The sequence below is a fragment of the Peromyscus maniculatus genome, chromosome 20 (assembly GCF_049852395.1).
Source record: "Peromyscus maniculatus bairdii isolate BWxNUB_F1_BW_parent chromosome 20, HU_Pman_BW_mat_3.1, whole genome shotgun sequence".
Lineage (NCBI taxonomy): Eukaryota > Metazoa > Chordata > Mammalia > Rodentia > Cricetidae > Peromyscus > Peromyscus maniculatus.
The window spans coordinates 70,357,913-70,640,963 of record NC_134871.1 but is presented as its reverse complement, the minus strand read 5'-3'; the positions used below and the strand labels follow the sequence as shown (position 1 = coordinate 70,640,963).

At 50.3% G+C, this 283,051-nt stretch overlaps 7 protein-coding genes, 1 long non-coding RNA gene and 1 pseudogene across 26 annotated transcripts; 6 read left to right on the top strand and 3 right to left on the bottom strand.

Annotated features, from left to right (window-relative positions):
* Positions 1–19,075: 19,075 nt before the first annotated feature.
* Positions 19,076–99,315, bottom strand: Slc4a8 (solute carrier family 4 member 8). Of its 5 annotated transcripts, none has more exons than XM_016000440.3 (25): positions 98,966–99,315; positions 81,164–81,245; positions 74,857–75,006; positions 73,918–74,053; positions 72,871–73,031; positions 65,911–66,099; positions 64,976–65,067; positions 63,753–63,910; positions 62,928–63,015; positions 61,764–61,910; positions 60,911–61,011; positions 55,533–55,707; positions 54,884–55,017; positions 53,629–53,874; positions 52,215–52,320; positions 50,825–50,986; positions 38,034–38,147; positions 35,561–35,722; positions 34,478–34,729; positions 32,311–32,379; positions 30,837–31,010; positions 29,949–30,086; positions 26,609–26,700; positions 25,219–25,314; positions 19,076–24,152 (listed from the first exon to the last, which is right to left on the bottom strand). In XM_016000440.3, exons 1-25 carry the CDS (start codon positions 99,008–99,010, stop codon positions 24,140–24,142), a joined length of 3,282 nt encoding a protein of 1,093 aa, XP_015855926.1. In that variant the 5' UTR covers positions 99,011–99,315; the 3' UTR covers positions 19,076–24,139. The 5 variants fall into 5 exon arrangements, with proteins under 5 accessions (XP_015855926.1, XP_076412971.1, XP_076412973.1 ...); XM_076556856.1 differs by lacking the exon at positions 98,966–99,315 and adding an exon at positions 87,560–87,611; XM_076556858.1 differs by lacking the exons at positions 19,076–24,152; positions 25,219–25,314; positions 26,609–26,700; ... (9 more) ...; positions 54,884–55,017; positions 98,966–99,315 and adding an exon at positions 58,252–58,359 and having other exon boundaries at positions 55,579–55,707.
* A 17,172-nt stretch (positions 99,316–116,487) lies between these two features.
* LOC102928933 (c-Myc-binding protein pseudogene) lies at positions 116,488–116,805 on the top strand (annotated as a pseudogene).
* Positions 116,806–129,087: 12,282 nt separating this feature from the next.
* Galnt6 (polypeptide N-acetylgalactosaminyltransferase 6) lies at positions 129,088–169,310 on the top strand. The gene is made up of 12 exons (XM_006981901.4): positions 129,088–129,412; positions 137,189–137,412; positions 142,523–143,111; positions 144,711–144,883; positions 156,539–156,688; positions 157,950–158,184; positions 162,125–162,242; positions 163,479–163,679; positions 164,169–164,300; positions 164,782–164,883; positions 166,634–166,786; positions 167,651–169,310. The coding sequence occupies exons 3-12, from the start codon at positions 142,618–142,620 to the stop codon at positions 167,762–167,764; spliced, it is 1,872 nt and encodes a 623-aa protein (XP_006981963.2). The 5' UTR covers positions 129,088–129,412; positions 137,189–137,412; positions 142,523–142,617; the 3' UTR covers positions 167,765–169,310.
* A 5,104-nt stretch (positions 169,311–174,414) lies between these two features.
* Positions 174,415–188,455, top strand: Cela1 (chymotrypsin like elastase 1). Its single transcript, XM_006981902.4, has 8 exons — positions 174,415–174,504; positions 175,129–175,211; positions 177,205–177,305; positions 178,800–178,925; positions 180,465–180,601; positions 181,928–182,073; positions 187,367–187,516; positions 188,087–188,455. The coding sequence occupies exons 1-8, from the start codon at positions 174,465–174,467 to the stop codon at positions 188,102–188,104; spliced, it is 801 nt and encodes a 266-aa protein (XP_006981964.1). The 5' UTR covers positions 174,415–174,464; the 3' UTR covers positions 188,105–188,455.
* Positions 188,456–192,247: 3,792 nt separating this feature from the next.
* On the top strand, positions 192,248–219,740 carry Bin2 (bridging integrator 2). 4 transcript variants are annotated; one of them, XM_016000445.3, is made up of 12 exons: positions 192,248–192,396; positions 200,900–200,980; positions 205,782–205,836; positions 206,063–206,157; positions 206,613–206,708; positions 208,982–209,089; positions 209,312–209,397; positions 210,348–210,423; positions 211,135–211,217; positions 213,535–214,264; positions 218,638–218,712; positions 219,390–219,740. In XM_016000445.3, the coding sequence occupies exons 1-12, from the start codon at positions 192,316–192,318 to the stop codon at positions 219,411–219,413; spliced, it is 1,590 nt and encodes a 529-aa protein (XP_015855931.2). In that variant the 5' UTR covers positions 192,248–192,315; the 3' UTR covers positions 219,414–219,740. The 4 variants fall into 4 exon arrangements, with proteins under 4 accessions (XP_015855931.2, XP_042120864.2, XP_042120865.2 ...); XM_042264930.2 differs by having other exon boundaries at positions 213,532–214,264; XM_042264931.2 differs by lacking the exon at positions 192,248–192,396 and adding an exon at positions 192,444–192,680 and having other exon boundaries at positions 213,532–214,264.
* Positions 211,586–220,440, bottom strand: LOC121824322 (uncharacterized). Of its 4 annotated transcripts, XR_013046591.1 has the most exons (5): positions 219,846–220,440; positions 218,263–219,086; positions 216,508–217,240; positions 215,134–215,216; positions 211,591–212,848 (listed from the first exon to the last, which is right to left on the bottom strand). It is a non-coding gene; the product is annotated as an uncharacterized LOC121824322 (long non-coding RNA). The 4 variants fall into 4 exon arrangements; XR_013046589.1 differs by having other exon boundaries at positions 211,586–212,848; positions 215,134–217,240; XR_013046590.1 differs by lacking the exon at positions 211,591–212,848 and having other exon boundaries at positions 214,259–215,216; positions 219,846–220,439.
* Positions 220,441–224,504: 4,064 nt separating this feature from the next.
* Positions 224,505–241,315, top strand: Smagp (small cell adhesion glycoprotein). 2 transcript variants are annotated; one of them, XM_006981905.4, is made up of 4 exons: positions 224,505–224,639; positions 225,465–225,533; positions 240,060–240,140; positions 240,695–241,315. In XM_006981905.4, the coding sequence occupies exons 2-4, from the start codon at positions 225,500–225,502 to the stop codon at positions 240,874–240,876; spliced, it is 297 nt and encodes a 98-aa protein (XP_006981967.1). In that variant the 5' UTR covers positions 224,505–224,639; positions 225,465–225,499; the 3' UTR covers positions 240,877–241,315. The 2 variants fall into 2 exon arrangements, with proteins under 2 accessions (XP_006981967.1, XP_076412970.1); XM_076556855.1 differs by lacking the exon at positions 224,505–224,639 and adding an exon at positions 224,798–224,945.
* Positions 241,316–242,401: 1,086 nt separating this feature from the next.
* Dazap2 (DAZ associated protein 2) lies at positions 242,402–247,296 on the bottom strand. Its single transcript, XM_076556854.1, has 4 exons — positions 247,139–247,296; positions 245,780–245,898; positions 244,970–245,215; positions 242,402–243,793 (listed from the first exon to the last, which is right to left on the bottom strand). Exons 1-4 carry the CDS (start codon positions 247,149–247,151, stop codon positions 243,665–243,667), a joined length of 507 nt encoding a protein of 168 aa, XP_076412969.1. The 5' UTR covers positions 247,152–247,296; the 3' UTR covers positions 242,402–243,664.
* Positions 247,297–260,327: 13,031 nt separating this feature from the next.
* Pou6f1 (POU class 6 homeobox 1) lies at positions 260,328–282,152 on the top strand. 8 transcript variants are annotated; one of them, XM_016000451.3, is made up of 11 exons: positions 260,328–260,603; positions 265,288–265,380; positions 267,448–267,643; positions 270,231–270,352; positions 271,501–271,726; positions 272,251–272,510; positions 273,083–273,211; positions 273,855–274,058; positions 276,932–277,073; positions 277,813–277,981; positions 278,683–282,152. In XM_016000451.3, exons 2-11 carry the CDS (start codon positions 265,333–265,335, stop codon positions 279,026–279,028), a joined length of 1,842 nt encoding a protein of 613 aa, XP_015855937.2. In that variant the 5' UTR covers positions 260,328–260,603; positions 265,288–265,332; the 3' UTR covers positions 279,029–282,152. The 8 variants fall into 8 exon arrangements, with proteins under 8 accessions (XP_015855937.2, XP_015855935.2, XP_015855934.2 ...); XM_016000449.3 differs by having other exon boundaries at positions 265,228–265,380; XM_016000448.3 differs by having other exon boundaries at positions 265,224–265,380.
* The last annotated feature ends 899 nt before the right edge of the window (positions 282,153–283,051 follow it).

The following is a 283,051-nucleotide window of genomic DNA, read 5'->3' as shown; positions in this document are numbered from 1 at the left end:
TCATGTACCCAAAAATAAACAGTAAAGATGCAGCGTGGAGCAATCTCAGATATACGACAGGGACCAAATGAAGGACCTTAAAATACGCAGGAATTCAATAGTTTCTTTTTGCAGAAGAGGAAATTGATAGAGTTGGGAAATATCTCTTGGGGTGGGCACACAACTCACTCCAGACAGAGCTGAAGCAGAAAGGCAGCTCAGAGTGTGCCTTTCTTGATGGGAGTCTAGATAAGGAAGGAGAGCGTTGTTCTCAAATGCACTCGTGTGTGTGGGAGAGCTCTCCCAGGGTCTGGACACGACTCACTTGAAGTACACTGCACCAGCAGGTACATGGCAGCAGGTGTACCCCTAAAGGTAGAGAACCCACATGTTCTTTTCTACTATTAGGATGCCCAGAGGAGGTCCTCTCCAGCCTGCTTCCTCTGACCCGGGAAACGCTGTGCACCTTGGTAAAGATGCTGTTCAACTCTGGTGGATGATGAGGAAGCTGGGCCCCTGCCCGGGCATGAGGGCTGAGAGCTCAGTCTGGTGGAGACATGGAGATCCTGCTCAGGATTGAATGACTGTCTCCACCCAACCGAAATCCACATGGTTCCTAACAGTGTGCGTGCTCAGCCCTGGGAGGGAGTTTGGTTGATACTTGAGCAGTCAATCCAAGCAGGAGCTTTACAAATTGGCATATCCTTTAAGCCAATAATTCTAATTACAAAATCTGTTCTAAGGAAACAATGTGACATACAGAAAAACCTTTATGCTAAAAAGTGTTTGTTACAATGTTGACAAGAGGCAAAAATTATAGAAGCAGCGGAGGCCAGCTATGGTGAATTAGTGAAGTGAGTCACAAAATATCCCATAATAAGCTGCTGTGTATGCATGCAGGAGTCACAGTAAAGAAACCACTAAAATGACCGCTCCGTGGTTGTGGTTAAGGGGAGGTTTTTATTGTGGGTAAGAGAAATAAAGTAGCCAGAGGCATCAGGAAGAGTCCAGAGCAGAGAGAGAGGATGCAGGCTGGACAATGCCAGGGCTCTCTGGGAGAGGCAGGAGGATGGTCGGAGTCAGGAGTGAGTGCTGTGGGATGGTCTGTATGTCAAATTGCTCTGATTGGTCAATAAATAAAACACTGATTAGCCAGTGGCTAGGCAGGAAGTACAGGTGGGACTAACAGAGAGGAGAAATAAAAGAACAGGAAGGCAGAAGGAGTCACTGCCAGCCACCGCCATGACAAGAGGCATTTGAAGATGCCGGTAAGCCACGAGCCACGTGGCAAGGTATAGATTTGTGGAAATGGATTAATTTAAGCTATAAGAACAGTTAGCAAGAAGCCTGCCACGGCCATACAGTTTGTAAGCAATATAAGTCTCTGTGTTTACTTGGTTGGGTCTGAGCGGCTGTGGGACTGGCGGGTGACAGAGATTTGTCCTGACTGTGGGCCAGGCAGGAAAACTCTAGCTACAATGAGCATGGCTGGGGAGGGGCAGATGGCAGAGAGCAGGGATCTGAGGCGAGAAGGGCCAGGATGCCAGCATGGACTTTGAAATGTAGAGCGCGGCCCGAGGGAGCTGGCCCAGACCCTGGCAGGGAGCCACAGGTAACATCAATGGAGTCTTCTGCCCCCTCTGCCAGCACCAAGGGAAATGACTCCTTCTGGCAAGTGGGAACCGCTTTCACACGTTCCTGAGGAAGGCTGGCTTTTATCTGACCACCAGACATCCTCCTATGGTCCAGCGTGAGCTCATTTCTAGACATATGGACTACATACGGACTGCCTGAGACATACCAGTGCAGTCATTAACCAGGGTGCTTGTAATGATTTTTTTTTTTTCAGTACTGGGGTTTAAACCCAAGACTCACCCACGCTGGGCCAAGGTTCTTCAGCAGCTCTACATTCACAGCCTTAGAACAACTTTCAATGACTTCACAACCAAAATAAATCCATGTTGTCACCACAATTTTTTAATTTTATTTTACGTGTGTGGGTGTTTCACCTGTGTTTCACCTGCATGCTTATGTCTGTGCACCACACGCATGCCCGGAGCCTTCAAAAACCAGAAATGGGCACCAGATTCCCTGCACCTGGAGTTTCAGACAGTTGTGAGCTGCCCTGTGGGTGCAGGGAACCAAATCCAGGTCCTCTGGAAGAACAGCAGTGTTTCTCACCATTAAGCCAATAATTACACAAGTTTGTAGCTAGAGTTTTCCTGCCTGTCCCAAGGTCAGGACAAATCTCTGTCACCCGCCAGTCCTACAGCTGCTCAGACCCAACCAAGTAAACACAGACTTATATTGCTTACAAACTGCCTGGCCGTGGCAGGCTTCTTGCTAACTGTTCTCATAGCTTAAATTAATCCATTTCCACAAATCTATACCCTGCCACGTGGCTCGTGGCTTACCAGCATCTTTTCATTCTGCTTGTCCTGGCGGCGGCTGGCTGTGTCTCCTTCTGCCTTCCTGTTCTTTTATTTCTCCTCTCTGTTAGTCCCGCCTATACTTCCTGCCCAGCCACGGCCAATCAGGTTTTATTTATTGACCAATCAGAGCAACTTGACATACAGACCATCCCCCAGCACAGCCAAGTGCAGACGATCTCAGACACCTGCACTCAGGCCCGTGGTCCTAATCATCCTCTATGTGGACCTGCTGGGTAAAGCCGAACCCGAGACCGGGCTCCCACAGCACAAGTTGTTATATATGATAATGAGCTTGATATAGTTGTCATTTTGCAATGCATATGGATATAGAAACCTTGGGCTGGGTCAAGCATGGTGCAACCCCCTCCTCACCCCCGTACTGGGCTTTTTCCTCTGGGCCACCAACCAGCTCCAAAATTATGACACAGGGACTTATTATTAGTTTTGAATGTTCCACCTAGCTTAGGCACATTTCTGGCTGGCTCTTTTAACTTAAATTACCCTGTTTCTCTTTATTTGCTGTCTTGCCTCGGGGCTTTTGACCTCTCTTCCTTGTGTGTATCTTACTTCCACTGCTTCTCCTGTCTGGCTGGTGGTGGCTGCCTGACTTCTGGCTCCAGGGTCCCCCTCGTTCTCTCATCCTCCTTCTCCTCCTATTTATTCTCTCTGCCTGCCAGCCCCGCCTATCCCTCTCCCACCTAGCTACTGGCCAATCAGCTTTTTATTAGACCAATCAGGCGCCTTAGGCAGGCAAGGTGGAACAGATGCAACACATCTTTACATAGTTAAACACACATCCTTACATCATTAAACAAATACAACATAAACAAATGTAACACGTCTTTATATAGTTGAAATAATATTCTACAACACCCACCTTTAATCCCAGAACTCAGAAGGCAGAGGCAGGCAGATCTTTGAGTTCAAGGCCAGCCTGATCTACAAAGTGAATTCCCAGACAGCCAGAGCTACACAGTGAGACACTGTCTCTGAATAAAACAACAAAAGCACATTAAGTTGTATACCTTACATATTTAATTTTTGTCAGTTACACACCATACAGCTGGAAAAGAAAATCCAAGTTCAAATCGCACATACTGAGTGATTTTAATGATGTGAAAAGAAATGGCCAGAAAAAGACTAGGAGGAAATGTACCAAATGCTAATGGCTCCCTTCAACAATAGAGCCATGTGGAAGGCTTTCTTCTCGTACGATGGCATTTTACTGTGGCAGACAGTCTTCTCAGGTGGGTCCTGTGACTGTCCTCAGGCATCTTATTTTGTTCAAGTAAAAACTGATAGCATAACCACTCCATGGTTTGGTTAAAGAGAAGGTTTTTTATTGTAGCTGTGAGAGACATCTGGAAGAGTCCAGAGCTGAGAGAGAAAGTAGTAGACTGAACGTGACCAGGAGAGAAGCAGGAGCACAGAGAGAGAAAGAGAGAAAGAGAGAGAGAGAATATCAAAAATAGCAGGGTTATAAGGAGAGTGGGTAGCTGGGGGAGGGAGTGGGAAGCCTGTGAGCTGGAGAGAGCTTAGGGTGAGAAGGGCTGGAAGGCCAGTGTATTTAGCACATACACTGGGTACTTGTGGTTCTGAGGGAGCCTGGAGGGCAGCATGAGCTTTGGTATGCTAATAGCACCACAGGTAACCATTTGTCCCTTCTGCTGATGATAAGGGAAATGGCTCCTTTAGGTGGAAGAACTAACTTCACCAGCTCCTGAAGAATGCTGTCTTTTATCTAACTGCCAGAAATTCACCTCTAGTCCAGGACTGCCTGCTGTGGTTCCTGGTTGAGATGCATCAGATTTGATCAACCGAGACCTCCTGAACCTGGACAGATGGTATCTATCAACAAAGGTTATTGTAGTGGTATTTTCTCTGCCCATGACCTTGGGCTATACGACCCAAAGGAGGCGATGCTTCCTGCCTTATAAGAGGTCATGTACAAAGGCAGGAAGCACCACCTCCTTTGGTTGGTATAGCCTAAGGCCACGGGCAGAGCAAATCCACTACAGGTTATAGCTGGTCTTCCCAGGACTTGGCCATTATCTCAGATTTTCTCAGGATCCCCATAAGATCACCAGGGCCCCCAATCAGTAGGAAGTAGTATAGAAAACTATACCCAAATTCCCAAAATATTATTTATGAATGTTTGTTTCCATTTAAAGGTTATAAATAGTTAATGGTCATAGTCAATTGCTTTCTAAAGAAAAAAGGGGGATATGATATAGAAATGATGAAAAAAAAGGTAGATTATTGGGTCTACTTTAATCCAAAAAACAACTATTGGTCTCAAAATACTTTACATTGGTGTGAATTTTGGTTTATTAATACAGGTTTAGGGTCAATTTTGTAATACTATATGTATATTTCTGCTCTTGTTTGGGGTATTATGTTTATGCAGCTCATTTGAAATTGTAATGTATAATTAAGAAATACAGATTAATAGTTATCTATAATAGTCAAACTTACAGTCATATTACTTAGGTTTTCCAGGTATACAAAGATGTATTTCAGATAGATAGGTAATCTTCAAACACTTCAAAGACCTACAGAATATGGCATTTAAAATGTTTTAAGAACTTAGACTTTTCCGGACAATTAGACACATCTGCTCCTGGCAGCACCAATTACTTCAAAGAGGATGATGGGGGCTGGAGAGATGGCTCAGTGGTTAAGAGCACTGGCTGTTCTTCCAGAGGTTATGAGTTCAATTCCCAGCAACCACATGGTGGCTCACAACCATCTGTAATGAGATCTGGTGCCCTTTCCTGGCCATGCAGACATAGCACTGTATACCTAATAAATAAATAAATCAAAAAAAAAAAAAAAAAAAAAGGATGATGTGCATGGAAGAAACTTGTTATGGAGTTTGCTTACAGTGTGGAAAAGGCTAGCCATTTGGGCAAGAAACTGCTCTTGCCTGGACTGCTTGACAATATGTTGTGTAAACTGGACATGCAGGACCCATGGGAAGATGGCCACTGAACTTTGCCAAAACAAGGTGATATGGTCCTTCAGGTTCCTGCTTCACAGAAGAAACTGCCAGGCATTCTGCAGGACACAGAGGGAAGCAACTGACAAACTTTGCCAAAATAGGCGGGACAGTCCTTCAAATTTCCTGCTTCACTGAAAAAATATGCCAGAGACTCTAGACCTGTAGGCTGAAGATCGATGCCCCAACATTACAGAGGAACTTTGGATGACTGTCCAGGCAGCCAGATGTCTCTGTCATTTCTAGAATTTTGGAAGATGTTTGCAATGCACTTCCTGTTTACTCAGATAATATCCCTCTGAGGTCTTTGATAGAGTTGAAGACTAGATAGTTATAATTATACTTTTCCTTGGTTATGATAAAAAGTAAACTAGATATGAAACTTTAGACTCACAAATATAGGATAGATGATGGAGTATTTTCTTTAATTTTGCCAAATACAAAGACTAGATCTTGTAACTGCAATTCTTGCTTGATAACTGTTTTGTTATATGTAATTTTAATATGTTAAAATGAAAGCCTTCCTTTTTGATAGACAGACAGAAAAGGGGAAGTGTTGTGCGATGGTCTTTCTGTATGCTGTGAATATGTGTTGCTACTATTGATTAATAAAAAAGCTGTTCTGGCCTATGGTAAGGCAGGATAAGAGCCAGGTGGGAAATCCAAGACAGATGCAGGGAGAAGAGGTGGAGTTAGGGAAGACACCATCCAGCTGCCCAAGAAACAGGATGCCAGCAGACCAGTAATGTCATGGCTACATGGAAATATGTAGATTAATAGAAATGGGTTAATTTAAGATGTAATAGCTAGCTAGCAATAAGCCTGAGCCATAGACCAAACAGCTTGTAATTAATACTAAACCTCTGAGTGATTGTTTTATAAAAAATGGCTGTTGCCTGGGTGGGATCAGGTGGGACCTGGCAGGAACGAGAAACCTCTGGCTACAACTGCTGTTTAGAGTCTGGGGAGCTGGAGTTTCCTTTGGTCCTAGCACCCAGGTTCTATGGTTCTGGGATCCAACCAGGGCTTCATCCAAGCGAGGTGCGCACTCTACTAACTGAGCGACATCCCTTGCCTCTCTTCTCCTCTTTGGAGACAGGGTCCCACTTAGCCTGAAACCATGTAGCTCAGGTTAGCCTCAAACTTGTAATCCTCCTACATGAATTGCTAAGGCCCATACATATCTTTAAGCTAAAGTAGCCACAGACTACTGGTGCGTAGCAGATTGGACATCGCAGTTCTGTAGGTTAAATATCTATGTTCTGAGAATACACAAACCTCACAAGAAGTCTCGGGACAAGAGGGATGGCACCAACTGACCCTCCAGCCCTGAATATTCTTGTCTGTGAGAAGAAAATGGCTCCCTCAGTTTCAAGAGTCTCCTGTGTGAAGACACCTGCTGAGAAGGGGGCCATGCCTGTGACTCTCCACCAGAACAGGCCACATCCTGGAATGCCAGGGAGCTGCTGCCTGGGACTGTAGATGCTTTCTAACCAAGAGCAGGTGAGGCAGGGAGGCCCACAGCCTGTGTCCCTCCTGGGGCTGAGCAGGCCTGTTCTTCTGAATGCTGGTTATGATTCCAGCTCAGAGGTTCTTATGCCTCCCACCCTGGTTCTCGGGCTCTTCCCTGTTCTCCAGGGCATGCTCCTCTGAGTCCAGGGGAATGCAGACTTTTCCCAGAGGGAACTATTCTGCCCTGAGGCAGCTCCCCGCACCCTGCACCCTGCAGCTAGAGCTGGGGTGGGGGTGGTGAGAACCTCTTTTGGGAATGCCTAGCAGACTCCTTGGCAGGGGCAGGGAGGGAGCAGGATGCAGAGTGAGGAAAAGTATATTTAATATTATGAAATAATTGTATATTTGGATAATGAAAAAATAGCTGTTTTCCTTGTGCTACAGGAATAAAAGCAAGGAGAAATCCTGTCCCTGGGGAGTGTTGGAAGCTCCCCCTGGAGGCTCTGGGAGGCCAAAGAAGCCACTTTATTTATTTTTTTTTTAGTGTGTGTATATGCGCGCGCACCTGTCACCTGTGAAGGACAGAACACAGTGCTGGATCCCCTGATACTGGATTTACAGATAGTTATAAGCCATGTGGGTGCTGGAAACCCAACCCGGGTTCTCTGCAAGAGAAGCCAGTGCTTTTTTTTTTTTTTTTTTGAGGGGGGCGGGCGGTTTCCTCTGCGTAGTTTTGGAGCCTGTCCTGGATCTCACTCTGTAGACCAGGCTGGCCTCGAACTCACAGAGCTCTGCCTGGCTCCCGAGTGCTGGGATTAAAGGCGTGCTCCATCTCTTAACTGCTGAACCGTTCATGACAGAAGGGCCTTGAAGACAGATCAGCCACTCTATAAGCTCTGCTGTTTCGGGGAAATTACTCAGCATCTGGAACCTCAGTGTCTTTATCCATAAAATAGGAATAATTATGCCTCCTACACAGAACTCCACACATGGTATGATTTATTTGAAACGACGTCTAGCCAAAAGCATCCCCTTGCCTTGTCAGTCCCAGGAGGAGTATGGAGAGGAGGTGGAGCTTGAGGTCCCGCAGGCAAAGACTGCATGGTCAGCATGAAGGAGCCGGGGGGACCTGGAGCTGGGGGTCGAAGAGAATAAGGCCCCACTTTCTACAACATATGACGCATCTGGTGTATTTGTCCTACTCAAGGGGAGGGGCGTGGGTGAGGAGCTGGGAGTTGAAGATATATCGGGGAGAGGCGCTTCCTTCCAGGAGCAGCTGAAGAGCGTGCAGGACCAGAGGCGGATGGACACCAGGCTCCCCCTTCCCAGAGCAGCTGCTGAGACAGATGTGGTGTGCACAGTGTGACAGCAGTCCGAGGCCGGTCCCTTCTTCCTTTATGGTGTGCATGTCCTCCCTTCTTGTTTGGGGCCTTGCTGGTGGGATAGACTCCTGTCCAGGGATGTATTTGATCTAAAAGGTCAGTATAATGGCCAGGTGGTGGGTAGGGCTCTTCCCACAGTGCGCTAATGCAGGGTTCCCCTGGTCAGATCTTTCCAATCGTCCCCAACCCTGTGATAATATGAAGCTGTGTTCTCCAGACCACAGATTGAAGGTCACACACTCTTTACTTTGTTTTTATCAACATCAGTGTGTCAGTGCCAGAAGACACACAGGGTCACAAGAACTAAATGGTCTCTTTTGAAGCTTTGAAGGTCTAAGGACTCAGGTTCTTGGCTGCTGGATTCCAGACTCCAGTCTGCTGGAGCCTTCTGATGGTCTCTGTCCCTCCCCCTGACTCTTAGGATGCACCTAGTGGTGGGACTGTAAGAGAGCTTAGAAGCCATGTAAACACAGCTCCTCAATTATACTGAAGAGGAAACTGGATCCCTGGGAAGGCAATGGAGGCTCCCAACAAGTAGCATCGGGACCAGAACCAGCATGGACTCTACTGACTCCTCCCTGGCCAAGATCATGGGACAAAGGTAATGCAGGGATCACTTGGGAAGGTTTTTTCAGCTTCCCCCATCAATATGATCAGCCTCCTGGGGCTGGAGAGACAGCTCAGCAGTTGAGAGCTCTCTTCCAGAGTCTAGGGTTTGATTCCCAGCATCCCATGTTGGCTCAGTAACCATTTGTAACTCCAGTTCCAGAGGATCTGATGCCCTCTTCTGGCCTCCTTGGGCACTGCATGCAAGTGGTGTGCCTGCATACATACATGCAGACAAAACACCCATACACATAAAATAAACCTTAAAAAAAAAAAAAAAAAAAAAAAAGACCAGCGTCCTCCTCAACTCAGATTCATGTATGCCACCCCCTTCCCCATGTGTCCTAAGCATAGGGGGCAGTGTGTGGCACATTGGAAATGTCATCAATGCAATCCATGCAGATGTGACCAAAGCAAAGTACTCAGCTCTCAAAGGGTCTTTGGGGCCTGGAAAACACACTGAACACATTTTGCCAGGACAGTGAACTGAAGCATGACTATGCTTGGAGCCTAGAAAAGTCTCAGCTTACGTCCCAGCTCTGTCACCTGCTGCACAGGGGCAGCCAGATTGCTTCACTTTCAGCCTCAGTTTCCACATTTAAGAATCAGGTGCATAGCTCAATGGGTCCCAGAATCGCCTGCACACCAAGCACTCACACTGTGGGGTTTCTCCATAGGAGAGAAGCAACATGCTGCCGGCCCTGCCCTTGCCTCTTCCTAGGAGCAACGCCACTCTGCACATGACCTGGCCACCAGCCGGAGGAGGGAATCAGCGGCAGGGGTCACACTACTCAGTCACCTTCTTTGGGACCTGGGCCTTGTAGGCAGTTGCTGCCTTGTGCTGAAACCCCTTTTGGCTCACTGCCCCCAACAAAAAGGATCCACAGGTAGAAGGTACCTGGGCCCTGGCAGAAAAGGCTCCCAGCCTTTGGATCAGGGCACTGCTGTGCGGAGGGCCTCTAAGTCGATGCCATCACACACAGAGCTGTTGGCCCAGCGTGAAGTGGGCTGGCACAGCACATCTGTGGGTGGTGGAGGTGATGGCGGCAGCAGGGCCTTGCTCCACGTGGGCATGACAAAGATGAAACTGGAGCCTGAGCAGCTGACACCGGGGGTTTCACCCTCGTCAGGGGGCATGATTCAGCCCGGGGACCTTGCAAAGGGGACCAGGAAGTACAGTAGCAGGCAGGCGCAGGGACGTCAGGGCAGCAGTCTCCTCTGGTCTGGTGGAATCCTATTTTTTTTAACCTGTGTCTCATGGAATCCAAAGACACAGCCAAGAGCAATGGAGACGTGAATGCCAAGGCCCTCACCCACCTGCTCTGCCTCAGACGCAGACAGCCTCATCCATCCCACCCTCTCTTCCCAACACCCATGTGCTCCCTCCTCTCAGCTCAGACATCTGTTCCCCACCCACTCTTCATCACCACCCTCCCATCTCTCAGCCTGCTCCCAGGAAACGCTGTCTGTCTGCAGCACCCTCCTTATCCCTGTCAGAGAACCATGTACTCCGCCGTCCACCCTTTCGCGCCTACAGCACCCCAGCATCCTCTCCTCCTGGTACCAAGACACGGATTGCATTTTTGGGGCAGCGTTGGCCGTAAGGTCCTTGTACCGGGTCGGGGGTGTGGTCCATGTGTAGCATTTGCTTATGTGGAAATATCACCGTGAACTCCACTGATTTGTACAAGTAATAGTTTTCAACATGTGGCTGGGGAGATGGCTGAGGAGGTAGGGGGCTTGCTGTGCACAGTGATGTGTGGACCCTCAGCATCCACGTAGAAAGATGAGCATGCTGGTGTCTACCTGTAATCCCAGAGTTGGGAGGCGGAGACAGGAGGGTCCAGGGGGCTGATGGACAGCCAGTCTAGCCAATCAGTGAACTCCAAGTTCAGTGAGAGACCCTGTCTGGAAAAGTAGAGAGTAATAGAGGGAGATACCCCATGTTGACCTCTGGCCTCCATGTATGTACTACACACAGGCACATGCACACATGAATAACACACACACACACACACACACACACACACACACCTAAATAATTTTAATAATTTCTTGGCAATACTAGAGATTGAACCCAGAGTTTCATGAATGCTAGGCAAGAGCTCTACTCAATTACATCTCCAGATCAGTGATTATTCATCTTAAGAAAACAGATTTTAAAAGATTGTTTTTATATGTATGTGTTTTGCCTGCATGTATGTGCATGTATTGCATGCATGTCTGGCCCCTGCAGAGGCCAGGGAAGGGTATCAGGTCTCCTGGAAGTGGACTTACAGATGGTTGTGAGTTACCATGGGGATGCTGGGAACCAAACCAGAGTCCTCTGCAAGAACAGCGAGTGCTTAAAAACAAGTGTTTAAAGACAAAGCTGTCTAGAGGCCGGGGAGGTGGTTCAAAGGGTCAGAAAACTCGATGCAAAAGCAAGATGTCCTGAATTCAAAGTCCCCAGGTCCCATATGAGAAGCCAGAAAGGGCACATATGCCTAGGAGCCCAGCATTGGGGTGGGGCCAGGGGCTCTCTGCACACTCACACGGGCACACACAACACAAGCCATGGGCCTGTGTACACATAGCTTCCCAGGAGATAACCTGGCCCTTGCACGTCTTTGGAGCCTTTTCCTCCCAGGTCAGTGGTACTAAACACTGTTCCACTCCACCTGCCCTGCTCCCCAGGCCCAGCTGCTCCGTGGGTCCAGTCTCCTGTCTTCTTGTGTCTCCATCAGTCTCTTCCTGTCACCACTTGTCTCTGTGTTGGCCCAGCTAGGTCAAGCCTTCTCCATCGCCACACCACGAGCTGTTTTCAAAACATCAGCATCTCCCAAAGCATCCATCTACGCCGCTAGGGTCCTGGGCAGCGGGTAAGGCCTTCCTTTGGCTCCGACGTTTTATGATCCGTGGCTTCTGACCCAGGATCCTTCAGGGTGAGCACATCCCTCAGCACCCTGTTGTCCCAACCTCCTGCCCACACTCTCACCCCTGAGCTCCCGGCTCCTCTTTGGCTTCCCTGGCTCTGAAAGGACCCTTCTGCCCACAGGACTTTGCAGGTGCCATCTCATTTCCAATGCTAGTCCAATTGCAGGTCCTCTGAGAACTCTGATGTTCCCTTTTACAGAATGAGAGCATCCCAGCTGCCAGGATTCTGAGTATCTCTCCCATTCCTCTCAGGAGCGCCTTTTAAAAACGTGTTTGGTCATCTCTATTTCTCCAGTGGCCTCTGAACAACCCATACTATTCACTGTGAGGTCTGGCCATCACCAGGCCCAGTGAGACCAGAGGGGAGCCAGGCAGGTGGTGGCTTGTGATGTGACAATTTGGCCACCCACAATTATCGCGTTCTGCTGCCAAGACACCCAATCAGTGCTTTGTTTCCTGGCATCCGAACCCTGCACCCTGGTGCCCTTTATCCTGGGAAAGACCTTCTAGATTGTTTGGGAGTATCCATCAAGCCTTAGCTGTTCACAAGGGGGACAAGTTGCACGTCCAGCATTTGTAACAAATGCTTTCAGGGCATATTTTTATTCTTTGAATTTGTTGGATCATTCCCAAGTAAGAATTTGGGTTCTTGTTTGTTTTCTTGACTTCTGTTATTTACAGGCAGCTGGGATGCTTTCCCTCGGTGTTTTGCTCTCCAGCACGGCCTTTCCTCGCTCCCTCTGTATCAGGCCGCGTTTTAGATGCAGACCCAGAGTCAGGTACTGTCCTGCGTTGCTTTCTCTTGCTGTGACAAACACCACGACCAAAAGTAACTGAGAGTTTGTTTGGTTAGTACATCACATTACAACCCATCATAGAGGGACATCAGCGCAGGAACCTGGAGGCAGGAGCTGAAGCAGAGGCCACAGAGGGGTGCTGCTTACTGGCTTGCTCCTCCTGGCTTGCTCAGCCTGCTTTCATATAGAACTCACAACCACCTGTCCAGGGTGACACCACCTTTGGTGGACTGGGCCCTTTCTACATCAATCATCAGTCAAGAAAATGCTCTATTGGTATTTTTGAAGATTTTTTGTTCTTTTTTGTTTCTTTTTTCTTTTGGTCTTATTGGTCTTTAGCATCTTTGGTTTTTGTTTTTGTGGGGTTCTTTTGTGTGTGTGTTTCTTGGGAATATTTTGTTTGTTCGTTTCTTGTTTGTTTTTCTTTTCTGGGAGAGAAAGAGAGAGAAAGCATAAAGTTGTAAGGATAGGGAATGCGAAGGATCTGAGAAAGTTGAGGGAAGGAAAAAGATGATCAAAATATATTTTATGAAAAGATATTTTTAATATAAAAAAGAAAACGCCTTACAGGGAATTTGATGGAGGCATTTCCTCAACTTAAATTCCTCTTTCTAGACAACTTTAGCTGTGTCAAATTGGAAAACAAACAAAAACCCCACAAAAACAGGACAGGAACCCTCTGGAGTCAGCAGAGAGTGGAAGCTGAGAGCACAGATCTGAATAAAAACCAGGCTCCGCCCTTGGCTCTGCTACTCAGCTGTGCGAGCGTTACAGTGAGCACCACGTTCCTCTTCCGTAGCAGCCGCTGCACAAGCTGCAAGCACTGGATCAGAGTGACTCTGAAGCACACAGAGCAGCAGACACTGGTCCTCACTGCAGCACACACTGCACACACTGGATCAGAGTGACTCTGAAGCGCACAGAGCAGCAGACACTGGCCCTCACTGCAGCACACACTGCACACACTGGATCAGAGTGACTCTGAAGCACACAGAGCAGCAGACACTGGCCCTCACTGCAGCACACACTGCACACACTGGATCAGAGTGACTCTGAAGCACACAGAAGAGCAGACACTGGCCCTCACTTCAGCACACACTGCAAGCACTGGATCAGAGTGACTCTGGAGCACACAGAAGAGCAGACACTGGCCCTCACTGCAGCACACACTGCAAGCACTGGATCAGAGTGACTCTGGAGCGCACAGAACACAGACACTGGCCCTCACTGCAGCACACACTGCAAGCACTGGATCAGAGTGACTCTGGAGCACAGAACACAGACACTGGCCCTCACTGCAGCACACACTGCAAGCACTGGATCAGAGTGACTCTGGAGCACAGAACACAGACACTGGCCCTCACTGCAGCACACACTGCAAGCACTGGATCAGAGTGACTCTGGAGCACAGAACACAGACACTGGCCCTCACTGCAGCACACACTGCACACATTGGATCAGAGTGACTCTGAAGCACAGAACACAGACACTGGCCCTCACTGCAGCACACACTGCAAGCACTGGATCAGAGTGACTCTGAAGCACAGAACACAGACACTGGCCACTTGCAGTGATTCTCAGGTTGAGGGCTTCAGCACTACACAGTGGGCCCTTGAGTAAGAGGACGGCAATGACTGGACTGCTGGAGCAAGGCAGGGGAGCCCTTGTGACCCTGTGGTGGTTGGCAACAATGATGGCTCCCTAGCACATGTTTGGGATGCTTAGTCACCAGGGAATGGCACTGCTTGGGAGGGGTTAGGAGGTGTGGCCTTGTTGGAGGAAGTGTTACTGGGTGGGCTCTCAGTGTCTCTCTTCCTGCTGCCTATGGATCCAGGTGTAGAACTCTCAACTACATCTTCTACTACTGTGCCTGCTGTGTGCTGCCGTGGTCCTCACCATGACAGTGGACTAAACTGCTGAAACTGTAGGCCAGCCCCCATTAAATGCTTTCCTTTGTAAGGGCTGCTGTGGTCATGGTGTCTCTTCACACCAACAGAACACTAAGACTGACCCCAAACTAATGCTAGACTCTCACAACTCAGGGTTACATGAAAAGCAGCCAAGCCGGGCACTTCTGTCTTTCCACCATGACTGTTAGGGAAATTAGATAAGGATAGCCCACTGGGATTCCTTAGCCAATGGATGGGCTTTGGAATTAGGGTAATAACAGAGGTCACTAACCTGTAGGAGCTTGGGAAACCTACTCAATGGTCCTCTCCCCTCCGGGCAAAGTGTTGACAAACCTGGGAACTAGTGTCCCAAGACCTCACAGGACAGGTGATAGCTAGACCCCTACGCTGGACAGCATGTGTATCCCAAGAGCCCTGAATGTGGTTGCTTTCTTCCTGTGAATAATGCAAACCGCTCAGAAACCAGTTACAGACTCTGGGGCAGGGAGGCCAACCCAGCACACAGCTGCAGTGCCACAGGGCAAGAAGATGGGGGTACACTGAGACTAGAGGGGGTGTGCTGGGGACAGACTAGAAGGGGTGTGCTGGGGGGACACAGACTAGAGGAGGTGCTGGGGACACAGACTAGAGGGGGTGCTGGGGGGACACAGACTAGAGGGGGTGCTGGGGGACAGACTAGAGGGGGTGCTGGGGGACACAGACTAGAGGGGGTGTGCTGGGGACACAGACTAGAGGGGGTGCTGGGGGGACACAGACTAGAGGGGGGGTGCTGGGGACAGACTAGAGGGGGTGCTGGGGGACACAGACTAGAAGGGGGTGCTGGGGGACACAGACTAGAGGGGTGTGCTGGGGGGACACAGACTAGAGGGGGTTCTGGGGGGACACAGACTAGAGGGGGGGTACTGGGGGGACACAGACTAGAGGGGGTGCTGGGGGGACACAGACTAGAGGGGGGGTGCTGGGGACAGACTAGAGGGGGTGCTGGGGGACACAGACTAGAGGGGGTTCTGGGGGGACACAGACTAGAGGGGGGGTGCTGGGGGACACAGACTAGAGGGGTGCTGGGGACACAGACTAGAGGGGGTGCTGGGGGGACACAGACTAGAGGGGTGCTGGGGGACACAGACTAGAGGGGGTTCTGGGGGGACACAGACTAGAGGGGGGGTACTGGGGGGACACAGACTAGAGGGGGTGCTGGGGGGACACAGACTAGAGGGGGTGTGCTGGGGGGACACAGACTAGAGGGGGTGTGCTGGGGGACACAGACTAGAGGGGGTGCTGGGGACACAGACTAGAGGGGGTGCTGGGGGACACAGACTAGAGGGGGTTCTGGGGACAGACTAGAGGGGTGCTGGGGGACACAGACTAGAGGGGGTGCTGGGGGGACACAGACTAGAGGGGGTGCTGGGGGGACACAGACTGGGGGGGTGCTGGGGACACAGACTAGAGGGGGTGTGCTGGGGGGGACACAGACTAGAGGGGGGGTGCTGGGGGGACACAGACTAGAGGGGGGGTACTGGGGGGACACAGACTAGAGGGGGTGCTGGGGGGACACAGACTAGAGGGGGTGTGCTGGGGGGACACAGACTAGAGGGGGGGTGCTGGGGGGACACAGACTAGAGGGGGTGCTGGGGGGACACAGACTGGGGGGGTGCTGGGGACACAGACTAGAGGGGGTGTGCTGGGGGGGACACAGACTAGAGGGGGTGTGCTGGGGGGACAGACTAGAGGGGGTGCTGGAGGACACACTGAGACTAGAGGGGGTGTGCCCATTGTCCCCCTCCCTCTGCCTCTACTGATGGCTCTGTAAATTATCTTCCCATTTTGCAGGTGAAGAAACTGAGGCACAGTTGGAGTGAACCACCCAAGGTCAATTGGCTGTAGAAACACAGCTAGGCTTGACCTCAGGCAGGCTGGCTGCTGAACGGAGGCTGCAGGCCAGGTGTCTCCTGGGGGTCTCAGCAGCAATTTTCAGCCTCCCAGGAGGTGCTTCCCTCCATCAGAAAGACTAGAAAGTGAGGGTTAGCGTCCATGGCATGTTTGGTGGACGAGCGGGCAGTGGAGTGTCCTGCAAGCTTGTACCTGCATGCAATTAAACCCAGCCGACTGTGAACGGAATGCTGTGTCCCAGCGGGAACCTCAAGAACGGCCTTTAGCCCCAGCTAAGGCGTCTCTTGGGCCCTTGCCTGCCCAAGCACAGTCCTTCCCAGCCACGTTTGTTGGTTTGTTTCCATTTGATTTTTTATTTATGTGTGTGGGCATTTGCCTGCGCGCGCGTGCGCGCGCGCGCGCGCGCGCGCGCGCGTGTGTGTGTGTGTGTGTGTGTGTGTGTGTGTGTGTGTGTGTGTGTGTGTGTACCACTGGTGTGCCCAGTGTCTGGGGAGGCCAGAGTGGGCTTCAGATCCCCTGGGCCTGGAGTTACAGATGGCTGGGAGCTGCCACGTGGGCCCAAGGAAGGGCAGCCAGTGCTCCGTCTCTCCAGCACCACAACCCTATTCTTTTTTCACCAATTTTCTTTTTCTTATTAATAAATTTTTTCATTCATTTTACACACCAATCAAAGCTCCCCCCCCTTCCCTCCTCCTGCCCCCCAGCCTCCCCCTCCCAACCCAAACCCACTCCCACCAACATGAAGGCAAGGCCTCCCATGGGGAGGCACATCCAGTAGAGGCAAGTCCAGGCCCTTCCCCTGCCTCAAGGCTGCATGATGCATCCCACCACAGGTAGTGGGCTCCAAAAAGCCCGCTCATGCGCCAGGGATGGATTCTGATCCTACCGCCAGGGGTCCCTCAAGCAGATCAAGCTACACAACCGTCTCACCATGCAGAGGGCCTAGTCCAGTCCCATGCAGGCTCCACAGCCATCGATCCAACTCTCAACAACCCACACCTGCTTCACCCACACCTTTCTTCCCCTGCCCGAGCTGCCCTACACTGTGGCCTAATAAAAAATGACAAGTAGGGACCCACAGCTTTGTCGGGCTTGGGAATCATTTTGTAAGTGAAGCTGGGAGCTGTGGGGGCTGAAGCTGGGAGATCTGGAGGTGGTAAGGCTGTGAGAGCCTGGGCAGGAGCTCAAATGCTGGGGAACATTCTAGAACTGGGTGGGAACAAGCAACAAGCTAGCTGGAGGTGAAGCCTGGCAGCACTGAGCCACACTGAGCAAAGGTGAGGTGCTCTGGCAGCTGACGCTCGGGACCACCTGGAGAGTTCCGGTGCCCGGGCTCCCCAGCGTCTGTTCATTGCGTGCGGAGCAGCGTGTGGATAGTGGGAGGCTGGAAATCTCCTCAGGGTGGAGAGGAGCTGACCTTGGCACCGAGGGCTCCTGCTGTTCTCTTCAGCGAGGTCCAGCTATGCCAGAGGCTCCTACCAGCTTATTCTTTGCTACGGAATTTTGTACAGGTGTTAGGACAGAACATGACCAGGGAAATGAGCGCTGACCCCAAAGCGCATCCTTGTTCCCCACCTTAAGAGACAGGTGTGTGATCCAGCTCTGGCCAGTGCTGTGTTGGCTGCTTCTGGGATCTTCCCCACGATTTAATGAATGAGAGATGGAGAGGGTGAGAGAGGGAGCGAGAGACTGGAATAGCACCTCTCCTGCATGTGGCAGTGATCTGGCCAGTGTAACTCTACTAGAGTTTCAGGAGCCATCTTGTAACCGGGAGCCTAGCAAAGGAAGATGCAGCGAAGACACCGGCCAGCACCCTGATGCGGTCGCTGCTGAATTAGCCCAGGAACCCTCAACCTCTGTGTTTATCTCTGCTCCTCCCGCTGCTATGAGCCAGGTGCTTCCTAAGGACACCTGACTTAGCAGCTAATGGACTCCTTAACCCTGGGTGTGGGATGACGAAGCCCTCTGGAGCACCAGTGTCTCACCCTCCTGGAGCTCGAGGCATCGGAGCTGCCTGTGCCCACAGCAGCAGCTTCCCCAGTACTGGCACCGCACGTGGCACACCTCTGGGAAGCAGGCAGAGGGCGTGCGCCCACAGGAAGGGCTGAACAAACAGCCAAAGGCAGCCGAAGCCTGGGAGCTGGTGAGTCCCAGGCCTACAGACTGCAGGTCCAGCATGGCTGACTCTCACCTCTGTGAATGTCCACACTGGGGGCTCCCCGGGATGCTTTTCTTGTTATCCAGTCGGGCATCCTGCCTGGCTCCCCACGCTCCCCTCCCCCAGCTCTGTTTCTACTCCACCCTGTCCATCATCCCCTTGTCCCTAAGCCTTGAACTGAAGTTTGAGAGTTAAAGTGATCAAGTGCCCCCCACTCTCCCAGAACCAACCTTTAACAGCCAGATTCTAACATCTGTATTTTGAAGCACTGGGTAGTGCTTAGACATTGGTCTCCATAGCCCAGGGTTGTCTTCAAAACACCCCTTTTCCTTTCCTGCTGACCCTAAGAGAGCGGCCCCAGCAGCCCGTGCCATGGCTCAGCCTAGGGGCTCTGCTCAGAACTGCACCACGGAGGACTGCACACAGGAGCTACAAGGCCCTTCTGCAGCATCCTTGGCAGATAACCACCCCCCCCAACACACACACACCTGTCCGCCGTCTTCAGGAATCTTCTCCACACAACCTGAACACAGGCCCCAACACAGCACAGAAGCAAACAGTTTATACAGACTTTATTTGTCACCCAAAGAGGTGAGCACACACGGAGTGGGCAGGCAGGGGGCTGGAGACAGACTGTCACAGTTACCTGCCCGGGTCACAGACAGACCAGAAGGGGGGTCTTGTTTTTAGCACATATTGCTATGGGATAATCACAATGACACATTTTATTCCCAGTTCTATTTACGCCGTGGAGTGTGGAGAGGGTACACTTCTTACACTAAAAATATAGACTTTGGAATCTCTAAAACAAAAATATCTGCCTCTACATGAGACCTAGAGAGAAGCACACAGAAAATGAGGAGATGTGCCAGCACCTCGAGCTGCCCCTTCCGGGGGAGGTTGTCCTGCTTTCCACCAGACGCCATCAGCCACTTCTAACCAGTGACAGACAAGGGACAAGGGGAGGCCTGGCACCTCAGGAGTGGGAGGGACAGGAAGGATTGTGGCTTCTCTCACAGGAGTGACTGCACGTTCAGGTTAGTGCTTCTGGTCCCAACACAAGTAAAAACCTGCTGCAGAGTTCACCCCGGAGCCTGTAAGCAATGCCCAAGCCAGCCAACTGCTCCTGGGCTTAGGAAGGGGTGTGGGAGGGGAGCAGGGTGGGTCCCCCTCTGCTCAGAAAACATCAGCTCGGGAAACCACTCTGTATTTGCAATGCGGGACGTGGGTTAGATTTGGGGGAGGGTGCTCTTCCCTCTCTCTTCAGAAGGACCCGAACTATTCCATTCCTACTGAGCACAGAATCTCCTCAAAGGATCATGCCTATGGATGGATGACTCACTTCTGAGGGCTATGGAAAAGACGCCATTCCTCTCACACACTCCAAACAGCGATAGTTACTTCACACCTCCTTTGCTTATGAAAATTATCCTCCTTTCTGGCCACAAAAAAGGTAACTGAAGAAAAAAATGTAACTGAGTCAGCCATCCATTCTCTATAATTAATGCTAAGAGAGACCAAGAGCAAGCCAAGTATGGTGGCACATGCTTGGAACCCCAGCACTCGGGAGGCAGGAAATCAGCTGCAGGCTCAAGACTAGCTTTGTCTACACAGCGAGAACCTATCTCACAGAGCAAGAGTGTCAGAGGGGTCACCAAGAGTCACTTAAAAATAGTCAAAGCAGAAAACTTGCTTCTGTTTGAATTTTGAATGTTTTTCTGTTTACAATGAATGTAGAACAATACAGACGAACATGGGAGCTTAAAAATGTTTAGTCCCTCCCCAACATGTCATGTCAGAGCATAACCATCCAGTCCAGAGCATAACCATCCAGTCCCGAACATAACCATCCAGTCCCGAACATAACCATCCAGTCCAGAACATAACCATCCAGGCCTGAGAGGTGTCAGCAGCCCCTGAACTCAAAGCCCTCACCACCTCAACTGGTGGCGCTGTCAGGAGCTCTGATTATGACTCTTTCCTCAGAGGCAACTTGAACAATGGCCAGAAGAGCTGAAGGAGAGAGAGTTCTTGGAAAGCTGAGGCAGAACAGGCAAGAGCGTGGGTGAAGTCTCACCTGACCAGCCAGGGCCGGCTAAAAGATTTCCACCAAGAGAAAGTCAAGATGGCGGAGAAAATTCAGTGCAGGGCCTGTGAATGTCCAACAAGGATGGGCTTGGAAACTTGAAGGAGAGTCTGGGAGAGACGAGGGATAAACTGGCTCGACCCCACAGAGCCCCGGGAGCTGAGGACATGGTTCAACAGTTAAGAGATGGACCCAGGTTCAATGCCCAGTACCTACATGGCAGTTCACAACTATCTATAAATTCGATTGTAGGAGATCTGATGCCTCCTCTGTTCTCTTCAGCACCAGGCACACACACGGTACAAAGACACACATGTAGGCAAACACCCTCACATACACAGTTAAAGTCAAATTAAAATTCCTAGGAGGTACTGTCACTCTTGCAAAAGACCTTCAGAGACACTGTAAAGTCTGAGGGGACACGTGTGACATGATGTCTTTGATGCTCATTAAAGACTAAAGGAAACCCAGGGGCCTAGATCCTAGCTAGCCCTGTGCTTCAGGATCACTAGAGAGGACACAAGGACAATCACCGCTTCCCTGACTAAGAAGGGAGTCTGGAGAGCTGAGCAGGTGGAGGAGAAAGTGGAATGAATTGTCCTTTTTGGATGATCGTAAACCATGGACTGACTCTCCAGAGGGGAGACTGGAAGGCTGCGGCCATCAGCACCCCAGCCTGAGGGCAAGTCAGGGACTTAGTCAATGCCAGATCTTTATTCAACATTTTTAAGTAATTTAAAAGTCTGTTCCATCACCAACAAAGAGAAATTACAACTATTCACATTGTCTTTGGGAAGCTATGGCTCCCTTTCCCTCCACCATGAAGGCAAGTTTCATGAATTAAGGAGACCTGGGATGGGGCTGTGAGTGGCGAAGCCCAGAGCCTCCTGACCCCTCCCAAGTTGCACGTGTATCACACAACCAAACACCACAGACAGCTGCACAGTGTATCTCTTCAGGTCTTCACCCTCTCCTAGAGCAACCCTTCCCTGATAGTCGTCAGGAAGCAACCTGGCCACTTAGGAAACCCACATCTTTTCCTTCCGAGTCAAGGCTTCACTACCAACATGTTCTTGAACCTCAGCCTCCCCCCACTCACTCTGTTCACATCACCAGTTGACATCACCAGGATGTCAGGACATTGGCTGGCAACACTCAAGAAGCTACCCTTGTCATAGAAGAGGTGATCACTTCTCTGGTCCCAGCAAATGTTGGCATGAGTAAAGAAAAGCAGAGGTCCCATAGCTGCGCTGCTCAGAGCTAACAAAGGCAGCCCCCACCTTCCAGCAGCTAAACACATAGAGGGCAACTCAAGAACCAGTGCTTGGAAAGAGGCATTTCCCTCGGGGACACTGTCACCGGCTTCCTTGCAGGATGGGCTCCTCACTGTTACACGCCTCTCAGGCACACTGAGGCCAGAGCTGTGGAGGAAGTAGTCACCAATTTCCCTACACACACACACACACACACACACACACACACACACGGTTGCATGGGAACACAGGAGGAAAAAGACGGGGTGGGGGTGGGGTGTTCCTAGGGGACTAGAGCAATGGAGAAGACACAGGTTCGAGGAAGTAGCTGGAGGGGGTGGAAAGTTACCAAGAATGTTTTCCCACTGACAGGCCGCTTCTGAATCCTTCTGAGCTGGGTAAGGGCTACAACTGTTAGATCTGTCCTGAAGTGATGTGCTCTGGAATTTGGCTCACAGAGACTATAAAGCCCACTGATTTCTGTGACACCTGCCTGTTCCAGTGTGTAGTCCCTGAGAGCAAGCCAGGGCTGCTGCTGAGACACAACAGAGATCTCTCATGTGCAGAGATCATCCAAACCAGGAACAATACCTATATTTGAGAGGATGTCATTTTAGGATTTGAGAGCAGCGAGGCATTCATTCATCCACCACGCACTGAACAGCAATGCCTGCTACTATTTTACAAAGGATATCTGCTCTGCGTGGCTTGCGTCTGCCCTGTACCAATTGTTAAATAGCTTGAAAATCATCTCTACATCAAAATGGCAGTGGTCCTAACAGGCAGGGAAGTAGTGATAACACAGGTTCCCTTCAACACCAAAGGCCTGCGGAGAACGAGCAGATGCCTTAGAGTCCAAGGTGTAAACTGCAATAAAATGATGCAGCGCTCCTTCACCCAGGAATGAAAGCACACGCTCACTGTGTGTGTGTGGTGTCTTCTGGACAAAGATGCAGGCGGAGAACCAGCGTGACCAGCTCGCCAGTCACTTCTGTGCCCAGAGGAAGGAGGGGTCCACAGCGCTGAGGCCCAAAGCCTTGATGACAGTTTTAGAACACAGGAGAGAAAAATCATACACACACTTTTAAACTAAGTGTCCACATTGACTTCACCACTTACAGTTCGTTTCTTAGCATGGCTTTTTACATCTGAGAGCCGGAACTTCTGCCAACCAAAAGGAATCTGTGGCGAGGAAGCCACATGGCTGAAGGCGGTTTTGATCCACTGAGTGATGATGATGGAGTTGGCTACCAAGGCAGCTAAGGAGATGTCCGTGAGCACTGGGTCTCTCCAGGGTGAAGGGGCAATGCAGCCTCAAGACACAGCAGCCGAGTGTCAAACAGTCCCACAAAACAGCCACCAGCCCCAGATTCACCTTCCTACCCACGAACAACTGGTATCAGATCGTTCCTAGATGGCTACAAACAGACCTGGTAACAAACCCCCAGGCGAGGGAGTCTTCCCTGGTCTCTAGATTAATTCCTCAGCTAGCAGGGTCCTTCTTCCTCAAGGAAGCCAACCCAAGGAAAGACGGTCATCCTCCTACTTTGCTGGTGTCCCCGAGGCCTTTCCTTTAATCAGCTGAGCTCCCGCTCTCACACTTGGCCCTGTTCTTCCAAGGGTCTCATGGCCTTGTATTGACTGCTTCTGGGGAGTGATATGGATGACCCCAGGCCAGCAGCATCTTGCCAGCTCTGGTGGTGGCCATTCCTGATGCTCAGATGGCCGACCTCAGACAGCAGACCTGCTACAGTGTCTGGTCTGACCAGCACCCCTTCCCAAGTAGAAATGGAACCGAGGCCCAGGCTTCTCAGGAGCCTGCAGCTAGCCGCAGGCCCAGGAGCCTCCCCTCTCCGGCTTCTCTGCTACCACCCCAAGCCACCATTCACGAAGAAGGACCTCAAGAAGGAATCCTCAATGGCAGAATGGACTCATGTGGCTCACTAGGCCAGCAGAGAGCACTGGAGAAATTGTCTGAAAATGGGAAGCTGGCTCTTTAATGGTGGCGGTTCTGAAGAGAAGGAAGAAAGGAGAGGAGGCAGCAGGAAGTGGGCCTGACGGTGGCCCCGCTGGTGCCTGGCTGCTGGTGTGAGGGGAGCTGGGCATCCTCCAAAACGCACACCGAGAGTGACTGAATGCTTCCGTGTGGATGGCTTTGAGATGACCAAGGACGGGGCCAGACTCAGCCCGGCTCTTCTCTGAGAGACTCACCATTTTCTCGAAAACCAGAACGTCTCTGAGGCACCTCGTGGCCCAAATCTTCTTCCCCAGCAGAGGCTCTCAATTGAAGAGGCTGGATGACAGAGTGAGACAAAGGACACAGGACTCGCGCCTGCTCTCAACACGGTGCTCCAAAGACGCCACAACTTGGCTGTATCTTAAGTTCATTTACAAGTAGACTAGTTCTCCACTAAAAATAACCACATGTGTTATACATTTCCACAGCTGCCTGGATTTTCCTCTGAGAGAAGCCAGATTCTGTGGCTCACCTGCATTCAGCTCGGATCTATTTAACCCATTCAGGGAAGGAATGAGGGACCCACATGCCGGCAGCCGTGACTCTGAGAAGACTTTGGTTGCTGCCTAGCACCCACATTCTACCACTGAGCCAAATGTCACAAGTGGCAAAATGCCAAGTTACACCCGGAAGTAGGAGCAGGACCAGTTTTCCCAGTTCCTGGCTTGTGGGTTTTAACAAAACCTGTTATCCGTATCAAGATCTCAAATTTTTACCTTCATTTTTCTGAGGACTTAAATGTCAGTGGTGTTTGGGCTAAAATCGTAACTTATATACATAGCATTCCTTAATGCAGGCAAAGATGCCTCCAATCCTTTCTGATTAAAACTGATCTATGTTACTATTAAATGATATAGAGAAATTTCTTTGCAGAATAAGAAAACTGTTATGTTTAGCAAAATTCTCATTTTAGAACCTAAGTTAAGTGGGTTAAAGCCGGAGCCAATACTATCATATTATTTATTAGTGTTAATGGTATTGATCCAGGCTTTTAGCAATTTTCCAGTTTGTGTGGTTGCAGTAACCAGAGAACCTTCAGATTCTAAAATGAGAAACTTTCTCCAAGTAGATTAAAGAAACTAAGCAGATAAAGCAAATTTACATTCCAAAATAATTACAGCCTGCCCTTGGGACTGAAGTAAATGGGCAGTTCAGAACAACCTGCCTTTTCAAATATTTGGAAACTTTTTATTTTTATTTGTCTTACTGTACAGTTAGCAGAAAGAGTTTTGTGATTTACTAGGCAAATTCAATCCTGTAAGTAATGTACATCTTACCTTTAACATTATTGCCATTCCAAAACCAGAAGTAAATAAAAATGGGAAGTTAGAATTCGCTTTACCTTTTTTCCTTTGTATTTCCAGAATTTATACTGAGAGCCTTCCAGACCGTGGTTTTAGGCATTTCATCGGATATATTAATCTCAGAGGGGTCACATCTGAAATCAAAGCTTAGGCAGTGAATATCGAATATGTAAGTAAAGGACACACCCCAGTTTACCGTGACCACCACCCCGTGAGAAGGGAGAGGAGGAGTCTGAGAGGCCAGGGCATAAAGAGAGGCTGTGTGTAGGGCTGCAGGCCGCTGATGCCCAGGTGGCGGCTGGTGCTTTAAAAGAGTTCACAGAGGACGTGACACCACTCCTAACTGCTGCTGCGTGGCACTCTGGTTCATCCTCATTTACATAACAGAATCTCTTCCGTTTATAGTTTACAAAAGACTTTCATACTCTATGAACTTAACAATCATAGCAACAGAGATCGGTCATAATCCTCATTTTGAAGGTGTAAACCCAAAGGTTTCAGGCTAAGTGCCCATCCAAAGTTACACAACAGCACAGAATCAAGACTCGAAACACAGTCCTGGGTCCTTGGAAACCCGACTACTCCAGAGCCACCCATGGGGGACGATCTCCTGAAATGCACAGAGAAGAGACAGCATCCCACAGGGAGAGGAGCACTGATCCTGCTTCACTGCCAGAGACCTCAAAGCCTATGGTCTCTTCCATAACAGCACAGAGACACCTTCTTAGGGACCAAAGAAAAGATTTCCTGATCTATCCGCAGTATAAACCACAGCCAGTCTAATCATGTAGCAGCTAATGATTCCCTGGGATCCAGATGTGGCACACCAGTCTTTCTTCCTTCTCTAGCTGTCCTTATCTCCAGGCTTCTTCGGCCTGGGTAAGCTGCTTCCAAACAGACACAGATGTCAGGCGTGACCCCACATTCCGGGCATTTGGGACCCTGTGCTTTGTGGAGAGCAAATGGCCTGGTAGAGAAAGGGCTGAGACACCAGCACAGCCTTGCCTGGGCTTTGAGATCAGTGTCCCCCGGCTCCCTGGACTAAATATGCCATAAGCCACACTGCAGTGGGCTGTCTCTGCCTGTCCCCAAAGGCAGGCACGACATACCCACCGGGCTGAGGACACACACTACTGACCTCGGGGAAGCGCTGAGAGATCCCGTCTAAATCCTGACCTGTGTGAGCAGCACTGTATGTAACCCTGGAACAATGTCTCATCAGCTTCCTCACTCATACAAAGTAGCTAATGAGCCTCTGAGGACCGCTGTAAACCCTCCCCCCCCCCCACCCCAGAAGGCATTGGGACACTGGCTCCGCCTCTCTTCCTGTGACTCCCAGCCCTATGAGGCAGGGTGCGCAGCAGGTGTTCAGTGGAATGGCCAGCAGCATGGCGGCTCCTCAGAGCTCTGTGGTATTTGGGGGCTTACCTGAAGCTGATGCTCTTGCCAGGACTATTTAGCAACTTCCTGCTTTCGAGGGGGAACTTATCACCCCCTATGTCCAACATCTTCTCAGCCTCCTGGAGGGAAAAAAGGAACCTTAATATTGTCAGGTCTAAAGGAAGCCCCTACTCTCCAAACTCCAAAAAGTAGAGCATATGGCCGAACACGAGTCTCAGCTCACCTCAAGCTGGACTACAGGACTGCTAAAAGCCTACGGCCATCATTTCTCAGGAACCCGTGAAATGGGTTTCTGCCTGCCAGAAAGGGCCTCTGCCAGCTGGTTACCCGTGGTTGCTAGCTCCCACACTGTGGTAGTTCATAGGCTTTCTGACTCCTGGAGACCTGCTCTATGTAACAGCAAGGTTTTCCCCGTCGTTCATTTGTGTGTGTGTGTGTGTGTGTGTGTGTGTGTGTGTGTGTGTGTGTGTGTGTGTGTGTGATCAACACGCGCCATTCACAGACAGCCTGGTTATATCCAGGATGCTTCTTTTTCTCTCTGCTCTGGACTCTTCGAGATGCCTCTGAATGTTTTGTCTCCCTTTTACCTACAATAAAACCTTCCCCTTAGCCATGGAGTAGCCATTTTGGTGGTTTCTTTACTGAGCCCTAGCTTACAATTATATCTTGGACCAAGAGGATCAAGAGCCTGCCCCAGCCCATTTTCACAGTTTCCCTCACATTCATAGAGTTAGGTCCTTCTACGGGTCTGACTCCTTGCAAGAGTGAGGCAAGCAAATAACCGTGCATACAGAACAGTACTAAAAACAATAATAACCTGAATGTAAGCCTCTGCAGCAGTGGTTCTCAACCTGTGGGCCATGACCCCTTTGGGGGTGCATATCAGATATTTAGGATCATAGCAGTAGCAAAATTACAGTTATGAAGTAGCAATGAAATAGTTTTGTGGTTGGAGGGGCACCACGACATGAGGAACTGTACTAAAGGGTCGCAGCATTAAGAAAGTTGAAAACCACTGCTCTAGAGCCAATGACCAATTACTAGGGACACAGGGCACAGAAGAACATGTCAGTGTTACCAACGAACTGCCTGATGAGAGAGACGTCCTGCGGTCAAAGACCCAGTTTCCCAACAAAAAGAAAAAGGAGAGCCCTAAAGTGACAAGATGTGGAAATCAGCCAATTATAATGCATGGTCCTTTGTTAGATCCTGATCCAAATACACAAGCTGTTAAATAGTAAGGGGGAGTCTGGGAAGATGGCGGAGGTGTGAAGTGTCTGTGGCGTCAGCCTGAGGACCTGAGTTCGGATCACCAGGCCCCATACACAAAACCGAGCATGGCAGCGTCCCTGTAACCCTGCTAGGGAGGCATATATTGAAATGTTCCACATTAAAATATTTTCTTAAAAATTATGCCAACACAAAAAGATTCGGAGTTTGAGTCCAGCCTGGACTATACAGGGAGACCCTATCTTACCAGTAAAGTAAAATAAAATAACGCTACTCACTTAAAGGAGTAATTATAGAGGGAAAAATTATCTACAAACATGCTTCAAGTACAACAATAATAAAACTTAAAAGAACTAAACATTTTAACAAAAGAAGTTTAAATTTTAATAATTCAGTGTATAACACTATATTGAACACTATTCAGTTATAACTTAATTTTCTTTTTTGTGCTAATAATCACACTTATTTAAAACCTTTGTCTATCTATCTATCTATCTATCTATCTATCTATCTATCTATCTATCTATCTATCTATCTATCTGTGAGTGGGAGGCTGACTGTGAGGCTGTGCATGTGGGCGCTGAGGACAACTTTTGGGAGTCAGTTCTTTCCCGCACTATGTGTGTCCCCGGGACTGAACTCAGGTCTACTAGGCTTGGCAATGGGCACCTCTCCCTGCGGAGCCATCTTGCTAGGTGAATTATTTCACGGAAACATGAGTAAAATATTTTTGTCTGTATCGCTTGACTATTCTCAGGATGAGTTCCTGGATCAAACGGCATAAACATTTTTCTTTCTGATACAAAGTCTTGTGTTGACCAGGCTGAACTCCTGGTTCAAGCTGTCCCCCTGCCTCAGTCTCCCAAGTGTTGGGAATGTAAGTATATGCTACAGTATCTAGCTTAAGAGATACATATATGCATTTGTGTGTGTGCTCATGAGTGCCCTTGCACATGCATAGCACGTGTGTATGCCGTGTGTGTGTGTGTGTGTGTGTGTGTGTGTGTGTGTGTGTGTGTGTGTTTCCTACATGTACATATTTATTTATATCACGTGGTTGCCTGGTGCTGAGAGGCCAGAATGGGGTGTTGTGTCCCTGGACCTGGAGTTACAGGTGAGGGAGCTGCCACTTGTGCTGGGAGCCAAACTTGGATCCTCTGGAGAAGCAGCCAGCGTATAAACCATGAGCATCACTCCAGCTCTGCGGATGTCATTTAAGACTCTGCGTCTCCCGTTCATACTGGCACGTCAGTGTATGCGCGGCCCGTTCCAAACACAGTGCTGGAGGGGTAGTTCCTATCCATTTACTTTGTTGTCATTTTGACAAGTGAAAAAAAAACATTCCCAGCCACAACAGGCAGGAGGAACACAGTTCTGTTTTGTTTTTTATTGCTTTTGTATCTAAAAATTCAGTTTATCTAACAATATAAGATTTTTTAAAATTCAAGACATTAGACATTAGGAAATTTTATTTTAAAACATAGTTGAAAAAGACAGCAATGTCTGCTGAGTGACAGACTGGGCATCTCCAGGTCAGAGCTGGCAGCAGGAAAACCGTGTGCGTGTGCATGTGTGTGCATACATATACGTATGTGTGCACGTATAAATGTGTAGATAGACGAGAGACAGACAGCTGGAAGGACACTTTGGGACACTCTCAGGCCCTTCATTTCTTGGCCTGGTGTTTCCGTCTTGCTACACATCCTTTCTGTGCGTGTTTAGGCCACGGCTCATGGTCCACTGTGCCAACTGCTGAGGGCCATGAAGGACAGAAAGTCCTCACAAGCTGTGTTTGCACGGTGCCAACCACAGCACAGTATAGCCAGTGCTCTCAGAAATATGGGTTCTACACACTTGTCAAGTCAGATCTGGAGAAAAGGAGCCACTGGATCTGAGAATCACAGAGTACACCTCCATATTCTAGTATGATCCTGGGGTAAATCCAAGGGGGAAAGGACTAGTTACCAACTCCGACACGTGATGGGCAGACAGGGCCAGGACCCCTTAACCCTTCGGCAGCTGAGGACACCTTGGGGTAACACTCAGCCCCTCAGTGTAACCCTCAGGATCCCGACACGCTGCCCCACACATGGCCCTCTCTCCCTCCCTCTTCAGGCCCTGAAATGCAAGGCTCTACCTCCTCCTCCTTAGCCTTCTTCTTGGCGTCATCCAGCTTCTTCTTTTTGCTTTCAGGCATGAGGTCATCCAGCCAGCTCAGCTCACGCTTGGAGAAGCAGAGATCCATGACTTTCCTGACGAAGACCAAGGCCAGGACCTGACAAGAAGGAGCCAAGAAACGGGAGTTTCTCTGGACGTTCCCAGCGCTCTAGGGCATCTCAAGCAGAACTGGATGGCCAGAGCAGCAGTCACACACTGCGGGCCACCGGCATGAGGCTTTTTATATAATTTCTTTTAAAATTTTATGTATTTTTAAAATATGTTTTTATGTGTGTTATGTATTTATGTATGAATGTGTACTATGTGAATGCCTGGTGCCCATGGAGGTCAGGGAGGCACCAGTTCCCCAGGAACTGACATTTAATCTGTAACAGAAAAGAACAGGGCGTGCATTATTCAAACTTCAGGAAATTCTGACCCAGGGGACAACATGGACAACAGGGAAATGACAATGTCACATGATCAGCTAGGGCGACGGAAGTCCCAGAGGTGGAGAGCAGCGCTGTGGGTGCCCACGGGTTTGTGGGAAGGAGAATGAGGCGTGGCGGTTGAATGAGTCTGGAGTTTGTGTTGCAAGATGAAGGTCTAGAGACGGATAGTGACGCTGGTACCTCAACAGTGTTCTTGATCCCACTGACCCCTACCCTTAAAAATGGTGAACATAGGATGGGGGGTGGTGGCACACCTTTAATCCCAGTACTCAGGAGGCAGGGGCAGGCGGATCTCTGTGAGTTCGAGGCCAGCCTGGGCTACAGAGTGAGTTCCAGGACAGCCAGGGCTACACAGAGAAACCCTGTGTGTGTGTGTAGGGCGGGGGGAGGGAGGGGGAAACAGGGGACGGACTTACCATCATTGGGAAAACAATGGCAGCTGGCGATGCCTTGATAACCCAGAGCAGGACGAGGCAGGTGAGCTGGATGAGGGTGAAGAGGTGTACTTTGCGCAGCGGCACATGGCGCAGGTAGATGAAGTCTGGCTGGTGCTTTGCAGGCATCCCGAAAAGCTTCAGGCGGTCAAAGAACTGGAGGGAAGAACACGCACTGGCTGTGGCAGGTCCCAGGGAGGAGCCTCAACCCATCTGGGGCCCCGCCACCTGCTCTGCACAGCAGCCGGGCCCTGCCTCGGGGGGGGGGGGGGGGGGGGGACGGAAACTGGGTCTCTGAGACAACAGGCGATTTGGTCAGGTCATGAGCGGCAGTAAACACGTGAAACCACCTTTTCTAATTCCAGGTGCGGACTTCCTTCTCTCCCCACACGGCGGCCGTCCCGGACCCCGCCCTACATTGCAGCTGCCGAGAGCGTGTTCCCGGGGTGGGTGACCAAGAAGCTAACTGCATCTTTGTGCAAACCATCAAAACCAGTCCACCCAGGCGTAAGTACAGACAGGCTGGGGCAAAAGGATGGCCAAGTGTGAGGCCAGCCTGGGCTACACAGTGGGTCCCAAGTCAAACTGAGCTACAAAATAGGGTACTGTTTCAATGAAGAAATTCCCTCCCCCCAAATCCCTAAGTTCCCAACCCCCAACTCTCCTGTTTGTTCTTTGAAATATTTGAAGCTACTTATTGACAAGACCAAGAAAGAACTCTTAAAATTCTGGCCGGAGGAATGACGACGTTCAGGGCCAGTGAGAGGGCTCAGGAGAAGCTCAAGCCTGAATGTGGAACGAGAGAAACAACTCCACAAAGTTGTCCTCTGACCACAGCATGCATGCTGCAGCACGTGTGTCTACACATAACCCCCCACACATGCGTCCACAGCACCACCATGCCATGGCATGCATGTGGAGGTCAGAGGACAACTTACAGGAGCTGGTTCTCTCCTCCACCGTGGGTTCCAAGGATGGAACTCAGATTGTCAGGCTTGGTGGCGAGCACCTCACAGGCTTGGTAGTAAGCACCTCACAGGCTTGGTAGTAAGCACCTTACAGGCTTGGTAGTAAGCACCTTACAGGCTTGGTAGTAAGCACCTTACAGGCTTGGTAGTAAGCACCTTACAGGCTTGGTGCCGTCAGCCCTTCCTGCTGAGCCACCTCGGTGGTCCTGGTCCAGGGAATTTGGCAAAGTGTCCCTGGTTTAAGGCCAAATAACCACTGTGTCAGAATGACCAGAACTGTGACATTAAGCCGCGTCATTATGGAGGCCAAGACTCTCACGCCAGCCCGACCTATTTTGTGCCCCACATCTGAAGACATTGCTTGGCTAAATGGCAAGACAGGAAGTTGTCTCAGGAACTGGCTCTGCCTCCCTTGGGGGACTGTGCCTCTCTGGCCAGGACAGGTGAACACAGGGCAAGAGCCATGGCCCAGCTGGACCACACGATACCTGGATTCCTTGTAGAGAAGAGACTCCCATGTAGAGGAAAACTCCGTAGAGCACCGGCATCGGAATGAACTGCAGGAAGGGCGGAGACAAGACATGGCATGGGGCACCGGCAGGGTTACCGCTAGCTACTCTTCTTTGTGAGACAGACTCTTACTGTGTAGCCTTGGCTGGCTTGGCTCAATATGTAGACCAGGCTGGCCTTGAACTCATGGACACCTGCCCATCTTCGCCTCCTGAGTGCTGGGATTAAAAGGTGTGCGCCACCATGTACCATCTCTATAAATTTTTAATTTTGAAAGTGAAACAAAGCCACAGACAGTTTCATAAAATTCTCCTTCAGTTAAAGTAGAAACAAAAGGATGAGCTGGTGATGACCAAATTATTTTATTCTGAAATGAAATTGTTATCCATAGGTAAGTCATGGGCCTAGTTTCTCCTCCAGCCTCTCCCTCTGCCAGTCTTCCTCCTCCCTAGATATGAGGACACAGATGGGACACAGATGAGACAGGCCCACACTCATGGTCATGTGCACACACACATGCATACACACTCATGGTCATGTGGACACACACATGTATACCTGCACACATTTGTAGTCACATATACATGCATACACACACTCATGGTCATGTGCACACACACACATATATACATGCACACACATGCATACACACACTTGTCATGTACACACACATGTGTACATACTTGTGGTCAAGTGCAAACATGTACACACACACACACACACACACACACTCACACATACTTCACTGATGTAATTTAAATCTTCTATATTCAATATCACCTTCTCAGGAACTTAGTGTATTTTGACACAAACTGAAAAAAAATCATTTTTACTGACCTAAGATTTGAGGGCACCAGAGAGGAAACCAGCTGAGGACATGGTGTTACACTGTGTGCTTTTTAAAGTGGTGGCCACGGCGGGTGACTGTGGCTTTCCTATCACATCACGTCTTTCAACTTAGATAAAGTTGGCCTTGAACTTGCTGTGACGAAGCATTTCCTACCTCCATCGGCATCAGCACCCGCCTGCGGCTCTAGTGCTGAGGACCAAATCCAGAGCATTCAACAGCCCTAGTCCCTCAGTGTGCTTTTATCCTGGCGATAAGAACAACATAACTCCTCTCCGAGTTAGAAAGTCCACATTGGGTTTCTATGCTGCCCCAGCTCTAGACGTCCCAGTTTGTGGACAGGTCCGCAGCACTGCTGGGTGGTGTCTTTATCATCCACTTGACATAAGTTCAGAGTGGCCTGGAAAGAGGGTGTCTCAGTAAGAACTGCCTGTGGGACACTGCCTTGATTAAAGGCGAGTGTGGGAGCCCACTGTGGGCAGCGCCATCCCTGGGCAGCTGAGCACGTGCCGGAACGTGAGGCAGTACACAGCGTTCCTCCATGGTTTCTACTTCTACACGATGCACCGTCACCTGGAAGTGTAAGGTGAAACAACCCTGTCCTCCCCAAGTTGTTTTGGTCATGGTCTTTATCACAACAATAAAAAACATACTAGAACAATATCTACAATCCCAGCCATCAAGAGGCAGAGGCAGTCAGAACTGCCACAAGTTCAAGGCCAGCCAAGTCTACATGGTGAGTTTTAGCCAGTCAGGGCCGTTTAGACCTGTCTCAACAACAAAAAGCCAGGGGTAAGAAGGGCCAGGACACAGCTCAGCAACACGGAGCTTGCTCTGTGCTCTGCATGCAGAAGGCCCTGGGCTGGACCTCTAACGTGAAGGGAGCTATTCAAAGAAAAGGAAATGGCAAGACAATGGTCCATCAGATTACTTATTACATTTTATAATTACCATGTTTGTTTTCTTAAGCACATTTAACTGTCTTACCCACAAGAATAAATTCTTCTGGTCTAGAGAGATAGCTCAGAGGTTAAGAGCACTGCCTGCTCTTCCAGAGGTCCTGAGTTCAATTACCAGCACCCACATGGTGGCTCACAACCATCTGTAATGAGATCTGTCGCCCTCTTCTGGCCTGCAGGGATACATGCAGGCAGAACACTGTGTACAAATAAATAAATCTTAAAAAAAAAAAAAAAAAAAGAATTAATTCTTCCAGAGCAGGGGTCTGTGTATGTCTATACTGGAGCCCTGCATTTCCAGCGCGGTACCCGGCACAAAGGCCCTCGATGAGTGATTACCTTTAAGACAGTCGTCATGAAGACTGAGCAGCCCATCAGCACGAAGATCATCAGGCCTGTGACTCTCTGCTCTCGGATGCCCAGGAACTTAGGCTGCTCCCCAGGAGCAGAGCACTCAGACTCCAGCTTGAGGCTATTCACATGTGTGATGGACAGGACTGTCGCAGCCACAAACCAAGGCAGGCCCATGATGGAGCAAACACCCAGCATGACGGCCACCATCAGCAGGTCCAGATGGTAGCCACAGCCTTTCTGTGGGGGAAACGGTCGCTGTCAGTGAGCTGGCTGCAGCAGGTCATGGAACAGTGAGCTAAGGCTTCAGGCTCAAAGCCAGTTGGAGCAGAAGGGGGAAAGAGTCCCGAGAACGCTTACAACCCTCCCAGTTTGGAGGGAACAGATAAGAAAAAGGGAGGTTTAGCTTGTCATATATACACACGCCAACATCTGGTCTTTATACAGTTGCCCCTAGCTTCCTCTGATTGAGTTTCAGACATTCACAACTCAACCCTTCTTTGGAAGAGTAGCAGGAAGCAAGCCACACTGTGACCGTCCTAGAGACTACAGGACAATGCTTTTATTGAGTTCCTGGACACTGTCCCCATCCTTGCCAAATCTGGATTTTACCATAGAGATGGAAGGCATGTGGCATCTCACGAATACATGAGTTAGAACTAACCCTAGCCTGAGTAACCCTAACTCAAGATTCACCTTGAAGCCTCACAATGGACCTCAGTGGAAGAATTCCTGCCTCTGGGAAACAGAGGTCCAAAAGCCCTGAGCCAAACCTTAGGAGGAAAAGCAGTATAGATGTTGATTCAGAACATGCAGCTATTTAGGGACCAGCAGGGCCTCTGGTCACCCCCTCTACCCAGTCTGAGAGAAGAGGAATGGAGTCCAAGTCCCCCCCACATCATGCCACATGCTCCATCTGGTCTCACCTCCAACCAGCCTTTGTTATTAACAGGCAAGCAAGGAAAAGTCCTCTGAGACTTTCTTCAGCTCAGTTCCTGGTACAGCCAGGCTTAGCCTAAGCGAGAGGGCTAGCAAGCTGCCGTTTTAGCCTCGGGTCTGAAGCTCGGGTACCTTGAGCTTATGTTCCTTCCGGTTGATGATGACGGCGGTGATCTGCTGGTCCATGAATATCAGGATGGTGCACAGTAGAGCCGGGATGGTGGCAGCTAGCACCGTCCACCAGGGATTGGGGCCAATGGGATTGATGAACCATCCTCGATCGTCCCTCGTCGGCTAAGAGATAAAACAAGCTGGATTTTTGTATCTTAACTCTGGACAAAACAAATCAAACTGAATCATTATTCTGCTTTTCTTTTTGTTCTCATTTGAATAAAAATCCTTAGAAAACAAAACAAAACATGAAATACAGCAACCCCTAAGGAAATCTCTGGCCTTTTTTCCCAAATCCCCCTTAGTGGTCAGTCGTCACTTATCAGCTTCCTGTGGAATATTCATTAATCCTCTATTTACTCCCCAAGTATAGAGAAAGCAGCTTTATCTCACAATCAGCCCAAGTAAATATATCAGTAACTAAATCTGTTGTTAAAAAAACTGACTTCCCACGACAAAGTACGTAAAACAGATGACCCTTACCTCCTCGCAGGAGCCATGGACTATGTCTGAAGTACAAATAAAAGCCAACTGGACCCCTGTTTACTCAGATTCTTGGGCTGAGGGTAGAGTGTCCCTGCACCCTCATCAGTGGTGAAACAGGAGCCCAGTACTGGAGACTTAGGAGTCCCACAGCTTGGGGACGTCTGACCCAGGACCCTCTTCAATGGCTTTATAAGCCATTTGTTCAGACTCTCAACCTCACTCACCCTTGGTGTACTCCAAGGAAAGACAGACAGTGCTGGAGGACAAAAGGCTATCACCCAGAATGACCCCCGAGCACAGCAAGTAAGGGGGACTGCTGAACCGGAAGCACTTGGTTGCTACATTAGACACGACGGCACTTGGGTTAAAGAACTCCTCAGTAACACTGGCAAGTCCTGGATTTTGAATGGGCTAAATAAGTTCTAAAAGCTTTAGAACCTATGTTTAGAGACTATGCAGTTAGGTAGCAGTTACGCTCTCAGACCAACACAGAAACTTATTAACGCATTACCGATATCATAAGTAATCACACAGCCAGGCCTGCTAAATCTATTGGTTCATTCTATGCCTGCAGACTTAATCAAACACAGATTAAAGATGCTGAGGAGATGCCGCCATGCTAGACACATTCAGGAGCGTGTCACTGGTCTCTAAATACTACAGGATAACACCACTTACACTGCTGTAGATAAAATCGGTCTAAGACGGTTTAAGTACAAAGGAGCTTGCGCACAGGCTGTACGTAAATACGGCATTTCCCTTATGGAATGGAGATCTGCACCCTGGGTCCTGGAACTAACCCCCAATGGGTAAGAAGAAGTGATTACGCCAGCCTTCAGCCTGGCCTGGGAGCTGGGACTGGCTGGTTAAGGAGAGAAGGCAGGAGACGGTTTGCTCTGCATCCTGGGCGGTCTGCACCGGCCTTGTTTCCTTGGTCTTCTATTTCCCTGTCTTCCCCTGCCTCCCAGAGGTCCCAGCAATCAACTCAGGTCTTAAGTCAGTGCATCGTGGAACTTTCCCAGACTGCTTAATGCTCCAAATTTGCCATTTTTTATACAAACCCATTTGTCCTGCAGCCAGCTAGGAATTAGAGAGAAAGCTGACGGTGTCTGGTCATACAGGGATAAGAACACCGTGCTCTGGGAGGAATTACACTTATGGAGGGTGTTTTTCAACCCATTCAGTGTTTTAGCAAGTTTAACAAAATTAAACAGACAAAATAGAAAAACAGACAAAACAGAGGGAGAGAGATAGTGTGTCTCCTTACAACCGTTGTAAAGACAGTGAGAAAGACAGCAGAGTCACGCACCATGGAGCATCCCTGCCTGGCCTGGAACTCGCTCAGTAGACCAGGCTGGCCTACAGATTCAGAGATCTGCATGCCTCTGTCTCCTGAATGCTGGGTTTAAAGGCGTGCACCATGGAGCACCAAGGACCGCCTCTATACTGTCTGTCCTCAGCCATCCTCAGCCCCTCCTATTCTGGCGTCTTCTGAAGGAGCTGAGCATACCCAGGCTTTCTGACCTCTCCACCCACGAGGGTCTGTGGAACTAAGCTCAGCTCTCCTGTCTTATCTACTTATTGCACTAAGATAGATTTGGGATCCCAATGATTGATCATTATTTCAGTCTGCAAGTAAGTTTTTAAACTACTATGGATTATAAATAACCGAACATAAAATATGGTTGAAGAGATGTCCGGATGACTTCTTAGGTCTTAGGTCATTTCTACTCCTTCCCAGTTCCTTACAGCTGCAGCTCTGTGAAGGTGACGTCCCGGGCCCACCTCTCCACACCAGCACATCTTTATGTAAATGGGCACTTTCCATCCCCTAGAGCTTAGCAGGATGCGTATTCATAATAACACACAATACGTTTTGCTTCCTGAACCTCTGAGACCCACTTCAGATCAGCCTACACTCGGGCATCGGGCTCCCAAGACTACTTACCTTGAACACGCTGGGAACCTGAAGCTTTGGGGACGGAACCCCAATCAAGAAGTCAACGATCACCATTGTGAAAATGGTGAGGAAGACCGCAAAGTCGCTGACCATGGAGCGGACCTAGCACAAGAGAGAACCAGAGCAGTTACCACAGCAGAGATGCTACAACCTGAAAGAGCTACAGTTTTACAGAAAAACACTTTGCAGCTGAACTAATACAAAACCATTCAGACAAGACTCCTTTAGTATACTCAAAGTAATGCCCACGTGTGTGTGTCTAATATGGAACAACAAACCTCTGACCAAGTCTAACACGGTCAAGACCAGTCTCCAAAGAGCAGAGTTTGGGATGCACAGGCTCGGTTCACATCGGGGTCCAGCTGAGGTCGTCTGTGCTAGCCCACATCTCAGCAGCAGCACCTTCACGCCCTTCCCACGTCCTGGACCCGATCCATCCACAGGCCCATTAGCCGCCATTCAGATCATACCCAGAATCTGAGCATGACTGGTCACCCCAGCGGTGCCCACACTCGACCACAGTCACCGCCATCTCTCACTGGGGTCACCTTTGCCCCCCAGTGTTCTGGAAACAAAAGCTCTGGAGTCATAACCTAAAAGCCAGGTTGAATCATGTCCTTCTGCCCAAACCCCAAGAGGCCTCCTTGATTCACCCAGTTCAAAACCCAAAACCCTCTCCTCCCCGTGAGGTGCACGGAGCCTCCAGTGCTGTCCCACCTGTTCACGCTGCTCCAGCCACACGGGCTCCCTGCCCTGCTCTCCTTGAGTGCAACTCTCCCATGCTCTGCCAGCCCGGCTCTCCCCAGCTCAGGGTCTCTGTACTGCTCACCCCCGCCCTCTGTTTATGTCAGGTGACCTCTGGGAACTCCCCAAGGCCCCTGAAGCTTAACTCAAACATGACCTTCTTTCTGAGATTTTCTTGAGACAGGACAAAAAGACAGGGACTCTAAGGGGACTGGGAAGGGACAGGGCGCCCACTCTGGATCTGCCTGCATGGTGCTTGTTTTCCTGAAGACCTGGAGACAAGACGGTCCTTACTCAGGCCTTGAATGCGGCCATCAGCACACGTCAGGACGACCGCACAATCTCAGACAAAAGGAAAACTACTTTCTTTCAGAGGGTTTTTAAGTAAACCAGCTTGTTGGTTGTTCTGTTTGTTTATGAACTCTCATGTATGGGCACACATGCATATATGTGCACATGTGTGTGGAGAACCAGAGGTCACCTTTGGGTACCACCTTTAGGAACACCATCATCTCCTCTGAGACAGGGAGCCTGGAGCTCACCAATGAGGCCAGAGTGGCAGCCAGCAAGTCCCAGAGACCAGTCTCCCTCCCTACAACTAGAATCACACATGTGTGCCATGACACCAGGACTTCTTCCCTGGGTTTGTGATTTTTCCCACCGCCGCCTCATGTTCACAAGGCCAGCACGCTGCTGATGAAGCCAGCTCCCAGAGACAGAATGCGTTCTTACTTAATTTCTAAGTTCAGTCCTCAAACCTTGCTGTAAATGACATCCTATGAGCATAGTAACTAGAATGGTACTTAGTATTAGTAACTAGAATTAGTACTCAGCACATAGTAATTAGAAAAACACAAAATCATATATACGCTTCTAAAAGCCTGAAGTGTGACTCTGCATGTCTTCAGTGTGTATGTCCTTTCCCTACATGACCCTGTCTAAACACGTTACGTAAACTCTCCGATCTTCTTCACTCCGGCTTGTCTGAAATTCTTTCTGTGGTGTAGCCAAGGACTGGCTTTAACTGAAACTCCTCACGCTAGGGGCCATGCAGGACAAGCCCCCTCAGCACTGCTGACACCCGACGGTCCTACTGAAAACCGCCACTGCCCCCAGCACCTCTTTCCTGCTGTATTTTTTTAATAGTGCTTATTTCCTCTGTGTGTGTGTGTGTGTGTGTGTGTTTGTGTGTGTAGTGTGTAGCTTGTGTATTGTGTGTGTACATGTGTGTGTGCTTTGTATGTGTGTGCATGTGTGTGGTGGCAATCTAATTGTACTGAAATGTGATTTTGAATGTATGTTAATAAATAAAGTTGCCCGGGGGTCAGAGCTATTAGAGCCATAGCAAGAGTGTGGCGGTGGTGGCACACGCCTTTAATCCCATAGATCTCTGTGTGTTCAGGGATACAGCCAGCATTGGAGACATATGCCTTTAAGACCTAGGGGGCTGTACATTCAGATAGTGACGAGGCAGTCACATGTTTGGGTTTACAACCAATGAGAAGGCAGAACAAAATACTATAAATAGATGAACAGACAGGAAATAGGTCTCTTTTCGGGAAGCTGGGACACCGCAGGCAGAAGGGTGAGATTTTAGCTCTGAGCTCTGACCTCTCGGCTTTCTCTTTTACATTGTTTCTGTGTTTCTTATTTAATAAGACGGTTAGTTACATCTACATCTGGCACCCAACGTGACAAGAATCCATTAAAAACCGCTTGGCTTGGTGGCAGGCGGCCGGCGGCGGCCAGCGGCAGGCGGCAGGGCAGGGGGCGGCAGGCGGCGGTCGGCTTCTTAGCCTGGGTCTAGGGCTGCTTGACCTCAGGCTGGACTATCGGTGAGCTGCTTGCTTAAAGCCGGTGCTACAAACAACTCAGACCTGCCCTGCCGAACAGGGCCCTGCCTGTAAAGCCAACGCACATGGTCGGAGCTTAAGGAAGCCAGACCCAAGCCTTGACTCGGCACAAGAGGGAACACGTGGCTGCATTTAAACTTTAGCCAGCTACGCTTTCTTGTGTTCTCTCTCTCTCTCTCTCTCTCTCTCTCTCTCTCTCTCTCTCTCTCTCTCTCTCTCTCTTTCTCTTTGGATTTACACCTGGGACACTAGGTGGCTGTTTTGAAAATCCCCTCGGATTTCTACTGTTCTACGCAGATTTGGTGAGTCATAACATATCAGATATTTTAAAGGAAACTATCTAAAAGAGAATTTTTTTCCACATTTTAAAAAAATGGGTTTTATGTGTACATTGGAAGAAAATTGGTTTTTGTTCGAAATTTTAGGCAGTCTGACAATGGAACAACTATATAATATTAGTATTGGTGGAATTATGCACCTTATCACTATGCTAATCCTCATTTTAATATTTAAAAAGATAGTCAATTTAAGTGCCAGGATAACAGCTTTAGAAGAACTTGTTAAACCTGCAAAAATTCAGATAGAAGAAACTAACAGTGAAGTTGTTTCAAGTCTGGATCATAAGGTTGCAGAAAGAAAGCCTGTTTTCACACAGTCACCCTTAATTTATCCTGTAACCGTACAGCAGATGCCTGATCAAATGGCTACACAAAATATTTGGGCTCCAATTGAAATGTTGGATTTAAAAAGGTTTAAGGAGGCAATAGTATCTTATGGCATGCATTCCCCATATGTAAAGCAAATGTTAAACTCTTGGTCAACATATAATAGGATAGTACCACAGGACTGGCGGGACCTTGCACAAGGTGTTCTGGAACCCAGCCAGACACTTCAATTTCTGACTTGGTTTAAGGAGGAGGCTAAAAACATAGAAAAACAATGGAGAGATAAAGGAATACAAGTTTGCCAGGATCAGCTTACTGGAGAAGGCCAATATGCTTCAGTACAAACACAATGTTTATATGATGTCCAAACCCTAATTTTATGTCGAACGGCAGCCTTGAATGCATGGGACAGAGTTGAGGAACCAGGAAAAAAATCTGAGTCATTTACAAAGGTGATGCAAGGCCCAAAAGAGTCTTTTACAGATTTTTTACAAAGACTGGCTTCAGCAGTAAAGAGAATGGTCTCGGATTCAGAAGCTGGTAAGGCAATAATTGAATCTTTGGCCTTTGAGAATGCAAATGCAGCATGCAAAAGAATAATCAGGCCATTAAGGGCAAGATCTGCACCTATGGAAGATTGGATTAGAGAAACAATTAATGTTGAGGCTGATGAGCATGATGATACGTGGGTAGGAGAAGTAATTTCAAAAGGTTTGAGGAGTGTTAGATGTTTTGGATGTGGAAAGCAAGGACATTTGAAAAGGGACTGTAGACAGGTCATTCCTAGAAAAAATGTTTCTTCAAGGAACAATGGTAACAGAATGCCCCTTCGTTCTGGAGTATGCAGAAGGTGTGGTAAGGGAAAACACTGGACCAACGAATGTAGATCAACAAAGGACAGACAGGGTAATCCTTTGCCTCAGTCTTCGGGAAACTCCCAGAGGGGCCTCACACAGACCCTGGTTGCAAATCCAGTTCAAACCTTTCCTGCAGCCATAGAGGAAATCCCTACTCTGAGCGATTAGATAACCAAATGCCTATTGGAATAAATCATGCTGGTCAGGATGATGAAACAGAGAGAATAGCAAATTCAGGAGAAAACATAAAGAAAATTTTTTGGCAAACTTCTATTAATGAACAAAGACCAAAATTAACAATAAAAATAAATGGTGTTTTGTTGTCTGGTCTGGTAGACACAGGTGCGGACGTTACCATAATTGCACCAGAATTTTGGCATCCAACTTGGCCTCTTCAGGAGGTAAACGTTCAACTGTTAGGAATTGGGACATTATCTCAGGTGAAACAGAGTGCAAGATGGCTCGAATGTATAGGTCCAGAAGGACAGAGAGGAAAATTAAAACCATATGTGGCTAACATAACTATGAACCTGTGGGGTCGAGACTTGTTGCAACAATGGAATACTCAGATTAAAATCCCTCCAATCTCAGAAACAAATCATAAACTAACACATGTTACTGAGAGAAATATTAGAAGATATTGTTCTAATGAGTGGTCACCAGCCATCCATATTATACAAGAACAGGGCACAATAACTGATGATCTTCCAAAGACACCAACAGCTCTACCTTTAAAATGGTTAACAGACAAGCCTGTATGGGTCCAGCAATGGCCTTTAACAACAGAGAAACTCCAGGCTTTAGAAGAGCTGGTAGAAGAACAGTTAAATGCTCAGCATATTGAAGAATCAACCAGCCCTTGGAATTCTCCTGTATTTGTTATTAAAAAGAAATCTGGTAAATGGAGAATGGTAACAGACCTTAGAGCAATTAACAAAGTAATTCAGCCAATGGGCTCTCTACAATCTGGGATGCCTTTGCCTACTCTGTTACCAAAAGGATGGCCTCTCATAGTTATTGATTTAAAAGACTGTTTCTTTTCAATACCCTTACAAGAAAAAGACAGAGAAAGATTTGCTTTTACAATGCCTACTTATAATAATTCTCAACCGGTTAAAAGATTTCAATGGAGGGTCCTCCCTCAGGGAATGTTGAATAGCCCAACTCTGTGCCAATATTTTGTACAACAGCCATTGGAAGTAATACGTAAAAAAATTTCCTAAATCTATAATTTATCATTATATGGACGATATTTTACTAGCTGACACAAATGCAGATACTTTAGAAATAATATTTGAAGAAGTAAAGAAAATTTTGCCTTGCTGGGGATTACAAATTGCTCCTGAAAAGATACAAAGAGGAGATTCTATTAATTATTTAGGATATAAAATAGAGCTACAAAAAATTAGACCCCAAAAGGTGCAAATTCGGAGAGATAGACTACAGACTCTTAATGACTTTCAAAGATTATTTGGAGATATTTCTCATCTACGAACTATTGTTGGGGTAAAAATTGATGAACTGACTAATTTGTTCAGAACCTTAGAAGGTGATAAGGACTTAAATAGTCCAAGAGAATTATCACCTGAAGCTGAGAAAGAATTAGCCTTGGTAGAAAAGAAAGTGCATGAAGGACACGTGGATCGTATTGATCCAAAGCTGGATTGCATTTTGGTTATTTTACCTTCTAGGCGTTCTCCTATTGGAATATTAATGCAGAGGGAAGATATTATATTGGAATGGATATTTTTACCAAATAAACCAAATAAAAAATTAAAAACTTATGTGGAAAAAATCTCTGACTTGATTTACAAAGGAAAATTGAGACTTCGTCAATTAGCAGGCATAGACCCAGCAGAAATTGTCGTACCATTAACTAAGGAGGACATTGAAAAATTATGGACAGAAAGTGAACCTTGGCAAAGAGCTTGCAGTAATTTTTTGGGAGAAATTAACAGCAAATATCCCAAAAGCCATAGAATTGATCTTATAAAGAGAGCTGATTGGATCTTGCCTCGAATTGTACGGCAAAAACCCATATCTGGAGTTTGTACATTTTATACAGATGCCAACAAAGAAGGAAAGGCAGGTTACAAATCAGAAAATTTAAGTAAAGTGGTTCAAAGTCCGTATAATTCAGTTCAAAAATCAGAATTGTATGCTATTCTGTTGGTATTAATGGATTTTTCAGAACCTCTCAACATAGTAACTGACTCTCAGTATGCTGAAAGAGTGGTGTTAAATATTGAGACTGCAGAATTTATCCCTGATGCTTCAGAATTAACTTCACTATTTATTCAATTACAAGATACAATCAGGAAAAGGAATCATCCTTTATATATAACTCACATTCGATCCCATACTGGTCTGCCAGGCCTTCTAGCACAAGGCAATGGTGAGATTGATAAATTATTGATAGGAAATGTGCTGGAAGCCTCAGAATTTCATAAAAAACATCACGTCAATAGTAAAGGTTTAAAAAAGGATTTTTCCATAACCTGGCAACAAGCCAAAGAAATAGTAAAGAAATGTCCTACTTGTTCCTTCTACAATCAAACGCCATTACCAGCAGGATGTAACCCAAAGGGTACTCAGAGAAATGAAATCTGGCAGATGGACGTGTTTCACTTTGCAGAATTTGGAAAATTGAAATATGTACACCACACTATTGATACTTATTCAGGATTTCAATGGGCAACTGCTTTGAGTTCTGAAAAAGCTGATTCTGTAATCACTCATTTGCTAGAAGTTATGGCCATCATGGGTATACCTGCACAAATCAAAACTGAGAATGCTCCAGCATATGTCTCTGTTAAAATGAAACAGTTTTTTGCTTATTACAATATAAAGCATATTACAGGCATACCACATAATCCTACAGGTCAAGCAGTTATAGAAAGATCAAACAGAACTCTAAAGGATATGCTAAATAAACAGAAATGGGTAACAAAAACCCCCAGAAATAGACTGCATAATGCTCTTCTAACTTTGAATTTTCTGAATGCCAATGAGAAAGGAACAACAGCTGCAGAGAGACATTGGATAATAGAAAAAACTACAGAATTAAATCAGCCTATATACTTTAAGGATGTGCTGACCTCAGAATGGAAACCAGGGTATGTATTACATTGGGGACGAGGTTTTGCTTTTGTTTCTACAGGAGAAGATAAGCTGTGGGTACCATCAAAATTGATAAAGGTTCGATTTCAACAAGAGAGACCTCTTAATTAGAGGAGGTGATAGTTCATCAACCAGCATGAACATCCAATTTAAACTAACTTGTATCAATAACACATGCCTTTTCATTTAATCAGATAATAACTTGTCAAAAGGAAACATCCTCAAAATTAGTCTTGGGGAAAGGTTTTTGTTTTTGTCTTTTAGGAGAATGAAGATTAAGGAATTTGAAGAACAATGGACAAATGAGACAACTGAAGAAAAGGGACAAATCATCTATCCCAAGAAACAAAGTGAAACGGTGTATGGGTATATATTATCTAAAAAATTTTATGTCTTCCTAAATGTTTGTCTCTGCTTTTCTCTAAAGACTTAACACTATTGGTCTTCTAATAGTCCCAGTTCAATTAAAATTTAAAGCTGACTTTGGAGTTGGAGAATGGCTTTCTCCTTCTTTAAACTCAAGCATGTTGTTAAAAGGAAAATGCAAACTCCCTGTATCATGCCAGAATAAAAGAGCCATCTTCTGCTATGGTACAGGACAAAGGCAAAATTAATTAAGGGACTATTCTATTACTAATCTCAACTCTTTTGATTCTATTCTGATTCTTTAAACTTTTCTTAAAGTATAAATTTTATATCAAAATTTACAAGATTAATATATATATATACATTTTAAACTTTGTTAAGATATGAATGGTCATATAGAGTACTAACTAATTCTAGAAAAAAGGCTAGCTGCATATATATGTTTTTGTGTTCGAGTCTCTTATCAGTTTTCTGCAGGAAATCACGGCCAGGCCTAACATCAACTGAAGTCTCCAGAAAGAAGATGGGGCCCCACAACAACAACAATTCCACGTGGACAATAATAATATCATTAAGCTGACAAACATCATCCACAGATCAGCTTTGAACTATAAGGTGTTCAAAGCAATTTTGAGATGACTAGCTGAGATGATCCAGTCTCAAAGACTACTTGAATAAGGACTTGAGATAAACCCTGAACTTTGGCATTATACACAGGCTGGACAATGAAGGATATAGTTACCTTTCCTAGAATTTGACAATTAACCTAAAATTTTTCTTTCAGGATAAAGAAAACTTCGCCCATACCCAGCAGGAAGCAATTTTAAGAGTACGACGCCCACATTCCCAAAGAGGTGGTGTGGGGTGGGTGGTTTTTTGGTCTTGTTAATGGGTTTTGGATCTGGGATAATTTTCAGTATTCAGGGGGGTTGGTTACAAGTTATTGTCAAGGGTTAGGAAAAAGGCTAAGCAGAAGAGATTAGATTTAAGGTTCTTGTTTAAAAAAAAAAAGAAAGAAAGAAAGAAAAGAAAAAGACAATTACTAATTTTAAATACTTTACATTGGATTGAATTGTTTTATATTCTATACAAATTTGAAACTGATATTGTTAGAAAATGCTATATGTATATTTCTAATTGTATTCATACCATTCATTTAACAATATATTGCAAATTTCTGATCCTTGAATGTTATTATTACCAACTATTAGGATATAAAGAAATGAAAGTTAGTAGTTAGACATTACAATAGAACTTGTAGTCATATTAGATATGTTTTAAAAATTGAGCAGAGATGTTTTAGACAGGTCATCTTCAAACCCTTCAGAGATCTACAGAATATGGCATTTAAAATGTTTTAATAACTTAGAAAATTTTTCTTTTTTGAGACATGTCGGCTCCTGGCAGTACCAATCTACTTCAGAGAAAATATGGGCATTGAAGAAACTGCATATGGAGTCAACTTTCATTGTGGCAAAAGTTAGCCACTGGACAACAAAGTATCCTCGAATCAACAGGACAAAATGGACAGACAGAACACGAAACAAGGGACTACTGATTCTTGCCAAAACAAGTGTGGTTATGGCTTTATCAAAAGGCATCTTCTGAGGCCAGGACAATATGGCCCCATCCCTGAAGTGGCCTTCGCATCCGGAAAAGGTACGGTGCCCTTTTCTTCGAAGGCAGCTTAACAGGCAGAGGGCCGATGGCTTCTGTTGTGCAATGGAACAGCAGCTAAAAGCTCATGCCTCTTGAAAGTAGACTAGCATTTAATAGAGGGATGTGGAGAAGAAGGGGATGCTGAGATGAAGCCATATATACACAGCCAAGAAGAATGAACAGCTGAATTAAAAAACTGTCAACAATTTCCAGAATTTAAAATCCTGAATCATGACAGGACACTAGTGGAATTCAGGTGTTTCTGGTACGTGGACTGCTCTCACCCAATGTGAGGTTGAACTGTTGACCTTGTGTACATCCTACATCACAAATGAGTCTGTCAGATACACTAAGCCTATAGGCTGAAGATGATGCCCCAACACTGCGGAGAAACCTCAGGTGACTGCCCAGGCAGCTGGCTGTTTCTGTCAACTCACAAATTTTTTGGAAGTTGCTTGCATGCACTTCCTGTTTTTATTTTTGTTAGCTAATATTATTCCCTTCTTGGGTCTCTGAGGGAGTTGAAGATTAGTTAGTTATGGTTGAAGATTAGTTAGTTATAGTTGAAAATTAATTAGGATAGAAAGTGCATTAGATACATCTTAGATTTACCAAAATAGGATAGATAATGGAATTATTTCTCTGATTTGCCAAATACCTGGTTAGGTATTTATTACTTGTATATATTGTATATAGTTATTGTACTTTTGTATATTTTTCTTTTGTTAGTTATAACCTTTTGCTTTTTTTTCTTTTTATTAAAATAGAAAAGGGGAAATGTGGTGCTAATCTAATTGTACTGAAATGTGATTTTGAATGTATGTTAATAAATAAAGTTGCCCTGGGGTCAGAGCTATTAGAGCCATAGCAAGAGTGTGGCGGTGGTGGCACACGCCTTTCATCCCATAGATCTCTGTGTGTTCAGGGATACAGCCAGCATTGGAGACATATGCCTTTAAGACCTAGGGGGCTGTACATTCAGACAGTGACGAGGCAGTCACATGTTTGGGTTTACAACCAATGAGAAGGCAGAACAAAATACTATAAATAGACGAACAGACAGGAAATAGGTCTCTTTTCGGGAAGCTGGGACACCGCAGGCGGAAGGGTGAGATTTTAGCTCTGAGCTCTGACCTCTCGGCTTTCTCTTTTACATTGTTTCTGTGTTTCTTATTTAATAAGACGGTTAGTTACATCTACACATGTGTGTGTGGTGTGTGTATATGCATACATGTGCTTATGTGTGTGTGTGCATGTGTATGTGGTGTGTGTGTATATGTATACATGTGCTTATGTGTGCATGTGTGTGTGCACATGTATTCCCATCCATTTTAAGGCCTGTCCCAAGAGGACCACCTGTGGCTTGTTCTGGTTCTCTGATCTTCCAGTTCACCCCAATACCTGGCTCAGGTTTGGTTTTATTAATAAGAACTTTTAAGGCCTCTAGCACAAGGCAATCATGAGATTGATAAATTATTGATAGGAAATGTGCTGGAGGCCTCAGAATTTCATAAAAAACATCATGTCGATAGTAAAGGTTTAAAAAAGGATTTTTCCATAACTTGGCAACAATCCAAAGAAATAGTAAAGAAATGTCCTACTTGTTCCTTCTACAATCAAATGACATTACCAGCAGGGTGTAACCCAAAAGGGTACTCAGAGGAATGAAATCTGGCAGATGGACATGTTTCACTTTGCAGAATTTGGAAAACTGAAATATGTACACCACACTATCGATACTTATTCAGGATTTCAATGGGCAACTGCTTTGAGTTCTGAAAAAGCTGATTCTGTAATCACTCATTTGCTAGAAGTTATGGCCATCATGGGTATACCTACACAAATCAAAACTGACAATGCTCCATCATATGTCTCTAGTAAAATGAAACAGTTTTTTGCTTATTTCAATATAAAGCATATTACAGGCATACCACACAATCCTACAGGTCAAGCAGTTATAGAAAGATCAAACAGAACTCTAAAGGATGTGCTAAATAAACAGAAAGGGTTAACAAAAAACCCCAGAAACAGACTACATAATGCTCTATTAACTTTGAATTTTCTCAATGCTAATGAGAAAGGAACAACAGCTGCAGAGAGACATTGGATAATAGAAAAAACTACAGAATTAAATCAGCCTATATACTTTAAGGATGTGCTGACCTCTTGGCTTTCTTCTTTGCATTGGTTCTGTGTTTCTTATTTAATAAGATGGTTGGTTACATCTACAACCACCCCATTTTAGAGGTAAGTTGAGTTTTAATAAAAGATAGGGACAAGCACCCTGGTCTCAGCCTCCCACAGGGAGGAGGTAAAGACATCCTGGCCGCCCACAGCATCCCTGCTAACTTTGCTTTGATGTCTCAGACGAGCAGCACCCTCTCCAGGGTTTTGTTAATCCCCGACTGTTCTACGGAGTCTCTGAAGACTCATCCCCACACCTGCACCATGAAACAACCCTGAACCCCCCAGGACCACATCTTCCTTCTTCCTCTGAATTCCTACGGCACTGACTTTCCAGGTAGATGGGACCAACTGCCCCCCGGACTTCCCCTTCATATCCACTGGATGACACTACTTTTGAATTACTTTTAAAACTCTTTATTTGCTTATTCATTCTGTGTATATGTACACACACCATGACGCGCACGGAGACAGAAGTTGTTCTCTCCACCGTGTGGGTCCCAGGGATCGAACTCAGGTCATCAGGCTTGGCAGCGGAGTCTTTACCCACTGAGCGCCTCCCTGGCCCTGCAGATGTCTTTAACTCTGTGTCCCCCACGGCACTCACCCAGGTTAACTATTTGTCCGGACAGGAAACGGACATGAGCTCATTTATTATCTGCTTCCCTCAGCCACGCTGCGGACTCGCTAAGGCCTAGGGATGGATTTCAGCTATGGATATGTAGATGGTAAGTAACCAACCGAGCCCTCCACCCATAAATTCAAGTAGTCTGGTGTGTGGATTTGCCTGAAGGAGAGACCTCACAGAAGCCATGGCCCACACAGCTGCTCAAACTCAGGCTTCTAATTCTGCTGTCTGAACTGGCAGAGACCCTGCTCATGACATAAACAATAGCTCTTGAGGCTTCAGATGGTCAGGAAAGGAATCCAAGCCAGGGACAGACTGGTTCCTGCAGCCAGGGAGTTCGTAATCTATGGCGGGAACCATGCCTTGGAAGGGGCTTTGGGGTCCTTTAAAGCACATAAAGCCAACCTCTCCAGCAAGCCTGCTCTAGAGTTTTACATCCCAAGTCTCTCAGAATCCCAGACACGAACTTCAACAGCATTCTGGAGAGACGCAACCTTCAGAGGACATCACCACCACCTTCAACTTACCTGGCCCTTTTCAATCAAAAAGGTTTTAAGCATCCTCATTCCATACCATGGAGCTGAGAAAGAGGCTGCCAAGATGCCTGCCACCATGCAGCTCCTCAGGACAGCTGGCGCCCTTCATGCTGCCAATCTCTACAGCAGACTCCTAACACAAAAGTAACACAGGAGCAGCTACCTACTCTGGTCGGGAAATAGCGGCTCGTCTTAAATGTCTTTAAGGTGCTGGAGAGGATGAAGGTGGTGAAGAAGAGGATGCAGGACCAGAAGAGCACGTCGGGAGTGTAGGGTCCATGATGACCACACGACGATCCTATGAACTCTCCATGCATGTACTGGCATTCCTGGAGGAACAACAATTCTGGGTTACAAAAGGCGGGCACACAGGAACAAACAGCTGCTTCCTGAGGTCACCACGCACTGCCATGCCACGGCTGCGGGAAGCACAGGCCTCCAGCACTACCCACTTGACCACCATGCAGCTAGGGTCCTCACTAGCAGGTCCCTGTCAGGAACACTGGTGGTCCTAACCAATACACTTAGGCATGAGGTTAGAACTATTCAAAACAAACACTTCTTCTGAGGCTCTGCGAAGAACTTAGAGGTTGATATTATTTGTAATATAGAGACCCTTTGAAAGTTGAATATTCTTCAAGCTCCACAAAGCCTGGATCTGTCACTGTCCCCACATAATCTTATCCTCACATGTCCCCAAGTCACAGGACGGGGCATATGTGGGAGAAAGGAAAGGGGCAGCTTTCCTTTTCCTGAAAGTATGAGAGGATTTCAGAAAGGGAAAAGAAAAGTTAGAAATATTTAGGTTTCATTAAGCGTTTGTGTTTACTCTTACATTCATTTTTGTGAGGTTTTTTAAAAATGAGAATCAGCTAGCATGTTCATATAAAACAAAGGAATGCAATAAACAATCACTGCCATCAGTGGCAGATTCTCTAAGCGCTGTGGAGAGACTCTGACAGAAACGGGCACATGATGGGAACTGCGGCGCTTCAGAGCCTGGCAGTCATCTGAAGGATCTCAGGGAAGCCCCCGTTACTGCAGGTGAGACACCATCACAAAAATATACCAGTGTTTCCCATAACTTATAAATTCATACAAATTCCAAGGCAGTTTTCAAAATAAACAAAAGAAGGTGATTCTTGAGTTCATCTTCCAGAAATGTGTATCAGCTAACTGTTGCCACTAAGGGCGATACAGAGATCAATAAATCAATAAAATGTAGCAATTTTAGCATGATAAAGGCAAAGAAATGGTAAGTGTATCAATATGATAAAACAGAGCTAATCGGTAACAGGCCACACAGTCACTACTTGCATGATCAAAGTGGCCCTTTTCAAGGCCCCGATGGGTCTCTTCCATCAATCCTGGACGGCCTTAAACTTACGAAATGTTCCCACCTCGGGCCCCCAAGGGCTAGGATTACAGGTGTGTGCCACTACATCCAGCTCAAGCTTAAATGCCAGGGTCCGGCAAAGGGCCACTCTACCTCCATCTAGAAGTCCTTCGTAGCCCCAGTGGTCACAACGGAGGGCTCTGGCCACGCCCCACACTTACACTGACAGTCAGGTTCGCCCAGTTCACGTCTGCAGTCATGATGTTGCGGTCCTTCCAGTACTGTAAAGTACGGTTGCTGGGACTCTCCGGGAGCGCGCACCTGCAGCTAGGGAGAGAGGAAAACGTTCCCAACCAGAAGCAGCCAGCTAATTGCTAAGTGCTCTTAGCAGTGACGAGGTTAAGGGCTCTGTGGGAGCCTTCCTCCTTTCTTCCTCATAAACTTCAGATCTTGGAGATGGGTCCTATTGGCTGAAGACAACTTATCAACACAACCACACTCTGAATTTTCAGTTGGTCATGACTAAAGAAGTGTCCAACCCAGGCAGCATGTGGGTCTTGGATAAAACAGTGTGGACAACCTATGCCTGGCATGTGATGAGCCCAGATTAAGACCAGCGGTTCCTTGTTTGGTTTCTACCTCTTAAGCTCTTGCTATGAGTCAATCAGCAGAGAGGAGGTCCCGATGCTCCACGCAGTTCTCAACAACTCCTTCCAGTCTCAATCCCGGCCTCCCAGGCCGCCACCACACCCCTCCTGGAGTGAGTCCCCTGCACAGCCACTTCCTGGCTCCTCCAGCCGCCCCACTGCCCCCCCCTCCTCCTTCCTCCCTCCTCCCTCCCTCCCTCATTCATCAGGTGAGACCACCATGTTGCCCCCGGCCTCAGCGGGCTTTGCATCAGCGTGGGCGGCTGACAGCTGCTCTCACCGCTTCGGCTTCATCTGGACAACCGGAAGCCAGGTCTTCCTTTTATAACAGGGTTAAGACGCAGCTCTCACCAGAAGGAAGCCTCAAAACTACACTCAGTTTTTTGTTTTTAAAAGCCAGTCTCAGGGCTCGGAAGGCAGCTGAGCCGGAACCTGAGTTTAAATCTCTAGAATTAGACACGCAGGAATGCCGTGTGCAGCTGCAATCCGTCACACCTAGGATGTAGGTCAAAGTGGAGACAGAGGACCTGACCGTGCAGGTCAGCTCACTGGGAACACAGCGTCAAACAACAGACTATGCCAACCAAAACGGGAGGTGGCTAGAAAAGGGCGACCATTTCTTCAGTGGTCTAACCATTGGCCAAAGGGCTGTGTTCTTGTAAACAACTCCCACCACCCATGCTCCTGTACGCAGCCCCAGTCAAACTCAATGGGACACACACACAAACACGCACACGCACACATGAAGATGTAAAAGGAGAAGGAAGACTGGTTGGACAGAAGAAAAGCATCAGTGGAAGGTGGCAGGCGGGGGAGTGTGAGGGAAAGTGATGGGGTGAACATGATCGAGATGCATTACTTAATACACGTGCTACACTGTCAAACATGAAACCGTAAATTACTTGACTGCCATGCCTTGGTAAACAGGAAGTTCCTAATTCTATAAGTGAAAAACAGGAAGAGGAAGAAAGGCAGGAGACATACTTACTAGTAGAGGCTAAGGTGGTCCAGCTGGCTGTGCATGTGGATGGGGTAGGTCTCCGCCAGGTGAATCAGCTTTTCTATCGCTTCGTAGATGAAGATGATGCAGATCAGGGAGGCAAAGGCCTCTTCCGTGAAGCGAGTGATATAGCAGACGAGGGAGCTGGCGTCCGTGGCCACAAGGACGACGCACAGGAAGGCGGTCCACAGCCCGATGCAGGCTCGCAGGGAGAGGTACGAGAGGGCATAGTCCCTGGAAGACACCGGAGCTCGTGAACGAACACGGAAGGGAGGCAGGGAGGGACAGACAGACACTGTGGCTGACTCAGCTCAGCGGATCCACACCAGCACTGCAACCCCCCCCCCCTCGTCCCTCAGGCTGCACGCTGCGCCCTGCACTCCTCGGCAAAGCCCGGGACGGCTGTTCAACGTCTTCACAGGAGCTGCTTGCAGGGTAAAGACACAGAAGACAGAGAAGGAAGAAAACACTGTGTGTGCAGGATCTCTGCCGTCACCACCGTGTGACTGCAGGGGGTCGTGCAAAGAGAAGAAGAGGCTGGCCCTGGTCCCGTGTGCATCTACAACGTGGGAAAGGGGTCTTCCAGCGTGGAAACCAGAGCATCGCTAGGCCCCAGCACCATCCACAAACAATAAGAAGAAAGGACAGTAGACCCAATTTAAAACTGTCCTAAAACATAAAAGGGAGAGAGTCTGCGTCAGTTAGGATATTGGGTGTGGCCGTGCAGCCTGCAACCCAGCACTCAGGAGATCACAGCAAGAAGAATGTGAACACAAGGTCACCTGGGCTGCACACAGAGACCTTAGCTCAAAATAAATAGCTGGAGAGATGGCCCAATGGTTAAGCGCACTGGCTGCAATTCTAGAGGACCCGGGTTTGATTCCCAGCTCACAACCACACGTAACTCCAGCTCCAGAGGCTCCAATGTCCCCTCTGATCTCCATCGGCACTGTGCACACGATGCACGCAGGCACAATGCCCGTACACATACAATACATACACACACATCTCAAAACTGACACATCTAAGAGACTAAAGATGTAAAGACTTTCAGTGATGGTGAGGAGACACTAAGCAGGGCTCTGGGGAGGAGGAGGCCTGCGGCTACACGAACTGTGGGAGGATGGCAGGCCAGAGACTCGGCCCCTCAGGTTTGTGTCTGCTGTGGGCCTGTACGGAGCTGGTACTCAGCTTTGGCAGGTGGCAGCCACGTCCATTAACCGTCAGGAAAACAATGTCTTACTTGCAGAACTTGAACAGAATCTTCTCAAACACGAGGACTGGCCCGGTGCTCCCCAGGATGGTGAGGGGCTGCCCAGCAAACAAGGAGTAAGCAATCCCCGTCATGGACGCTCCAAACAAGGATTCAATTGCACTCTGAGGAGGAGAAAAAATCAGAGTCCACGGCCGTCCACAGACAGGAGCTGCCTTACCTACGCCGACTCAGCGGCTCCGTGCCTAGACAATCATTTGCTTCTAAGCAAGAGTGGGGGTACCCAGGGCCTAAAGCTCTCACAAACAAACACTACTTTAACAATTCAGGTACCCAAACCATCTTCCATGATTCCTCATCTAAGTTTTATCCTTCAGCTCAGTTCGGTATTCAAAGATATATAAAGGCACAATGTCATTCATACAACACCCTATCACACAGGGTGACTGAATCTTGTTTTCAAATGTTATCAGTGGATCCATTTCCCATTCTTGGGGAAATGAGCAGTTCACCTAGGCAACCAGCTAACAGTGACGTACAAGCAGAAGGTATATACGTGGGAGGCAGAACCCCTGTTCTCCTCAGCACTGACTACGTAAGGTGTCCCCTGAGAACTTGGATGCCACCACAAGATTTGAAGTCTTGTCTTGGGCCATTAGAGATGACGAAAAGCTCTTACTATGCGTCCTTCAGTGGCCTCGCCCAGCAGTCCCCCAAAGGTGATCACAGGCGACATGCAGGCACAGTACAGGAAGAGGAAGGAGGCCAGACACTGTAAGCTGAGCGCGTCCCGGTAGTCACTCCAGTACCAGGGAGCCTTCCGCTTGACGTCCAGCACCAAGCCCCCAAACAGCCTGCAGAGACAGGGTGACAGGCCTCTAACGCGGTCCTCTTCCGAGGAGCCAGGGCAGAACACCTCTGAATACTGCAGATGTACTCTGCAGTTCAGCTCCAACTTCACCCCAAGCACGTCTCTTTGCACAGACAGACTCTGTTATAATCAAGGGTATGGCATATGGTAAAACTGAAAATGTACCAAGCATTAAAAAGGTTAATTTGGGTATGCACACTGCCCATTTATCAATATCCATAATTAACAAGAAGGCAAACCTGAGCTTCAGTTTCAGTCTCTAAGCTGTTAGGAGGAATCGTGAAAAGCAGCCCAGGTTACTAGTGTTGTTAGGATTTCCCAGGTATAAAGCACTACGCATGCACATCCCCTCTCTGAGCAGCCCCCTGCCTCAGTCTCTGCGGAACCACTGACCCATGCACTGGCCAAGCAGAAGACAGTCAGTGCCAGGCACTGGAGACACAGCATGGAACAAGACAAACACAGCCCTTGCTCTCCAAGACCAGCAGCCCAGTGCAGGAGACCGGCAAAGCGGGACAATGGCTGCTGTGGTATCACAGGCTGGGGAGGGGCATCTCAGCAGTGACTCGGCGGGAAGGACGGGGAGACAGCCAGACAAGGCAGAGGGACCAGCACTGGGACACCCCAGGGTTCAAGGTGCTAGCAGAGATCAACAGCACAGGGGAAAAGACAAGGCTGGAGACACTGAGTCACAGAGGCTGTGAATGGTTCCAAGGAACTGGAACCTACTCCTCAGAGCATGTCAAGTTACTGACGGATTTTAAACAGTGGAGCAGCAGCACCCAACATGCATTCTAGAATCATCACCCTGCGGCAGTGTGAAGGCAGTGTGGACTGAGCTGAGGGCAGGTGGTGGGTTCAAGGGCTATCGGGGAGAGTCAGCAGGACTCCACGGCAGCTTCAGGCCCTCACAGAGGAGGCCAATGAGAAGCAAGACACACACCAAGGAGGAACACTGCCCCCAGCCAGTCAGTTCCTCAGAGTGGAGCCTGGGCGCCACAGCGACCTAGCTTCAGATCGATGGCATAGGGGGGTGGGGAAGGAAAGGAGTAGGGGATGTTTTAGGGCAGGAACTAATAAATGCAAACTTTGATTGGATCCTACATCAACAAATAAAATCCAAAAAGATGTTAATAATCTCAAGAAAAATGAACCTGGGCTGAGCACTAGATAATTTAAAGAAAGATGGTTAATCTTGTTAGACTTGAGATCAGCATAATAATAATAATCCTTATTAAATGAGATACATACTGAGGTAGTTACAGGCAAAATGATATCGATGATTTAATTTAAAATAATCTAGAAAATATAAAAACAAGTGAGAGGGAATAAATGAAACAAAATTGACAAAATGTTGGTAACAGCTGGTGGGTATCTGGGGGACCATTATATAATTAACTCTTCTTCACAAGAATTGTCTACATAAGAAAACTACAACAAAACCATTTTCTCAATGGAGGGCAGTGTGGCTGACCCTTGCCTCTTGTCCTAAGAGCTAGGGAAGTGTGAAGAGGTTGGGACCTACATCCAGGGGACAAGCTGGCCAACCCTGCTCCCCTCAGCCCTGGACTGGGGGTGTGGTGAGACAGGACACAGGGTGGAGACTTCCCACTCGCCCGTCTCCTCTGGCTGTGGCACTGTTCCTCCGTTTATACCAGGAACATCACCATCTGGCTGTGGTCTTAAGAAGGGACAGGAAAGCCACCCCCAGGACTGCTTTAGCATCTGTATGTACCACAAACCAGCTCAGGCAAAGGAGCTATCTCAGGAGCCAGCCTACATCACCAAAGGTCAGCCTCTGGGTTGGGACCGAAGGCCTGTTGACAACAGAGTGCCATTTTGTCTTGCTCTCTCTATACAAAGACCCTCAGGGACCTCTGCGGTGGCCATGACTAATCTGGGACATTATACAACTGTTCCAGGGTCCTCCTACAACAGTGTCCTGCACCAGGAACCCACTGTCTTTCACCAACAACCTCCCTCTGAAGGGAAAAGAATCTCTGCAGCTCACTGAGGCTCCTTGAGACGCTCCCCCAGCGGCCAGCCTCTGGGCACAGGAGGTAAACAACAGACAAGTTCTATGAAACAGAAGACATCCGCCTAGCGATGCTTGAGAGAGGCAGGCCAGGGTCACACTAACAGCATCACTAAAAACTATGAATAATTTCTGATTACTTCTTTTATTTTTGAGATAAGGTCTCTCTATTATGTAGCTCTGGCTGTCCTGGAACTCACTCCGTAGACCAGGTTGGCTTCAAACTCACAGAGATCCGCCTGCCTCTGCTTCCCGAGTGCTGGGATTAAAGGTGTGCACCGCCCACCACCCAACTCTGATTGCTTCTTTTAGAGTCAGCCCCATACCTCACTCATGCATAAAATCAGGCCGTAATGCAGACATTAATTAGACGTGGATGCTTCTCTTCATATCTGAAATTTCCTTTCCTTTCAACACGGTCCTGGATGGTCAGTGTTTGGGGCAGAGGCACACAGAGATATGAATTGAAGCTTGATGCAAGAACAGACTTACCCGTGGAGAGGGTCACTAGGCTCTGGACCACTGACTTAGGGAACCCTTCCCTGGAGGGCTTTAGGGACAGGCCAGCCATCCATTTGTCTGGTGTGCTTTGAAAGAAACCTGTTTGAAGTGTGGGGGGATCGAGACAGCAGCTCTGGATTTTTTCATTAACCCTTCCCCAAAGTGTGCTCCCCAAATACGGGATATTAATGTACCCCAAAAGCCCCGTCCCAGAGGATCCTACTGTAGAGCTTCTGGGTTGCTAGGAAGCATCCAGTCAAACTTCCTGTTTCATTACATGGTAGCCCACCTGAGTCAACATCAGGATGCCTCACGACGCGGTCTTAACCCTGGCTCAGAGGGTCAGGAAACATAGAACACAGCGGAGTGCTTCCCACTGCCTTCCTGTTCCTTAGACTCCACTCGATCTCATCTCCAAACACCTCCTTACCCAGCATGGGAACCGCCCCTAAGTCTCCGCGTTTGGCCTCAGGGTTCTAGGACATGATATCCAGAAAGAGACGTCTGCACTCAGAGCTATACAACAAAGGGTGTGGAGAATCAGAACTGCGTTTTGTGACTGTGCAGTCCAGAAAGCTCCAGAGACGTTTATGTATCCAGGGTCCACGGTCACCTCTGACATAGTTAGAAGTGGTCTAGGGGCCAGAGCTGGCCTGGAACTGGGATTTCTCACAGAGGTAGTGGGTCACCTGGCCTGAGAGGCTACCGTGACAGGAAGGCCATGGTCCTGCTGCCCTCCCTAGGTAGTCTGAGGATGACATCAGCTCAGGAAGAGGACAGCCAAGCAGAGCTTAGGCCATAGCTTTCTCTGAGCATTGTCATATCCAGAAGTCCTTGCTGTGTGAAACATGCAGACTCCTCCCAATCCTGCTTGCATTTGTGAGTTAAGATCATTGGGCTTGTGATAAGGGTGTTTTCCTTGGGAAAATCAGATACAATTTCCAAGATTCTATACCTGCTGAAATCCAATCTAACAGTGGCCCAAAGCCCCACGCAGGACTGACTTTAAGCCGTGATTCTCATGTTCTGTTTCCTCAGAGAAAACCTTGCAGCCTCAACCCCATGGCTTCAACTATGCCTGGGTACAGATACACTTACACATCAAAAAGATACACTGAAACATTGAAACATTACGTTATCAGACCCTGCCTCCTCCCGGACAGCCTCAGCCTTGGAGCCTCTCCGGATGCTCCCCTCACTGCCTCAGCCTTGGAGCCTCTCGGGATGCTCCCCTCACTGCCTCAGCCTTGGAGCCTCTCCGGATGCTCCCCTCACTGCCTCAGCCTTGGAGCCTCTCGGGATGCTCCCCTCACTGCCTCAGCCTTGGAGCCTCTCCGGATGCTCCCCTCACTGCCTCAGCCTTGGAGCCTCTCGGGATGCTCCCCTCACTGCCTCAGCCTTGGAGCCTCTCGGGATGCTCCCCTCACTGCCGCCAGACACCAGTTCGCCTCTTTCTTAGGCTGCTGCTCCCTTTAGCGACAGCTACTCCATGCAAGGCTTCTCCTTTCTGCCTGTGCTACTCCAGAACGGAGCTACTTTCAAAGATCCTCTCAACCAGAAAAACGTACTCTTCCATCAGGACAGTGCTAATTAAGGGCCATTCCCACACCCATTTCTCTGTTCCCTTCCTGACTTCTCCATAAATTTCTAAGAGTAGAAAAGTAAATCATGCACTATATTAAAAAATGAAACAAAAACACCTGAGCTTCCAGAAAAGAGATGACATGAGAATCATCTCCGCAATGCGTCCAGCCCTGAGGACTCCACCCACTGGCTCCTCTTAGACAAAACACAACATCTAGAACCAGTCCCAGCCTCTCCCACACCAGTGCCTCATGTCATCCTCTTAATCTCTCTCCTACCTGGGAAGTGAACTTCCTAGTCTGTGGACTAGTTACCTTCACCTACCATAAAGGACCTCTGCCTTGGACAACTGTCTCTAAAATACCAGCCTGAACTGTAGGTTTCCCCTCACGGACACCTCATGTAATACCCATCCTCCTGCCCTCAGCGAGTTTCTCATCCTAAAATGACGACCCAGCATTTACTCATCCCTTGTTTATTCATTCCATGCTGCACATAGGTACCATGCTGAAAGTATTCATTCATCAGATGGTGTGTGTCTACTTGACACTGGGCACTGTGCTGAGTGCCAGGACACAATGCAGTATTTGACTTTTTGGAGTCAAGAGTCTAGCAGGACACCACACACACACACACACACACACACACACACACACACACACACACACACACGGAGTAATAATGAAGCATGATACGGGCTGTAATGAAGGGGAGGTAAGAGGGGAGTTTAAGATCAGTACTGTAGAAGTATGTCATTTTAGCCACAGAGAATACTAGAAGGCTTTCCAGAGGAACTGGCATCTAAGTAGAGAGAAAGGATGAGCGGGCAACACCAGGAAATGAGGAAGGGGAAGGGGCTGTGTTCACATCAGAGGAAACAACATCTAGAACAGACTGGAGGACAGGCAGAACATAATAAATGGTTTAAAAAACCCGAATGAATGAATACAATATTAGACACACCCGTACTATGTACAGTAGACGTCCCATCTGAAAGTCAACCACAGACAAGGGTGCCTCATTCCTTAACACGGGGGCTGCCAGGGAGCAGCGTCTCAGAACTTACCGCCCCGTCCGTTCAAGCTCTGGCCCGCTGTGGCCCCCGTGTGGCTCTGGTTCTACGTGGCAGATGTTTCCATTTGGAACCCCGGGCATCTTCCTTTTCTCCTGTTGACAAAAGACCACAGAGCGGGTCAAGCCAGCGTCTGTCTGTCTTTGCTCTTCTCCTATGTCCAAAAGTCAAAAAATGTTCCAATGTTCGTGGCTCCCAAATGTATTCTGATTTGACACAGCTGGCTTTCATGGGGGTGGGAGGTGTGTGTGTTTACACATGGAAAACAACTTCCTCAACAGAACTTTCCAGAAATAAGATAGGACCTGCATCCCAGTTTCAAATCTGCGTCCCTATAATCTCACCGTCCTTTAAAATCTTACCCTAGAAGATCAGTTAATTCTGTAGAGATAAGAGCACAGGGTGGGGGATGGGAGAGGGAGGTCTGAGAAGGCCAAATTTACATGGCTGGAAATGGCTGGCCTCATCTGTACATACAGGAGCTCTCTTCCCATTCTCAGTATGTCAGAGAACCATCTGGAAGCCTATTTGCTCTTTCATTATGCCGTGTTTTTCTCACTTGATTATCTTGTATTTAATGTACTTCTAAGAAATAGTTTCCCTCTCCCCTCTGACATTCTCTATCAGTCCTCCCCAAGTTTGACTAAACATCCTCCCCCAGTTAACAATGACGTCTCATCACATCCGAGCCTACCTGTTATTGTAGGCTAATCTTTCATTCCTAGTCTGGCATTCAAGAACTCCCAAACAGGGACATGTCTCGGTACATTCAGCACAAACACATAACATAACTTTGCTTGTCTGTGGAAGGAACAGCACCCACCAATAGCTTAGATGCATACGTTACCTGGGAAGGGACATTTTTGGGTGGCTCAATTCTAATGGACGGGTCCCACTCCCCCGGAGGGAGTACGGTCACCTGGTCCAGGAACTCGTCAATCCCGGCCAGGAGGTCATCTCGCTCCTTTGCTTTATAAGCCACATCATGAAAGATCTACAGGAGGGAAAAAAACTTAGGAAAACTCAAAATTATTTTATTTACAACACTCTCCAATGAATAGTGATAAATGGACCCAGCCTCTTGGTTTTTATCTCTGGCGTGGACATCTAAGACATAAAACTTAGTGCTTAAAGAAGTACATGGATTTTAAAAGGAACCTAAAGCACTGTATGGAAGCGTATGTGCCTGTGAAGCCAAGCACACCAAAGTCTACGGCAGGAGGATCACCGCAAGTGGAAGGCCAAGCTGGGTTACAGAGTGAGATCCTGTCAAGGAGACAAGACACAACTCTAAAGTCATTCTATCATCTCCACAGGAGAAAGAGCAAGACACACAGAAATTGTTAGTCATGTTTGAAACTAGACGGACTTACTAATGAAGGTCTTCTGTGAAAGAAGCAGAGAGAGATCATAAACTCAGCCCACGCTTCTTGCCTTGGAAACCCCACTGTCCAGCAGTCCTCACCAGGTCCAGAACAATGGTGTGGGCAGACACTTCCGCCTGACACCGCCCGAGAACACATCCTGACCTCATGCAAACCATTCTCCTTTCCAAGGAACAGGAGCATTTCTTTATGCAAATAACTTCACTGTATTTAATTCACCATATTCTCTAGAAAGGGAACTCAGGCTTCATGAGTTACATTAAATATGAGTCTACACATTCTACTTGGCAATAATAATTCTCCCAGAAAATGATTTCTCTGCTTTAAAAGAGTAAAGTGGCCATAGTGGTACATGCTTATAATCCCAGCACTGGGTGTTCAAGGCCAACCTGGGCTACATGTTAAGAACCTGTCTATAAATAAACAAACAAGAGATGGCACAGCCAGGAAAGTCTCCAGAGGGTGTGGTTTGTTCTTGAATGGCTCTCAGAAAAGTTCTCGGAACGCTTCCCAGCAGACACTGTGACAGTCATTATTTTATCCCCAACAACACACACAGTTTCTGCAACAGAGTAAATGCTCAATATTTAGGAGATGAGTGAATAGAAGGCAGAAGTGGCGTGTACCTCATCCGTCATGATGGTGGCCATGGATCTGCCAATCTCATGGTACTGCTGACCTTTTCCTACTGGACCCAGTAAGATAAACAAAAATCTGCCAAAACACGCAAAAAAGAGGGAGTTACATAAATAAAGACAGAGAAGTGACATCTTATCCACTCTAAACAGCATCTCTCCCCCCACCACCACCACAATAAGAGCATGTACTAACATGCAGCAGGACATCACTGTGCTATGGCCAAGCAGCATTCGGAGCTATTTATACATCATTCAATGATGTGGCTGCTGGATTTCTTAGAGTTACCATAGACACGATTCCTAGCTATAGAAAGATGTCTTTTCAAAACACTACAGCGTTGTGTAAATTCCAGGTTATCTAATTCCCGTTCATTGTTCTAATAAGAAAATGATAGGGAAAGGGAAGGATAAGAAGTAGAAATGACCAAGCCCCAGAGAGGAGCCTGAATTGTGTTCTGGACATCTGAGCACTCTCTATAATTAGTGGGGCTCTGAATCACCTCGTAACCACCTCAGGGCACACAAACAGGCAAGCCCTGCCAGCGCTGTGGAAAGACATCAGTACCTTTGCCTAGAAACAGTTCCCTGGATACTGCTCTCTCAAACTGGGAAAGGGAGACCGAGGCCTCCCGGCGTGACAGGCCACTGGTCCCTGCTGGACTTCACTGTTCACTAGGCTCCTTTTCCAAGGCCAGCAGTACTCCACAGTCACAGCCCCCACCCCTAGTCCCACCCCCACCCCGCTTTCATAGCCCTCTCCAAACAGCCAGCCCTAGCTTCCGGCACCAGGGCTGGCCGACATCTCCGAGTCACCTTGTGGGGATGGGCACTTCTGTCAGGCCCGAGAGAAGCACAGCCGGAGAGAGCCTCACAAAGGCCACGATGGGCCGGTCCAGAGTGTCCACCTCTCCAACCAGGACATTGGAGGCCTCTGCCCCAGTGGGGATTTTTTTCATGAAATGAAGGTCCACCTGAAAGTGCACAAGGGCATCAACCTCAGTGCCAGTCACGTCCTCCCACCTTACAGTGCAGCGCCACCCAGGGTTACAGAGGGTCTCATTGCTTTATTTGATCTCGACAGAAACCCTGAATGGAGGCATCAGTCCCACTACTTAAAAACAAAGGGGTAAAAAAGCAATTAGTATTCAGGGAGGGAAAGCTGACTAGAACTAGAGCGCACAGAATACAGATATATATTTATTCATAATTTATATCACATATAAATTATATATAATTTAGTGTGTGTCTTTTGTTTTTCTTTTCTTTTCTTTTCTTTTTTTTCTTTTTTTTTTTTTGGTTTTTCAAGACAGGGTTTCTCTGTGTAGACCAGGCTGGCCTCGAACTCACAGAGATCTGCTTGGCTCTGCCTCCTAAGTGCTGGGATTAAAGGCATACGCCGCCACCGCCTGATGTGTGTGTCTACATATGCTGCAGCCCATGTGTGGAAGCCGGAGAACACCTTGTGAGAGTCAGTTCCGCCTTGCACTGTGTGGGTTTCTGGATGGAATTCAGATCATTCAGCAGCAACACCTTTATCCACTGCGCCACCTCAAGAATCAAAGTTTAAATCCACCATGCTCTTCAGAGAGGCGGTGCCTCAGAAGCTCTGGGTCATGTTATTTCTCTTTTCAAATACCTGACTAGTTCATCAATACAGCAGTCACAGCCCCCAAGAAGAGTCTGAAACACTGGGAGCTTTAGGAGGCAGCTGCATACTTGAAGAGGAGATGAAACCGCAGAGCATCAGATACCAAAAAGCAACTCACGAAGGGGAGTGGGGTGGTGGTGAGTGAAGCCTCGGGAGTAGTCTGTCTTCACTACGCTGGACCTGGAAGGACAGGCTGAGGAGCCTCACCTCCCCAGCTGTGTGTGCGAAGCACTAACAAGATGGCATCCCTTCCCACAGAAGCCGCGCTGGTCTTGGGGAAAAGATCATGAAACATCAGCGCTCACCAGATCCCAGAAAGAGTCGGAAGACACTGGGCTCCGCTACAGACAACCTTAGCCTAGAAGCCAGCTTGCCACGGCTCCCTCACCTTGCTTAGATCCACAGGACTGTGTTCACAACTCACTCCATTTTTCACCTCCAGATTCGTAGTTGGAGCAGACTGAGGAGAAACAGTCTGACCTATTTTGGAGAAAGTCAAACAGAACCACTAAGGACTTGCCTTTCCCCTCTGACACAGATGGTCATCAGACCCAGCTTGTGACTTCTAGAGGTTGGCAGGTCTACAAAGCAGGGTCCACTCACACCTGTCTCCACACTCAGTGCTAAGAGGAAGGTGATCCTCCTTCATCTTCCTCCACTTCCACTGGAGGCAGTGACCCTTAACCCCAGTGCATGAGGACCTCTACAGTTGGCCAGCAAAGGTCTGCACTCGATTTAGTAAATGAGGAGATAATACAGAGGAGGCCTTGCCCAGCCACAGCAAGAGAGGCCATTAGCAGCTGGAAGACTTTGCAACCCACCTGTGCCTGGGAACAGGCTTTGGACATAAGTTAACTCACAGAAACCCCATTATAAATGGAAGGAAGGTCCTGTCATTACTTATTTAAGTAAGTTGTGAAGAGCTTTAAGAGATTGTCCAGGGCCATATACTCTCCAGGTGGTAGGCCAAAAGCACAGGCCTGACCACACTATGGTATTTTGTGTCTAAGCAAAGACTTTCATTTAGTTAGAAAAGGCTGCAACTCAACTTCTCTGGCCCCAGATCATGATTAATGTGGACATTCTCCCCAAAGCTACACCCTCTCTGAAAGCATGCGGGGAACATATCCCTCATCTTGGAGATCTACTTGGAATGCTTTCCAAGCACACAAGGGAGAGACGGCACCGTTTCCCAGCTGCCCGGCTTACTACCGTCCAAAAGTTCAGGGGTCTGCGTGTCACGGCCTCTACCCTCTAGTAACTGCATCTCCAACTAGTCCCCACACGTGTGGTCAATAAAGAGAAACAGACGCAAATCCGTACCGTCTCTATCCATAGAATGTGGGTCAGATTGCTTCTTGCCCACCTCAGCGAAGGAGCGGACGATGGGGATGAGGTTGTTCCTCCTCCTCTCGTTCTGATGGTGGTGCTTCTTAAGAAGGGCCTCCCGCACTTTCACCCTCATACTGTCGTTCAGGTCGCTGAACAGTTCTTGCTGGTCCAGGATCAGGTCTGGAAAGCAAGCATGCACAGCACCATTCAAATTGAGCTCAGGAACCTCGGGGGGAATGGCATCAGGTGGCTGGGGAAGGGGCAACAGACAGAGGCAAGCTGCTCTACTAGGGTCACCAAGGTGGTCTCAGCTTCCTGTCTGGAAGAGCGTTTGGTTTCTGTAGCTGTGAAACACTGTCCTTTGTTTATTTAACAATGAGAACACATCTTTTAGAGATGGGGCGTCACTATGCTATGTAGGCTGGTCATGAATTCCTGAGCTAATGTGACCCTTCTGCAAAACTAGGGCTTATAGGAGCTGGAGAGATGGCCCAGAGGATAAGAATACTGGATACTCTTACAGAGGACCTGGGTTCAATTCCCAGCACCCACACGGTGGCTCTCAGCCATCTGTATTCCAGTTCTAGGAGATCCAACACCCCCTTATAGTCCCCAAGGGCATACACATGCAATCAAAGTACTCATATATATAAAATAAAATTAATTAATTAAAAAAAATTTAAGGTAGGACTTACATGGTGACATATGTCATTATACTTAGCTTAAATCATTGCTTTGGGGAACAAAGCCTATTGAGTATTTAATACATACCTAGAACTATATACCATGAGCTTTACATCTGTTATCTATACAATACACACTAAAATTGAAAAAGTGGGATATTTTTATGACAATTTTTTTCTATTTTTAAAATGTATTTATTTTTATCTTTGTGTGCATGCGTGCGTGCGTGAGTACGTGTGTATGTGTGTGTGTGTGTGTGCGCGCGCGCGCGAGTGCCACATGTGCAGGTGCCCATGGAGACTGGAAGAGAGTTATCAGATCCCCTGAGGCTGGAGTTACAAGTGGCCAAACTGGAGTCCTCTGAAAGAGCCACAAATACTCCTAACTTCTGAGTCAGAGTGTTCTTCCAAATAAGGAAACCAAGGGACGATTGTTACAGATGTCCCCAAACTCTCACACCTGCTAAGTGGGGGAGCAAGGGTTCATATCCAGGACTGGCTGACTCAAAAGCCCACAATTACCCTCTAATTCTATTGTTCCTCCACCCAAGAACTCAGCCCTGATGCAGCTGTCAGGGATGCTGCAGCTGTGAGCTCCAGCAGCTATCTGAAAGTGGAGCCCGAAAGAAAAGTTAAATTGGAGCTGGAGAGGCGTCAGTGGTCAAGAGCATGCGCTGCTCTTCCAGAGAGTACAGATGCAGGCAAAACACACAGATATGAAATGGAATAATAAGTTTAAAAAGTGCATTTAAATTAACTAACTGCTCACTGAAGGCAATTACCAGCACTTAAACTATCAAAGCCCAGTGACTGGGGAGGACAGTTACTTGTTTCTGTCAGCAGGACTCTAGATACATGTCTAGCTTCAGACCCTACACTTCCTTCCTAGCTCCATTATTCTTGACCCATCTGACCTCGGGATTACATGAACACCCTCTACTCTGTCTCCCCATCTACAGAGAGGTACAGCGCCAAAGTCTCCACACCCCCGGGAAGGCTGTCACTGCAGCAGCTAGCTTCAAGCAGTTGGTCTTCCTGCCTGTACTTCCTAAGTGATGGGGCCACAGGTATGAACAGTCAATAAGTGATGGGGCCACAGGTATGAACAGTCAATAAGTGATGGGGCCACAGGTGTGAACAGTCAATAAGTGATGGGGCCACAGGTGTGAACAGTCAATAAGTGATGGGGCCACAGGTGTGAACAGTCAATAAGTCCTGGGCCACAGGTGTGAACAGTCAATAAGTGCTGGGACCACAGGTATGAACAGTGAGTAAGTCCTGGGACCATGGGTGTGAACAGTCAATAAGTCCTGGGACCACAGGTGTGAACAGTCAACAAGTCCTGGGGCCACAGGTGTGAACAGTCAATAAGTCCTGGGACCACAGGTGTGAACAGTCAACAAGTCCTGGGGCCACAGGTGTGAACAGTCAATAAGTGCTGGGGCCACAGGTGTGAACAGTCAATAAGTGCTGGGAACACAGGTGTGAATAGTCAACAAGTCCTGGGGCCACAGGTGTGAACAGTCAATAAGTGCTGGGGCCACAGGTGTGAACAGTCAATAAGTGCTGGGAACACAGGTGTGAATAGTCAACAAGTCCTGGGGCCACAGGTATGAACAGTCAATAAGTCCTGGGGCCACAGGTGTGAACAGTCAATAAGTGCTGGGACCATAGGTGTGAACAGTGAGTAAGTCCTGGGACCATAGGTGTGAACAGTAAGTGCTGGGATCACAGGTGTGAACAGTCAATAAGTCCTGGGACCACAGGTGTGAACAGTAAGTGCTGGGATTACAGGTGTGAACAGTCACAACCAGGTTCCTGCATATTTAGCCTTTATAATGATTGATTTCTTCCCTCTTATTACACTCATGCTTCTGGATCCTTCATCTTAAAAGGAAAAAAAATTCTAACCAGGCCCCTTCTTCTATGTAGTGTTTTTCACTTTTCTCTTCCCACTAAAAATTCTCAAAAGAAGAAAAATCATAATTCAAGAATGACCTGCAGTTCCCACTGGGTGTCAAAGGACCATGGAAAATCATTTCTGCTCTGGGCCTTTAGGAACACAGCCCTACCTGTAACTCATTTCAGATTGCTGGCTTCCAAGTGTATTGTTTGATTGGTTTTATTTTGAGATGAGATCTTGCTATAGGCTGGTCTTGAACTTGTCTACTTGCCTTAACCTCTGAGAGTTGGGAATACAGGCAGGAGCCACCACATATGTGGCCATGTGTCCCAGCAGTCCTGGCAGGCTAACAGACTCGGCGGTCTTATCTGGTTCTCATCTCACCTGCTATGGGCACTCCTGAGCCTCAGTCTCCAAGGATGACACTCTCTGTCCACCTACTTACAGCCCCTGCCGACCTCATTCTCAACTGCCCTTAAGCACCAAACGCCTATGAACCGATGACCAAAAACTACACTTCAGATCTACCTCAAGAGTCACATCAAAGCTCCAGTCACCTACAGACATCATCTGGATGTCCTCACACCCTAAGACTCAGCAAGCACAAAACGAAACGCATCCTCTTCCCACCCACCAGACCTGCTGATGTTCTAGGCATCCAGCCATAAGCCAGAATCCTAACACTCTTCCCTTTTTACCCAACCAGACACCAAGTCATCCCCATCAACTCTCCCTCCTCAGCTGCACTGGGAACCACCTCTTGCTGTGCCACCCACTGAAGAAACTCTGGTCTACAGGAGGGTGGCAAGCACGGCTCTGGCAGGCCTTCTCATTCCCTCAGCCTTGCCAGAGATCATTACATCACCTCCCTGAAGCTAGCCACCACGGTCTACTCCCTGATTTCACCACTTCTTCCTCCCGAGGCTGACTACCAAGGTCCAGCTATCAACGTACTGAAATCCAGCAATCAAAAGCCCCCTTTGGCTCACCTAATTAACATGCCTATTAAAATTAAACACCTCTGGCGGTTTCTCAGAAAATTAGGAATCGAACTACCTCAAGACCCAGCCATCCCACTCTTGGGCATATACCCAAGGAATGATGATTCATACCACAAAGATACATGCTCAGCTATGTTCATAGCAGCACTATTTGTAATAGCCAGAACCTGGAAACAACCTAGATGCCCATCAACAGAAGAATGGATGAAAAAAATGTGGTACATATACACAATGGAGTACTACTCAGCAGAGAAAAACAATGAAAGCATGAAATTTGCAGACAAATGGATGGAACTAGAAAAAATCATCCTGAGTGAGGTAACCCAAACCCAGAAAGACAGTTATGGTATGTACTCACTCATTGGTGGATTCTAGATATAAAATAAAGAACAATCAGACCACAACCCATAGAACCATAGAGGCTATATATATAGCATGGAGGTCCCTAGGACGACTGTGGCATATAATAAATTTCAGTTTTACTCAATTATTAAAAAAAAAAATAGCCAAATGAATGGAAACACATGACCTATGAACCAAAGGCTGAGGGGCTCCCAGCTGGATCAGGCCCTCTGAATAGGTGAGACAGTTGATTGGCTTGATCTGTTTGGGAGGCAACTAGGCAGTGGGACCAAGTCCTGTGCTCATTGCATGAGTTGGCTGTTTGAAACCTGGAACTTATGCAGGGACACTTGGCTTAGTCTGGGAGGAAGGGACTGGACCTCCCTGGACTGAGTCTACCAAGTTGATCACAGTCCTCGGGGGAGGACTTGTCCTGGAGGAGGTGGGAATGGAGGGTGGGCTGGGGGTAAGGGGAGGGGGTGGGAGGGGGGAGAATAGGGGAACCCATGGCTGATATGTAGAACTGAATGGTATTGTAAAATAAAAAATATATATCACAAAAAAAATAAGCCACAATAAAGACAGATATTACACAGAGAAAAAAAAAAGAAAAAAAAAATTAAACACCTCATCCTAACACAGGGTTTCCCATTTTACCTTTATAAACCAACATTTGCCTATGGGCCACATGTGTCTCCTCTCTATCCAGAGGTGGCCTCTGTCCCTCGGGGACAAATACCCCTGCCTTTCCCTTGTCCCTTCCCCTTCTCCCTCACCCCATCTCCTACACCACCCTACCCTAGCCCATCGTAACCCAGACCCCCCCTCTTCTCCTCCTAAAATCACACCTGCAAGGTCATTTGCTGCTGTTTTCTGCCTGAGTCAGAGAGCAGCCACAGTAACTTTTCTTCCCCACTTAAGAAAGGTTCTCTCCGTGGAAACAGGTGTTTGGATGTGGTCTGGGAGGCAACCCCACCCCCACCCCATGCGGGGTCTCCTTCCCCCACATTGCAGGCACCGCCTCACCTGGTCTGATCCAGTGGCCTGGTTCACTCTCCCTTCACCCTCCATCATCTTCCTCACAGCTAATTTGACCAGGCACTACCCTGCTGAGACATCTGCAGGATCCCCTCATTGTTATAACGCCACTAACTCCCCGGGGTTCCTCCACCAAAAAACAGGCCACAAATGTTCTTGGGAACCTTCATGGGCATTTAGACACAGAGCTAGAAGTCAGTGAAATACAGATGTGACCCGGCCGGAACACAGTCCAAGAATGGAGATGTGTGAAGAAAGATGTCTGAATGCTTGTGAGAAAACTCCAAGAAACCAAGACAAGAGTTTTGTGACCTCAGTTTCTTCAAAAACACGGAACTGCTCTTGGACTGTGCTTTCGTGCCCCTTCTGGGTGTACCGGATAGAGTTTACTTCAGATTATTCATTACGACTGGCTGTTGTTATCTGTTAGCCTCCACAGAAAAGCACGTTTTTGCCACATGCCACACCGCTCACCCGCTGCACTGCCCTCGGTATAAACTGTACAAATCGTCTGATGTTCATTTGGGCTCCATTCTCCCAGGTTCCACTGCCTCTAGAGCAGCAAACAGGACCGTGACACGGAACTCACTTTTTTTTTTAAATGTCCACTTTCTCTACAGTTGGTGGTACATCTGGAGCACCACCTTCCAAAGGAGTCAACACAGGAGTACATCAGTACTGACCTCGGCCCCCAGACCCCCAAAGGTCCTTAGAGAGGCATAATAGATACTTGGAATGGAGAAATCTTTACTCTGTCCAATAGAACAGAGTCAGGGGGCTAGAGAGATGGCTCAGAGGTTAAGAGCACCGACTGCTCTTCCAGAGGACCTGAGTTCAATTCCCAGCAACCACATGGTGGCTCACAACCATCTGTAATGAGATCTGGTGCCCTCTTCTGGCCTGCAGGCAGAACACTGTGTATATATATAATAAATAAATAAATCTATTAAAAAAAAAAAAAAAGAACAGAGTCAGTCTGAGGGGAAAGGTCCAAACGCAGCCAGGTACTCTCCAATGCGGCTCCCCACACACGGTATCTCAATATCCGTTCACATCAGATCCAGCAGACAGGTTTCCCTATATGCTGTGCTGGAGCATGGGAATGCTAGAGCTCACTTTCCTGCATATCTGTTCTAGATGATGCATTTTGTACTTTTAAATCTTTAATTTTCTTCTTCAAGTTATTATTGTTGTTGTTGCAATTATTAGTGTGTGTGTGATGAAGGTGTGCACCGTGGCGTGCTCATGAGTGTGTGTGTGTGTGTGTGTGTGTGTGTGTGTGTGTGTGGTGAAGGCATGCGCCGTGGCGTGCTCATGAGTGTGTGTGTGTGGTGAAGGTGTGCACCGTGGCGTGCTCATGAGTGTGTGTGTGTGTGTGTGTGTGTGTGTGTGTGTGTGATGAAGGTATGCACCATGGCGTGCTCATGAGTGTGTGTGTGTGTGTGTGTGTGTGTGTGTGTGTGTGTGTGTGGTGAAGGCGTGCACCGTGGCGTGCTCATGAGTGTGTGTGTGTGTGTGTGTGTGGTGAAGGCGTGCGCCATGGCGTGCTCATGAGTGTGTGTGTGTGTGTGTGTGTGTGTGTGTGTGTGTGTGTATGTGTGTGTGTGTGGTGAAGGCGTGCACCGTGGCGTGCTCATGAGTGTGTGTGTGTGTGTGTGTGTGTGGTGAAGGCGTGCCCTGTGGCGTGCTCATGGAGGACAGAGGACGACTCCCATCAGTTCTTCCAGCCTGGGTTCCGGGGTGGAACCCAGCTTGCCCAGCGAATGCTTTTACCCACTGAGCCGTCTCAACCGCCCTTCAGTTTTCTTTCTTTCTGGCTTTGTTGTTCTGCTCTGTTTTGCTTACGATAAAGAATCACTGTGTAGGGCAGACCTCAAACCTGTCATTCCCCTGCTTCAGCCCTTCCAACTTCCGGATTACCTGGACGCTTGCCTCCCTGCTTCTGAGTTCACACAGAACGCCCCTGCCCTGTGTGCAGCCTCACCTGAGATCTCTTCTATGCTGCTAGCGCGCATGTCCAGGAGGACAGTGCCGTTGATGAGACAACTCCTCAGCTCGAACAGGCTGTGCAGGGAGAGCGTCGCCACGTAAGGCTTGCTCCAGCGCTCTCCCCCATCTTCCACGTCCTCCTCAAACTTCAGCCACCTGCAGACAAGGACGAGACACCACAGACATAAAGTGGGTTTCTCAAGAGGGCAGAACTCTGAATGACACAGAGGCGACTGCACCCTGGTCTAAGTCCAGACACGAAGAACTGGAAAAGAAGCTGTGGCTTGGGGCCAATCCGATCCCACCCCAGTGCCAATCTGATCCCACCCCAGTGCCAATCCGATCCCACCCCAGTGCCAATCTGATCCCACCCCAACCCTTTTTATTTGGTTCGGTTTGGTTTTTCAAGACAGAGTTTCTTTGTGTAACAACCCTGGTTGTCCTAGAACTTGCACTGTAGACCAGGCTAGCCTTGGACTCATCTGCCTCTGCCTCCTGAGCGCTGGGATTAAAGGCGTGCCCCACCAATGCCCAGCCCCAACCCCATTTTTATTTAAAGACAAATCTAAAATTACAAATACGTGTATGTGTAAGACCCCAAAAATATTCCTTGCTTTATCCTTGTGGCAGCAGGGACTGAAGGTAACTGTCACGGTCTTCCTTTTGCTTATCTTTATTTTCTAATTGTCTATAATAAGCATGACTTTTAAATAAAAATCTAATCTATATCATCTGGACACATTGACAAACCACATTAATAAAACAATAACATTTTTATCAGTGCTCTTTATGACTTCAGAAATCCACAAAGACAGAATCATAAAAGACTGCCTTTCACTTGGCATCAGGCCAGCGGGCCTGTGTAATTCTCGCGTCCACGGAAAATGTCCACCGTAGCACAAGCATCAACGCCACACCAACGTGCGCTGGCGCCAGGCTTCCGCGATGCCACTTCACCCATGAAGAGACAAAGGCCAGTCACTTGTGGAGAGGGGTGCACCTGCCCGTCCCCTAAGCTCCTGCCGGTCACTGCAGGCCTCACCTGGCTGTCTCCTTCCACTCGGCATCCTCCCCCTCTCTCATACATATCTCGTCCAGCTCTGTGAACAGCTCATGAGGCACGTGCTCTTCATCCTCCTCGGTGCCAAGAATGAACTGAACACGCTGAGATGGGGTGTCTAGAAAGCCAACCAGAGAAAGGTCTGGATGTGTATCTATCCTCCCAGTCAGAACAGAAATAGCACTCTGCCTAACCGCTCTGGGAATATATAGAAGATGTCCTGAATACAGATTTAAAAGCCCCTTTGTTCTTAGAGAGAAGGCTCTTCTGTGGAAGCATTTAAACAAGAGAGCAAAGTTATCAACTAAGACCATTTGCAGGAGTCCCATGAGAACTAGAAATCAGGACTGGAGAGACGGCTCAGCAGTTGAGAGCACTGGCTGCTCTTCCAGAGGACCCGGGTTCAGTTCCCAGCACCCACATGGCAGCTCACAACTGTCTAACTCCTGTCCTGGGGATCTGACGCCCTCTTCTGGCCTTCAAGGGCACCAGGCATGCATGTGGCACACAAACATACATGCAGGCAAAATACCCAAACACATAAAAATAGATTTTTTAGTTTTCTAGAATCCTGACAAATTTTAAATAGCAAAGGATTACTTATAGTGCTGATTGCGGTATGGAAATGTCAATTTCAGGAAGACATTTTCAGTTCTTAGAAGCATTCTTTGCTCTTGGGAACCCTGGCCAAGGGCTAGAGAATCAAGACCACCTGCCTATGCCTCCTGCATTCCCATGAATCTCCACACCACCCTGTCACGGACACTGGTCCTCTCTCCCCAGTCATTACTCCCTCTCTCCTCAGGGTGTTACCCCATCTCCCCAGGGTGTTACCCCCCTTTTCCTCAGGGTGTTACCCTGTTTCCTCCCAGAATGTTACACCCCTCCGAGGCCCCCCCCCCCGTCTCCCCAGGGTGTTACCGTGGGCCAAGGCTTCCAGCCCCTCCTCTCCCTGGCTGGCTCCTTTGCCCCGGCCTCCTCGTCTCCGGTGCTTCTGGCCATGAGTGCGGTGGTGCCGGTGGCCCTGCCTGCCCAGTGGCATCCGAACCCCCACATACAGAGTTCTATGACCTGAATGGAAACAGAAGACCTATGGAGAGAACTCCTTTTACAATAGGAGTCCAGCATGATGAAGAGCAAAACATCACCGACTTCTGTACAGCACTTCGGGAATGGTTAAACTCCACAGACCCCGGGACTGAAGACAGTCATCACAGCGTTGACAGTGTCTTCCTCTGTCCTGCACACAGCTATAACCTCACACGGATGTTGTGACAACCAAATGAACGAACTGTGCTCCATTATGTGCACTAGCTGTGAGTGGGAGCCTGAGGAGCATGTGGAGGGCACAGCAGGTCACAGAGCAGAGCATGGGAACGGAGCCTTGGCGTGTACAAGGCTCTGTTCCGAGGGTGGAGGAAGGAGGGGGGGAGAGGGAGGGGGGATATGACTTACAAACTACAAATATGCTTGTTACTTTTTGCTATTACAAGAGCAATGTGGATGATTTTACAGAGACGATCCCTGTATGGTGACTGTGGCAGGTCTTGGCAGAGAGGTCGTTAGCATAGTCAAGGACCCAGTAAGGCCGCCTGGCTCAAAGCTCCATTTCGGCACTAAGAGTCTGAGCATGAGCAAGCCAGCCAGTCTCTCTTGATTAAACCTTCAAAAGGAACACGGACGCTTATTTTTTTAACTCGTGGGGTCATCAAGAGCAACAATAAGATAACGCACGGGAACTGCTCGAGGCCATGCCGGGAACTGCAGACCAGCTTCTGCACTGTGGACTGCACAGCCAGACTACTGCAGACAGACCTTTAAATCAGGCCTGAGGCTGGGTTTGAGAGTTAAGGTCGGTACACAAAGAGTGGAGAGCAGAAATAAGTGACCCGACAGCAACCCCTTCTCGCCCCTTCCCTGCTCCCAACTCCTCCCCTGCACCCCCTGTGATTCATCCTTACCTGACTTCCTGCCAAGCCTGGAGCCCAGGATCAGAAGCTCCAGGGCTGTTCCCAACCTGACACTCACAGCCTTGCTGTGCCCATTTCTACCTGGCTCCTGCTGCTCTGTGCCCACACCTTGGCTGCGCCCACACTGTCCCCACGGTTCTCGGCATCTTTAGCCAGTGTCTTTGGATCCTACCTATGCCTATCCCTGCCCTTTGACCCCTTCCTCCTCACCCTCCTGAGAAGACGAAGGTTCTTTCATGGCAACTCCTCTGTCACAGTCTGGCTCCTCTCTGCCAGGCTCGGGCACTCTCCATCCCGTGCCTCCCTCTCCGCTGCCCTCCCCAGGATGGGACGGGCCTCTCACTCTCCTCTCCATGCCGTCCGTCCATGGCTCATCGTGGAAGACCCCCACTGACGGCTGCCCCCCGTTTCCCCCTCTCCTTCCTTTTCCACCAAGAATCATGATTGGCCTGACTCCCTCTCCGTCCCAAGTTCTTGTTCCATGGCCTCTGGCTGTGGCTTCTGTCCCTGACCTCTACTAAAGCTCCTGTCCACAGTGAGGACATCAGATGGCACTTAGTCACCAAGCTCTGTCACAGACATCTCCATCTCCACAGACTCTGTGGAGAGCCCGGCATGTACCCGGGTCTCCAATGCCCGTCCGCCTTGATGTTCTGGGCTCCTTCAGCTCTCACGCACTGCTACCTGACTCCTTCGGATGCCTCATCCCCCACCAGAGGAAGGGTCCACTCCTGACCCTCCCTCTCCCCTCTGTAGTGGTACCCACTCTTTGGATTTCAAGTCCACTTCCACACAGGACTCCCCAGACCCCTTGTTTTGAGTCTTTATGTGTATCCCAGCTTGGCCTACCAGGCTGGCTTCACACAATTCTCCTGCCTCAGTCTGGGATTACAGGTGTATGCTACCATACAGCTTCAAATCTTTATCTACAGCAGTGGTCCCCAACCTTCCTAATGCTGCGACCCTTGAATACAACTCCTCATGCTGTGGTGACCCCCGACCATAACATTGTTTCCATTGCTACTTCATAACTGTAATTCTGTTACTGTTATGAATTGTATATAAATATCTGTGTTTTCTGATGGTCTTAGGTGACCCCTGTGAAAGTTGTTTGACCCCAAGAGGGGTCATGACCCACAGGTTGAGAACCTCTGACCTACACTGATTAACATGCCCCCAAACAAATTTAAAACCCTCTACCTTCAGAAGTCAAGCTCACTGTGGGTGTGGTATCTCACACCTAGGATCTTAGCACATGAAAAGATAAAAACAGTTGACTAAAACTTGGAAGTCAATCTGGGAACATAGTGTGAGATTAGTCTAGACAATAGTGAGACGCTATCTCAAAAAAAAAAAAATCTAAAAATGAAATGAGGCTCCATGTTTATGTCTACAGCCCCACCGCCATTAAATTCCTTGGTGGCTGGGAGACGGCCCAGCAGTGAGAGAGATGGCCCAGCAGAGAGAAAGATGCTCCTGTTGCTCTTTCAGAGGGCCTGGGTTTCCCAGCAGCTCCACAGTGGCTCACAACTGTATAAGACTGTTCTAGAGGAGCTCTTGACCTGTGCTGGCCTCCACAGCACTGCACACACGTGATACAATGACAGGCAAGCAGGGAAACACCCACACACAAAATAAAAATAAGTAATTTTCTTCAGCGTTACCTTAGATTCCAGCTCTACCTCTGCCCCTTTCACCGTGGGTCCTGTAGATCAGGATGTCAAGCCTTTCGCTGCTCCTACTCTGACAAAGCAGGGTCTCCTTCCTGCCTCCCACATGAACTGAACGCTGCAGAGTCAGCCTCCTGGTTACAGACTGATCATAGTTCATCCTGTGAGTCCAGAACCCCTGTGCTCAGTTCTCAACCTCTTCTCTGGATTTTCCTTCCTTTGGGACAAGTTTACATATTCAACATGGGAATAAATTACCTCTACGGGAACCAGGTGATCAGCTCAAGAGAGCTAAAAGAGTCATCCTACATGCTGGCACAGAACGAGCATTCTAGAGAACAATCCACGTGTCCTTCACCTGCGCCGGAATGGCTGGTTTCAGCTCCCTCTGCCTTCCCCAGCTGCTGCATCCACAGCACTTTACAGTTTCTCTACCTCAGCCAGGCTGCCCTTCCTCAAGCCTGTTGGCACCTTCTGCACACGCATTCACCCGAGAGTCCCCGCAAACTCACCTGCCTCCTTGGCATTATCTCTAATTTCCTCGCTGAGGAGTGCGGTCACCTTCCTCCATGTTACCCTAGCTAAGCTTTCTCTGCCTTTTTTTCTGCCTTGCACTACAGTGGAGCGGCCACCTTACGCCCAACTGTGCACCTGTGAACGGTCAAGGTCCCAGCTCAGATCTCCTCCAGTACCGATATGTAACCAAGCACATTCTTCAGTCAACGTCAGACCAAGTCTGCTGAGGCCATCAGCATGCAAATAAAGCATCTGAACTTAGTAAAACTTGTAAGAAAGATGTTGATGCTTTTAAAAATAAGAATGTATACACACACGCACGCACGCACACAGCAGCCATGAATGAGACACTGGATCTTTGGAGCGGAAGAGAACACACAGGTATGAGCCGCCCACAGAGATGGGCTGCAGACCACACCACTGCCCGCGCTGTTTACCAGGCATTCACATGCAACTCATTAGGGAGAACTAATGGATAATCCGCTCCTTCGGGCTTACAGGGTAACTCCTACATGTGGAGCAACGCACACCTCCTTAGAGTTACAAATATGACCAAGTGGGTCCAGCCTTTGTTAAAGTGTACTAGACAGCACGGTGCTGACACCAGGAGTCATAAATTCAGTGCTTAAGGGGCTGAGAGAACTCTCTGAAATGTACTATGGACTGTCGCTCAGTTATCTCTGGAGAGCTGCTGTTCAAAAACCCTTCTCTAATGGATAGAACCAGCTCATTCAAAAAGACCCACATCTACAGTCACTAACACCATCTCTGAAAATGGTGTTAGGGAGCATGATAGAGCATACGAAATAAAATACAAGGAAGACGCGGGATTTCTCAGCAGCTACAGAACCCTGAGAGATGGCGTGCACATTACTGAATCAGAAAACAATTTATGGATGGTCCATTAAAGCAGGGCTGTTTTCTCTCTGTGTGCCTTTAGGCGACACCACCACCCGGCACAAAGCTTCAAGTCCTGTAACTACACCCGGAGTGCGTGAGTCTGGCGGAACCCATGCATGCCCAAGCCCACGGCAGCAAACCCACTCGCTCTCCTCTCCTCAGGCTTTGCTCTGGAGACATTTCAGGTCTGGGCATGGGAGGACCATTCGGTAGTACATTTTTAAAGTGCTAACAGAAGAAAGTCCAGTTTCCAAAAACATCTTGTCATAAAAACCATTTCCCAGCACGGTGTCCTCCAACAACTGTCGTCCCGTTAGGTTGCTTTTCTAGCAGAGCAGAGCACACACCAGAGATGACATCATCTGGAGATGTCGCTCCTAACAGTTCCTCAGCTGACCTCAATGGATGAGACCTGGCCCTCAGAATCCAAGAGACCTGGCCCAGATTCTTTATTCTATTCCCAAGCACACGAAAATTTTTATATACGTTCACTTCCCGGTGGAGGACTAAGGTCCACAGGTAAATGCTAGAGGACAATGGACCTGCCAGCGATGCATTTCAAGGTGTTGGGACAGCAGGAAGAAATGTCTGCACAGTGAAGCAGGGTGCCAAGGCCTGGAGGGCAAGGCTATACCTACTGCCTTGTAGTCCAGAGGGGGAAAAGAGGGATCCCACCCCAGTCTCCCTACCATCCAGTCAGTTTCCACAACTACAGAGGGTAATGGCACCAACATGTGTCTGGGGTACTGTGAGGACTAAATTATGTTTTAAGTTTAAATTACTGAGGTTAAGGGATTTATAAAACAAAATTGCTTCTAACCTGTGAGCCCCACTTGGCCAAGGACAGGTAACTTCCTGGGATGCCAGGGCTGTTGTTCATGTAAAACAACAAGGCACCTACCTGTTCTCACGTCTGTGAATGAGGTTGGCTGCCCCAACTGCACAGGATGTGCTTGATCACAAGTAGATGGGAGGAAGTATGTCAGGATGTACGCTTGCCCCTGATTGGACGAAGGCAGGAAGTACATGTCTTGTGGGGTTTGCCTTCATAAGCCCCGGGCTAGTGTAATTTGTCACCATATTCTGGGAATCCCGGGTACGGGCCTGGCCAGTGTCCATCATCCTAGCCAGAATTTAATAAAGCTCGCTTCAATTTTATCTCAGAAATTGTGGTAGTGGTCTTACTTTTGCCCACTGGGATTAACAGACTACAGTCGAAAGGTCGACCTAACTCAATACCTAACTCAACAGCACACACTTCCTGCTCCCACATTCGCCCTGTCCCTTCATCCATCTGGCCAAAATAACTCCGAGAACTTGACCTTGATCTATCCAAACACCACTGACTCTGCAGAGCCACCCACACACAGGTTTTCACAGTGCCGGAGCCGGAGCCGGAGCCGGAGCCGGAGCCGGAGCCGGAGCCAGCAGCCTCCCCAGCTTTCCTCCACTTCCCATCCAAAGGCCGAGTTTTCTCTGTGGCGGCACAGGGTTAATAAAATCCATGACGGGAACAGGCAGTACAGAGAAACATCACAGGCATCTGAGCAGCCGGGAGCTGGTGCATCCTTCAGTGTGCAGGGGGGCGGCAGCCATCTCACACGGAGCAGACATGGCTCCTCGGACGAGAGCCTTCCTCCAGGATAAAGGAAGGTCACCACTCATGAGCAGCCATGGTTGGGCAGGAGGAAGGAGAAGCCAGGGCACAGCCAGGGTCAAGAATGGCTCCTCCTGCCTCCATCTCACTGGGGTTTTCCCATAACTGTGCGGAGAGCTCCGAGTCTTTGCTGGTCTGTTTCTGCATTCCCTTTTCTTGTTTACATTTTTTTTTTAAAATCTGGTACAAATGGGCACAGTTAGAAAACGAAGAGCCAATAATGGAAATGTGGTTTTAAAAAAAGGTTTTACAGCCAAACTGAACTTTTAAACTGATGATATTGTATTTTCTTTTAAGTTTGTGTAGATACTTATCTTTCTGTGCAGTTATGAAGACTCGGTGAACTAGATGAGCCCTTCACATTCTCAAAGGCAGGGTTATTTGCTATTGCTAACATTTATGTTGAGCATTGGGTCTCATGCTGCATACAGGGCCCCGTGATAAGCCTGTCACACATGTGGGTACTGTTATCTCTGCTCTTATTTCAAGACAAGGACTAAGAGGCAGGTTCTTACCTTCCAACTCTTCTTTCTCATAGTGAATGTTGAGAATTGTGCTGGTCCCACCCTGATCCACCACAGCTTCCTCATCTGGTCTCTGTTTGAAAACAGATATTCAAATAGTTACAGAAATACACCAACATTCATTCATTCATTCAAATACTTCAAACCAAGGCTCCTTTGAGATACCTGGAGGAGGAAGCACAGTGGTTTACATATATTTTAAGTTGGAACCTCACAGTAACCAGGAGATGCAAATATGGCAGCCATTCTCTTTCCCATTCTGTGAGTAGCCCAGACCTGAGGCACATTAAAGAACTACGCCCCAAGGTCACAGCTGAGGTAGAAGGGAGTTAGGACTGAGCAGCTCCATCCTCTCCAGTGACCCAGCTACATTCCACAGAGCCAACACCAGCAGGCACTTGCCTTGAATGGCGACAGCCCCTCACTTCCAAACTAACCTAGCGCCCCCAGTTTTTATGTCCCAATGGCATGCTGCAATTCTGCTTAGTAACGAAACATCCACAAAGGGGCTGGAGAGACAGACCAGGGAGCGGTTAAGAGTGTGTATGCTCTCAGGTTTCCAGCCTTTAACTCCACCTCCAGAAGACCAACACCCTCTTCTGGCCTTCATGGCAACTGCACGCATGCACACATACACACACAGACCTAATTCAAAACAAAACAAGCCGGGTGTGATATTGCATGCCTGATCTCAGCACTCAGGAGGTGAAGACCAACCTGGTCTACAGAGCAAGTTCCAGGTCAGCCAATGCTGCACAGTGAGACTCTGTCTCAAAAAGAAAAGAAATCTTTTAAAAAGATTACAGCCCCCACTCCCCGCACAGCACAGAAATGTGTACATAGTAAGTGCTCACAGGAATGCTCACATATAAGTGCTCACATGAACACTCACATAAACGCTCACATAGTGAGTGCTCAGTAAGTCTTTTTTAAAAAAGATTTTACTTAGTTAGTTTATGTGTACTGGTGTTTTTCCTGCATGTGTGTCTGTATGAGGGTGTCAGATCTCCTGGAACTGGAGTTAGAGACAGTTGTGAGCTGCCGTGTGGGTGCTGGGACTTGAACCCGGGTCCTGTGGAAGAGCAGCCAGTGCTCTGAACCCCTGAGCCACCTCTCCAGCTGCCAGAAAGACTTTCTTAAAAGAATGCTGTGATCACCGTCCCTCCTTCCTCACAAGGCATCGCCTTACGAAGACAAACACACTTAACTGATATTCTGCCACTTACCTTCCCGGTGTGGGGCTCTGGCCAGGCTACTTTACCACAGGGACACGGCACACTCTCACCTCCACATGGGCCTGTGCATACCGTCAGGCTTTGTGCCCCCCCACGCTCCACTCAGATCTCCAACTCACTCTCCAAAGTCCCCACCTTACCATCTTCACCTGTACCCCAACACAACGCTGAGGACAGACAACCCAGTTCCCCAGTGACAGGGTATCTTTAATGAGGTTAACTTAAATAAATTCTTAGAGAAATAGAATGTCAAAGGTCACTTAGAGTGATTAATTTGATAATTTACTTTCATAGATATTTAAAAATACATATTATTACTACCATGAAAAAAATCTCCAAGATAGAATACTAAGTTTTAAAGGCAAAGTGGAAAAAAACTGTGATTTGCTACATTTTAACAAAGAAGGGGCAGCTGGAACATAAATGCCTGGTTACACTTTAGAGAAACAGGTCTGGAGAGACACTCAATGGCAAAGAGCTGGCCGCCCCTCCAGGTTCAGTTCCCAGCACCCACCTGACAGCTTACAACCGGCTACAAACTCCAGTTCCAAGGAATCCAGCGCCCTCTTCCGGCCTCACACACAGTGCACAGACACAGACGTGGGCAACACCCAGACACAACTGAAAAAATAAAAAATCTTAAAAAGAAAGAATAATTACAAAAGACTGATTTTTTTTAAATGATTTGTTTTTAATTTTATGCACATTGGTATTTTGCCTACATGTATGTCTGTGTGAGGCTGTCAAATTCTCTGTTTTGTTTTGTGGTTTTCTGAGACAGGGTTTCTCTTGTGTAGTTTTGGTGACTGTCCTGCATCTTGCTCTGTAGCCCAGGCTGGCCTCAAACTCACAGAGATCCGCCTGGCTCTGCCTCCTGAGTGCTGGGATTAAAGGCGTGCGCCACTGCTGCCTGGCTAAAAATCCCCTTTTTAAACAACTACTTACAAAGGAGAAAAAGAAAAAAGCAAGAAAGACAGAAGGCAGCCTTCCTTGAATATCTTATGAATGTTTTATATAAATTCAGATTTAAGAAAGAGAGTCTCAGGGATGGAGAGAAGGCCCACTCACTGGCCAGGCGCACACTGCTCTTCCATAGACCCAAGTTCAGCTCTCAACATCCACCTTAGACGGCCTAAAATCACTGGTAAGTCCGGCTCTGGGGTGCCCAGCATCCTCTCCTAGCCACAGCCACAGGAACCTGCACACACATGGCAGATACTCACACAGACACACATGAAGAGAAGTAAATCTTTTTGAAAAAGGAATTCTCAAAATAAAAAACAAAACAAAAACAGATGTGACATTGGCGGTGTGACCATCTCAGAAGAACTGAGTACACAGTACTGTGGTGTGACCATCTCAGAAGAACTAAGTACACAGTGCTGTGGTGTGACCATCTCAGAACTATTTGAGTACACAGTACTGTGGTGTGACCATCTCAGAAGAACTATTCCAGGTACACAGTGCAGGAGCTGGGATCGGGGCTGAAGCTGGGGCTCCACTCCAGATCAGTCCCTGGTGAAATGTAAGACAAAGAGAAACCAGGACAAATGTCCAGTCACCCCAAGCAATATACACACTCAGAACAGCAAACAGACAAATGATGACTGCGAATATCATAAACTGTTCTCTCTGTAGCCCAGGCTGGCCTCCCAGTGGCTGTCTTGCTTCGGCCACCCTGAGAGCGGGATTAGCCTACGCCACTGCGTGCAGCCTCCTGAGCTGGCTTTAGTCACCACACTATTGGCTGCAGTGCTGAGGCTGAGTCTCTGGAGGGCACTGTGTCCTGTGACATGAGTGACTGGAATCCACTGTCATACCCAGTGTGGCTGAGAATGAGGATTCTCCAAGGGTTGGTGATAGAATAAGACACAGCTGCAAAAACAGAAGGTAAATAAAAGCAACAACTTTTCTGAGTGGAAAGCATCAATAAAATATACATTTCCTTTGTCCATAAGTTAGTTGATATTTTTTAACTCTATCCTTTCAAAGGGTCTATAACATATGATCACCCAGTAGCTGTAAGGATCATTAGCACCAAGATTATGATTTCTAAAAATATCATTCTCCACTTAAAGGAATCAGAGTTTCTTGGGGGAAAAAAGGTGACTGTCGGAAGGATAATGGTGTTCACCTTTAATCCCGCACTCCAGAAGCAGGCGCAGGGAGATCTGTGAAGGTTATAGGCCAGCCAGGGCTACACAGTAAGACCCTCTCTCAAACAAAAACCAAAACAAAACAAAAAATTGGCTGTTACAGGTCTTAGTGAGGAATACACAAGCTGTGTTTGAAACCTCCCATTTTATCGGACAGTAAGGAAACACAAAAGAGCAGGCAGCAGACACATGGCCAAGGCAGCAGCAGCCACCTTAGAGAGGGTCCTTGTCAACAGCGTGAGGGAAAGAGAACTGACTTCCACAGCTGTCATGGTAGTATATATCTACAATCCCAGCACGGGGAGGCTGAGGCAGGGGATCAATGGTTCCACCCCAGTCTGGCTACGAAGGACACAGCCAGACCCTGTCCAGACACAAAGCCAGCACAGCTATCGGGATGGCCAAACCCAGGACACCAGTCACCACAGACCTCTTCTTCACTGCTGCGGAAATGCCAAGTCTGCAGCCCACTGGAAGAGGTTCTTCCCAAAACATAGTCTTACTTTATAATTTAGTGTTTATTAATATTTACCACCCCAAAACCTAAATATAATGCTTACATAAGTTTTATTCATAATTGCTAAAATTTAGAAGCCACCAAGATGTCCTTCTAGGTGAACAGATAAACTGTGGTGCATCTAGACAATGGAATACTGTTTGGCACAAAAAAGAAATGACCTATTAAGCCATAAGAAGACAAATACATTTTATGAAGTGAAAGAAGTCTATTCAAAAGGCTCCGAGTGCTGGAGCTGCCCCTTGGTGGCACAGGACTCGCCTGGCATGCAGGAGGCCCTGGGCTCCATCTCTGGCACTGAAGAGAGAGGAGAAACGAAAACTGGGAAAGAATTATTATCTCTCCATAAACGTTAACCCAGTGTGGTGGGTAGCACACTACTGGGAGCCATCCCCGGTGGTAGACAAGCCCAGAGAGGAGGTAAGGATCCTGCAAGGGAAGCATGAGCCAGGCATGATGGTGGGAGAATCATGCAGCCAACTGACTAGCAGCCAGTGTTTCTTTATTTATACAGAATTCAGTAAGCAGGAATAGGTTACTGTTGTTCCAAAACATAGATCATATCGTTTTGGTTTTGGACCTGTGTCCTACTTCCTCTTGCATATCCTGTAGTCAACATTGATAAACCATGACAGAACAGAGTTATCTTTTCCAATCATTTTCCCTCAAGTTTAATCATTACTAATAAACAGAGTTATCCTTTATAACCATTTTTACTCATTAACACCATGACCCATTTTTAAGACTCTAGAGACATATGACAGTCTGTTCTCAGGCTGGTAGCTCTGGTTGCTTCAAGGATGCTAGACCAAAACAAAATCTTCAAGCCAGTCCAGGTATACTGCCATGTCCCGAGCAGTGTATTGTTAACTCTTAATGGTCAGAGTGCTCAAGAAAAGTCCTCAGGCCAAAGCTGCTGCAGTTATTTTTCAAATTCTGGCATAATACAATGTTCACATTCATATCTTTATAGAATTTGTCTGTAAGTCCAATGCTGGCATTCTGTTGTCCCTTGGTCACATGACACCACAGTGACTCTGCGTGTGCTGACTTTTCTAAGAAAGGGAGGCCCTGATAGCTCTTTCTTTTATCATCTTTCTACATCATTCTTTGCCCATCAATATAAGTCTCTGTTGGGCAGAGGTAACTTCAGATAATCTCACTTTGTTGCTGTACATGCCACGTAATTGCCTGAGTGTACAGTGGGAAGAGGCTTGCAGTCTGATCTGTGGCCAACTCCTCTAGGCCACCGACTCTTGTTGACCTTTTTAAGTTTGCTTTGTTTTGATTATCTTGTTCCTGGCTAAGTACAGGGACAGATGTTTCAAGAGTGTCTCACAGCCCCATAAAGAGACCTCTAGCTTCTTTATGTGTGTCACAACCTCCAAGGCATAAGGAAGACCTTCAAGTAGACAAGGCTATCTCCTTAAAAGCGGGAGGGGTAATAAGCTCAGGATTTTCCTGGGGAAGCTTAGAAGCAATACTCCTAGGAGAAGGCATAAAAGACTTGCAAGAAATTTTCCATCAATCCACTATCCCCAAATTGTATAAATATTAAAAGTGCCCCAAGTATGCAGAGGTGGAAATGAAAACCAAAGGTGTCATGGCAGCCATCATGTGGCTCAGATCTGCTGGATCTGTGTCAAGCAGCTGTGCTGGCTTTATGATTTCTGCCACTCCATTCAGATGTGGCTGTGCCAGCACACACCTGTAATCTCAGAACTCAGGAAGCTGAGGCAGGAGGATCCCTAGTTCTAGGGAAGTTAGTTTTTGGGTTTTGTTGTTGTTATTATTAAGAAAGAAAGAAAGAAAGAAAGGAAGGAAGGAAGGAAGGAAGGAAGGAAGGAAGGAAGGAAGGAAGGAAGGAAGGGAAAGAAAGAAAGAAAGAAAGAAAGAAAGAAAGAAAGAAAGAAAGAAAGAAAGAAAGAAAGAAAGAAAGAAAGAAAGAGAGAGAGACAGAGAGAGGGAGGGAGGGAGGAAGAGAGGGAGGGAGGGAGGGAGGGAGGGAGGGAGGGAGGGAGGGAGGGAGGGAGGGTTGGTCCTGGGGGCTGGGGGAGGGGCTAAACAGGTCAGGTGCAGAAAGAAGATCTGGGGTGGTAATGAGTCTGTATGGTCCAGCATGGGGGTCCATGTCCTCAAACATTTGTCCAAGCTCACAGAATGCCCAACACCAAGGCCCCACCCTAAAGCAAGCTATGGACTTAGCATAAAAAGCTGCTCTGGTGCGGACGTGGATCATAAAGGGGGTGGGGAACTAAAGGGAATGTTCTGTGCCTCCTGTAGTGTGCTGTGGAAATAAAGCAGTTTGCTACAAAGTCTCTAAAGATCAAAACAAACAAGACACATGGACCAGTGCACATTTGAATGCTGACAGGACACTCACGGTGTGACAAAGTGTCTCCCTTTAGCTGTATCAGGCTGATGATATAGAGGACTTAGATTTTAGAGACACACTGAAGTACTTTCAGAAGAAACTAACCCTTTTAAAGCCACGCATGACGTTCACGCTTGTAATCACAAATGAGACGGATGGACTGCCATGAGTTCAAGGCCAGCGTGGGCTCTATAGTGAGTACCAGACCTGGGAGGCGACACGGAAAGACCCTGGAGAGGGGCAAGAGGAGGAGGGGAAGGTTGGAATTGGCCTGTACTGTACTATTTTAACAACACTCAAAATCTTCAGATGTACCTAACCCCGCACCTCCCTCAGCCCCATGGTACTGCGGTTTGATGAACACCATTTCCAGAGCACACCAGCTCTACTTCCTGCAAAGTATTTCCTGTTCCTTTTTCCTTTTGTGCTGTTCTAGGGGCTGGACCTAGGACCTTGCACAAGTAGGCAAGTCACACCCCAGCTTTTTTCTGTTTCAATTGTATGTGTATGGGTGTTTTTTATGTGTAGGGGGGTGTTTTTTATGTATGGGGTGTTTTGTAAGTGTGGGGTGTCTTTTATGAGTGGGACTGTTTTTTATGTGTATGGGTGTTTTGCCTACACATCTGTGTACTCTTTATGTGCCTGATGCTGGGGGAGGCCAAAAGAGGGCATCAGATCCCCTGGAACCAGGGATGAGATTGCTGTGAGCAGCCACGTGGGTGCTAGGAACTGAGCCTGGGTCCTCTACAAGAGCATCCAGTGTTCTTACCAATGAGCCATCTCTCCACCCAATGAGGAACCATTTTTAAGTGGAAAAACAACCGGCTTATTCTGCACGTGTTATCTGCTTACCTCCCTCCCCCTCTCTTCCTCTCTCCTCTCTCCCTCCTACCCTCCTCCCTCCTCCTTGATTTGTTTTTTAAGACAGGGTCTCAGTATGCAGCCCTGGCTGGCCTGGAACTCAGGAACCCACCCACCTCTGTTGGGTTCACAGGTACAGACCACCACGCCCAGCATGGCCGTCGGGTTCTAACAGCTGGGAACATATCTCATCCTCGAGTGTCTCCTAGAGACCAGCACAGTGGCCGACACTGTACTCAGCATGCACCCCTGTAAGCTCCAGGACAGGGTGCTGTTTCCTGCCCACCACTGAGTAGACAGTACCCAGGACAATGCCCAGAATACGACAAGTAACTTCCAATGAATGACACTAGTTTCTGAATTCTTTATATGTCATCATACAGTCTCATGAAGACAGGTGAAATTTTATATAGAAGTAATTTTTTTTTTTTTTTGGTTTTTTTGAGACAGGATTTCTCTGCATAATTTTGGTGCCTGTCTTGGATCTTGCTCTGTAGACCAGGCTGGCCTCGAACTCACAGAGATCTGCCTGGCTCTGCCTCCCAAGTGCTGGGATTAAAGGCGTGCGCTGCCACCCAGCTTATAGAAGTAATTATTATGTTGGCTACCAAGCTAGTTTTTAACATCCAGAATCACTTATAACAATCGGCACTCTCTCAACAGACACCTAGCATAGCACAGAACAGGGTGGGAATATGGAGAGGGAGGAAGGGAGGTAGAAATCAGATTTCTCCAAGACTATAAAACAAGAGGCCTGAAGGGAGGAAAGGGAAGGGGTAACTGATGGAACTAGATTATAATCTCAAAATATAAACTACGTTACAATAATTTTAACAGCACACCTTTAACATTAAAAATATAAAGAGTAAAGTCAACTATTTGAAAACTTCATATTTCCTTAACTTGGTTATCTCCAGCTGAGTTCACTGACAGGCTGTCCATCCTCTTCGCCTTGCCAAAGGAAACAGCCACTATCAGTGAACATTAGCAGCCGAGCGTTATAACGGCCCCACTGGAGTGTAAACGTGGGGCCCTGGCTCACATAAACCAACGCTTAAAAAAGAAAAGAAAAATAAGTATAACTAATTCACAGAAACTTAAACAGAATGGATATTTGATTGTATTCCTTAATTTATTTTTGTTCTTTATTTATTTATTTTTTGAGACAGGGTTTCTCTGTGTAGTCCTGGCTGTCCTGGAACTCACTTGTAGACCAGGCTGGCCTCAAACTCACAGGAATCTGCCTGCCTCTCAGATACTTTTCAAAGTATGGCAGTAACCTTGCGATGTGGCATCAGTACATTTTAAAGAGTCCTTCAGCTGGTATTTGAGACTGGAGGGAGACAGAGGAAACAAGCTGTGTGTTCATCGCTGACGCCGAGTCACTGGTACGTGATGATTCACTATGCAAATGCTTCTCCTTTGATACACTCGAAATGTTCCCCAAATTTCAAGCATATGCCAGATTTGTCTGACACTGTTAAACTGACGAGAAAGAAATACCAGTTCTCCTGGTCTATGCTTGCTGCAGGTCCACAGAGGTTGGTGGCATTTGCCTCTGCCGCCATTGCTGTTCACAGTAAGCAAGATTTACCAACTTGGAGTCCAAAAACTTCTGGGAAACCTATGGATGCTTAGAGGAGAGGGGCAACATGTGTACATTTGGTGGTGTGGGGGCGTCCATAAGTTTTACCGGGGTCTCAGAGGAGCTTGTGACTTGGGAAAGATTAGAAGCACATTAAACAAGCCTACGAGAAAAAGAAAGGGAGGGAGGGGAGAGGGAGGGAGGGAGGGAGGGAGGGGGAGGGAGGGAGAGAGGGAGGGGGAGGGAGGGAATTAGGGAAAAAAACCTTCAAGTAATCCTCTTTTCTATACTTCCTCCGAGGGGGTCACTGACGATGATGATGCCCCCTATTAAACCCAATCGGAGGGTCCCAGGACTAGGTAAGAGCTGAGGGGGTTAATTCACACTAAAGCATCGACACTGGGGGGCTGGAGAGAGAGCTCAGCGGCTAAGCACGTGCTGTCCTTATAGAGGACCAGAGCTTGGTTCCCAGCACCCACATCAGACGGCTCACAACCACCAGTAACTCCAGCCCTAGGTGATCTGACACCCTCTTCTGTCCTCCACGAGCATGTGTGCCCATGCGTGCATGCACGGGCACACACACACACAGAAACAAACACAGGAAGACAAACACATACACACATAAACAAAAATGAAAATAAACCTCTTTCACTAAATGATTGACACTGCATGGCAGGTCTTGAGAGATGAAGCACTGTTAGAAGTCTTGGAAAATGGTCTTTTCTAGGGAAGAGCCCCCCAAACTAGTTATCCAATACCGAATGGTCAGCCCTGAGAGCACATACACACAGCTAACATGTGGACTGAGCAGGTCGTATTTATATATTTATATACTGTGTGTGTGTGTGTGTGTGTGTGTGTTAACAAAGAGGGTGCATAAGAAGGGTTAAAGGGAGGAGAAGAAAAGGAAGATATGATGTATTATAATTTCAAAAAATAAAAAATTATTATTAAAGGAAATGAATGAAGCTGGGCATGGTGACACACATCTGTAATCCCTGCACTCGGGAGGCACAGACAGGTAGATCTCTGAGTTCAAGATCAACCTGGTCTACAAACTGAGTTCCAGGCCAGCCAGGGCTCCACAGTGAAACCCTGTCTCGAAAAGAATGAGTCAGACCCTGGTAAATCAAAGCCTTGCTTCCAGTAACGAGCAAATGGGGCAGGGCTGAATATTACATAATGGCCCCAACTCCCAGACACGGCCAAGAGGCTGCAGGGACAGTGAGGGCTGAGGCGGAGCCACTCAGAGCCCTTCCTGACACACTGCCCTTGCTGTCCCTGCTGGACTGTGATGGCCTGCCCACATGAACCCCGTCCCCCTTCTGGTAAGAGCTTCTGGACTTTATCTCAAACACCTCTTGCACCCCACCCCACCCCACTCCATGGAGCTAATGTTTTTAGGGTCTCTACATGCTGTGTGCCCACCCCGACCCAACCATCATTTGCCCAGAACAACAACAAAGACATCAACAGAGCCTTTCTGAGTGCTAATGCAGAGTCCCAGGTTCCCCAGGCCTTCCCTGGGCAAGCAGTCCGCACAGGGGACCCTCGGCCCCACCTCCTGGGTTTCTAGTCAACAAGGAATTAGGAAGTCATTTACTTATGCCTGCCATTTTTGCTATAGCTATTACCTTACTTAATCCTCAACACAGTCCTAAATCAAGGCTAACTATGATCTCACAGGAGCTGAGAGGGCTGGAAGGCTCAAGTTTCGTTATTAATTTTTAATAATTTATTAACTTTTATTTTATGTGCTTTGGTATTTTGCCTCAATGTATGTCTGTGTGAGGGTGTGGGAACCCCTGGAACTGGAGTTACAGACAGTTGTGAGCTGCCATGTGGGTGCTAGGACCTGAACCTAGGTTCTCTGGAAGAGCAGCCAGTGCTCTTAACCACTGAGCCATCTCTCCAGCCCTTCATTATTAATTATGTATTAATAGTGCCCAAAGCAAAGAAACTGGTCATTGTTGAGAGCTCCAGAAACCTCATCATGGACTCGTGCCCACAGTGAGAACAGCCTGAGATTCACACCGCCTTTCCCAGCCATCAGAGCCCCAGAACCTCACACACCCAAGTGTCCTGCTCAGCCCTCCAGTGGTTTCCTAGCCTCTCATCTCCACCATCTGCCTCTTCAGTCAACAGAACATCTGACTTCTAGCCCCGGGAAAGCCCAGTCACTGAGACTGACCCATATTTCTACTTCTCTTGTGGTGTGTCTAACTGTGGATTAAAACAAATGAAGCCAAAGATGAGATCTTTTTGGTGACTTTGTGTAACTCAAGGGCTGTTCAGTTCTCAAGCATGAACTTTGAGGATGACGATGTGCCACACGTTGAAAGGTTGGGCATGACTGAGTGCCTTCAGTTGCTTCCACACAGCCTACAGATACCCAGCAGCCAGAAGAGTGGTCCACAAGGTCTCGCAGCAGGAGACCCTAGCCCGAGCCGTCCTTACCACTCCAGCAGTCTGCTGGGAAAGGAGACTGCACAGTGGCTCTCTGATTCTTTCCTTGAACCCACTTAGAGTCTCTCGCACTTAGGACAGACGTGGAGAATAATGGCCCCTGCAGAGATGCACATCTAATCCCCAGTGACCTCAGAGTTTGTGACTTCACCTGGCAGAAGAGAATTATGATTACAGCTAAAGGTCACACTGCTGATCAACTGACCTTCCAAGAAGACTAGTGAAAGTTATGTAAACTACAAAGTAACCTCATGTAATCAAAAGCATTGTAAAGCCAGGTGTGGTGATCCATGCTTCTAATCCAGGACCTGGGAGACTAAAGCAGTGAGATCACAAGTTCAAGGCCAGCCTGGTCTACACAGTGAATTCCAGACCAGCCTGGGCTACAAAGGAAGGGCCTTTCTTTTTGAGACTGGAGAGATGGTCCTTGGGTAGGAGGAACACTTCTTAGTTCTTGCCAAGGACCTGGGTTCAGTTCCCAGCACCCACATGACTGTCCATAACCACCTGTAACTCCAGTTCCAGGGAATCCAATACTTTCTTCTGGCCTGGAAAACTCTCATCCATGTAAATATTTTCCAAAACATCATCCACAGAAGAGAGAAGCAGAAAAGTGGAATCAGAGAGAAGATCTGAGGGGGAATCAGGGCCTGAGAAACCACAGTTTCCCGCCTGAAGCAGGAAGCATGGAGGGAGGAAACTAAGCCAAAGAATGCGGGCAAGTCTTAGTCTAACAAGATGTGAACAAAGAGATTCTGTCCAGAGGCTTCCAGAGCCCCAACCCTGGCGACAGTTTATGCTCACAAGCACAGGCATCAGGTTCTCAACTGCAGAACTGTTCCCACGTACACACATGTTTGAGCCACTCAGCCCCTGGTAGTGTCATGGAAGCAATAAGAGGCTTGTGTCGTGTATATATTTTGACTCCCTAACTACCAAAGCTAGAGTGAACTGGTTCTTACCTTATGGGAAATGACCACGGCTCCGTTATCTAAGATGTGCTGCCGTAACCTAGCAGCAGCTTTAGAACAGACTCGCTGTGGGCCCTGGCTACACTGCCAAGGCAAACAACACCAAGATGGTTATCTAAGGCTCTGAAGGAAGTGAATGGACAGCCTGGACTGCCCCCGTTCTCTGCCCAAGGCTTGCTTGACAAGTCAGTCCACAGCTCTGACAGAGGATACCCACGGTTCCCACATCACTTAGGTGTTGGGAGAGGTTAAGGGATCTGGACTGTCTACTGCAATGCGGTGACGGAGAAAACTTCCATCTAGGATTGGCATTTCTGTTCAGTAGTGTTGCGCAAATACTTATCGTCTGCTCACCACAAACTGACCGTGACCCTCAGGAAGCTGATCTGCTCTCAATGGAGCCTCTCATTCACTTGTTCAACAAACACGTACTGTGTTCATGTGCCCAAGTCACTGGGCACCACAAAGCACAGCTCCTTGGGAACTCTTGTCCTGCAAATTTGTTTCAGGTCTACTGTAAGAGAGAGGTGGGATGCTCTTCCCATCAGCTGTACTTCTCAGTTATCACCCGCATGCCGGGGTTTGGCAATGTCTCTTTGCTGTTTCTTTAGCCAAAGTCTCACATGGCCCAGGCTGGCCTTGAACTCTCTACGTAGCCAAGATTAACTGTGAACTTTTTTTCTAGATTTATGTGTATGAGTGTTTGGCCTGCAAGCATATGTGTGCAGCACTTGGGCCTGGTTTCAGGAGAGGGCAACAGAGCCCCTGGAACTGGAGTTACGGTTGTGTGGCCACCATATGGGTGCTGGGAACTGAACTAGGGTACTCTGCAAGAGCACCAAGTGTCCTTAACTGCTGATCCATCTTTTTTTAAGTATTACACAACTGTGTGTGTGTGTTTGTGTGTGTGTGTGTGTGTGTGTGTGTGTGTGTGTGTGTGTGTGTGTGTGTGTGGTGTATGTGGGCATGTGCTTGCCATGGTGCACCTACTGGGGTCAGAGGACAACTTTGTGAGTTTGTCTTTCCTTCCACCTTTACGTGGGCCCCTCAGTTCAAGCTCAAATGGTCATACTTGTCCAGAAACGCTCTATCCATTGCATCATCTCCCTGGCTTTGACCTTGAACTAACCCTCATGTTTCTATCTTCCAAGTGCTGGGATCACAGTCATTTGCTCCTATGGCCAGCTCCGGGGTTTGGGTTTGGCATTCTAAAGATGTCTACAAAGTATTCCAGGGCTGGTGTACATAAAAGCCAGACTTCCTTGCCACAGTCTCCACACTCCCTGGACGTCCCAGCGATGCCAGACACTACCTTCCTCAGATGCCATAGTGACCAACCTCCCAACCCTTCTTCCTTCTGGTCAGTTCTGAAAGTGCTGATCAGCAGATGTGTGAGGCTTTAAGACATTCCAGCACAAAGAGGCTTTCCCTAAAGCTGTCTGGTTGCCTTCCTCTATTGCTGCCCCCCTTTCAAGAGCTCATCTTTCCTAAAATGTCAGTAACACCCCCAGAGAGCTTATCGAGGTGGACGATGTAGGCCACGTTAACACAGCCTACATCATGCCAGCAGCCTCGGGCTGGCCTCCCTCACTCCAGTCTGCTGCACGCTAACACATTCCTTGTAAGCTTTCCCGAGCATCTCTGGTGCTCACTCAGGGCCAGGCGCCGCTCTAGGCTACAGCAAGGCTGCTCTAGGCAAAGCCACAGCTGTGGTGATGCCCAGTGGTTGAGAGCTCAGCCTTTGGAGAGAGGAAGCTCGGCCCTTTCCAGAAGTCACTGCCCCTCGATACGCTTCCATTTCTTTATTTGTGAAGTCGGAACAATAAAGGTGCACAATTCTCGGGGCTACAGGAAAAGTTAACTGGGATCTGAGTTTGGGAGGTCCAGTCCAGTGACAGAGTGCTTGCCGAGCATGTTCGAGGCCTGGGTGCAATCCTCAGCCTCTCTGTAACTAAAGAAGAAAAGGTAAGTATGAAAATACATGGAAAGCACCCAGCATGGTGCCTGGCAAACAGGAAGCACTCGGTGCCAACACAGTAATAAAGGGAAGTACCAGGTAAGTGGCAGAAAGAGGCCTGCGCAGGGGTGAAAACGAGCACATGCCAGGTTCTGGCCGAGCTACATGGAGCCAGCCTGGAAGATCAGGGTGGGTGGGATTCCTCAGAGGAGGGGACAGATCCTGCAGCTTGCTAACCTGAGCAAAGGCACCATATCAAAGAAGAGAGAGCTTGTATGTGAGCCACAGACTGCTGCCTGCGGGCTGCTTCATGCCAGTCCTGCCTGGCAGACCACAAGCTCCTAAGAGAAACACCTTGGACCCAAGAGTCATTCACTGACTCAGCAGCCGAGCACCAACTAGACACTAGACAGTGTGTGAGACACGACTGGGGGCCTGCCCTCCTGAAACTTCTACCTAACAGGGCATCACAACAGGAACACTCACACGCAACGTGCTAGGGAGACAGACACAAAGAGGATCTCATGGAGGAGTGTGACTCGGGGGTGGAGGTCAGAGGAAGCTATTCTTCAGGAGATACAAATGAGTCAAGAGGAGGTCAAGCTAGAATAGTGTCCCAGAAAGAGGACAAATTCCTGAGCTGTGAGGGAGCCTATCGTACCAAAAAAACACAGAGCAAGCCAGAGTCGGAGAGCGTGGTGAGAGAGAGGAGGGGTCCAGGGAGGGTGGGCAAAGCCTTGATCATTGACAAACCTTGATAAGCCATGGCAGAGTTTGGATTTTATTCTAAAAGGCACCAGGAATCCATTGACAGGTTCCAAGTGAGGACATGCCATGGCCTGGCTTGCAGCTCTAAACCCCCGCTGGCTGGACCGTGGAGAACGGCTGTAGAGTCCGTCAGAAGGGCAGGGCAGGAGTCCGGCCCTGAGAACACAGTCTAGACTCGTGGTGTGGGGATGTGACATCTGGAACCCCTCTGCTTCCATCAAGTCACTCCCTCTGCAGGTCCAGCTCTCTCAAGGTAGCACACAGGAGGTTTGGTCACGAAGGTCACTGCCCATCGGTTAACTGTGTCTCCTCCGGGCCATCCCCATCTCCTCCCCCTTCCAGCCCCCATTCTCTTTCCCTCCCTAAATCTCAACGTCCTCTGTCTAATGCCTGACTTCACGAGGACCCGCTGTCCCTCTCTCTTTCTCCGCTCCATGACCCACAAAGTGTCTTAGCTTTGTGTAAAGAGCATGCTTACTGTCTGTCCAGAACACAAACCACAGACCACGAACAGAAACCTGAGGGGACAGGCACTTCATAAAACCTGCACACACTGTGCATGTTAGGCACGGGGTCTCCTCACATCCCAGCCCCATCGCCCACAGCACCAGAGACATCTCTCAACAGAGGAAACCTCGTCAGGACCTTGCCGTGTGTCTCCGGAGCCCTCTTGGGTCTCGCCTCCCCTCATTGGCTTCCAGCTCACCAGTGACTGCTCCTGGTCCTCACACAAATATCAATTCCTCAGTGGGGCCACAGTGTCCAGCTACGTTATGGACCCAGAACGCAACTCACCATCTCCTCACTGCTCCCCGTGGTTCTCCCACACTGTCCTTGGAGAACACGCCCCATATCTGCCACAGGACTTCTGCACATCCTGTTCTCTGTGTCCAAGTTCTTTGACCCCTCCCCCCTTCCTTCAGTTATATTCATTCTTCAGACCTTTGCCCCAATTTTCTTCTTAGAAAGATCTCTTGGGGTCTGAGTCATGTACGGTCTCAGAGGACTGCCTGAGAAGCTGTCGGAGCACCCGAGTTTATAATAACACATTTCCTTTGTGCACATTGTTTGAGACAGGGTCTCATCGCCTAGTCTATTTTAACCCCAAAAAGATGTTCCTCCTGCCTCAGGCTCCAGGCAGTAGGACTACAGTATTTGTGTGACATGAAGAAGGCTCCGTGGGTGAAAGCTGCACAGCATGAAGACCTGAATTCAGACCCTGCTCCCATGTAAGAAGCCAGCATGGCAGTGCTTGTCTGGGCCCCCAGCACTGGAGGGAGGGCAGGGGAGGCGCGAGTGGGGTGGGCACAGACAAGCAGATCCCAAGGGTTCACTGGCCAGCTGAAATGGCAAGCTCCAGGAGCAGTGCAAGAATGCGTCTCAATAAATAAAGGTAGCCAGGCGGTGGTGGTGCACGCCTTTAATCCCAGTACTCGAGAGACAGAGCCAGAAGGGATCTCTGTGAGTTCGAGGCCAGCCTGGTCTACAGAGTGAGATCCAGGATAGGCACCAAAGCTGCACAGATATCAAACTCTGGCCAACACACACAGACACAGATCACACACACACACACACACACACACACACACACACACACACACACACAACCTCTTACTTTAGGCTGGGGATATGGCTCAGCGGTAGAGGTTTTCCTAGCAAGTTAGGAGGCAGTCCATCCCCAGCACCACCAAAGGCAAAACAAAAAAAGCTAATTCTCCTCCTTCCCCACCAGCTGGGACAGGCAAGACCGCGGCCTCTTTCTGCTCCCTGTCTCCCAAACGGAAGTTGACTATACCATAGCATGTCATGAGATCAGAGATGGAAAGATCCCCCCAAAATCTTAGATCTATTTATTGTGACTGGCGAGCAAAGGCTGTTGCCTGGAGGAGAGGTAGGGGAGTGTCACACCCATCTTGCTACACTCAGGAAGTTCTCCCTGCCTCTTCCCAGACCTCACTCCCGATGTCAACGTGTGCGGCATTTGCTTCCAAGTCACCCTTCCTGAAACAGGTCTTGTCTTGGTTCCTTTCCCTCCTTCAAACCCTCTTTCCAGGGCAGCAATCACACCTGATCGGGGTTTAAGAAAGTGGTGGGGCAGGGCGAGAATCCAAAGAGCTACTACTCAGGCAACAAACCGACCGAGTCCTTAAAACAGCCCTGTGAAGTAACCCGTACAAAGATTACTATTTTATTTCCATTTTAATAGATGAGGAAACCGAGGTTCAAAGAAGCAAGCAGGCTTGCGCAAAAGGTCACGAAGCCTATGAGAAACAGACTGGGATTTGAACCCACAGACTCTTAATATAACCTAGTCCAACGCTTCCTAATATTAGCCGCCCCTGCAGTTCTAGTATCAACTACTTAAGGTTGGTGGTGTCGTTCCTGACCCCTCCCCGCTTCCCCGGTCCATGGGCATCCCTACCCAGAACTTATCAGCTGTCTGGGCAGCAGGGCGGGGATGCACAAAGCCGGCCACCTTCTCAGGAGCTGTTCCCAGCCTCCCGGGCTTTGCAAGGCTTCCTCTGAGCCACTGAGGAACCAGAATAAAAAACACAATGACCCGCGAAGGTCCCCGGCCACCCTCTCGTCCACCTACGGTAGAAGGAGGCAAGGCCAGAAGCCGGCGTCTGCCGCCAAAGGGGACCCGCGGACAGAGGTCACTGCTCCGGGACACCGGGCAGCAGGCGACGCAGGGGATGCGGCGGTGCCGGCGGCGGCTCCGGGCTCGGCCCAAGGTCACCCTCCCCGGCCGCCGGGGCGCCCCCTGGCGTCCCACGCCAGCCTCCCCCGGCCCTCGGGGACACGCCTGGGGCCCCGGCCGGAGCCGGAGCCGGAGCCGGGGCCGGGCGGTGGGCAGCGGACCCAGGCTGAGCCGGGGAGGAGCGGGAGGCGGGGCCCACCTGATAGCTGAGGACGCCGTCCGGCTCGTTGCTCCCGGCGGGCATGGCCGGGCGGAGCCTGGGCTCGCCGGTGGGTTCCAGGTTGAGCTGCAGCAGTCCGCGCCCCCTGGTCCTGGGTGAGCCGATCGCACACGCGGCGGCCCCCAACCCTGAAGCCAACGGTCAACCATCCACCGGCGCCGCCTTCATAGCCACCAGCCGGCGAGGCGCCCGCCGCAGCCAATCCAGAGAGCGGCCCGGGCAGCCAATCAGGGCGCGGAGCACGGGAGGACGCTGTCCGGCGGTACCCTGGGCTACCGGGAAGAGGGGAGGAGGGCGCCAGAGAGAGCCAACCCCTCCCAGGGCCGGTTGCCATGGAAACCGCCTCCCGCCGCCCTCCCGGGAGGTGGGGGTGTGGCGGGAGGGGGGAGTTCTCCGGGCTCAGAGGTCCTTCCAACCGCTTGCTAGGAACGAAAAATCACAGCTGCCGCTGTTTGCAGTTGCACCTGACTCTTGGGCAAGTGTCGGGTTTGCCTCTCCTGATTTTATTCCTCGGAGGATGGGTTTCAAGTCAGGAGAAAATTTCCCTCAGAAACAAAGATGGCAGGAGGAAGCAATGATGAGAAGGGAGGGACTCCTAAAATTACTTGTTTGTTTTTTTTTTTGTTTTGTTTTAATGATTTATTTATTTGCATTGGTGCATCTGTGTAAGGGTGTTGGATCCCCTGGAAGTGGAATTACAGACAGTTGTGAGCTGCCATGTGGGAATTGAACTCAGGACCTCTGGAAGAGCAGCCAGGGCTCTTAACCGTTAACCCTTGAGCTAGTGGCCAGATGGAAAGCGTTAAAGAGCAGCGGACGGGGAACAGTCAGGCCCCTCCACACACAGGCTATGAGGCAGGCTTCCCCTGCCTCTCAGATTGACAGCAGATGGTGGAGTCTGAGCTGAGGATGACTTCAACTTGTCAAAAAAAAAAATAATACTTCAAGACAAATTATTATCTAACAGCAGAACTAACAGATCTGAGGCAAGTTTGCAAATGATGAGTAATGCGTTCGATTTGATCTGGTTTTAAAAGAAAACAAAGTAGTTAATCATCCGCGGCTTAGGAGAAAGAAAGGGCATTGTGTCTTCTATGCACTATCACTTGAGACCGGAGGTGAGTCCACACTGTTGGGGAAAGGGACCACTGCAGATCAGTCTCAGCCTCTCCCAAAACCGCAGAAGGGAACGTGACAAGCCAAAGTTCAACCCTATGGTGGTGTGGGCCTCTCCTCTAGCATTCAAGGGGCCGAGGCAGGCCAGCAGCAAGTTCAAGGCCAACCTGGACTTCATGGTGATATCCTATCTCAAAAAAAAAAAAATCAACTTCTGCATATCATTCTTCGTATTATCACCCAAACTGGAAACAAGACGGAGCCTAGATGTCCCTGAAAAGAAACTATAGTTCTGGAGCTGGGGAGAGGCTCTATCTAAGAAGTTCTTCTTTGGCCGGGCAGTGGTGGCGCACACCTTTAATCCCACAGCACTCGGGAGGCAGAGATAGGTGGATCTCTGTGAGTTTGAGGCCAGCCTGGGCTACAGAGTGAGTTCCAGGAAAGGCTCCAAAGCTACACAGAGAAACCCTGTCTCAAAAAACAAAAAAAAAGAAGAAGAAGAAGTAGAACTTCTTCTTTGTAAGTGTAAGGACCTGAGTCCAATGCCCAGAACCCAAAGAAAATCTGAGTCTGGAGGCAAAAGCTCGCATCTGCATTGCTGGGGAAGGTAGAGAAAGCAAGGGCCTCTGGAGCTTGCTACCCAACCAGTCCAGACCGATCCATGATGAGCTCCAGATCTGGTGAGAGACTCTGTCCTAACAAACAAGGTGGAGAGGGCTGGAGAGATGCCTCAACAGTTAAGAGAAGCTGTTGCTCCCGTAGAGGACACGGGTTGGGTTCCCAGGGCCTCCATGGTGGCTCACAGCCATCCATAATGGCAGTTGCAGGGAATCTGCCCACTCTTCTGGTCTCCTCAGGCACAAGAAATGAATGTGGTACACAGACATACATGCATGCAGGCAGAACACTAATGCACATTAAAAATAATAAATAGAGAGCTATTGAGGAAGACATCTGACACAGACCACTGACCTCCAAATGTGTACTCACACATGAGTCAAACACACACACTCCTTAATTTTTGATGTTCTATAAAAAGCCCCTTGCCTAGTTTCTCATGCCATAATTGTTGTTTGTTTCAACTCTTTTGCTCTTTTGCCCCCCCACAAAACTCCCAAATAAATTACACACACACACACACACATACACACACAGAGAGAGAGAGAGAGAGAGAGGCTTATTCTTAATTATGAATGTGAATGCCCGGCCTTAGCTTGGCTTGTTTCTTTCCAGCTTTCCTTAACTTAAATCATCTCATGTGTCTTTTGCCTCTGGGCTTTTCCTTTTCTATTCCTGTATACCTTTCTTGTTTCTTAATCTGTTGCTGACTGTGTAGCTGGGTAGCTGGACCCTGGAGTCCTCCTCCTTCTCTGGCTACTTCTTCTTTTTCCCCAGATTTCTCCTTCATTTATCCTCTCAGCCTGCCAGCCCCGCCTATCCTTTCCCCTGCCTTGCTATTGGTCGTTCAGTTCTTTATTAGACTATCAGGTGTTTTACACAGGCAAAGTAACACAGCTTCACAGAGTTAAGCAAATGCAACATAAACAAAAGTAACACACTTTAAGCCAGACAGTCATGGTGCACAACTTTAATCCCAGCACTTTGGAGGCAGAGGCAGAAGGATATCTGTGAGTTCAAGGCCAGCCTGGACTACAGAGTGAGTTCCAGGAAAGATGCAAAGCTACACAGAGAAACCCTGTCTCAAAAAACCAAAAAAAAAAAAAGTAACACATTTTAAAATAATATTCCCCAACCCAAAATGATTTTTTTCCTCATGCCTCTGTACTCTGCATAGCCTTAAAGGATGCTAAGCACCTAAGCGATTGCAAATATATGTACATTTACTTCAATCTCCTTATAAATGTAATGAGGTCCAGTAGGTAAAGGCCATTGTCACCAAGCCTCATTATCTGAGTTTGATCTGCAGAACCTACATGAAATAAAAAGAAAACCGATTCTTGGGAGCTGTCCTCAGGCCTCCACAGGCACAGCATGGCATGTGTGCGTGTGCACACATTTTATTGAGCCAAAATGAAGAGAGCAAGCAAGCACTCAAGTCTGGGGCGAGGATTTAAGAGTGGTAACGAATGCCGGGTAGCCACAATCGGGCCAACACGGAAAGTGACGTTGAAAAGAACAGGAGGAGTGAGAGTTGCCATTATAAAATGCTCTTGTCAGGCTGTGGGGGATGGATAATGAGTTCAGACTTCATTTCCCTTGTATAATAAAAATTAGGCTGCTAAAGGTTTTCGGGAGCCCTTCCATGGACCAGGACCTAATGATATAAAATGTGTCTGTCATTCCTGGCAGTAGCCATGACATCTCTCTTCTCTCTGTGTTCCACTGCCGAGAAAGCTGAGTCACAGAAAAACTAAACAATGTCTAGATCAGGCAGTCATTAGGCAGGGACTGGATCATCCTTTGTTGATTAAAATGGCCTTGCTGAGATCCCCTGTACCCAGCCCTGGGTGTCCGGAGCTGGGGAACCAGCAATGAGAAAAGCTGACACCCTTGGGACTTAGAATTTAGGGAGGAGACAGGAATTAAGTCAACAAGACTGTTGTAGGTTATGGCAGCCACCGTGAAGGAACTATGTGACAGAAGGAACCCGGTCACGTGACAGGGGACTGCCTCTTTGTGGAGCTGAGGACAGCCTAGTGAGACAGATGAGTCAAGGTGAGCCTGTCTGACCCTGGAGTTCCTGGACAGTGCGCCGCACTGTCTTGAGAAAGCTGGCAGATGGATTACAGGGCAGCCCTGAAGCAGGGCCTTCATTAGATGGCTCTGGCTGTGTCAGAATTCAAGAGAGGCCAAGGGTGGCAGCCAAAGGGAGGGTGTGGCTGAACGCCTCACCGCCCATGAGACAGGTCTCAGCCACAGTGAGAGAGGCCAGGGTAGGGCAAGGGGTGTGATTTCCAGGAGCCCTTTAGTTCAGATGTGGAGGCAGAGCCTCTGGCCCTTGACTTCAGGGTCAAGAGCCCCATCTTCTGGCCTCTTGTGAGAATTACAAAAGGAAAGTAGGCCAGAGCCAGAGCAGACGAGGCCGCTGCTAAGGGAACCGTGCAGACCCTCTCCTAAGGCTCATCTGTCTTCCCTTCCCAAGCTGGGCTGGCATGGTACCAGGCATCGGCCTTAGTGTAAGACTCACATCCCTACACTGGTGTAAAAAGTGCAAATGAGTGGCCGAGCCTGGCCAGCAAACGGGCCCTGGAGGAGCTGGAAAAAACACTCGACTAAGGAGCAGCACTAGCAGCCCCTGCAATTGGCCTGGAATGGGAATAAAGTAGACAGGAAAATGCCAGAACACACGTGCCGAGACAGAAGCCACACAGGCACGTCAAACTCACAGGACAGTCGACGTGGAGCCACTCAATGGAGTGACCTCATCTAACCCTTGCCACACCTCCTGAGGTAGATTCTGTCATCCCATTTCACAGATGAGAAACTGGAGCTTAGAGAAGTCAGCGGTCCCAGGCCACCCTGCCAGGACAGGAGGTGCACAGGGATGCTGGGGGCTGAGGTCAGGTGCGTCTGGTCCAGGAGAGAATCTGCTTATGCTCCTCCCAGGGGGCTCTCCTGTCTTGTACAGACCCCACCCTCTCTTTATGTCTTCTTGTCTCTGCTTCTCTCTCCTCTCACACTTTGGGAGAAAGAGGTGGATCTTAAAACTCCTGGATACAGGATACATCATTTAAGTCTCTTTCCGGGTGAGTACACAGAGCACACACATCTGCACACTGTGCACAGACCGAGCCGGGGGACAAGGATGGTTCTGAGAAACTCACTGGTGGGCAAGTCCATGACTGCAAACATTGTAAAGTACACTTCACACAGATGGAGTCTACCTACACAGACTAAGAGGACAACCATGTCACTCAGCCATACAGTCCCAAAGGATCACCATTGTTCACGTTCTGTCTCAACCAAAATGTCTTCGTGTGTGTGTGTGTGTGTGTGTGTGTGTGTGTGTGTGTGTGTGTATGCATGTGAGTATGTGAGTGTGGTATATGCATGTGTGTGTGAATGTGTATGCATGTGTGTGTATGTGTGACTGTGTGTGTGAATGTGTATGCATGTGTGAGTATGTGTGAATGTGTATGCATGTATATCAGTGTGAATGTGTATGCATGTGTGTATGTGTGAATGTGTATGCATGTGTGTGTATTGTGAATGTGTATGCATGTGTGTGTATTGTGAATGTGTATGCATATGAGTATGTGTGAATGTGTATGCATGTGTGTGTGAATGTGTATGCGTGTGTGAGTATGTGTGAATGTGTATGCATGTGTGTGTGAGTATGTGAGTGTAATTGTATTACTGGAAGACATTAGCATTCTCTTAACTAAGACAAAATGACAAAAATACAAAAAACAAAACATCTGAGAAAATGTTCTATAATTGCAATCAATTTTTTTTTTTCATCAAAAGCATCTTAATTTTTTCCCATCAGCTTGCTTTTCTGCTCCTGTGCTTGGCATCCAATCAGGGACCTCGCCCACGTTGGGCAAGAGCCTCTACCTCTAGACTACACCCCAGGCTCTCCAGCTGAATCCTATACGGGATTTTGTTTTTTTGTTTGTTTCTCCCCACCCCCACTCCCACCCCCACCTCACCCCAGCACTGAGGATTGAACTCTGTACGTGCCAGGCGAGCACTCTGCCAATTGAGTTAAATCCCAGCCCTCTCTGTCAGGAAAAATGTTGTCTCTTGATAGTCCGCTTAATTAAACACCTAAGCCCAAGGAAAGGTTGGAGAAAAAGATGGATCCAGGAAAGACTTAATTAGGTCTTGTTCGTGTGCGGTCTGGGAGCACTTTCCGTGGAAGAGACGCCGAGGTGGGGGGGGCGGGACACGGGACCTTCTTTGTCGTGCTGGAAAGGTTAAGCAGGTGCATGATTTGCTTTCAGGCTCTGCCAACTCACAGCCTATCTAACAGGATGAGAGAATGCGATTTCTTTGTTCACAGCATGCTGCCAGCCTGGAACACTGCATGTCACAGGAAAGAAAATGAAACACCACCAAAAAAAAAAAAAACCTGAGCGCCAGCTCCCGACTGCAGATCACTCCCCCTCACCATCAGCACCATCCAGAGAGCTTCCTTGTGCCCAACTCATTTACACCTTGCTCCAGACTAAGCGAGACTCTGAGAGGAAGCACAGAGGCAAAGACCCGCCCGACTTCCTCCACTCCACCCCCCACCCCCCCACCTCCCACCGCCTCCTTTGCAACTCTGATTAAGACATCTAGACAGAAGCAGAGGAGGGAAGGAGAGAGCAGAGCACAACAGAAAAACAAGTCATAGGAAATTGTCACATGTAGTGAAGGCTCCAGAAAAGAAGCTGTGGGCTCCAGGACCCGATGGGAAGCCGTCGGAATTTGCAAGAAGCAGGTGTTCACAGAGGACCCCTTGCCAAAGCTCTTGATACCAAATCTGAGCCCTTGTGTGTTATGCTAAACACATTTGTCTTATCTGTTTCTAACCAAGCCTAACCCTGCTCAGAAATGTTTGCTTAAAGTAGTTTCACTCCGTATCTTATCTTCTCGGGATAAGATCTGTGACACTCAGGCAGGAAGTTCTTGGCTCACTTCTAGCCCTTGGGCCTGGCCTGGCCTTGAGGTGGCAGCAAATCCAACCTCTGTAGAGCTCAGGCAGAGTGTGTGTGTGTGTGTGTGTGTGTGTGGGTGGGTGTGTGGGTGGGTGTGTGGGTGTGTGTCTGTTTGTCTGTGTCTGTCTGTGTGTGTGTTTGTTTGGCGGTGGTGGTGGGGGGTGTCTGTCTGTCTGTGTGTGTGTTTGTTTGGCGGTGGTGGTGGTGGTGGTGTCTGTGTGTGTGTGTGTGTGTGTGTGTGTGTGTTTGGTGGTAGTGGTGGTGTGTGTCTGTCTGTCTGTGTCTGTCTGTCTGTGTTTGGTGGTGATGGTGGTGGTGTGTGCTGGTCCTCCTTGGATGAAGGAAGGAAGGAAGGAAGGAAGGAAGGAAGGAAGGAAGGAAGGAAGGAAGGAAGGAAGGAAGGAAGGAAGGAAGGAAGGAAGGAAGGAAGGGAAAAGTGGAGTATCTGCCTCTTGACTTTTGGTGAAGATGTAGTGGAGCCGGTTGGCACTGCCCTCTTGTACCCATTCGGCAGTTCTGACTGCTGAGCACAGCAGGGCACAGGTGCTGCGCTCTCCACGCCATCTCCTCACATCTGGAGACTGAGGTGGCGCAGCGGGCGGGGCTCTGTGGTCTGGGAAAGCCGGCTGTTCTTCCTGGCCTTTCTTGAACACCAGCCAGCGGGGGTAAAAGCACATGAGACCGGCATGCTGAGTACATGTCAGCGTCTCTACCTTTGGACACAGTCAATGCTGGGGACCACTGTGACCTCAGGCTGTCCAGGCAGAGGCTGCCATTGCTGTTGATATCAGGGTGATAGATGTTGGTGGTGAAAGCCCCTTTGGGGGCGTGCACGGACGGTCCGTAGGGAAGTGGATGGTCAGGAAAACCACCTCCTTGGGAGCATGTCATTAGCCATCCCCCACGGGTCCTGCAGAACACTGAGCAGGGGGAGCCCTCGGTCAGTCAGTCAGCGCCTTCTGGATCCGATTCAGAGCCATGCTCCGGCTGCTCGGGCCTAGCAGGCCCCACAGGGCTGCCCGAGGCGGCCAGCTGGGCCACAGGGGTTTCCGTGGGTTTTCTGTCAACTTGAAACAAGCTATTCGTCTGAGATGAGGGGTTTCTCCCCATCGGGCTGGCCTGCAGGCAAGCCTGAGAGACATCACCCTGATTAATGACCCATGTAGGAAGACTTAGCCTATTGTGGATGGGACCACCCTTGGTTGGTGGTCCAGGGTCGATAAGAAAACGGGCTAAAAAACTGTGAGAGGAAGTCAGTCCACTGCTAAGCAGCCTTCCTCCACGATCTCTGCTTCTGTTCCTGCCTCCAGGCTCCCACCCTGACTCCTCATGCACACCTTTTATCCCAGCACTCTGGGAGGCAGAGCCAGGCGGATCTCTCAGTTTGAGGCCAGCCTGGTCTACATAGAGAGTTCCAATGACGGTGAGGACAACAAAGAGAGACCCTGTCTCAAAAAAACCATAAATATTACACACACACACACACACACACACACACATGCACGCACGCACGCACGCACGCACGCAATTAACAATGCATTTCACTTAATTGTGTGGCTTCCTACAAATATAACTCCAATTGGCCTGAACCATGAAAATCACAGCCCCCTTGAGCGGTTCACTCCCACCACCACAAGGCCAAGCCTGGGCGCGAGTCCTTCTCTGCACATGAGAGTTTCATGTCTCTTTCATTTCTTTTTCCAGTGCTGAGGACCAAACCCAAGTGTTTGTTTGGAACCTCTAGCTCACCTCTGCATGATCTGGGAAGCCCCATTCCTCTCTCTGTCCCATGTGGGAGGCCAGCTCCCACCTTTTCCAGGCTTCCTATGAGGAGGAGGAGAGGAATAAGAAACTTTTAGATAGAGCCAGGTGGTGGTGGCGGCGGCGGCGGCGGCGGCGGCGGCGGCGGCGGCGGCGGCGGCGGCGGCGGCGGCGGCGGCGGCGGCGGCGGCGGCACACGCCTTTAATCCCAGTACTCAGGAGGCAGAGCCAGGCGGATCTCTGTGAGTTTGAGGCCAGCCTGGGCTACAGAGTGAGATCTAGGGCAGGCACCAAAACTACATGGAGAAATCCTGTCCTGAAAAAACAGAAAAAGAGAAACTTTTAGATAGAAAGATAATGAAGAGGAGACAGAAACACAGGACAGCTTCGGGAGCACCTGGGTCAAAACCCAAGGGCCTTTTCCTTATTCAAAAGGCTTTTTATAACATGCCAAGGGGAGAGGCAAAAGACCGCCCCCAAAGCAGCCAAGTATAGACCCTTCCGAACACCTCCGGCCCTGATCTCTGGGACCTGAGGACCTGCCCAGGAGTTGCATTGTTCAAATAAACATCTTATACTTTTTCCATTCGGCTTGATCTGGCTTACTGCATCAGTGGAGAAACCTATTATGGGGATGGGGCAGGAAACTTATTACCGAGACCTTGGACTTGCTAGGCAAGCATTCTACCATTGAGCTAGCTGTACCCCCAGCCCCATAATTTCCACTTTGAAAAGTCTGTCCATGACACACGTAAGCTTACTGAACAAATTCTCACAACATTCTGAAAATAACCATGACGACTACTTGCCTCTAGAAGCACAATGTCTGGCATAGACATAAATCCAACCCAGGCCTCTCTTCCAGTGCTACAGCCCCCAGGCCTTTTATTTTGCAGTTAGTAAGAAAGAAGAGAGACTCAGTCAAACATCTGGGCTGGAGCAGAGGGGGTCAGACGTAGACTGGGACCCTGTTTCCCTGGTGTATCTTCCCCCATGGCCTCTTGCCAAACCGAAAAGCCCAGACTCCTTTCACAGGAGGCAGATTGCTCTGGTCTCTTCTGCCCCTCAACAGATAACAGGAGCAAGTATTTGCCAGATTCACCAGAAACCACAAAGGAAAAAAAAAGTCCAACTCAGGGGCTGGGGTGTAGCTTAGAGGTGGAACACTTGCTAGTGTGGGCGAGGCTTGGGTTTGACTTTTAGTACACGGGGCGGGAGCCTCTAGTCTTAAAACATAATGGAGTCAGACGTGATGAATCACGCCCGTAATCCCAGCACGAAGAGGCTGAGACAGGGAGATGGAGAGTTCCAGGCCAGGCTACAGAGTGAAGCCCATTAAAACAATGAAAAAACCCTCAGCTGGGTCTCTGGGAGGTGGGCGGGGCTGGACTAAGCCCCTTACGGCCCCTTTAGAACCTTGTGTCAGTCCCTGCCTCTCCAGAACTTTTTGCCCTTAGCCCTAGAAGAGGGAGACTTAAAAGTCCTACAAACCATTTTCTAGTACCATTTTTTTTCCCCACAGCGACCCAGAAAAGGAGCCATCCAGCCACCCCGGGACACCTGTCCTGACAGAATCACCCTGACAACGACAGCCCCTTCCCGGGATCAAACGGCCTCACTGAAACTTCTGCCTGTCCAGGGGGTCTCAACCTTCCTAATGCAGCAACAACATGCCCAGCTTTTCCATGGAACTCCTCCAGTCCTCTGGTCCTTGTGCCCGCACGGCATTTTACCCACAGCCATTTCCTCGGTGCCCCTTGGGATCATTTTAGTCAGAGTTGGCAGCTTTCTCTTCGGGCAGAATTCCCAGAGATAATGTTCAGTTGGAACCTCCAGCTTGTTCCTGCACGATCTGGAAAGCCCTGTTCCTCTCTTCTCTCTCTCTCTCTCTCTCTCTCTCTCTCTCTCTCTCTCTCTCTCTCTCTCTCTCTCTCTCCCTCTCTCTCCCCTCACGCCCCCCCAAACCTTGCCCCCCACTCAGAGAGTCTCCAACGAAGAAAAGGCACCAAAAAGCCCAGTTTCACATTCTTGGCGATTATCACATCTTCCTCCCCCGTTGCCTCCAGCAGCCCAAACCCCTGCCTAAGGGGTCAGTTTTTGTCCATACTTGGGCACAAACCCAGCTTGTGGCAGACCCGTCATCGTCCCTCACCTACAACCTATAAAGTCTCCCTGCTTTAGCCCAGGGGTGTGGCTTCTCCAGCTTCCATCTCTGGGACCAGAGAACTTGCCTGGGAGTTGCTTTGCTCAAATAAACCTGTTGTTATACTTTTTCAGTTCGGCTTGATCTGGCCGCAGAGAAACTTATTACCGAGAGGCAGAAAACCTATTAGATAGGAATGCAAATTCTCTGCTTCTTCTGGCGCATTTATACAGAAACAAAGACTAACTGCTGCTGTCCCCCCCATGTCCTGGTTGGGTTTTGTTGTTATGTCAACTTGATGCAAGCTAGAGTGATAATTGAAGATCCTCAATTAAGAAAATGCCTCCATCATTAAATTGGCCTGGAGGCATGTCTGTAGGCTATTTTCTTGATTATGATTGATGTGCAAGGGCCCAGATCACTGCAAGCAGTGCCAGCCCTGGGCAGGTGGTCATGGGTTACATAAAAAAGCCAGCTGAGCAAGCCATAGAAAGCACCTCAGTAAGAGAGTGAGTCAGTGTTTGTCCATGGCCTCTGCTTCAAGTCCTGCCTCCAGGTTCCTGGCCCGAGTTCCTGCCCTGATGTCCCTTCATAGTGGACTGTAAGCTGTAAGGTGGTAAAATAAACCCTTTCCTCCCCAAGTTTCTTTCCCCGGTGGTGTTTGTCACAGCAACACAAAGCAGACTAATGTACACCACCACCCTGCTCCCTACTTCTGAGATAAGAGAGGAAATACGCTCATGACCCACTTACGTCACCTCAGCTGTTTTCTGTCCTGGGTGTCTCCAGGGAGACAAGAAGCCCAATTGGTTTAATGCCATATGATCTACCACACTCACGCCACATTTTGCCACTGTAATTTAATTTATTATAGATATTGTGACATGGGTCTGTTTTTCTGAGTAGGTCCTCTCTTACATCCATTATCTGGCAATTAACTCTCTAATTGATAAGGACTGGAACTTTTCACATTTTTTTCCCCTACAAATGGATAGATAATGTTTACACATGGAGTGTGAATCACAAACATTAAGAATGGCTTTTTTAGTTTTGTTTTTATGGGAGGTTGGTTTCCTTTTGTTTTGTTGAGGCTGGTTGGTTTGGGTTTTGTTTTGTTTTTTCATCTTGAGGACAATCTTGTTAGAGTTACGAGAAAGCACCAAGGTGGGCAAGCTGTAAGTCCCAGCAGCTGGGGGCTGTGGGGGGTAGGAGAGAGAGCCGTGCATGGGCGATGTGTGTGTGTGTGTGTGTGTGTGTGTGTGTGTGTGTGTGTGTGTGTGTGTGTGTGATTTTGGTATTTAGTGTACATTGGTGTTTTGCCCACAGGTATATCTGTGTGGGTGGGGGTGTTAGATCCCCTAGAACAGGAGTTACAGACAGGTGTGAGCTGCCATGTGGGTGCTGGGAATTGAACCCAGGTCCTCTGGAAGAGTGGCCAGTGCTCTTAACTGCTGAGCCATCTCTCCAGCCCCAGAGCCCATTCTTATGGAAGATGTCACAGTTAATTTGCAAAAGACTTGCTCTATGCAAAGGAGTCTTGATGTGATCATGCCTTGAGCTTTGTTGTGATCATTGGCACAAGGAAACTTTTGTCCAAAGCACGCTATGCTTAAATATGCCAAACATAAGTCGCTAGGGGTCAGACTAGAAGTTTGAACCAGCCTAGGTAACTAACTTGTGCTGAACCAGATTTCCTTCTTGACAATCTCGGGTCATTCCACAGCTGGCCATGGCGTTTGCAGGGATCCCTCCACACCCACACACACACAAGAGACTTCGGTAGGCAGACTCCAGGTACCCTGGACTAGCCTCTTGCCTCTCTATTTGAAGATCATCTCTGCTCACAACAGAAAAGATCGGTTCTTCAGTCTTCCATCCATCGCTAAGACCTACGTAGGGATTTGCTGTGGGACGGTCTTTCTGTATGCTGTGAATATGTGTTGCTCTCATTGGCTGATAAATAAAGCTGTTTTGGCCAATAGCCAGGCAGGATAAGTTTAGGCGATACAATCAAGCTGGAGATGAAGAAGGGCAGGGTTGGGGGCAGATGCCAGCCAGCTGCCGAGGAAGCAAGACATGTAGAATATGAGGTAACAAGCCACAGACCACGTGGCAAAGCATAGATAAGAAATATGGGCTAATTTAAATGTAAGGGCTAACTAGTAATAAGCCTGAGCCATGGGCCAAACATTTACAAAAAAAATATAAGCCTCTAAGGGTTTATTTGGAAATGGCTGCAGTACAGAGTGGAACAGAGAAAAGCCTTGGTTTACAGGGATCTGCTTGGCTCATAGCCTCGAAGGACAGCAGATCATCCCAACAATGTCTCTACACTGCCCCAGTGAGTGACCACTCAGGTCCTGTGCCCCAAGGCGTCATTTCCTAGGTGTTTAATGGAGGCTTCAGTCTGCTTCCTCTTTACTGGGCCTGAGTTTGAGAAAACATACACAACTCTCTTGTTTTTATTTTTTTATTTTTTTAACCTACTTCCCTATAGCAATGTTAGTATAATAGTTCTTGTTATTTTTGGTCATATTCTTTTAGTTAAAAGTGCCAGAAACAAACAAATTTCCACCATTCAATGGAATTCTCATCAAAATTGCAATGCCATTCTTCTCAGAAATAGAAAAAAATCCTAAAATATACATGGAATCACCAAAGACCATAAAAAGATAAAGAAATACCAAGTGAAAAGAGTAACTCTGGAAGTATGGTCACATCTGACTTCAAGTTCTACTACAAAGCCAACGTAACAAAAACAGCAGAACACCAGCTGAGGAAATAATCACGTTAAGCCTATAGAACAAGAAAAAAGAACTTTGCCAATTATACATTAGAAAGGGGATTAATATCTAAAGTATATAAAGAACTCAAAAAAACTAAACACCAAGAAATCAAACAACACAATAAAAAAACAAGCTAAAATAAAAAACAAGCTAATCAATAAACTGACATTCTTAAGTGATACAGTATAAAGTGGCTAAATGAACATACAGAAATGGTTGATATCACTAAGCACCGGGGAAGTGAAAATTAAAAACTACATTGAGATTTCATCTTACCCGTTAGAATGGCAATCATGAAGAAAACAAGCAAGGGCTGGAGGGACGGCTCAGTGGTTAGAGCAACGACTGCTCTTCCAGAGGACCTGAGTTCAATTCCCAGCAACCACATGGTGGCTCAGAACCATTTGTGGCTCCAGTTCCAGAGGGCCTGATGCTCTCTTCTGGCTTCCATAGGTACCAAGCACACATGTGGTGTGCAGACATACATGCAGGCAAAACATTTACACACATAAAATAAAAAATTTTAAATATAGAAAACAAACAACAGGCTGTAGCTTAAGAGTTTTCTCTCTGGGTCCCACCAAGCCCCGGCAGTCTGACAGCCCACTTATAAAATAAACACACAGATGCTTATATTATTTAAACTGTTTGGCCTAATGGCTCAAGCTTCTTGTTAACAGTTCTTATATCTTAAATTAATCCATTTCTATTAATCTATACTTTGCCACATGGCTGGTGGCTTACCGGTAGCTTACATCTTCCTTGTCATGGTGGCAGCTGGCAGTGTCTCTCTGACTCAGCCTTCCACTTCCCAGAATTTTCCTCTCTCCTTGTCCCGCCTATACTTCCTGCCTGGCTACTGGCCAATCAGTGTTTTATTTATTAACCAATCAGAGCAACACATTTGACATACAGAACATCCCACAGCAACAGGCCACCAAAATGGTTCCATGGGTAAAGTTGATTGCCACCAAGTCCTCAGGATCCACATAGTTCTTTGTATGCACTGTGGCATGCATGCTCGTGTGTGTGTACACACACACCTTCATACATACTAAATGAATAAATGTAGTTTAAAAATAAATATCAAGGGGTTGGGGATTTAGCTCAGTGGTAGAGTGCTTGCCTAACAAGCGCAGGCCCTGGGTTCGGTCCTCAGCTCTGAAAAAAATAAACAATAAATAAACATCAAATGCTAGTGAGAACATCAAGAAACAAAACCCTATACACTGATGGTGGAGTGCACACACGGCTGGTGGAGTGCACACACACTGCTGGTGGAGCGCACACACACCGCTGGTGCAGCGCACACACACCGCTGGTGCAGCGCACACACACCACTGGTGGAGTGCACACACACTGCTGGTATACACACTGCTGGTGGAGTGCACACACACTGCTGGTGGAGTGCATACACACTTCTGGTGGAGTGCACACACACTGCTGGTGGAGTGCATACACACTGCTGGTGCAGTGCACACACACTGCTGGTGGAGTGCATACACACTGCTGGTGCAGTGCACACACACTGCTGGTATACACACTGCTGGTGGAGTGCATACACACTGCTGGTGCAGTGCACACACACTGCTGGTATACACACTGCTGGTGGAGTGCACACACTACTGGTGCAGTGCACACACACTGCTGGTATACACACTGCTGGTGGAGTGCATACACACTGCTGGTGCAGTGCACACACACTGCTGGTATACACACTGCTGGTGGAGTGCACACACACTGCTGGTGGAGTGCACACACACTGCTGGTGGAGCGCACACACACCGCTGGTATACACACTGCTGGTGCAGTGCACACACACTGCTGGTATACACACTGCTGGTGGAGTGCACACACACTGCTGGTGCAGTGCACACACACTGCTGGTATACACACTGCTGGTGGAGTGCATACACACTGCTGGTGCAGTGCACACACACTGCTGGTATACACACTGCTGGTGGAGTGCACACACACTGCTGGTGCAGTGCACACACACTGCTGGTATACACACTGCTGGTGGAGTGCACACACACTACTGGTGCAGTGCACACACACTGCTGGTATACACACTGCTGGTGGAGTGCACACACACTACTGGTGCAGTGCACACACACTGCTGGTATACACACTGCTGGTGGAGTGCATACACACTGCTGGTGCAGTGCACACACACTGCTGGTATACACACTGCTGGTGGAGTGCACACACACTGCTGGTGGAGTGCACACACTGCTGGTGGAGTGCACACACACTGCTGGTGGAGCGCACACACACCGCTGGTATACACACTGCTGGTGCAGTGCACACACACTGCTGGTGCAGTGCACACACACTGCTGGTATACACACTGCTGGTGGAGTGCACACACACTGCTGGTGCAGTGCACACACTGCTGGTGGAGTGCACACACACTGCTGGTGGAGTGCACACACACTGCTGGTGGAGTGCACACACACTGCTGGTGGAGCGCACACACACCACTGGTATACACACTGCTGGTGCAGTGCACACACACTGCTGGTGCAGTGCACACACACTGCTGGTATACACACTGCTGGTGGAGTGCACACACACTGCTGGTGCAGTGCACACACACTGCTGGTGCAGTGCACACACTGCTGGTATACACACTGCTGGTGGAGTGCACACACACTGCTGGTGCAGTGCACACACCGCTGGTGGAGCGCGCACACACCGCTGGTGGAGCGCGCACACACCGCTGGTGCAGCGCACACACACCGCTGGTGCAGCGCACACACACTGCTGGTGGAGTGCACACACACTGCTGGTGCAGTGCACACACACTGCTGGTATACACACTGCTGGTGCAGTGCACACACTGCTGGTATACACACTGCTGGTGCAGTGCACACACTGCTGGTATACACACTGCTGGTGGAGTGCACACACACTGCTGGTGGAGGGCGCACACACCGCTGGTGCAGCGCACACACACCGCTGGTGCAGCGCACACACACTGCTGGTGCAGTGCACATCAGTCCAGCCACTATGGAAATCAGTATGGTAACTTCTCAAAAAACTAAAAGTAAACATGACCTGCCTACACCAGTTCTGGACATTTACCCAAAGGTCTCCAAGCCAACATGTCACCGGGATCCTTGCAGATCCATTTACTGCAGCACTGTTCACAATAGCTAACACCAGATGTCCATCAACAGAAGAATAGGTAAGGAAAACATGGCATATAGCTATATTATACACACACACATATATACACACACTCACACATACATACATACATACATGCACATGGTGGAATCTGTTCACTCATAAGGACACAATTATGTTGTTGTGGAATATTATTTTAAAGTGTGTTGCATTTTTTTACTGCTGCCTTTGTTGACAATGCAAAGATGTGTTATTTTTGTTTGATTAAATAAAATTAAACTGCGATCAGGAGGCTGAGTCAGCAAGTAGCCGACAGGAAGCGGTAGGGAGGAACCATGAGTAGCCAGGGCTGAGTGAGGGCTGAGCAGAAGGACACTCTGGCAGAGGGAGAAGGTCAGCTACTTGCTATTCAGCCTCTCTGAGCGAGCAGAATTCTACCTCAACCTTTGAATCCTGAGTTCCATAGAGGGGTAGAGATCTAGATAAATTTCCTTTAATAGTTTTGAAAGAGTTGATGCCTGAGGGAACAGAAGCCCTCAGGTTGTGGCCTAATCTCTGCTGGTAGCTGCCAAGTCGCAGTCCCTGGTTAGGACAGCAGTCTTAAAGGGAAATCATTGTAAGTAATAAAAAACCAGTCCACAACATTATGTTGTTTGCATAAAAGTGGATGCAACTGAATGGTATCATGTTAAGCCCAATAAGCCAGATTCAAATGTTTTCTCTATCTGGTTCTCTATTCAGATGCTTCTCTATTATCATAGACTCGATATAAATACATAAAACCATCCATGTCTCTGTGATATGACAGTAGAAGACAAGGGGACGAACAGGACGGGGAGGCGAAGGACGGCGTGAGAAGGACTGTGTGGGGGACTTGTATGAAACTGTCTTATAAAAGCTGCGCCATCGAGTGCTGCTTGGAGCCCGCCAGCCTGCTATGCCGCCGGGGCTGTCACTATGGCTCGTCACAAAGCCACCGACTCAATGCACGAGCAGTTCCGGAGGTCCTTGTGGAGAAGTTGAGAGGGGGCTTGCTGAACCGCTGACAGAAGTTTGGGTAGCCTTGTTTGAAGAACCAGAGAAGCCCACCGGTGCTCTGGGTTTTTAAAAGCATCACTTAGTAGCGGCTACCCCGGAAAACCCAGAAATAGAGCTGCTTCACTAGAATTGGCAGAAATGAAAGAGAAGTATGAAGCTGCTGTAGAAGAAGATAAAAACCTGAAAGCAAAGCTTGCTCAGGATGAGCCACCTCAGGAGGAGAAGCGTGCGGAATAGGATTCTTCTCAGCTGAAAACTAGTTTTGTATCACTTGAATAGCTTGTATAGTATATAATATTTCCTGAAAAGATGCTATAAACTTTTAATATGCTAAATCACACTTTAATGTTATAAACACATATACATAGAATCGCCAATAAAAACTCAATATAACTTTCTTTGGGTCTTAAAGCAGGAGAATCCAAAGTAGATATCGAAGAAAAGCTAAAGAGCCACATAACTTTTCACCTTCAAAGACATTTTATTTATTATCCAATCAGGGATGATGGTACCAGTTTGTATTTTAACTAAGAGATTGAGCATGGAGCCGTTCCTTGGTTGAGGGCTTGTGGGCACACTCAGTCTCGACAGTGTATCCCCAGTGGACAGCTGGACAGACCTGTGACGTACGATGCTTCTGCATTATTCCCATGCATCTTCTGCTCCTTTATACAACGCGGAACAAATAACTCTTCACCGCCGCCGCCACTTTGCCTCAGATAACTTTGTGTGTGCCGGTGTGACCTCTGACACCACGGTTCCTGTCTATGACGTCATGCCCATCTGATAATGCCGCCCTGCTGTATCGTGGGCTTCAGTGCGTCCTGGTTGCACGTCAGTTTGTGTTGTTTCCAGTTTGCTTAAGGCTGCAGCTACTGATTGTAATTTACACAGCTCCCCACAGGACTATGCGCTTGCCCTGCCTCACTGAGTTAGATCCTTAGTTGAGCACAGAAGAGAGATGATAACATAAAATTCTGGGTTCACTCACAAGCTGGGGTGGGAAGGGGGATGAACCAATATGTCACAGATGATTATGTCATCATATAGTGCTTTTATTCCCTTCAAAGGTATTTTTGAGCCTTGAATTAATTTTACCTGTACTATCCCTGTGAGGTAGGCATGGCGAGTGTGAGGGGAAGTTGGGTGCTGAATTGTTAGGCCCCAAACTGACACTTATATGAAGTTGTTGCTAACTGTAGACCCCTGGGCAGGTCAGTTCATGGCTTGGAGATTCACTTTCCCCGTCCGTACCATGAGAACGTCTGCTGCCTGCCTCACGGGGCTGGTGTGAAGTCAAATGAGATAATGTACACGAAAGATCTGTAAACGGTAAAGTACCAAAAAGAAAAGAAAAGAAAAGAAAAGAAAAGAAAAGAAAAGCTGTACCACCTAACTTCAGTGAGTATTTGTGCCGACAGAAAAGTTTAACCACCAGGGAGTGACAGTGTCAAAGAGAAGAAAAGAGGAACGTGACGTGGAACACAGAAGACGTAAGTATAAAAATAATGAATTCTGCCAGGCGGTGGTGATGTACGCCTTTAATCCCAGCGCTCAGGAGGCAGAGGCAGGCGGATCTCTGTGAGTTCGAGACCAGCCTGGGCTACAGAGTGAGATCCAGGAAAGGCGCAAAGCTACACAGAGAAACCCTGTCTTGAAAAACAAAAAAGAAGAAGGAGGAGGAGAAGGAGAAGAATAATGAATGAATGCATGAATGAATGAATTCCAGGTACAATAGGATCCAGGGGTCAAAAGATGTCCTTAGGTCCTCCCAGCCTTCAATGTCTTGCCTTCTCGGTTGGCGCTACATTCAGTTTGCCTATCCTTCCTCAGGTAACTGTAAAGACGGCCACTCTACACATCCACCTCCAGCCTCCCCAGCTGGTTATTCCACCAGTGGTGACGGGAGGAGAGGTGCAAGGCTCTTTCTTCTTGTCTCAGAACATATATCAAGGAAGACCGAGGGACCTGGCTCCAACCATATGCAAACCCTAAGCCAGGTGCTGTGACCAAAAGATCACAGACCTGCTCCCGCCGATCTGAGCTTCACATGAGCTAAGGAGCAAAGGCAGGCAGCCCTATTCTCAGGGAGCCCAGCTCCCCACACTCTTAGTTAACTCCACAGACCAGCGATTCTCTGTCTGGCGGGCAGCCCCAAGGCCCATCCATCCCTTCATGTAGCTCCTCAAGTATTTGTGTCTTTCTGTAACAGAAAGCTGAAGCTAGGCTGGGCGGTGGTGGCGCACGCCTTTAATCCCAGCACTCTGGAGGCAGAGCCAGGGCAGATCGCTGTGAGTTCAATGCCTGGTCTACAGAGCTAGTTCCAAGAAAGGCACAAAGCTACACAGAGAAACCCTGTCTCGAAAAACAAAATAAAAAACAAAAACAAAAGAAAGAAAGAAAGAAAGAAAGAAAGAAAGAAGGGAGGGAGGGAGGGAGGGAGGGAGGGAGGGAGGGAGGGAGGGAGGAAGGAAGGAAAGAAAGAAAGAAAGAAAGAAAGAAAGAAAGAAAGAAAGAAAGAAAGAAAGAAAGAAAGAAAGAGAAAGAAAGAAAGAAAGCTGAAGTCATTACTAAACAGGAAGGGCAGATAGTCTAGCTTCACTCCCCCTGAGTCCACGTCCCTTGCCTGCCCTCAGGCAGAGATCACTGCGGCCCCCAGACATGAGAACCAAAAGTCCCTCCAGCTGTGGCTGCCACGGGTTGTACGGATTGCCCTTGCACAAGCTTAGCTGTCCGGATCAGAGGTCTGCATCTGGCAGAGGAGGTGGAGCTGTCCAGTCTGCACAGGAAGACTATTGGCTAACAAGGGCCAGGCCTGGACTTCAGACCTGGTAGCAAAGCCCGAGTAATGAGGAGCTTTCATTGCTGTGAGGTGTGGCATAGCTGGGGTACAAAGCCAGGGGACACCCTGGCAGTACCCCGACATCCCCCACCTCACAATGGCCACCTCACCAACCCCTACAGGGTGTTTCTCTGGGAAGTGACAAGAGAGGCCATGTGTTACACAATATTTTTTTCTATTTTTTTTTTTTTTTTTTTTCGAGACAGGGTTTCTCTGTGTAGCTTTGAGCCTTTCCTGGAACTCACTTTGGAGACCAGGCTGGCCTCGAACTCACAGAAATCTGCCTGCCTCTACCTCCCGAGTGCTGGGATTAAAGGCGTGCGCTACCACCGCCCGGCATGTTACACAAAATTTGATCGCACTGTGATACCCCAAGACTGTTAATAGAGTTAACCTTGAATCGGGGCAGAGCCAGCGACTAGTTGACAAGAATTAGCCATAGAGAAGATGGAGGACCCAGGATATGCATAGAGAGGCACAGGAAAGAGTGGGGAGGGACTTGGAGATTCGTGGGCTTTTCTTGGTCCCTTTGGGTCTGGGAAGTGTGGAGGGAAGGTCAGCTGGCCACTCCTCCGCCGCTTCTTTGATCTATACGTTTTTCACCCCGATATCTGACTCCTGAGTCTTTACTGATAATAGAACAACTTGGGAAAAACACCAGTCATGGGGAGCAGACGTCACCCTCTTAAATGTACCCTTTGTCTTGTCCTCTGTGTTAGCTGCTCTGGGAGCAAACCCGAATGAAAGAACTTTATTTCTAAGATTTATTTTTTATTTTTACGTGTGTGTGTGTGTGTGTGTGTGTGTGTGTGTGTGTGTGTGTGTGTGAGTTTACACTAGATCTCCTGGAGCTGGAGTTACAGGCAGCTGCGTCTGAGCCACCTGCCATGGGTGTTTGGAATGGAAGTCAGGCGCTCTCCAAGAGCGGCTGACAATCCTGACAGCTCAACCACCCGCAGCCCCGCCCCCAGGGACAGCACTTTAAGTGGCATAACCTGGTGTTCATATCTGTCCAATCTAACCTCCAGGCTCAGCCAAGCCCATCAGCAAGCTGTGGAAGGTTCTGCTCCGTCTCTGAAAATGAGGAAGTAAAAGAGTTCAGTTAGAATCGTGGGCACGGATTCTATGCACTGGCTCCTGGGAGCCTTCTTCTCAGACCCAGGATACTCGATGGCCTTTAGTCTCCTGGGGGGAGGGGGGTAAGAGATGCTGATGGGGGCTGTTGCGGAATGTTTGTTTACACTGGGTGAAGATGTGTCGCTGTGATTGGTTCAATAAAGAGCTGAACGACCAATAGCTAGGCAGAAGAGACTAGGCAGGACTTCCAGGGAAAGAGAGGAACTCGGGAGGAATCTAGGCCCTCAAGACACGCCAGTAAGACATTAAAGAAGTCGGACATAAGGAACAGAGGAGAGGTAACGGAGCCATGCGGCAGAATGCAGATTAATAATAGAAACAAGTTAATTTGAGTTATAAGAGCTAGTCGGGAAAAAGCCTAAGCCAAAGCCAAGTTTTCGTAATTAATAAGTCCCCCTGCTATTTGTGAGCTGGTGGCCGAACAGAAAGTCTGACTAAAGGCTGCCTCTGTTGCTGCTGCGGGTGAACACACAACGTCCACTCTCTGAACACTGTCCACACAGCATGCAGACATTGTCTCACCTAAATTTCACAACAAATCATATCCATAACCGCTTTTTAAGAAAGAACACAGGTTAAGACACCTGTCCACAGCCACAAAACTGGCAACTAACTGAAGTTTCCTGGAGCCCACAGAATCTCTTGTGACTGGGGGGGAGGGGGAGTTCTCCCAGGTTCCCCATCCCCAGGCACGGCTAAAGCACAGGGACAAATAGCCAAACGAATGGAAACACATGAACTATGAACCAAGGGCTGAGGGGCCCCCAGCTGGATCAGGCCCTCTGAATAGGTGAGACAGTTGATTGGCTTGATCTGTTTGGGAGGCATCCAGGCAGTGGGACCAAGTCCTGTGCTCATTGCATGAGTTGGCTGTTTGAAACCCGGGGCTTATACAGGGACACTTGGCTCAGTCTGGGAGGAAGGGACTGGACCTGCCTGGACTGAGTCTACCAGGTTGATCTCAGTCCTCGGGGGAGGATTTGCCCTGGAGGAGGTGGGAATGGGGGGTGGGCTGGGGGTAAGGGGAGGGGGTGGGAGGGGGAGAACAAGGGAATCCATGGCTGTTATGTAGAACTGAATGGTATTGTAAAATAAAATAAAATGGCTCTCTCCTATAGCATCTGCTGAGACATAATCCTGTGACGGGCAGCTGTAATAACCTAGAACCTCCAGAATGTTCCCTTGTTATCAAGTCTGTTTCCAAACCCAAGATGGGGGCAAACCCCAGCTCCAGGATTTTACCCATTTTCTGGATCTAGAAGTGACATGCACAGCCCCACTCCCAGCCACATGGCTTTCGAGACCGCTGGAATTAAAAGACTCATTCACATAAATGTCCACTGGCTCCCCAGGTGTCCCGGTTGGGTCTGTTTTGTGATAAACACCACGACCAAAAGCAACCTGGGGAAGGAACGGATTTACCTGAATTCCTCCTTATAGTCCATCACTGAGAGAAGCCAAGGTAGGCGTTCGAGGGAGGTACCTGGTGGTGGTTCTAATGAAATGTGTCCCCGTAGGCTCCGGTGTTTGAAAACTTGGTTCCTAGTTGGTGACAGTGTTTGGGGAGGTCTAGGTGGTGTGACCTTGCTGGACAAAGCACGTGACTGGGGGGGGGGCGGACTCTGAAAGTTTACATCCTCTCTCAGCTTCCTGTCCACCGCCATGGCTGCTCCTCTCTGCTTCGCCTCCCTGCCAAAGCGACTTCTCCTCGCTCTGGAATCCAAGCCCAAGCAAACCTCTTTCTTCCCTAATTGTCTTCGGTTGTGGGATTTTAGCACAGCAACAGAAAAATGACTAATACAAACTTGGAGTCAGGAACTAAAGCAGAGGCCACAGAGCAAGGCTGCTTCCCGCCGGCAGCGGCTTACTCACCTCTCTTAGACAGCCAGACCCGCCACCCAGGGGTGGGGGGACAACAATGGGCGGGACCCTTTTACAGCAATTCGCAATCGAGAAAATGCCCCACAGATACACCCACAGGCCAATCTGATGGAGGCAATTCCTCAATTGAGGTTCTCTCTTCTCAGGCACTTCATGTTGACAACCAAGACTAGCCATCCAAACACATAGTTATCCCCATCGCTTCTTTCTAGATTCTGCAGATCATCTTAATTTTAATCACCTCAAAGCACAATCCACAGCCCTGGGAAGAGAAACCGGTCATTTGGGGCCGATGTTCCCCGTTTTTTCCTCTTTGGTTTTGGCTTTGGCTGTCACAGGTGGCTGTGAGTTATCTCACCTAACAGACACCAAGGTGGGTGGATCCTACAAACAATGTAAATAATCCCCAGCAGCCTCTTCAAACTCTCACTCTGGCAGCTCTCCTGAGGGCTTTGCCCTCAGGGAGTTCTGAGAGCCTGCCCGGTTTCCCCTTTTCTGGTCTGGAATTTGTGCCAGGGCCTCCGACATCCCGGTCAATGCTCTTCTACTGAGCTACATCCCCACTGTGCCTTACTGTATTGTGGAGGGGCCCCAAGACAGTTGGACCACACAGCTGGCAGGACAGGACTAAAGGCCCAGGCCCAGCTTCTGTGGCAGGCTTCCTGGCAGGCAACACCCAGACCCAGGAAAAGCCATAAGCTGACCCCACCCAGGGAGGGCCTACATCTAAGTACCTGATATTCCAAACACTCCAACCATTAAATAAAGTTAGATAAGGTGACCAAATGTCCCTGAGTCTAGCACACACCTATTTCTGTTTTACAGATACCCCTAGACAAATGTCAGTCAATCAGGGTCCTGAACCCTGGAAATCCCCTCACCTCAACCTCTGCTATGATAAAATCCCTACCCTGCCTGGGCTCAGGGCTCTCTGCTCTCACCACTGGCAGGACAGACAGAGGGACCAAGCTCAAATCTTGAAAATAAAAGCTTTTCACTTTACATACAGGATTTGGTCACCATGGTGGTCTTTTGGGGGTCCCCGAGATCTGGGCATAACAGTATCTGTTCTTTCAAAGAAGTGAAAACTTTTCCAGAGCCCAAAAGAAATGTCCAAAGCCCGCCTTGACAAGGACAGCAGCATCACCAGATTAAGCTTATACTGATCGCCAAAGGGCCAGCAGATGCCAGGCAGTCGATGGCTCTTCTCCTTAGTCTTTCAGCACCTGTAAGGACACCAGGCCAGGACAAAACAGGGCAGGACCTGTCAGAGTTCTAAGTAGCCACCCGGAAGCTCCCTGCAGCAGGGCTTCTTCGCCCCTCATCCTCAAGGCACCCCTCAGTAGTTCCGATAGCCCAGAACAGTTCTCCAATATCCGTGCGGAGTCTGACCCCTTGTACTGAATATTTTGCCCTTTGAATTTTGCACTTAAGACAAACATCTCATTTGTTATAATCTAGTCCTAAACCTACCCCAGTCATAATTCTTTTTACATCCATCAGGCTTCCCAGATTGACCACTGGGTCTAGAAAAGGCAGCCACGGCTTGCCTACCTTTGTACTGCCCTGCAACTTCTACAGCATTTAGAGGCCAGACGTGGTGGTGCCCACCTCCAATCCCACGGTCTGAGAGGCAAGATGAAGCTCTGTAGCAGGCCCCCAGACCTTAGCGCAACTGAGTCCATGATGCAAGTACCATTCAGGCTGTAACACCCAGCACCTAGACAGCATCATCTGTCAAAACTCAAACAAAAGCCTAATCCACCCAAGTCCATGGTTCTGAGAAAGTCCCTAAATGTACTAACCTTGGTTTTGGCTTCTGTGGTTCTGCTTCTGGCTAACTGTTCTTGTTAACTGAGGTATGTCAACCCAGGACATGGTTTTGTGTTTAAAAACTCATCCCGAGAAAGGCTCAGGGCTCCACTGGGATCCCGCACACTCCCAACACCCAGTGTAGTCCCCGGCCGACTAACAGACTTTCTATTGGCTTAAACCCATGTCCCTGGCGAATACCCCACAACAGCCGAGGCCAGCTTGAGCTACCTATCAAATCCCTATTTCAAAGCAACAACAACAATAACAAAACAATGTTTCATTTAAGGAAGGAAGAAAAAAGTCGCTGACAAGATGATAAGATTTGAGGGCATTACTGTTTGTTTACCAGGAACTGGGTTAAAGGCTCAGGAGGGTTTTTAAAACTTACATTTGCTTCGGTTTTGTTTTTTGTTTTTGTTTTTAGTTTGGTTTTTGAGATAGGGTCGTGTGTACCCCAGCCTGGCCTGGAACTTGTTTTGTAGCTGAAGACAGCAGAGAACTGATACTTCCCTTTCTCTCTCCTTCCTCCCCCTCCCCCCAGGGCTGGGATTATGGTTACATACCAAGGCTTTCAGATGTTAGGGTTTGTTTGTGGTGTTTTGAGACAAGTTCTTGTATCTGAGGCTGGCCTTGAACTCCCTTCGTAGCCAAGAACTAGCTTTAACCTCCTGACCTTCTAATTCTCTTCCTTCTTCCTCCCAGGTGCTGGGATTTCAGGCCGATGGGGGTCAAATTCAGCTCATTGGGTTTGTGCTTTTACCCACTGAGGCATCTCACCAGCTTCCATCATCTGTTTCTTTGAGACATGGTCTCACTCAGTACCCCAGGCTAGCCTCCAAGTCCGAGTAATCTTCCTGCTTCCACCTCCCAAACGTTGGGATTACAAACCTGCTCCAGGGATCACTTTACCAATCTATTAACACAATGGTTGAAATAATAATCCCATTTAACAGATAAAGAAACTGAGGCACACTGAGACAAGTGAATTGGAAATCCTTAGTGATGACGGCAGAACTTGAACAACCTGGATTCCTATGCCATCCCTTGCTTTGGTGACTCCCCCCTGGGCACAGAAACAAAAGAGCTTTAAAAAAAAAAAACAGCAGGTGGCACTCAGAACTGTCGCGCTCTCACACTGTTTACCCAGCATGCTTTATACTCAGTAGCCCAGGTTGGCCTGGGCATCACTCATCACACTTGTCACTTGCAGGAGTCACCCACTGGTGAGGTCGGGGTAGAGATCCAGGCCTTCCCCTGTACCCCTTGGCAAGCTCATGGTGCCCCAGATAAGTGTTTCCAGATAAGCCCCTCTCTGTGAAGGGCAGGACTCCCCCTCCCCCGCGTCTGCCGCCCCCAGAGGTAGCTGTGTCTCTCCAAGGCCTGCGTGTGGGAGGAAGGGACCCGATAAGGGGCAGAACTGATGTCATCAGCTCACAAAGCTGCCCTTGTCTCAGCCGGCTTCAACGGATCTGCTGCTCTGAGCTTCCTGCGCTCTGGTGGGGAAACCCCTTGAAAAACACTGACATGAAAAGGGAAATGCAGAGCGCCCCACACTAGGACCTAAGATGGTTGAGCAACAAAAACCAGCTCGTGGAGGGAAGACGATGAAATTCACCAGGCTCCTCGGAACGGGCCATCTCAGTCTCTGCAGCCCGTCCCGCAGAAGAGCCAGTGATGGAAGGGATGGATGTGAGCATGCGTGGATGATCTCAAGAGCCAGCCCGCAGGTCGGGACGGCAGGAAGTGCAACTCTCACTCCCTTTCTTGTCCTGGGCGTCCCCTTACCACATGCATATATAAACTTGTCATTTAAGGGAAATCATTAATTTTGTTTTTACTTTATTTGTAAGTATTGTGTGTGAGTGTGGGTGCTTGTGTGGGGATTAGAGGATGACTTTTGGGATTCTCCGTAGGCTCTGGGGACCAAATGCAGGAATCAGAATGAAGTTACAGGCACTTTGACCTGCTGAGCCACGTCACACACCCCCCACCACACACCTTTCTTTTAGTTTTGGTCGGTCTCGTGTAGTAGCCCATGATGGTCTCAAACTTGTTAGTTAGCCAAGTGTGGCCTTGAATCCCTGGTCCTCCTGCCTCCCTCTCCCAACTTCTCCGATTAAAGGTGTGTGCCACCAGGCTGTGGACGGCCCCCATTGGAGGTCATGTTGGCAGCTCCTGTACTCTGGTGGCTGAGAACCTTCCTGATTCAGCGGGGAGGAGCACTCACCTTCCCCTGCCAGGAAGGACAACTCAGGGAACGATGCCTTGGGGACAGGTCTATGGCATGTACCTCCAGGTTAGGCAGCTAGTCACCACGAGGACTTAAGTCACATTTAAAATCACAGCTGGGCGTGGCGGTTCGGGCCTCTAACCCCAGCACTTGGGAGGCTGAGGCAGGAGGATTGTCCCAGATTTGAGACCAGCTGGGCTACAGGAGACCCTTTCTCAAAAACAAAAATGGGGGCAGGGCTCATGCCTTTAATCCCAGCACTAGGAAGGCAGAGGCAGGCAGATCTCTGCCAGCCTGGTCTACAGAATGAGATCCAAGACAGCCAGGTCTACACAGAGAAACCTGTCTCAGAGGAGGAGGAGAAGAAGGAGAAAAGGATTGGAAAGATACAGTGAATACAAACCTAATGACCTGAGTTTAATTCCCAGGACTCACACGGTGGGAGGAGAGAACTGACTTCTAAAAGTTGCCCTCTGACCACCCACACCCACACAAGAACTGTATAAAAAAAACTGATTGAAGATGATCAAATATGATGTGTTATAATGAATGTATGTATATATGTATGTTTGTATTTATGAAGTCTTTGAAGTGTTATAATGGAACCCATTGTTTTACACAATAAATGCTAATCAATTTCTTTTTTATTTTATTTATTATTAATAGTAGTATTGGTTTTTCAAGACAAGGTTTCTTTGTTTGGTCCTGGCTGTCCTGGAACTCTCTCTATAGACCAGGCTGGCCAGGGATTCACAGAGATCTGCCTGCTTCTGCCTCCCATGTGCTGGGATTGCAGGTGGAGTAATCAATTCTTATTTTAAAAGTTAACTCACTGAAAACAGCTTCAGAACGTGAGGCACACAACACTGGCCGGTGCGGCTTCTTGGAAAGCCAAACACAGCCTCTTTCGAGCTCCAAGGTGGAGTCAGCAGTCAAGAGCCTGCCCTGGGCAAATGTGAGTCCCTCACCTCAGGTCGTGTGGGGGCCTGACAAAGATCACATATCCCCGATGGTCAGCTAGGTGAGAGGGCAAAGGTGATAAGTCAAACCCAGGCAGGGAGCCTAACAGCCAAGGAAAGAGAAAAAGGACAACATCCTCTCATCTGCAGCAGGAAAAGCTGGGGTCCCAGGCAGGAGAGCTGTGGGGGAGGCCAAGAGCCCTGACCTAAGTAAGTCTGCAGGGGAGCCACAGGGGATGGAGCCTGAAGCCTCCGTCCTGGTCTCGGGCGTGGAGGGGTGGCTGATGGGGCACACGGAGCTGGCTCCTGAGCAGTGGTGGGGTGACTGTGCCAAGAATGTGGGGCACCTCCCTTACTACGCCCCTGAAAAGTGCAGCCCTTCCCCTAAGTGAGTTAGGGTAGCTTTGGCCTGTGCTTTGCTGGCTTTTCCAGAACACCTCTCAGCGGTTCAACTCAGCCACAGGGTTCAGGTCAAACCCCTGCCCCCGAGTCTTAGAGAGTCAAAAATGCAAAATCATTTTCCTATCAACCAAAAGAGAAAGATAGCCAGCCTTCCACTGTGGTTTTTCATTTGTTTGTTTGTTTGGGTTTTATTTGTTCGTTTTGTTTTTTAGGCAGAGCATGGCTCAAGCTGACTTGACTGTGTTGCCTCCAACCCCAGATCCTCCTGTGTTAGCTTCCCCAATGCTGGGACCACAGGCACCAGCGTCTACCAGAAAAGAGCATCCAAGGTGGGTATGATGGGGCACTTCTGCAATCTCAGAACTCAGGGGGTAGAGGCCGTAGGATCCGGAGTTCAAGGTCAGCCTCAACTATATTATAGAGAGAGTTCAAGACTAGCCTAGTCCACTTGAGACTCTGGCTCCAAAACAAAACAAAGCCACACACACACACACACACACACACACACACACACACACACACACACACACGAGGTCTGGGGATGGCTCAGCAGTAAAGAACACTTGTGGCTCAGTGGTGAGGACCAGGGTTCGGATCCCAGCACCCCTGTAAACAAGCCAGACAACTGCCTCTAGTTTACACGGCACATACACGTAAAGGACAGAGGCAGCTAGGTGGGAGGTGGACCAGGCTTCTTCTTTTGGGCCACCATCCAGCTCCCAAACCATGACATAGACTTATTAGTTTTGAATGCTCAGCCTAGCTTGGCCATGCTTCTGGCTAGCTCTTTTAACTTAAATGAACCTGTTTCTCTTTATTTTGTCCCGGAGCTTTTTACCTTTCTTACTTCTGGATATCTTACTTTCACTTCTTCGCTATGTCTGGCTGGTGTCAGCCTGGCTTCTTGTCCCTCATTCTCTCCTCCTCATCTTCTCTCATTCTTCCCTTCTTCCTTTCTTTTTTGAGCCTAGAGTTCTCCTATTTATTCTCTGCCTGCCAGCCCTGCCTATCCTTTCTCTGCCTAGCTATTGGCAGTTCAGCTCTTTATTAGACCTAAGGTGCCTTAGGCAGGCAGAGGAAACAGATGCAACACGTCTTTTCATAATTAAACAAATGTAGCATAAACAAAAGCAACACGCCTTTACACGGCTAAAGTTATATTCTGCAGCATAAACAAATGTAACATGTCTTTGTCTAGTTAAATAATATTCTGCAGCAGGGAGGGGAATAGATGTGTCCACAAATTATCTGTCTCAGACACATGGACGAACCTCTGGGCTTATGCCCAGCACGTCCTGCGCTGCTGGCCTCGGGCTCCGGACAGGCACTCCTTGGCTCGCTGCTCTCGCCGCCAGGAACATGGGGTGCCCAGTGCCAGTGGCCTGGGGTGGCCAGGGCCTGAGATCTGCAGCCTCGGACCCGCGCTTCCAGGGTGGGAGCCGAGTCGCTGCACCTGCCGGAGCGGGGCGGGGCGCCACCCGCGACAGGACCCGCCCCGGACCCGCCCTCCCGGCCGCCCCGTCGGGAAACCGGCGAACGGCTCGGCGGGCGGGCGACGGCTCGGTCTCGGCTCGATAGGTAAGCAGCGGCGGGGCGCGCAACCCCGGGGCGCCCTGGGGCCCGGCAGCCCGCAGCTCCTGGGGACTCGCGCTCGCTCTGAGCCCCGGCTCCCCGCCTCCCCGTACCCCGCCCCCCTCCTCTCCGACCGGCAGTAAAATGAAGGGGCCGAGCCAGACGCGTCCTCTGCGCTCGTCCGGTGGCAGCTAGCGCCTCCCCCGGGAGGGACCCTCTCCGTCTTTGTGGTCCAGAAACCGGGGGACGAGCCGGGAGCTCCGACCCTGCGCCTCCCCAGATTGGACCACCTCGTGTGTCCAAGCGCGGGAAGTCCTTCCTGCCGAGTCACCCCTGCGCGGAAGGGACAGACCAGGGGAAGCCTCGTTGGTGGGGGCCCCTCAGAGCCCTTACCTGATTGATCCCCCCCCTCCCATGCTTGGCGCTTTTGAGGAGTAGAGAACAGAGTTCTGTGATATTGGGTAGGGAGTGTGTGGTGGCTGTGACAGTCACCAAATTCCTGATTCGCTCCCTCACTTGTTCCATACCTCGTGATGACTCTAAGGAGAGTCCTCCTGTTACTTGCCCAAGGGCCAGACTCCAGACCACGGCTTGTGCGGGCTCTGCTGATGAGAGGTTGCCCACAGAGCTCAAAGAGGAACCCCTGTCCTAAGCAGGAATTCGCCACAGTGGTTCCAGGGAGCGCTTTAAGGTTGCACTCTGAGCTCATCCCCGAGACCCGTAAAGACAGGCACCGGCTGAGGTTAAAGACTCGAGACACACCAAAGAGCCTCCAGGGCTATGTTCATTTAACCGCAGATGTGTGCGCATTACACAGGCCCTCCTCTCCTCCCGACGGGAGAGCTGTTCCCCTGTCATCAGAGAAAAGCAAAGAAGGATGAGATAGGCAAATTCATGTGATGACTGGATCAGGGTTTTGAAATACACTTCATTCAAATTTCCCAAGAGTAGCGTGCATCCTCCCAGGCATTCCCCAGCACCGTTTTCTCCGCGAAGCCACGTGCTTCAGGAGCCCAGAGGTGGCAGGAGAGAGCTGCTGTGGGGACCCAAGAGCAAGACAGGACTGTCAAAAGGAAGTGTATAGAGCAAGAGACGCTGGGGAGGAAACTGGCTGCTGAGTAATCACTGCCCATGCTGGTCCTGCCTCCAGCCCAGGAGCCGGGAGGTCCCGTGGGTATTGTCAGGCGCCCTCTGAGATCAGAACTGTCTTAGTCCAAGTTCAACTGCGAGAAACCGGGACACAAGGCTGACTGAGTTCTTGCAGCCATTGCCTAGAACAGAAGTCAGGCTGGGGAGGGGCAGCCTCGTCCTCACCTGAGCTCGGTCCCAGAGGGAGGCAGTGTATGTATAATGAAGGCTGCAGGTGGCTGACTCAGCTCGGCCACACTAACGTGGCTGTGTAACTAACCTCGGCCACGTCACGGAAACACTCCCTGGGCAAGTGAGGAGGCGCTCCTGGAAGTGAGGTGCTGGAGCTTTGGGGACCAAGATGTGTCACAGCTGTGGACAGACGTGAGCCTGGGTGGGAATCCTGACCCGGCTTTTTCCTAGCGGTGTGCCATGGTTGAGCTAGTCTCCCTGAGCGTCAGTTTCCTTCTGGGTAAAACAGAAGGCAGGAGCCGGGCGTGTGGTTCAGTTGGCAGAGTGTTTGCCTAGAATGCATGAGACCCTGGGTCTAGTCTCCAGCATGGCATAAACTGGGCGTCGTGGCACGTGCCTGTAACCTGTAACCTGGGCACTGGGGATGTGGAAGCAGGAGAATCCAAAGTTCAAGGTCATCCTTGGCTACATAATGAGTTGGAGGCCAGCCTGGGCTACACCAGACTCTGTCTCAAAAAAAAAAAAAAGCAAAAACTGAAACCAAACAAAAAAGAAAACATAACTTGTGTGAGGTTTGTTTTGTTTTATTTTGTAATTCTATTTTTGTTTTTTCAGACAGGGTCTCTACATAGCCCTGTCTGTCCTGGAACTCACTCTGTAGACCAGGCTGGCCTCAGACTCCTAGAGACCCACCTGCTTCTGCCCCCAACCCCCAAGTGCTGAGATTAAAGGCGTGCACCACCACTACAATCCCGGCTCCTCAGGAGGATGGGGCAAAAGAATTGCTTGAGCCCAGGAGTCAGGCTGAAGGCAAGCCTGGGTGACATACTGAAGTGACAGGCTGAGTCCTTGTAGGCAACATCTTTTTTGCTTGAAAAAGCAAACGAAAGAGGATGATAGCATCGCTCTAAACATCCCTGGGTCTGATGGGCACATTCCAGTGTCTCCAGCTGTGGGAGCAAAGCTGAGTGCCACAGCGGGTGTTTGGCTGTGCCAGAGCTCGGGTGAACTTGGCTCTTCCTATACCCTCAGCCTTTCTTCTGGAAAAGCCCCAAATGTCCGATCCTGGCCGATGGGATCAGAGTGAGGGTTTCAGTGAGCAGGAGGTCAAGTGCAGGGCAGTGCCTGTCGCTGCGCGTATCTCAATGCTGTAATTGTGCTGGGCGAAAGGCTGGCGTGATAAACAAGGATGGGCTGAGCCCAGGGAGAAAAGGGCTCTGAGAAGGGTTCCACCGGTACCTAAGAGCCCGGTCCCGAGCCCTAGGGAGAAATGTGCAGGAAGAAACATTCTTACCTGCAGCTCTGCATCTAATGCAAACAAAGGACAGACAGGGAAGGAAGTGACTCCACACACATACATGCAGGCACACACATGCACACGTGCACACACACACACACACTCATGTGCGCACACATACATGCATTCCCCCACACATGCATGATTATAAACACACACATGAACATTCACACACACATGCACACATACATATATATATACACATACTCCTGAACACACACACACACACACACACACACACACACCCCTCAGTGCAGAAGGATGGATACCTTGAGGGTGGGAGGCTGGCCTAACAGTCAGAACACACATTCTGGATGCAGAAGCTTGGGAAACAGGTCTTGCGGACGTGGGTGTGAGGACTTGTTTCACTGTTCTCTGTGAATCTGGTGGGAAAGTCCCACATGGAGGAAGCATGACAGGTTCATGGGGACAAAGATGCACGCCAGCCCCCAGAGGCAGCGGCACACCTAGGAAACCTTGTTTTGTTTGTTTTTTAGAGACAGGGTTCCATGTAGCCTAAGGTTGCCTCAGATTCTCCATGTAAATGAATGTGGTGTTGAACTCTTTTATTTATTGATTTAATCTTATGTGTGCAAATGTCTGTCTTGCCTACATTCATGTATATGAACCCTGTGCATGCCTGGTGCCCACGGAGGTCAGAGGAGGCCGTTGGATCCCATGGGGCTGGAGTCGTGGGTGGTCGTGAACCACTCTGTCCTCCGCAGGAGCAGCAGATGCTCATAAGCACTGAGCCATCTCTCCAGTCCCTGGCCTTGAACTCTTGATCCTCCGTTCTATGCTTTCCGAGGGTTGGGAATACAGGTTTGGGCCACCACGTCCTACTAGGAAGACTTCTTTTTATTTGTTTTTAATTTAATTTTAATTATGTATATGTGTGTTGGATCCCCCTGGAGCTGGAGCTCCAGGCAGTTGTGAACCATCAGATGTGGGAGGTGGGAACTGAACTTAGGTCCTCTGGGAGAGCAGTACTCACTCTTAGCTGCCGAGCCATCTTTCCAGCCTCAGAAGACATCTTGAAGAAAAAAAAAAAGTTGTAAGTAAGAGTTTAGATTGTCTACTTTGCTTTCGCTTTGTTGAGATCTTAGGAAGGGAAAGACAGCCATGCCAAGCGCCTGGTTAGGCTGGAAGGTAAATGCAGATGGGAAGCTGACTACTGGATGATTCTGCCACAGTTGAATAGCCTTCGTCTAAAGACACGTGATCAGGGCTTTGCTCATCATGAAGTGGAGAAGCCCGAAGGAATCTGGCAGGCAGGCACTACATCTTGCCCTCTAGGGCAGAACAGATTTTGACAACAGCTTTTGAGTGGAGAGGAAGGACTCACAGGAGGCAGGGCATAATCAGCAAGGGCTTGGTGACCTTGGTACTGTGAGGGGATTGAACATAACAGATCTTGGCGTGGACCAGGATTTGGGGGTGCTGGAAACAGTGGGGACCTGCTCAAGTCAGTGGGCGTGGCTGGCTGCTGGCAGACCTGAGTGCTGTGGCTGAAGGACGCATCCAGCCGTCCTGGGCAGGACTCCTGCAGCCGAGAGCAGAATGCCAGGGAGGAGAGCGGGTCAAACTTTAGCTCACCAACCTCTAGCCCCAGCCCTTAGGACCATCTGTCCCATGACCCCACACTTGTCTCTTCCCTCACCAGGGAACATGTGGCAAAACTCAATTCAAGCTCTGGGAGGTTAGAGAGGCCCACGTTGTCCCACCCGAGACCCTTGGTCCCTGGAGTGCTGGAGATAAAGCCTGTGTGCTGCTGAACTGCCCATGTAGCTAGCTGCCTGTTGTTCTGAGTTTTGCTTGGGGTAAAGACAACAAAGATGTAACAAACGCCTTTTTATGCCAAACCCTGATCCTATCACATGGTGGTGAGAAAAACTCGTTGGTTTTTCAGGAGAAAATCTGTTTGGATGACTTCAGTTCAGCATTGTATGTAAACCTAAAATGAACCTGGATGTGCTGGGGGGGAGGGGGAGGCATTTTTGACGGGCTGGCTACAGAAATAACTTGTCACACCGTTCTGGGAGAATGCACCACATCACTGTAGTGCTGGTCTTCAGGAAGAGCAAAGTGTGCGTTAAGGGGTAACTTGGGGACAGGGAGTGGAAATCTCCCACTGTCTGTGACCAGAGGCATCCGAGGGGGAAGGAAAGCTTTGGAGAGAGAGCGTCTTCTCATAGTGTGACTGCAGGAGAGGAGAGGCTGCCGGGCTTGATGATGAGAACATGTCACGGAGGAAGAAGGGATAGCCATTTAGCCAGCCTTGTGGCACCCTTCCCCCTCCAGGATCCTGAAACCAACCTGTTCCTTCTCCACCGTGATGTCCACCTGCATACCTCTATGCACCTGGTCAGAGCGGCTCCACCCTATGCTTTTTAAGAGATTTGTAATTGAGCCAATTAACTTGAGCAAATATCCTGTGGTGATGGCGTGACAGAGCTCTTCCTGCAGGCCACGTCTATGCTCTCCCTGAGGTGTGTGGTCCATTTGGATAAACAGGAAGAAACTTCATTACAAAGAGGCCACCTGGCCAGCCAGGGTGTGTTCTGGGCGGCTGACCCTGTCCTTCAGGGCTGACCCTGTCTTTCTCTTGAGCCAAGACCTCACTTGGTACTTGCTAGTTTGGGCATCTTTAAGCATTGGGTCCCCAGGAGGAGCTGGAGAGAAGGGAATGGCAGTGAGGGCTTAGGAGGGGGAGGGAGGCTCCGAAGAGCCCCTTCCCACCGTGGGGAGGTAAGAGCAGCAGGAACTTAGCAATGGTCTGAAAACTGAAAGCCAGGACCTGCTGCTGGGAGATGCTAGCTGGGTGTCACCAGCGAAGTCATCCAGCCCAGCTGGGCTCAGCTATAACACAAGGCTGCTGGATACCCAGATAGTTCAGACAGCAAGCGAGGTGTGAGCGCAGAATGCCACCTAACTCAAACCCTGCGGGAAGTGTGCTGGGCATCATTAGAAAACTGCTGTCCAAGGTTTAACCCCTCTGGGGTTATTTCATTCCAGTTCTAACAGGCTGGGTCACTTACTCCATACAGTTGGTACTTGAGACTTTGCCAGGGACAGAATGGCACAAATGGCCCTGGAAGTCTAGGAGTCCAGGAATAGAGACACGTGGACACAAGGCAGGCTTGTGTCACGATGAGAATCAAGAACAAGGAAAGACAGGAGGCCAGAGGTAGAGGTGTGGCTCAGTGGTAAAAAGCCCTCGCCTAGCCCTGGGTTGGATCCTCAGCCTGGGGGAAGGGGTGGGGGTGGGGGGTGGGTGTCAACACTGGAGCAGGTCAACACTTCCAGTTTTAGGAATTTTGTATACTTAATTTTTTATATTGCTTTACTGAAGATGACATAAATCCAGAGAAGACTTTTCCGGAAGAGGCCAGCAGTAGGATCGAGTTGTGCCACACAAGCTTTAATGTGTGACTACAAAGAAGGGCCTTTTCCTTGACCTGGATCTCATGTAAGCGTGGCAGGATAGCTTAAAAGTCTCACGGCAGTTTTACACTTGTAATAGCATCAGAAGTATAAAGTATGTGAAGTAACAAAAATTACCCGAGAATGGGATCATTTAAACATGTTTACCTTCGTTTAGAAGTATAATTTTTGAAGAATGCATTTTTTTTAGTTTTTATTTTATTGCATTGCATCTCATCTTTGAGACAAGTCCTCACATAGCCCAGGCTGGCTGCACACTCTGTATAGCCACAAGAACTTCTGAGCCCCCTGATGCCACCTGAGTGCTGAGATTAGGTGTCACCTAACTCAGTTTATACGGTGGGTGCTGGGGACGGAGCCAGTGGAGGGTGCTGGGGACCACATCTGAACTACCACTGAACTATATCCCCGGCCCAAGTTCTGATTTTTATATCAAGTAATGTTTATCACCTTCAGGAGGATGAAATAATATTAAATTTTGATTATTCAAAGTTCATAAACTAAAAGCAAAAGTAAAGTTTTCCAAAGATCCTTGTTAAATCTGTAGCATTTGTACCTCTGAAATTATTAAAGCTAAAAGCTATTCTGAGCCTTTGGTATATGCTATAGCCATAAGTAATAACTGAGAGGAAAATATAATAAAATAATGCCATGTAGTTTTGGGGTTTTCGTTGTTGTTGTTTTGTTTGTTTTTCTAGCGCTAGAGACGGCACATGCTGGGCAAGTGCTCTACTACTGAGCGATGTCCCCAGCCCGACATGTGGTACACTTGTTTCTCCTCTTTTTTTCAGGCAGTCCCTCTGGAACGCACTATGTAGACCAGGAGGGTCTTAAACTCTTAGCGATCCACCTGTCTCCTGAGTGCTGGGACTAAAGACATGCACCACTATAACTGTCTTTTCATATTCTGGCCTTCTTTAAAATCAATTTTTATTTTATGTGTATGACTGTTTTGTCTGCATGTATGTGTACTGCATGCATGTCTGGTGTCCTAGAAGAGGGTGCTGGGATCCACTGGAACTAGATAGAGTTCTGAGCAGTTGTGATCCCTCATGTGGGTGCTGGGAACAGAGCCAGCGTCCTCTGCAGGAGCAGCCAGTGCTCTTAACTGCTGAGCCATCTCTCCAGCCCCTTCTAGTGCCCCTCCCCCCTGTTTTGGTCATTTAAAGACCTTTTCATACGGTGACAGGTTGAAGTCAGTATTAGGGTAGACCCTGGGCCCTGTCTCTCGGGCAGCGAGAGAAGTGAGTCCATGCTGTGTCTAGTGTAGTCCGTCCCATTTGTTCAGTCTGGGAACGCTTCCTCAACCAGGATTTGGGGCATCTTGGCTCTGGCCGTCTGAGAAGCAACCGACCCAAGGGAGGGAAAAGGCCCAGGAATGGACCACCGGCAGCAGCACTGCTCCTGGTGGCCTGGAGGCCAGGCTGCGCAGGCCTGAGCAGTAGGGACGTGGGTCCTGCAGGGCCCAGAACTTAACCAACTACTACATGAGGGTTACTCCTTCCCCAAGGCTTGTGGGGTGCAACCTCTGGGCCTTGCTAACCGTGATTCTAGGCCTTGCGTCTGCATGGAGCAGGAACCCTTGACCCCAAAGCCCCAGGGCATCCATGAAGTTGGTATTTCTCTGGGATATCTTCCTGTTGCCGGCATGCTGAGCCAACACTGTAGAGAACAAGTCCCTTCCTGCCAAGTCTAATCACAGGTGTCTCGTTTCGTTTCAGGATGTGGTTAGAACCTTGAGGAACTGCGGGTTCCAGAGAGAACACTTTCGACAGCCAGACTGGATCCAGAGAGCAGATGCTCCAGAGGAGTTCAGTTTAACCCAAGGTCTTTCTCCAGGGACAATAAAAGGAGCAAAGGCTTCCGCCTCTTCAAGGGACCACAGACAGCGCCTGGATGAGGGTGCTGGAGTGACGGGTGACTCCAGGAGGCCTTCCTGGAGGAGGTGAGTCCTGGCCTGGCTCTGGCTTGTCACCACAGCATTACCATGCCTATGTCTCCAGCTGTGCCCACTCTCACGCGGGAGTGGGAGGTAAACAGCAAGCTGCCAAAGAGTGCAGACCGCAGGGTGCGCAGCAGACCTGCCCCAGCCTGCAGAGCTTGGTCTGCTCTTGACAGTCCCTAGACTGAGGTCTGCAGCTCAAGCAGAGCCCCTGGGGCCTGGCCCTCAGCATCTCAGCCGCTGGGAAAGAGCCACACACCATCCCGCTTCCCTCCTTCTCCGTGAGACCTGGAGGGAGCCCTGCCTTTCTCGGCTGTCCGCGTTATTTGCTACCTTTTACTTTCTGTAACTTGAACAGGCGGTGCGGCATGGGCTCACGGCACCAGCCTGCGCGGCGTGGGCTCACGGCACCAGCCTGCGCGGCGTGGGCTCACGGCACCAGCTGCATTCAGTGCTCACTCCTTTCTGGCCTTCCCTGTGGAACCACCTCTTTCACTTCATTTTCTTTTCTTTTTTTAAATTTCTATATTTTATGCATATGAGTGTTTTGCCTGTGTGTATGTCTGCGTAGCGCTTGGGTATCTGGTGCCTGTGAGGCCGGAAGAGGGCATCAGATCTCCCAGAGTTAAGAGTTACAGCAGTTGTGAGGTGTCGTGTGGGTGCTGGGAATTGAACCCGGGTCCTCAGAGCACATAGCCCTCTTAACTGCTGAGTTGTTTCCCCAGGATTCTCTCTCCCACTTCCTGTTCTACAGGAAGACCTTCACGTTCCTTGGGGAAAGGAGTTGAGTCTCACACCCCATTGTGTACCTTTGTGTCCCTCCCTAAGATCCTGGCTGCTCCTGAGGTCGGATCTCCAGGTCCCTCTTACCTGACCATCCAGCTGCTGGGCGGCACATCCAGCTGCTGGGCGGCACATCCAGCTGCTGGGCGGCACATCCAGCTGCTGGGCGGCACACCCAGCTGCAGCACCGTGCCCACCTCACCGGCCACCAGCTGCTGTGTTCCTCTCCCTAGAAAATTGCCCCTCATTTCTCAAGGGCAAACAGCACGGGACTGGCGCTCGGCTCCAGCCCCACCACCTCCAGCCAACATCAGAAAGCTCCTCCTCTCTGACCTCCTGTTCCCACCATCCTGGGCTGCGGCTCTCTGATTGGCCGTTCCATCTCAGCCTGGGATGGTGCTCTTTGCTTGAAATAGGCTCAGCTTGTTCAGACAACTAAAGTGAGCTCGGGTGCCCAGCCCAAGCTTTTCCCCGTGTGGCGTTTCGTTTGCTCTTCCTCCGTTTACCATTTCTGATACACCCCTCCTAACATCCAGGGACACCCCTCACCCCTCCTAACCCCCAGGGACACCCCTCCTGTGCTCCCTTCTCTGGGGTCTGATTAACCGTGCACTCCCTGAGGGGAGGCCTTCCTCATCCCTGCCCTGAGTCCCTGGCGCATAGCAGGTCTTCTGCACATATCAACAGAATCAATAAATGCCTCTCGTATTCTAGATAATCCTTAATACAAAACAGGAATTGAAAAAAAAGATTTATTGGTTTTTATTTTGTGGGTGTGGGTGTTTTGGTTGCATGTATGGATATGTGCCATATGCAGGAAATGCCCTTGGAGGCCAGAAGAGGGTACTGGACCCCCTGGCGTGAGGAACAGGGGGTTGTCAGCTGCCACCTTTGTGTTGGGAACTGAACCCAGGTCCTCTGTGAGAACGGGGAGCACTCCTAATTGCTGAGCCATCTCTCCAACCTCAAAACGAGGATCTCTTTCATTTCATTTTTGGTAATGCTGTGAGAGGAACCACCTGTCTCCCCGGCACAGACTGAGCTTGCTGGCCATTGAGTCCAGGCTGACGGCCATGTACTTATTCTCCACATGCAAGGGACCCCCAACACGCAGCTTCCCACGGGCAGGACACGCTGTGGGGTGAGTCAACAGCCCCAAACAGCTCAAGCAGAGTCAGTTGTCTTTTCTTCAGAGTCGACTGAACAGGTCGATTACTGTGTACACAGTGAGGAACAGGGAGTGTGTGTTGGGGGGCCGATAACTGCCCTGCCACCAGTCCAGGATCACGTTTAAGGAAAGCATGCAAGGTGTGATGATGTGGCTTTGGCCGAGGGACAGATGCCTGGGGGTAATTGCTGGGAAACTGTACAGGGCTTTATTCACGCTAACAATGGTGTGCTTGAGGGCTTAGAAATGACATGAACTCTGCGGCAGGTTTTACATACATCTCCTAACTTGATCCTCAATGCAGCCAACACAGCTGGGTGTTGGTGACGCCCGGTTTATAGATGAGGAAACCACGGCTTAGCCGGATAAATCTCCCAAGGGTCACACGTGGCTAATGGCAGAAACACTATTTTTTTGAAAACTGACTGTGCACACTGGTAAGACAGCCAAACTTGTGAGAAATGTTGCCCTTTCTCCCTTAATCCTGTACTGAATGTAGCGGTAGACGCTCCTCTAAAGGGGGACTGAGCCTGAGGCTGACTCTTGCCGCCAGCGTCTATCAGCTAGGGATCTTTATACTAGCTTAGCTCCCAGAAGGTTCTTCATACACCTCCTCTGACTGGGGTGCTGCCTGGCAAACCCCCACCCCATGCCTAGTCCTGCCTGGAAGGTGTTGTCATAGAATCTTAGGTTGAAAACAGCAACAACAACAACATTTCGTCTGGAATTAGTGGAACATGCTCATTATCTCAGCTTGTCGGAGCTGAGGCAGGATATCCTGGGTGTTAGGCCCATGAAACACATGGTGAGACCCTGTCAAAAAATAACTGCCCGACAGTGGTAGAGCATGCCTTTAATCCCAGCATTCAGGAGACAGAGGCAGGTGGATCTCTCTGAGTTTGAGGCCAGCCTGGTCTACAGAGTGAGTTCCAGGACAGCCAGGGCTACATAGAGAAACCCTGTCTCGAAAAACCAAAATACACACACACACACACACACACACACACACACACACACACACACACACACAAAGTGAGTAAATACAGAAGAATCCACATGTGTTTGAACTCCATGGGCCCACCCATATGTGCATTTTGAGGGGCAGGGAATTTTTGACAATCTAAAAAACTAATAGATGAACCTAGAAATGTATTTTAATTAGCTATGTTATGAATGCATAAAATATATGTAGATAATAATGTATCTGGCACAAAAGACACACAACTATTGTATGTGTATGTTTTTAAATAGTCTCAAATGGTCCAAGTTGACCTTGAACTTACGAGATAGCTGAGGATAGCCTTGAACTTCAGATCCTCCTGCTTCTGCCTTCTGAGTGTTAAGATGACTTGTCCACCACACTCTACCAACTAAGCTACACCCCCAGCCACATAAATCTACTATGAACAGTTGATCAGAACTTGGGCACACAAGCACTCGGTGCACATGGTGCTATTTGAAACTGAAAACAGTGCGACAGATCTAGGGTGCATGATCAGTCCCAGGTGGAGGTGGGGAGCCAGCTCTGTGAAGAGTGTGTTTAGACATGTGAGGCCGCAGACCTGAAGTAAGTCACAGTTGCCTAAAATGAACTGTAATACGTACAGTACTGAAGTCTGTGTAAACATACTGTGGTGATAATCTCACAGCTTCCTCTCCTGTGCTCCTGTGGTAACCTCAAGCGTCGTGAGGAGCTGCCTACAATGCCCTTGGACACTAATTGTCTCCAACGGAGCTGTTCATTCTTCCAGAAAAATCGAACATCATGGTACACAATGATCTTTCATAGTTAATGTGCACTGGCCACCATACAGAGTATACATGTGCATTGATTGATGGCTTTGTTATCTGGCAGACTTCCAGTCAGTAGCCTCTGGTGATAGTTTTAGAGGAGTCAAAAGTTATGTTTTCAACTGAATAGGAAGTTGACACCTCTAACCCCTGCATTTTTTCAGGGTCCACTGTATTTATGAAATATGTGTCAGACATAAAGATGAGGTGTGGTACCACACACCTTTAATCCCAGCACTGGGGAGGCAGGATCTCCTCTGTGAGTTTGAGGCCAGCCTGGTCTACATAGTGAGTTCCAGGCCAGCCTGGTCTACACTGAGAGACCTGTCTCAAAAGGAAGAGGAAGGGTTAAGACACCACCAGCATCGATGTCCACCTCTAGAAAGAAGACTGTATTTCTAACTTCCTAGTCCTCCTTTGCTTATTTCTAATCTGGACCTCTTTTTCTTTTCATTTTTTCCCCCCCTGATAATCCTGGCTGTCCTAGAACTCACCCTGTATCCCAGGCTGGCCTTGAACTCACAAAGATCTGCCTGCCTCTGCCTCCCAAGTGCTGGGATTAAAGGTGTGCACCACCATGCCCAACTAATTCATACATTTTTGTCTTTCTTCGGAAACGTTGGCTTTCATGCCTCTTTATAGCTTTACCGCATTTATCTGCACACCTTCATCTTTAACATGGGCATAGTCTGTCAGTTTTGGTGAATGGCTACACTGTCTCTCCGCAGCTTGTCTTTTCTCCGCACCGCTCCTGCAGCGTTTCACAGAGAGGTGGTTCGTTCCTTTTGCGCCTTCGGAGGGCTTCCAGATGTGGCGGCCTCACACTTCACTCTTCACATCCGATTACACATTGCTACCATTTTTGATCAGGTGCTGCTGCAGACATTCTTGTCCAGGCCTCCAGGGTCGCACAAACTGGTTTACCCGACATACAGAGTGGGCCAGGCATGGTGCTCCATGCATATAATCCCACCACACAGGAGGCCGTGGATCAGGAGTTAAAGGCCAGCCTAGACTAATTAGCAAACCCTGTCTCAAAAACCAAAACAAGCTAGGAATGAAACTGCAGGTGGTTCTTGGAGTTGCTGTCTAGTCCTGTCTTCTGAGCCGTGGCATTGATGAGCACGTTCCAGCTAAACTTTATTTTAGTGGCAAGGTGTTTCCCAAAGTAGTTTCCTCCTGGCAGGAAAGACCCAGACCCAGTTTTCTCGTTTACAGCAAAAGGAAATTTAAGTAACAGGAAGCTGTGACTGTGCGAAGGTGATCTATCTCTCCCTTCTTTGATGAGCCAATCCCAGGCTCCGTGCCCCTCCCTCCCTCCCTCCCCATCTCTGAGGTGACTCATTTCTCTCATATCCCCTCTTTTCTCAGGCTGAAGCCCCAGGTGTGGCCACCCTGACATATCAAGCTATCTCCAAAGTGATCCAGGACTTGGTGCTGACCCTGGTGGGGTCCCGGTCGGGCAAATGAGGCTTCTCCGCCGACGCCACATGTCCCTGCGCCTAGCCATGCTGGGCAGCGCCTTCATGCTCTTCCTCTTCATCCGGCAAAAGGACGTAAGCAAAAGCGAGCAGCAGGCCATGGAGAAACCGTGGCTGAAGTCCCTGGTGGGCCAGAAGGACCATGTCCTGGACCTCATGCTAGGTGCCGTGAACAACATTAGAGATGTCATGCCTAAGCTGCAGATCAGGGCCCCGGAACCCCAGCAGCCTCTGGTCTCCACAAACCGCTCCTGCCTCCCGGGGTTCTATACCGCTGCTGAGCTGAAGCCCTTCTGGGAACGGCCACCTCAGGACCCCAACAGCCCCGGGGCAGATGGAAAAGCATTTCAGAAGAAAGAGTGGACCCCTCTAGAGACCCAGGAAAAGGAAGAGGGCTACAAGAAACACTGCTTCAATGCCTTTGCCAGCGACCGCATCTCCTTGCAGAGGTCCCTGGGGCCGGACACCCGACCCCCTGAGTAAGTAGCATCCAGAACTCTCCGAGGAGGCCAGAGCTTTCCCAGAAGCGTGGCCAGGAGGCCTGTAGTCCCTGGCCAGTTGTCAGGAAGCAAGCTGAGGAGATTTGAAACCAGGCAGGGATTTCCGCTGCTCGTTTGCTGGCCAGTTGCCCTGATCCCTCAGGCTGGATTTCAGGAATACTATGGTCTGGCAGAGGCCCATAGGGACCTGTGAGATTAAAACACAGCTGTGGAGGGTGCAGGGCTGCAGACCAGCATCTGGCACAGGGCACGGGGAGGGGCTGGGACAGAGCTGTGGCTTCTGCAGCCCTCCAGATGCTGGACCTGCCCCTGCCATCTGGGCCTCTGATGCTAATCCGAAGAGAGCGGACATTTCCTGACTGCTGCTGCGGTGGTCCAGAAGGTCCCCACACCACTGGGTTCCCTCTAGCGAAGGCCACAGGCCCATAAAGTCATTCCATCTTGAAGCCATTGATTCTCTGGGCTTTGGAAAGGAGCCGCTGGATCTTAGAGCGGCCCTCACCTCTGATACGTCCCTGCTGCATCCACTGTGTCCTGATGAAATAGTATTTTGCCTTCCACACTTAGCCATTGTCCTTTTTAGCTAATGAGTTTGAAAGAAACAGGAGGCTCCCCTGAACGTCATGATCCTAACGGGCTGTGAGCCTGGGGTTCCCCGGACTCGAGCCTTGTATTACAACCCAGCGAAGTGTAGCCTGGGCTATCAGGAGCCTCTCAGCAAAGATGGGCATTGTCACAGGGGCAGCCAGAGCGGGAAGTTGGGGAAGCTCCCTGGCTGGCCTGTACAACATCTCCCTGACAAGCAGGAAAAGAGTCAGGTGTCAAGGAAACCGGGTCTGAAATCAAAAGTCTATATAATTCCAGCACTTAGGAGGCTGAGGCAGGAGGATTGCCAATGTGAGACCAGTCTGGCTTACAGTGGGAGACCCTGTCTCCACAAAACAAAAGGGGTGTTCAGCTGTGTGTGCCCTGAGGTTCAGGCCCACGACCCTTACAGTGTCCAGAGGGCAGGACAGTCAGGTGTCCTGCAATGGTTGCTGGGGAAGATGTGGGGGGGGGGAGTGGAGATGGAGGCGGGAAGGTCCCAGAAAATTGCTGGCGTCATATCACAGGGAGTCGGGAGAGGGCTTGGAGAGGGCGTGTGAGTTGGAACTCTTAGGGAGGACCTTTTCCTCATACTGAATAGCGAGATTCCTCAGCGGAACGCTTGCCTTTAATGACTCTGCCCTCTGGGACCTCTGAACAGCCACGCCTTGTGCTGCGGCTAAAGGTGCAGAGTGAGTCAGCTGTGGGAACACCTGGCCTGAGAGCAAAATGCAGCTGGGGGAGGGGTGGGGCACCTGAGCCAGCTCAGGGGTGGCTTTGGAGGGGGCTGGGTAGTCCTGCACAGGGTAGGGGGGTGGAGCCACAGAGTGAGTGCCCTCCCCAAGTACAGCAGGGAACGGAGATGGGTGGGGGGGTGGAGTGGGAGGGAAACTGGGGGGTTAGGGAGCGCTAGACAGAGCTTTGCCCCGCTGGAACGCCTCCCCTCCTGCGCCCCCAGGACTTAGAGCTGGGTCCTCCCTCGCATCGTTCCAGGTGTGTTGACCAGAGGTTCCGGCGTTGTCCGCCACTGCCCACCACCAGCGTGATCATTGTGTTCCACAACGAGGCCTGGTCCACTCTGCTGCGCACGGTGTACAGCGTCCTGCACACCAGCCCTGCCGTCTTGCTGAAGGAGATCATCCTGGTGGATGATGCCAGCACGGAGGGTGAGGCTGGCGGGTCTGCGGAGGGGCGGGGCCAGCACGGAGGGTGAGGCTGGCGGGTCTGCGGAGGGGCGGGGCCAGCATGGAGGGTGAGGCTGGCGGGTCTGCGGAGGGGCGGGGCCAGCACGGAGGGTGGGGCTGGGGTCTGCGGAGGGGCGGGGCCAGCACGGAGGGTGGGGCTGGGGTCTGCGGAGGGGCGGGGCCAGCACGGAGGGTGAGGCTGGGGTCTGCGGAGGGGCGGGGCCAGCACGGAGGGCGGGGCTGGGGGCTGTGGAGGGGCGGGGCCCGGGGCACTCCGAGGAGGGCGGGCCCTCTCTAAGGATCCGGTCTTCCGCTTGGCATCACACCTGTCCCGAAGGCCGGGAGCGTGAGGAAGGCGGGCGGGTGGGGACAGGGCATACAGGCCACAGTCCTAGAGCCTGGAACTCATCCACACCACAGCAGCGTGGGCCTCCAAGAGCCCCTGTTTGCTGTCACGCTCATCCCTAACTCGGGAGAGGCCCGCAAAGTGGCTCAGCAGGCGAATGCACTTGCTGCCAAGCCTGGTGACCTGAACTTGAACCCTGAGACCCATACACTACCACCTCTACCTGAGTGCTGTGATGAGTGTGTGCACACAGGTGCGTGAAAATGCACACACTACATAAAGGGAGAGAGGGAAGAGAAGGGGAAGGGAGGGAGGGGTAGGGAAGGCCAGGGGAGGGCAGGAAGGGCAGGATGGATGGCTGGAGGACCTTCCTGGTGTCCCTCTGCTGGACCACTCCGCTTCTAAAGGCTCCCCTCCCTCCCAGAAGCCCTTTCTGTCCTGTTTACAGAGGAGATTGCTCACCAAGTTTCCGCCCCCCCCTTCAATTCCAGAGTATTCCCGGAAGGGAGAGGAGCGTGAGTAGGGTCCTAGAGACATGAGCGTGTTTGTGGGGGAGACTGGGTGTGGCTGCAGTTTAGGCTTGTCATGGGATCTGAGATTAAAGGCCGCAGGAGTTTGCATTCTGTTTGTTGAGATGCTGTGCTCAAACCAAGGACTCGGCACAGTGAGCAGGTTCTCTACTGATGTCATAGTTTCTTTTCCCATTGCTGTGGTAAAATACCTGACCAGAGGCTGGGGAGATGGCTCAGGGGTTAGAGCACCGGCTACTCTTCCAGAGGACCCAGGTTCGATTCCCAGCCCCTACATAGCAGCTCTCAATCATCTGTAACTCCAGTTCTAGGGGATCTGGTGCCCTCTTCTGAGCTCCATGGGCATGTACACGGTACACAGGTATATGCGTAGGCAAAACACCTGTATACACAAGGCGGGGGTGGGTGGGTAAAAATTATACTCAAAAGCAGTTCAGGAAGAAAGGGGGTTTATTGTGGCTTTCAGTTCATAGTTATTGTCCGCTGTGGTGGGGACGTCATGGTGGCAGGCGCCGGAGGCAGCTGGGCACACTGCATCCACAGTCAAGAAGCAGAGAGAGCGTTGAATGCCTGTGCTTGGCTCACATTCTCCTTTTCCTACAGTCCAGGATACCAAGGAATGATGGCGCCCATAGCAGGGCAGCTCTTCCTGCTTCAGTTAAACTAGTCCAGATAATCCTCACGGACGTGCCTGGAGATTCATCATTTGATGATTCTGGGTCCTGTCAAGTTGACAAAATGAACCATCCTACGTGTTGAAGTGGCATTCATGCCAGGCTCAATATATCTATTTAAAAAGAAATGAGGCCGGGCGGTGGTGGCACATGCCTTTAATCCCAGCACTTGGAGGCAGAGGCAGGCAGATCTCTGTGAGTTCGTGACCAGCCTGGACTACAGAGTGAGTTCCAGGAAAGGGGCAAAGCTACACAGAGAAACCCTGTCTCAAAAAAAAAAAAAAAAAAAAAAAGAAAAGAAAAAGAAAAAAAAAAGAAATGAGGTATCCCTGGGGACCCATGCTCATGCTCTGTGCTACAGCCAGAGCCCTGGTTCTCCTCCCTCCCCAGCTGTTCTTGCCCTGGGCTGGGAAGGATCCTGCAAGAGCATGAGGCAGTGGAAGAGGCACTGTTAAAGCCTCGTTGAAGGAGCTCTCACTTTCCCAGGGAAGTCGGGCCCTTGGCCACACAGGCATCGGGGTTGCAGTGAGAAGGTCCGGTGGGCAAGTGCCAGGCACATTAGGCTTCTGGGAAGGGAGGAGCTTAGTAGCCACAATACTCATAAGGGAGAGCTCCTGGAAAGTCAAAATCAAGTTAAGGACTCCAAGAAGGAAGAATCAGGGCACAATCACAATCAGATCAAAACAAAGCTGGAGTCTAGAAGTGTAAACATATCAATGTCTTGACATCTGGAGCTTGTCTTGTAAGCTCAGGCTAGCCCCGCTCCACAGCTGCTGCTGCTGCTGCTGCTGGTGGTAGTTTTACGGTACCGGCATGCTGGGCTGTACCTCCACCAGTAGTGTCTTGGGCTCTGTTCTGGGACCCTGACCCAGTCCAAGCCTCAGCTGTTCTCCAGGACCCCTTCAATCCCGGGGCTTCTTCTGAAACTGAGGCTGTACCTTCACCAGTAATGTTCCTGGCCTCTCATGGTGCCAAGCCTCAGCTGCTCTCCACGACTCTGTTGTGCCTTTAAAACCAGTACCACCTGGGTGATTCTTCCACATGACCAAGTTCAGCTGCCAGCACAAGGTCCGGCCTTGGTCTTCTCTGGATCACAGCTTCTGTGTGAGGACTCCAAGGAAACACTTCCCGGCAGAGTCCATCTCAGTGACTCTGGCCTCTTCTAAATCACAGTGGAGTCTCCGGCCCTCGCTGACCAGAACCACAGATTCTTAATTCAAAATATCTCACGACCCCAATATAATCTTTAAGGGACCCTGAAACTTCACAAGCCAGGCCTCCATTATCTGCTCTGCTCTCAACATTATCTTCTCAGTTCCCATAACAGCTCTGTAAACTCTCAGCCCTCAATGGCTTTTCTAGACAAGGTTCCAAAGTCCTTCCACAATCCTCCCCCCAAAAACACATGGTCAGGTCTGTCACCACAACACCCCACTCCTGATACCAGTTTCTGTCTTAGTTAGGTTTTCTGCTGCTGCGACAAAAGACCGTGACCAAAAGCGTCTTGGAAAGGAAAGGGTTTATTTTAGATTATAGGTGTCGCCCAGCACGAAGGGGAAGTCAGGACAAGAACTCAAGGCAGGAACCCGGAGGGAGGAATTGAAGCCGAGGCCGTGGAGGAGCACTACATACTGGTGTGCTCTGCACAGCTTGCTCAGCCTGCTTATGTAACCCAGGACCCCGCGACCAGGGGTGGCACCGCCCACAGTGATCTCCCACATGAATCACTGACTAAGAAAGCGTCCCATTGGCTTTAAAGTGTGTATCAATTGACAAAAAAGAAAGGAGAAGATCAACCAAGACAGTACTTTTCACAGCGGCCATCAGGCCTGTGCTCCTAAATATATTTAAATTATATGTGTACCTGTGTGGGTATGTGCATGCGGGGGCCCTAGGAAGCTAGGGGATCCCCTGGAGATGGAGTTACAGGTGGTTTTGAGCAACCTGATGTGGGATCCGAACTGAGGTCCTCTAGAAGAGCATCCCATGCTCTTAAACACTAAGCCATCTCTCCAGACCCCATTCCTGTGTTCTCTCTGGTCACCTCCCGTTGCCTGGGGCTCATTCTTTTTTGTTTTGTTTTTCCTTATGTGCCTAAGTGTCTTGCCAGCATGTATGGCTGTGCACCGTGTGTGTACCTGATGCCCTTGGAGGCCAGAGGACCCCCTGGAACTGGAGTTACAGATGATCATCAGACTCCATGTGGATGCTGGGAATTGGACCCAGGTCCTCTGTAAGAGCATCCAGAATCCTTATCCACTGGGCCACCTCTCCAGCACCCACACATACTCCCTCCTAAGGCCACTTCTACCATCTCTAAATTCTCACCTGAGAACTCTGGCTGGTCCCCTTCGTTTTCTGGGTCCTGCTTTGAGCCTGTATGTTGCTGGAGGGCTTCTCTCCAGGTTCCATCAAGCCCCACAGTCCCACAATCCACATATAAAATAATCACTCAGATGCTTATATTACTTATAAACTGTATGGCCATGGCAGGCTTCTTGCTAACTGTTCTTTTATCTTAAATTAACCCATTTCTATAAATCTATACCTTACCACATGGCTGGTGGCTTACCGGCATCTTTACATGCTGCTTGTCCTGGCGATGGCTGCAGTGTCTCTCCCTCCTTCTTCCTGTTTCCCCAATTCTCCTCTCTCCTTGTCCCGCCTATACTTCCTGCCTGGTCACTGGCCATCAGTGTTTTATTTATATAGAGTGATATCCACAGCACCTGTATGCTATCTTCCCTGACTGGACAGATGTCACTGTCCACAGTGGTAGTCTCTACATGTAATCCTAGAGGTGATGTGCATGCCAGAAGCCACACCCCTCCCCAAGGCCCCTGAGACCCGGGAGGACTCTGAGTGCCGTTCAGTGGGGACAGAACTGTGGGGTCAGCGATTTCTGCATGTCTATCCACACAGGATGAAATTTCCCACACCTTTGACTGTCTGATCAGATTAGCTGGCTCTTGTTACGCACACAAAAGGGCTGTGTCTCTGAAGGACAGTGTACCTGCTCCTGTCCTCCTGTCCAGGTGCCCCACTGCAGCCTGTGACCCAGATTATGTGGGCACTTGATACTTGGGGGGAGACCCTGTGCCAGCCTGGGGGCCTTTTAATTCCTTGCCACGAGTCAGAGCCAGAGCCCATAGTTCACCCCTTACTGCCCTGTCTTCTTGGAGCATAATCTCTCCCCTCACCCCCACCCCGGAGCTGAGGACCGAACCCAGGGCCTTGCGCTTGCTAGGCAAGCCCTCTACCACTGAGCTAAATCCCCAACCCCCTCTTTTTTTTATTTTATTTATTGGTTTTTTGAGACAGGGTTTCTTTGTGTGGCCCTGGCTGTCCTGGAACTCGCTCTGTAGACCAGGCTGGCCTCGAACTCACAGATATCTACCTGCCTCTGCCTCCTGGGTTTTGGGATTAAAGGCTTGAGCCACCACCACCTAGCTGTTTAGGGTTTTTTTAGTTGAAATTTATTTTAGAATTTTAGGATTTTTTATGTTTATGAGTGCCTTGCCTGCACGTATATAAGTGTACCATGTATATCCCTGGTACCTGTGGAGGCCAGAAAACCTGGAACTGGAGTGAAGGTAGGTTGTGAGCCACCATGCAGGTCTTGGAAACCAAGTCTAGGACTTCCGCAAGAGCAGCCAGTGCTCCTGAACTGCTGACCTCTCTCTCCAATACCTTTATTTTGTTTTTTTAGTAGGATCTTATTTGTATGGATGTACATGTGAATATGTCTGTGTATGGAAATGTGCACAAGAGTGTAGTGCCGACGGAGGCAAGCAGAGGGCCGGAGGTCAGGTTACAGGAAGTTGTGAGCCACCTGAAGTGGGTGCTGGCAACCAAATTCACGGCCCCTGCCAGAGCAGCCAGGGCTCTCAACCGCTGTGCCGTCCCTCCAGCCCCTGAAAGCAATCTCAGAAAATCATGAGTTCTGTGAAGCAGTTCCACCAAGAGAGGAATTGGAAGTGCTAGGCTGCCAAGTCGGGAAACCCCTTCAACGGAGGTGCCAATCAGGCCGTTCCCACAAAAACAACAGCCCGCTCGAGGGCCCTTGGGTGTGGTGTGGTGGTGAGAAAGCAGGCTGGCATGGCTGGAAGGAAGTGGGCAAGGCAGCCAAAAACACGAACTATGTGAACAAGGGTGAGTCACGAGACCCGTGTCAGGAGTGGCAAGCGAGCGTGCACAGTGCAAGGGGGGCCGGCATCACTATTCTGTGCTTCACTTTTAACTTTAATATATGAACTTAGTGTTTTCCTTTAAATACATGAGCAGCTCTTTTGAGTGTGCACGCTCAAACTGAGACTCAAACCTAGGGCCCTGTGCATAATAGGCAAGGCTCCCACGTCTTCGTCTTCATGTTTTCCTTTCTCCTCTGAAAGAAAACATTTCTTTTAGCCAGGCATGATGGCACACGCCTTTAACCCAGCACTTGGGAGGCTGAGGCATGCGAGTCTCTGTGAATTTGAGGCCAGCCTGGTCTACATAACAAGTTCAGACAAGCCAAGGCTACATAGCGATTGAATTCTAGGCCAGCCAGGGCTAAATAGAGAAACCGGGTCTCAAAAAAACAAAAAACAGTATTGTTGTTGTTATTATTATTATTGTATGTGCATGGAGGTCAGAGGTCAACTTTTGGGCACCCCTCTCCTCTCCTCTGACTCGCCCAACTCTGACTTCCATCTCACGGTCGGAGTTCTGGGGTACACACCCCCACACCGGACTTCTTTGTTTGTTTGTTTGTTTTTTGAGACAGGGTTTCCCTGTGTAGCTTTGCGCTTTTCCTGGAACTCGCTCTGTAGACCAGGCTGGCCTCGAACTCACAGAGATCCGCCTGGCTCTGCCTCCCGAGTGCTGGGATTACAGGTGTGCGCCACCACCGCCCGGCCATGGACTTTTTTTTAACATGGGTTCTGGAAATGGAATCCGTGTCCTGGGCACTGCGCCCCCGCCCCCTGGACCACCCCGCACTGGTCCTGTCTTTGTGTTTTTTACGTGCTCAGTCCTTTGGCACCAGATCCACCCAACTGCTGTGCGACTATCGCCGCTCCATCTGCAGACCTGTTTTATCTTCCCATGTTGCAGCTCCGTGCCCGTTAAAACCACAGCGCCATCTGCCCCCCCCTGCCATCTGCCCCCCTGCCACCTGCCCTCCCCGCCATCTGCCCCAGCTCCATCTGCCCCCCCCATCTGCCCCCTACCATCTGCCCCCCGCCACCTGCCCTCCCCGCCATCTGCCCCCTCCCGCACCATCTGCCCCCCGCCACCTGCCCCCCCCCCCGCCACCTGCCCTCCCCACCATCTGCCCCCTCCCCCGCCATCTGCCCCCCCCCCCCCCCCCCGCCATCTGCCCCCTACCATCTGCCCCAGCGCCATCTGCCCCAGCGCCATCTGCCCCAGCGCCATCTGCCCCAGCGCCATCTGCCCCAGCTCCATCTTCCCCCCCCCTTTCTGGCCCCCGCCATCTGCCCCCCGCCGTCTGCTCCCCCGCCATCTGCCCCAGCTCCATCTGCCCCCCCCCCGCCATCTGCCCCCCCCCCGCCACCTGCCCTCCCCACCATCTGCCCCCTCCCCTGCCATCTGCCCCCTACCATCTGTCCCCCCCCCCCCGGCCATCTGCCCCAGTGCCATCTACCCCAGCTCCATCTGCCCCAGCGCCATCTGCCCCCCCCCTCCCTGCTGTCTGCCCCAGTGCCCGGTAGCCGCCATTCTACCTTCTCTGTTGAGTTTGCGCACTCTGGGTACCTACATCTGGGTACCTCACTGCGCACTTGTCTTCTGGACTGATGTCTTCAAGAGCTGTCTGTGGAACGTGCATCCGGATCCCCTTTCTTTTTCAGGCTGAATAATATTCCCTAGTGTAGACAGGCCTCATTATGCATACATATGTTGGCGGACATTTAGATGGTTTTACGAGTGGTTTTTTATGACTAATCCTCCTACGAACCGGTATAAAAATATCTGTTTCAGTCCCTGTTTTTATTTTTATTTTTAAATCTGTACCCAGAAGTGAAATTGCTAGGTTTATATTCTAATTCTGAGGCGGGTTTTTTTTTTTTTTAATTTATTATTATTGTTTGGTTGGATTTCTTCTCCCCCGCCCCTACCCGAGTGCTGGGAACTGAACCCAGGGCTTTGCACTTACAGGAGAGTCGGTTCTCTTCTCCCATGGCCCTGGATTTGTTTTTTTTTTTTTTTTTTTTGGTTTTTCGAGACAGGGTTTCTCTGTAGTTTTGCGCCTTTCCTGGAACTCACTTGGTAGCCCAGGCTGGCCTCGAACTCACAGAGATCCGCCTGGCTCTGCCTCCCGAGTGCTGGGATTAAAGGCGTGCGCCACCACCGCCCGGCTCCCTGGATTTGTTTTTAATGCACCTTTGAAACACTGTTAGTAAATTAGCTAATTGTAGTAGGCTAAGGAAGAGAGCCTGAGTGTGAGCCTGAGTCCAGCCTGGAGCTTATAGTGACATCGTGTCTTGAACAAAGCTCACAGAAACTGTCCGATGCACAGCTTTAAGAGATAACTCTGAGGCGCAGGGGGAGGCCAAGAACATAATTCAGTTGAGTGGACACAGGAGGATCAGGAATTCAGGTCATCCTCAGGCGCATAAGGAGTTTGAGATCAGGGGCAGGAGAGAGGCCAGGGCCTGGAAAGAGGACGCAACACTGAAGAGCACCAGCTGCTCTTTCAGAGGAGCCAGGTTCAGTTACCAGTACCCACCTGGCCGGTCACAACTGCCTGTCACTACAGTTCTAGGGATCTGACCCCCTCTTCTGGCCTCCTTGGGCATCACACATACATGATGCCCACACATACATGCAGGGGAAAACACCATACACTCACACATTTTAAAGTTAGAAACTCAAAAGATGAAAGAATAAAATACGACTTTGAGACCAGCCTGGATTAGAGACCCTGGAGAGAAAATGATGGGCGATCCGGAGTTACGGATTGCTCAGTGGTAGAGCACTTGTCCAGCATGTCTGAGGTTCTCACCTGTCTTCTTCAAACAGTAAGGAAAGAGAGGAAGGAAACTGTGGGGTGGGCGGGGGTGGGGTGGGGGGTTGTTGTTGTTTGTTTTGTTTTTCGAGACAAAGTAGTTTCTCCGTGTAGTTCTGAAACTCACTCTGTAGACCAGGCTGGCCTCAAACTCAGAGATCTATCTGCTTCTGCCCCCTGAGTGCTGAGGTTAAAGGCACGCACCTCCACCACCCAGCAAGGAAACTGCAGTTTAAGGTGGCTTCCGTGTCTAGAACCCCCGACTGGGAGAGCCGTTGGCTGTTCTAGCTGAGGGGAGAGTAGGGATGTGGTAAGAACCCATCAGCTTGCTGCTGAGTTGACGGAGGAGGCTTTGAAGAAGGGACGGTCGGGGCGAGCCCAGCTTGGCTTCCGGGCGTGAGGTGAGGCTGGGGAGGAGCAGGCTTGCACTGAGGTGCAGAGTTCTCCGGGGCTGCATGGGGTGGAGGAGAGGGGTGTACCCCTGTCCTGAGGAGTGAGTGACGGACTGTCATCTGAGGGGCATGAGAGCATGTGCCGGTCTGCCGTCTCTAGGCTCGGCTCTGCTCTAGTCTGTCCTGGGTCCTGGGTCCTGTAATCCCAGAGGTGGGACAGACAGTGGATGATGTGGGGAGTTGTCTGCCTCTCCTGCAACGACCTGAGGCCCAGAACCAGGAACTCCCAGCCTGGCCCCCTGAGCCTGGAAGGAAGGCGTGGGAGAACTCTAGAGCATAGGGCCCTGGAAGTCACGGCTCAGAGCTTCTCTCTGTCTTACCACACAACCCACTTCCTGAGAGGCTTGCCTGCGGTTATCTCCGCCGTGAGCTTCCGGTGAGCAGAGCCGAGCAGGGTCTCTGGGAGACCTCAGCAGAGCTGAGAGGACGCCCCAGCTGGGCTCCTCCTTCCTGTCAGCAACACCTGGCCGGTGCTCACATGCTGGGACTCGCGCGTGCTGTGGTATGGCAGACCCTCCCTGCACAGGCCAGTGTCCCGCCCCTGGACAGTGCATGGCAGACACTAAGTCACTGCTGGGCTGAAGCCACCACGTGAGGCTTGGAACAGTCAGGTCCCGGCACCAAAGATAAGAAGCTCCATTTCTGGAGCAAGACAAGCAAGCCCTCTTCTCAGGTGACGGCCCAGAGAGTTTCATTCACAAGGGCAGAGAGAGGGTCAGAACACTTGTCTACCAGAAGGGCTGGAAAAGAAAAACAAAGAGTTCAAGTTTCAAAGTGTGGTTTTTTTCCCCGGGGCTCTGCTCTCCCTGGCAGTGACCAAGGAGCGGCTCGACCAAGTCCCCGTCTTCTCCCTCCCGCTTGGGGTCCACACAGGGGAGAGCAAGACCCTAGACAACTAAGGGGACCCCCACCCCAAGAAACTCACACTCGCTAAGTCCTGGTGGGTGGCCTCAGCTCTTGGAGGCGATAAGTCTTCACACACAGGCTGCGTGGGATCCTGTGGCCGCCATCGTGTTTGCTGGGGTAACCTGGGCTCCAAGTCTTGACTTTCCATCTGTTAACCCTGGGGCACGAAGTCACCTGCTTTAGGGACTGGTTCATAGTGGGTGTGCAAGTATTTGGGTGGTGTGTGTGTGTGTGTGTGTGTGTGTGTGTGAGAGAGAGAGAGAGAGAGAGAGAGAGAGAGAGAGAGAGAGAGAGAGAGATCGGTGCCAGCCTAGTAAATTGTTTCCAGGACCTGTGATTTATTTTATTTTATTGAGTAATTTTTTTCGTTGGTGTTTTGCCATGGGTGTTGGATCCCCTGGAACTGGAGTTGCAGACAGTTGTGAGCTGCCATGTGGGTGCTGGGAATTGAACCCCGGTCCTCTGGAAGAACAGTCAGTGCTCTTAACCTCCGAGCCATCTCTCCAGCCCCGGACCTGTGATTTATAAAGCACGGTGTCCAGAGCAAGGCCCACTGTGAGCCCACAATTGGGAGGTAAAGGACACATACAGTTGTCACAGCTGTCCTCGGCTGCTAAAACTCCGAGCAACTCCATTTTACGTGGTTGAGAACCCGCAGAGGGCTGGAGGGATGGCTCAGGAGTTAAGAGCAGGCTCGGCTCTTCCAGAGACCCAAGTCTGGCACACTGGGCGGCTCAACCCTGCCTCTGACTCCAGCTCCAGGGGACCTGAATCCTCTGGGCCCGCAACACTGCTCTCCCATACACAGACGTGCACACGTATGCATAATTTAAAATCTTTTTCTTTTTAAAATAGAACAGTAAGCCAGGTGTGGTGGTGCACACCTTTAATTCCAGCACGCCGGAGGCAGAGGCAGGCAGATCTCTGTGAGTTCTAGGCTAGCCTGGTCTACAAGAGTGAGTTCTAGGGCAGCCAAGAACAGTGAAACTCATCAACAAAAATAAGTTAAAATAGAAAGATAGTTGATGTTTCAGGATGGAATCCTTCAAAATAAAACTGTTTTTGATGTTCTGAGGATGTCAGGTGGAATCCCAGGGTCCTTTGGGAGCGCTACCCACTATAGCCAGAAAGAGCCTCTCCAGGTGTCCCCCATAAAGCAAAGAGCCAAGGGAAGTCTGTGAGCTCGGTCTGTGTGTGGAGCAGAAAGAAGAGGAAGGAGGCAGCGTGCTCCCTCAGGAGGAGCTGGTACCCAAGCAGAGGGGCCCTCCTGTCCGGCCTGCACTAACCCTGGCAGATCACTGACCACTCACTGTGATCACCGTGATCTGTCTTGCTCCCAGCAGTCTGTCTTTAAGATACACGACCATGTCTGCCATGCTGCCCACCGTTCTTGGGTCCCTAGGTTGTGCAAGCCTGTGGGCACTTGGAGCACAGTTTCTTTTATATATAGTGCTCTCTTGTGAAAAGTATGTATTCTTCCTGGGCATGCCCAGCACCTGGGAGGGGAGGTGGAGGCAGGATGGTCAGGACCCTGATGACAGACCTGTCCTCCAGGGGACCCGGCCACAGGCAGGGCTTCCTCTCTGCCTGTCTCCCCTCTCCGACTCTGTCTTCTGGGTAGTGGCTCTGCACGGGTGTGTGGGAGGATTGACATCCAGACCTGGGCTTGGTGCCCACAGGGGCTTAGCAGAGAAGCTGGTGACGGTGGCCTTGTCCCTTCCAGAATACCTGAAGGAGAGGCTGGAGCAGTACGTCCAGCAGCTGCAGATCGTGAGGGTGGTACGGCAGCAGGAGCGGAAAGGACTCATTACGGCCCGGCTGCTGGGGGCCAGCGTGGCGCAGGCCGAGGTGCTCACGTTCCTGGACGCCCACTGTGAGTAAGAGATGCTCGCCTGGCGGAGGTCTAGATTCCCGCCCCTCGCCACTGGCAGATGAGGAAGGCTTGAGACCACCCTGTCCGTCTGTTTCAGGGGCTCCTCCACATTGCCCCTCCCTCACCCCGACTCCAGGCATGGTTCCTGGGAGAACACAGCCATGAGGCTTGGTGACCCAGAATAGCTGGCAGTACGCCCTGATCCCCATTTACCCTTCCTTATGTACCCCGAAGAGAAACGCCTGTCCCCACTGCAAACACTCTTGTGTGGGACTTTTCTGTAGGGCTATGTGGAGTCAAAAAGGCCTCGCCCTTGACTTTTTCTGAAAGAAAAATAGAAACTGGAAAACTCTAGACTTGTATCAGGAACCCAGCTTGTAACAGGTTCCCCTCTGACTTGGCCATTAACCAAGCCTCAGTTTCCCTCACCTAACAAAATACTGTTAAATTAGAATGAGGGACTCAAAGGATGGCTTAGAGGTTAAAACACTTGTCCTTACAGAGGCCCAGGTTTTGATTCCCAGCACCCACATAGCGGCTCACAACCATCCATAACTCCAGCTCTCGGGGATCTGATGCCCTCTTCTAACCTCTGACCTCTGCAGGCACAAGACACACACGTGGTGCACAGATATACAAGCAGATAAAACATACACATAAGGCAAAATAAATAAATCTAGAACGGTAAAGTAATGTAGAACTTATTGTGTTCATTTAACGTCCCCGAACTGTCTAGGCGTGGTGGCACACGCCTGTTATCTCAACATTTGGTGGCAGAGGCAGGAGGATCACTGCATGTTTGAGGCCACCCTGCTTGGCATAGTGAGTTCTAGCCCGTGGAGACTGCGTAACAAAGCTCTGGGAAGGAAAGACAAGAAGGAAAAGATCCCCGAGTCCGGGAGGAGGGTAGGTCTACAGTCAGAGCTGGGAGCTGACGTGAGCTGACGTGATCTGGAGGACTTAGATTCATTCCAAAGCCCACACTCAGATGGGGTCTGGAAACCCTGAAGACACCCTCTCCGGGTCTGTGGCAGTTTGCATCTGATTTAAGCTGACCAGGTTGCTCCCCTAAAGCTACCACCCCCCTCCCAAGGCCACGCCCACCTTTCAGGAGGTGAAGGAAGAGGCTCTCAGAGATGCTCTGTGTCCCCTACTGTGGAGCTTGCTGTGCCCCCCCCCCATCCTCCTGGGTCTCCTCTGAGGGTAGAGGGTTCAGCTGTGGCTAGGCCCCTGACCTCCACCTTCTGGTCTGGGTCTGCAGGTGAGTGCTTCCATGGCTGGCTGGAGCCCCTCCTGGCTCGAATTGCTGAGGATAAGACAGTGGTGGTGAGCCCAGACATCGTCACCATCGACCTCAACACCTTCAAGTTCTCCACACCTGTACGGAAAGGCAAAGCCCACAGCCGCGGGAACTTCGACTGGAGCCTGACCTTCGGCTGGGAGATGCTCCCCGCACACGAGAAGCAGAGGCGCAAGGACGAGACCTACCCCATCAAGTAAGGACTGCATCCCGGTGAGCCCCCACCCTGGCCTCCGCCCACTCACCTCTGGGGGACCTGTACCATCCCACATCCGTTAGGTGCTTTATCAAGCCACACTCCCTGTGAGATAGGTAGGTCCTTCCGTCAGTCTGTTTTACAAGTGAGAATCGGAAGCCCAAGCACAGGGTAGGCAAGGACCTGTGTGACCCAGCATGGGCCGCACGCCTCACACCATGGTAGCTTGCTCCTGTTCACCCCTGGCCCTCTGCCGGCCTTTTTATCTATGTCTCGCTCCTTGCTCCCTGTACGTAGAAGGCCGGGACCTCTGCTTGCAGGGCAGGTGAGAGGTGCTGTGTGGAGGTCATTGGGGACTAATCAATCATTGTAATAGGTAGAGTAGCTGTGTCGTGGGCTCCCAGCTCACTGTCTTTGAAAAGACTCAGAAAAAGAAAGTAAGTGCTGGGCTGCGTGATGCATGCTTGTGCTCTGCCTTAGTCAGGGCTGCTGTTGCTGTGACAGAACACCACGTCCAAAAGCAAGGTGGGGAGGAAAGGGTTGATGTGGCTTTCTTTCAGTGGTCGGTGCAAAGGCCTAGGGTCAGTGGTCAGTGCAAAGGCCTAGGGTCAGTGGTCAGTGCAAAGGCCTAGGGTCAGTGGTCAGTGCAAAGGCCTAGGGTCAGTGGTCAGTGCAAAGGCCTAGGATCAGTGGTCAGTGCAAAGGCCTAGGATCAGTGGTCAGTGCAAAGGCCTAGGATCAGTGGTCAGTGCAAAGGCCTAGGATCAGTGGTCAGTGCAAAGGCCTAGGATCAGTGGTCAGTGCAAAGGCCTAGTATCAGTGGTCAGTGCAAAGGCCTAAGATCAGTGGTCAGTTCGAAGGCCTAAGATCAGTGGTCAGTTCGAAGGCCTAGGATCAGTGGTCAGTGCAAAGGCCTAGGATCAGTGGTCAGTGCAAAGGCCTAAGATCAGTGGTCAGTGCAAAGGCCTAGGATCAGTGGTCAGTGCAAAGGCCTAGGATCAGTGATCAGTGCAAAGGCCTAGGGTCAGTGATCAGTGCAAAGGCCTAGGGTCAGTGGTCAGTGCAAAGGCCTAGGATCAGTGGTCAGTGCAAAGGCCTAGGATCAGTGGTCAGTGCAAAGGCCTAGGATCAGTGGTCAGTGCAAAGGCCTAGGATCAGTGGTCAGTGCAAAGGCCTAGGATCAGTGGTCAGTGCAAAGGTCTAGTTCAGTCTGGGGCAGGGTGAGGTGAGGGAAAATGAACACACAGATTATTCACATCAGTTTGAAACTTCTTAAGGTAGCCCTGTACTTGTCGTTAAAGGGACACATTGTAACAGTCTAACCTTGCCAGCCACCTACATATAGTCTATTGGTGTTCTTTTATTTTTTTATTGTTTTCCCCGTAGGGTGCAGGGAGGCAGGGGTTAGGTTTTGGGGTTTTTTTTTTACAATCATTTCAAAATGTGAAAACCAAACTGGACCTGATAGTACACATCTGAAGCCCACCTTTGGAAGGGAAAACATATCAGAAGTTCAAGTTATCCTTGGCTGGCCAGCTCCAGGCCAGCCTTGAGAGACCTTATCTTAAAAGAAAAAACAAGTAAAAACTGCTCTTTACTTTTAATACAATTCCTCATGCTGTGGCGACCCCTAACCATAAAATTATTTCATTGCTACTTTATAACTGTGATTTTGCTCCTGTAATGTAAATATCTGATATGCAGCCCAATGGGGTCGCGACCCCCAGGTTGAGAACACAGCCACAGAGTCTTCTGCAATCAAACAGTCAGGACAGATAGATGAGAGCTTACATGCTTAAAGACCACGGAGCCTTGCCTTCTTGTTCCCTGCCTGTCCAAACCTCTACAGATTGCAGGGAATTTTTTCTTTTTCTGCTCTGTGTGTGTGTGTGTGTGTGTGTGTGTGTGTGTGTGTGTGTGTGTGCATACCCATGCACTTGAGTGAGTGTGTGTGTGTGTGTGTGTGTGTGTGTGTGCAGGTGTGTGTGTAGGTGCTCACATGCACATTTGTTTGCACGTGTTGTGGGCACACGTATAGGTGAGGGCTTCTGCTGGTGTGCTCATGTTTCCAAGGTTGATGATGGAAGCCATCCTTAACTGATCTTCCACCTCATTCACCAAGGCACCGTCTCCCAGTCAAACCCAGAACTCACTAACGTAGCTGGGGTTGCTGGCCGGCTTGCTCTGGGGGTTCTGTCTCTCAGGCTCGAGTTCCAGGCAGGTTGCCATGCCCACCTGGAATTTCCCTGAGGCCCCCACACTCACATAGCAAGTACTTTCGCTGCTGAGCCACTGTGTGCCATAGTTCTCCTGTCCAGATCGTTACGGATTTTAGGCTAGCCTGAGCTACAAAGTTCCAGGAAAGCCTGGACTATAGAATAAGACAGCCCGCCACCCGCCCCCATCTTGAGAAAATAAATAAATAAATAAATAAATAAATAAATAAATAAATAAATAAATAAATAAATAAATAAATAAATAAAAGAAGAGGGAAAGAGCAGACAGGAGAAGAGGGAATCAATGCTGCCTGCCGACTCTGTGTGTCTCATAGGAGCCTTTGCTTGGCAGGTGTAGCAACAAACCCTTACCCCACCCAGGCTGGGGCCAGGCACACAGCAGTTTGGTTAAGGGCAAGGCACCTGGCCCTCACCCATCACTAACGTCCTGGCCTCTGCGAGACCATCAGCGGGAGGACAAAGCGCCAGTGTTTGTGGAATGAATGTGCTCTCTGGTTCAGGTGTCCTGGCAGCACACGTGGCCTGCCAGAAACGTTTCCTGTGGTGGTCCTTCAACAGCTCACGCCCTCGTTCTCAAAGCGTGGATGGCTGAGTCGAGAGCTAGGGGACACAGGGTCCCAGGAAGTAGGCCAGGATATACAGGGCTCTCTCGAGGCTACCTGTTGGGATGAGTCCACAGTGATGTTCCTGGGTGGTGTTTATCCTCATGGCTAATTTGTCAGTGACCACCACCACCCCCAGTCTGGGAACCTCTCAGACACTCTCAAGAGCAGGTTAGCTACAGACTGCTCCTCTGGAGTTCCGGGGCTCTCTGAGTGACCCCTGGAAGAAGATAGAAGAGGTGGCAGGGAGCCAGCCCAAGCATGAGGGGTTCCCAACTGAAATTCCTCTGGAATGTGGCTTTAGAACAACATCAAGGAGACAAGAGCAGGTCCAGGGAATCCCCCGCTTCACCGGACTCCTGTGACGTCACCTTGCTACACTGGCCCGGTCTTGACTTGAGTCTCTACCTCTCTGCCTTCGTCTGAAAGCCAGAACCTTGGTAAATTCCCCACAGTCCAGATGGAGTTCGTTCGTCCTCCCTGTCCACCCACCCTGTTGCCAGGAACACCTCTTAATTGTGCCCCCTGCTCAAGGCAACTGGCAGCCTTCCTCCAAATTTAAGTTTCTCGGGCCGTCTGAAACACATGAGCAGGCTAGGCCCCGGCTGATACTGTGGCCATGACGGGATGAGGACCCTGACACAGAATGGAGCCAGCCCAGCCCGGATCCTGCCTGTGTGCAGAATCTGATTCACGGGGCTTCTGGAGGTGGTCACCTGTCCGCTTTAGTCACATGAAATGAGAGCTGGGCTTTCTCCTCTCTCTAGACTCTGGTCCCCAGAGCTAGGTTGCCCTTGTCAGCTCCGGCTGCACCCATGGCACTCAGGCCCTTCTGGGTGATGTTTCCTGCATCCCTAGATGAACAGATGCAGGAGTCCATTTAGAATCGAGCAGTGCTGACTGTGACTGCCTCTCTCCTGGGCCCAGTTCTGGAAGGGGAGGCAGGCACAGTGGAAGCTAGCAGGCTCCGTGACCGGCACGGAGGACGTGAAGTAGGAGGCCTCAGAGGGGAGCCGCCCACCAGCCTTCCCCGCCAGACATCTGGTGCCTCGCCAAGGGATGACACATGGATGATTCCTGCGCTGCTCCCTGTCTCTCCAGGTCTCCGACGTTTGCCGGCGGCCTGTTCTCCATCTCCAAGGCCTACTTTGAGCACATCGGTACCTATGACAACCAGATGGAGATCTGGGGAGGGGAGAATGTGGAAATGTCCTTCCGGGTGAGAATGAAGAGGGCTTGGGGGCGGGGGGGGGGGACCTCCACATCTCGGGGGATGGCTTTGACAAGCTGTTTATCAGGCATTGAAAACTTTAAGAGTGTCATCTTTGGAACTGAACTCGAAAGGGTGTCTGCTTCCTGCCAGGGCTCCACTCTCCCTGCGAGGGCTCTGGGGCTCTGGAGACGAGTCTGACGCTTGAACCAAACTCCAGGGCAGAACTTGTAAGAGGGAAGGAATCGTGGGAACAGAACAGGGGAATGGATTGATTCATGAAGAATGTGGGAAATGGTTTGGGTGACGATGAAACCTGGCCAGGAGTCAGTTTACCATCTCCGTTTTGGAACAATCCGGCTCCTCTTCCCAAGTCAAAGGACACCTGCCCTGGTGGCCTTTGGGTGTTCCCCATGTGCTTTCAACAAGCTCTTCATAACCGAGAGACAAGAGGTGGAACCCAGTCCTGATGGAGGCAGAACTCTGAGGAATTCTGAGAATGAGGCCAATCAGGAGAGGTCAGGAAGGATTGTAGAAGCTGCAGGAACCCCCAGCTCGTTAATTAATAGGAAAGCGGGCTCGTTAACGGGGCCATCTCGGTGTCTGGCATACACTAAGCACGGAATTGCCTTCTGATGTTACTGTAGCGGTGACTGTGGCCTTCTGTTCCTGCCATGTCAAAGTGAACGACAGGTACCTCCCAAAACAAGACCCCAAAGAGACCAGTGGGAGCGATGTCTCCAGCCAGCCCGCTGGCGTAGAGAAGGGCCACCAGCCAGGATCTGGTTCACACAGTCAGTGAGCCTCTGACCCGGATCCAGGATCTCTCCTGGAAAACTGGCATCCTCAAGGCCCAGTGCCCACAGGCCACTGACCGGTGCTCAGGTGTGGGGGAGGCCAGGTTTTCTGTAGCTCCTGGGTAAGCTTTCGAGTCTGCAGATCAGAAAGCCAAGAGCCCAGAACTGAGAGTAAGCACGTAGCGCAGAACTAACCAGTTGTCTCTGCTCTGACGTGAGCCCTGGTGACTCAGGACTCTGCACACCCACGTTCACTTACCCAGAGCGAGCAGCACAGCCAGCCTGGACCCGGGTAGCTGTGCCATGGGAGGGAGCCCATCAGTGCCTTTCTTCGGAGTAGAAGGGGCGACATTTACTTACGTCCTAGGACCTGGGGTCTGGCGTTCTGGGAAGTGGACAGAACTGCTTGGGGGAGCTTATCATCCAGTCTGCTCGTCTTTTGTGTCAGGTGTGGCAGTGTGGGGGCCAGCTGGAGATCATCCCCTGCTCTGTGGTAGGCCACGTGTTCCGTACCAAGAGTCCCCACACCTTCCCCAAGGGCACCAGTGTCATCGCGCGCAACCAGGTGCGCCTGGCTGAGGTCTGGATGGACAGCTACAAGAAGATTTTCTATAGGAGGAATCTGCAGGCAGCCAAGATGGTCCAGGAGGTAAGACACCGGGTGCCTGGGTGCCATTTGGTCAGAGAATCGTGGCATCGCAGGCCCCTGGCCAGCCGCCCAATGGCAGGGCTGTCCCATCTCTACCTTCCTGCCTCCCTCCATTCCTCAGAAGTCTGTTAGCTAGCCCAGTGAACACAGGGCTCTGAGGCTAGAGAAAAGGGGGGGGGGCTTTCGTTGTGTCTTGGGGGTTGGGGGGGAACTCCCAGCATCGCTTAGAGGGGACAGGAGGAAGGAGAGCCCTCCCTGGAAGAATTGGCTCTGACAGGCTCAGCATCGAAGACCAGGAGGGCTGACGGGGCAGTCACAGGAGATGAGGGAGTGTTGTGAGGTGGTGAGGTCCCCAAGGTGAGGCAAGGGGTCAGATACAGCATGAGAGGCTGCGCCGGGAGCCACGGCGAGCAGGAGAGAGTGGCCTCGGGTGCTCTGTGTTGTCTGGGCCGTGGCACTGACCTCTGGGGGGGCTGACTTGGTTAACAGAATAATTTCGGTGACATTTCGGAGCGACTGCAGCTGAGGGAACAGCTACATTGCCACAACTTTTCCTGGTATCTGCAAAATGTCTACCCAGAGATGTTCGTCCCTGACCTGAACCCCACCTTCTATGGAGCCGTAAGTCAGCCTGCCCATCAGAACCCCAAAGAAGTTAAGACCACACAGCCCAGGAGCGGCCAAGCCAGGAGGATGAGGGAGACAATTTGGGACTTCCTCCAATAGTTAAAAACCCGATAAAGGGGGAGACCCGGGAGTAGTGATTCCGAAGTGTTAAGTCTGGGAGAATGCCCAGGAAGGTGGGTCAATGCACATCGCTGGGCCCCATGCTCACTGTTTCCATCCAGATCTTGAACAAGTCCCAGGTGATGCTGAGGGTAGGGTCAGCTCCTGTGTGCTGAAGACCTCCCAGGACCTGGCATCCTAAGGGTCTGCCCACCTTTCCCCACAGAGGGCACCCAGCCCTGCCCTGCCCATCCTCGGGGCTCTTCGATCACACATGGCTATTAGCTCCAGGCATCTGGGTTCGTGCCCAGAGGACCCAGTTGCGTCCCACACCCAGCTGAGCTATCCTGACTCCCCTCTGCTCCCCTTTGTGCAGATCAAGAATCTGGGCACCAACCAGTGTTTGGATGTGGGCGAGAACAACCGTGGAGGAAAACCCCTCATCATGTATGACTGCCACAACCTTGGCGGCAATCAGGTAGAGGAAACATGCTCATCCCGGGGAGGCCCGACGGAAGCCCGTCTCTGCGGCACCCCCTCTTCCCATGGGCCCCCTTTCTCTACTCCATAGTCCTTTCCTGAGGCCTGCAGTCGGGGAGATGCGGGAGGTGGCGTCGCCCCCGGGGCAGGAAGCAGCTAGGCTGGATGGGAAAGCATGATGGGCCCAGACAGCTGAAGCTGGGACACGGAGCTGGCGTCGTGCTGGACACTAGAGGATGAGGGGGCACTGCCAACTGAGGGCTGTGGGTGAGACTAGCTGCTGGGGGCCGCGGAGAATTGTGGAGCACTGTCGCTCACCTACACCTGCACTCAGCTCACCGGCACATCCCTGAGGGGTAACTAGTACTCCATGTCTTAGTTTAAGTTCTGCTACTATGATAAAACAACCATGACCAAAAGAGAGAAGCGTTATAGACAAAGAGTCTCACCATGTAGCCCTGGCTATCCTGGAACTTACTGTGTAGACCAGGCTGGCCACAAACTCATAGAGATCCGCCTGACTCTGCCTCCTGAGTGCTGGGGTTAAATCTGTGCACCATCACTGCCTGACGGGTTTCATGTTACAATTCTACGTCACAGTCTACCATGGAGGGCAGTCAGGGCAGGAACTTGGAGGCAGGAACTGAGGCAGAGGCCATGGAGAAACAGTGCTTGCTGGCTTGCTCTCCAGGATCCTGTTCAGCGGGCTTCCTACCCACCAGGATCTCCTACTCAGGAGCGCCACCTCCCACAGTGGGTGTGCCCTCTCATTGATCAAGGAAGTGTCCTGCAGCCTTGCCCTGCAGGCCAAGCTGATGGGGAACATTTTCTCAATTGAGATTCTTCTTCCAGATGACCCTAGCTTGTTTCAAGGCAGCAAAAACAAACCAGCATGCTCCTGTCCACCGCCCCTCAGCCATCCAGTACCCAGAGCTGGTAAATAAAAACAGAGTGGACACAAGATAAAGGTGGCCCGAACCGGCTGCCGACATGTGCAAATGAAAACGGCCATGGGAAGGCAGATTCAGATACAACTAGCTTGCGAGATGATTGTGGGTGGTTCGTTGGTGGATATCTTTTATTTCAATGGTGATTTACCAGCAAACCCAGAACCAGCAGGTGACCAAGATGGCAGTGTTCCAGGAGTTGGGAGGCTGAGGCAGAAGGATCATGAGTTTGAAGCCAGCTTGGTCTACATGACAAGAGACATAGACCAGCCTGTGCTATTAAAAAAAAAAAAAAAAGACTCCGTGTCACACACAAAAAAGTAGGGCTAGGGACTGGAGAGATGGCTCAGTGGTTAAGAGCAGTGACTGCTCTTCCAAAGGACCTGGGTTCAATTCCCAGCACCCACATGGCAGCTCACAACTGCCTGTAACTCCAAGATCTGACAGCCTCACACAGACACACATGCAAGCAAAACACCAATGCACATAAAATAAAAATAAATAAATTATTTTAAAAAAAAAAAAAGTAGGGCTAGTGTTCCAGCATGTGACTTCATGGTGGTGCTTAAAATAAGACTAAGGTACATTCTGATTTATAGTTCTATATGCACTGTTAATCCAGTATAACCCGATGTGGCAACAGTCACGACACAAGTCACTAAGAGTCTTGGCACAGCCTCGCTCCCCCCACCCACACACCCCCAGGAAGCCGTCTCGTGGACACCATAGGGCAAGTGACTTCGGGGGGTAGTGGGGAGGCTGGCCGCCTGCTCCACAGGACATCTTTGTCTTGACTTCCAGTACTTTGAGTACACATCCCAGAGGGACCTTCGTCACAACATCGGGAAGCAGCTGTGTCTACATGCCACTGCTAGCACGCTGGGCCTTAGGAACTGTCAGTTCACTGGCAAAAATAGCCACGTGCCCAAGGACGAGGAATGGGAATTGACCCAGGTGAGTCAGTGGCCCAGAAAGCTCGGGACCATGAGTCCAGAGCACCACATCTGCCTCTTCTTCCTCTTCTTCTTCCTCTTCTGCCTGGGCATCGTGGGATTAGAGCAGGGTAGAGTGCACAGAAGGAGGTCTGGACTCGGTCAGTGTCTGGTAATGTCTGGTTCTGGCTATTAAAAAAAAAATGGAGCAGAGATAATGATCCGGGCACTTCTCCCAAGGCACATTGTGAGGCTGACTCCACACAGATGAAGGTGAAGAGTCACTCATGGTGCTCCCCTGCCTCAGTGTGCAGAGCAATGCACAGGCAGTGTCTGTCTTAATAGTTTAAGGGTTCCATCCCAAAAGACTTCGTCCGCGTTTCTACAAAGTGACCAGATGAAATTCAACACGTTTGTCTGGCCCAGGCCCCACCCTGGGCCAATGGCAGGCTGGGGTTCAGGCCTCCCTAAGTCTGACCACAGCGCTGTGAGGTAGGTGGTGGTGACTCACTTCACTAGGCCCGAGCTCAGAGAAAAAGAACGGCCTAACCACGGAGCTAACCAAGGACAGAGCCAGAGTTTAACCAGAAGCAGAAAAGGGAGGCAGGCAGCGGTGGCCCCAAGTGTTTGAGCCTGGTTATCCTGGGGAAAGGGAGGCCCTGAAAGGGTTTTGCTTATTTGTTTGTTTGTTTGTTTGTTTGTTTGTTTGTTTGTTTTCTATCAGCCACAGTCTTGCAATCTTCCACGACAGCCATCAGGCTAAAGCTGGCCTGGGGCCCAGTGTCTCTGTGGGTGCCCTCTTTGTATCTCACTGTTTCCTTTGCCTTTTGTCCACTGCCCTTGTCTCGTGGCCTTTAGGTTGACCCTTCACTGTGTTCCCTTTCAGGATCAACTCTTCAGAAACTCAGGATCAGGCACCTGCCTGATATCCCAGGACAAAAAGCCAGCCATGGCCCCCTGTAACCCAGGTGACCCACGCCAGCTCTGGCTTTTTGTCTAGGCCTGGGATCATCCCCAGTGCACATCCAACAAGGGCCTCAGGAAGCGGGGTCACCGAACGTCTGGGAGTCTTCTCCCCCGGCTCCTCTGGAGGCCTGAGAGTTGGATTTCTAAGCCCAGCGGCCATCAAGGCAGGACCTCCTTAATTCTTACCACATCGGGTCCCATGTGCTTTCCTCCATGGCAGTGGAAGAGACCAGGAGGTCACATAGTAACTTGGCCCAAGGCTTTCCTTGTCTCCTAGAGACAATGGCCTCCAAAGCAGACTGGAAGTACGTCCTACAGAAGAACAGGAAGCGCAGAGACCCTCCCTTGTTAGCACACCCTAGTGCCAAACCGTTCTGACTTACACAGAGTGCCTTTATCCTATAGTATTTGCACAATTATGCATGGGACGAGACAGGAAAGGAGCGGCCGGAAGGGAGCCGCCATTGTACCAATAAGATTGCGACAGAGCTAGGATATAGTTCAGGGAAAGGCCCTGGGTTTGACTCCCCAGTACCACAGAAAACAGAAAAGAAGGAAGGAGAGGAGTGAGGAGACAGGAGGAAGCCGGGGCCCTTTGTGCAGACACAGCTGGTAGGTGTTGAACCAGGGCTCCCTCCAGCACACAAAGAACACTAGACCATGCGTTTGCTGCCCGCCTTGCCGTTTCTGGACTGCTCTGACCATTCTGACTGTCGGGCTGGCCTCCAGAGAGCCAGGTAGCAAGATGGGAGACCACGTTGAGAATCCTGGGCTGTTAGTGTTGCAAGAAGTTCATGGGCCCAGGTGCCGGTGAGTCTCGAGGCGCAAGGCCTTGGCCCCTGTGTTCTAAACCCACACGTAAGGAGATAAAAATCAAGGCGGGAACTAGGCGTGAAGGCCCAGCCTTGCAGGCTACTTAGAGACTAACACATCCTAAATCCAAGGCCAGCCTGGGCTACAGAGTTCAACCTCGTCTTGAAAGCAATAAAAAAATAGCGTGAGGACTATGAGGGCAATGCCTTGCAGCCCCTGAACCATGCTAGACAAGTTTCTTAATTTATTTTTCAGCAGAAGCTAGACAGGTGTTTTGTCCAAGGTCCCTGGCAAGACATTTGGCAGCTCTGAGGCCAAATCCCTAGTAAGGCTAATCAGAGTCCTAGCGAGTCCGAGGGGTCGGGAACAGCGTGGAGATGACTGGGGGACTAACCCTCCAGCTGTCCTTGCATGAGTGCCCTGTGTGGAGCTGACCTGAGGATGCCAACCCTTCTACAATCAACTTGGACCCCACTGTTCTGCCTGGAAGAAAATAGGACCGTCCAGGAAGGCTTTGGGGGACTTCAGTAGCAAGCTGTCACCACATGAGGGTGCCATGGGATCACAGCTGCCTCCCACTCCATGCACCTGCACATTGCAGGAAGTCTCCTGTGTCCCCTGGGTGACAGGGGTGGTCTAGCCAAAGGCCAAGCTGTGATCCAGGGTGGGGGAAGGGAAGAGAGACTGACATGGGGACCCAGGGTGGGGGAAGGGAAGAGAGACTGACATGGGGACCGGATGGAAATAAAGGTTTTATGGTATTGGTAGAGGGTGTTCGTCTTGGGCTCCACACTCTCTGCTTTGGCTGAAACAGATTGGGAAGAACCACGTTGTTCTGTTACAGCCACTATCCAGTGCAAGCATCCTCTAGCCAGTGTGTTGGGTGTAAAGTGTACGTAGGTGTGAGATGGGGCCCTTGCCGCATAGACTCCCACTCTGTAAGCGATCCCCAGAACGCGCTAGTGAGGGAGTTAAAGGGAGTCAGGGAAGGCCTCGTACAGTGACGGTCGACCCCATCAAAGGAAGGACTTGAGGACAGATGTCACACAAGCAGTTCTTCAGCATGAGCCAAACCCCCGGGCGAAGGTAGGAGGAGCCTAGGAAACAGACCATAGGAGAGCTGGTCATGGGAATAGAAGCCGGAAGGTGACTTTGGTGGGTCCCAAGGCAGAGGCAGGCAGATGTCAGTCTGACAGCCTGGTCTACATAGCAAGTTCCGGGCCAGCCAGGGCCACACAGTGAGACCCTGTCTCAAAGAAAGGGGCGGGGAGGAGGCTGAAGAGATGGCTCAGTGGTTAGAGGCTCTGTCTGCTCTTCCAGGGGACCTGGGGTCCATTCCTAGCAGCCACCCAGTGACTCAAAACCGTGTGTAACTCCAGTTCTGGAAGATCTATGTCATCTCTGAGCACATTGGGCACATGCGTGGTACACAGACATATAGGCACCAAAACACTCATACCCATAAAGTTTTTTTAAAGTTAAGTTTAAGAGCTGGGGAGAATTTGGTCGGTAGCATGGGCCTGGCATGCACAAGGGTTTGATCCCCTGAGCCAGGTAAAGTGGATGTGATAGGCGGCACAAGCCAGTACTGAGAGCATTCGGGAGGTCTCATCAGAAGCAAGATGAGACTCTCACATCAATTACAGAGTTGGAGACCAGCCGGGGCCACAGTGACAGCAGCGTGGATCACATTGGCATGAAGATGACACCCAGAGTCTATTCATTTCTTCGGATCTTAAACACTTCCGTGGCCCCTAAATGTATTCTGGCCCTAAGCACTGTGCCTCCTGGCTAGAGCGGGTGAGTCCAGCTGAGGCAAGCCCAGGGAGCTCACAGAAAATGAGAGCTGCCCAGGAAGGGAAAAGGACGCACGTCCTCCGACCCCGGAACAGGCCCAGGTTAGGGGAGGGGGCATATCGACTGGAGTGTTGAAAAGACGAAGAAGTTGGCTGCCTTGCTGACCTTGCCCCAACTCAAGACTTTCCTAAAGCCTAGACCATTCTCAGGCCTGCCAAATCTGCCGCTGCCCCCATGTAACTACTTTCTGATACTTTAATTTTGAGACGGGGCCTCAAGTAGCTCAGTCTGGCCTCGACCTCGCTAACTCACTATGCAGCAGAGAATGACCTTGAAAACCTGCCCCTCCTACCTCCACCTCCTAAATGCTGGGATCATATGCCTGCCTCATCACACCTAGCTGGATTTGCTTTCTTTTCTTTCCTTTTTTTTTTTTTGTATGTTTATTTGTTTGTTTTGACAGAATATCACTTGTGCACCCCAGGTATCTGTGTTGTTGTTTTGACAGAATCTCATTCCTAGTTACCTGAAACTTGATATTCTAGACCAAGCTGGCCACAAACTCAGAGAGATCCACCTGCCTCTGCCTCCTGAGTACTCAGATTAAAGGCATGGGCCACCACACATCATCCTATTTATTCTTTAGAAGGGATAACTGTCTTCAGCATGGAACATAGATCCCCCCCATGCCCTTTTCTATGAATATGCAAAAGCATGCACATTATAAATTGCTTTCTTCACTTAGCATGCCAACAATGTCTCTTCACATCAGCTCATTTAGATCTAGCTCATTCCTCTTTAAAGCTGTGTAGTATTGGTGCTGTAAGCCCTGCACTTGGGAGACTGAGACGGAATTACAAGATAGAAGCTAGCCTGAGCTACATAGCAAAACTGTCTCAAAAAACTAAAGAAAAGAAAAATAAAGGCTTGACTTTCTTCTCTCTGCCTCTCTTCCCTGCATTCCTCAGTTCCTCTTCTTCCTTTTGTCCAGATAGAAACATGAGGTGTAGCCCAGGCTGGCCTCCAGCTCTCAGTCCTACCTCCCTCGCCCCACGCTGGGATCCCTGGTTTGCCGTGTTTCTCACGTGTCCTTGTACCATTGCTTCAGGAAGCCCTCCGTCCGGAGTAAGCGCTCTGACTCCAGTGGGGACAGGAGAGAGGAGCTGTCACCATTAGACCGAAGCCAGGACACCTCCTGAAAGGCCTGCTCGGTCCTGGGGTCAGCTGGCATTCTGGTTTTTATATTCTAAAACCGCAAGGTGGAGCCAGCAACAAGCAAGGTTTCCCAGAAGCCTACCTGAGGCGAGCAGGTTGTTAGGGCGACGACCCATTGTTTCAGCTGTTTCTCCAGGTCATTCTATCAGGCAGCAAGTGAAGTCATGCTTGGCAAGTGGGCAGTGCAAACAGTGCTTTAAGTAAATCACCACATAAATCAACAAGTCGGTGTCTAATAATAGCTTTTCCACCATTCGATCCAATTTACTCAAACCTGCTCTGGGTCAACATGGATTTTTCCAAACTCTGTGGGAAATGACCAGCCATGAAGTTTTGCAGTAAACTATATTATACCACAGCAGTATATACTATACCATACCATACCATACCATACCATACCATACTATACTATACTCTACCACAGCAGCATAGTTCACTATACTATACCATACCATACCATACCATACTATACTATTCTATACTATACTATACTATACTATACTATATTATACTATACTATACTATACTATACTATACTATACTATACTATACTATACTATACTATACTATATTATACCATACCACAGCAGCTAAGTTTATACTATACTATACCACAGCAGTATAAGTTTACTATACTATACTATTCTATTCTATACTATATTATACTATGCTATGCTATACTATACCATACCATACCATACTATACTATACTACAGCAGCATAGTTTACTATACTATCTATACTACCTATAGTGTAACTATATACCATAGCCTTGTGTCTTTGTTTAATTGAAAAGGATATGTTCCAGCTCCGCAGTGGTGGTACACGACTTTAATCCCAGCACTCTGAAGGCAGAGGCAGGTGGATATCTCTGAGTTCCAGGCCAGCCTGGTCTACACAGCAAGTTCCAGGACAGCCATGGCTACACAGAGAAACCGTGTCTTGAAAAGCAAAAACAGCAACAACAACAAAAATTTTAGAAAGAAAGAAAAAAAAAAAGAAAGAAAAGAAAAGGATGTGTTCCTAGGATTGGAATGCTTATTTGGAGGGGTTGGGGGGAGGAGTGTCTTGACATTGAAGGCAACCGAGGTCACTGTCCATGCTTAAACCTATAAATGAGAATGAGAGAGCCTGAGGTGGGCACCTGTAACCTCAGCACCTGGAGGCTGAGGTTCAAGACCAGACTGTACCTCAAAGAGAAAAGAAGGTTGACCAGTTTAAGGATGAAGTACCAGTTGTGAAGGGTTTAAGTGGAAGCCTAGAGCTTGTTCCTGCTTTTGTTTGTTTGGGAAAGGTCTCCTTTAGCCCAGGCTGGCTCTGAGCTCCTCTCCAGCCTCCCCTCCCCCAGCTTCTAAGCACTGGAATCGCAGATGTGAGCCCCGGCTCCTGGCAGGAGGCTGGTTTTCAAGGGTCCATGGACTGGGTTTCTCTGGGCCAGGCCAAGAACAGACACAGATATGGAACTGATCAAGCGCTTAAGGGCTGAGGACATTGGATGGAGTCTGTCATGCCGGGCTATACCCAAGAGGAGGCGCTCAAGCTTTCTCTTAACACACCTCATCCTGGACCAGCAACTGCCTCTCAGTCTCCAGAGAAGCAAGAAGGTGGAGAGGAATGGCAAGATGCCCTGGATTCTCTGGCCACCTCAGCCCTCTCCATGAGCTTGCCTCTGGTTTGTTGTTTGTTTGTTTGCTTGTTTTTTGTTTTTGTTTGTTTGTTTTTTGATGCTGGAGGCAGACTGTAGGAAAAGAGCTATCCTGAAGGCTCAGGGGCCAGACTGCAGAGCTCTGCAAATGCCTTCCTGGGCCTCTCTCAGCCCTGCAGGCCCAAAGCCTGGACTCTGAGGTGCCTAGGAGCAGAGGGCCCTAGGGAAGTCACGCAGCTTCCTGGCTCCGCTCTGCTGCTGCTCCCACACCCTTTGCTGAGGCCTGCAATGACCCCGGCCATCATGGGCCCAGCTGATGGTCCTCTCTCCTCTTTGGGGCACACTGGCCTCTGACCTCCTCCTTCCTCTTCTGGCCCTTCCTCTTGTGCACTCTCTGCCCTCCATCCTCATGGCCCTCATCCTCCCAGTCCTGAGGGTTCCCTCTTTCAGCTTGCCCACATTCTCTTGCCCTGAGAACTCCACGGTTTTCCTACTGAGCCTTTCCAGGTCCGTTTCTCTCCATAGCGTCCTCTTTGCTTTGCTCCTGGGCTCCAGCCTGCATCCACGTGCTGGGGACAAGCCCCATCTCCCTCTTTGGACACAGAGAAGCTGCTGTGTTCTCTCCTTCTCCCCGATTCTCCCCAGCCCCCAATCCCTACATGCACAGGACAGGTCTCTGCGTTATAGTTCCACAGTGTACAGTGGGGCAGCGGTGGATGCTGAGAGAGATTCTGACAACGTGGGGCTCACCTGAAAGAAAAGCAATCCTCATTCTGCATCTTAAATTTTTTTTATTATCACATTTAGCTATCTACGTATTTATGGTGTGTGCGCGCGCATGAGCACATGCACATGGAGACCAGAGGACAACTTGCAAGATTCCATTCACTCCTTCTGTCAATTCTAGAAATTGAACTGGGGCTGACAGTTGGGGGGCAAAGGCTATTAACCCTCTCAGCCATCTCGATGGTACGCTCTCCCTCCATCTTATTTCTCAAAAAAGAAAAAAAAAAAAAGGATCTTCTGGATGCTTTTCAACTGAAACAGGTTAACTGAGTCCTAACCTTGTCCTGTCTTTGAATAACAGATAAATGAGTTGACTTGAAAACTTTTCCTTTGCACTGCCATGGCACCTGTGCGTCCCTGCCTTCTACCCACAGCCCTGCCCAGCTGGCAGGAGGAAGGTCAGCAAAGCTGCTGATAAGAGGAATATAAAGAGGGTTCGGCTCATGGCAAAGGGGCAGTGGTCTGCTCTCTCGGCACCATGTTACACTTCCTGGTGTTCGCTTCCCTGGTCCTGTATGGTGAGTGGCTCTTCTGGCCCGAGCTCTGAGGGAGGGGCATTTGAGCAGGAGGGTCAGAAAGTCTCTAAGCCCAGGCTAGCTCTCTGTCTCAGAGGCAGGTGGAAAGCTGTGCCTGTCAATCTAGCAGAAACCCTCTGGAGCAGAAGAGAGGCCGGACTGAGGAGCTCTGACTGCCTGCCGGGCAGGTGCCTGCTGGGGGGCAGGTGCCTGGCCAAGAAGCATAACGAAGCCCCTTTAGTGGTTCCCCACCAACCCTCCCGACTGCTGTCCACGGCTTCTGGAGAATCCTGCCAAAGCATGGGGAGGGGGCTCCTCAAGGTGACCTTGAGCCGGGGAAGAGCATGGGCACCTGTGGGCCCCTCGCCTGCTGGTTTGGGAAAGGTCTCCCCCTGCCAGCCAGAGTTCTCACACACCCCAGAGAAGCAGGAGGTGCTCTGAGGCTCTGTTTTCAAAAGAGGCAAAAGAGGCGCGACAGCTCAGGGCTGGGCCCCCGGGCCTGTTGCGGAGAGCTGAGAATTTGCAGACAAAGCTAACAGTCTTCAAAGCCAGGCTGCTGCTCCCACCCCCACCCCGCTGACCCCATGCTTAGTCATCACCCACTTTTCTTTCTTCCGTCCCACAAAGGACACAGCACCCAGGACTTTCCAGAAACCAACGCACGGGTGGTTGGAGGGACTGAGGTCCAGAGGAACTCCTGGCCATCTCAGGTGGGTGGTTCCTCCTGCCCAGGCTTCTACCCAAGCCAGGAATGCTGTGTATGCGCCCCCCCCCCCGAAACATTTTATTTTTACATGTATATGTGTGTTTACCCTCAGGCAGAGCTCACTTGCCGTCTAATTCTGAATTTTAAAGATGTGTGGGACCAGACTGAGGTGGAACTCTAAATGCAAAAGACTTGTGGAGAGGGAACTTATACACCAGTCTCAATGGGCGTGTGTGTGTGTGTGTGTGTGTGTGTGTGTGTGTGTGTGTGTGTGTGTGTGTTGTGTGTGTGTGTTGTGTGTGTGTGAGAGAGAGAGGGGGGGGGACAGAGACAGAGACAGACAGACAGACAGACACAGAGAAAGTGCCAGAGCGCCACAGGGCAGCTAGAGCCTTCCACGATGTATGCGGCAGACTCCCATGCTCCAGCCAGCACCAACCCCTCCCTCCCTCACTGACCTCTCAACCTTCCAGCTCATTCTCCATCTCCACCTCCCACCTCACCACAGGGTGCTGGGAATCGCAGGTGCTCACCACCACATCCAGGTTCGGGTTTGTGGTGTGGGGCAGGGTCTCGCCATGTTAGCCCTGGCCGGCCTAGAACTGGCAATATAGACCAGGCTGATCTCGAACACACAGACTCTGCCTCCCAAGTGCTGGGATGAACACACCAGTCCCTCGAGTGGGTTCTGGGGATTCATACGCAGGCCATCAGGTTTGCATAACCAGTGATTTTACTTGTGACCCAAACCTCGTTCCTTCTTTCTGTAGTGAGGGCTTGAACCCAGGACCTCGCTGGTGCCTCTGAGTTACATCCTCTCCTCACAAGCTGTTTTCATTATTCCTGTGACAGCCAGTGTGACACAGTCACAGACTATGTGACTGGTGGACCCCAAAGGCACCACATGCCCTGAAACACACATGCATTTACTACGTCACAGTGTGCCCCAAACACAGGGGCTAGTGTTCCCACATCCTTTTTAAATTTTATTTATTTTTATATCCTATGCACTGGTGTTTCGCCTGCATGTATGTCTGTGTGAGGGTGTTGGATCCTCTGGAACTGGAGCTACAGACAGTTGTGAGCTGCCATGAGGGTGCTGGGAATTGAACTTGGGTTCTCAGGAAGAACAGCCAGCGCTCTTAACCGCTGAGCCACCTCTCCAGCCCCATCTTTCCACATCCTCAACAGGACACTTGAGCCTGACTTAATGCAGAGATGAACACACAAAGTCGGCACAAGAGCTGCTCACCAGTCATAACTTCCAGAGGAATTCTGCAATTACAATGAAACTTAACTTACAGCAGTCTGAACCCAATTTTCAGAAGTAGATCTATTGTATAAAATGAGAAAACACAAACTGATTTTTTTTTAAAAAAAAAATATTCCATTGGCATTCTAAGTCCTCCCCGATGTGGGAGGCCGGGGTACTTCTAGAAGACATTGAAGAGGGGACCCTGAGACCTGAACCTGCAGGGCTTGGCTGAAGGAGCAACGCTTGGCTCCCTTTTGGAAAGGAGAGAGAAAAGAACCTGAGTTTTAACCCACGGCAGCATCCTAGTGTAGAGATGCCTAAGGTGCCTGTGTGTGCCTTTGCTTTCTCATGTGTGTGTAGCAAATGTCACCAAACGGCAGAGACTCTTTCCAGCCGACCCCAGAAGCGACTAATACCTCTTCTCAGCAAGCCGCTTCCAGCCGGTCCAGAGCCATCGGCCGAGGGGGAGATCGGTTTGCTATCCCCGGTCCAGGAAGTTAGAGAATGTTTTTTTTTTTTTTTTTTTCGAGACAGGGTTTCTCTGTGTAGCTTTGTGCCTTTCCTGGAACTCACTTGGTAGCCCAGGCTGGCCTCGAACTCACAGAGATCCGCCTGGCTCTGCCTCCCGAGTGCTGGGATTAAAGGCGTGTGCCACCACTGCCCGGCTTAGAGAATGTTTTGAATAATGTCAGGAGTTTTAGAAGATAACTCCAGCCTCCCTGCTTTCTTCCCTCCTGACTAGATTTCCCTCCAGTACCGTTCTGGAGGGTTGTGGTACCACACCTGCGGAGGAACCCTCATCCGACGCAACTGGGTGATGACGGCCGCTCACTGTGTGGACAGGTGAGGAGCAGTCGGTTTCCGCGCCCCTAGGAGGACTCGACTGACCCTTCTGGAAGAACGTGTAACTTGGACTTCTCCGGGCAGGGCTGGCAGAGGGTCACCGCTGAGCCCAATTGTGTTTGGGGGTCACTGAGGGGATAGTATAGAGGAAGTACAAGCTTTGGAGTCCAGCAGGTCCAGATTCAAATCCCGTTCCCGTATCTATGGCCATGTGACCTTCTCTGCTCTCCCAGTCTCTCATCTCTGAAGTGGGAAAATATTACAGAGAATGGAGGAGACACTTAAACACTGACTCAGCGTCTGAGTACTGGTCAATTTTCCCTGCTTGTAACAAGCAACAGTTTCCTTTTTAAAAAGTTGGAATGTGTTATTATTAGTAGTAGTATTATTGGTATTGTTGTTGTTGTTGTGTGTGTGTGTGAATTGTGTGTGCAGGATGCGGGGGGGGGGGGGGGGGCGGGGAGGGGACACACTGCATGATGTACATACAGAGATCAGAGGACAACTGTGTGGAGCTGATTTTCCCATCCCAGGCCCAGAACCCAGGTTACCTGCTTGCATAACAAGTGCCCTTATCCGCGGGACCATCCCTCCCTGCCCGGTTCCCAGATTTGAACACATTAGAATCACACAGGAAGCACATAGAGCCAGTTGGTGGGTCCCCTCAGCAGAGTTCTGATACGGCACGTCCCGGGTGAGGCCTGATGAGTGTATTTGTGGGGGCGGGAGGGGAGGGGGCATGCGTGTGTGTACGAGCGTATACAGGTGTGTGATTGCCCACATGGGCCTTTGTGTAGGTCAGAGGTCAACATCAGAAAGTCTTCCTCGATCACGTCACCTGATCTTCTGAAAGAGTCGCTGTTTAACCTGGGACTTGATGTTTTTGCTAGGCTGGGCAGCGAGGCCCTGGGACGCAGCTCTGCCTCAGAGCTGGGGTCAGAGGCCTCTGTCTCCTCAGGCTCGCACAGTGAACCTCTCTCACTGGCCCTCTCCCCAGACCCCAACAAGTTTCCAGGTGACTGTAAGCATGGTCCAGGACCACACTTTCGGAGTTACTGATCTAAATCGTATGTAGTGATGGTACATCTGTAACCCTGGTACAGGAGGCTGAGGCAGGAGGATTGAGAGTTTGAAGCCAGCCTGGGATGAGACCCTATCTAAACCAACAACAACAACACGTGTGTGTGTGTGTGTGTGTGTGTGTGTGTGTGTGTGTGTGTGTGTGTAACCAATAAGTTTATTTCCCTCACGGATAGGTGCCGTCGGGTACTATCATATTCAACTTATACTGTTAGCTTAATAAACTGAGAATGTGCAGCTGGTTGCATTTTTTTTTCTGCTGCCACAAGTTGGTAACTTTAGGGAATGGGGGGACTTGCTGTGTCCTAACCTTTTGCCCTCCTGTGTGTCTGTCCCAAAAGTAAACTGTCACCACTGCCCTCCTCCCCTCTAAGGGGGGCGGGCGGTCCCTCAGGCTTCCTCCTCTCTCTCCAGCCAGATGACTTTCCGTGTGGTTGTTGGCGATCACAACCTGAGCCAGAACGACGGCACAGAGCAGTACGTGAGCGTTCAGAAGATCGTGGTGCACCCCAGCTGGAACAAGGACAACGTGGCTGCGGGGTAGGCAGGACACTAAACCGGCTGTGCGCTGGAGCAGGGGGGGGGCCTGGCCACTGGGCCCCTGTTTCCCTCACTTGTTCTCAGGGGGTGGGGGGTGGGGGGGAGTGGGGTGATGGAGGGATGGCCTGAAACTTCCTGTGTGGCTTTTGTAGCCTGGCCTTGTTGAGTGGAGCCTGGAAGACAGCCCCATGTCCTGCCTCAGGCCATGTGCTGGCCTCTTGGCCAGGAGCACACCTGAATGCCTGAAGAGCTTTGGGTTTATCTCTTGTGGGTGGGGCCGCACAGCTGGATATGGGAGGACTTGTCTGTTTTAATGTCTCTGTTTTTCTAGGGGTGGGTGTTTTGGTTTGGTTTTGGTCTTTGGAGAGTCTCTCATGTAACTCAAGCTGGCCTTGAACTCACTGTGTAGCCGAGGTTGCTTGCACCCTGCCTCCTCCCGAGTGCTGGGGTTCTAGGATCTCAGCACCGCCCAGGGCTTTGTTTGTTCTTTGTTATTTACGCCCTCTGTGGAAAATACTTCATCCATACAAGGAAATTTTGTTTCGGTTTGGTTTGGCTTTGGTGTGGAAAAAGGAACCTAGAGCCTTGAAAATACCAGGCAAGTACTCTACCCCCTGAGCCCCACCCCAGCCCTGGGGAATTTTCTTAAGGTGGGTTGTAAAGTTTTGGAAAGGTAATCATTAACTTGGTAGTTAGGGAGCTGCCCTTAATGGGACAGTCTGGTAAGCCCAGCACTTGAAAGGCTAAGGCAGGATCATCAGCAGTTCAAAGTCATTATCAACTACATGGTCGGAACAAAGACAGCCTGGGATCAGAACGACCCAGGTTCTGAAACACCTAGCCCCATGTCTACCAAAAAATAAATAAAAAGTAACACAAGAACCGGGGACGTAATTCAGTGGCAAAGTGCCTGCCTGACATGCTTGAGGCTCTGGTTCAATCCCTGGCACTAGAAAAAAAAATAGTGGTCACAGAAGGGGATGTTGGTGCAAGATTGTGACCCAGTCCAACCCTGAGCGTGATGCACCCCCCCCCCAGCACCACAAAAGATTAAAAAGGTCTTGTTCTGTAGAGAGTGTAGGAGTGGCTTCAGGTAACTGGCATAATTCTGACAGATGTCTCAGACTCCTACCTGTTGAGAACTCTGTAACGGAGATCACACCACCTGCGGGTTTTTATGGCTCTGGCTGTCCACCACCCCAGGGGGCGGAGCAGAGCCAGGCTGCAATTCCAACGTCCTGCCAGCAGGTGGTGCTGCTACTCATCGAATGTCCCGCAACCAACTGCTTCCGAGTTTGCCCCCTCCTTTGTGTGTGTGTGTGCGTGTGTGTGTCTGTCTGTCTGTCTGTATGTGTGTGTCTGTGTCTGTGCGTGTGTGTGTCTGTCTGTCTGTCTGTCTGTGTGTTCACGTGTGTGCAGGTCCAGAAGTCATCAGATTGCCCAGAGCTGGAGTTACAGGCAGCTGGTGCTCAGGACTGGACTTGAGTCCTGTGAACAGCAGACCTGACCGTGGGTAAGCCACCTCCGTCTCTCCCGCAGCTATGACATCGCCCTGCTGCGCTTGGCCCAGAGTGTCACACTCAATAACTACATCCAGCTGGGGGTTCTGCCCCAGGAGGGGACCACCCTGGCCAACAACACTCCCTGCTACATCACAGGCTGGGGAAGGACCAAAAGTAAGTCGTACATGCTCCCACCGTACACCACTGGGATGTTGATGAAATGGGTGAGCTCCTTGGGCATTATTTTCTATGGTTCTAGACATTCACAGCCAGAGACAGACGACTTAGAGAGCCACAGATCAAATCACTGATACAGTTGAGTCAGAGGTTCACAGACTCTCATAACCGAAGAAAGAAAAGAAAAACTTACCAGAGAAATTATTTTGTGCAGGCCCTTATCTTATGCATTAGGAAATTGGGCAGAAAAGAAAGTAAAGCACTTGGTCATGTGACTGGTTACAGGTCTCTGCCCCTGCACAGACAGGTACCCCGATGAACTGAAGTAAACAGACCTGGGTGGCTGCAGATCCAGTCACAGGGCAGAGGAGGCCTCTGCTCCCCTCTCCTCATCTTGGTGGGAATGTTACCCAAATGATGTGGAAAGATGGGAGAGCTGTGAACAGAGGCGTTAGGAACGTGGAAACGGAAGCCTGGCAGCCACAGGCAGGAGTCGGGTTCCTGGAGAAGAGTCGAGTCCTTACTTGAGCACAGTCTATTGGGAAAGTCGGGGGCAGACACAGACAGGCTTCTAATCCAGCTCTCAGTTCCTGTAATAGCACCGTGGTTCTCCAACAGGAAAGGACTGTAAGGGCCTACAGAAATGGCATCAGATGCAAAATGGCTGTGAAGACTCAAAAGAGCCAGATAAAGGAAAGCTGTACTAAGCTCCTTTTAAAAATGATTCGTGTTTATTGTTTTTAACTATGTATGTGTACGTGTCTGCACATGTACGACGTGCAGGGCCTGCAGAGTTCAGAAGAGGGTGTTTGCCCAGAAGGGTGCTGGGAACTGAACTCAGGTCCTCGTCAAGAACAGCAAGGGCTCTTAACCAATGAGTCATCTCTCCAACCCCTGAACTCAGCTCTTAGGAAGTGGAGATAAATCGATGTGGCACAGGCCTCTGGTCCCAGCACTCAGAGCCCAGAAGCAGGCGGATCTCTGTGAGTTCAAGGCCAGTTCTAGGACAGCTAGGGCTACAGAGTGAGACCCTGTAGAAGAAAGAAGAAGAGGAGGAGGGGGAGGAGAAGGGGGAGGAGAAGAAGGAGGGAGAGGAGAAGAGGGAGGAGAAGGAGGAGGGGGAGGAGGGGGAGGAGGGGGGAGGAGGGGGAGGAGGGGGAGGAAGAGGAGGGGAGGGGGAGGAAGGGGAGGAGGGGGAGGAAGGGGAGGAGGGGGAGGAGGAGGGGGGAGGAGGAGGAGGAAGAGAGGGCAGTAAGACGCTGGCTACATGAGCTGTGGAAGGATTCCTCCCTGTGCTGACTTCCAACGTGACGTCCCGTTCAGCCAACGGGCAGCTGTCTCAGACCCTGCAGCAGGCATACCTGCCCAGCGTGGACTATGCCATCTGCTCCAGCTCCTCTTACTGGGGCTCCACAGTGAAGAGGACCATGGTGTGTGCCGGGGGAGACGGGGTCCGCTCGGGATGCCAGGTGAGTGCACGCAGTGAGCCCCTTTGGACTCTGCCTTTTGCTCACCCTCAGTCCCTCACCTACTCTTGCACCCATGCATGGACCCAGCTGTCTACTCTGTCACAGGACCTCAAAGTGGGAAGGACTATGCAAATGCCTCGTTCCATGGCCTTACCTCAAAAGCTTCTCTGGGGCCCTAATGCTCCTGTGTTTATGTACGTGTATAGTCTTTAGAAGTTGCTTGTGACCTAAATTCTTTTAACGGTAGCTGTGGGGCTGGGCCTGGGGGGAGGGTGGAGACTAACTGTGTGAAAGGCAGCTTCCAATCCCTTTGTACATCCCCTTTTCTTGTACGTCCTCGCCGCTGCCCTTTCCTCTGGTGTTGGCAGGAGTGGGTGCAGGTGGGCACAGCAGAGGCACCCGCACCAAGCAGTTCTATATCTTATACAGTGCAGAGAATTCTCAACTCAGATAAGATCAACGCACAGTAAACCATATCACAGGTTGCTCAGTGCTTCAACCTGTGTGCATGTCTCACACATGCCAGGAACTGTGCTGGGTGCTAGGAATCCAGAGAGAATTAAACAAGGACAAGTGAGCCAGGCAGTGGCGGTGGCGGCAGTGCACGCCTTTAATCCCAGCACTCGGGAGGCAGAGCCAGGCGGATCTCTGTGAGTTCGAGGTCAGCCTGGTCTACAGAGTGAGATCCAGGACCGGCACCAAAACTACACAGAGAAACCCTGTCTCGAAAAAAAGGAAAGAAAGGAAGGAAGGGAGGGAGGAAGGAAGAAAGAAAGAAAGAAAGAAAGAAAGAAAGAAAGAAAGAAAGAAAGAAAGAAAGAAAGAAAGAAAGAAAGAAAGAAAGACAAGTGAAGGAACCTAGAGCAGTATGGCGTTGTATCGCTGCGGAACCAAGGGTGGTGTCGTAACACTGTGGCTAAATATTTTGGTAAAGACAAGCAGAGTCACATGGAGGCCCCCGATAGTCACTACCTCTCTCTGTCTGCTGGAGTCGGGAAAGACCTACCTTCCCCGAGACCTGCAAGGAATCTTGAAGGTTCAGTACCAGTGACCCAGGTGAAAAGAGGAAAGTCACTCAGAGGAAGGGGCGACATGGAGGAAGACATCCAGCTCACAGCACCAGGGGAACAAGAGGTCTTTCCCTTCGGCTAGAACGAGCTAGGATCAGAGGCGCCCAAGCCATGTCCAGCCTGCCGCCTGGTTGTCTATGGCCGGTGAGCTATTGGCTATGGTTATAACCTTTGGAAATGGTTTTAAAAAAAAAAAAAACCCAAAGGATAATCTTCCAGCTGTGAGCCCAATGACACAAGCATAAAGCCTGGGTTCCCTCAGTGTCACATAGATGGGACGTGGGTGTGTGTGTGTCTATAATCCTAGCACTGGGGAGGCAGAGGACGGAGGCCCAGAGCATCAAGATCATCTCGGGCTACAAAGCCAGGTCAAGACCAGCCCAGGATACCTGAGATATTATCTTGAGAACAGAAAAAAATAAAACAAGAAAATGGAGCTTGGGAGAGAAAGCCAGGTGAGATGCCCTTGGGAACAAATGTGATCCCTCACCTCAAGGAAAAGTTGCAGAATAGTAAAGAGAGTGGGTTGGGAAAGATCCACAAGAACAGGAAGGCTTGACTGTTCCAGGGGTGAGTGGAGGAGAGAGAACACACCCAGATCCAAGGGAGGGCTATAGACGAGAGAGAAAAGCATGCAACCGGATCTACAGACCCGGAGAGAGACTGACAGGTCATCCCCTAGCTGCGATGGATGAGGGCTGTAACTGTTGGTCATGGCAAGAGTATCTGTAGACGGTGAGGTCAGAAACACAGTTGACAGGCAAGGATGGAAAGACATTCTTCAGGGAATGTGGTTCACTCTTCAAGAACCTGGACAGGGAGAGGGACAGACCATCTGGTGGCATCAGAGACCGCAGTCGTGGAAAGATGGATCTTTCAATGGGGAAGGAAATTGAGGGTGACAATGGGCAGAAAGGAAGGTGTCCTGGAGACCGAGAAGGATAATGGACGGCCCACGATCCCAGGAAGGAGGGGAGGAATGGAATGGGAGTCAGAGTCCAGGTGGAGCTGGCTTTAACTGGGGGCGGGGAGTGGGAGGTGGCGGATGTTCCCAGAACGTGAACAGGTTTGTAGGCAGGTGTTATGTTTTATTGCTTCTGGTTACTCATGAACTAGGAAGTCAGCTTGACTGCTTAAAATGAAGGGGCAAAGGTTGCGCATGCCTGGCATAATTATAGTGAGCGGGAAAGGACTGTCCTTCAAGGCGGTGAGGTTGGCCTAGGCTCCACTCACTCTTTCTCGGAGACCTAGTCAGAGGGGGTGGATTAATTCTGGGCTGGGTTTTCTTCCTGCCCGTGGCAACAGCACAGGAATTGATTGCAAGGCCCCAGCTTTGTGGAAGGGGAGGAGAAGTCTGCAGGAGGCTTGAGTGCTGGTTACAACAGGATGGAAGGACCAACGGGTTTCGTGTAGCCAGTGCTTTTCCAGTTTTCACTGCTAAAACTTTCACTGCTAAAACACTACGATGTCGGGCATGGTGGCGCAGGCCTTTAATACTGGCACTAGGGAGGCAGAGGCAAGTGGACCTTAGGGTTCAAGGCTTGTCTGGGGTACATAGTAAGACCCTACCTCAAAATAAAAATAAATAACAAGAACAATAGTATTTTAAAAGAGAGACAGGCTAATGCACAGTACAACCAACCAACCTCTTCCAGGTCTCCTTTCCTTCTTCAAGGAATAATTCACACACCTGAATAATTCACACACATGCTCTCAAAGGGCCTTCAGTTCTGAAGAGCTAGAGAATTTATTTCCCCCAAACTGATAAGTCTTTGTAATAAATGTGTCTCTGGATCCTTTCTTACTGGAGATCCCCCAGATAGTAAGCCTTTGAGGTTTTCAGAGGCCTAAGTGAGTCCCCTCCTCTTCCGGGAGGATCTGCGGCTCTCTCTGGCTTCAGTTTATACATCCACACCAGGTTCTTTTGCAGCTTCTCAGAACTTCTGACCTAGATCTCCAGCCACACCTTCCATCTCGTCCAGCTCATTCCCTTCCCATGCCAGTCAGCATCAAGCCGTAGTGTCCTACACTCTCCGTTTTCCCCCATTCCATTAGTTCTGAAATACTCGCAGAAAATTGTTGGGGGGTGTGGTGGAGAGATGACTCTCTGGCCGCCCGACATCCTCAACTTCAGCTCCAAGGGGTCTGGCTAGGCAGGCACGTGATGCACACACACACACACACACACACACACACACACACAGGCAAAACATTTGCACACATGAAATAAATCTCAATTTTCCTCCCCTTGATTTGCTAGAGCATGGGTAGGAGAGATTTGGTTTGTGTGTGTGTGTGTGTGTGTGTGTGTGTGTGTGTGTGTGTGTGTGTAAAATCGGCTGAAAACATTTTTCCCTGAGTAGTCAGGGCTGTAGTGAGCTCTTTGAAGAATTAGCTCCAGTTTTAATTTTCTGGTCACTTCCCCTAGTTCTTCTTGTGCGTGTTTATCTGTGTGTGCAAGTGTGTGTTGGGGGGGGCAGAGGACAACCTGTGATGTCATTTTCAGGCACTGTCAACCTTTATTTTTGAGACAAGGTCACTTACTACCCCCTAATTTACAAAATAAGCTAGGGTCCAGGGCCTGCCTGCCTTCATCTCCCCAGCACTGAAATTACAGGGGGCTTTTTTTTTTTTTTTTTTTTTTTTTTTTTTTTTTTAAATCTGGATTCTGAGGATCAAATCCAGGTCTTTGTGTTGACTTTAACCACCTTCCAAACTGAGCAATCTCCCCACCTCCTTTTCTTCTGAAGTTTAATTTTTATTAATGTTAAACATATTGCTTGTGTTGTCAAATGAGACTACGCATCTTTAATAGTGAATAGTAGAAAAGAACAGGACAGTCATTTGTCATATTGACACCATCCCCAGAGGACACCACTTTCAGCTAACCTTTTTTTTTTTTTCTTTTGGTCAGGGACTCTCTATAAAGCTCAAACTGGTCTGGAACTCACTATGTAACTCAAGCTGGCCTCAAACTCACAGATTCCTAAATTCTAGGATTACAGGCATGTGCCACCATGTCAGCTCAGCTAACCTTTTGAAATCTGCTTCCATAGGTTAAATATATTAGCATACATTTATACACACACACACACACACACACACACACACACACACGCACACGCACACGCACACGCACACGCACACGCACACGCGCACGCACGCACGCACGCACGCACAGGGCTAGAGAGATGGCTCAGCTTCTTGCTCCTCCAGAGAACCAGAGTTCAGTTCCCAGCACCTGTCAGGTGCCTTACAAGCTACACTTGCCCATATCTCCGGATCCAGGGGGCCAGACTCTCTCTGGCCTCCACATGTGCATACACATAATAAAAAGTTAAAAGTAAATTCAGCCAGGCATGTGGTTCATGCCTTAAAAAGCTAATTAAAAATAAATGTATGTATGGGCACTGTGGGCGTGTCTGGCCCTTGGGGAGGAAGCAGAGTCATGGACAGTGGGAAGCCACCACGTGGGTGCTGGGAACAGAACTGGGAGTCTCTTTGAGAGCAGCAAGTGTTCTTAGCTACTGGGCCATCTCTCCGGTCCCCTCAAAGCCCTGTCTGGAGAAAGAGAAGGGGACAGGGAGAGAGGAGGGGGAGAGAGAGACTCGTGCGTGCCTAGCCTGTGTGAAGGAAGCCATGGGGTCCACTTCTAGTCCCACCTGAGCAAACAGCAGCAAGTGTTAGAGCCAGTCAGCAAGCTGGCTCAGCAAGCCTGCCGGCCTGAGTTCAGTCCTCAGGACCTGCCGCACGGAAGGAAGGAGAGCGCCAACTGCGGAAAGTCCTCCTCTGACGACCCTGGGGAAGAGCGGCAGAGATCTGAACCTGCAGGCCACCCCTGTTCCCACCCCGGGGTCCAAGTCGGACCTCCACTTCCTGTGCATCCACACAATGGAAATCTTCCTCTCTCAAGGCCATCCTTAACCCCACCCCACCCCACCCCTGCAGCACTCACGTCCTGCCTCGGATTTGGGGGTCGGTGTCTCATTGCTATCTTTCCCCTCCAGAGTGGTGCATATAACTTCAAGTTATTATTGCTTTTTTAAAGTGTGTGTGTGTGTGTGTGTGTGTGTGTGTGTGTGTGTGTGTGTGTGTGTGGTGTGTGTGTGTGTGTGTGTGTGTGTGTGTGTGTGTGTGTGTGTGTGTGCTCGCACCTGCGCCCTGGCGCACAAGTGGGAAGTAAGTGAGCTGCACTTTTAGAATTCGGTTGCTCTCTCTGGCAGGGTGACTCTGGAGGTCCTCTCCACTGTTTGGTGAATGGCCAGTATTCTGTCCATGGAGTGACCAGCTTTGTGTCCAAACTGGGCTGTAACGTCTCTAGGAAGCCCACAGTCTTCACGAGAGTCTCTGCTTACATCTCCTGGATGAATAATGTGAGTTCCTGAAAATGCTGAGCTGAGGCTCCCAGGTGACCCAGGCAGTGTCTGCCTTCGGCAGGGAACCCCAGGCTGGGGAAGCCTTGTCTCCCTAACTCCCTTCCCTCCCTCCACAGGGGCTCCCCTTCACACCCCTCACCCTTTATAGTTTACTCTAATAGGAATCAAGCACACAGGTTGCTATCCGGAATCAAAGCCAAGGGGGGCGGGCTTCAGAAAGACCCGCACTCCAAGCACCCAGCTCTCCCTGAAGCGTGCCCTAATTTTCACCTGTGAAAGATGTCTCACTGCCTAGCTGTTCTAGCCACGGAGCCACACAGCACGTCACTGTGCCTTCCAGCCACCAACCACGTTCTGGATCCTTGCTCCATGAATCTTGGCTTACAGCCATTTTAACATCTGCCCTTGCCGGTCTTGGCTATGTGGCTAACACTGAGGTGTCTTGTCACATAGGAACCCTGTTTTCTGTTGACCACCCCATAAACCAGTGCATTGCCATACTCACCTAGAAGCCCCGAGGAAGTCAAGTGGGCAGAGGTTACTGACTGAGAACATCTTTTCCTTCAGGTCATAGCCTCCAATTGAACATTTTCCCGAGTCAAGACAACGAGTCAACATTTGCCTTCCCAAGATGGTTCTTAGCTCTGCGATGAGACTTGAAGTCAGCAGGAAGGAAAGAGGGTTGGGGTCATCACTCGGTGGTAGAGCACTTGTTTAACATGTACCAAGCCCTGGGTTCATCCCCAACAATGCAACAGGGGTGGGGTGGGGGGAGTGCGGGTGGTGTGGTTCAGCAGTGGAAGCCTTGTCTAGCACGTGAGAAGCCCTGGGCTGGGTCTCCAGCACCCGGGGAAAGGAGGGGGCGGGGAGGAAGGACAATTCTGAGACTATTGAACCAGATACAGAAAGGCAAATAAAACTGAATGTATTATCACATTGCGTGTTTGTTTTTATGATTAAGCACCCTACAGGAAATCCAGTTGTGAGTCCTAAGGTGAATTTCACCACAACCATGGCCTGCCTCTTCCCTTTGCTCTGTATTGGGAACAAGTGCTAACTCCAAGGATGTCCTAGAGGTGTGGGGTTAGGAGGTCAGGTGCCAGCAGACTAAGGGAGCCGAGACAAAGTGGGAAGGGGAGGGAGGAGAAGAGATACCAAAGAGAGAAAAGAAAGGGGTGAGAGGGAGGGGGGAGACCAGAAAGGAAGAGGCAGCCATTCAGGGCTGGAGTTGAGCGTGAATCAGCACTTTGAGGTGGAGACTAAAATAGGCAACCGGATCTTGAGCTCTAGAAACCCCACACAGCCAGGAAACCGATAACTCTGTGTTGTCCTGACCAGCTCAGGGTGTCAGGAATGGCCTGGGAGAAACAGAGGGGAACTGAAAGGAGAAGTTTTGGCCAGTGAGAAGCAGCTTTTCACAGCAATCACTAAAGAGCAGATGGGTAGGCTGGGGGAGGAGACCTGCAGCAGGAGAGCTGGCTGAGGCAGATCCCCCTGCCTGCAGCAGGAGAGACAGTCTCTACATCCGTGTGTGTGTGTGTGTGTGTGTGTGTGTGTGTGTGTGTGTGTGTGTGTTATGACCTCTACCCCAGTGTGTGTGTGCTATGACCTCTACATCAGTGTGTGTGTGCTATGACCTCTACATCACTGTGCTATGACCTCTACATCAGTGTGTGTGTGTGCTATGACCTCTACATCACTGTGTGTGCTATGACCTCTACATCAGTGTGTGTGTGCTATGACCTCTACATCAGTGTGTGTGTGCTATGACCTCTACATCAGTGTGTGTGTGCTATGACCTCTACATCACTGTCTGTGCTATGACCTCTACATCAGTGTGTGCTATGACCTCTACATCACTGTGTGTGTGTGCTATGACCTCTACATCACTGTGTGTGTGTGCTATGACCTCTACATCACTGTGTGTGTGCTATGACCTCTACATCAGTGTGTGTGTGCTATGACCTCTACATCACTGTGTGTGTGCTATGACCTCTACATCAGTGTGTGTGTGTGTGCTATGACCTCTACATCACTGTGTGTGTGTGTGCTATGACAGGCTGGACTGGAGTCAGGATGCCTGAATTCCCGTCCTAATTCCACCACAGAGGATTTGGGGTAATCTAGGAGAATTATCAGTCCTTCCTGTTACAAGAAACAGTTTTTGTTTTATTTTCTTGTTGTTTTCTATCAAAGGTAGTTAGCCCATCAAAGGCCATGGTCCTTAAACCAGCCCACGCCATCTTGTGGCATGCCTGTTTGCATGACCCGCAGGCATTCCCAAGCTTGATCTTACTCTTCCCTCAGCACCAATGAGTCAATTGCACCAGAGAGCTTCTTAGTAGTGCACATCTGCAAGCCCAGCACTCGGAAGGCTGAAGCGGGATTGCCTAAGTTCAGGCCCCGTCTCAAGCAAACACTAAGAAAGAAAAGTGCTTCTTAGGAGGTAATCGTCAGGACACTTTGCTGAAGTTGTGACGTCCTGGGAGTGACACACATATTGGGCTTCTGCTAACGACACCCTGGCTGCCCGTTTTATCTTCTCCCAGCATCTCAGCAGGACCAAGAGTCTCTGTATTTCTCTGCTCTTTCCTAGTCTATAATGAAGTCCTTCCATTTTCTTAATCTGCCTTTTCCAGGCCATCATCGAAACTAATGTCCATTCCCTAACCACCTATTGCTTGAAAAATTTGTATCCATCTCCATAAACGAATCAAGCGCATTACCGGATGATCATCCGATTGCCAATCTACCACCACACTAAGCACCTTGAGACGGGGGTTGCCTTTCACGCTTGGCTTCCCAGTGTACTGCAATGCTTGGTGCACTACTGACCTTGAGTGCAGTGTCTATTTGCCTGAAAGAAATTGAAAGCAATGGCAGGCAATTTGGGGCAGGCCTCCAGCTTCCCTCTGCATCCCACAGGAAGTCACTTATGACATCTTCCTTTCCTTGAGGGGATTTTACCAGCTCTCTGAGGTTCTGGAATAAATGGTTACCCCAAACCTTGTATCCATCCATGCCTTTCAGCTAGCCCCTCTAAGTGATCAGGCGGAACGTCACTGGAAGAAGACCTATTCCCTAGAGAAACCATAGTTGTAATCTCTGTTGTCCACCCCAACTTGTATAATCCGTGTCTAAATTCCCATTCTGTGTCCATCTAACGTGCTGTGCTTTGACCCGAAAGGCTTGCTTGCCATTGTCCAGTTCAGGCTTCTCCTGCGATCTCCTCCTCAGCACTTTATTTCTTTTTGGCTTTTTTGAGACGAGGTCCCTCTGTGTAGCTCTGGCTGTCCTGGAACTCACTTTGTAGAACAGGCTGGCCTCCAACTCACAAAAATCCACCTGCCTCTGCCTCCCAAGGGCTGGGATCAAAAGTGTGGCTCCTCCTCCTCAGTACTTTATTCATGACATCCCCCTTCCTGAGGACATCATCTCTCTTTCCAGTCTTCCTCTCAAATCCAGATCTGGATTCTGCCCACCTTCTGTCCCTACAATTTCCAGGCTTACAGCCGGCTAAACTGCAACCCAGGCTGAGACATAAGCCACCCAGCATCAATATCCATACAGCCCATTGGTGGTTTCTGGTCCACTAAACGTCCTCACTGAGTGGAACTCAATCTTCTCTGTCCCCTCATTTCAGTCCTTTTCAGGTCCCGTTCAGCTTTTGGAAACCAAGGGTACACATTCGAAGACCCTGTTCAATGGGGCATTCTTTTCCCACCCCAGGGCCAGCGTTTCCACGTTGGTCTCGTGCACCCACCAAAGTCCACCGTAAACAAGCCCTTCTTGGCCAGCTTCCTCAGAACAACCCAGCTGCCCTCTCAGCTCCAAATGCCCCCGTGGACGCCAGCCTGTTGCCTGGGGAAGCACTTGAGCTGGACAGTGGTCTGCCACTGTGGTCCTCCTGGGCAGCTGGACAGTGGTGTGCCCAGTGGTTAGCTGGATGGTGGCATGCCCAGTGGTCCTTGCAGGGAACTGGACAGTGGCATGCCCAGTGGCTAGCTGGATGGTGAGGTGCCCAGTGGTTAGCTGGACGGTGGCATGCCCAGTGGCTAGCTGGACGATGGTGTGCCCAGTGGTCCTTGCAGGGAACTGGACGGTGGCGTGCCCAGTGGTTAGCTGGACGGTGGCATGCCTCAGTGGCTAGATGGACGGTGGCGTGCCTCAGTGGCTAGATGGACGGTGGCGTGCCTCAGTGGCTAGATGGACGGTGGCGTGCCTCAGTGGCTAGCTGGACGGTGGCGTGCCTCAGTGGCTAGCTGGACGGTGGCGTGCCTCAGTGGCTAGCTGGACGGTGGCGTGCCTCAGTGGTTAGCTGGACGGTGGCGTGCCTCAGTGGTTAGCTGGACGGTGGCGTGCCTCAGTGGCTAGCTGGACCGTGGCGTGCCCAGTGGTTAGCTGGACCGTGGCGTGCCCAGTGGTTAGCTGGACCGTGGCGTGCCCAGTGGTTAGCTGGACCGTGGCGTGCCCAGTGGTTAGCTGGACCGTGGCGTGCCTCAGTGGTCCTCCCGGGAAGCTGGATGGCGTGCCCAGTGGCTGGCTGGACGGTGGCGTGCCCAGTGGCTGGCTGGACGGTGGCGTGCCTCAGTGGTCCTCCCGGGAAGCTGGATGGCGTGCCCAGTGGTCCTCGCAGGGTGGGGTGGGGTGGTCCAGGCCGCCCAGGCCCTGCAGGCTGCAGGCAGGGTGTGAAGGCCCGCCCCTCTGGGCCTGGCGCGAGGCATGCTGGGAGGCCGCACTTCCTCTCGGGGCCTCTAGAAACCACAGGACGGGGCAGCGCCCCCGCAGCCGGCAGGATGGCAGAGGGCAAGGCGGGCGGAGCCGCGGGCCTCTTCGCCAAGCAAGTGCAGAAGAAGTTCAGCAGGGCCCAGGAGAAGGTAGGCAGCCCGGCCTCGGGGGCCCGGGCCCGGAGAGGGGTCCTGCGCCCAGACACCCAGGGGGAGCGGGTGGCCTTGAACACGGGCCGAGGTGGGAGCAGCAGCCGCAGCCGCGGGGACAGCTGCCCCCCGGGAGCCCTCTGCAGCCCTCAGCCTGGCCCAGAAAGGGCGACAGGAAGGCACAAGCGGTGGTAGCCCCCGGGGTCGCGGACTGTGTCCCAGCCGTAAAGCAAGGAGCGCGTTTCCCAGGTGATGAATCCATCGCAGGGTCCTGGCCCCCCAGAGTAAGTGACAGCGGCCCCGGTGCCCACTTAGTTTGTTTCAGGGATTCACCGAGGACCGGGATAGTCCACACAGTCCCCCACACCCCCCTGAGTGTTGTTTAAACTGGTGTGAATGGAGCCAGTGGGCAGGAGCAGAGACGGTTCGTGGCATCCTAGGCTGTGTGTGTACCGAGTTCAAGACCAGCCTGAGCTACAAGAGACTCTATGTTGGGGTGAGGAGGAGCTGTGCCCCGTAGCCTGTCCTGCTTCTTAGGCCTTCCCTTGGTGGTGACCCAGGACCTACGTGTGCCCTTCCTGAAACGGCCACCTATTCAACTGACCCCTATAACTTGCCCATCCATTCAGATTATGGGGACAGCCAGGCGTGGTGGCACAGGCCTTTAAATCCAGCACTCGGGAGGCAGAGGCAGGCAGATCTCTGTGAGTTTGAGGCCAGCCTGGTCTACAGAGTGAGATCCAGGACAGCCAGGACTACATGGAGAGACCGTGTCTCAAAAAAAAAGAAAGAGAGAGAGAGAGAGAGAGAGAGTTATGGGGACACCCTTCATGGTCTACTTGCTTGTTTGTTTTTTGAGAAAAGGGTCTTAAAATGTAGCCCAGGCTGGTCTTTGAATCCTGCAGCCTCGGTCTTCAAAGTTGCCTCTGTGTGTGTGTGTGTGTGTGTGTGACTGTTCTCAGCACGCTTCAGTTGTTTATTTTTGGAGACAAGAGTTTCTTGTACTCCCAAACTCACTATGCCTTTGAACTTCCCGTCTCCCTGCCTCCCTCTAGCTTCTGAATACTGGGATTACAGGCGTGTGCCGTCACACCTTTTGGCCGCTGGGGTTTGAACCCCGACTTTCTGCCAGCTGAGTTCCATCTCAGCCCTTTCCCTACGCCGTTAAAGGTATTTTGATTTTACCATCCGGAGCATTGTCTTTGCTCAGCCACCGCCTCCCGACTCCCGAGTAGAAAAGGTGGTTGTGGGGAGAGGCAGGCGCTAAAAGAAAAGAGCGCACGCTCTTCGTGCAGTGACCGTCTGTGTAAGATCGGTGTTGCCGTCCGGAGGTGGCACACTGGCCGCTGGAGAGGATTACGGGCGTCCGGCTGTGCACAGGCCATTGCCAGGGGAGACCGGTGGGACACAGTTGTAGATGCAGTTCTTGGTGTTGGCCTCCCGTGAGGGCGGGGAGGGGCGCTGTACAGGTCTGTCTTTTGAGGTCACGTGAAGGGCAAGAGGAGAATAAAGGGTTCGTGTGGCCAGCCTTTGTTACCTCGCTCGCCCTAACTTTGCCTCTCCGGAGGCCGTCTGACTAGACATCTGGAGGGTCTGAGCACAGCGCTGGTGGGAAGGTCTCGTTACCAGTGGGGGACAGGGAGCCCCCCTAGAGAAAGCGGCACTGTGGCTGAAGAACGACAAAGAAAAGAAAAGAAAAACAACCCAAAAGACAAAACCAAATCAACGTGATACGGCTTAGTGTGAGAGCACTTACCTATTGAGCAGAATCCTGGGTACCACAAAAGAGAAAACGTTTTAAACCCACAGGGGTCACTTGGTTTTGCCTGATTTCCTCTGGCCTGTTGTCAACATGATACTTTTTTTTTTTTGGTTTTCCGAGACAGGGTTTCTCTGTGCAGCTTTGGACCTGTCCTGGATCTCACTCTGTAGACCAGGCTGGCCTCGAACTCACAGAGATCCGCCTGCCTCTGCCTCCCGAGTGCTGGGATTAAAGGTGTGTGCCGCCACCGTCCAGCGGGTTTAGAGCCCTTTGTCTCCTTTAAGCCTAGATCCCAAAACCTTCCCTAAGGAATGTTCGGTTCTTGGCTTCAGGTCTCTCATCTATAAAAAGAGGAGGTTGATGTTCTCTATGAAACTCTATATACTAAGACCGAGTTGGAAACAGGAGGTGACCCTGAACTTCAGAGTCAAGTGTTTCCTAAGCAGAACTGGTCGTTCAGGTAGCACACTGTTCTTCTGGTCCTGGACCCTGACGAGATAGGGAGAGAGGCGCACACCCAAGTCTGCCCCGAGGAACTCGCTAGGTAGCCTGTACCCGAGACCGGGAGTTTGTGAGTTCAGGGCTGGCCTAGGCAGACACTGGACTAACAAGAGAAACGGCCTGGATGGGAGAGCTGCAGTCCTTGAGTACTGGAAAGTTATTGAGAGCAAGGTAAAGAGAGAATGTCCCCGTGAAGACGACACTCTGGGCTGAAGGTGGCTCAGCCGCTCACGTCTCTCAGCGGCTCACGGCTCTCAGCCGCTCATGGCTCTTGCTGCTAAGCCTGGTGGCCCAAGTTCAGTTCCTACCTCCTTCTTCTCCCCTTGCCGCATTCCTGATGAGCCTCTCCGCCATCTGTGCGGCCCCAGTCCCCGCAGACCCTTTCTGTGGAGGAGCTGATTGAGGAGGAAACACTCTGCACAGGCTTATGCTCCTCTGAAGGGGAAGAGGCCTGCCGACTTTTGAACACAACAGAATGAAGCACCCTTCCGTTCTGCTTTCCGGTTCCCACCGAATGCAGCGTGAGGATGCATCCTCACATTCCGTCAGCTGCTTCCCTGTCTGCGAGCTCTCTGTGGCAGACTGTCGGGTCTCCCCTGAGCAAGGGCATTTTTAAAAACCACTCCTCTGTTGTTCTTTTCCCTGTTAACATTTATGCAGCCTATATCCCCAAGAGTTTAATGTGTCAAATATTTGCAATAAATTCCTTTGTTCAGGAGGCTGAGCTGGACCTAAGGGGCATTATGAGGTGAATTAGAGGAGCTCCTGTCTGCCGGAAGCTTAGAGTCTATTTGTTTGCCTAAGATATGCACGTCTGTGGGAACTTAGCGGGCAAGGACTGGGTGGTAGGTTTTCTAGTACTGGCTGAATTTAAAATGGGAACTGTGGGTGGTCAGTAGTTCCTCCGATAAATGTAAGAGTGCCTTCCAGCTGAGGGAGGCTAGCATGGGCATGACCTGAGCCTTCCAGCTGAGGGAGGCTAGCATGGGCATGACCTGAACCTGCAGAATAGTGAGAAATGCAGCTGGAGCAGGAGAGTGTTGGGAGAAAAGCCTGAAAGAACGCAGGAGGGCTCTTAGGGAGGGCCTCCAGTTAGTGTGTGTCTGCAGACTTTCTTCAGAACTACATTAGAGTCATTACACCTGAAACAAAGGTCTGCCAACACTACACATTATCATTTAGCCCCACTCACATTACCTCAATTGACAGCATTAAATAAACTGCATTAGGCGAAGGTTCTTGCCATCAAAGAAGTAGGCTGAGGATTTTTTTCCCCCCGAGACAGGGTTTCTCTGTGTAGCTTTGCACCTTTCCTGGAACTTGCTTTGGAGACCAGGCTGGCTTCAAACTCACAGAGATCCGCCTGCCTCTGCCTCCCAGTGCTGGGATTAAAGGCGTGCGCCACCACCGCCCAGGCAGGCTGTGGATTTTTAAAGGTGTGTCCCTCCTACTCTATAGAAGAGTTAGAAGAATGGGTCAGAAGACCCTGGAACATGTCCCACCCACATTCACCAAGTGTCACCACCCCTCACATTCACTTGCTAACCCTTACTTCTGCTCTCCAAGTATCTGAAATCCAGCTTGTCAGCTGCCTGGCCAGGCTCACTAGAGTCGAATTCTCAGGGCAGGACTTTAGGGATTGCTATTGTGAGATTTCATTAGGAATTGATCATGAAGTAGAATTTAGCCAGGTGTAGTGGTATACACATCTGTAATCCCAGCTCTCAACAAGCTGAGACTGGAGGGTCACTGTAAGTATGAGGCTAGCCTAGGCTACAGAGTAAGACTGTCTCAAACACTCTAACAGACACACATACAAATGTATTCTTTCAGCAGACATCTGTTGCATATATACACATCTTGTTCCTTCAAGGGTCTAAGAACATCTCCACTGCGGTATGTAACCCAACACAGACACCTGTTGCTATAGCAACAAGTGACTTCAGGCCCAGAGAGATGATAAATATTTCCAGGTTCCCTCTTTCACCTTTCCATCTAAGAGTTAATGGTGGGTCTGTGGCCACACCCTGGACACGCCCAGTGCCATCTGATCTGGTAAGCTAAGCAGGGTCCATCCTGGTTAGAACTTGGATGGGACACCGCCTGGGAATTCCAGGTGCTGTCTGTGCCGCCCTGGCTGTCCTGGAGCTCGCTCTGTAGACCAGGCTGGCCTCAAACTCAGATCCCCATCTGTCTCTGCGTCCCAAGTGCTGGGATTAAAGGTATGCGCTGTAGTCTTTAAAAAAAAAAAGTGGAACCAGGCGGTGGTGGCTCACACCTTTAATCCCAGCACTCCAGAGCCAGGTGGATCTCTGTGAGTTCGAGGCCAGCCTGGGCTACCAAGTGAGTCCCAGGAAAGGCGCAAAGCTACACAGAGAAACCCTGTCTCAAAAAACCAAAAAATAAATAAATAAATAAAATAAAAATAAAAATAAAATAAAAAGTGGTGGTGGGAAGATTCTCGGCCTCCGTGCCCCATGAAGCCCTGTAGCCTGGGCCTTCTGCTGTGCTCTGTGTTGACTCTAAATGGAGTTTTCTCGCTTTCCACCCCCACCTAAGAAACAGTAAGAGGGCAAAGGAAGGGAGGAGGAGCAGCCGAAAGGAAGTGAGGACTGTGCCACCCCCACCCCCACCAAGGTGGTTTTTGCAACTTTCTGGGGAAGAACTGTGTTTGTTGTTGGCGAGGGCGAGGGTGGAGCCGGGGAGGACGGGGACCGCACATCTAGGGAGGGTAAAGAGGAGGTGGAGTTAGAGACGACAAAGACAGACGTGGCTGAAGGGAAGGAAACACCTGCCGCATAGGCAGGGGAACAAAACTAGACCCAGCTAAGCCGGGCACGTGCCCACCTTTAATCCCAGCTCTCCTGAGGGAGGCAGGCAGATCTCTGTGAGCTCAGATCTCTGAGTTTGAGGCCAGCTTCATCTACGTAGTTCTGGCACAGTCAGGGCTACACAGTGGGACCCTGTCTCAAAAAGACAAGAAACAAAACCAAACAAAAACTAGACACAGTTATCAGGCAGCTGGAGAAAGCAGCCTACATACATAGTCTCTTTTAATCCCTCAGTAGCTTCAAGACAAAAATGTCTTTCACTGTGTATCCCTGGGCAGAACTATCTTATAGCCAGTCCATAGGAAGGCCACGGTATGAGTTACTATGTGTCTGCAGAAGCCTTGATCTTTTGTTGGAGCTGAGGACCAAACCCAGGGCCTTGTGCTTGCTAGGCAAATGCTCTACCACTGAGCTAAATCCCCAAACCCTTTTTTTGGTTTTTCGAGACAGGGTTTCTCTGTGTAGTTTTGGTGTCTGGCCTGGATCTCACTCTGTAGACCAGGCTGGCCTCTCTCATAGAGATCCACCTGGCTCTGCCTCCCGAGTGCTGGAATTAAAGGTGTGCGCCACCGCCGCCGGCAGAAGCCTTGATCTTAATCACCACAGAGAGAGCATAAGATGTGAGCAACATTAACCAACTCCCCTCTCCCATAAGACTGCAGAGGCGGTCAGTGTCCACATAGAGCCTTCTGCACAGGTCTAAGCACACAGCTCTGTGATTCAAATCCCTTCATAATGAGATCCCAGTCAACCTATCTAATTTCATTGGCTGCCACTCCCATAACACACCCCGAATGAGCCACACCCTCCCAGAAGCTGTATGAAGTTGCACACACCCAGACTTTCTCACTTGTTAGTCAGGACCCCTCTTGCACTCTGTCTTTAAACATCTCAGTCTAGCAAAACCCCACATCCAGGCCCATGCATCTGTTTCACCTCCTTCCTACTAAAGTGACTGGATGGCCTTCTGCTGGGTTCTGAGCTATAGAAAAAGGCAGAGTAAGTATCCAAGGAGTGGAGATTTAGAAGGGAACAGAGACACATGAATACAAAGAATTAAAAATAGTGGAAAATAATGCAAGTACCAAAGTGTCAGGCACTTGGGAGGGAGTCATGGACTTGTTGACGGGATAAAGCAGGTAGAAATTAGGGTGAGGAAGGTTTGAACCGGCGTTTATTATTTCCTTATTTACATTTGTTTTATACTTGTACAGCAGACAAAGTAGAGAAGTCATTAGGATATTCAGCAAAGGGAATGAAGTCTGTGACAATTAATAGTGGGGCTTATCCAGGAATCTTCTTTTTCTTTTTTTTTAATTGAAGAAAATTTTCTACTCATTCTACATATCAACCACAGATCCCCCTCCCATACCTCCTCCCAATCCCCCCCCCCCGTTTTACCCCCACCAACCTACCCTCCACCCCCTCCTCCAAAAGGGTAAGGGCTCCCATGGGGAGTCAACAAACCCTGGTACATTCAGTTGAGGCAGGACCAAGCCCATCCTCCCTGTACCAAGGCTGAGCAAGGTGTCTAACCATAGTTAATAGACTCCAGAAAGTCAGCTCCTGTGCCAGGGACAGATCCTGATCCCACTGCCAGGGGCCCCTCAAACAGACCAAGCTACACAACTGTCTCCCGTATACAGAGGGCCTAGTCTGCTCCCGCGCAGGTTCCGAAGCTGTGGGTCTAAAGTTCATGAATTTATTCGGGAATCTTAAAACAAAGAAAGAAAGAATAAACTGTCGCATAGTAAAGCCTGCTGAGAGGAATGTGGAGAGAGAGCCGAAACTCACGCAGGATCAGGGCACTAGGGACTGTCCTATGCTCGAGTACCAGTGGTCCCTAATGGACTCGTCGTGGGTGTCCAGTAAAGGGGAGCAGATGAGAAAGAACTGTTAGAGGACATGAAGCAGCATCGTCAAGACCTAGTGCAGCGGGCTGGAGAAGACACAGTAAGTGCCCGGTCTCGGGCTCTGCCAACGAAACCAGAGAGAATAGAGTGTTTTTCAGAGGCGGCACAGTAGAGACTGGGTGAGAGGAAGAGGCAGAAGTTGATCCCACCAGGGGGATCTGTTTGGGGTGTGCACGCGTGTGCCGCATCACACACGTGGAGGTCACGGACAACTTTCGGGAGTCAGTTCTCTCTTCCACCGTGTGTGTCCCGAGGATCCAGCTCAGGTCATCCTCAGGCCTGATGCAGGTCCTTTACCCATGAGCACTGCCCAGTCCTCAGTCCTTTCTTCCTTCTGGATAGGTGAGTGGCCCTCTGAGAACAAAGGGCCTTTCCTGTTCCCACGACTCTGAGACTGGAGTGATGGTTGGCACTCTCCTTTCTTAGTTGATGAAAGATAGACATGGGTACCCTTCATCTCCAGCTGGGCTTGAAGTGTACTGTATCAGAGTTTCTTAAGGTTTTCCACGGGGCCTTCAGGAGAAGAGTCCCTTGCTCATCTCTCTAACCTCATCCATAGAGAAGAAACGGTGACAATGGCTGGAAGAGGGACTCTTAATTTAAAAGAATCTTCATGGCTCATGTTTATCTTTTTTTTTTTTTTTCTTGCGAGCTAGAGATGAGTGGATCAGTAGTCTTTTTCCAAGGGACAGTTGTGAGCTGCCTTGTGAGTGCTGGGAATTGAACCCAGGTCTGCTAGAAGAGTAGCCAAGGCTCCCGACCACTGAACCATCTGTCTAGCCCCGGCTCATGTTCATCTCTAACAGCCAGGCATATTTTCTCAGTAAGCTTGTTTCAGTGAAAAGTCCTCTTCTATGCACTTTTAAAGTCAGTTTAAGACTGGGTGTGGCAGCACAGGCCTTAATCCCAGCAGAGGCAGGCAGATCTCTGAGGTTAAGGCCAGCCTGGTCTACAGAGTGAGAGTTCCAGGACAGCCAGAGCTACATGAAGAAGCCCTGTCTCAAAAAACAAACATACAAACAAATCACTTTTTGGCTGGAGGTGCGGTTCAGCCCAGCACCAGAGCAAACATTCAAAACACATTGCTCAAATAATGAGATTCCAGAAAGATACAACTTATTTATCAAAAGGGGAGGGGGACATGACACTGTGAATGAGAATGAACAGGCAGATACCCCCCATACACACACACACACACACACACACACACACACACACACACACACACACATACGACCCCCCCATACACATGCACACACACACACACACACACATACACACACACACACACACACACACACACACACACACACACACACACGATCCCCCTCCAGGTCTCCCACTCTGAGAAGACCCACAAACCAAACCTTGTTTTTGTTGGCAGTGTGTCACATTCCTGACCCTGCTGAGCGGAGGGAGACTGGATTTTAATCACACCCAAGACCATCAGATAAGACTTGACTGTAACCATGCGGCCTTTCTGTCTTTTATTCCAGGTTCTGCAGAAATTGGGGAAAACTGTAGAAACCAAAGATGAGCGATTTGAACAAAGTGCCAGCAACTTCTACCAACAGCAGGTACCCTGGAGGGCGGAGAAGTATGGAGGGCGAGTCCCTGCAGACTCTAGAGGCGGGCATCTTCTCAGCCTGAGGCTCTCCTTTTCTCTGCGGGCAGTGGGCCTTGCCTTTGCTGTTGCTGCTGCCCTGTGTGGTCAACAAGGGCCCAGTCTTGTCTGCATTAGCCAGGCATGGTGGCTCTCGGGCATGCCTCAGCACAGAGACTGCTGAGGTTCTTGGTAATACACAAGTTATTCACTTAAACAGACATCTCATGGTCAGATGTCACAGGCCAGGAACACAGGACTGCTGGGCCCACACCAGACTCCAGCAGTCGTTTGCGGCCCTGCCCCATTTATTTCCCTGCAAAACGTATATTCATGAGCACAGATCAGAAAATATATGCAGAAAAAAGAAAAGGGAACAGGCATGGTCACTTATGATCTCAGCACTGGGGAGGCCGAAGCAGGAAGGTCACAAGTTCAAGACCAGCCTGAGATACAGAAACAAACATAAAGCTGGAGAGTTTCAACCATAGAACCCACAGGGTGGAGGCAGGGAACTGAGTCCTACAGGTTGTCCTTTGATCTCCATGTTTCCTTGGCTCTGAACACACACACACACACACACACACACACACACACACACACACACACACAAAATAAAAAGAAAAGAAAATGATTTTTAAAACAATAATGATTCTGTAGGCTCTAGCCATTCTTACTTCATATCCTACAGTTGCGATATCTGTGTGTATAAGACCTAAATATAATCTATTATGGTTAAGTGTGAAGTTTCTAAAAAGATTATTTTAGGGTTGTTTCTTCTTGGGTTGGATTATACCAAAATCTTCTTAGTTACTTGACCCCGCTTGGCCGGGCGCTGGAATGGACCCGGGTCCTCCGGAAGAGCAGCCAGTGTTGTTCCCCCGCATCTCCGCCTTCCGCCCTGAAGCCTGCGTGTGTGGAGAGCACAGCTTGTCCACGGTCGCCTGGATTGATGTTTTGTTGTTGTTGTTGTTTAATTTTATTTTTTGAGACAGGGTCTCTCTCCATAGCCCTGACTGCCCTGGATCTCACTCTATAGCCCAGGTTGGCGTCAAACTCACAGAGATCCACCTGCCTCTGCCTCCTGAGTGCTGGGATTAAAGGCGTGTGCTACCATACCCGGCTTTTTGCTGGCTGTTGAATGTGTTCTGTTGCCTGTGTTCTCTGTGGATGTAGAGATGTGGAAGCTTGATTAGATTTAGGTTTTCACTTTTGTTTGGTAGCAATAATATTCATAGGTGTCCTTAAATTCCCCCACCAGGAGTCTCATCATGCCTGCTTGTCTCCTTTCACGCATGATGTGAATAGCTGTGAGCCATGACTGGTGAAGAACCAGCTCTTTATTTTCAGCATTTGAAATTCATTCTCTGACAGTTGCTCACATGTGTGTACCGTGTTTTGATCATTTCAAACCACACACACACACACACACACCCATCCATTTCAACTCCGTATCAGCCGTCACCCTCAGCTGCCCAGTTCTTTTAAGGCCTGGGTTCCAGAGTGATCCCCATGGTTTGTTTTGAGACTGTATCTCATGAAGCCCATGCTGGCCTTGAACTCACTATATAGCTGAGGATGGCCTTGAACTTCCGATCCTTCTGGGATGATCGGTGTGCGCCACCACGGGCAGCTCTGTGCACACTAGGCGAGCACTCTCTATCGAGTGCCCTCTCTGAGTATTGTTTCATTGCCGCCCTCTGGCCTCCCCTCACAGGACAGGAAGAGGTGTTTTTCCTCAGGAAGTACTGCAGTCTGTTCCTTTGTAGTACTGATGACACTCGCTAAGGTTTGGGGCGCCATCTCCTGTTGTTCTGCCTCAGTCCCGAGTCTGCTGGACCCAGGTCCGCAGAGCTGCCTGCTGTGGTGGCTGATGGCACTTCTTCAGAGAGTAGTTCATCAGCGGAGGCTGGGGGCTGTCTGTATGGCGGGGAAGCACTAACTCAGGCTCTTTATGGCAAAGTTTCAGAGCAGCCGTGATGAGGTCAGCAGATCTGGAGACAGACGTGGCTTTACCCTCATTTATAAACAGGGAACGGAAGCCAGAGAAGTGGAGTAACCAGCCAGTTGAGAACAGAGCCGGCACACCAGACACCCAGCCGAGTGAGAAGACAGGGCTGTGTTGATTAGCCTAGACATTGAAGGGAGGATGGCGGGTCTGGCAAATGAAATGGTGCGCAGCACTGGTTCCCCGTCCTGAAGCCCACCTCCGACGCCACCCCCTCCCCATGTTCACTCCCGTACTTGATCTCTTCAGAAGGAAGAACAGCGTTTAAAGAACGATATGTGGGGCTGGAGAGATGACTCGTTAGTTACGAGTGATAACTGATCTGAAATGTTGAGCTATCTCCAACCCTTTTATTAATTTTTATAACTTCAGAAACTCTTTCAAAGCCTTTAAAATCTTGAGTGCTGGTAGCTGGCAGAATGGCTCTGTGTGTGAAAGCACTTGCTGCCAAGCTGGATGACGAAAGTTCAGTCTCCAGAACCCACATGGCAAAGAGAACCACCTTCTACCGTTGCCCTCCGACCTCCAGAGGCACTGGTTATTAGATGGAATTTTCCTTTTTTCCCTTATCTTTTAATTCAAAAGGTCACTAGCCTTTCTAGTAATGAGAAGTTCACAGCAAGCATATCCTGAAGTACTGTGTAACATCTTTTAGGTTTCAAATACTCGGTTCCCTGAGCTGTTTTGTTCTGACCCATAGGCTGGCCTGCAGCATCCCTTTGAAGTGGGCCACACCTTAGTTCTCTTCCACACTCGGGAAGTCAGGCTCCAATTGTCAACCATCTGGCCTTTCACATCCTTTCCTTCTCGATCCTAGAAACTGGAGTTTACTCACAGCAGAGGAGAAGAGAGTGCGGGAGGAGGCTATAAACAGTGCAAGGAGGAGTGATGAGGAGTGACTGAGGAGGCCTCTGAGGAGTGACTGAGGAGGCCTCTGAGGAGCACAGCTGGGGTTTGCCCTCCAGTCAGCAGGGAGGAGCAAAAGTTAGAGCCCCGGCTGGCAGGATGGTGTCCTGAGGGCAATATCCAGAACCCACATTAAAGAAACAAGTCTGGATGTAGTGCCACACATCTATAATCCCAGCACTCTTGTTTTGTTGGTTTTCTGGGACAGGGTTTCTCTGTGCAGCCTTGCCTGTCTTGGAACTCACTCTGTAGACTAGGTTGGCCTCGAACTCAGAGATTTGCCTGCCTCTGCCTCCTGAGTTCTGGGATCAAAGGAGTGCACTACCATTGCCTGGCAATAAATAATTTTTTAAAAATTTCCTGGAGCTGGAGAGATGGCTCAGCAGTTGAGAGCACTTGCTGTTCTTGCAGAGGACGGGATTCCAGCACCCACATGGCCACTTACAATCATCTTAAACACAAGTACCAAGGAATCCAACACCATCTTCTGGCATCTTTGGACATAGGCAGTACATACATATACATACAGGCAAGCAAGACATTAATACACATACAAGCTGTTGTAACGATTTCCTGTGTGGATACGAAGGGCAGCCTTATCTAGAGCTATTTAACATGAAGAAACACTTCTGCAGCAGGGCTCCTAGTTTCTGTTTTCTAAAGGGACTGAAGAAGCAGAGCATAGGGCTGGAGAGATAGCTCAGTGCTGACGACCCCAGCACCCCAGTCCCCAGCACCCACATCTGACGGCTCACACAGAGATAGCTCAGTGCTGATGAGCGGGTACCACTCTGGTAGAAGACCCAGGGTTCAGTTCCCAGCACCCACATCTGACGGCTTACACTTCCTGTAACTCCAGCTCCAGGGGACCTGACTCCTCAGGCCTCTTTGATACCTGCACTCAAGTTCGCACTCATAGGCAGACAGACAGACTATCAAAAAGGCTAAAAATGAATCATTTAAAAAGAAGAGGAGGATGAGGAGGAGAACATCTTCTGTTTAGGAAGCTGAGGCAGGAGCATTATTGCAAGTTCAAGGCAGCCTGGACTAAGAGGAAAGATTTTTGTCATTAAACAGCAACAAAGCAGAGGCTAGGAACAATGTCAGAACTGCAGCTGATTCGTCGGGTTGAGATCTAATTCCACCTTCCTTCTCTGGCTCCCCTTCTTTTTAAGAAAGAGAGGGGGGAATCCCAGTACTCAGGAGGCAGAGGCAGGCGGATCTCTGTGAGTTCGAGGCCAGCCTGGTCTATAGAGTGAGATCCAAGATAGGCACCAAAACTAGACAGAGAAACCCTGTCTCGAGAAAAAAGAAGAGAGAGAGAGACAGAAAGACAGACAGAGACAGAGACAGAGAGACAGAGACAGAGACGAGGGAGAGAGGAATAGAGAGAAGGAGAATTCAGACACCAGAGCAAAGGTGTGGACTTAAGTGGCAGAGGGCGTGAGTGAGCAGGAGAGGAGGAGATCAGCTAGGGCCTGGGGGAGGGGCGGAGGGAGGGAAGGGAAGGAGAGTGCATGGAGGCAGGAAGTGTCTGTGTGAAGGCTGGGGAAGAAAGGGGCCTGTTGTAGAGATGGGGCGAGGATCACCAGAGCCACAGACAGGACACTCCTTCCAGGCCTTGGGCATAGGCTCTTGTCTTTGGAAGAGAGAAAAGGCAGAAGATAAGCCATGGGGGCTTCCTCTACCCAGCTCATGCGGTGACCCCCAAGGATGACCTGCAGCGGGCAGAGTGATGGATGGCAGCTCTGGTCACTGGGAATCCCTGAAGAAATTCCAGGCGTGGGCTCTGACTTTACCCTACTTTCTGTGGTCTTCCAAATAGATCTTGTTAGTTACCAACGCTGCTTTTTGCTTCCAGGCAGAAGGCCACAAGCTGTACAAGGATCTGAAGAACTTCCTTAGTGCGGTCAAAGGTGAGTGTCCAGCCTGGAGAATGCAGGAGCTGGGCAGGCTGAGGTGGGCAGAGCAGCCTGACCCAGGGTTCTCAGTGCTGCCCTTGACCCCTGAGACTCCGTGGGCCTCAGAGTGACTTCCTATCCCAGCCGCACCCAGCTTCTCTTACTGACTTGTCACTGTGTGATTACATCATCTGCTTTGGGGACCCCTGGGGGTAGGACTGACTGAGTTCTCTCCTTTCAGTGATGCATGAGAGCTCAAAGAGAGTGTCAGAGACCCTGCAGGAGGTCTACAGCAGTGACTGGGATGGGCATGAGGAGCTGAAGACCATCGTGGGGGTAAGGGCAGCTTGGGCATGACACTCCTCCCCTGGGGTCCACTCCCGTCTCCCCTCAGCTGAGCGTCTGTATCCTGGGAAAGAGGGAAACGCCTGGTTCGCTTTCTGTTGCTCAGCATCCACCTCTAAGCAGTAGATTGCAGCTGCGTCTCCCGTCTCCCCTCCTGTAAGGTCACAGAAATGTCCCCTCCTTGAAGATGGGCTGTTTATGGAAAGCAACTGCGTGCAGTTAATGGCTCGCTCGCTCGCTCCATGTACTCTAAGCTTGGGGCCAGGGCCTGCTCTTCACCCTCTGAAAAATTCCTTAGGCAGAACCCATCTCTCCTCTGGAGAATCTGACATGATATTCTAAACGTGTGCTACAGGAGAGCTCTCTGCAGAGAGAATTTGGGTGTTTCTCTGGTGGGTGGTGGTCGTGGAAGCAGCCACTCACCACCCTCTGCCTGGATCCCACAGAACAATGACCTCCTTTGGGAAGACTATGAAGAGAAACTGGCTGACCAGGCTTTGAGGACCATGGAAAACTATGTGGCCCAGTTCAGCGACATTAAGGTAACTCAGTCTGCTGAGTGGGACGGGGTTGGAGACAGTCCACACTAGTTAGAAAACACATCAGGTTTACTTTCTTAGACATGGAGCTGGGAGAGGGTTAGACAAGACCTCAGCCTGACAGAGGTGCCGGGAGGTTGTGTTTACAATTAGATTTCAGTAAATTACACTCTGGACTCAATTGATGCGTGAACCTGATCCAACTAGGTCAACGCATCCGTCTCTTTCTTTAGCTTAAGATTTATTTTTCTTATATTCAATTATGTGTCTGCCTGAGTGCTGGAGTGGGGTGTGTGCACATGGGTACAGTGCCCCAGGAGGTCAAAGATACCAGATCCCTGGGGCTGGAGGTACAGGAGGCTGTGACCCACCTGACATGGGACTGAACTTGGGTCCTCTGAAAGAGCAGAATGTCCTCCTAACTGCTGAACCATCTCTCCTGCCCTAAAGCATTCATTTCCAATAGGATCTTGCTATGTAGTCCAGGCTAGCCTGAAACTTGCCATCCTCCTGCCTCAGCCTTCTGAGTTCTGAGATTACAGATGTATATCACCATGCCTGGCTAGGGCATCCCTTTTAGATGTGAGAAACAGTTAATGGAGCTAAAGATGTCCATTGTATAGAAGAAAGTTAGAGGCATCTTAATATTATCTTCAAATACTTTAAATTCTGACAGGTGAAAAGAACCCAGTCCATCCCAAAGTGTTCTAGAAAGCAATTAGAATTTAGGCTAGTGTGGTGGCGCATGCCTTTAATCCCAGCACTCGGAGGCAGAGGCAGGTGGATCTCTGTGAGTTCAAGGCCAGCCTCGGCTACAGAGTGAGTTTCAGGACAGGCTCCAAAGCTACACAGAAAGTCTCAAAAAACAAACAACAACAACAAAACAAACAGACAACAACAACAAAACAAAATCAAACAAATTTTTAAAATATTTTTGCTGTTTTTACTTGTGTACGTGTGTCTGTGTGTCGCATGTGTGGGTACCCACAGCATCCCGAAGAAGGCATCGGGTCCCCCGGTGCTGCAGTTGTAGGTGCTTGGAAGCCACGTGACATGGGTGCTGGAGCCAGACTCCGTCCTCCGTGAGACCAGTGTTTGCTCTTAACTTCTGAGCCATCTCTTCAGTCGCTCTAAAAAATTTATTACATTTGTTCATTTATTTGCTATGCGTGGTGTGTGTGTGTGTATGTTTACCACAAGGTGTATGTGTGTGTGCCATGGTGTGTGTCTGTGTGTGTGTGTGTGTGTGTGTGTGTGTGTGTGCCACAGCACAACAGTGTAGGTCAGAGGACAGCTTTTGGGCGTCAACTCTCTCATCTCCCACACTGTCTCAGCCATGTGACTCAGGCCATCAGGGTTGGAGGCCAGCATCCATCTCTCTGGCCTCAGAAGTAGGATTTTTTTTTTATTTATTCAACTGAGTTTATTAATCATCTACTCTGTTGGCACTGTGCTGCTTTTAGATTAAGAGGAAGCTAACGTCGGCTTCCAAATTCATGTTAATGATTAAGCTTAACTTTTATGCTTAAGCTTTTCAGAAAATAAGATGAGATAGTTTGTTGTTCTGTGTCCAAGCAGAAGGTGAATTAATTACATCACTGTTTTTTTCTTTTTGTTTGTTTGGTTTTTGGAGCCAGGGTGTTACTATGTAGCTGTCTTAGTTAGGGTCACTATCACTGTGATGAAACATCATGACTAAAAGCAACTTGGGGAGGAAAGGGTTCATTTGGCTCACACTTCCACATCGCTGTTTATCATTGAAGAAGTCAGGACAGGAACAGGGCGGGAACCTGGAGGCAGGGGCTGATGCAGAGGCCATGGAGGGTGCTGCTTACTGGCTTGCTCTTCATGGCTTGCTCAGAACCCAGGACCACCTGCCCAGGGATGGCCCCACCCACAATGGGCTCATTGATCACTAATTGAGAAAATGCCTTACAGATGGATCTATGGAGACATTTTCTCAGCTGAGGTTCCTCATTTCAGATGACTCTAGCTTGTGTCAAGTTGACCTAAAAGTAGCCAGCAGAGTAGCCCAGGCTGGCCTTGAACTCATAGATATCTACCAGTGAGTTTTAAATGTATTTTAAATACATTTTAAATCTTAATGCAGGTTTCTCTATCTGAGAATCCCTGATAAATAGTTTTCCTGAGATCATGGGGGAAACTGTCACACAATTCAGTGGTGAAGTTCAAGAATCTTGTTTCTCTGCTTGGTACTCGATTACACGTCTTGGCCACTGGAAAGTGAATCACCCTTTCTCATCACCCTGGACTAGGAGAAAATTGCCAAGCGGGGCCGGAAACTGGTAGACTATGATAGTGCCCGACACCACCTGGAGGCCGTGCAGAATGCTAAGAAGAAAGATGAGGCTAAGACTTCCAAGGTAAAAACAAACAAAAAACCTGCCCCTCCCCCCGAGTGGTAGCAGGCCAAGATGAGTGCAGGAATGATGGATTCCTGCGTCCTGAAGGAAATCCACTTTCTTTTGCCCTGTTACTGTAAGGGCAGTTGGAGTCCTGAGGCTGAGGAGGACTCGAGTCTGGGCAGGGAGAGGAGAGGCAGTGAGGGTGATGGAGGCAGCTTTTAGCCCCTTTTTTACCCCCAGGCAGAAGAGGAGTTTGGCAAAGCCCAGGCTGTGTTTGAAGATCTGAATCAGGACCTGCTGGAGGAACTGCCTGTCCTGTATAACAGGTAATGACCGACGTTCAAGATGGCCAGCTGCTAAGGCCAATGGAGCACAAAGTCACCTGCAGCCCTGTTCAAGGGTGGGACGTGGGTGTAGCCTCAGCCCTGACACTAATTTGCTGTGTGGTTAGGCAAGCATCCTTATCTCTAGACTTGTGACACCATCCTTGCCCCACCAGCTTTCCTGGGTTGAGGACAAGGTGTTGGTTGGGTAGGAGAGATCTTGTCTAGCAAAGTGCTTTGTCGTCACATGGCAAGGACACGCCTTCGCTGCACAAATGTGCCTGTTTTAAACCACCACGGTTCACAGGCGTCCAGATGCACATAGACCATGGGATGGTGACCCACACCAACCGCACGTCACGGAGGACAGACGTGTTTTAGAGTCAAAGCTTCCATAGCGGAAGAGAAACAGGGACGGAAACGTCACTATCCTACTCCCATTGCCCAAGTTCGCTTTCGTAAGGTTGCAGCCGGAGGATTGTATTGCTCAGTGTGTCTACAGCCTTTCCAAGTCGGTCTAGCTGTGAAGCCCAGGCCGGCCTTAGACTTTCAGTGACAGGATCACAGGCATGGCCACCATGCTAAGAGGCTCTGATACAGTTTTCATGGACTGCCTTTATGTGACTCTGATTTTTTGTTTGTTTGTTTTCGAGCCAGGGTTTCTCTGTGTGGCCCTGGCTGTCCTGGAACTCACTCTGTAGACCAGGATGGCCTCAAACTCAGATCCACCTGCCTCTACCTCTCAAGGGCTGGCATGTGCCACCACACCCAGCCAGATTACTTCTGTGTCACCCTGGGCTAGTATTGTCTCCCTCACCTTTCTGCACTCCTGGCCCAGCTGCCATGAGTCAGATTCCAGACCACCTGCATCCAGGATGTCTTTCTCTGGAGCCCTGTTGGTGGCGAGCTGGGCCCCCCACCGCCCTTAACCATGCTTGTTTGTCTCCCTGTAGTCGGATCAGCTGTTACGTGACCGTCTTCCAAAACATTTCCAACTTGAGAGATGTGTTCTACAGAGAGATGAGCAAGGTGAGAAACCCCGGCCTCGGTGGGATTCTCTAGTAAACCCACAGTGGGCCTCGTTTACACAGTGTCTTTAGATATTCATGTTGGGAGCACAGAGTGGCTTTTATCGCTGATGAAATGATTGTGTTGAATGCTATTAAAGTGCACATCTGTGCACACGATCAGAGCTGTCTTCTCCTTCTCCCTTAACTGACTGGACCCAAGCCCCAGCATGGACGCGAGGTTAGGCCTGTGCCCGGGAGTTGACGGGAGAGCATCGGTGAAGCCCCTGGCTGCTGCTAGCGGGTCGGGAGAGCGGTGTGGGAGCATGAGTCATGTTTTCAGGTGGACGCTCTAGAGAAGGACCAGTGTCCGTGAGAGGCAGCCATAGGACATGGATTCTATACTGTTTCCGTGTTAGAGTCACAGACGGCCACGGGTTCCCTCCAGCGTTTACTAACTGAGGATTTACTTAGTGAATGTTAACATGAGCTTTCATTCCCTGAATCCCCTGAGACAAGCGCAAGTCAGACCCCGACTTGAGAAAGCTGCCTCTGCTGCCCTCAGGGCACCGTGGACCAAGGAGGAAGGGAGTAGGCATGGGCCAGACGGGCAGTGCTGGAGGATGAAGGCCGCCGGACAAGGACCGGGCGGTTTTGATTAGGAACGCTGACTGGGGAGGAAATGCCATGGGCTCCCATGTGTCTGGCATCTCTGCTTTCTTCCCGGCTCTAGCTGAACCACAGTCTCTACGACGTGATGAGCAAGCTGGAGAAGCAGCATTCCAGCAAAGTCTTTGTGGTGAAGGGACTGCCGAGGTGAGTGATGGGACTCTGGCCAGACTCAGCAGGCGTCCGTGTCCCCGCCCCCACGCCAGGCCTGCCTCTTGACTCCTGGCCATTGCTGTTTACTCTGTGCCCCATGGAAGTTATTTGTCTTCTCATCAAGTACTTCAGATATAACGAAGATGAAGAACAGTAACAATCACATACCTGCCACCAAATGTAGGGGACCAGCTGCTGTGGCCAGGCCCAGTGGCATACTCCTGGCCCTTGGGAGCCTAAGCCAAGACAGTCATAGATTGAGACCATCCTGGCCACATAGTGATGCGGAGATTCAGGCTGGCCTGTGCTGCAGAGTGAGACCTTGTCATGGGAACGGGGTGAGGAGGACTATAAACACAGCTGGGGCCCCGGTGCCCCTCCCCCTCATTCTGCCCCACCTCCGCCGCCGAAGGTGGCCATGCCCTAAATCCAGGCCTTGCTGTGTCTACGCATGTCTTACTTTCATTTCATACATATATTCACATGTAAGAAAGATATTTACACATTTTTAAATTTTATTGCACTTATTTATTTGTTGTGAGAGAGGTACCTGGAGAGGTCAGAGGACACTTGTGGAAGTTAGTTCCCTCTTTCTCCCCTGTGAGGCCGGGGATCAGACTCAGGTCATCAGGCTGGACAGCCAGAGCCTAGAGCCGCTTGCCAGCCTCGTTTAAACTTTACATAAATGGACTTACTCTGTCTGTATTTTCTGCAGATGTTGGCGGGGTCGCGCTCAGGGTGGTCTTTCCTCTTCACGGGGTCTCCCAGGTCCTACTGCACCTCAGGGTGACTTGTGTCCTCTGTGTTCCTTGAGAGACGGATCCTGTTATTTCCTGCTGTGTTACATGCCGCTGTGCGCATGTTCATGACTATCACGTGCCGCTGTGCGCATGTTCATGACTATCATGTGCCACTGTACGTGTTCATGACTTATCATGTATCCTAACTGCCTTTTGGGTGACTGTCCAGCTTTTTGCTGTTGCAATAATCACATACGTTTCTCTCTATGAATATCACCAAGAGTCTCTTCGCCATCTCTGAGGAATGGATTGCTAAGGTACAGATCCTGTCAATGGGCTTCATTAGCCTCAGTAGATGTTGCCAAGTTACCCTTCAAAGGGATCGTCCCCGCTTTTTGGATCCCTGGAGCTTGAGTTAAAGGCGGTTGTGAGCTCCTCGGCATGAGTGCTGGGAACCAAACTCGGATCCTCGGTAAGGGCCGCAGGTGCTCCCAGCCACTGGCTGTCTCTCTTCATCATGCTCCTTCATCCTTCCAGGCCATGGCTGTGAGATGGAATTCTTTGCAGCTCCAGATTGCTGGCTCTCCTGAGTGGCCTTTGGGGCTGCTGGAGAGCTCGGGGTTCCTGCTCAGTGACACCCCGTTGACTCTTTTCCTGCTTTTCAACAGTTGAACCTTCTCTGAAAAAGCAGTTTCCCTAGGGGTTTTGTTGCTAGGGTCTGGATTCTAATCCTGTGACTCCATGCATTGTAAATCTCTTTCCCTTGACTTCTCCACCACTTCTGTGAGTTCTGTCTTTTTCCTTCGTGGGTTCTTCATCGTGGGTAGTGGCCCTCGAATACGATGCTTGCTCTCACTGAAGTCTTGAAGGTGTGTTCAGCTCCTTCTGTGATGAGGTTTGATATGGGTGTTAGGGATCTAACGGCAAAGGAGACCTGGCCTTCCCTAGTGTGTTTACAAGACGGTGCTGGCCCAGGAAGCCTGTCTCCATAGGCGGTGCCGACTGGGTACTGAGCCAGTGGGAATCGGCAAAGAGGAGCGATGGCCTGTGTGCAGATCCTGGCGAAGGCCTCAGGGTGGCCGCGAGACCGGCCTGGTGCCCAGAGGAAGAACAGGGCTCGTGTTTAGGGAGGATTATAGACTTCAAAAACAGTTGCTAATGGGTCAGTGTAGACATAGTTTCTTGTTTTCAGCCTTCTAAACTCACTGACTGTTGGGAAAAGCCTTAGATCACACAAAGCCTCCCCCATCAGGATTTGAACCCGTGTCTCTCCTCCTCCTGCCCTCATACCCAGGACACAGCAGGGTCGGAGCAGGTCAAATTGCGTGTTTTCCGGGTCTCCTGATCCAGTCTCTTTTTCTTTCCATACTTGTATAAAACTGAGATTGTGGGGCAGATGGAATTTTTGTGGTACTTTTTACTTCATTTTTAATGTGCGTACCCGACAGTGGTGCCCACTTTCTCTCCACCTTAAACCGCTCTCTTCTGCGTGGGTGATAATTATCGTGGTCGTTTAGGCGACAGCCGTCCTGTGACCCTTCTGAATATGAATGTCCTTCCTTCCACAGCAGCAGCCGGCGCTCCTTAGTCATCTCTTCCCCAGTTCGAACCTCCACAGCCTCCAGCCCTGTGACCTCGCCTACCAGCCCCTCGACTCTCTCTGTGACCAGTGAGAGTGAGTTTGTCTCTGCAACAGGAGAAGTGCTGACCTCTGACCCCGCGGACGGAGAGGACAGCTGTGAGAGCAAGGAGTCCTTAAAAGATGAGGAAGTGGAAGAAGGCCAGTCTGAAGCAAGTTCTTCAGAGGAGGAAGAGCCTCTACCAGCCTGCAATGGCCCCACCCAGGCCCCACCCTCTCCTGCATCCCAGGAGGAAGCTGCCCCCAGTTCCCCAGCCCCCAGTTCCCCAGCCCCCAGTTCCCCAGCTCCGTCACTGGGCAGAGGTCAGACCCCGACGGAGCAGACCTCCCCCCCAGAAGTAGTCCTCCGCACCCGCACCTCCAGTGAAGGAGCTGAGCAGACCAAAAGAGGAGCCTCTATCCAGAGGACGTCGGCACCCCCTAGTCGGCCCCCGCCACCCAAAGCCCCTCCGAGCCCCAGGCCTGCCTCGGGCAGTGGGCCCTGCAGCCCTCCAGCCTCTGGAGAGGGTTCACCCCTGAGCCCCAGGGCCCCCCTAGAAGCCTCTTCCAATCCAGAAGCACCCGAGAAGCCACTGAGGAGCCCCGAGGCCGTAGAAGAGGAAAGTACCGGCTGTCCAGGCCCAGAAGAGCCCGGTGCCTCCTCCCCTGTGAGCCCTGTCCAGGCAAGTGAGGCTCCCGCTGGGCCTTTTCTGTTTCCTTTGGTTTGGCTTTTTAAGCTTTCATTTCATTTTTTGGAGACAGGGTCTCTCTATGTAGCTGTGGTGTCTAGGATGGCCTCGAACTCACAGGGATCTGCCTCTCCTCCTGAGTGCTGGGATTGAAGACGCACCACCGAGCCCAGCTTTAATACAAATATTTTAATATTGTCTTAAGCATGAGGTTTAAGAGAGAGGGACACTCAGACAGACAGTTAAGAACGCCTGAGAACACAGGTGTGGGCTTCTTCGAGAGAGTTGCTTTTTGTTTGTTTTATGTTTTGTCTTGTTTTTTATAATTTTTTATTTATTTTTATTTAGTGTGCATTGGTGTTGTGCCTGTATGCATGTCTGTGTGAGGGTGTCAGATCTTGGAGTTACAGACAGTTGTGAGTTGCCATATGGGTGCTGGGAATTGAACCCGGGTCCTCTGGAGAAGCAATCAGTGCTATTAACTGCTGAGCCATCTCTCCAGCCCTGTGTGTTTTGTCGTTTTAGACAGAAACTCACTACATAGCCCTGGCTGGCCTACAACTCTGGAGCTCACTATGTAGAACAGGCAGGCTTCGATGCCCAATGCTCCTGCCTCTGATCCCGAGCACTGCCATACAGGCGTGCACCTCCATGCCTGGCTTCTGTGGGGTCTTTGTTCCTTAGCTACAGTCAGACTGCTCCAGAGCCAAGGACAGTCATTATTTCACGGTCTCCACATTTCTAGATGGGCTGGGGACACATATGGGTGCTGGAATTGAACCCAGGTCCTCTGGCAGAGCAGCCAGTGCTCTTAACCACTGAGCCGTCTCTCCAGCCTCTACTTAATCATATGGAAAACTTACCGTAATGAAGAGAACTGGGCTGACAAGATGGACGGGCAGGTAAAGCACTTGCCCTGAAAGCTGGAGTTCATCCCTGGGGCCCTCTGTGGAGGAAGAGAATTGACTTCCTGAAGTCATCCCGACATGACGCCTGTGTGCTACACACACATGTAGACAAATGTAGTAAAAAACTGAAAAGTAGGATGGAGCTGGGCATGTTGGCACATGCCTGGATCCGTGACATACCTGAAAGATTGAGGCAGAGTGCTCCAGAGTTCAAGGCCAGATGGTTACAGATAACAAGATCCTGCCTCAAGAAGTCTAAGCAAGCAAGCAATGAGGCTGAGGGAAAAATTTTGTTTAAATGTTGGAAAGGGAGGTACACAAAGGCTGACAGGAAGCCAGAATAGGATGGGCTGCCTTGAAAAAAATGGTCTGTGGTCAGGTGCATTGTAGAGGGTCACATGAGAAGACTTTTACCAGCCGCATTCACGAAGCAAGCCCAGACGACAGTCCAGGCACTTTCCTGGAAGATGGGTTAAGACAGTGAACAGTGGTCTGGTGTTTAGCTAAGTTAGATGCTTGCCTGGCATACATAAGCCCTGGATTTGGTACCTAGCACCCCATTAACCGGGCATGGCGCGGCACAGTCCTATAATCCCAGTACTTCAGAGGCAGAGGCAGTAGGGTCAGAAGTTCAAGGTCACCCTCAGATATATGGTGAGTTTGGAGCCGCTCTGGACTATGTAAGACCCCCTCTAAACAAATCGGGCTGGAGAAACATCTCAGCAATCAAAAGCACGTGCTGTATAATCCTGAAGATTGGAGTTCAAATACCTACCTCATCCACACAACAGGCTGTGACCTGTGCAATGCAGCCTGTGACCAGCTACAGGGGAGGGGAAGTGGGGCATGATGGGAAGATCCCTGGAGCTTCCAGCCAAACCTAACAGCAGTGAGACCAGGGAAAGGCTCTCTGAAGACAGTGAGCTGATAGAGAGGGTGTCTGCATCCCCTTCTGGCTTTATACAGGAGTGCGCGCACATGTTTTTAAATGGCAAAGAAAAAACAGAAAGAATTAATAAAATTTAGTAGTGATAAAAGATAGGAAGAGGTTGAGGATTTAGCTCAGTGGTAGAGCATTTGCCTAGCAAGCACAAGGCCCTGGGTTCGGTCCTCAGCTCCAGAAGAAAACAAACAAACAAACAGACAGACAGGAAGAAATGTTAGGTGGGAAAGGACCTAGGAAACAAACGGGGCCTGAACTGCAGTGTTAGAGAGAGTGGGCCAGAGAAGGTGACATCTGCACCATGAAAAAGGCCAGGACACGGGCCATGTGGATATCTGGGAGAAGAGAATGAGATTCCTGATACCCCTTAAGTAATACCATCTTACACTGCAGTTTGGCCAGGCTTCCTTGGGAGACTCCTTTGTCTGAGACAGGATCCAGGTTAGCATTCAGGGTGGGCCGTTGTGGGGCTCTGTCATCCGGGGTGGGCAGTTGTGGGGCTCTGTCATCCAGGGTGGGCAGTTGTGGGTCTCTCTCATCCGGGGTGGCAGGGGCCACGTCCTGCATCGTTTACTGTGACCTGCAGGTTTTTCAGAACCCAGTGAAGTGAGGACAAAGTCGAGGACATAAATTCCTCTCAGCTGACTCAGTCACCAGCAGATTGTGCCTCCAGCCTGGGCTTTAGGAAGCATTGAAGGCCCCAACAGGGCAAGATAGGAAGCTTTTCCGTGGCAGTGTGCCGGGTAACAAAGGTGCAGGACACTGGACAGTTCTAAATAGTAGGATTAGAACAAGGTTTTGAGCAGGTGAAGTATGGCCATGTCTCACTTTTCTACTTTGAAAAATACCACTCCAAGACAAGAGTGTGTGCAGCTCACTGGTGGAAAACTGTCCTAAGCATAGACGAGGTTCCGGTGTGACCCACAGTGCACGAGAAGAAGAAAGATTCAAAATTACTGTAATTAGTATTATTGTTGAGACAGCATGTCATGTGGTCCAGGCTAGCCCTTTAAACAGTTTTTAAAGGTATTTTATGTGAACGGCTGTTTTCCCCACATGGATATCTGTGCACCACCTGTACGCCTGGTGTCCATGGAGGCCGGAAGAGGCTCTCAGATCCTGTGGAGTGAGTTGTAGAAGGTTGTGAGCTAATATGGGACTACTAATCGCATCTGTTTTTCAAAGGAGGGTATTCGGGGTCTTTTTTGTTTTTTGTTTGTTTGTTTTATTATGCAGTGCTCTGTCTGCATGTGCACCTGCAGGCCAGAAGAGGGCACCAGATCTCATTATTGATGGTTGTGAGCCACCATGTAGTTGCTGGGAATTGAACTCAGGACCTCTGGAAGAGCAGCCAGTGCTCTTTTTTTTTTTTTTGGTTTTTCGAGACAGGGTTTCTCTGTGTAGCTTTGCGCCTTTCCTGGAGCTCACTTGGTAGCCCAGGCTGGCCTCGAACTCACAGAGATCCGCCTGCCTCTGCCTCCCGAGTGCTGGGATTAAAGGCGTGCGCCACCACCGCCCGGCTCAGCCAGTGCTCTTAACCTCCGAGAGCCGTCTCTCTGTCCTTCAAAGGAGGGTTTTATAGTGGTGTATTACTCAGTTGATGGAATCAAACTCAGAACTTATGCATGTTAGGCAAGTACTCTAGCCCTCAGTGACCTGTGTCCCACTCAAAGGAAAAGCATGTTTTGACATTAAAGTGTGAAGATCCTCCTGACACAGTTCTTTACGGTGCTGTCTGTGGCCCGGGTTCCTCACTGTCCCCATAGTGGGTGGCTCCGTGGTAGGTCCTGAGTTGGGGTCCCAGCACCATGTGACACATGGGAACTGGAGACAAGAAAAGCCCTGGTGCTTGGTGACCACTCAGTCTACCAAATTAGTGAGCTCCAAGTTCCGAGAGACCCTGCCTCAAGGAGTAGGTCAAGGGGCCAGGAGGATCACTTAGCAGGTGAAGATGCCTGCCACTGAGGCTAATGACCCAGATACCTAGGGTCACATGGAGGAAGGAGAGAACCCAGTCCTCTGATCTCTACACACCATTGCACACACACACCCCCCCACACACACACACGTGCAGACACACTAAAGAGACTATTAAGCCTCTTGCCTCTGCTGATCTGTGACCACTCGTTAGGATCACTTACGAGTGAGCGCTGCAGTGTGGTCCTGAAGACGGTCTCAAAGTGACCAGAGTGGTTGGAAGACTCCCTTGTGTGCAAGAGCAGCCACACAGGTCACAATCGCAAGGTGTGTCTGGTCCAGGGAACAAAATCCAGAACCAAAGACCTGACTTTCTGGCCAGCAAGTCATGACGCCCTTCAGATCTTTTTTTTTTTTTTTTTTAACCTGTGAAAGAGCACAGATAAGAGCTCATCCTGATGCTCCCGGCTCGAGGAAAAGGTGTCGGATGTTCGGCCGTTGTGTTGTTTATGTGTTGCAAAGTCTAAGACCCAGGGGACCTTCCCTGGGAGACTGGGGTGCTGAACTCTCGCCCACTGACAGAGCTGTTGCTTTTGTAGGACCAAGGCCCTGAGCCTCACCTCTGTGCGGACCCAGGAGAAAACAGCATCGGGGCACCCGAGCCTCAGGAAGAGGTAAGGAGGTCTGGGGACAGCGAGTCGGTGGTGTGCGTGCCCAGCATGCAGAAGGCCTGGGTTCACTCCTCAGCACGTCCTTTAAAAGTGGTGTTATACAGAAAATACAAAAACACGGAGACTTCCTCACACGCACAGTGCAGCACAGTAACTCAGAATGTGAGCCGAAATGGCGACATAACATGGAGCCTCAGATTCTGTAAGACCAAGAAACACCCAAGCAGTTCTCTCAGTAAATGGTGTCCACGTAGTGGGCAGGTTCCTCTGCAATCTTACCACAAAGGCAGTGACGCTGTGCACAGAGCCCGTAGCTCCTTCCTGGGGTGTCCCAGCAGCCAGCACCATAGCGCCACCCCGTGCAGAGGCCATCAGTGCTGCATGAAGTAGAGTTCACGAGAAAGAGGTGGGGCAGGGCGGCTGGTGGCGCACGCCTTTAGTCCCAGCACTCGGGAGGCAGAGCCAGGCGGATCTCTGTGAGTTCGAGGCCAGCCTGGGCTACAGTGCGAGATCTAGGACAGACACCAAGACTACACAGAGAAACCCTGTCTTGTAAAAAACCAAAAAAAAAAAAAAAAAAAAAAACCAAAAAACAAAAACAAAACCAGAGAGAGAAAGAGGTGGAGTTTCTACTCCTCCTGAGTAGGGCAGCATCTAATGCAACCTCGTTTACCTCCCAGGCACTGACAAGTGAAAATGCATAACTCTGAAGAGAAACTAAGCTACCTAACCCCATCTGCCCAGAGAAGTCAAGGACGCGAGCCACACCCACTCCGTGTTCTCAGGCAGTGTGAGTGCTTAGCCTCGGACCTGTCATCGCTGGAGTCTGAGGAGCAGCCACAGGGAGAGGGAAGACTTGACTGAGGTTTGAGCATTAAGAAAAGCAGGGCTGTCATAATGCTAACGCCAAGCATCTATAGGCATGTCCACACATTCTCAGAGGAGGACATAGGTCCAGCTATCCACTCACTTGGCAAAGACTTAAAGCTGAAAGATTTTCAGATTACTGAATAAAGTGTGATTATGACTAAGTGTGGAGTCTTGCCCTGAGCACTGTTTTCCACTTAGACTCGGGTCATGATTCCTGCCCCGGGTGCAGGAGGGTTTAGTCATACATCTGACCCCTGTTCACTCACCTCCTGGCCGAAGGCTTGTCTAAGTGCCTCTCCATGCCGGGGAATTCCCCCAGGAGCAGACACCGGGAACGGCTCTCCTCCAGAGCTGTGTGTCACCTGTGCCATCCAGGGCCGGGAGCGTCGGCCAGATGGGAGCAGCTGTGAGCACAGGAGGGGAGGTGCAGACAGGACCGTGGTGGGGATGACATGACGCGGAGTCAGAGTCCAGTCCCCCGTCACGTGCTTTCAGTGCAAACTTCATGTGAACAGTGACCTTCAAGTCCTTCCTGTCACCCGGCCACCTCTGTTCTCGCTCACCTCCCCCCCCCCCTTTTGATCTTTTGAAACAGGGTCTCCTGTAGCCCAGGTTGGTCCTGAACCTCTGCTCTTCTGCCTCCACCTCCGCATTCTAAGATTACAGGTGTGTGCTGTCATGCCCAGCCTTCCTTTGTTCGTGGTCCGATGGACGGTCATCAGCCACTGAAATTCCTGAGCATGGATAAGGACCTCCTCCGCCGAGGACGGAGTGACAGTGCTAAGTGCCAGAGAAACATGGCGAGGGAGGAGGAGATTAAAACAGCCGTGAGAGTGCTGAGCAGACCTGCAGTTAACAGTGGACACAGGAGGCCACATGGTGACCATGAGCAGACCTGCAGTTAACAGTGGTCACATGACACAGTGAACATGAGCAGACCTGCAGTTAACAGTGGTCACATGACACAGTGAACATGAGCAGACCTGCAGTTAACAGTGGTCACATGGTGACCATGAGCAGACCTGCAGTTAACAGTGGTCACATGGTGACCATGAGCAGACCTGCAGTTAACAGTGGTCACATGGTGACCATGAGCAGACCTGCAGTTAACAGTGGTCACATGGTGACCATGAGCAGACCTGCAGTTAACAGTGGTCACAGGACACAGTGACCATGAGCAGACCTGCAGTTAACAGTGGTCACATGGTGACCATGAGCAGACCTGCAGTTAACAGTGGTCACAGGACACAGTGACCATGAGCAGACCTGCAGTTAACAGTGGTCACAGGACACACGGTGACCATGAGCAGACCTGCAGTTAACAGTGGACACAGGACACGGTGACCATGAGCAGACCTGCAGTTAACAGTGGACACACGGTGACCATGAGCAGACCTGCAGTTAACAGTGGTCACAGGACACACAGTGAACATGAGCAGACCTGCAGGTTAACAGTGGTCACAGGACACACAGTGAATACTAGTTTTGAGAAGTTATTCAAGGTTAATCTTGAGAAACGAGTCTGGCAGTTTCACTTTCTGAAGCTGACTACAGAAGGAAGCTTGCTTATCTGGATCCTCCGGTTGCAAGAAATGGACAAAATGGAGCAATGGAGAATACCTTGATGGGTGGGCAGTTCACAGGGCTGAAAGAACAGCTTGGTGCAAGAAAGACCAGCTCAGCCCATGGTATCTGTGGAGGGTGGGGTCTGCTGACCTGGCAGGGGCTGCAGCTACCAGGCGCCTCCCTGGACCATGTCCTCTCCAGATCCTCCAGTACTGTGGAGAAAGGACCCGGCTGGTTCCTTCTGCACAGCGTGCCTTTCCACAGCAAGGAAACAAGAACTGTGACTGCCACCGCTCTGGCGGGGGATGGCATGACATCACGGTTTCAATGATGAGAAGGAAAGTGGTGGGGCTGGTGAGGCCAGCCTTTTACCGATGATAGTAATTACAAACCACTGTGATTTTTACTGTTAGGGCGGTTTAATGGGTATGTACATGGGTGGAGGCTTATCCAACTCTACAGGACTACTATGGACTGTTTATTATACATCAATTATGTCCTGAGCTATAAACACTAGTTTAGGGGTGCCCATAGTCCCCTGACACAGACACAGAATTTTAGGTATGCACAGGATTTCCCAGTAGGTGTGTCCACACGGGAGCTGGGGCTCTGTGCTTCTGTTTGGGAGTGATTGTTTCCATTTTACTTACATGTATAGTGTATAATCTAGCAAAGGGAGAGGCTGGTAACTGGGTTATTTTTTCATCAATCAGGAAAATGCTTCCCTAATCAGTGCCTCCCAAACCCTTTGATCCCCAGAGGACCGGGCGCAGAGATGTGCCCGGCTTTCTCCATCGGCCTGCAGACACCCCTGCAGGGTGGGGGGTAGTCCTTCCTTGCCCTGTGATGAACTTGTGGACGTACAGAGTGGCCACCAGGATGAGCAAGCGAGTCCAGGGAGAGTCAAAACCCCATCTGGGCACAGTTTCCTGGACCCAAGCCCTTAGGAATCATTTTTCTGAAATCAAGCCCTGTTATTTTTGTTTAAAAACCACGTCTTTCACAGGCTCTCTCTAATCTGTACTGTATTCTCCAGGGGTCGGGGCAGTGTGTGTGCTTCCCAGCAGAGAGTTTTCAAATGATCCCACTGCCCGCTTTTACTAGCTTCCCTAGAAAACACGGCTCCTGCGGCATTCCGAATCACCACTGGAGGTGTACCGGGGGTCATCAGAGGGTAGAGAAGAGGCTGAGGAGGCAGGCTCCTCCTGTGTTCCTCCATAGTCACCATGGCTAAACCCCCGGGGCAGCAGACGGAGCTCAGTTGGTAGAGTGCTTGTCCAGCATGCACGGAGCCCTGGATTTGGTCCCCAGCGCCACATAAACCAGACATGATGGCACACAGGTCAGCCCAGTCCTCGGGAGGTAAGACGGTTGGAGATTCAACTCATCCTTTGCTACATGCTCCGTAGAAAGGTGCGAGGCCACTGTGGGAAACATGAGACCTGTCTTTACAAAAAGGAACAAAACATCTGTGAGATCCAGCTCAAGTCTTCTGTTACAGGGCTTTTGCTTTTTGCTTTGGTTTTGGTTTTGCTTGTTTGCTGGCTGGCTCCTCCCCAGACAATGGGAACTCTTTCGGGGAGTGGGCCACAGCCAAGTTGTAGGATTTCCAGTCTCTTGGGAGGGAGAGGTCTGGAGCTGCTACAGCAGAGGCACAGCTGGAGTGGGAAACGCACTCAGTTGTGAACGTGGCACTTTATTGGCATGTGACCCTACTAGCGTCTCCAAGGAGGCCGGGGAAAAGGCCCATGTGCTTAGTGAGGGTGGACAGCCTCAGCTGGGAAGCAAACTATTTATCCAGACATTGTCCCGGAAAAAGGCGAGCGCACAGAAGCCCACCACCCCAGCAGCCGCACACAAAAGCCAATCAAATGAGGTGAAGATGAATATCGCTTGTCTCCTGTCTGCCCCGAGGTCCCTGGAGGTCTAGGGACAAAAGGCTGGTTGCTCCAGTTTCTGAAGCTTACATTTCATCCTTGGAGGACACTGGAGGTCCACATGAGGCTACAGCCATTATCTGTCCCCACGCCTCTCCACAGAGGACTGACGACAGATGCCCCCCGTCCCTGGCGGTCTGGGTAAGAGGACTAGAGCTGGGTGTGATGTGCCGACCTGTAACCCCAGCACTGCCACAGCTGAGGCAGAAGGACAGACTCTGAGGCCAGCCTGTGACGCAGAGTACCAACAGACATGACACAGCTGGATGGACAGGGTACATCCAAGAGCGTAACACACGAGTACTTACCAAATTCCTCACCCTACGCTAAGTCTGGTGGTGTTCAACATGTGGATATTGAAGGCTGCTTTTTTCCTGCAGCCTAATGCTTTTTAATATATTTAAATGCCTACGGGAAAATCATGTATCAGTAAACCTTTGAAAAATATTTATTATGAGCTACACAGAGACACCCTGTCTCGAAAAACAAAGTAACAAAAAAGAAAAATAGCATTTGTGTGTGTGTACACGATGTGTGTGTGCGCGCAGGCAAAACATGCATGTGGGGATTAGAGGTCAACTTTGTGGAGCTGGTTCTGTCCTCCATCCTCCATCGTTTACGTGGTTTCCAAGATGGAACTCAGCTGTCAAGCTTGCAAGGCGAGTGCCTCATCAGCCCCAGCAAACAGTATTTTGTTCGTGCCTGCATTGCCGGTGGAGGCCAGAAGAGGGCGTCAGATTCCCGGGCACTGGAATTTCAGATGGTTGTGAGCCGCCCTGTGGATGCTGGAAGCTGAGCGCCCACTTTCTCCGGTTACCCTCTGCCCCCAAACAAACATTTTAAAGTTATATTTTAAAAGAATAAAGACACTTACAAGAGCCAGGTGTGACTGGTCAGGTCCGACCCTCAGTGGGTAGCCAAGATCACACTAGCCATTGTTGATTGAGCACCTAATTATGTGTCCATCAACTCGTTCCAGGCCACGGTAACACTGCGTATTCACACAGCTTTGCCCCAGGAGAGAATCAGAAGTAACTTGTTTTAGCTTACACAGCGGGGCCAGCTCCAGAGCCCGCGTTATATAGAATTACGTCCTCTTAGTCACTCAGTTCCTCTAGTTAATTTTGGAGCATTTCCTGCCGCTGATGTGAGTCAAGCGGCCGCTAAGCGCAGCACGGATGAATATTTAAATGAAGACGCTTGCCCTGGGCTAGAACCAGGGTTGTGAAATGGCTTGACGGGAATGACCACTTTCAGTCCCCATTTCAGGGATGAGAGAGCCGGACGATCGAGGTGTTCAGGAATTTGCCCACAGCCACTCAGCTGGCAAGCGGCTGCGCTGGGGCTTTTAATCCTTGCCCAGACCTGGGCCACACCTCTCGCCCTCTCCGCGCTCCGCGGCCTCCCACGAAGGTCGCACGCGGAAGGCGCAGGTGGGGCCTGGCTGCTCGCCCCGCTGGGCTCGCCCGCGCGCCTGGGCCCCGGGAGGCGCTCCCGGGAAGCCACCCTGCAGTCGGGGACACCGGCGGATCCGCGCGGGGGGACCTGCCACCGCAGGTAACCGCAGGGGACCGATCGCACTCCTGCGGGGCGCCCCCGCTCCCCAGCCCGCGGGCGGTGCCGACCCCCGCCGAGCCCGGCACGCGGGAGGGGCGGCTCCGGACAGTGGCCTTTCCTCCCGGGGGAACCTGCCGAGGGCGGCCCCGCGCTCCTTCCTGTCCCACCCACCGCGGCCCGGGCTCGGCGGCCGCTCGGCGCGGGGTCCCGGGCGCGGCCTGGGCGAATCTCGGCCGCTCCCACCCCGGCGAGTTCAAAAGGACGCGCGGCGCCCGGCCCTGCCCCGCCGCCCGTCGGACTGGAAAGGTGAGCGCGCGGCCGGGGAGCCTGGGGAGCCCCGGAGCCGCCGCGCCTGGAACCGGACCCGGGCCGGGGAGCGCACGGCTGCGGGGACCCTCGACGGCCGCGAGGGCGCGGGCCCGGGGCGCGCGGGGTCCCCGGGGAGCGGGGCGGACCCAGTGGCCGGCTCCGCGGGGCTCCCGGCCCTGGAAGCCTTAGGTCATGCAGGTGGCCGAGGTACCCGGGTCGCGTTGGCGCGGAACCCGCTGGGCTGCTCCGTTGCCGACCCTCGCTAAGGTTCCCAGGCCTGGGCAAAGGGTCGCCAACGTGACACGTCCCAGATACACCTGGGTGGGGATCTGCTCTTGGGGAGGGATTTGCTTATGGAAATTGATTAGACCCTCGGGGAGAACCAAGAGGAAGAATGGGGACACATCCAGGGGGGAAGGGACTCGGGAGAACCTGGCGCCAAAGGCCCTCCTGGGATCTCCAGGCCACGCAACCCCAGGACCCCATCCACCGCGTTCTTTTCTGCCCTTCCCACAGATCTGACCCTGCGACATACTCTCCCCTCGGCAGCGATGACCAGCCTACCGGCTACGCCTTCTCCTGAAGGTAAGCGATGGAATAAATGGGATAAGAGAACTGTTCAACAATCCCCACCCCACCCCACCCCTGAACCAGTCCCGGAATTCCGCGAGGCTCCAGTGTAGACTGGAAGACTGTCCTCCCTCCTTCCCGGGCTCACACAGGAAAAGGCCCCCGGAGGAAGCAGGATTCAGCTGTTGTGTGCCCTTTAGTGCGGCTCTATTCTAAGGTTTGGGCCTGGTCGGTTCCAGGCTCGGACAGTAGCCTGGACTTAATACGTTCTTTTAAGCCCAAAGGAGCCCCTTTTACATCCCCCCCCCCCCCCCCCCGTAGCTAAAGGTGGAGAAGGATCTTCTGAAGGTGACTGGGAGGGCTTGGATATAGCTTGGTTGAGTGCTTGCCAGGCATGGTTCAGTCCCCTGTATGGAATCAGTCTTGGAAGATGGAACCCATTGTGATGGCTTCCGCCTGTGGCAGGAGTACCAGAAATTCAAGTTATCCTCAGCTACGTAGTGAGTTCAAGTCCAGCCTGAGCTATATAAGACCTTGTCAGAAAGAGGGGTGGGGTAGGGGAGTGTTTAACATGCTGGGAGCCAGGTGGTGGTGGCCTGTAGCCCTGGAAAAGAGATCCTACCTTACAATTCACTTCTAGCCCAATTCAGGTGTGCTGGGCAGGGAGCTTAGGTGGTGAGTTGATTCTTACCTTTCTTTCCTAATCAGGCTGGGTCTGGCCCACGGCTGATATTTACATATAGATTGTTTCCACCTTGTGCTAGCCAGGGCGTGGGAGGAACACACCTTGATCTATATCCCTTTGTTTTCTTGTTATATAGTCTCATTTTTCATGAGAACAAACGTTCACTTCGGGGGGATTCTGCTTTTCTTGATCTGAAGACAGGAAGGAGAACCCCAGGGAAGGCAAATCTAAGGCAGTTTCTCCTGGGATTAGTAAATCTGAGGCACACGATTCAGACATATCTGGTGAGAAGAGATGAGCAGACAGACAGACAGACAGAACAGACTTCTAGACGGGTGGGCAAAGGCTACTGAGTGGGGCGGGAGCTGTCCACCAAATTCTCTAGGTGAGATCGGTTCAGTCTTTTTGTGTCTATTTATTTCACTCAGTGCAATGCCTGCAAGGGTCCTCCATGATGTAGCATGTGTCAGACTCTCCTCCGTTTTAAGTCTTAAGTGACATGCAATCATGTATGTGTATATTTTGTTTAGCCACGCATAAGTGATTATCTGGTTGCTGTCTGCTTTCCATCCTGTTGGATATACATCCAGACGTGGCGTTGTTGTTATATGGCAATTATATATATATATATATATATATATATATATATATATATATATATATGTATATATATATATATATTTTTTTTTTTTTAAAAAGAACCACCATACAGTTTTCATAATAGCTGTGTTTATATCCTCACAAGCCGTGCGCAAAGGTTCCGATTTCCCCTTGTCCTCTCTGACACTTGTTATTTGGGGAGAGTGTGATGCTGGCTGCCTCCGTGTGTGTGAAGCTGTATCTCATTGTGGTTTTGACTCTTTCCCTGATGACTAGTGATGTCCATGCTTGGCGATCACCCGGGTGTCTTTGGAGACGCGTCTGTTCAAGACTACACTCATTTTTTAAGCATTTATTTATTCACGTTGTGCACATGTGTGTGCATGTGCTCATGTATGTCCCCTCTCCTCGGCTCACACAAGCTGTAACACACATGTGGAGGTCAGAGGACAACTTTCTGGAGTCAGTTCTCTCCTTCCACGGTGTGGGTTCCAGGGAGGCAGGTTGTCAGGCTTGGCAGCCGGTGCCCTCTCCTGCTGAGCTGGCTCCTTGCCCAGTTTTTAATTGAGTTGTTGTTAAGTTGTGTATTTGTGTTCTTGGTTCAACAAGTGAAGTGAGCGGGGTGGAAGTTTAGGATGCACCAATTCCCTGCTCACGGCGTCAGGTGTCCAAGCACAGGAGTGGAAACAATCAGCGGGATTCCCTGCAGGGACGCCAGGGTCCAGCTCCCGGCACCCCACCTTCCTGTGGTGTCCCCTTCACATCCCTCCTCCTCAGGCAGGATTCCCTAAGGAGTCCTTCAGGAATGCTGGACCGCACTGCACCATGAGGCTCTTCCTCTGTCCCGTGGACTCTTTCCTCTGTTTTTAAAAAAAGTTTAAAATGTGTGTTTTTCAACCTTACCAGGATAAGACTATGGTAGCATTAATATAATAATGTTTGCCTTTAATCCCAGCGCTTGGGAGGCAGAGGCAGGAGGATCTCTGTGAGTTCAAGGTCAGCCTGGTCTACAGATTGAATTCCAAGACAGCCAAGGGTACACAGAGAAACTCTGTCTCAATAACCACCATCCCTCAAAAATATAATAATGTTTATAATGAGTACTTATGGATGAAGATATTGTAATGAATAATTAATTGGCTGATATAGCAATCTTAATAGTATTTAAAAGCTCATTATCTTGATTTTTTTTGTTGTTGTTGTTTTTTGTTTTTCGAGACAGGGTTTCTCTGTGTAGCTTTGCACCTGTCCTGGAATTCACTCTATAGACCAGGCCTCGAACTCACAGAGATCCACCTGCCTCTGCCTCCTGAGTGCTGGGATTACAGGCATGTGCCACTACCGCCCGGCCCCATTATCTTGATTTTAAAGGAAATTTAAGTCATTAAAATGAAATCATTAAAAGGCGTGTCCATAAGCCCCTGAGATGATTGTGGACCAAGGTCCTGGACCACCTGTCGGCCCCGTCGCAAGTAGGGCAGAACGGAGCCCTTGTGGGAGCTCTGTCCACCCCACCAGGGGAAGCCTTGCCACCCCGTGACCACCGTGGCTTCCCCCCGGGTGGTCCTCACCATGCACTAGACACTTAGCACTCTTCGCCGAACTTACTTCTCGACGCACCAAGCAGGCTTTATTATTTTATCAAAGCAGAAACTGAGTTTGAGGAACTTAAGGAGTTTTCAGCGATTAAGAACACTTCCCAGTTTAAAAGAGAGAAGATTTCCCATGGTGCAGCTCATCAGAAGGCACAGAGCTTTGTGCCAAGTCGAGCTGCTCCCAAGTCCTGTCCTTTCCGCATGGTCTACTGCTCCCCAGGCCTCCTCCACCCAGCCGGCCACCAGAGCACATGAGAGGCAGGCGAGAGGGACAGAATGCCAGAGTGGGTTCCCATGGAAAGGAGGATTGTGGGAGCACCCCTGTCTGGGCAGGTCTAGAGCAAATAAGCAGGTTGGCAGCTTTAGGTGGCGACGGATCTGATACCTCCTTGATAAGAGACTTGGCCTAGCCTGGAGACGAGACGCACAAAGAAATCAGCTAGTATCTGGGTCAACAAAAAGAAAGGTGTGTGAGCGGATCTGGGTGGAGCCTTCGAGCTCGGGGCCCTCTGCCCTGGCCGCCTGCCTACTATGAAGGGGAGATGGAGAGTGGCGTATTTCTTTCTTCGGAAAAGCTTGACGGGAACTAAGGATCCAAGTTAAGGGCCTGACAGGTGCAGAACCCACACGAGCACCGCCACACCCACAGCCCACGTGCCTCTCTGGGTGCCAGGCGTTCTGGATTTAGATTACTTTATTGTTGTTGTTGATGTTTTCATCTTAAAAGTCGCAAATAGCCAGTTGTGATGGAGCGTGCATGTAACGCCAGCACTCAGGGAGGCTGTGGACCTGCTCTCGTTTGCAATATTGATTCACAGGCAACTAAGGTCAACAGGGCACCTTAGGTCAATCCATCGTGGATAAACCTTGTGTCAAACCTTTGGATCTCCATAAGCCCTCCCCATCCTCACTCATAAGGATGATCTTGAACAAATAAAGGTTCCCAGAAAGGAACTTCCACCATCTCCCTATTTCCTGCTGAAGGTGTCCACCTCCACCATCTCCCTGTTTCCTGTTTCCTGTCCAGGCTCTCTGCTTTCTGTGACAGTGGATTAGCTGTCTGCAGCCAATCCCTCTCTCTCCCTTCAAGGACATGGCTGTAGACAACCCACCGACTGTGCATTATGAATTGTTTGCTCTGTCTGAGTCATTCCTGAGTCCATACAGAGACCAGCTGGCATTTCCCCATTCTAAAAGCAAAACAATCAACTCCCTCAGGCTCCAGCAGCAGCTCCAGGTCTTAATTCACCTTTACAGAAAACCTGTGTAAGAGTATGTGCTTTAAACCCAGCACTTGGGAGGCAGAAACAGGCAGATCTCTCTGAGTTTGAGGTCAGCCAAGGCTGCATAGTAAAATGCTATTTAAAAAAAAAGTTTAGTCATGGGGTGAGAGTGGGGATGCCTCAGTCACCATGCATGAGTACCCAAGTTTGGCAGATCCCCGGCACTGGCAGCTCCCCGGCACTGGCAGATGCGGCCAGCAAAGCAGGCCTGCCATCTGGTGCTGGGGAGGTGGAGATGGGATCTCTGGGGCTGGGGCTCGCTAGCCAGTCAGTCCTGCTGAATCCTAAGATCCAGGTTCAGTGAGACACTTTGTCTCAAAAAATAAGATGGGGTTATATACCTACCTTGACCTTTGGCAACACACACGCACACACAGAGTTTATATTCTCCCTCCAGTTCCTCCTCCCATTTTTCTTGAACCTGCCCTAAACCACAGCTTTGCCTTCCCCCAGCACTTGTCTTGGGAAGGTCCAGGTGCTTGATCGATCTGGCTGCTGTGCACTGACCTACCCGCCTGCCGTGTGTGTGACCTCCCCCAGCCTCCTGTCTTCAGTGTGCTAATGACTTTAATTTTTTTATAATTTATTTTTATTTTGTGTGCACTGGTATTCTGTCTGCGTGTGTGTCTGTGTGAGGGTGTGGGATCCCCTGGAACAGGAGTCACTGTTGTGAGCTGCCTGCCGTGTGGGTGCTGTGCTGGGAATTGAACCTGGGTCCTCTTCACCACTGAGCCATCTCTCCAGCCCTGACTTTTTAAATTTTATATATGTGTTTCTCACAGTGCTGGGGATCAGAACGAGGGGCATACACTGTGTAGGCTCGTCCTCTACCACTGAGCCACATCCCCAGCCCGCTTTTTTTTTTTTTTTCCATTTCTTACCTAGTCCAGATTTATTCTTGATATCTTGGATATCTGATAGGCAGTCATGTCCTGTCCCCACTCTGCTCCTCCTGAGAGCGTCCCCATCCCAGGTAACAGCATCTCTCTCCTCCTGTGACTCAGGCCACAGACGTGTGCCTCCACCCCACCTCCAATCCTGTCCTGTTCGGCTTCCAAACAGATCTGGCCACTTTCTCACCGAGTTCCTGGCAGACCCAGTCAAGGATTTCTGGTGATAGGAACGGGCTCCCCCATTTGGGTGTTCCGTGGGCCTCAGCGTCTGCCTCCACCTTCAGCCTGTCCTCCGAGCCGCAGTCAAAGGGATCCCTTAGAATCAATCTGTTTGAATTACATGTTGCCGCCTAACTCAACCCGAAATTCATTTGCTTAAAACGGCAGCAGCCGCTTGGGGTTTGAATGAGTTGGGCCGAGCACCTGCCACCCGGAAGAGAGAACATTCACCTGGCCTGCAAAACAACAAACCCGAACAGGTTATAATTCCTCACAGCTCTGGTGTCTCCTGCACTCATGCATGGAGCTGCAGTGGACCAGAACGTCCACAGTGGCTGTCAGCTGAGCCTGGGGACTTGGTTTCCCTACACACACACACACACACACACACACACACACACACACACACACACACACTTACTCTCTCTCTCTCTCCCTCCCTCCCTCCCTCTCTCCCTCCCTCCCTCCCTCTCTCCCTCTCTCTCTCCCTCCCCCCCTCCCTCCCTCCCTCCCTCCCTCCCTTCCCCCCCTCCCCCCAGTAGACCAGATTGAACTTCTTCAGGATACAATACCCTTAGGATTTCAAAAGTGCAGTGTTTGAATTCCAAGGTCCTCCACCCCATATATTGCAGCATAGTCTACATTTTTAAAAAATGGAGATGTTTTTCACCTTTGTGTCATGTATATAAATGTTCTGCTGCATTTCGTGTGTGTGTGTGTGTGTGTGTGTACACACGTGTGTGTACCACATGCACGCAGTGCCAGCACAGGCCAGAAGAGGGCGTCAGACCTTTCAGGAACTGGAGTTCCGGAAAGTTCCTTGTGGTTGCTGGGACTCAAACCCGGGTCCTCTGGAAGAACAGTCAGTGCTTCAGCAGCTGAGCTGTCTCCAGCCCCCACAGTCTGGTTTTAACAAGATCTGTGGAAGATGAACGTTTAACGAGCATGGCATGGAATGACCCTGTAACAGCTTCCAGGCCTCGGACAGCTGCGGCCCGTATTGCAGCCCACAGGCCCAGGTGCTGTCGGTCCTAGGCTTCATCTCTCCCTCCCTGCTGATCCCTCCCCGTGGCCCCTTTAAGGTGCTGTGTACACTCCAGCCCTCCATCACTACAGACAGCCTAACCTTGACCTTACTGTCTCAGCCGCTTGCATGGTTGCCCCTTCACCGTCTTCCATGTCTTATTCAGGCCGCCTCTCGGGGAAAATTCCCCAACTACCTTGTTTAAAGTTGCAGCTCCTGCCCACATCACACCCTGCCCTCTTCGGGCTCGTTTTTCCACATATGTTGAACCAGCGACCACCACGGTATTCCTTTAACTTCTTTCCTTAGGGTGTGTTCCGTCTTTCCCCAATCCCATGGGCTCACCTGTGCTTTGCAGAACCTGGAGCCTCCCTCTGCTCTTCCTTTGTAGTCCGTACATGGGGGGGGGGGGGGACGTGTGCGCCGGGCGGCGGGGGCAGGGGGGGGTGTCACTTCTCAGAACACCACCCGTGCAGGCTGTGCTGGCAGGAGAATCACAAGTTTGAAACCAGCCTGGGCTATGCATCCTGTCCTTAAGTGAGGGAAGGGCATTAGAGAGATGGATCTGTGGTTAAGAGCACTGGCTGCCGTTCTAAAGGACCTCGGTTCAATTCCCAGAACCCACATGGAGGCTCACAACCTTCTGTAACTCTAGTCTTGGATCCCAAGCCCCCTTCAGGCCTCCATGGGTACTGGGCATGCACACAGTGCACAGACAGACACCGCACCTACGCATACACTTACAAAAGCATACGTTTTATGAAGAGAGGGGTTGGTTGGTTGGTTGGTTGGTTTTGGACTTTTTGAGACAGGGTTTCTCTGTAGTTTTTGGTTCTTGTCCTGGATCTCACTCTGTAGACCAGGCTGGCCTCGAACTCACAGAGATCCGCCTGGCTCTGCTGGGATTAAAGGCATGCGCCACCACGGCCCGGCGAAGAGAGGGTTTTTAAACTGTGATAAAATCGTAGTAACAAAATGTTGTGTGTGTGTGTATCTGTGTGTTGCTGGGAACCGCACACAGCCATGCACACACTGGGCGAGCACTCTGTCCTCCGCTCATTCTAAACTTACAGTCTGTGCCATTTAAGGACGTTTACCATTGACATTTCAACATGCCAAACTGAAACTCTACCTGCTAAATGTTCTGTCTCTCTGCCTCTGGAATTTGATTCCTCCAGGTCATCAAATCAATAATATAAATGCAATCGTACAATATTTGTCTTTAAAACAAGCAGGGTCCCCAGTGAGCAGCCCTGGCTGTCGTGGACTCTGTAGACCAGACTGGCCTCTGTCTCTGAGATCCCTCTGCCTCCCGAGTGCTGGGATTAAAGTCTGTGCGTCACCAGGCCTGTCCAGCGTTTGTCCTTGTGCCTTGCTTACTTATCAGCATGTTGTCTGGGTCTGTGTTGTCCCACACACGGAATTTCCTCCCTCCCTCCCTTTATTTTTAATTTTTATTTTATGTGTGTGTGTGCCTTCAGAAGCTAGAACTAGAGTTCCAGGTGGTTGTGGGCCACCATGTGGGTGCTGGGAACTACACCCTGGTCCCCTGCAAAAGTAGCAAGTGCTCTTAAGCACTGGTAGGTTCTCACCCCCACCACCCGGACCCCACCACACCCCCCACCCCCGGCGCACCTCCTGCTCCAGGTCTGCATTTGCTGCATTTTGTTTATCTGTTTGCTGATGGACATTGAGATTGTTTCCACCCTGGGGTTGGGAAGCATCGCTACTGTGAGCATCCGGTGACATCATTCACTTGTTTCCTGTAAGTGCATACTCAGAAGCCAGACTGCATATCGGAGCTCTTTTTAAATTTTAGGAGACTGTGAAGGTAATAGTTTGGAGGTGGGTTTTTTGTTGTGTGTTTTTTTTTTGGGGGGGGGCTATTATTTGGAAACAGGAGTTTGCTATATAGCTCAGGCTGGTTTTGAACTCTCAATCTTCTTGCCTTAGTTTTCTGAGCACTGTGACTTCAACTGATTTATTTTATTTTCCTTTTTGAAAACCTTTATTGTATGTGTGTGTGTGATGGGTAGATGTGGGTGTGGGTGTATGTGTGTATATGATGAGTGGGTGTGGGTACATGTGCCATGCACACCTGTGGAGCTCAGAGGACAACTTTGTAGAATCAGTCCTTTCCTGCCCTCTTATACATGTTCCAGAAACCAAACTCTGGTCATCAGATTTCTGTCACCGTGCAGTGAGCACCTTTACGCTCCAAGCCGCCTGTCACTGGCCCCTCAGTGGATTTACAGGCCAGGTGAATTTGCCCGGTTTGTTCATTGATCCGTGACCAGAACCTAGCACCAAGTACACACTCAACCACTCAATTCTTAATGATTTAACTTTTTATTCTATTCTATTTACTTATTGTTTTTGAGACAAGGTCTCACTATGTAGCTCTGTTGCCTCCTGAGTTCTGGGATTAAAGGCGTGCACCACTACTGGCTATTGAATTCATGTTTTTTAGGCATTGAGACAAAACCTCTCTGTGGAGCCTCAGCTGGCCTTGAGCTCATGGCAATCCTCCTGCCTCAGCATGGATCATAAGTGTGCCTCACCACTCCTGGCTTAATTTTTTAATTTCTCTATCAACCTGGACTCTGAACCTAAGAAGTCTGTGATAGCTTCCTGGTGAGGTCTCCATCCTGACTCAGTGTCTGCTTCCTGCAGTTCCAGACCCCCAAAGCAGGCAGGCCTTGGTAACTTGACCCCATCAAGCTCACTGGTTTGCAGCCTCCATCTGCGCAGGCGCCTCAGAAGCCCTGCATCAGGGACAGAGATCGGTTACAAGCTCTGTAAGTGCCTTCGGCTGTCATTCAGCCTTTGTGTTTGTGCTTCCTGGGCCATTTCCTTTCTCTTCTTCCTGATTTGGAGACAAGGTCTCATTATGTAGCCCACACTGGCCTCAAACGGCTCACAGTCCTCCTCCCAGTTGCTGGAATTACTGTCCCGTGCGCCACCACACCCAGCCCAGCTTCTCTTCTCCTCAGTCCACTTCCTCATGTCCTGTGACTCCTGCTGCTCCCTGCTGACAAAGCCATTCTCTGTTTGGAGACAGACAGACAGACAGACAGACCCGCCTCGGGATCCTGCTTTCTCTCTCTAACCTGATACCTTCAAGTCCACACATAACACTTTTGAGACTGTCCTTGTAATATGCCTGCCACCCTGAGCTGCATGGAGCTTCCTGATGCTGAAGAACAGCAAGTCTCTGGAAGCTTCTAACCTGGGCATTTCTGCTAGAAAGCTTGGTGTGCATTTTTTTTTAATGACTCACATTTTGAAATCACACTGGAAATGAGAGGATTACAGGAAACACGGGAATAGGTAGACCATTAACACTTCTGGACCTTTATAATAGGCTCCAAAAAGTACAGTAGCAACCTCTGTACAAACGTTGACTAGCATTTGAACCTTGAGTCCTGGTCAGTCCTTCCCAGCTCTCCCTTGGGCTGAGAGACCCCTCATCTTAGAGCTTTCACTTTTTGTTTTGTTTATTTGAGACCAGTCTCCTTATTTAGAGCCTTGGCTATGTAGATCAGGCTAGCCTTGAACTCAAAGGGATCCTCCTGCCCCTGCCTCTCTTAAAGGCATACAATACCTTGCTCTGCCGTTTCATCTCTAATAGAGACCATCTTCATTTAAAAAAGAAATCTGTCAGTCACGGCGGCTCACACCTTTAATGCTAACATGCTAGGAGGAACTCTTGAGTTCCAGGCCCACAGCAACTACATAGTGAGACCCTGCCTCTAAATAAATAAATAAAAATTTAACAAAAAGTACATTTAAAAACTTTACGGCAGGGCATGTACTTACTTAGTTGGTAGAGTCCTTACAAACCCTGAGTTTTACCGCCCCCCCTCCCCCGACCCCCAGCACTTCATAAAAACAAGCATGGGATGGGCACCTCGATCCCAGTACTCCAGAGGTGGAGGCAGGAGGGTGAGAATAGAGAACTCCTCTCCAAGCCTTGACAGGGTCACAGGGTTTGAACCCAGGTCATCAGGCTTTACAGCAAGTGCCTTTTCCTGCTGAGCCATTTTGCTGGCTGTCATAGTTTAAGAACACTATTAACATGATTTTTTTAAATGTGTGGTGTGCATGTGTGTGTGTGCATGCACACTTTCATGTGTGTGCACTTATGGGTGTCTGTAGAGACTAGAATCAGGTGTTGGATCCCCTGGAGCTGGAGTTACAGACACAGGCACGCACACGCGCACACACTACAGCTGAGCTTCACGCTAGCTCTTCAGGCGTTCCCATCCGGGTGACAGCATTTGCTGCCAGGCCCAGTGACCCGGGTTCAGTCTCCTGGACCCCTGTGGAATTAGAGCCAACTCCCTCAAATTGTCTTTGACCTCTCATAAATTAGGTGGATCTCCGTGAGTTCCAGGACAGCCAGGGCTTTGAGGAAACACCCTGTCTCACTCTACCTGCCCCCCCATCCCAACCTGACCCACCCCCCCAAAAAAAAAGTGAAGGGTTGGCCTGGCCTTGGGACTGGAAGGGGCAATTCCTGAGGCTCTTGTTAGCCTCTGTGAAAAAGACCCCTCAGCACTCGGGACCTGTTTTGGCCCAGCTCACAGCAGCTGATATCACTTCCCTGTGCACAGTGGTACCACATCAGGCCCTAAACAGGAATCCTGTTCCCGCCTGTTCCTTGGACCTGGGCTCTGCTGGGAATAGTCACTTCAATCTCAATCCTGGTGCCGTCAAGTATCGATTGCTTCCTTGGAGGTCGCCCCTCCCTGCTGGTGCTCCTGTGCTCCTGGGGTGTGCTCTTCTGTTGGACTTTCTGCAGTTCAGAACAACGACGTGACCCATGGGGTAGGCAGAGTGTGAGCACTGTGGAGCTGGTCCTGCTCTGCTCTCTTCCCAGCATGCCTAGCGTGGTTTCCGGCAAAGCCAGGTGGGACAGTGCTGCTGGTTTGCTTGTGCCCGCCCGTCCTTCTGCGTTCTCTCCCCCTTCCCCCTTCCCCCTCCCCTCCTCACTAGGAACCCCATGTCTTGGGCTCTTGAGGGTTGTGATTATAGGCTCAAGCCCTAGCCAGGTTCAATAAACTATTTGTTGAAGAAAATGGCGGTTCCAGAGTTGACCAGCCTGTCCTCCCCTGGATTCCTCTATCCTGCAGTGACCTTTACCAAGTTACTTCTTCCAACAGTTCCATCAAAATGCTGATTAGGAAAAGATGATGTGGTATCAAAAGCCTTGAATCCCAGCACTTGGGAAAGAGAAGCAGCCAGATCTCTGAGTTCAAGGTCAGCCTGGACTATGGAACAAATCCAGGCCAGCCGGGGCTACCTAGTGACCTTAAAAAGACTTGTTCAACGCTGGACGTTGGTGGCGCACGCCTTTAATCCCAGCACTCGGGAGGCAGAGCCAGGCGGATCTCTGTGAGTTCGAGGCCAGCCTGGGCTACCAAGTGAGTCCCAGGAAAGGCGCAAAGCTACACAGAGAAACCCTGTCTCGAAAACCCCCTCCCAAAAAAAAAAAAAAAAAAAAAAAAAGACTTGTTCATAAGTTTTCAGACCACAATTTAGTAATGTCCTAACTCTGAGTAATGACTTGGGCCTTGGAGCTTAAGGGCCATGCAGACAGATTCAGGGTGGGGTACAGGACACAGTGTTGGGGAAAAGCCCCGTTCCAAGTGCAGAGCCTGTCCTAGAAATACAAGGTGTAGCAGGCCTGCTTTTGGGCCGCCAACCAGCTTCCAAACAAAGGCACTGAGACTTAATGTCAGTTATGAATGAATGCTTGGCTGTTCAGCTTTTTTTTTTTAAAGATATACACACACCCACACACATACACACACACACACATCATTCTGTCTGCATGTGTCCTTGCAGTCCAGAAGAGGGCACCAGATCTCATTACAGGTGATTTTGAGCCACCATGTGGTTGCTGGGAATTGAACTCAGGTCCTCTGGAAGAGCAGTCAGTGCTCTTAACCGCTGAGCCATCTCTCCAGCCTGGCTTTTCAGCTTTTTATTAGACCAGTCAGGTGCCTTAGGCAGGCAAGGTGAAATAGCAGCACATCTTTACATAATTAAACAAATGCAACACACCTTTACATAGTTAAAGTAATATTCCACAACGAAAAGGTTTGGGGCAGGGTAGTATTACTTTATTACTTAAAAATAATGTTTATAAAACAGGTGTGTAGGGCTGAGGAGGTGGTTTGGTGGGCAAGGTGTTTGCTGTACAAGCATCAGCATCCGAGTCCAGATCCCCAGAACCTGAGAACCCAGGTAAAGCCAGGTGCACAGTGCATGTTTCTTTTGCTTTAGACAGGTCCTCACTAGCGTCGGCTGGCCTGGAACCCACAGAGGTTCGCCTGCCTCCGCCTCCTAAATTCTGGGATTCAAGGTGAGCGCCACCGTGCCTGGCTGTGGTGCTCACCTGTTGTCTCAGCACTCCTGTCGTGAGATGGGAAATGGAGACAGAATCTCCGGAGGCCAGCTAGCCTGGCCTGGGCGGCAGGGAACAAGAGACTGTGCCGAACAAAGAGGAAAGGGAGAATGGATACCAGAACTTGTCCCTCAGCCGTCACAAGTGCACCGTGCTATGCATGTGCCAAAATTCACAGATGTGCACACATACATGTTGCTAGAGTTTTCCTGCCTTGCCCACAGTCAGGACAAATCTCTGTCACCCGCCAGTCCCACAGCCGCTCAGACCCAACCAAGTAAACACAGAGACTTATATTGCTTACAAACTGTATGGCCGTGGCAGGCTTCTTGTTAACTATTCTTATATCTTAAAGTAACGCATTTCTACAAATCTATATCTTGCTACGTGGCTCGTGGCTTACCAGCATCTTCACATGCTGCTTGTCCTGGCAGTGGCTGGCAGCCAGTCCTTCTGCCTTCCTGTCCTTTTATTTCTCCTCTCTGTTAGTCCCGCCTATCCTTCCTGCCTAGCCACAGCCGATCAGGTTTTATTTATTGATCAATCAGAACAACTTGACATACAGACCATCCCCCAGCACAGCCAAGTGCAGACCATCTCAGACACCTGCACTCAGGCCCATGGTCCTAATCATCCTCTATGCGGACCTGCTGGGTAACGCCACAAAGAACCCAAGAAGGGCTCCCACAGGACATACAGAACATCCCACAGCACATACAGGCAAGTACACCCCACACGCAAGATTAAAGAGTCTGTAGGACACATAGATACACTGATAATGCATAGTATAAATATATGCATATACACATAGTATTTGATGCATTCCTTAGACTGCTAAATCCTTAGGTCACTACGTTACAACCCTATAAACTAAGTACTGTAGTCTCCCGTTAGCATCCCAAGTGATGCCGGCAGAGGTTAGGTGATTTTTTTACCCCAGGGTGTACAGCTTGTTAAGGACAGCGATCACATTGGAGAAAGCCCCTATTCTCTTTGTTTTATGTTTGAGACAGGATCTCCCTGTACAGGATGGGCTAGCCTGGAACTCTGTAGCACAGGAGGCCTTTGAACAATCATTCTCAGCCCTGAGTGCTGGGATTACAGATGTGTCACCACACCTGGCAGGAACTAACCCCTCTCCTATTTAAGTCAGAGTCTCACTCTGTAGCCCAGGCTAGCCTTGAACTCTGAAATCCGCCTGCCTCTGCCTCCTGAGTGCTGGGATTAAAGGCAGGCGACACCACTCCCAGCCAGCAACCCATTGATTGGTTTTCAAGACATGGTCTTACTATGTAGCCCTGGCTGTCCTGGAACTCACTCTGTAGACCAGGCTGGCCTCGAACTCACAGAGATCCACTGCCTCTGCCTCCCGAGTGTGGGGATTACAGGTGAGCGCCACTACGTCCTGCTCAAACCTGTTTTTAACCATTGTATTAGGCAGAGAGAAATTCATCAAAATGTTCTCTTTTGGAAATGGTCTGTTTTCATCTCTATGTCCAGGATTTTCTGTTTGGAGTTTCTGTAGAGACTGGTTGGTGAACTTTTATCTGTATGTATATGAATGTTTTACCTGTGTGTCTGTTTGTATACTGCATGTGTGCTTGCTGCCCAGAGGCTGGAAGTTCAGCTCCTCTCGAACTGGAGTTACAGATGATGATGAGCCCCCGTGTGGGGGCTGGGGATAAAACCCAGGTCCCCTGGAAGAGCGGCCAGTGCTCTTAACCACTGGGCCATCTCTCTGAGACGAGCTGAGCTTTTGAACAGTGAAGGTGAAGTAACAGAATGGCAAGACCAGGGCCTCACCATTTCCTTTGCCCTCTGACTTCCCAGAACTGATGACCACGCCAGTCCTCCAGGCCCATGAAACCCTGTCCCCACAAGCTGAAGAGGCCAGCACAGCACTCATTGCAGGTAACAAAGCCAGCGTGCCAACCCAAGGACCCTGGAACCCAGTGTGACAGCTACGGTTTCCCCAAAAACCACACCAGGGACCAACTCCATTACGGGGCCTATTCTGGCATGTAGGTCTCACACATGCAGAGCTGTGCAAGCTGCAGAGACATGACCAATGACAGGCTGGGAGTGGCCATGAGCAGGCTCTGGTGCATGTGGACGCTCAGCTGGAGTGCGTGGGTTGGAAGGAGGGTACATGTGGTTTGTTGAGTGGGTGAGGAAGAGCGGGGCAAACCAGAGAAACTCTCATAGGAAGCTGTGTATTTAAAACATCCTTCCTGTTGGCGTGAGCTATTTATTTCCCTGGTTTCTAGCCTGATCACCAGGAACTGGTTTGGGAGGGAGTTGAGTTTTGTCAGAAATCCATACACTGTGTGTCGGTAGCTAAATACCAAGAGACTCTGAATGCCATGTCCTGGGGAAGCTGGCTTTGAGGGGACCCGGCTGGAAGTGATGGCCTAATTCAGGTGGCCCAGTGAAGTGCTGAAACATGTCTCCCTCTTCCTTCCCAGTCGTTATCACCGTGGTGTTCCTCACCCTGCTCTCGGTGGTGACCTTGATCTTCTTCTACCTGTACAAGAACAAGGGCAGCTACGTCACCTACGAGCCTGCAGAGGGCGGGGAGCCCAGCGCCGTCCTCCAGATGGAGAGTGAGTCAGCCAAGGGCAGAGAGAAGGAGGAGTACTTCATCTAATGGTCCCCAGCACTAACACACTGATTCTGTAAAAAGCCAGTGAGTGGCATGAAGTGAGATGGCAAATCCAGTCACCTCCCTGGACACAGCCCCCAACACCAGCATCACTGACTCCAGGGTCCAGGGACATGGAGAAAGCTGCTTAGGACACCCATAGCTGGACCTTGATAAGGACAGTGCTCACAACTGGCCAGCAACGCGAGGTCATGCCTGCGTTGGGAGATGTAGAGGGAGGTCACAGGCTGGTCCACTTTGTCCCCTCCTGGTTGCCCAGTGATAGCCTCAGTGTAGCTTCCTGGAGGCTAGACACCACAGGAAGGGACGGGGCAGGAGGGGTGGGCTTCTGAATGTTACTCCTTTGGTCTGAGCCCTGCCATTTCCCCCAACAGCCTCAAACTTAACTGTTTTTTTATCCAGATTAAACTTATTATGAAAGTCAGATTTTCATTTACAAGAACTAAATTTTGACTTGTTTTTGCTTAAACTTTTTACAGCATTTTCTTTGCTTATTTAACGTCTGTTATGTGTTGTCTCAGTAAGAACTCTGTTCTGAAGTTCCCAGAACTATCTCAGGAGTTTGTCCCAGAGAAGCATCAACTGTCCCATCAGAAACACATGAGGACTAAGTGGGTTTGACCTTAATCCTGGCAAGGGCCACAATTTCCCAGATCCCTGTGTGTATACAAAGGGAACCAGGAAAACCTGGCCACATTTCCCACCAGTAAAGCACTTCCTTTAGAAAGACAGGGTTTCTCTGTGTAGCCCTGCCTGCCTGTTCTGGAACTCGTTCTGTAGACCACATTGGCCTCGAACTCATGGAGATCCGCCTGCTTCTGCCTCCAGAGTTCTGGGATTAAAGGCGTACGCCGCCACTGTCTGGCCAGGCTCTTCAACCCGAGCTCCTTGAATCCTCTGAAATTAAGCTGCCTTCATTCTGAGGTATTAAAACTCTAGTGTAAATTGCAGAAACTGCAGTGTAGAGGTTGGTTGGCTTCTGCTTTGTGAGTTGGAGACATGGTCTTGCTAGTTATCCCAGGCTGACAAAAACTATAGCAGACCTCTTTCCTCAGTCTCTAGACTGGCTAGCTTGTCTTCCTATTTCTCCACACACAACTCTGGAGCTACTATCGGGAAATTACCCTGAAGTGTACAGATTGCTACACTAAGATACTCTCCTTGATGAAAACTTGAGAGCAAGAGAGAACTGTGTAGACTAGGGTGGCTTTCGAGCTCACAGGGGCCACCTGGCTCTGCCTCCTCAGTACTGGGATTAAAGTCAAGTGCCAACATGACCAGCATGGCTCTTTGATTTCTAAGTCTATGTGTGGAATCCCAGAGTCCCTCTAATGGAGCTCATGAGAACAGTTGCACCTGAAACCCAGCCTTGCACATCTCCATTCACTTCACAGACACCACTAAAATAGAGCACCAGCAGCATCTAGGCCGGTTCCTGGGTGGGATATGAAGACCTGACATATGAAGACATGTGAACACATGCTAAGTAAAGAATGCCTGGAGTGCGGTGTAATGCAACTTCGTCACTTTATTCAAATCTTCAAAATAGTCTTTATTCTACATTTTTAGTATAAAAAATCCACAAGTTAAGTGCACCACAGTGTAGAGAGACAGACAACGCTGAACTCCATGACAGTCGATGGTACAGTCAAACATCACATGTACAGAACACAAGATTTAGATGAACTGAAATATCAGATAAAATAAAATAAAATCCAATCTCGGAAAACAAATCAAAATATTAAGGATCCCTGAAATATTAATCCTAATGAGATCTCACTGGACTCAAGTCATTTCATAGCGAGGCATTCACGTGACCCAACTAACTAACCCCTCACAGGAAACTTCTGGGAACCTGCGTGGCTGCATTAGACACTCAGAAAATGAAAACCAGGTTTTGATCTGAAACGCCCTTAATTTGGCTTTAAAGCCAAGCTTGTGATATGCATCTCCTCTGTCCGTCACTTTTAAAGAAACTTTTCTGGGACAGTTTGCACTGAGCACTGTTTAAGTTCAGGTTCTGGTAAAACAGCAAGTCTGGGTTTGTGGTGATGCAGAGTCGGTCTATGAGGCGGGTCTTAAAGGTACCTCACCTTCTCCTGGAGCTATACAAAACCTAAAGAAATGGGGTCTGTGCTCAGGGCACAGGGGGCTTCAGAGGATCCTTATGAAAGACAAGTTAAAAATGGCAAGTGGGACAGGTGTGGGGCGAGAAGGGGTGAGTGAGTGGCTTTCTGTCCTGCACCACTGATTCGATGGAGACTGATGGGAGGGACGGAAGACCAAGGACAGGGCGGGCCGGTGGGCAGGTACTGGGAAGGAAAAGGCAGACAGCTAGTGCGGTTCATTTAACAACTACTATAAATCAAAGACTTAAAGGAGATTAAAGACCAATCAGAATAATTTGGCAACTTTAATTCTTAGGAAGATCAAAGTTCCCTCCAAACCTAATTTGATGTTTTATTACTAAAAGCGAAGACCAGTATGGTACAGTATTACTCCAGAGGAATTAACGAAGAGCCTCAGGCTGCTTCACTCACATTCATTTGAAGAATGGATGCCTCCCTACCTCAAAATGCTTTAGGGAGGGACTGCTACCCTTACACGGTTCTTTATTAAATTTGAAAAGTGCCTCAAAGTTTGGACACCAGAAAGACACCCCAAAAACATGTGTCTAAACTGCAACTTCAGGTTAATATGACTAAAGCAGTTACATTGTGAGAAGTGCTGAAGGTATGTGATGTCTTTCCCGGCACAGGAGTGGCACGGTTCTTCACCAGATGGTGTAGCCGCCATCTGAGCCACCCATGAAGAAGTTCCCCTTGCGCTGAGTTACAAGGACGTTGGCTCCCTGCATGACTGCGAGCTGGGCAGCGTTGGGAGGGCATCCAGGAGGCGGGGGCTAGAAGACAAGCACAGGGTACAGTGGGCACAGGGAAGGGGCACAGGGGAAACAGATGCCTAGAGGGTGGCAGTGTGCCAACTGGCCCCCTTTTTTTTTGCAGGGGGTAGGGTGGGCTGACCCAGGGTCTCCGTGTGCAACCCTGACTTGCCTGCTTCTTGCTCTGTAGCCCAGGCTGACCCCTGCCTTAGCCTCCCACTGTGGGATGACAGGCATGTGCCACCACACTGAGCAACTGGCATTTTAAGGAGCTAATTCTGCGACAGCTTGAGTTCTGGAGCAAGTCACCATCTCTGACTCCAGACACAGACAGGAAAGGAGCCTGTCACTTACCAGAGGGTTCCTGACCTAAGAGGCAGCCTGTGAGCCAGACCCGTCCTTCTCAGGGGAGAACCACTCCATCCCACATTTCCAAAATGGCCAAAAGCAGCCCACAGGCTCTCTTGAGGGCCATCCGGGAGAGGGAGAGCAGGCTGTCATCTGAGCATGTGCTCTACCACTGGGTTACACCTCAACACACTGTAATACTGAAGAGCCACTGGTGACACCACCCCACCCCACCTAGGATGTGGTCCTGAGAAGACGGCCTTTGCTAGAACCAGCTAACTACAAGCCACATACACTGGAGCGTGAGCAGGAGGACCTGGTAACTAGTATCCACTTACTAGGGCTTTGATTCTGCCTTTTGAATCACCTGGGTTCCTAGTAAATTTATTTTCACCCTTGTGGCAGATATTAAGTATGTATGGACTCAGTAAGGAGTCCTGTGCCTTCAATGTGCCCACAGCAATGAAAAAGGAGCTAGCAGGGTTTGTTTGTTTGGTTTTTGAAGACGGGGTTTCTCTGTGCTGGCTGTCCTGGAACTCGCTCTGTAGACCAGGCTGGCCTTGAACTCAGAGATCCACCTGGTAGGATTAAAGGTGCGTGCCGCCGCCACCACCTGGCTAGCTAGCAGTATCTTAATAAGGCAAGAAAACAAATGAGCGACTGATCTCGAAACCAAAGGATGTGTCTGATGCCCTGATCGGCCACAGTTCTGCCCTCACCCACTAGCTGCCTAGGAGATGGCAGCTGCTGTGCCAACCCTGACCACTACTCTCCAGGGACGGCGGGAGAATGAAGATTTCAAAAAGTCCAAGTACACAAGGGCTGAGCTCCCAGTTAGGCCATACTCACAGGAATGTTGCCAGCGGTAGCGCCAGCTCCAAATCTGGCACCTGCATCGTACCCTCCATCCACCAGCACGGCTGAGCCAGGTGGATAGATGGGACCAACCGGATAGTAAGCCATGGGGATTGTGGAGCCTAAGGGCCCGACAGCCACAGACTGGGCCATTGGCAGATATAGAGAGGCGCCAGGAAAGGCAGCGGACATGGTGGGGACTGTGGCAGCCCCTGGATGGACAAAGCTTGGACGATAGAGCTACAGGAAGCAGAGAAGACAGAATGTTATTTTACCGAATCCTGTTGAAACCATCTCCTGTACCTTCAACTATGTAGTAGAGGGTGACCTTGAACTCCTGACTGGTAGAATGGCAAGCCCATGCCACCAAACCCAGTCCACACAGTGCTGGGGATCAAATCCAGGGCCTAGTGCATGCTAAGCAAGCACCCCACCAAACCAGCTACACCCCCAGCCCTGAAGTCAGGGTCTTCCTGCCTCAGCCTCCCAAGTGCTGGGACTACCCGCCTGTGCCACCATGCAGGGCCCATTTGCAGTTGTTTGTGTAGGTTACACACTGTATGTTACAGTCATGGGCATACAGTAGTCTCGTGGGTCATCTGCTGCCACACCGGGCTCAAGGGACCCAAACTCAGCTTAACTTCAGCGTGTGTCAAGTAACATAAGCAGATAACACACCCAACTCCAATATTAATTACCAACTTATGTTTCAGACATCCTCCTGTTTGTGGAGTCAGGTTTAAAGGCTGACAAGGGGGTCCAAGAGTGTTGTCAACTAGTTAAAACCCGAGCAAGCGGCAGTACCTCTGAGTACGCGGGCGGAGCATCAGTATAGGGCGGAGCCTGGGGAAGATGTAAGGTCTGAGGGTACACTGGATTCCCAGGAGGCTGCACAGGGTAGGTAGGCTGTGTTGGATATTGACCTGGAATACAAGAGCGGGAAGGGGTGCTGTCTGTCAAACTGGAAGGGGGGTGGCAGGCAGGAGAGACGGCTCAGTGCTGCTCTTCCCGAGGACCCAAGTTCTGTTCCCAGCACCCACTTCCGACACTCACAGCCTCCTCTCAACTCTGGCCCCCGCCTCTGTGAGCGCCTGCACTCACACACACGTACCCCCACACAGGCACGCACTTAAATAAGAACAAACCTGTAAACAGGGCCCCCAATCGGGGCAGGGGTCTACAAACAGACGGCCCTACAGGGCCGGATTCCTCGGAGCCAAGGAAATAAGGGCTGTCTGGCCCTCCCTGGGTTCCGACTGGGCGGAAAAGGCGCTGCTCCCGCTAGCACACCGATGGCGGAATCAAGCCTAACTTGGCCATGTTTCCTCCCCAGCGAGGAGGGACGGGTCTGGGGACCCGGTCCCGAGGCTCTGGGCTGCTGGAACCTCAGGGGGACTCCTCCTCTGGGCCGTCTCCTACAGGCCGGGGGTGTCACCAGTGGGGGGGGGTGTCACCCGTGCAGACTCCGTGGGCCCCAGCCATCGCCCCGAGTGTTTTACCTCACAGGTTCCTTAGTCAAGGTCGACTTCCCAGAAAGCGTGAGTGAATGGAAGTTACCCGCGCCAAGGGCGGCGGGCGGGGTGTAGGAGCGACCGTGTCCTGACAGCCACTGGCTGGAGCACAGGGGCGGTCAGACATCCGGGTCCCGCCGGGGGGGGGGGGGGCGAAACGGCCCAGGGAGGCGGGCAGGGGACCTCCCGGGCCGGGGCCGGGGCCGGGGCCGGGCGGCGGGGCCGGGACCTCACTGGTTAAGCTCGGCGGCCGAGCCTTGTTGTTCCGAAGCGCGGCGCCCCGCCCCCGCCGGCCCGCCATTGGCCCACCCAAGCCCCGGCTCTGGCTCCCCATTCGCCCCGGCGGGTGCCCGTCACGGGAGAGCCCCCCCAGCTCACACACACACACACACACACACACTCACTCACACTCTCACACTCACTCACACACACGAGCCCGCGGCTGCAAACTCCCCCACGGAGTGTACGGGGGCCGCGGCCCGAGCGGCGGCTGTGGGCTGGGCGGGGAGGAGGCAGCGGCCACGTCGGGTGCGGCCTCGCTCCGGGCCCACCGGAGAGAAGCGCGGCCCAGCCCGCCGCCCCCGCCGCGGACCCGCCCGCCCCGGGGCCAGCCCGCCTCCCCGCGCCGCCCCCCGCCGCTCCCCGGCCTTGCCTTTGCTGTTCATGGTGGCCGCGGGTCCCGCTTCCACTCGGCGTCGCGGACGGTTATTTTTTTCCCCCCGTCCTCTTCCTGTTCGGAGTCACTTCCGTGTCACGTGACGCGCCCGTCCGCGCTGCGTCAGTCGGCGCCCGAGCGCGCCGCCGCCGGAAACCCCGCCCCCTGGCCAGGCCGCCAGTGGCTGCCGGGGGAGGGCGCGCGCGGCCACGCCCTCCCCTTGCGTGGCCCCGCCCTCCCCTGCGTGGCCACGCCCTCCCCACGCGTGGCCCAGCCCTCTCCTGCATAGCCACGCCCTCCCCGCGTAGCCACGCCCTCCGGGAAGCCGATTCTATGGCCGTGCCTTCTCGGGGCGCTGTCCTGGCCCTGGGGCACCTCCACTCCCGAGCGCCGAGCTGGCCCTGCCCTGCCCGCGGGGACACAGGCCCCTACGTTCCGAGTTTCCCGGAGGACGAGGGCCAAGCCTCCAGCCTGAGCCTGTCCCGCGTCCCCGTGGACGGCGAGCTGTGCGCGCTCGTACGTCGGAGGAAGGGTTGCGCACGCAGCCAGCACCCCGCACCCCGGCCTCGGCACCGCCTCCGGTGTGACCTGTCCTCCTTCCCCTGCAGACGTTCTGAGTGCTTTCTCACGGACGGCGATGCAGCTTCCCGTTTCCTCATTCCAGACTGTCTGCTGAGGCACTGTCAGGCCAGTGCGCTCACGGAGCCAGCGAGGAAGGGGCCGACCCAGCGCTGTGTGTAGTTTATGTCCTCCGTGGTGGTGGAAGGAGGCAGAAAGCTGCTGAGGAGAGGGACCTTGGAGAAGACCCTGCAAGTGTCCTGAGAAACCGCTGCCGGCGGTGGTGGCGCACGCCTTTAACCCCAGGAGGCAGAGGCAGGTGGATCTCTGTGAGTTCAAGGCCAGCCTGGTCTACAGAGTGAGTTCCAGGACAGCCCGGGCTCACAGAGAAACCCTGTCTCGAACCCCCACGACCACCCAGCGCCCCAAAAGAATCCTTATTAATCAAACACTGAGAAGACCCCTACTCACATCTGCACAGGAACCCCTCGCTTTTGTCTCCGGTGACTGTTACAGTCAGCATGGCATCCTGTAAATGCAGCTTCTTCCATCCCGCACAGCAGCCCTGCGCAAGCTTAGCTTATTTTAGCATCCCTGATTCTCCAATAACATTGATCCAATAACATGGGTGCTGGAGAGAAGGCTCAGCGGCTAAGAGCGCTTATTGCTCCTCCAGAGGCCCTTATCATGTTCGGATCCCACATCTTCTGGACTCTATCGGATGCATATGAGTGTCATATATTCACACAGACACATACATAAATATTCGAAAAACTGATCTAAGGAGAGACAGGTTACAGACTCAGGTTTTATGTCCAGACTCCCAGACTCTGGGTCGGTATTTCCACTTTGTTTTCCTATCAACAGGCAGTGCCGCCCCTGACTGGGTTGCTCTAAAGGCTGTTTTGGAATTCTTTTAGGCATTTTTTAAATTTCCCTTTAAGTGTGTTATAAATTTGATTCAGTTTAAATTAGTATCATAAAGCCCGTGATATTTACACTTCCTTGGTATATCTTTTCACACCCATACACATAATAAAATAAAATAAATAGAAACAACAACAAATAAAAATTCAGATGTTGCTACAGGGTGGTCCTTCCCATGACCAGCGGCTTATGAAGAAAGGGCTAATTTGATATCCGGGCGCTCTTAGGTCGATCCCTCCTTCGCTAGCGTGAGCCTTGGAGATGAGGGCGTGCGGGCAAATGAGCTGCAGATGACCGCTGTCTCCACCAGGTGGAGCCAGGGACATCTGGCTACTTTCTTGAACAGAAGGGAGCATCCATATTCTTTCTCTTTTTTTTTTTTTTTTTTTTGTTTTGTTTTGTTTTGTTTTTGTTTTTTCAGGGTTTCTCTGTGTAGCCTTGGCTGTCCTGGAACACTCTGTTGATCAAGCTGGACTTGAACTCCGAGATCTACCTGCCTCTGCCTCCCAAGTGCTGGGACTAAGGTATGCACCACTATGGTACAGCTTCCATGTTCTTCCTTCCTTCCTTCCTTCCTTTCTTCCTTTCTTCCTTTCTTCCTTTCTTCCTTTCTTTCTTCCTTCCTTCCTTCCTTCCTTCCTTCCTTCCTTCCTTCCTTCCTTCCTTCCTTCCTTCCTTCCTTCCTTCCTTCTTTCTTTTTTTTGCCTTGTTTTTTCCAAGACAGGGTTTCTCTGTGTAGTTTTGCAGCCTTCCTGAAACTCACTTTGTAGCCCAGGCTGGCCTCGAACTCACAGAGATCCACCTGCCTCTGCCTCCAGAGCGCTGGGATTAAAGGCGAGCACCACCACCGCCTGGCCCCATGTTCTTACTCTTAAACCGAGGTGTTTGCTCACTTATCAAACACTTTCTCTTTCTGTTGTGGGAATAATGGCTCCCTTGGGGGGAGGGGTGAGAAGGGCGCCGGTGTCAATGACACAGACACTGGGAGTCAGTTGAAGGCAAACAGCAAACTCATTTATTCGATAACAGGGAAGGCGTTATAGACTCTCCTCCCAGCACCCAAGTTGTGTCCCAATCTGGTGGCATTTTGTGGTCGTCCCTCATTGGCTGGGCATGATCAGGAACTCTGACAACACCTGTAGCTAGGCCCTCAGGCAGATTCCAGGTTGACTCATAAGGAAGTACATTATGTGCATGCCTTGGCAACTGGTTTGAACCAATTTCCTTGACCCTATGGGCCTGCCCTACTACACTTTTTCATTTATTTATTTTTTCCAACACAGGGTTTCTCTGTGTAGACCTGGCTGTCCTGGATCTCACTCGGTAGACCAGGCTGGCCTTGAACTCAGAGATGTGCCTGCCTCAGCCTCCCAAGTGCTGGGATTAAAGTGCACCACTACAGCCCTGTCCCAAACACTCTTACATTAACATAGCAAATATTTATTGAATGCCTACTGTGTCAGGTCCTGTGGGAGACACTAGAGAAACAATAGTGAAGAGGTAGGCAGAGTCCCCCACCTTTTTGGAACTTACAGCCTGGAAAAGCCCAGATACCCATAGTACAGTGATTAGAGCCAACATGTGGACCATCTGCCACGCTAGGGAAGCAGGTAGATGAAGTGCCTGCTCTCGTCTGCTTGGTCAGGGAAGGTTTCCAGGGGCTGGGGTAGGGGAGTGATGCCTGAGATGAAATCCAAGGAGTGCACAGCCACTAAACAAGTGAAGAGGGACCCTGGAAAGGGAGAGCATCGGCGGCGGCGGCGGCGGCGGCGGCGGCGGCGGCGGCGGCGGCGGCGGCGGCGGCAGCGGCACTTTAGTCCCAGCACTCAGGAGGCAGAGGCAGACTGATCTCTGTAAGTTGGAGGCCAGCCTGGTCTATAGCAAGAGTTCCAGGACTCCAAAGATACACAGTGAAACTCAGTCTTGAAAAAAACAAAAAACAAAACAAACAAACGAACAAAAAAATACACTCAGCGTGGGGGGCATGAAAATGGGGCAGTATGGCCAGATCACAGAAGTAAGGACCGCTGGGCAATGGTAAGGGATGAAGCTGACGAGGAAACAGGAGCCAGGCCATGCACAGCCAGGCCATGCAGAGCCCAAGTCAGAGCCCATGTGAAGACAATGCGTTCTGTCCTAAGGGCCTTGACACCCCTTCTGGCCCTGAGAGCACCAGGTGTACACACGGTGCACATACAGACACGCAGACAAAACACACATATAAAAGTGAAATAATCCTTAAAAAACAAATAATGAAAAAAGAGCAATGAAATTGGAAGGGAATCGTGGGGGTGGATAAGGGAGGAATTATCAGGAAGGAATTAGGGAGTGGAGTTTATCAAGGCATATATATATATTATTATACATGTCATATAATAAACTTATATATTATATATAATATAATATATAATAAAGCACAAATATATATTATATATTTAAATATATAAAATCCTCAATGTCGTTGTTGGTTGTTTTTGCTCTTTAGGGGGCCCCACCAACCAGCTCCCAGATTAATCCCACAGAGGCTTACTATTACTTGTGAATGTCCAGACTTCGCTTGGCTTGTTTCTTGCCAGCTTTTCTTTTTTCTTTCTCTCTTTCTCTCTTTCCCTCTTTCCCTCTTTCCCTCTTTCCCTCTTTCTTTCTTTCTTTCTTTCTTTCTTTCTTTCTTTCTTTCTTTCTTTCTTTTTCTTTTTGTTGTTGTTTTGTTTTTCGAGACAGGGTTTCTCTGTGTAGCTTTGCGCCTTTCCTGGAACTCGCTTTGTAGACCAGGCTGCGAACTCACAGAGATCCGTCTGCCTCTGCCTCCCAAGTGCTGGGATTAGAGGCATGCGCCCCACTGCCCAGCTAGCTTTTCTTAACTTTAAATTATCTCATCTATCTTTTGCCTCTGGGCTTTTTCCTTTTCTTATTTCTATAATTTTACTTTAATTGTTACTCTGTGCCTGGCTGGGTGGCTGGGTGGCTGGATGGCAGGGTGGCTGGGTGGCTGGGTGGCTGGGTGGCTGGGTGGCTGGGTGGCTGGGTGGCTAGCCCCTAGCATCCTCCTCTCCTTGTTCTCTTGCTCTTTCTTCTTTTTCTCCCAGATTTCTCCTTCTATTTATTCTCTCTGCCTGCCAGCCCTGTCTATCCTTTCTCCTGCCTCCCTATTGGCTGTTCACCTCTTTATCAGACCATCAGGTGTTTTAGACAAAATAATACAGCTTCACAGAGTTAACCAAATGCAACATAAAAGAATGCAACACATCTTTGCATCATTAAATGTTCCACAGCATAAACAAATGTACCGCATCTTAAAGTAATATTCTACAACATCTCAAGCAACTTTAAAATATCAGTGACTGGATATAGTGGGCACATCTTTAAGCACAGCATTCGGAAGGCAGACTCTGTGGATGAAAAACAAAAATCAGCCTGTCCTTCCTTCCTCTCTTTATCCCTCCCTCCATGATCTCTATCTATGGATCGATCTGTCTATCTTTCTGGTGTAATCTGACTTGATTTCATGTTTATGATCTACTTGTTCCAGGTACCCCAGGACAGGAGGCATGTTGTCTGGGCTCTTCCAGGTATGGCACTTGCTGGGTATTTTGTAGAACCAATGAAGGAATGAAGGCAGAGGCAGGAGGATGTCTGTGAGTTTGAGGCCAGCCTAGTCTACAAAGAGAGTTCTGGGCCCAACAGGGCTATGCAGTGTGATCTTGGTGCGGGGCAGGGGGCAGTAATAATATTGAAATGAAGAGGAGGGAGAAGCCAAAGATAATTGCTACTGAACTCTTCTAATGTGCCTTGGAGTAGACAGAGCCTGAAAGGAAAATCATGGCATAAACCAGTGCAATTATGCTGCTCTAGAGATGAGTAAATATGATATGAGCGTGCTGAAGTGACACTTTGTCCTCACAAGCTGGAGTGCTGGAGGTTCGGTCCCTCGTGTCAGCCAAAGTGTCGGGACAGTTAGGGGCGTGGCAAGGGTGAGGCGTTACAAAGTGAGGCCACTGACATGCTTGTCCCCTTCTGAAGGTAGCCAGTCCCCTTTCTGGTTGTGCGGCAGCCAGTGGACCCGGACCCAGAGCATAACCACCATGTGTTTGTACCCTGACAACCAGAGCCAAACCAACTCCGCTATAAATTATCCAGTCTCGGGCTCTTCGTTACAGCAGTACCAAGCAGACTGCACAGGGGCTCCTCCTGCTGGCCCTCCTGGTCTCAATTAGTCTGATTTGAGCTCTCTCTGTCTCTCTGTCTCTGTCTCTCTCTTTTCAGTGTACCTTTATTGAACACCTACAGCATGTTGTGTTCATCCTAGTGTGGCGGAGAAAAAAACAGTCTCCTATTTCTCAGACCAAAGAGGAAGGCCAGAGCCCTGGGAAGCATCCAGCAGGCTCTGTGGGGAGTCTTCTCAACACTCCGGCTGGCCTTTGTGTAATGAAGGAACAGCTATTACAAGATATATGGTGGGAAATGGGCCTTCTCTTCAGTCTCGGCAGGCATTTTAGAAATGGCACCGGCCCCACAATGCATCGTAAAGTTAAAGTGCCAACTGCACTGCCACTGGGCCTGGGCGGGGCCTGCCTGGAGGAGGCCGCTTCTTTATTGCTTTTAGTCAGTACTTTCTGTCTGAAATCTCAGCTCCCTTGTATTAGAATATTTAAGACTTACTTAAAAATGCAAGTTAAACTGAGTGATCTTGATGTATATTGAGGTTTGCTGGTTTGGAGATTTGACTTTATTCTTTTTTTTTTTTTTTTTTTTTTTGTTGTTGTTGTTGTTTTTCAAGACAGGGTTTCTCTGTGTAGCTTTGGTGCCTTTCCTGGAACTCACTTGGTAGCCCAGGCTGGCCACAGAGATTCACCTGCCTCTGCCTTCCAAGTGCTGGGATTAAAGGCGTGCGCCACCACTGCCCGGCTTGACTTTATTCTTTGAAGGGTGGTGTGTAGCTAGAGTTTTTCTGCCTTTCCCACAGCCAGGACAAATCTTTGTCACCCGCCAGTCCCACAGCCGCTCAGACCCAACCAAGTAAACACAGAGACTTATATTGCTTACAAACTGTATGGCCATGGCAGGCTTCTTGCTAACTGTTCTTATAGCTTAAATTAATCCATTTCCATAAATCTATACCTTGCCACGTGGCTCGTGGCTTACCAGTTTCTTCACATTCTGCTTGTCATGGCGGCAGCTGGCAGTGTCTCCTTCTGCCTTCCTGTTCTTTCTTTTCTCCTCTCTGTTAGTCCTGCCTATACTTCCTGCCTGGCCACTGGCCAATCAGTGTTTTATTTATTGACCAGTCAGAGCAATTTGACATACAAACCATTCCACAGCAGTGGTGTGTGTGAGTGTGTGTGTGTGTGTGTGTGTGTGTAGTGTGTGTGTCTGTAGTGTGTGTTCTGTGTGGTAGGGGGGATGTGGTCTGTGGGGGATGTGTGTGTGTGTGTGTGTGTGTGGTGTGTGCATGTCTGTAGTGTGTGCGTTCTGTGTGGTGGGGGGATGTGGTCTGTGGGGGATGTATGTGTGGTGTGTGTGTGTGTGTGTCTGTAGTGTGTGTGTTCTATGTGGTGGGGGGGATGTGGTCTGTGGGGATGTATGTGTGTGTGTGTGTGTGTGTGTGTGGTGTGTGGTGTGTGTGTGTTCCAGAGTTACCTACAGCACTCAGAAGAACAGAACTTGCTACTCACTCTGCTTCTCAATATGCCCAGGAGCCTGGATAGAGTGGAGACTTTCGGAACACTCCTGCCCTAGACAATTTCACACTCCTACAAGGTCACTAGTACCTCTTCCCTGTCACAGAACCCCCCAGGAATAAATAAAAGTTTTTTTTTAAGTTTTTAAGAACAAGGCCTTGCCAGGCATGGTGGTGCATGCTTTTAATCCCAGCAGAGGCAGAGGCAGGTGCAGGCAGATCTCTTTGAGTTCGAGGCCAGCCTGGTCTACAGAGTGAGGTCCAGGACAGCCAGGGCTACACAAAGAAACCCTGTCTCAAACAAACAAACAAATAAAAAAACCAATAAATGAATAATTAAGTAAAATCCAGTTTGTGGAAAACACAATATCAGGAAATGCTTCTACTATGGAGATAGTAGCTTTTTTTTTTTTCTTTCAATCATTCTGAGGACTTAGGAAGACAGGATTGGAAGCACATGAGGTAAGGAAGGAAATGGTTCCAGTCCGTGATCTGGTCCTCCTGCTTCTAAAGTGGGACTAACTCCACTTTGTCCCCATCCCAGTCTTCCCGTACTGAACATTATATTTACCCCGGGGACGTCTGTGAGGATCAGACAAAGGGGACAATAAGATTGATGTGCTTTGTTATGTTTGTTAATGTCTTCATGCACACAGTCATCTCACTGGCTTTTTTTTTTTTAACCGTTTCCCTATGTAACCCAGGCTAGCCCCCTGTATTAGCTCCCTGAGTCCTGAGATTGAAAACATGTGACCCTGACAGGCTGGTGGCACAGAGGCAGGTGGACCTCTGTGAGTTTGAGGCCAGCCTGCTCTACACAGTGAGTTCCAGGACAGCCAAAGCTGTGCAGTGTGACCCTGTCTCAAAAAAAGAAAGGAAAGGGGGAAAAAAGAGAGAGAAGTGGCCCCAGGCTCTGTGTTTTCTTTTGACAGCACTGAGAGTTGAATTTGGAGTGTCCTGAATGCTATGCAAGTGTTCTACCACTGCCTCCTCCCCAGCTCAGCAAACCACACACACACACACACACACACGCACGCACGCACGCACGCACGCACGCACGCACGCACACACACACATGCACACGCACACACGCACACTTTTTTTTTTGGAAACAGTCTTGAATTTCAGTCTTCCTGTCTCAAACCGTGTACCAGCTGGGATTACATGGAATTACAGACCTACCCCACCAGGCCCAGGTAAGGACTGGCTTCAGTAAATTCTTCTTTTTTTCTTTGTAGTTTGTTTGCTTGTTGCTTTAATTTTAGTTTTATTTGTGTGCATATGTGTGTGTCCTCCTGTGTACCACATGCATGCAGTACCCATGGAGGCCAGAAGAGGGCATCAGATCTCTTGGAACTGGAGTTACAAGCAATTACAAGCGGCCTGAAGTGAGTGCTGGGGATTGAATCCATGTCCTCTGAAAGAGCAGTAAGTGCTATTAACCACTTAATGATCTCTCTAGCTCCCTTTTTAAATTTTTGTCTAAAACTGGGAGTGTGTGTCCATGTGGCCAGAGTGTTGGATCCCCCGGAGCTGAAGTTACAGGTAGTTGTGAGCATCCCACATGTACACTGGGAATCAACTCAGGTCCTCTACAAGAGCAATACAAGATGTCTTAATAGCTAAGACATCTCTCCTAAATCCCTTGCTTTTCTTTTCTCTCTCTCTCTTTTTAGTTTTTCAAGACAGGGTTTCTCTATGTAACAGCGCTAGCTGCCCTGGAACTCACTTTGTAGATCAGACTGACCTGGAACTCAGAGATCCACCTGCTTCTGCCTCCTGAGTACTGGGATTAAAGGTGTGCACCACCATGCCTGGCTTGTTTTTCCTTTAACAAATACTATTTGTCTATTTGTTTTGAGACCAAGTCTCACTATGTAGCCTTGGCTGGCCTGGAACTTGCTTTGTAGACTAGGCTGGCCTTGAATTCATAGAGATCTGCCTGCCTTGGCCTGCAACTGTTTTTTTTTTTTTTTAATTATTTTTATTTTTATTTTTAACAGAGCCTCACTATGTAGCCCTGGCTAGCCTGTGTAGACCAGGCTGGTCCTGCTCACTAACAGATACTTCTTCAGCAGCAGAATGTAAATAGTGTCAGTTATCAGTAGCAGCTCTTCAAAGTTTTGTTGAAATAGTTCTTTTGTTGCATGAAAAGGTATCCCAAGTGAGGCAAAATGGTGCGCACCTGTGACTTCCCGGATCATGAGGTTGAGGCAGGATGACTGTCACAAGTTAGAGGCCAGCCTGCTCTACATAGAATGTTCCAGGACAACCTGAGTTATGCAATAAGACCCTGTTTCCCTCCTTGCCCCAACAAAAAGGGAGCAAGCACTCTGGCTGTTCCCGGAGCATCATGCCCGTGAGAACAGGAGGCAGCAAGGGATGCTGCTGGATTCTGCCAACTCCCTTCCGGCTCCACTCCTCCCCTCCGCTTGTACATCTGCGGGTCAGACATAGTATTTTTCCCTCTAATATTATGTTCTAGTGGAAATGTAGAGACTTATCAGAGAAGAGAGAGGAAGGACAAAAAAAGCCCACATTTCTTCCACATTTCCACCAACAACCTCATTTTCTTCCAACAGTTGAAGGGAACTTCTTATGAATAATGGATGATTGCCTGATGAATATGCACACAGCCCATTATGCCTGTGAGGTCTGGTAAATAATTTATGAGCTAAAATGTTCCTCACCTTGTTACTGTACAAAAACTTAAAAAAAAAAAACCCCACAGCATATTTACCCTTTGAACTGTGGGGAGATCTGTCAGAGACGGTGACAGCCATGTAGCTTTGCATCTCACATGCTAAAATTAAATAGAAGACACTGTGTATGCATTTCAGGAGGGTATAAAAAATGGAGCATGCTCTGGCTGTACCCCTCGCCTCATGCATGGTTTCTGAAATTCTGGCTCTTCACCTTAAGGCAGTCTCACATTCTCAACAGCATGGATTCCTCCATGGGCCATTCCCCTCACAGGGCTTCAGTCTGACCTGTGAGACTGACTCTTCTCCCTGGTGACCTGAGCCACTGCTGTGTCCACCTTCAGCTCACACCCCCTCAGCTGCCCTAGTGGGTACCCTCAACCCGGTGGTGAGAAAGGGGAGGGCGAAGTTGCCCATACCCGCAGGGGAAGCATTAGAGTGCATTCATGGGTCCTGGCAGAACATGGTTGTTCTATGACCTGTTTAACACGACTTGAAACCGGGTTAATTCACAAGTCGCAGAAGGTGGGAACCTGAGGTCTATCTGCTTTCTAGGCACCATGCCAAAGAAGGCTCTTGGTGTCCACTGCACCTTTCTCAGGTCCAGTGCCTGTAGGAGAGGAGGAGGAGGAGGAGGAGGAGGAGGAGGAGGAGGAGGAGGAGGAGGAGGAGGAGGAGGAGGGGAAGTCCTTGTTATCTGTCTTTTAGGCAAACCATATACATGTTCAAGAAACAGAGGTGCTGGCAAAAGGCTCAGTGGGTAAAGGTGCTTGATGCTAGGTTCCCTACTGGAGAGTGATTCCCCAGAATCCACCCACATGGAGAGAGCCAACTCCTATAAGTTGCCCTTTGCCCTCCAACAGAGCATCCTGAGGCCTCTCTCTCTTCTCTCTCTCTCTCTCTCTCTCTCTCTCTCTCTCTCTCAATGCAATAAACAAAAGAAACAATAAGTGATCTACAAACTACAAGTTATATACAAAGTTACTGGGACAGTGATGTAATTAAAGCAAAAATCCTTTTACAACAATGTGGCATTTGGACTTATAAAGGATTCTTGAAGGAAATAAATCTTCAAAAGAGTTTGACAGACCCTGCCCCCCAAAAAGGTTCAATTAATTAGAAAGAATCCAAGATGTGTGACCCCTGCCTCACGTGGGCCCCATCTATCTTTCAAACCTCCTTTTGGGCAATTCTTCCATCACTTCCTGTGCTCTAGCTTGCTACACTCAGATGGTTACTTCTCTAGTCCCATCCAGATGCTGAAATCCAAAGCCACAGGTGATGGTACTTGGAGACAACACGTTTGGAAGGTGAGTAGATCATCGGTGCACCCCAGAATGTTTCCTAATCCCCTGCCACCATGTGAGGTTACTGCCCGAAAAGTACAATCCTGGGTCCTGGGTCCACCATGATCTTCAACGTCCCCACCTCTTGAAATTTAATGCTGAGACTATAGTTGTAATTAATTATGCTTCTGAAAGAGGATTTATTTTTATTTACGTATTTGTATGTGTTTCAAGCATGTGCTAGCACCCACTAGGAGAAGGTGTCAGGTCCCCTTGAGCTGGAGTTCCAGGTGGTTGTGACCCACCCTCTGTGGGTGCTGGGATCTGAACTCGGAAAGAGCAGCAGGCACTCTTGGCCACTAAAGCCATCTTACCAGCCTCCTCCCACCCCCTACCCTCTTTTATTTAAAGCACAATCTTCTCACTGGCCCAGGCTGGCCTGGGAACTCACAGGTAACCCAGGCTGGCCTCAAACTCCTGAGTGCTGGGATTATAGGCACATACTACCACCCACAGCTTAATTTGTAGCTGGAGACTGACCCCAGAACTTTGTTCATATAGGCAAGCATTGTACCAACAGAGCTACGTCCCCAGCCTTTCTTTTTCTGAGGTGTGTGTGTGTGTGTGTGTGTGTGTGGTGTTCTTGGGTGTGTGCATGCAGTGTGTGAGTGTGGGTATGTGTGTGGTGTGTGTGTATGCATGTGTACAGTGTGTGTGACTTTGCTGTCCATCCTGGTTCCTAATTCACAGGCTCACTCCATTTTCAGCTTCTCCAGTAGCTGGTCATACAGGTTGGGATGGTGCCCGGCTCTTATAACTAAGCTTCATTGGCTTCATTCCTTGCCGGGACTGCCACTGGAAGAGCTGGGATGAAACCCCGAGCTTTCTGGCTCCTGCCCATTTAGTAAGCCTCAGCAGTGCCTCCTCGTTGGCCCCAGGAAAACAGCGACAGGCCCAGCTCCGCTGCCAACTTCAGTGAGCAGAGCCGCTGGTGGCCAGGGAGATCCAGGCAACCTGGAGTGTAGCCGCTGGCCAAACCACCAAACCACCCGGTACTGCTCCCCTCTCCTCTCCCAGGCTATGCTTCCTTCCACTGGGGTTTAAGGGACTGTCTGGCTAGGGCTCTCGACTCTCCACTCTCATTCTCCTAATGCTGCTCCTGCATCATCTGCCTCCAGGACCATGGAAACGTGGCTGAGGGTGAGGGGATCCACCTCTGGATTCATAAACCTCCCCCCTCCTCCTCTCTCATTCTCTCTCTTGCCTCTGCTCTTCCTTCTCCTCCTTGTCCATTACCTCCCCAACCTTCTTTCCCTGTCCCCCAATCAGCCTCTAAAACCGTCCCTTCCCTTCCAACCCTCCCCACCACAGCGACCACCGACCCAGCGACTTGTTTTTCCCGGTCACACCAAACTTTGTCTTTCTTTTCACACCTTCTTGCTCTCGACGAGCCGGCTGGCTGTGGGCAGGACCCCGCCCCTCCACGAAGGTGGGAAAGGTGAGCAGCGGCGCGGAGCGTTCGGGACCCCGGTCCCCTCCGGGATGTGCCACGAGGGCACCGCTGCTGCCGAGGCCCTGCGCCGCCGAGCCTGAGCGTCGAACGCGTTCCCGTCCCTCCCCGAGGCTGGAGATAGACGCGAACTTGAGGTTCGCCGTCGAGAAGGGCAGTGGACGACCGGGAGAGTCCCAGTCGTCACCGCCCCAATCCTAGGCTGAAGGGGAGGTGACAGGGGGTCACCGATGGACACTCGAGTCCTACTCTCAGGGAGGGCTGAGTCAAGCGGCCCCACAGGCCCTGGGTCCCGGTCCCGGCGGGGCCTGGGGGTCCCCTAGGGCTCCTCCCCACCCCCACGCGCGGTCCGCGGCTCCCCAGACCCCCCCTCCCTTTCCTGACCGCCGCCCCCGGCGGCTGGCGCGGGAGGTGCAGCATGCGGCAAAGCGGTTTGCATAAATTATGCTCATGACGCAGCAGCTAAAAAAATCCAAGTAGCAGAAGGAGGGAAAGGGGGGGAGGAGGGAGGAGGGGGCGAGGAGGGGACTGCACCTGGCCGCCCCCGCCCCCGGCGTCCCGGCCCGCGCGTGGCCCGCAACCCACCGCCGCTCCGCTCTGCCAGCCCCGGCGGGGGGCCCGGGGGGCGGCGGGTCCCGAGTGGCTCCGGGCCGAGCGAGCCGGGCCGAGCGAGGCGCTCCGGCGGCTTCTTTGTCTGCGGGCGGCCGCCTGGGCCGCGGCCCCCTGGCCCGGGCTGGGAGATGAGTGTCTAGTCGGTGGCCGCTGGGCAGCCGGGGAGCGGGAGGCTGGGCTTCGGGCTCCGGTGAGTAGCGGGGTCCGGGGCGGGGAGGGCTTTGCACGGAGGGGGAGGGGGCCGGGCAGGGGAGGTTTCGGATTTGGTTAATATGCAATGCCCGTAATTAGCATAATTTATATATTTATGATAAAGAGAGGAAAAAGGCGCGGGGCCGGGGCGGCGGGCTGCGGCCCGGGAAGCGGGCGCTGTGGGAGCGGACGGCCGCGCGCTGCCCACCTGGGGCCGCAGACCCCGGGCCGCGCCCTGGTCCCCCGTTCCCCGCGGACACCCGTGGAGGGGCGGCCGCCAGGTGGACGCCCTGCCCTAGAGCCCGGGTGGGGTTGGGGAGGAGGCGCGCAGAGCCCTGGAGACCCGGACGCTCGGGTTCCCCGGCGACCTGTCAACACTGCTCCCGGAAAGGGTTGGTGGGACTCCGGGGTAGACACCTCGCTGTTGCTGGAAGGATGGGGGAGTGGTAGGAGGGTCACCGTCGACCAGAGCGTGAGCACTTCATAAATATTTAATGACAGTATTAGTATTAATAATGTCATAAAACGGGCCCCGTGTGTCCTCCGGGGACATTTACACCTGGCAAGGCCGAGGGATCTCCAGAGTGGCTTCTAACCCACTTTAGCGCTGAGATCGCCCCCTCGGCTGGCAGGGGAAGCCTAAAACCTTTACAGAATAGTCTCTGAGGCCGGGAGGAAATAAAAGCTTGTCAAGAAGCCTCGCTAGGCCAAACACAGGAAGCTCCTAGCCCAGAGGGAGAAGAGGCTGGAGCCTTTTGGCTCTTTCTAATTCCTTGTTCATAAAGTAGATGGTTGATCCTCAGTTCCGTGTGTGTGTGTGTGTGTGTGTGTGTGTGTGTGTGTGTGTGTACACCTCCTCCTGTCACTTTGGTGATCTCCGACAGTCAACACTGACCGGCAAAAGGGCGCCCTGGGTATAGTGGCATGTGTTCCGTTTTGATTGAAGTTGGTGCTCAGGGTGATGTTTCTGTGACCCGGGACCTCTTTACATATGTGCATTAGAACTACATTCATTCCTTCATTGAGTCTATAGACATAACCAGCAAGCGCCACAATAAGACAAAGCCCCACCTGTCCTGGAGTGGGCAAACGGATCATAAACACAAAAACAATCAAATAATAATGGGGAGCCGGGCGGTGGGGGGGACAGAGCGCTGATTTTCTCTTTTCTTCCTTGAGGCACTACCCGGCAACTAAGAAAAGTGAGGCTGTGGCGCACAGCTGTAAGCCCAGCAGCTGGAGAACCAAAGATTCACATAGTGAGACTGTCTCAAAAACTAAACGCAAACAAAAGCCCCAAACCAAACACCAACCTCAAATACAAACCAGAAAGGGGGCGCTGGCTAGATGGCTCAGCAGGTGAAGACCAGCGCTGCCAAGCCTGCCACTGAGTGTTCGACCCCTGAACCTCACGTGGTAGCAGCAGAGAAGCCGTGGCGTGTGTGCCCGCGGGACTCAGGCGCTGGCATTCATAGATGTACAGACACAAACTAAGAAATAAATGTCAAAGAGAAGATAAGTCAGTACCAACAGCAAAGGAACAGAGAAGCCAGGCGGTGGTCACACCTTTAGTCCCCTTAGTCCCAGCACTCGGGAGGCAGAGGCAGGCGGATCTCTGAGTTTGAGTCTGAGTATGACGCGAGTTTCAGGACAGTCTGGGCTATATAGAGAGACCCTGTCTTAAAAACAAACAAACAAACAAACAAAAAAAACAAGCAAACAATTCAAGGAAAGAAAGTCTGGAGATACAGTAGAGAGTATTGCATCTGTACAAATCACATACACACACTCAAAAGCACACACACATAGACACACTTGAACATGCACACATATACACACATGCCTGCGCACACACACCCTAATAAGGAGAAAATACATACCACAAAGTGGAAGAAATTGGTGCTTCGTGTAGCGCTCAGTGGCGCAGCACTTGCCTGGCATGTACAAGGGCAAATTCAAACCCAGGACTGAACATTTAAGAAATAAGAAAGAAAAGAAAATTTGTTTCCTAACGGTTCTCTGCTTCAAGGGGAAAAAAAAAACCAAAACTGGATGTGCTGGCGCACACCTTTAATCCCAGCACTGGAGAGGCAGAGGCAAGCTGACCTCTGTGAGTTCAAGGCCAGCTTGGTCTACATAGTGAGTTCCAGGACAGCTAGGGCTATGCAGAGAGACTTTGTCTCCAAAGAAAGTGAGAGAGAAAGAGAGATAGAGACAGACAGAAGAAAAGAAAAGAGAAAATCATATTTCCCCTCCCAGACTTAATTACTATGCCATTGTAACACTAACAGTTGGGCTGTAACTCAGTGGTAAAGCACATGCTTAGCACGCACGGCACCCTGGGTCCAACTTCCTGTCCCGTAAGTAAACAAGTAAATAAAATCATAATAGTAATCATTTACATTTCATAATACTTTACGATTTGAAACATTTGGTATACATGCTTTATTTCAGTTAACATAATAGCAGTAATAGAACTGGGGTTGTAACTCAGTTGGGACAGTTGCCTAGCGTACATGGAACCTTGGGTTCCAGTCCGAAGGCCCTATTAACTATGTGCCCCTGTAACCCCAGCACTAGGGACTGGGGGGCAGGAGAACAAGAAGTTCAAGGTCATCTTCAGCTACATAGGGGATTCCAGGCCAGCAAACCAAACAACAGTAGTAACACTCATGGTTTCTGCATGCTAGGCCCTATTGTAAATGCCTTACATAAATGTTACCAATTGAAAGTTGGACATAATAGCATGAGAATGTAGTGGTTACCATGGGGCTGGAGAGATGCCCCAATAGTTGAGAGCACCTGCTGCTCTAACAGAGGACCCACATTCCATTCCCAGCAGCCATATGGCAGCTCGCTACTGCCTATAAATCCAAAGTAGGAAAATCCTTAGAGAGAGCAGGTAAGTGTTTCCACAGGCTGGGAAGGGCAGGGCCAGCAGCGTTTCTACCATGGATGTAAAATTCCCTTTTAGGTCATTCAGAATGTTCTTGAACTAGAAGTACCGATGGTTGCACAACATCGTGAATGTACGGAATTCCACTGAAATGTATACTTCAAAAATCATTACAGTGGTGGCCACGCCTTTAATCCCAGCACTCAGGAGTCAGAGACAAGTGCCGCTCTGAAGTTTTAGGCTAGCCTGGTCTACATAGTGAGTTCCAGTCCAGCTAAGGCTACCTAGTGAGAATCTCTCTGAAAATATAAATAAAATTATTGAAGTGGGTACTGGGGATGCGGCCCAGTGATGGGCACTGGCTAGTGCACACCAAGCCTTGAGTTCAATCCCCGGCATCACAGAAAGGGAGGTGAATGTTACAATAAAAAGATTAAACTCATCAGTTCTCTGCCATGTGAATTTATATTTGTTGGGGCTGCTGCAACAAAATATCATCAATCAGGTAGCTGGTAAACAGCAGAAGTTCACCGCTGGTAGTGCTGGGGGCCGGGAAGGCTGAGGTCAGGTTGTCTGCACCTGTTTCCTCAGAGACAAGGGGCGTCTGGCTGGGAAGACTGCCCTCCTGATCTCCTCATCTCCTCCTGGACACTCCCACCTCTTCAGTCTGTCACCTCGGGGCTTAAGAGTCCAGCAGATGAGAGGGGATGCAAACATTCAGACCACAGCAGAACTTTACCTCGGCGTGTAAAAGGCTTGTGGGGCTTCGGCTATAGCTCGGAGGTAGAACACTTGACTAGTAGACTCTCGGCCCTGGATTCAGTCCCCAGGACGACAAAAGAAAGCAAAAATCTTACAGGAGAAAAAAGTAAAGAAAGGAAAAGAAAAGAAAGGTAAGGGTAGGGAACAGTGCTCTGGGTTTCCTCAAGTGTGACGTGGTGACATTAACAGCCGCCGATCCCCAGAGTCGAGATGAGTAACGTGTCAGTTAGTGTCACATAAAACACTCATCCCACAGCAGGTACCCAAACTAAATGTCAATTACCTTTTCTCCTACACAAATGTCTAACCTGTTTGCCTACTTTAAAAAAAAAAAATGGCTCCAGCCAGACAGCCTGTCCTCACATGGGGTTCACCCACTCTTGCTTCCTGCACCTGGCGGGCCATGCCACCAGTGGAAACATATTGCCTCCTGTGTACAGGGCAACATGGTCCTTGGGCCATCGCTGCAGATTCTGTGGAATCCGCCACTGAATCAGAGGCTCCAAGGCCTGTTGGAAGAGGTCTAGGAGGTGGCATTTTTAAGACTAGCTCTGGAGTGTGAGAGCATCGGGTTAAATCTCTCTACTGTCTCCTCAGGAGGCCTGCCCAGGGAAACACTGATGTCCAGACCCCTCTCAACCTCTGCCTAAGGTTCTGAGTGTCTCTTAGCTCCACTTTGGGATCTTCTGGGTGTGCCGTCACCCCTTGGACTAGGGGGCCCCAGAGACAGGTGCCCACCCTCTCTGTCCTTCGCCTTCCTAAACACAGATCTTCTGGGTCTCCCTGGGTGTGGCTTGTCCTGGGATATGAGAGAGAGAGAGAGAGAGAGAGAGAGAGAGAGAGAGAGAGAGAGAGAGAGAGAGAGTCTTCAGAAGTCGTATTGTCTTCCTTTGTTTCCTTCCCTGTGTTCTTGGGAGCGCTCGGCCTCTTCCCCTGCCATTCTGTTTCTGACTTTTCTAGATAGTCCGGAAATTCCAACGCTGTGTCCCACCAGCCTTTGCTTTCCTGCTCCTGTCTTACCCAGGATGCACTAGGTGTGGGCTGGCCCCCACCCCACGCCGCAGTGACCATGGATCCTGGAGCTGGCTCTGACTCATCTCTGACTGTGAATGAGCAGGTATCTTCAGGAGTAAGAAGTGGGGGTGGCGAGGGTCACGGACTGAGGTCAAGGGAGAAAGACGTAACGGTGCCTCTCATCGTCTGTCTCTCATTGAAATTTATGATCACTCCACCTGCCCAAAGGCAGTGTCAGCTAGGGTTTCCCAGGGGCTGAGTCTGGGACTTTAATTTGGAACTTCAAAATTAAAATTAAACTTCACTGGGGGCCGGAGAGATGGCTCTGCAGTTGAAAGCATTGAGAGTACTCTTGCAGAGTACGTGGGCCTGATTCCCAGCACCCACATGACAGCTCACAACCATCTGTAACTCCAGTTCCAGAGGATCCGACGCCCTCTTCTGGCCTCTGAGGGCACTACATGCATGTGGGCATGCATGCATACATGCAAGCAAAACACCCATACACATAAAAGAAAAACTAAGATCTCAAAAACCTGTTGAAGTGTACAAATACCTATACATGTTTGAAAAGGTGATTTTTTAATGCTTTTTTATGCTTCTATATATTTTCTGTCATTTCTGAAATGACTACTTACACCTTAAAAGAAGAAAGCAAATCAGCATCCCTTGAAATGTAATTGTGGTGAAATCCCTCAGAGGTCAAAATTGAGTCTGCCAAAGGAACCTGCTTTGGTTTATCTTCATTCCTCTTGATGGGTCCCCCAGTGCCTGTTCTGGCACAGTCTATGGCCGCAGCCAGTTTTCAGGGTACAATGTTGTTCCAGGCACTGTTGATGGCTGACACAAAGCTTTTTCATGTGTGGGGTTCAATTGGTATTCTTCCCCCATCCCTGGAGCTGAGGATCGAACCCAGGGCCTTGCGATTGCTAGGCAAGCACTCTACAACTGAGCTAAGTCCCCAACCCCCAGTTGGGATTTTTTTCTTTTTTTTCAAGACAGGGTTTCTCTGTGTTGTTTTGGTGCCTGTCCTGGATCTCACTCTATAGACCAGGCTGGCCTCGAACTCACAGATATCTGCCTGGGTCTGCCTCCCGAGAGCTGGGATTAAAGGTGTGTGCCACTACTGCCCGGCCCCAGTTGGGCCAGGATGGCACATTTCAGTGGTGGTATAAAGAACTTTGTGCAGGATGTTTGAGCAGGGGTTCATGGGAGGTGCCCTCACCTATGGAAACGAGACCATGGGGACCTTGACCAGGTCAGGGTGAGGCAGGAAAAACTGCATTTTGGGGGTTCTTGACCCTTCTTTGGGGAAATTAGCTTGCAGGGGACATCTGGTATCCCGAGTTTAGAAGTTACTCAGGGTTGGAGAGATGCCTCCGTGGGTAAAGCATCTGCAGCATAAGACAGCCCGAGTTAGAGCCCCAGGGCCCACATAAGAAAGCTGGAGGAGGTGATGTGTATCAGTAATCTCAAACTTCCTCCCGTGAGACCAGAGAACCTCCTGGGAGCTGAAGTAAGTCCCCAGCCTGGCAGGAGGAAGAGACCCCACCTCAGCAAGGTGAAAGGAGAGAATTCCTGAAAGGTGTATGAGTACTGTGGCATGTGTGTATTCACACACACACACACACACACACACACACACACACACACACACACACACACACCATTAATGAAGAAAATAATCCCAAGTTGCTGAATCCTGTGGCGCACTCACTTCCCACCCCCCACCCCGGGAGCCTTCAGGTGGTCTCTAGGGGAAGTTAGGACAGATTTCTTCTGGGTCTCCATCCTCCATTATGGAGAGAACTCATATCTCAATATCCAAGAGGATGATGCTCTTACAAGCTCGAGGAACGAACCATTTTCCACTTCCTGAGCTAAGTCCGAGATGGGAAGCAAACAGAAATACCTCCTGTAGCTAGTTTTCCTGCCTTGCCCACCCTGACAGTTTGGCTCTGTGGGACTTTTCTTCCTGCCTCCAGGGTCTGCTTGCTTCTAGCAGCTCCTTGGTGGGAATCAGGGACAGTAGCTTGGCCCAAATGCAGGCTTTCTCAGAGTGCCCTATTGTCTGGATAAGAGCTGCGTCCTGAATCCCCCGTCCCTCTCCTGGTCATACCCAGAGCTCCGGCCCCTCTCCCTGGCACCGTTCCGCATCTTCTACTTGCAGGTCATTGTGATGTCAGGCCATGAGACCATCCGAGTGTTGGAAGTCGGAGTGGACGCTCAGCTCCCGGCTGAGGAGGAGAGCAAAGGACTGGAGAGTGTGGCCGCTGACGGCCCCCAGAGTGGAGGCTCTACTGAAGCCAGTGAACCTGGTGGTGAAGCTGGGCCGCACGACCCAGACCGTTCTGCAGAAGCAGCTGGTATGAGGCTATTGCTCTAATCCACTACTGCTCCCACGTGTCCCTGATGCCCAGGGGGAATTGGGGTCTTGTCTTCCAGCCCACTTGGCAGCCCCTGGCGACAGTCCATACTTCTGGCCAGTTTCCAGGAATACCCTGTCCTTGTATCTGGAATTGGGTTCCTTGCAGTCTCACCCATGCCTGAACTGAGACGGCCCAGGGTGAAGATTGGCCTAGAGAGGGTCCTAGGTCCACACCAGACTGTTAAGTCAGTGTAGGAGAGACTGGCCCCCATTTGGACCCCACCAGGTTTCCAACTCAATCCCATTTGTGGCAGAGCTGGGAGATCCGGGAGCCGATTACAGGCCTGCACTTCCAACCTCGGCGTGCTGCCAAGTCTGGCTTTGTCTTGCTAGGTAGTGTATAGCCCAGGCTGGTCATGAACTCATTTTCAATTCTCTATTCTTCTGCCTCGGCCTCCTGCACACTAGGATTAGAGGCAGGAATCACACTGCTGTCTGCGGTCCAGCTTCGGCTCTAATAAAAATCAGTGTTTCCTTTCTCTACGGTAGGCTTTTCTCCCTGTCACAAGCCCATTTTCGTTGCTTCTTTTCATTGATTTATTTATTATTTATGTGTGCACGCACGCACACAACATGCACACATGTGGAGGCCATAGAACAACATACAAAGTTGGTTCTCTCCAGCTTCCAGGTGGATCTGCAGATGGTGCTCAGGTTTGACTTGTTGGCAAGAACGCTCACGTGCTGAGCCGCTTTGCCAGCCCCACGTCCCTGTTTTCTTATGTTTCATTACTTTTTGTCCAACAGAGTGGTTTTCACTTTTCCTGTGTTCAGATCATCCTGACTGCCCTGGGTTTTCCCGACAGTCGACAGCCCGACTTCCCTTCACGGGAGAGAGAACCCTGACACTTGCTTTCCTTTTTCTGGTTTGTAAGGCCTGTGTCATACGTGTGTCTCCAGTCCTTTCAACTGTCTGGGTGTTATCGTTAGGTTCCGGGAACAGTTATATGTTTGGGTTAAGGTGATTACAAAGCAAAACAAAATCCCCCAAACACAGAAAAGCATAGGCTGGCACTGCAGAGCTGGGCAGGCCCGAGGTCACCTGACAGGGTAGCCCACTCTGCTGGGCACTGGATTCCAAAGGCGCTTTAACGTGGGGTTGGGGAGAGGAGAGAGATTGATCAATCGATCGATCGATTGATTATAGTTCTCTATTCCTGACATTCCAATTCAGGCCTGGGCCTGAAAATGTATGCCCAGCTAGGGTGTAGTAAGAAGTCCTGCCAGATGGTGGTAGCACACATCTTTAGTTCCAGCTCTTAGGAGGCAGAGGCAGGTAGATCTCTGAGTTGGAGGCCAGCCTGGTCTACAGAGTGAGTTCCAGGACAGCCAGGACTACACAGAGAAACCCTGTCTCAAAAACAAAGAAACAAACAAAAAAACCACTGATATGTCCAACATCCATCACCCAATAACTAGATTCTACTTTTCATTATTCATTTGTTTGTTTGCTTGCTTTTTTGGTCATCTGTCTATCTATCTATCTATCTATCTATCTATCTATCTATCTATCTATCTATCTATCTATATCTATCTATCTATCATCAATCATCTATCTATCTATCATCTATTTATCATGTCATATCTGTCTGTCTATCTATCATATTATATCATATCTGTCTATCTATCTATCTATCATCAATCATCTATCTATCATCTATTTATCATGTCATATCTGTCTGTCTATCTATCTATCATATTATATCATATCTGTCTGTCTATCTATCTATCTATCTATCTATCTATCTATCATCTATCTATTATTTTTCAGTGCCAGGAATTGAACCAGGCAAGCAGTCTACCATCATGCTGTATTCCCAGCCTTAGATTCATATTATTGTCTGGCTTGTGAAATGATGGTTTTTAATCTCCCTGTTGTGTGGCTGTGATGAGGTTTCCTGGCAGAGCACCCCAATTCCTGAATTGGCCAAGCAAGAAGAGGTGAAAAATTGCAGTTCATGGAACATTCCTTTGGAAACTCACAGAAATTGCCTTTTTTGACTAAAGACTTTACAGAAGAGTGGGGAAGGCTAAGTGGCCTGAGGTGCTCCTGTTACCCTACAGTGTGACAATGATACGCCTGTCCAGTTTTCAGGGACTTGCCCCTTCCCCAAGTGTCTAAAAAATTGGCTTGGATGGGCTAAGAAACAGGTCGGTTGCTGGCTAAGCCCAGGACGACTGCTTTTTGCTCCCAGATCTAGCTTTTCCCTCCCTGGCATACATTTGCTTCAGGCTCCTGGATGTGACAGACCAGTGTCCTACAGAGCCAGGAAATAATGAACAGAGCCCGGCATTCCCTTCCAGTAGGTGTGGGAAGAGAGTACCCACATTCCGGGTCTGGCCCAGGGCTCTCCAGCCTCCTCGTCATTACTGGCCACATTTGGGAAGCTGCCCCATGGGCCAGGGAAGGCAACCAGCTGGCTCTAGACCATATGCAGAAGTACAGCGTGGGTTTGCAGAGATGCTGTATCCCTCCTGCATCAGTCTCACTCCCGTCCTGCTTTCTCTCTCAATGCCACGTGAAGTGAAGTCTCTCCCCGGGATCCCTCCAAGTCCTGCCCCAGCCATCGCCACCTTCAGCCAAGCCCCAAGCCAGCCTCAAGCATCACAGACCCTGACGCCGCTGGCTGTACAAGCTGCCCCCCAGGTAAGGGCCACGTCCGGGAGCCGGACAGAGGGCAGTGGGCAGGAGCAAGCACAGGGTGGCCATGGGCTTGGGAACTTCGTGAGGCAGGGCAGGAAAGAGGCTGCCCTTGTGGCTTGAGGGAGGGAATCTCCCACTAGGTATCCCTAGGCTGCCCCTGCCCCAGATCAGGCCCATCGGGAAGGAGAATGTGCGGTTGCCGGACATCTTCCCTGGGTCCAGAGAGGGCTGGTGTTAACTCTTTCCTGAGAGAGTTTGTGCCTATCTAACGATGGGATGAGTAAGCACCCTTGTCAGCCCCCACCCCCCACCCCCACAACACCCAGCAGAAGAGTTAATGCCTTGAAGAGTTAATGAATTGTCCAGTCAGTTAAGTTATAAAACTGCCCAACCGATGAAAAGCTGCCTGTAGAATCCCGCAGGCCAGCAGAGCCTGGGTGACCTCTGCCCGTACACTGACCTCCAAGGCTTCCGGTCAGGGTGCCCTTTACTAGAGAGTCTCAGAGGCCTCTGTGGGCCCTTGAGCACTTGGCAGCAGCTTCTGGTCCCTGTCCCCTGACCACAAAACAGTGGACACACCAAAGGGTCGGCTCTGAAAACACACATACAAGTTACACAGACTGGACTAGTTGCATCTAGGGACTTAGGAATGTGTACACACACACACACACACACACACACACACACACACACGTGATATATATGATATATATCAGCAATTAATGAAAAAAGAGAATAAGGAGGGGCATATTGGAGACTTTGGAGGGAGGAAAAAGGAAGGAGAAATGGTGTGTTTGTATTATAATCTCAGAAAATAAAAGAAATAATGAAAAAGAACAAACACTGTACGTACAAATGCATCCCGGGGAAGGGTTGAGAGGCAGCAGACTATGGGGTGGAGGAGGCCTGCGCACCCTCCAGGGCCGGGCCTTCTCTGCAGGCAGCGTAGTCTGACCCAGACACCCACCCACGGGGTTAGGCCCTCAGCCGGGCCCTTCCTGCTGTCCTCCGGCCTTTGCCCCACTGCCCTCAGAATGCTTGTTTGTGCTCAGCGGGGTCCGAGAGACCCCTCGTTTGCGCTGCGGATGTTGATTTTTTTCTTTTCTTTTTATTTTTTTCTTTTCTTTTTGAAATCTCGTTTGCTTTTGCAGGTCTTGACTCAGGAAAACTTAGCCACAGTTCTGACAGGAGTTGTGGTTCCGGCAGGGGCGGTTACTCAACCTCTTCTTATCCCCATCAGTATTGCAGGTCAAGTGTCTGGGCAGCAGGGGCTGGCCGTGTGGACAATCCCTACAGCAGCCGTGGCTGCCCTCCCCGGACTGGCCGCGGCTTCTCCTACCGGGGCGGTCTTCAAGCCGCCTTTAGCTGGGCTCCAAGGTAACGGCAGCTCTCCCAGGACTGCACCAGGCCCCCACCACCCTACACTGCCACCCCTGCACCAGTACTTACCATGTTGGACTCAGAACCTGCAGCCCACCCGGGGCCACAGCCCTGGATTCTGGATCCAGTGTCATAAGCACCCAGCCACAGAGCCGCTGCACCTCCTCGGGACTCTAGGCCAGGACACCAGGCTGGCCAGCAGGCCTGCCTTCCTCCGGGCCGCTGCTCGAGACTGCCCCCCTCCCCCCACCAGCATCCACCCCATGACCAGCCAGAAGGAGACCGCGAGAAGAGTCGACGTCTGTTTTCTCGAACCTACATGTCTGCTGCCGGCCCAAGGGAGGGGGGAGGATGAGAGATGCTGGCGTGTGCCGGCCCTTCAGGCATCCAGGGAATCGCAGCTGCCCCACGCCCACTGCCCCCAGTGCCCTGCCATATTTGTGCCAGATCCCTTGGGACTGGAGCCGTGCCGGGTCGCGGCTAGGCGCTTGAGCCACCTCTGTCTCTGCCTTGCTCCGTAGCAGCTGCCGTGCTGAGCACCGCCCTCCCGACACCTGTACAAGCTGCCCCACCAGTCCCGGCCTCCTCGCCCGCCCAGCCCCGGCCACCAGCTCAGCCCCAGACGCTGTTCCAGACCCCGCCGCCGCTGCTACAGACCACGCCTGCCATACTCCCGCAGCCCACCGCCGCCACTGCCGCCGCCGCCCCCACCCCAAAGCCAGTGGACGCCACCCCGCAGATCACCGTCCAGCCAGCAGGCTTCGCGTTTAGCCCGGGGATCGTAAGCTGCTGCCCTCACCCAGGGCTCCAAGGGATGGATCAAAGCTTGGGCCAGGGGTGGAACCTCCCCCCCAGTGGAGGACCAGCCCCTTGAATACAGCCGTTTCCGACACATCAGCAAAGACGGGCTCCCTCTGAGGTCTCCTTACACCTGTCAAGCTGCCCTACCCAGACTAAAGCAAGCGACCGCTGGGGAGATGCTCCAAACAGGAACCACTGGACCAGCCTTGGGGGTGGGATGCGCAGGAGCATCACAGCTTCATGCTGGCATCTACCCGGTGTGGCTCTTGGTTTGGGAGTAGAGACGTCAGGCATGATTTGGGACACGTTTGTCCCTCTAAGTCTGGCCATCTACCCTCTCAGACTTAGCTGGAAAAAGTAGCAGGCGTCACTGTTCTGGGGCTGTGCCCCTCCCCGGCTGTCCCCCTGTACTTGCCCCCCCTAGCCTCGAATATTCAGCCAGTGGACATGGTCCTGCAGCCCACACTCACCCCTCAATGCCCTCAGCCCCCTTGCCTCTCTCTGGGCTTTCCACCTCTTGGCCTCTGAGCAAGGCTCTTCCTCTACCCACAGATCAGCGCTGCTTCCCTCGGGGGACAGACCCAGATCCTGGGCTCCCTCACGACAGCTCCAGTCATTACCAATGCCATTCCCAGCATGCCGGGGATCAGCAGTCAGATCCTCACCAATGCTCAGGGACAGGCAAGTGTTCAAAGCCCGGGCTGAGGGGGTGGTGGTCGGGGGGCAGCTGGCTAGGTAGGGGTGAGGACTTGGCCTTCTGTCCTGTCAGAGAAACTCACGTAGGGTATCGGGCTGCTGCTTATAGCTTCTGCAGCAGCTCTCTGCTGGCATGCGTCCGGGGGTGGAGGGGGGGGGTGTCGGCGCCAACTCTGCCCCAGCAGTGTTAATTCTAGTTGGGAGGTTTTATTCACATACCTTCCCGCTTTGTGGGCCGGCCTCGCGCTAGGAGCTTTCTCACATATTATCTCACCTGGTTTGGAGTACAGACCTATCAGGGGATCTTTTGTTTTATGAGAGAGAAGGGCGAGATTCAGAAATACTAAACTGAGCAGTTAAAATGTGGCAGAGTAGCAAAGAGCCCAGCTTCCGGCTCTCTGATACACAGAAAAGCCTTCACCTGGCCCACCACAGCTCCAGGGACAGAGCAAAGAACCCCTGGGCTGTGAGTCCTTTACTCTGCTAAGGAAGCGGAGGCCAGAATGCTTACAGTTCCTCTAGTTAGTCTCTTTGCCTGCAACTGTGGGGATTTGAATTGGGGGTCCTGGATGCACCCCCACACACATACACACCTCATATGCGGGGACCATGCTTTATTTTCTCCCAGGTTATTGGCGCACTTCCATGGGTAGTGAACTCGGCTAGTGTGGCCACACCAGCACCAGCACAGAGCCTGCAGGTCCAAGCCGTGACTCCCCAACTCTTGTTGAATGCCCAGGGCCAGGTGATCGCAACCCTAGCCAGCAGCCCCCTGCCTCAGCCTATGGCTGTCCGGAAGCCAAACACACCGGAGTCCCCTGCTAAGAGTGAGGTACCAGGGCTGGGGGTGTGGGTGGGCATGGGAAGGCGATGCCGTCTAGCATGGCTACTTCCCTCAGAAACTTCCGGGAGAACAAGGGAGGACCCCCCCCCGCCCCCCCCGCACCAGCAGAAGGCTTATGAATTCACACACACCCTGCCCAGGGAAACAGCACCCATTCTCAGCCCACCACATACCACAACATGTGTCTGTGCCCACAGAGGTCAGAGAAGGCGGGAAATAAGTGAGCAAAGCATATTGGGCACTGATCATCCTTTGGGCGAACAAACTGCTAAAGAAAACTCTGGGGGGGCGGCGAGCTCTGTACCCCACCACCACGCACCAGGCACCTTAACTCGTGTTTCCGTTCTAGAAGAGATTTTGAGTGCCCGTTGTATTCCAAATGCTAAGGATGTAGAGATGACTGGGATTGCTTGGTACCCAGGTAGCTCAGTGTTGCGGGTATTTACAGGTCAGCATTCAAAAGACTGTGAGGGAGGCATGACCAAGGGGCTGAGGTACCCCCCAAATGACTGACTGACTGGGGTCAGGATAGCTCCGGAGAGGAAGGATGAGCTGGATGTAGTGTGTGCTGTCCCTGGGAACCGGGACAAGTGTGGTAGCCAGCGCGTGGTTCTTAGACCTGTGGACTGGGGTCTCTTGCAGGGCTGGGCAGGGCTGAGTTTCTTTTCCAGTAGATCTGAAATGAGACCCATGGACATGCTGAGTTCCCAGATGACGTTTAGGCGGTGATTGTCTAATACTATATGCTGCTTCCAAGAAGCTTCTAAATGACCCCTTAGCCTCAGCTGTAAGACAGTGGTTATCAGAATTCCTACTTCTGCAGGGTGGTGGTGCTGCACGCCTTTAATCCCAACACTCAGGAGGCAGAGGCAGGTAAATTCCTGAGTTCAAGGCCAGCCTGGTCTACAGAGCAAGTTCCAGGACAACCAGGGCTACACAGGGAAACCCTGTCTCAAAAACAAAACAAAACAAGAAAAAAAAAAGAGAGAGACTTAAGTTTGGGGGCTGGAGAGATGGCTCAGCAGTTAAGAGCACTGGCTGCTCTTCCAGAGGACCCAGGTTCAATTCCCAGCACCCACATGGCAGCTCACAACTGTTGGTAACTCCATTTCCAGGGTACCCATCACCCTCATACAAATATACACACAGGCAAAACACCAATGCACATAAATAAGTCAAAAAAAGAATTCCTGCTTCTGTCGTGTGGGATGGTGCACATCTGTAATCTTGGCCAGCCTGGGCTATGTAGGGAGTTCAGTTCCAGCTTGGGTTATGGGATGCTTTCTCAAAACACAAAAACAAAAATAAAACAAACGAAAAACATCTCTTCAGAAGTTTATGAATATTACATCAAGGAACCGACACTCTGATATACAGTCAGCTTCTGATGGTTGTTATAGAGGGAGCTGCTGCTGGGCTTTCAGTGGCCGACAGATGTGCATCTTAGAGCCCCGCCCCCCCCCCCCCCCCCCCCCCCCCCCCCCCCCCGGCAACCTAGGTGGAGTCAAGGATCTGTTGTGATGCTTGGACGCTGTGACCCGTTGGTGGTAGGCAGCTTGTGTTTTTCCTTTTTTTATCTGTGGTGCTGGGGACTGAACCCAGGGTCTTGTCATGCCCAGCACAGCATCGTTGTACAGTTCTCTTGCCCCCGGTCATTCCAGGGAAAGACTGAAGCCAGGTCCTGGGGACTACGAGACAGGGTTTGAGAGTTGGCAGGAGGCAGAATCCAAGGGACTGAAAATCCAGGAAAACCTGCATTTCCTAAAAAGCTTACGGGTTTTTGTTTTTGTTTGTTTGTTTGTTTTTGAGACAGGGTTTCTTCGTGTAGCCCTGGCTATCTGGAACTCGCTCTGTAGACCAGGCTGGCCTCGAACTCACAGAGATCCACCTGCCTCTGCCTCCCAAGTGCTGGGATTAAAGGTGTGCACCACACTTGGCTGTTTTTGTTTTAAAATCATACTAATAATGCTAATTCCAGATATTTGTAGTTTTTCCTGATCATAAATAAGATATATAACTTTAACATTGCAACATTATGTGTCATATATAAAGTAAAAACCGGGCTGGGTAGGTGGATAGGATATGCTTGTTGTGAGTATCTGAGGACTGGAGTTCGGATTCCCAGCGCTCAGGTAAATGTTGGGTGAGTGTGGAAGCCCATGTGTAATTCCAGTACTCAGAAGGCAGAGGCAGAGGATCCCAGAAGCAGGCTGGTAGCCACACTAGCCAGCCATACCAGTGAGTTCTGGGCTCAACTGAGAGACATTGCTTCGCTGAGTGAGGTGGAAACCTGGTTGTCAGCCTCTGGCCACCACACTCATATGACACACATGTATACCCACACATGTGCCGACATATACACACATAACACAGACACATGAGAGAAAAAGTAAGAATCAAGACAGGTGTGGCGATACATACTAGTAGGAGGTGGAGGCAGGAGGATTATAAATTCAGGGTCACCCTTGGACACAGAAAGAGGTCAAACCCACTTCTTGTGAATGTTATAGGCAACTTCTAGTTCTGCTTTTGTTGTTGTTGTTTTTGTTTTGTGGTTTTTCCGAGACAGGGTTTCTCTGTGTAGTTTTGGTGCCTGTCCTGGATCTCGCTCTGTAGCCCAGGCTGGCCTCGAACTCACAGAGATCCGCCTGGCTCTGCCTCTTGAGTGCTGGGATTAAAGGCGTGTGCCACCACTATCACCACCGCCCCTGCCCCCCGGCTAGTTCTGCTTTTTGATGGCCAGGTGGGAGTGCCTGGGCAGGTAAGAATTCCATGGCCATGTCTGTGCTGCTGCTGTTCCCTCCGGGGATTGTGACCCCTGAGGTGGGCAAGCGTCCTGAGGTTTGTGTCTCTTCTCATAGGTGCAGCCGATCCAGCCGACACCAGCGGTCCCCCAGCCTGCCATGGTCGTCACCAGCCCGGCCCCAGGCATCAAGCCATCGGCTTCGGCTCCCATTCCCATCACCTGCTCAGAGACCCCCACTGTCAGTCAGTTGGTATCAAGTAAGTGATTCTTAGAGGGGGCATGTGGATCTGGGGTGCCTGGCGCACACCTCTAGCCCCAGCTACTCAGGAGGCTGGGACCAGAGGAGTTTTTGAGCCCAGGAGTTGAAGGCCAGCCTAGTGAGAGCCTGTCTTAAGTACATCCATACATTCCCCGGTGTCCAAAAGGAAAGGGTAGAGGCCCAATTGGAAAGATAGTAACTTTCAATTTTCTTTTACATTCATTTATTTGTTTGGGGTTAGGGGTGGGACAGGAGCGACCACAGTGTGCATGTGGGTCCTGGGGATTGAACTCAGGTCCTCAGGCTTAGTGGCAAGCGTCTTTACCACTGAGTCTCTTGTCTTCTACCAAGAGATGGCTTTCTTATTCCCTTTCCTGTTGGGGTGGCTATGGGCATGTTGGAAGTGGAGGCCGCTTAGCCGTCTGTCTGGTCACAGTGTGCCACTGGCTGGCTCAGTGTGATCCCTCAGCCAGTTCTGAGGAATATAAACGGCCGACAGGTATGCCTGGCCCAGACTAGGGAGCATGGGAGAGGGTCAGCATTTAGTCCTGGGAGAATTTAAAAACAGACTATCCCAGGAGGTCAGTCTAGAGCCTTTTCCTACAAGTCCTGCTTGTCTGGGGGGACACAGTGATGGGGGTCTTTGGATAAGTGCCCTCGTCCCTTTTACCACACCGGAGGAGCAGTGATGAGTCTCGTCTCCATGCGCTCCTCTCTGGTCCTTCCCTCTGACCTAGAGCCTCACACCCCAAGCCTGGATGAGGACGGGATCAACTTAGAGGAGATCCGGGAGTTTGCCAAGAATTTTAAGATCCGGCGGCTCTCCCTAGGTCTTACACAGACCCAGGTGGGCCAGGCTTTGACTGCCACAGAAGGTCCAGCCTACAGCCAGTCGGCCATCTGCCGGTAAGCGTGACTATCCCAGGATAAAGCCAAGGCCTGCTCCGCGTCATAGCCGGCTCTCCTGGGCATCCGGGCATCCGGTCCCTTTCCACATTTCCCTCATGCTGCCCCCTTCCAGATAAGGAAGCCTGTCCTGTGGGGGCATGGACACTTGGAGCAGCCAGAGACTGAACCAGGCCTTCTCAATTTAGACTCCGATCCTGAGTATTTAGCAGCTCACCCGAGGGAGGCTAATGATGAATCCTGGCAGGAAAGGATTACCACTTATGAACGTGGTCTGTCTTGGCCCCGGGCTAGGCAATATTCCGGCGTGCTCCTGGCATGCTCCTGGCTGTCTTGCCTCCCAGACCTGCCCGTCAGCTCAGCTTGAAGGTGCAGCAGGCTTTGTTCTGATGCTTCCATGGGAGCACAGTGAGAGGAATGTGGCCCTCCTCTCTGGAGGCCATTCACGATGGCTCCTCAGAGGACGGAAGTTATTTGGGGGGAAAGTTCATGTCAAGTTAGAGCACACTTGTCATTCACCTGCCTAGCGGAGGCTGTGGGCGCCGTCGTCTTCTGGAGGCCTGGGATATGGAAAGTCTGAGGAATCTGGGCTTTGAGGGGCCCGGAGGGTGGGGACGCTGAGTAGGAGGGGAGCTGCCCCTGTGAGTAAATAAATGTACAAAAGAGAAGAGGTAGCTGCAAGGTCTCTGCTCCTTCTCCAGGTTTGAGAAGTTGGACATCACACCCAAGAGTGCCCAGAAACTGAAGCCAGTTCTGGAGAAGTGGTTGAATGAGGCCGAGCTCCGGAACCAGGAAGGCCAGCAGAACCTGATGGAGTTTGTGGGCGGTGAGCCCTCCAAGAAGCGCAAGCGGCGTACCTCCTTCACACCGCAGGCCATAGAGGCTCTCAACGCCTACTTTGAGAAGAACCCCCTGCCCACCGGCCAGGAGATCACCGAGATCGCCAAGGAGCTCAACTATGACCGTGAGGTGGTACGGGTCTGGTTCTGTAATCGGCGCCAGACGCTCAAAAACACCAGCAAGCTGAACGTCTTTCAGATCCCTTAGGGCTTCGTCTCGGCCCTTGTTCCAGCACCTTCTACTCTCCCTTCAGCTGCCGGCTGTCGTGGCTGCAGTGACAGTCCCTGTGTGCAGCTGTGTGCAGCTGTGCGCAGCTGTGTGCAGCTGTGCTTGCCCTGGGTCATGAGACCTCACCTGTGCATGTGTGTCAATGCCTGCCTCTTCCGCCCACATATGTCACACCCTGGGGAGGCCCAAGGGGCTGCATGAGAGACCTCGGCTCTGGGCTGGGCACATGGAAGGAGGGGATTTGTGATGTCCTTTCGAAAAGCACTTTGCCAACATGGTATTCTGAAGGGTGAATTCTGGTTGGGAACCAGAAAGGCTCTGCCTTTGGGACAGGGCTGTAGCGACTCTTGGGGACCACTGTGCATTAGCTCTTGTTTTGGGTGGCACTCACCACCCCTTGCCCTTGGCTCCTCTGTGGTTGTCCCAGTGTGATAGCTCACCCAGGGAGATCCCAGCCTCACACTGCCCTCCTGTACTTTGTACACGGGCGCATTGAACCCTTTAAAGGACCAAGGATATGAAATTCAGAGATGTGTGACTCACTGTCTGCCTTGACCTCAAGGGCAGAAGGTCCCCGAAGCTGTGAGGTCAGGTGCCGCGAGGTCCCTCCCAGGGTCCTGGGGATGGCGGGTTTGCACGAAGCAGAACCTTTTCCTCTGCAAGCCAAGTTGGAAGGGAGGTAACAGCGAACTCTCCCATCCTGGAGAGTCCTGGGTCTGTTGTAGGTCTGGAATTTAGTAAATAAGGCCATCTGCCCAGGTTTTAATCTGACCTTCGTCCGTCCGTGGCTGTCCCCCAACAAAAGAGAGCTCTCAGCTTGGGGACATTTCCACTTCCGCAGGCAGCTGCAGGGGCACAGATACTGGCTTTCTCCCTCTCCCTTATGCCCATGCCCATCTCAGTCCAGTCCTGAAGTCTCTTTAAAGGAGCAAACTGAACGGTAAGTCAGACAGCAAGGGCCTGGAGTCTGGAGGGGGACAGCATCCAGAAAGATGGTGGTCCAGGAAGATCTCGCCGAGGCCGACTTACCTCTAGTTTCCTCTGTAACTTTAAGTCTTGGATGTTGGATTCCTCTCACTCTGTCCGATTGAAGTCTGTGTGTGAGCAACTCCTATATCCTCCCCCCCCCCCCCCCCGCAATGCTCCTGAGCCCAGAGGGCCCCAGGTTGGCATGGACTTTGGCCCTGTAGGTGAAGGCACACTGAGGCTGGCATCATATCCAAGTCACTGAGTGAGCTTCCGGCCACAGGGAGGCTGGCCAGCCCTCTCACTTCAGTGTGTCGGCCGGGGAATGCAGCTCAGCGATAGAGAACTTAGCATGTGCAAAGGCTCCAGATTCAGTTTCTAGCACTGAGGGGGCAAAAATCAGTATTTGGTTTCAGGAAGCCAGGAAAGAGCTAAGATGTTTGCCCGAATGACCCCAGACTTGCCGTGTAGACTGTCCCTGACAGGCAGGGGTTGACCATTTCACTACTTTTTGGGTTGGTTTGCTGTTTTTTTTTTGTTTTTTTTTTTTTTGTTTGTTTTTGTTTTTTTGAGATAGGATCTCACTTAGCCCAGGCTGACTCTAAACTGTGGTTGAGGATGACCTTGAACTCCTGATCCTCCTGCCTCCACATCCCAAGTGCTGGGATGACAGTCGTGTACCACCGTGCCTGGCTCTTCTCCACTCTCAGCCTTACAGAGCCTGCTCTCCAGCTGATGCCCACCCTGTACCTCATGTGATCTGCTTGAGGAGGTGATAGTCAAACAAAGACCCTCCCGGTCACAGCGGACGCCGGGGCCTAGCTTCCTCTCTGACACTCCGCTTCCTTTCCTGATGACTGCTAGTCCCTCTTGGGTCCGGCAGTGGCTGTGTGGAGGACCTCCTGGTAGCTCTGATAGGGAGATGGGGAGAGTTGTGTGCTGAATCAACACACACACACACACACACACACACACACACACACACACACACACACACTTCACTGCATCGAATCAACCAAACCTGCTGGGGTCTGTCGGGAATAAGGAGACAGGTGGGCAGCTTTCCTGACTCGCCTACCAGGACAGACTGTCCCCAGAGGAAGAAGCTCCGTGTCCTAGATTGTGTTTGTCAACCTGCTTCCATGAGATGGGCAGTCGGAGGGGGCACTGTATGAGTTTTCAGTGGGGATGCTTACATCTGGAGGAATTATATGCAGCTTTTCTTGCTCAAAACCTGCACTCAGGAGTGCTTTTTTTGCGTGTGGGTAGCATGTAATATGAAGTGTGGCCATGCTGTGGACATACAAGAGGATACCATCTGTTCTGTGGCATGACAGGAAACAACAACAAAAAAAATCGCCAATCACTGATCTAAATTGAGCCCGGCTGTGCCATGCTAGATTAAACCATTTTCGCCTGCGTAGGGAAGACACATTTGTCATTCAGAAGAAAAGTACGAATGAGCCCGGATGTTTACAGGCTGGATCTCTCAAAGGGGGTGGGGGTGCAAGGTATGCATAAAATGTACCCAAACTATAGTTCACTTTGGTCTATGAACTCTGCCTCTGCTCCCCCAATCTGGGCCACTAATCTACAAGGCAGTTTTTGTTATTGTTAGAGGTTGGGTGGCATTGGGCTCTAAAAAAGAATTAATAGTTTTATTTTGAAAGCACCTTCCAGGACTTAAGCCCGTGCCCAATGGCTTTTTTTTTTTCTTTTTTTTGTTTTTTTTTGTTTTTGTTTTGTTTTGCCCTGAAAGATAGGAGAATGGGCAGAAACCGGTTAACTGTGTGGTTGGTTAGTTTTAAGTGACGGCAAACTAGGACTTTCCATGGCCCACTGGATCCGCTGGGCCCTTTGACCCTGCCCTAACGATGGCATTTTATCGAAGCAAAGTCCAGAGAAGAAACTGGTCACAAGAACTGTAAACGCACTTGAGTTTGGAATGAGAAACCCTGATGTGTTTGTGTCCTTGAAAATCCAGTCACCTGGGTTCCCTCCCTGCCTCCTGGGCCAGAATCCGGCCTTGAAGTCCCGATGGTCTCCCAGCATGGGGCACGGCCCCCTGGAAGCTGTGGAGGAGAACCGGAGAAGCACTTGAGCAGTTGTGTGAATAAACAGTATTTTTTCTTTTGTATGGCTCCGCCTTGTTACTTCCCAAACGCGAGAGAACCAGGGCCAGAGGCCGAGGCTGCTTCAGAGCTGCCTTGGCTGCTGAAGGCCTGCCCAGAGAACCCGCAGAGGGTGCTGATCAGTGCCTGGTTCCCACTTCAGGTGACCCTGCTTGGGCCTCCCAAGCCTCAACTCTCCCTCTGGGGCTGGGGTGTGTGTGCAGGGCTGGGGGGGGCAATGCCCTTTTTCTCCTGAACTGTCCTGGTACTTGGGGTCCCAGCATCCTTTGCTGAGGCTGCTTTTGAGCCTCTCTTCTTCCCAGAGACAGGCGCTGGCACAGACGGGGCGGGGGCGGGGGGCAGGAGGGGGTTCTTACAGCCCAGAAATCCCCCATCTTGAGAAACTTTTAATAAGGGGGTCTACCTGGAAGGAGCCAGCAGGCCTGGAGTCTATCCGGTGAGGGCCTCTTCCTCATAGATGCAAGTCTTTACATGGAATGCCATGTGGTAGAGGGAAACATGCTCCCTCAGACATCTTTTTAAAAGGCTCTCTACCCTCATGACTTAATCATAACAGTAATAACAGCTTCATTTATACAGCTCTTTATTAAAACGTGGGTCTTATTTTGTACTCTTTTCCGCAGCCTGCAAATGTTCAGGACAGACCTCTGAGTTTAAAGCTAGGAGAGTCCAGCTGCTGAGAGGGCGTCTCTTGACCCGTCCATCTCCTAGGAACAGTATTTATACCATCTCCCTCGCTGCCCTCACCCCACCTGCTGGTGTGGATGAGTCTGAACTGTGTGCTCTAAACCGGCAAGAACGAGATAGCCCCTTTACATTGAGTTCTAGATCATTTTCCAGCTCCCTGCCTAAGCGCAAGGGGTTAATGGATGTCAAAGATTCTAACCCAAGGCTTGGGCTGAGA

What these genes read in the sequence shown, in the direction of transcription:
- Slc4a8 (XM_016000440.3), bottom strand. Translation starts at nt 99,010, where the DNA reads ATGCCCGCCGGGAGCAACGAGCCGGACGGCGTCCTCAGCTATCAG. An exon ending in GTCCTGTGGATCTAAGCAAG is followed by an intron (nt 63,911 to 64,975) that starts GTGAGGGAGCCG and finishes GTGCACTTTCAG; the next exon opens with GTGGACCTTCATTTCATGAA. An exon ending in CCACCATCATGACGGATGAG is followed by an intron (nt 61,911 to 62,927) that starts GTACACGCCACT and finishes TCCCTCCTGTAG; the next exon opens with ATCTTTCATGATGTGGCTTA.
- Galnt6 (XM_006981901.4), top strand. Translation starts at nt 142,618, where the DNA reads ATGAGGCTTCTCCGCCGACGCCACATGTCCCTGCGCCTAGCCATGCTG. An exon ending in CACGTTCCTGGACGCCCACT is followed by an intron (nt 156,689 to 157,949) that starts GTGAGTAAGAGA and finishes CTGGGTCTGCAG; the next exon opens with GTGAGTGCTTCCATGGCTGG. An exon ending in GACGAGACCTACCCCATCAA is followed by an intron (nt 158,185 to 162,124) that starts GTAAGGACTGCA and finishes CTGTCTCTCCAG; the next exon opens with GTCTCCGACGTTTGCCGGCG.
- Cela1 (XM_006981902.4), top strand. Translation starts at nt 174,465, where the DNA reads ATGTTACACTTCCTGGTGTTCGCTTCCCTGGTCCTGTATG. An exon ending in GCCGCTCACTGTGTGGACAG is followed by an intron (nt 177,306 to 178,799) that starts GTGAGGAGCAGT and finishes CTCTCTCTCCAG; the next exon opens with CCAGATGACTTTCCGTGTGG. An exon ending in AGGCTGGGGAAGGACCAAAA is followed by an intron (nt 180,602 to 181,927) that starts GTAAGTCGTACA and finishes CGTCCCGTTCAG; the next exon opens with CCAACGGGCAGCTGTCTCAG.
- Bin2 (XM_042264930.2), top strand. Translation starts at nt 192,316, where the DNA reads ATGGCAGAGGGCAAGGCGGGCGGAGCCGCGGGCCTCTTCGCCAAGCAA. An exon ending in GCAACTTCTACCAACAGCAG is followed by an intron (nt 200,981 to 205,781) that starts GTACCCTGGAGG and finishes TTTTGCTTCCAG; the next exon opens with GCAGAAGGCCACAAGCTGTA. An exon ending in AGCTGAAGACCATCGTGGGG is followed by an intron (nt 206,158 to 206,612) that starts GTAAGGGCAGCT and finishes TGGATCCCACAG; the next exon opens with AACAATGACCTCCTTTGGGA.
- Smagp (XM_006981905.4), top strand. Translation starts at nt 225,500, where the DNA reads ATGACCAGCCTACCGGCTACGCCTTCTCCTGAAG. An exon ending in GGCTACGCCTTCTCCTGAAG is followed by an intron (nt 225,534 to 240,059) that starts GTAAGCGATGGA and finishes CTGACTTCCCAG; the next exon opens with AACTGATGACCACGCCAGTC. An exon ending in CAGCACAGCACTCATTGCAG is followed by an intron (nt 240,141 to 240,694) that starts GTAACAAAGCCA and finishes CTTCCTTCCCAG; the next exon opens with TCGTTATCACCGTGGTGTTC.
- Dazap2 (XM_076556854.1), bottom strand. An exon ending in CTCCGCCCGCGTACTCAGAG is followed by an intron (nt 245,216 to 245,779) that starts GTACTGCCGCTT and finishes TGCTTCCTGTAG; the next exon opens with CTCTATCGTCCAAGCTTTGT. An exon ending in CTACCGCTGGCAACATTCCT is followed by an intron (nt 243,794 to 244,969) that starts GTGAGTATGGCC and finishes CTTGTCTTCTAG; the next exon opens with CCCCCGCCTCCTGGATGCCC.
- Pou6f1 (XM_016000451.3), top strand. Translation starts at nt 265,333, where the DNA reads ATGGATCCTGGAGCTGGCTCTGACTCATCTCTGACTGTGAATGAGCAG. An exon ending in GCCTTTAGCTGGGCTCCAAG is followed by an intron (nt 271,727 to 272,250) that starts GTAACGGCAGCT and finishes CTTGCTCCGTAG; the next exon opens with CAGCTGCCGTGCTGAGCACC. An exon ending in TCGCGTTTAGCCCGGGGATC is followed by an intron (nt 272,511 to 273,082) that starts GTAAGCTGCTGC and finishes CTCTACCCACAG; the next exon opens with ATCAGCGCTGCTTCCCTCGG.